General features: G+C 36.7%; 2 protein-coding genes and 1 long non-coding RNA gene across 3 annotated transcripts; 1 reads left to right on the forward strand and 2 right to left on the reverse strand.

The window, feature by feature from the left end:
- Positions 1 to 86,089: 86,089 nt before the first annotated feature.
- On the forward strand, positions 86,090 to 237,600 carry DNaseII (deoxyribonuclease II). The gene is made up of 7 exons (XM_081764801.1): positions 86,090 to 86,279; positions 131,659 to 131,845; positions 134,848 to 135,088; positions 141,231 to 141,428; positions 189,709 to 189,814; positions 218,231 to 218,360; positions 232,891 to 237,600. Exons 1-7 carry the CDS (start codon positions 86,188 to 86,190, stop codon positions 233,059 to 233,061), a joined length of 1,125 nt encoding a protein of 374 aa, XP_081620927.1. The 5' UTR covers positions 86,090 to 86,187; the 3' UTR covers positions 233,062 to 237,600.
- Positions 92,002 to 100,827, reverse strand: LOC145690168 (uncharacterized). The gene is made up of 2 exons (XM_081764800.1): positions 99,308 to 100,827; positions 92,002 to 94,429 (listed from the first exon to the last, which is right to left on the reverse strand). Exon 2 carries the CDS (start codon positions 94,425 to 94,427, stop codon positions 92,439 to 92,441), a length of 1,989 nt encoding a protein of 662 aa, XP_081620926.1. The 5' UTR covers positions 94,428 to 94,429; positions 99,308 to 100,827; the 3' UTR covers positions 92,002 to 92,438.
- Positions 121,965 to 130,570, reverse strand: LOC145688888 (uncharacterized). Its single transcript, XR_014132009.1, has 2 exons — positions 130,488 to 130,570; positions 121,965 to 124,170 (listed from the first exon to the last, which is right to left on the reverse strand). It is a non-coding gene; the product is annotated as an uncharacterized LOC145688888 (long non-coding RNA).
- Positions 237,601 to 259,946: the final 22,346 nt, after the last annotated feature.

A 259,946-nucleotide genomic window follows, 5' to 3' on the forward strand; every position in this document is an offset into this window, starting at 1 on the left:
ACATAAATCGTCATGTTGGTAATGTGTACAGCATTAATCATAAGGTAAACAGTAAATACCCAGATGTGTAACCACAGAAGAGATGCATGAGAAATTAACGTACCTCTATCATTAAAGTAAATGTTGGATGTGTCGTCGGAAAGTCTGTGGGAGGCAGAGGTTGGACACGTTGCAGATGTTATGGGTACAATTGCTGTTCATGGAAAATGTGCCTTACGAGAGCATTGGATACGCGTTCGGCAAGCCCCACACGTCTTGTGCTCGTTCCTAGGTTTTCGTCCATTGCCTGTAGTACGCGTTCTTCTAATTCAGGGGTACGTACTGTCCTTGGCCTTCCCGACCTGGAACAATGTGTAAAGCTCCCATATTCCCTTAGCCGCTGATGTATTCTGAGAAATGTTCTTCGGTCTGTTTGCTGTCTCGTAGGGAAAGTCTCGCGATATAACCTAACGGCCTCTATCGCATTCCCGTTTGCTTTGCCGTGCATAAAGTGCATGTCAGCATACTCAATATTACTGTAAATTGTATCAATGGCAAGGTAAACAATAATTTAGCAACACACTAATAGCACTAATTAACACTGCACAATAGTATCCCCGTGGCTTTGCAACACTACTGAAACTATTGCACTGTTCCCCGCAATACGATGAAGTAAGTACATCTACAACACTGTAAAGGCACGCGCGTTTGACACCTCTTCAACACACAGAACTACTACATTCACTATAGGCGAGAAATACAAGTGAAGACAACGAACCTCTACACTCTGAATCATTCTCCCAAGCGACTACTCCTGTACGACGAAAGCATGTAGACCTGTAGCAGAACCCTTTAGGCAACATAACAAACAAACGTGGAAAGGCAAGCGTGTTTCCAATTCACGTCTGTAATCGAAACAATGTAGTGTTCTTCCATTCCATATTTCCTGGTTTACCAGCTGATTGCAAGACCTGCGTGCACAGTTTTTTTCTTTACGTATACGTACAAGGGATGCATCAAATAATGAGCAAGCTACAGGCGCTCGATTAATTGAGTTATTGTTGTTTTAAACGAGCTTAGGAGCTTCGAAGGACGGGACCTACGATTTTGAAAATTTGAGATCAGAACCACTGCATTCAGTGGGCACTTCAGCGGATTTGAACCCGTAACATCATGCACCCAAGGTGAACTCAACGTCTGTTGCAACCCCGATTCAGTATTTCCAACTGGCTTGCATGTTGTACCAGTGTTCCTTTCGGCCATTCTATTCATTTTCGCGCATCGTTTGTTTTACCTTGGTATTGGTACAGTAAAGGACTACTCTGTGCATGTGCATTCGTCTTAGGAATATGCTCTGAAGTAGTTCAGAACATGCACCACCACCTTTCTTCGATTGGCTCTCTCATTTCCTATTCGTTATGCAACCACACACGGCAAGTAAACATTGTGCGCCATTTTGTATCTTTTCGAGCTTTCGATCTGGTACCACGACGTATGAATTACTGGTGGATAGACTCGCCCTCGATGTTCATCTCGAGCCCCCTTTCCTTGGACAATTTTCCGGGAATCCCTCCGTTTTTGGGGGAATCCCTTGCGCGCGCATTGCAGAGTTATCAACCATGCATTTCTGCATAGCGCATGTCTGACTTCGATAGTCATTCATTGGACCGCCCTCTGTCCGATTCATACTTTTTGAGATATTCGTCTCTAAACTTCATTTTCCCACACTTTCGACAGGCCCTATCTCCGTTACGAAGCGTTTGCGGACACATGTTTACTAAGACTTTTTTGTTAGTTTTGGCATGTACTATCTACGGTTTAATTTATGACCATTACTTATTAAACACCCGATATATAAAATAAGAAAGCTTCCTCTTCCGTGGGAAAGGAGGGGGCGATAGCCCCGATCTCTCCCTGGATCCGTGTCTGCCCTATAGCCTCTCCCCGAAATTAAATGCATTGATCTATTCTATCCAATTCGAAGTCATTTTCTCTTCCATGTTAATGGTGACGGAGTTCTTGTTCTTTGTATCTCTGTACTGAAGAAAATAATAATAATAATAATAATAATAATAATAATAATAATAATAATAATAATAATAATAATAATAATAATAATAATAATAATAAAGCATCTGAATAATAAAGATATTTTTAACCCTTCTTTAAACTTTCTGTGTATTTCTCTGAATCTGGATATGTTGTTTTATAGTGTATAGTGCAAAAAGGCTTCAAACAGCAATCTGGCAAAAATTATTTGTGTAAAAGACACAAACGCCTTATCAGTTGCTCTGCAAAGAACTACTAAACAACTGACGTTCTTTCTGTTTGCCTTTAAAGACAATCTTACGATTTACAAGGCACAGACAAAAGTACAGAGCAACGTGAAATTTCGCCTAAAGGCACCTTCGTTGCTAAACTGAAGACTAGCACTCTGTCAACATATTGCATAGCTATCAATAAGTCACACTCAAAGGTTCTTTCCAAACGTTTTGGTATAACAGGTTAATCAAACTACGCTGTTGTAGGTAAGGGATGAGACTCTGAATGACCGATAAGTGTTGGAGCTCAGAGCCGTAGCTAGAAATTTCGTTGCCCGGGGCGAAGTAGAATTCGGCTTCCCCCGACACTCACCTTCCCAAACTTTGACTTTTTCTTTCTGTGCTTTTATTTTTAACATATCAGAGAAACACCTTTTTGTTGTTATGCTACGCTGTTTTTTTTTTTACTAAGCCGCTTAGACAGACCATTGCAATAGCCAAAAGCGATCGTTATGTATTCTTTAACAAATAAGAGCCACTCTCAAGAGGCTTATTTTAGACCTGCTGCTAAACTTGCCAAACTACCTTGTATATAAAGCCATTTGGAGAATGATTATGAAAAAAGCATGGAGTCGATTCTCCTACGTCAGGACGACCATGTTAGACATGGAGTTGCTGGACGGGGGTGGTAGCGTTGGAAAGGTCCGGGTCCCCTGAGTGCAGTAGTAATGTCAGAAGTCTGGCCCAGGCCACGCAACTAAAGGAATGGGGTCCTGGCGTTATGGATTCGGGTCCCTTCTATTCACCTATTAAAGATGAAGTTGTTGGACGGCGTTGGCGGCATTTGAAAGGTTTTGATCCGTTGAGCACAATTGTGATGTCAGAAATCGATCCCTAAACTTGAACGTCAAGAAACTGGGTCCGGAAGTTTTAGACACGGGTTCTTTCTATTCCCCTTTTAAACATGGGGTTGTTGGACGCGGATGGTAACATTGGAAAGATCCTAGTCGTTTGAAAACAGCGTAATATCCGAAGTCAGTTCCTGGAATCAAAGCGCCAAAAATGAGGTTCCGCATTGGCTCAATATCAATACCTGGTTGCGTAAGATAGAACAACATTTATAGCTTTATGGATGGTTTTACCTCGCGTAATAAAATACTGAGATTGAACCACAGCAAAGGTTTACATCACAACCCAAACGCTTGGGACTGAATCTGATTTGTTACATCACCGCAATGCTCAAGGGACTAAGACCTCTCCAATGTTTAAAGCAAGTCAATGATGATAGAAGAATTGGTTGAATGAAATGTGAGAGGAAGCGGGAGTACCCTGAGAAAAATCACGAATACGATCTTGTCCACAACAAACTTGCTTGACCGGGGATCGAAACAGTAAGGACCCCATGCACGAGAGGAAGCGCTCTACCACTGAGTAACCGCGTCCAATGATTAAAGCAAGTGAATGATAATATAGGAATTGGTGGAATGAGAAGTGTGAAGAAGCGGGAGTACCCTGAGAAAATCCACTAATACGATCTTGTCCACCACAAACTTACTTGACCAGGAATCGAAACAATAAAGACCGCACGCACCAGAGTAAGCAGTTTACCATTGAGCCCCACAACAAGAACGAGAAAATTGGAAGTTACTTGGAAATATTTTAAGAAGCACTATCTTTCAATGGTAAAGACCACTGCCCGATGACCGTGTTTTAATAACTTCATGAGCAGAAAGGACTGATATGTCCCTCTCCTATATGATATTTTTTCAAACCATATACTTTATCGGGAATATTATCCTTTATTCGTCACTTCATGAATTGTTTGAGGTTGGAGTGAGCGTAAATGTTTTCATACTTAGGAGTCTGGATATGCAAACCTGCTTACCGTGGGGATTTACTTCTGTGAAATTTGGTCCATGAAGTTATACAAAAACGGTAAAATAAGGAACGTTAACATTCTTACAATGAGAACAGATTTCAATTCCCGGTGGGAGTTAGCGTACGCGCGACTTTATCGTGGGAGACCCGGGTTCGATTCCCGGTGGGAGCTCATGTGTTTCGTATTCCATGTTAATCAGTAGGTCCACGTCTCCTATAGCCACGCTGCTGACCGGGCAGTTAAACTCAAAATCACAATCACCACCACACGGCGGGAGTTTACATGGTTCGGGTTTCACGTTAATCAATATGTCCACGTCATATATGGTCTTGCTGTTGAAAGAGACGTTAAGCTCCAAATCAACTCAACTCATTAAGATCAGAGTTCTGAGTTTAATACCAACTTGAAACCATACGTTCAAAATAAAAACTGAAATAAAATGAAATCTTTAAGTTTAACGTCCCATGGTTATGCCGGTTAGGCTAAAGGAGACGGTGATAATGAGAAAGGAGTGAAATGGTGGAATAAAGAAAGTGGGAGGAAACGGGAGAACCCCGACAAAACCCACCAGCACGGCGTTTGACCACCACAAAGTCCAAACGGCGCGAGCTGGGATCTAATTAGGGACCCGAAGCACCGGAGATGAACGCTCTACCACTGAGCCACCGCGCCCCCAAAAATGAAAATTATTCATGCTTCTGATACCTATATATATATATGGAGAGAGAGAGAGAGAGAGAGAGAGAGAGAGAGAGAGAGAGAGAGAATAAATATGGTTGTATTTTTCATAGGGCCGAAGTGGCTTAGTGGTAGTGCGTTCACCTCTGGTGCATGGGGTCCTTGGTTCGATCCCAGCTTGCACAAAGTCAGATTTGTGGTGAAGAAACACCGTGTGCGTTCGTTTCTTCAGGATTCTCCTGTTTCCTCCTACCTACATCGTTGCACAATTTTCGTTCACTTCTCATCATCACCGTCTCCTTTACCTAGACGACATAAGCATGGGACGTCAAACTTAATTTAATTTCATTTCATTGAAAAAATTACTATAATTCATAATTTGCATCTTTATAAAGCAACTTTAACAATCATATGGATGTATAACGCTTAAAATTGAATTAAATCGCAATTGCACTAATCTGCAATATTTTAGGTTTCTCATTTATTTACATCAAATGTTTAGTTATTTGATACTTTATAGCAAGAATATTAACTGTTATTTAAGACACAATTATATACCTGTAGCGTGGAAGACCCTGGTTTGATTCCCAATGGGAGCTCATGTTTTTCGGTTTCTATGTTAATTAGTAGGTCCCGTCTCATATAGCCTCGCTGCTCAAAAGGACGCTAAACTCAAAATCAACTCAACTCAATAATTATCTATACATTGCATTTAATAATAAGGAGGGAGACCGAATAAAGAGGGAGACATTAAAATTTAAAACGTAGGGTCAGTGTGAGTCAGAGAGGTCATGGTGGGTGGTGTGTCACAGTGAGTCACGTCCTGTTGACCCACTGACCCACTGACCTACTTACAAATCTTGACTCAATTCACTCACTCCATTTCTGGACTGTACACACAGATAAAGCAGACATATATGTAATCTGACCTTACTTGGCCTTCACTAATTTAAGATAATCTACAAAAAATGAAAGAAAGCAATTTCAAACGCAAAAATATAGAAATGTATTTTCAACGAAATAAAAAAAAAAACGTAACAGCCCAGATTTGAACCCGGATTTCTCCACTCAGCAAGCAGACGTCTTACCGACTTACCCACTTCATATCTTCCGACTTTTGGTTTTGAAACTTTATTTACATTGCGTGTGTTACGTAACAACGTTACGAGATGTCCTTACTGTTGTGTTAACACGCGTTCCCTAAATTTACGAAGTCGCTTTTTTAATCCTCAATCAATCCGACACACACACACACACACACACAGAGATGTATATATATATATATATAAGATAGATATGTTGGTGCACCAGTAAGCTCCCAAGAGTACAGATTAATTCATTCTTGATTTTAATCTACAGAACAAATGCTTTTTATGAAAGCAAGGGGACTGCTACCCATAGATGGCTAAGTGAGGTAAATAAAATTTAAACTTCAAATGGAACTGGGGTGGCTCACCGACAATGGCTGATTTAACACGTTTGATAACAGCGCGGGTAATAGCTTATTTATAGATAGAGCCTGTGTAGGTAAGTGGATACCGCGTGAGACTGTCATTCTAAGGGTCTGGGGTTCGAGTCTCGGCCTAGACTGAGTTAAATTTTTTTCAAGGAATTCAACACTATAAATGATGTTCGCGTTTGATACTGAAAGAGATTTATCCTATGAAGGGAGAAAAACCAAGACGGGGCAGGGGGAAAGACGGACACTGTTTATCCTTAAGTGTTAATATTTAATTTATTTCCATGTCTTTGGCTCTTTCCTTTCCTTCTTTTCTCATTTTGTTTAGCTTTCCGTACTTTTTCGGTTTCTGCATGAAGCGTATTATTCTTTTCGTTTTCTTTGCATTAATTCCTATCTCTTTGAACTTAATGTGAATGGAATTTCTGCAGATTTATCTCGTGGTTGTTTCTCTAAATGATGCTCTCAGATAGTAATACTTTTTCCTCCAAATGGAGGAATATCCTGGCATGTTATGTTTTCGGGCACGTATTTGCTGTCATGTTGGTTATCCAACTATCAGACATCGAGTGAAACTATTCTGCTACTGGAAAAAGCTATCATTTCTTATGTATCCAACCTCCATTTTCTACTGTCGCTGACTGTACAAAGTTACAAATGCGTATATGCACGCATTAGTCTAGGATGTAGCGTACTTCCTTAGGACTAAACGAAACCTACTTTTTCTGGTAGCTTTCATCACAAGACATATTTTACATGGTAACATGAGAGAACATTTGTCTAAATCCAATATGACAGCCAATATGATGGCTAATTACTAGGCAACCAAGTAATGGACTTATTCATATGCCTGTCAGTCCTAATTGGCCTAGAGCCTAGAGAATGGGAGAAAGAGGCAGGATACGGTCTCATTGAAGAAGCGTCTCGTGAGGGGCCGAGGGAAATGTAAAATACTCAATTTTTTAATGAAAAACACGGTTTTGCCTCTTGTTCGCAGACAACACTGCACACCAAATGTTCTATAAGACGTTCTCTAAATAGCCCTGTTAGATCCAACCTGTATTGTGTGTAAACCGTGCATTTTCACGGGTGAACAGCGGAGCAAAAGCCCTGTTTTTTTGTGATATTTCTGGTTTCTCGTGCTTACTTCGCTAAGACTAAGCACTGTAAGCCAATCTCCAATTATCCTATAGCAGACGCATCTGCCCCGAACTCTATGATAATCTCTCTCCTTTTTTCTTTCTTTCTTTTTTTTTTTTTGTTTATCTCATCTCTCTTTTCGTTTTGTATACACAAGTGCTAGGGGGTGGGGCTTTTATGACCTAAGTCCTGAAATGCTTATCTCAGGTCTTATTTTCTTCTTCTTATGTGCGTATCCTTTATTCTGGAAATAAAAGAGAAACATTTTTAATACATACATGATAACATAGTTACAACACAATTTACAAACACACAGTACTCATAATACTACAATTACAACATGACTAACATAGGTGATCTCACCTGTATGAATTTTCTATGAATTGAATTTAACTTTTCTATTTTCATTTCATTTCATTTATTCTTTTTTTTCTAGTTCATTACCTGTATGACTATTAGGGTTTTCACCTTAAACCTTATTCTATTATAGTTATTAATAACACTTGGTTTTCACCTGTATTACTGTACCTATAGACTTCCTAATTTTGGCGGTCCTCCGCATTCAGTTTTTATCTACTTTTTTACACGGTCCTCCGCACTTCATATTTCTACTTTAGATCACCATGAAACACTGCAATACTACAACTACACCATTACATTTCCCTTACTACACTACACTGATAACACACAAAACACACACACAAAACACCAAGGACTTGGTTATTAGACTAAGATTGTTTTGGCTATATTTATGATCTTCCCTAGACATGCAGAAATTTTATCTTCTTCTTCTTCTTGCCAAGTCAAGGCTTATAGCAGTGTTAATTTCATATCATTTCCTCCGGAGTCACCACGCACAGGGGGGAAAGCGACTAAAAATTGCGTGCTCCACAGAAATTTCTGCGAAGATCTCAAGCACCCGAGGGTAAATTTCGTAGCTCTTGGGAGAATTCCCCCCTGAAATCATCATTGTCCTAGGGAGTTGAAAAAAGAACAAACTTTCAAAGCATTTAAAGTTTAGGCTCGTTGCGCAAAGCGCCTTCTTAGGACGAGGATATGGGAATTGAAAAATGCACGTTTTCTTTCTGTTATTTATTTATTTATTGAAAAACACGCCGAGTTTTTTTTATACAGCCAGCGAAATTGTCCGTTATTAAATTATCCGATAATTATTTCTTGTGAAAATGTCATATATTACCTTTTACAGCCCGTGACGACAGTAAGATTTCTGTGTTTCGGCCAATCCCTGTTCCTACTTGCAAATGCCTGATTTATAGCATTTACGCTATTAGTAAGCGTTACTGAGGTCAATAAGAGTTGAATTAGATTTTTGCGAGGGGCGCATTGTTATAGCATGTTTTCTAACGCACAAAGGGATGTTCTGAATGGGGGCAGCTATGTGTATGTTTAGCCAATGTATTTTCGTGCCTTTGCACTCTAATTCCAAATAATAATAATAATAATAATAATAATAATAATAATAATAATAATAATAATAATAATAATAATAATAATAATATAACTTTTGCCTCCTGAAAATAACCAGATGATAAAGTTATGGTCGATACATTTTTGGAATTCGAAGGCATTTTAGAATGCTTGTCTATTATCTGGCTATCAGAAATAATTGATCACCATTTTCTCTACATATCTATAATTTTCTTACAGGGTAGAAACACCTCCTCGGAAGAGAGAGAGAAAAAAAAGAGAGAGAGAAAGTGGCCGAACTTGGGCTATTGAACGTGAGGGCAGGATGTTTACATTCGCATTGACACCTGCTGTGAAAACGGTCCCTTCATATCTCTCGGGACGAAAACAGAAGAAAAGGGTGGGCGCGGATGCCTTACCCTCGTCAAACTTCTTGATAGGTGGACTTTAATACTTATATTAAAATACTATTTTTTAATTGGCGTATCAGATATGGTTGTGATTAAAACTATTAGAGTCGTTTCTTCTCAAGGAATAAAACAAAAAAAAAGTTGATCTTTCTACCATAATTGGTTCCAAAGTTAGACATATTATTATCTATATATATAAAAGAGAACGCACAAATCCTTTGTGAACTCATCACGCTAATACGGCTGAACCAATTTCTTTCATTTTTGGGGGGTTATTAGGATTTGGACCCTAGATGGTTTTTATCATATCACTTTAATTTTTAATTACCAGTGTCTTGAGATAATTGACCATTCAAGTGTCCATACGTACAAATCCTTTGTTATTAGTTCATCATAGGTAAAAATAAACGTATTTATATGCAACCCGCATGACCATGTGACTCGGCGGGTTAACATAAATGACAGGCAATATAATGTTAACATTTACTGGAATCTACTATGGTTTTTATCATATCACTTGAAAGCGAAAAAGTAAAAATTATCTAATTAACAAGGTTTATTGCGTTCCGGGGTGACCGCAGCGAAGCGGGGTGAACGCTGCTAGTAATTTGTATAAAAAGAAACTAATTTATTTATTTTTTAACTAGCAGCGTTCACCCCGCTTCGCTGCGGTCACCCCGGAACGCAATAAACTTTGTTACTTAGATAATTTTTACTTTTTCGCTTTCAAGTGATATGATAAAAAACCATAGAAGATTGCAGTAAATGTTAACATTATATCGCCTGTCATTTATGTTAACCCGCCCCGCTTCGCTGCGGTCACCCCGGAACGCAATAAACTTTGTTACTTAGATAATTTTTACTTTTTCGCTTTCAAATTGCAGTAAATGTTAAAATTATAGCGCCTGTCATTTATGTTAACCCGCCGAGTCACATGGTCATGCGGGTTGCATATAAATACGTTTATTTTTACCTATGATGAACTAATAACAAAGGATTTGTACGTATGGACACTTGAATGATCAATTATCTCAAGACACTGGTAATTAAAAATTAAAGTGATATGATAAAAACCATCTAGGGTCCAAATCCTAATAACCCCCCAAAAATGAAAGAAATTGGTTCAGCCGTATTAGCGTGATGAGTTCACAAAGGATTTGTGCGTTCTCTTTTATATATATAGATAATTTATTTCTGCTAAACTAGCAGGCAAATATACAATTTAAGTATTTCAACCCGTTAATAAACTGTAGAATGCTGCAAAATTTTTCTTTCCCATTAGAGATACCTAGTTCCTTAGAAACTGAGGAAATTCGGTAGCCATGTTCTCCCCATAAGGTCCAATATAAAAATTTTTGTGCCGAGAGAAGGTAGAACATCCCTTTAATGGGCTACGTATTACGAAAGTCTTATTTTTCTTACGTGCTCAAATAATTTCAATCTACTTTCTTGTGTCTTTTCTACTACTGACCTCACCTTTACAGTCCCGCGGATCACTTCATTCTTAATTCTGTCCTTCCACGTCACTCCACACGTTCACTGTTGTGTATCTACATCTCGTAACATTCAACTTCTGTTCCTCACTTTTCTTCGTTGTGCAACATTCCTCTCCGTATAATATGGCAAGTCACACTACTGTTTTGTATACTTTTTTTTTCTTTCTTTAAGGCATATTGGTATCCTACGGTCACACAATACTCTTGCCGTTTCTCTCAATTTTTTCCGCCCGCTGCTACTTCTACTTTTTACATTTTCTTCTATTCCTTTGTTTTACCGTAGTAATAATCCCAAGTATTTGAATTTTCTCGTCATTACCACCTCTCCTTCGTCAAGTTGTATTCTTGTATTTTCGATTACATTTTCCCCTGAAATGACAATGTAAATATTATGTTTTAGTTTTACTAATTCTGAGGATTCTTTCCAGGTACCTAATTTCCCTTCTAGTGCTGCCTTGGTCTCACCTGCACGATGTCGTCCTCAAATAGCATATTCCAAGATGCTAACGTTTGGATATCTTTTCTGAGCTCGTCCATCGCAACTGCAGAAACATATAGGCTGAAACTAAATTCCTGATGAAGTCCCACTTTAACTGTGAACTTTTCTGTTATTCAACACACACTTTTCACTTCTGTCCCACATCCATCATAAAGTGTACTGATGTATGTGTTCGGAACACACTTCTTCTACAGTGCCCATTATATAAAATCTCATTCTCTAGGTCGACCAAAACCATATGAAGATCCTTCTGGCATTCTCTGTACTTTTTTCATTAGCATCCTAAGAGCAAATATTGCATTCATTCTCAGCCGTCCTGACATGAATTCAAATTGATTCCTTGTTATTCCGGTCTCTTCCTACAATCTTGCTTCCACCACTCTCTCCCAGAGTTTCATCACATAGCTCATAAATCTTATTCCCCTGTAGTTGCCACGTTCTTGGACATATTTGTTTTTAAAAACGTACACACCGTAGGTGCTTCTTCATTCTGTTGGTATATTTCCTGCTTCCAATATTCTATTTACAATTGAGTAAACCACTCTACTCCTCCTTACCAAAACTTTTCCATGCTCCGATAGGGATATTATCCAGTCTTGGGGCTTTACCACTTTTCCTTTCTTTTTCTTGTCTTCTACCTCTACCATGGTTACAGACTGAACCAGTCTCTCAATATATATAAAACTATAATAATGTATAATTTTTGTGTAGGAATGCATGTAATTATTTCTATTCCAGATATGGAGTACATGGTAGGGAAATGTGAAAACATCAGGTGTCGATAATTATGTCCTTCAAATAACCACTATTCACAGCCTCAGAGAGAGTGACTCTTTTCAGTACTTTTACCATAACTTTGCGGAGAAGTCTTGGGTGTAATTCAAGAATCTCGGTCAAACTATTGTTTTCTACCTGCTCTGTGATGGCTAGATAGTTTATGTATACACGTTCTTTGAGATATCCCCTGAGGACAAAACAGAAGCTGTTAAGTCCAGGGAATGTGATGACCAGTTAAAATCTATATACCTGGAAATCACACTCTCCAGGTGTCAGCAGTACCCTGGTTTCACGTACTGTGTGAACAACAGCTCCATCTTGCTGGAATTAGTGTGTAGGAGTATTCGCTACAACCGGTCTTTAAAAATCCCTGACCAAGTGGCCATTGTGCAATATCTCTCCCCTGTTACGTTACGGCAACACCGTCTTCTTTAAAGAAATATGGACCGATGATTCGTGCGGAGGTCATACCACACAATACCGTGCACTTTAATGGATACAAATCAAACTGAAAGATAACACTAGGGTTTTCCCGGGCCTATATTCTGCAGTTTTGCTTGTTGACAATTCCATTTATGTGGAAATGGGCTTCGTCGCTCATTATCAGATTCTGAAGAAAGTCCTGTTGTTCCGTCGCTAACTCTCGGATGCGAACTGGATATCTGAGAGTGGTTTGTGTATCTCCCAGGCTCAATCTCTGCACCAGTTGCCCTTTCTACGAAAGCAATTTTTACTCTGTCTTTAGAATTTTTTACAGTGATCTTCGCGTCATCCCAAGCTGTGTGGCGCGTCATAGGGTTTGTAAAAATATGAGAGGTTAATTTTGAAACTGGGGGCCAACATCAGGTAAAAACACCGTGTTTACAGGAGAAATGAGTTGATGTTACGCAAGGGTAATTACTAGGTCTAAGCACTAACCTAAACTAACCTAATATAATGTAACGTAACCTAACCTAGCCTAAACCATCAAAAACACAGAAAATATGAGAGAAAGTACGAATTTTTTTAAAAAAGTTTTGCCCTCCTCCAATTCCAAAAATATGACAAAAGAAGTTTTTAAATATTTTCACCCAAGCGAGAGCAATTACTTGGATTGTCTAAACTTGATCTGTGCCCAGTTAGCTTTAATCTAAATGTATTCGTAATGCACGAAGTGTGACAACTACCAAGCCAGTACTACTGCTACTTTTGAAAATCACAATGTCTTTGAGTATTCCTTTATTCTTAGTCTTTGCCGTCTATATATTATATATTTTATATCTATAATCTTCATAAAACACATTAGTATCATAAGTAGAGACACGATTTTGTGGAAAATAATTTCGTTATAAAAATATGCGTAAAGCTGGATAAAATCGGTGAATAAAACTTCAATCTAACACTAAAAACACTATCTTCCTTGGCAATTACAATTAGTTATGTTTTATTTTACCTTAATTTCCACTCATCATGACATGACTATATTAAATAATATTTGAGTTTTTAAAACACAACACTAAGCATCTTCATTAAATAATAATATTATTAAGAAAAAAAAACAGACACAGAGAACAATTAATAGAAGAAAAATAAGGCCTATGTTTAGCAGAAGGAGTCCAGTTTTTTTCTCTAAAAAATGATACAATTTTGGTAGTTTCTGTTCACATTCGGTTAGTTTAGGGTAGGATTGGTTAGTTTAAGTTAGGTTAGGCTAGTTTAGGTTACTTTAGGTTATGTTATATTAGTGTAGGGATCCCGCATAATTTCCAAAAAATGATAGAATTTCACTTATTTCTACTAATATTACGTTAGTTTAGGTTAGTTCAGGTTAGCTTACGTTAGTTTATGTTAGGTTAGGTTAGATTTGGTTACGTTATGTTACGTCTAAGTACTTGCATCATTCATTTCTCCTGTAAATTTTGTGTTTTCTACGAGCTTCTGGACCCCTTGTACTAAACATACTCCAAAAATAATTTTAGTGTTCACAGTTGACTTATGCAAATAACACGTAAGCATTGTTTCAATGTTTTCTGGTGTTAAATATGTTATTTTGTCGGTAAGTATATCATTGAAAGAAGAGAGAGCCCTCTCCACATCAACATTCGAAACTGATGTGTACAGTTATGTCCAAAATGATTGTCGCATATCTATAACTGTCTTGTTGTAAGAATAATAATTTGATAATGATTTTGCAGGGTACTTTTAATACTGATACTACATTGTGCACGCCGATTTGATTGATTGTGATAATTTGGAAAATTATCCAATCAATAAAACCAGGGAAACACAAATCCTGAACAATAAACAAGTTTATTGTCGGTCTCGATAGCAACAGAGGTTACGCGCGATGGCAGAGAGAAATACCACACAGAGACATAGGCCGTGAAGCGGCTACCTAGACATAAAAGGCACACTGTTTCAATAACTAAACAAGAGAACTGTTTAGGTATTATAAACTATTTATTTGAACTAAGGTAAGTTAGACACAAGTGGAAGTTAAATTCTGTCTGCAATACTGATGTCGGCTGACTTAATGAAATAATAAAATGGACAGAATGCAAAGAGAATGGAGGGTGATAAAATTATGAATGAATTTAAGAAAGAAAAAAAAAAGGTAATTTAAGGTATTCGTCCACCGTTCCCAAGAAATCGTTTTACTTAACTTATAGTTGCTGGAAGACGCTCAAGGACCGCAATTATGACTGCCCCTTCTTAACCCACGTGGTGGATTCCTTCTTGGAAGCTGTCTTCTCCTGGATAGTTTCCTCAGCTTCTTCTTCGAATGATTGGCTCTTCAACTGGAGACTGCGTTGGACTAATTAAAATAATGACTTTATATATCACTGATGCTATGAAGAATTGGAGCTCCTCACTGGTTTCTGAGAGACGAATCCAAGTCGAAATGAGAGTCGAATGACCTGAATTGCAAAAATGAGAGCGAGGCGTGGGTGTCTTCTCTTTTTCTTTCCGCTGAGTGGCTCGCTCTTAGGCTTCGTCGCGCTAGGCTCGCCAACTTCCAACTGGCCTTCCAGTTACCCTCAAGTGAGTTGATGAGTTAAGGACATCATCCTGATCCTTCTGTGAGCGTGGACGCTCACAGATTGGTGCTCCGAGAGGAAGAACTCACGATGAAGATGATCATATGATCCTGGTATACTTGACAAAATGTGGGTGAAGATTTCTTGGTCACAGTGTACGGTTTGAAATTAATGAATTGAAATATTACAATGAATTTGAATGTAAAGAAAAAGTTAATTACAAAGGTCACCCTCTTACAAATTGAGTTTTGGTTGTTTGGGTACCACCCGTACAATGATGGCTCGGGAGCCCTTAAAAAAAACATTTTACTTTATATGATTTTTAATTTAATTGGTGTTCGTTGTGGACGTCTGTCGGTGCTGGCTCGTGTCTGGTCTTGTGTGATGGATGATCTTGTTCTCTTGATGAAGTTGAAGCTGTGAATAAGATCAGAACGAAAACGAAGTTTTGAGTTCGCTGCACTGTACACTGATGGGGGGGGGGGGGTAAAAACAGGTGACTATTTACACTTATACATATAGATTTACACACTTTACAATATATATATGTTGTATGCTGCAGTGCATTTTGGAGAATAAATTATGTGATTCCTCTCCAGTTACACATTATTTCATACACTCAAATATGTGGTTAATATAGTATGCAGTTTATGAACGGAATTCAATGAAATGATTATATAGTAATATACAAAAAACTTGGAGATAGAAACAACACTAATTAGATCTACTCTTATAATTTTTGTTATTTATGCACGTAGATGCAGGTTTGTCCTTCTCTTTCTATCGTGTTTTTTTTTTTTTTTTTTTCACTGACAGCTGGCACCGTTTCTGACGCACTAACATGATGCACTATTGGGAATGTTTGTGCTGCAGTTCCGTGACAAAATGTGAGTTCGACAAAACTCGACGCACTTTGAACTGGACACATTTGCGGTTGTAGCAGAGTAGCGTATGAAGCACTGTTCGGAGTGACATGACGATGCACTGAGGAGTTCTGAGCACATTGGCAGTTTGTGCTGCACGACACTTTAGTGAAAGATGACACTGACGTTTTGTTGAGTACAGTTCGAGGCACAGTATTACACTTTTGTTGGGTTGGTTTGGACGTTATACAAAGGACCAGTGGAGGAGAATGGGGGGTATGCGCTTAAAATTAGTTATTAAATGTGAATGTTATATACTACAAGGGAAGGTGACAGAGGTGGAAAATTGAAGGAGGAGGGGGGGTTGAGTTTACTATCTAACCTCGCTCAAACAAAATGCGTGTCCTAATCGTCTCTGTCAGCCGTATTCGTCGGTCCCACGCCCTGCAACCATTTCTCTCTCATCTCCGCTGATGGCTTCCAAAGCTTCAGATTGTCAACAGAGTGAGTGCCATGCAAGGAACCATCTCTTAAGTCTAACAACTCGAAAGCCTTATTTCCCACGCGTTTGTAACAGAGGAGGGGCCCCAGATACACGTCGAAAAATTTGTAAATTTGTTTATTAATGGCGCTACTCGCTGGATGTGAGTGTAAGAAAACGAGATCACCTTCTTTGATTGTGGGCAGCTTTTCGCCTTTTTGCTGCAATTTGTCGTTGCGACGCTCGATCTTACGTCGTCTCTTGAGATCGGCCATAAGTAAACGTTTACGCCAAAAGGAAGCGTTATCATTGGAGTCTTTTTCTTTTAATGTGGTTTGCCATATTCGAGCGATGGCTATACTAGGGTCGTCGTTAAAATGTATCTCTACTGCTGACATTCCAGTGGACGAGGAAATGGAGTGATTCAGCAATATAATTATTTGAGATACAAAAAGCGTCCAGTCTTGATGTTTCTGTGAACAAAATAGGCGAAACAAGCGTGACATGTCTTGATTAGTATATCGGTGAGATCCTGTTTGTATTCGGGTGGGACATGGGAAGATTCAACCGCTTGAAGTATTTCAGCATCAGTAGCAAATAATTCTGGATGCTGTTCTGGAGATATACCCCGTCCATTAAAAATGTTATTACTTTCTTCTACGCAAGTACGACCTAATGCTACTAACTTCTGGGAATTTACATTCAAAAAAGTTTCGTCACCCTCAAGAGTGACATCGTCAGGATCGTAATGCAACTCGTAGCTCTCGTCAAAACGATGTTCGTGGTTAGAATTTGACTGAGAGTCAACAGACGTACTGACACATATGTTGTTACTATAAAACTGAGTATTATCACTACTTTTGTGTTTTTCTTTCGCACTGGCCACTGGCAAAATATTTAAAATAGCGCAAAAGTCGGAATGATGAAAAGTAGCCGTGCAATTACCATAATCAAGTATAGTACGCAGTTGTGAAAGTGCATCTAGTCCAAGAATAATTTGCTCATTAATATTAGGCACTACAAGAAATGGTATGATAATTTCTAGTTGACCGAGCTTCACGGGAATAGAAATTCTACCCTTTACATGGGCGCGTTTGCCTCCGTGGAAGCCGACGAGTGATACGTGAGGAACTGGTTCGAGTCGCGGTGACGAGACAATAGTGCTTATTTTAGACCACATGTCTTTGCTTATGAGGGAACATTCACTTCCTCCGTCCAACAAGCACGTATATTCTTTACCTAGAATATTTACTACGACTTTCGAACTGCACGTGCATTCGAGAAAGTCTAACTGCTTATTCGAAAGGGTCTGTATTTCATCCTCGCTTTCGTTGTCATCGTCACTAAGGTTAACAAACTGAGAAGTATCACTTCGTGGGTCTACACATAGCAATGACTGCCTGACGTAAAAGGTCTTATATTCAGTTTTACACTGGAAACTAGTTCCTTCACTGGAGGATTCACTACCACGGTTCACGGTGTCTAAGCTATTCTTGACCTCCGTACCAAGAAAGCTGCGAGTCAGTTTAAATGCTGCTCTTGTTGGTAGTACATTTCATCGTCACTTATAGGGCGTCGTGGGGATGGCCTGCGATTCTCGTACTGGGAATCGTTTTCCGGTTCCGATGCAGGAGACTGAAATCGAACCTGCGAACGGGAAGATTCCTGTGTATCACGTGGTTGTAAGCTATGGTTACGGTTACGGCGTCTATTACGTGCAGCCCGTGCTGGACGTCTGAGGGAAGTACGAGAAGGCTGTGATTCAATTAAGTGATCACGGTTCCTGCGAGAGGTTTCGTCATTCTCAAGCGCAACGTGATTAACTTGCCTCTGGAACGTGCGGGAAGGAACGTGACTATTTGATGCTGGAAAATTCTGTATGTTATTATTACGGGGAAATTGAGACGAATATGCAGGACGAGGGTTGTTGCTGAGGCGAGGCGCTGAATATCTACTGGAACCGGGCGCCGCGGAACGGGTGTCTGTCACTGATCCCTGTAACGCTTCAAGCCTCTGAACACAGGAAACAAAGTCATGAAACCTCTCGTGTTGTGTTGCCACCAGGTAGGTCTGAAATCGCGTAGGCAACAAAGGAATCAGAGTGGAAATGATTTCCGTGTCAGAAATAGAAGGACACAAAGCTCTAATGTCTTGAAAACGACTCACTACGAACGATTCGACGGAGGTGTGACGAGATGGCGAAAAATGTTGCGTTCGCAATAAAGTCAGTTTATTTGCGACTATGAAGCTATTCTGATAGTGTGCTCTTAACTCAGTTCGGAATTCCTGGTAGTTTCGAATGTTCGTTCTGTTTAACTGAAACCATGAAAGGGCGTCACCTTCGAGGCAGAACTGCAACAATTCTAGATACTGTGAACGAGGAACTCGAAGAAATGACATCTCGCTCTCAAATTTGGCCAAAAACGTGTCAGGTAATAGAGAAGCACCAGTTCCCGAAAACTTCGTGAGGTGGGCCAAATCAGAAAAACGGACATTGACGCGAGGTGTAGGGTGACGGTAACTTTCACTTTCTGACCCTGAGGATTCACTTTCATAGGCCTCATCCTGAAATTTTGGGCTAAGGTCACCTTCGCATGCGGATGTCGCCTGTGAAAACTGGGCGGATCGAGAGGGTGTGCGACGTTGCCTGGCACCGAACAAGGGCACAGTGGCGGGTTCCCTTACATTTAGAAGATGCTGGTTTTGGGAAAAGTTGTCCCCTTGACCCTGCAGTTGAACGTGTTCCGAAGAACGATAGTGCCGTTCTTGTCTATTTTCTAGAGCTAGTAAACGCTGATGCAGCTCGAATTGACCGGTAAAAGTTTCCTGGCGTAGTGCCTGGACTTGTGCTAGCACAGATTGAGATTGGCGGGTGCTAGCATCACGGTTTCTCTCCATCTCGCTTGTAAGATTCGATATGCAGTCGTTAAAGTTCTGGGCGAAATTTGTAAGGGAATGGTCAACTTCAATAACTCTGGAAGAGATATGACTGTAGGCGTTCGCGCAGTCAGATTGTACTGATTGTGTGGCTTTAAAAATGACACCCGTTTTGTGCTCCAAATTAAGAATAGCACTTTTATTGTTAGCAACTACAGTTTCTAGGCTAGAACACCGGTTATCAAGGGATTGGATACTCTTCCGCGTTTCTTCCAGAGCTTGCTCAGTGTGTTGCATGATTGAAATGACGACGTCGCACATCGTCGATAGTTCGCTTTTAATTTCCTCGTTCGCGTCACTAAATTCTGAGCGCATATGGTTCTCAATAGCTGTCATTGTTCCGGAAAGTTTTCGTTCTGTGGCTTGTAGCTGTTCATTGAATTCTTCCGTGAGCTCTTTCTTGTTTTCGTTGAGCTGGTCAACGAGCTCTTCCTTGTTTTTATTGAGCTGGTCTGTGAGCTCTTCTTTATTGGATTGCAATTTTTCTGTCAATTCTTTTGACTGATCATCCATAAGGGACTTCATTGCTTCTTTAAAAGTGTCGATGTTCATCGCCATTTTCCCACAACGTAATATCATACACTAATGAATGAGAATACGATCTTTCTCTATTTGGGAGGGCTACTCGAAGAATTATGAAATGACTTAGTAATACCACGAAAATAACACTGTTTGAGAAAAATGAATTAGGAATGAAATGAACTTATGAACGTGATGCTTGTGGAAACAAACAAGGCGATGATGCTAGCCACGTGGTCGAAAACTTTCCTTAACAAAGACTTTCTCTCTGTGCCTAAATCAGCGGACATAGAATGCACTTCACTCACGACTCTAACATATTCCATACACATACATATATTTGACTTCTGAATAAAACACCATAACATGAAAATAATGCTCTACAACTACTAAAATGGATGGAAAAATGGACGAATGTGAATGAATTACCTGAAATAGGGAAACAAAATGCAGAAAACAGTATAGAAATTTTGAGACGTTCGCAGTAAATATAGAAGGTGAATCAAAAGACGTTAAAACTATACTGTATCGGTTCCCTCTCTCTATAACGAAGCGTGAAATGGTTGTTCTCTTTATCTGATGGGTCCCTGCAAAATCCCACACTGTGTGCCAAATTAAAGCTTTTTTTTTTTTTATCGAGCACGGCCCTAAACCTGCCTCCTTATAGTAAAACTGCACCTGAGTCTCATAATCTTCATATTTGTGCACGCCGATTTGATTGATTGTGATAATTTGGAAAATTATCCAATCAATAAAACCAGGGAAACACAAATCCTGAACAATAAACAAGTTTATTGTCGGTCTCGATAGCAACAGAGGTTACGCGCGATGGCAGAGAGAAATACCACACAGAGACATAGGCCGTGAAGCGGCTACCTAGACATAAAAGGCACACTGTTTCAATAACTAAACAAGAGAACTGTTTAGGTATTATAAACTATTTATTTGAACTAAGGTAAGTTAGACACAAGTGGAAGTTAAATTCTGTCTGCAATACTGATGTCGGCTGACTTAATGAAATAATAAAATGGACAGAATGCAAAGAGAATGGAGGGTGATAAAATTATGAATGAATTTAAGAAAGAAAAAAAAAGGTAATTTAAGGTATTCGTCCACCGTTCCCAAGAAATCGTTTTACTTAACTTATAGTTGCTGGAAGACGCTCAAGGACCGCAATTATGACTGCCCCTTCTTAACCCACGTGGTGGATTCCTTCTTGGAAGCTGTCTTCTCCTGGATAGTTTCCTCAGCTTCTTCTTCGAATGATTGGCTCTTCAACTGGAGACTGCGTTGGACTAATTAAAATAATGACTTTATATATCACTGATGCTATGAAGAATTGGAGCTCCTCACTGGTTTCTGAGAGACGAATCCAAGTCGAAATGAGAGTCGAATGACCTGAATTGCAAAAATGAGAGCGAGGCGTGGGTGTCTTCTCTTTTTCTTTCCGCTGAGTGGCTCGCTCTTAGGCTTCGTCGCGCTAGGCTCGCCAACTTCCAACTGGCCTTCCAGTTACCCTCAAGTGAGTTGATGAGTTAAGGACATCATCCTGATCCTTCTGTGAGCGTGGACGCTCACAACATGTATAATCGGGAAATGTATATTTGTGGTAAATTTCATAGGAAAAGAATTATAAATACGAAAATTAGAATGAGTAAAACAAAATGTTGTTAAATGGACAAGAAAGTTTCATTTTTGTTTTATTGTTCTTATTTACTGCTCTTTTGACATGAAATTTGCCACATACATGTCTTTGCCGATTATACACATACTAACATTATAAGAAATACCGGGCGAATTCGTTATCAAATTATATTCCTACAAGAATATTATATAGACATGCGACAATAATTTTGGATATTAGTGTACATTAGTTGGAGATATTTTCCAGCGATTTCTGAATACTAACATTCCCCGCAACACTCCTTCCACTTCACCAGTAGATACCGTTTGAATCCATTTTGTAACTGCATGTAAAATTTCAAAAATTCATGGTAGTCTATTTTCTCAAAAATTCTGAACTTTCATCACATTTCTAGAAAACTTACTATCAGGTTTTGCAAGTTTGAGCTGGGGAAGATGAAATAATGATGTGAATGTCAAAGATCTCACCAGCTGGATACCTTTTAAGCATGCTAGCCAGTTTGTTGCTGCATGCCACCAAGTTTCTTGAACTTTTGGTAATGAATAAATCGTAAAAGTGTCGAAAAATTGCCACTTTTGCGTAAATTTCGTGGAATACCGAGACTTGTTCCAAATTTCACTAGTTCGACAGAATTTCGCGTTTAATCGCGAGCGTTGGCTTAACAAATAGTGAAAAATATTTATTTTAGGTACACAACATTTTCATAGAAAAGTGATAGGTTTCGCGTTTTCGCGTGTCACCAAAAAATCGTGTCTCTAATCATATATCATAATCTTTATCGTGTTTCTTCATAATTTTCTGTTAATCTTAAATCGTAATCCATCTATATTCAAACTATTTCAAATATGTATCTTATTTACACATGCTACCTCCCGTTTTAGTTAATAACAGCAAGTATCATCTTTATAAGCACCTTATGCCCAACTCATCTTCCAACATCCCCCCCTTTACAAAAAAACAGGCTTAGCTAACCTAACACAGAACTTCATAACCCTAATCTAAAAATCTGAACTAGATTCGTTTCCCTGCCATCTCCCATACTTTCTGCTTCTTTGTCTCTCATCCCATTTAGCCATCAAAAAATGTATTTGTGCCCCCATTGTCTCCAACTTCTTCGTCAGCTCTACAATGAGTTCATCCTTCTCTTGACATTGATCGGTTAAAGAGGTGTTTCTTGACTCTTGGCTGGAAACGATGTTTCCCGACTCTTGACTGGAATCACACTTTGTCCTCCTTCGGCCACCATTGTTTTTACGTTCTCCAGATCTCTTTAGGTTATTCCTCCATTTGGTCCAAACTTGCTTTAGTCGATGTTGGTCTTCCGGCTGCTCCGACATAAAGACTTGTTGGATTCCCTCATTTGTCTCTTGGGTCACTTTTCGATGTTTTGCCTTGCATTTGGTCATATCTTTTCCCTCTTGATCAAAAAATAAAATATCCGACATTCTATAATGAGACTCTCCCTCCGATCGTGACTGCTGCTCTTTCATGTTACCAAATATGTGATATAATTGCAGTTGATTTGTCATTGCTATGAGTTCTTCTTGTTCCGATGAGTTGATGGTATCCTCCTGAGGTTGAAACGTATCATGTTGACTTGACATGTTTTTCCGTCCACATTTCAAGCATTGTTTGCCCCACGCCGGACCTTCTCCTTTTCTGTGTTGGAAATGACAATAAATGCATCGCAAAGATGACTTTGTTGACGATACCGGTGATGCAGAACTGGAACTAGAAACCTGTTTATTATTCACCTTAGAAAACCTCTTCCTTGCACTATGCACCGAATTAAAAACCCTCTCAGGACTTTGTTTGTACAATCTCGACTGCTGTTCAGTGCTTTCCATCGCCAAGGCTATCTCTGTTGCTCTTTCGAAAGTCAACTCTTTCGTGTTTAAAAGCCTATGACGAATTGCCTCATCTGCGATTCCGAAGACAAACTGATCGCGAAGATTTTCGTCTAGGCAATAAGTGTAACTACAATAGGAAGATTGTCTTTTCAGATCTAAAACGAAGCTTGTGATTGACTGATTCTGTTTCTGTTTCATGGTATGGAACTTATACCTCTCGGAAATAATGTTTACATTCGACGCATAATATGATTTCATGGCAGACTTGATATCTTCATAAGACTTTCCACACGGCGAATCTGGCCAATATATACTGCATATTTGTTCGTATGCTTCTGAACCGATCAAAGTGAATAATGTTGAAACTTTTCTTTCCTCTGGGATTTGTAAAGCAATACACAAATTCTCAAATCTCTCTAAGTATGATTGGAGCATATCGGTTTCACTATGGAATGATGGAAAACTAGGTAATGACGACATGTTGCTCCGTAGATTGTTTGAAAAACGACTGCGCCAATGTAAAAAAAAAAAGTTTTTTAAATGTTTTCACCCAAACGAGAGAATTACTTGCATTGTTTAAACTTGATCTGTGTCCAATTATTTAGCTTTAGTCTAAATCTCTTCGTAATGCACAAAATGTGACAACTTCCAATCCAGAACTATTGTTACTCTTGAAAATCATAAAATCTTTGAGTATTTCTTTATTCTTAGTCTTTGCCGTCTATATATTATATAGATATATATCTTACCTATAATCTTAATAAAACTCACATTAGTATCATAAATTATAATCTTTAAGAGTTTCTTCTAAGGTAGACCCTCTTCTTAATCTTCTGTTAATCTTAAATCCTAGTCCATCTATATTCTTGTCTTGTTTTCTTCACAATGAGCGGTGTTTTTAATATAGGTGCATCAGCTTTCAGGTCTAATATGCTACAGATGCGTTTGTCTTGAATTACTTATATGTAAAAAGAATTACTTGTATAAGAAAGTGAATTAATGGTGGATGGCGCCATTTTCATTTTTGGCCGACTTTCTAGTTGAATTGCCTATATTATGGAATGTAGTAAAGTAAAATTGGAATTATGTAAAGTCATAATAGGTATGTTAAGTTGTCAAGATCGGATAAATAAATGAATAGTCACAATAGAGTGAAAATAATGATCAAATTCGGGAAGGAGTTCCAGCGGGATAAAGGAGGCCAGCTACCCAGATGATCGGGGTAAAAAAAAAAAAAAGAAAAGAAAAATGGAAATTTAAAAGAGTGGAGACTGTGTGTTATACTTGTGGACGAATGTGTGTATATTTGAATTTGAGTGTGACAGTATTTAGACAGTGTAAAATGTGGTATTTCCACTAAATCTCCTTCTTCTTTTAAACACCACACTAGGGTATGTTAACACTATCACGTTCACTGCTGAACTCTTCATCTATATTTAAACTATCTCAAATCTATACGTTACTTGCACTGCTCGCTCCCATTTTACTTAGAAACAGCAAGCATCACCTTTATAAACACTCTGTGTCCAACTCATCTTCCAACAGGATTGATGTTTCTAGGTCGCCATTATGCTGCCTCCAGACTCGAATGTTTTTGAGCATCTGAATGAAAGTAGTATGCATTCTTGAGCGTAGTACACTGAATAATGTTTCCAAAACTATGCTACCAGACGAAGAATCGTAGTCTGATGAGGACAGTTGCGTACTTTGAAATGGTGATGCTATAACCTTTGGATAAGGATAATGAATTTTTTGCTTTCAAACTACAGTTCGTGCGCTGTTCAGGACTCAATCTCTCCATAATAAATCTCATAATAAGTTTACAGACCTGCAAAACAAAAAAACGACAATCAGTAATCAAATAAAATATTGGTGGCACATTCAAACCCATGTGTTACATGTGCGCCACCCTATATAACACACTATATAGTATCAATCACACTATGTAATCCATTCTGACATGAAGTAGAAAAAAACAATGCCATCTCATTTATTTTATTATTATTATTTCATATGGCAGATAAGTATATTCATTTGCCTGGACAAATTAGCAATGAGAGAGAAAAACTTTCGAGAAATTTCTTACAAAAGTACGCTGAGTGGCTTGCTAAAACGTCCATTAGCAAGTGCTAATTGCCCTCGACTATAATTATTAACTATAGCCACACCTTACAGACTTTGGAACGATAATTACTTTTCACAGTTACACTTGACTTCCAACAAAGTATTTTAAAACAATATCTCATAACATTATATAGCATAACAAACCATATACAGGGTGCTTCAGGAGCAATGTCACATAATTTGTGAGGTGATTCTACATGTGAAAATGAACCGAAAATGTCCTAAAAACACGTGTCCGATTTCCGATCGTTACAGAACTGAAGCTGATTAAAGACTACACACATCCATGAATGATTATGAAGACAAGGATGAACATTACTTACCGAAGCTGTGTAGGCGCTGTAGTGGACAGAATAATGGTGGGATAGATGACTGATCCATCCTACAAGAAGTGTTCAAAAAGTCCCTCACCCATCTCAATGCACTTGTCAAACCGTTGAAGGGTGTGTTGTGTTGCACGTCGAACATCATATTGGCGGGCTTTAATGTAAAAACAATGTCGGTGATGTGAGCGTTAAGTTCTTCACGTGTATCCACCTTCGAAGCGTACATATCCCCCTTTAACCAGCCCCATATACAGAAGTCTAATGGAATTAGCTCGGGTGATCTGAGAGACCAGTTAATGGGTCTGCCACGGCTAATCCACCGTTGAGGAAATGTGTTATTCAGATACTAGGGTACTTGTCTGGTACAGTGAATCGGTGCTGCACTCAAGTACTCCACGCATGCGGCCTCACGACTGCTCACTGATCCAACCCACGATTGCACACTGGGTACGCTTACAGCTGTTCCCTCGGTTCGATATCACAGTTCTGCCATCTGTTGGAGAACCCCCACACCTCTTATAGGATGAATCAGTCATCTTCCCCACCATTATTCTGTCCACTACAATGCCTACGCAGCACTTCGGTAAGTAATATTCATATTTGTCTTCATAATCATTCATGGATGTGTGTGTAGTCTTCAACTCGCTCCAGTTCCGTAACGATCGCAAATCGGACATATGTTCATAGGATTTTTCGGTTTATTTTTACATGTAGAATTGCTTCACAAATTATGTGACATTCCTCCCGAATCACCCTGTATAATTCTCTTTTAGGGTTGTTTTAGGTCAGTTTTTTTTTCACATTTCTCGTTGTTTATGAAAAAATTTAGATTGAAAGTTAATAAACAGAAATAATTATTCTAAATTTTGGGATTTAGAGCTAAATATCTCTGAATGTATGCTGTATATGAAGAAATATTTACATGAAATAATGTTTTTTCTTTGTTGTTTGAAACGACACCAAAGTTATTTATTTATGTTCAATGATCACAAAGATGGAAGATATTCCTCTTTTATCAGTGAAACACGTCCTGAATTATTCTACTTCATTGGCACGTTCAACCGTAAATCATTGTATATAAAATCGAATTACTCGCTTAGTTTATTAGACACAACGAATGTAAAGACACCATAAAAGGCTTTATGTAATGCACTTTCTATCTTTAATTCAGTTCAGATTTTTGTATTCCGCATTGTTTATGAAAAATGTAAAGTTCAAAATTGAAGTTTTTTTTGGTTAATTCTAGAATTTAGAGCAAAATTTCTCTTAATATATGTGTTTTATGAAAAATTGTGTCTTTTCATAAAACACTATCTAGTCTATCTTCTTTAAAACGACACCAATATCCAGGGGTGTAGCCAGCAGGTTTGTGTAGGAGGGGCCCGTCGTTTTTTAGGGGGGGCCAGCTATAATGTACAAAGCCAAAAAATGTGTTGCTGCTAGTGTTTTTGAGGCCTGAAAGAAAGGGAAATTTTGGATTCCTTGTGGAAAACTAAAAACACTATTTTAGCTTCTTCTTCTTCTTCTTCTTCATATTATTATTATTATTATTATTATTATTATTATTATTATTATTATTATTATTATTATTATTATTATTTTATTATTATTATTATTATTATTATTATTATTATTATTATTATTATTATTATTATTATTATTATTATTATTATTATTATTATTATTATCCATAAATTATATTCAAGATAGTTTGTATTATGCTTAATCAAGAACTACTGCCCGGGACCAAACGCTATACTTTTGTGCATAACTATAAAGGTAACCAAGAAAGTTCTGTCCCTTTTCTTGGAGGACTGTGTTCAGTTGGACCTCACACCGTGAGTTGAATGCGAGTGGACCTAAGGCGAACGTCAGTTGTTGGTGTGGGTATCCAACATACTACTATTGTGGTGTGGGTTGTGGCAATTCAGATTCACCGTGAACTTGCGTACAGACAGAGGAAACATGGGACATCCACAGAGCGTCATAAGAGCATGTATGCTGAACGAGTTCAAATGGAGATCAAACGCCGCTGTAGCGGGACAGTAGATATGCCAGGCCTTTGGTGAGGGTGTCGTGACGACGCGGACAGTGCAGCGATGGTTAACAAGTTTAAGGACGATGACGAAACACCCGAAAACACCACATGCCAGAAGACCAACACATGTACAAAGAGGAACTGGGACTACAATTCAGTGTGCGGAGAAACCATTCAGCAGCACATCCATCAACTTGGGAAGCACTACAATTTGGGTCGATGGGTCTCACATGTTTTGACTCCGGTCCAGAAGGCAACGCGGCAGTAGACTGTGTTTATTTACTGTTTCGGAGCCATTTCTGGACAGGGCGTTGACATGTGATAAAAAGTGGGTTCTATACGAAGCTCCACGGTGCCGTCATCATTGGTTAGCATCCCATGAACCGATTTCAAAACAGTCGAAACAAGCACTGTGCCAGAAGAAGGTCCTTCTGTGTGTTTGGTGCATCGTGCATCGGGAACTGCTACCAGCTGGTCAGAGTATCAATGTAACTGTGTAGTGTCAGCAGTTGAGCTGTGCTCAACAAAAACTTAAAACTCTGGAGCCATCACTTCTGAATTGCAAATGGGTCCTCGATTACAGGACAACACTAAGTCCCACGTGGCTAGGATGACTCAGGACACCATTTTCCGCCTTGGATGGGAAACAATATTGCAACCACTATATTCCCCGGGTATTGCACCGTCTGATTATCACCTGTTCCATTCTTTGGACAATCACCATAGAGGACGCCAGTTCAAATCCTTAGTAAAAATCCAAAATGCACCTGATACCTTCTTCGTTTCACGACCCACCAAGTTTTACCGCGATGGATTCCATGGCCTTCCAGAACGTTTTCAGAAGGTCGTCGATGCTGATGGGGAGTATTTTGATCTTCCAGGTTAGGTGACATATCAATGTTCGAAGGTGGTGGGTGAAAAAGCAACAAAACTTTTCTTGGTTACCTTTATATTTAAATTTAAGACCTTGTATACGTAACCTATCCACACAAGATTGATTTTCTTTGAAATTTCACTTAATTTCTTTACGGTTTCCTGACAAAAATATTTATTTATTATTCGTGACTAAAAAAAAAAAAAAAAAAAAAAACAATTATTTTATTACACTGAGTAGAAATAAAAGAGAGAGCGAATTAAATCCAAATTGAATAAAAACATTGTTTCTCACCAAATTTTCCATCCTCTATGTCTTTTAAAACAGTTGTTAAAGCATATAAAAATATACTGTACTTACAAATCAGTTTAGTACCTTTGTTTTATGCCTGTGTTTATAGTACCTTGTTAAAACGTTTGTCTTCAAACTGTCAAATATAAATCGCAGTAAATTGTGTAATCTGCTGTCATAAAAAGTATCGTATTTCTCGATCGGAATAAGGAAGAGATACTATACTATTTTTCGATCAGTATGGAAAAACAATATTTCTCCATACTATTTTACCGTAAATTATTAATTGGCAATAAACTTTGTAACTTTTAAATGAATGAAGCGAGATAATTTTACTATGATGTTTTAAAAGCTGGTCATTTGGGGGGCCAGGAAACCATTTGGGGGGGCCTGGCCCCGATGGCCCCCCCTTGGATACACCCTTGCCAATATCGTTATTTTATTTGGGTAACTCGTTTAGCAGCAGTCGCCATATTGATGACGTCACGAAAAATTCCCTCCGCTGGGATTTCTAGGTAGTATTAGTATCTTACTCAGAGGACTTTTCTGAGCTTTTTCACCAATTTTTATTTCTGTTTGATTTTTTTTTTCATTCACAGTGCTAATTTACCTGAACTAATTGTCAATAATGTAATATTGTTTAATACGATTTTTGTTGAGATTTTTTTAAAAAAATTAACACTTCACCACTATGCTCCGAGGCTAAGGGACACGGTGACGCTAATGACTTAAATGGTTGAATGAAGAAAGTGGGGGAGAAACGGAAGAACCCCTAGAAAACATATGCGCACTATGTATAAATCTCACTTGAAAGCTGAAGTCGAACCAGGGACCCTACATACTTGATGTGAATACTGTACTACTGAGCCGCCGCGCTTCTTTGTGAGAAATTATAAAAGAAGTGCATTTACAGAAATATAGTTGTAACTTCAAGTTACCAGGCTTCATTTCAAGAAGAAGTCGTGAGGGCTCGTTTTGAAGATTAAAGGAATCTTACTATTTTGTAGAGATTTGCTTGAAGAATTTGAAAATATTTCCAAAATCATCCATATTGGTAATAAGAGCCTGGAGCGTCCATCTTGCCTTTTTTTAAAAAAATATACGCATTTCATTGAGTTAAAACAAAAATTTTACATGTATACAGTTATACTTGATATTATGAAATAATTTGCTTTCATTTTTAAAACAAAAAAAAAAAAAAAAGTTTTTAGTGCACCTTCATATAAAATCATATCGCTTAGAAATATTTTTATATGCTTTATTTATTATACTAAGTAAGCATTTAAATTTAGTTAGTATAAGGCTATTCTAGAAATAAACATTAAAACATTTCAAAGTTGCCAAGATTCCAACAAGCTTTGTTATGTATAGAGTAAATTATTTTATATATTTATTTTCTCAAATGACAAACAAAACATTGACCTGAATATATTACTGTATACATTTCAAGGTCAAATTTCCCAACTGAATGCTTTTACTCTGACTTTGACCGCCGTTTACATGGATTTTTATTCTATTCTAGCTATGGATTCACAATAGATGGTTTCTTGGATCGCAACTTAGCATCCCTTTCAGCATAGAAATTATACAAGACGTGAATTTACACCTCAACGTAGGATCCAAACCACGTGGGCTCCCACCGGAAACTAAACCTGGATATTCCGCGTCATAGACGTGTATGCTAACCATATATATACTAGAGCTTGTAGGTACAGCTATGAATTTAAATATAAGTGTCCCACACGTCTATGACATGTATATGTCGGGAGGTATCACAGCCTTTTTGTACGTACAATAAGCTTTTGGTAACGTAATGCCTACTTTGTAGAAAAGTCATTGAATAGGTAATTGTAGTTTACACACAAACAAAACCTCCTTTCTTTACGAAAATCAAGATCTATGGATAACTATGTTCTAGGGAGAAGAAAGTGTAAGTGACAGAACAAATTCCTAATTCTTCGTAATGCTAGCAACATTGAATTAATTTTCCATCCAAGTGGCTAGTAATACCTTTTGACGCTTTTACTGCTGACAAGTTTTTAAAAATACTTCGGTTTTAGTTTTAATTCCACTATAGGTTCAAGTTTTTCAATCATTTTCGAAAACACACGAACCTTTTCAGCCTTATTTTCGAACGTTGCTGTTCATTTTAAAATGAGACTGATTCTTGTTTGGCTATTTCATACCTACTTCTGTTGGCGGATTTGTTGACATGTGTAAGAACCATGGTAAGGCAATATAGTGTGTGAAAACAAGTGTGAAAGGGGAACACATCTATAGACAAAAATACAAGAAAGGGGAAAATCCATCCAGGAGCTCCGGCATGGATAAAAGGAAAATCACATTACAACTTTAATAAACTTATTACAAATAAATAAAATTATTATTATTATTATTATTATTATTATTATTAATAATAATAATAATAATAATAATAATAATAATAATAATAATAATAATAATTGAAATAAAATTTGATATATATTTAGGCCGAATTTAGGGGGTGCACCGGTTCACGTGCACCCCCCTTCGTTGTAAATATACACTATCTAAAATGAGAAGCTAGCAGTGAAAATATCAAAACTTTCCGAAACTTTCTGCCATTATTTTTACGTTTGGGACTTAAGAGAAAGGACAGCTTTGCAAAAGCAATAGTTCAAGTCGATTTTCTGAAGATTGAAGGAAAAGGATTCACCAAGCAAAACAACATAGCCTAATATTTGTAAAGTAGGGAAGAAAACAGAAACCAGGAGGAAGGAAATACTTCTTTTTGTTGTTGTTGTTGTTGTTGTTGTTACATGTTATTTGTGACCACCTTAAAAACACTCCGCTCCGTTCTATGTATCAGCGTTGCCAGGGGTAAAGAATATTGTCGCATGTCACTTTGAAGAGTTTCAGTGGGATTGCTTATTTTGGTAGTTATTAAAATTAGGCTAAATTCCTAAAATTAGACTTAATTTACACAAATGTCAAAATTTCCGGGAAGGGGGAGGTCTGAACCCTCAGAATCCACCTCCAGCGTACGTTCCTGCCCTTAGATACCGAAAAGGTTATTTTTCGACATCTGTCCGTCTGCTCGTTCGTTAGTCCGTTTATCCTGATGAACACTCACCTAGAGGCCATACCGTTCTACATATCTCAACCAAAATTTAAACTTAAGGTTTTGTATGTGATACTCCAGCGAAGTTTTTCAAATTTTCTTCCTACCTGTAATAAAAAGAGTAATTTACTTAAGGATGCACTTTTCTTAAAAACTGCTCTAATGATTTGGTTTATATTTCATAAATCAGTTTCTCAAAAACAACCCCATTACGTGGTAGGGTTAAGTCGTTTCTCTGAGCAAAATTGAGAAGGAGTACTTTACTCGTGGAGTGAGTTTTCTTTTGGACGATTTTCTCAAAAACGGCCCAGCCAACGTTGTTCATACTTCATATTTGTTCATATTTCATTAATAATCTGACAATATAATATATAACTCATTTATGCTGAAAAATATCTACAAGGGGTAACGTTTTCTTGGATGGTTGTCTAAAAAACGACTCATACGATTTTGTCCTTATTTTATAAATAAATATTTCATTATTAAATTGACAGTGTATTTAAACTCATTTGTGCTGAATAGGTCTACGAAGAGTGTTTTATTCTTGGGGGTGAATTTTCCGGACTATTTTTCAAAAACAATTAAGTCGATTTTCTTCATATTTCATAAAATAAATCTTTCATTAATAACTTGCAATATTGCATGAGTCATTTGTAAGGGAAGGAGTGTTTCACAAATTGCGAAATGGCGAAAGTTTTCCGACAAAGCTGAAAATTGATTTTTCAACGAACTGCGTCACATTGAGTAAGAAAATATGTATTTTGAAGTCGCGACAAAATGCGATAACTGACATTTTGAGCGAAATATACCTGAGAACGCGACAAGTTGCGATTTTTTTAAAAAAATATTAATTTTAGTTATTAAAATACAGAAATAAAAAGTACAATTTTCCAAGCAACGTTTTCCTTTTGTAACTGGCAACGTTGATTACTACTAACTTCCGTTTCATGTTCATAGCTGGTAGTTGTGAAATGTGGAACATTCAGCGTCGTGTTAAAACAGTAAAAATCCTCACTTCGGTGTTTTTGTGAAATACGTACGCTAAAAGATTTTATAATTTTAAAAATGGTGAATAAAAAGGAACAGTACAAGATTGCGCAAGTGAATTTGCTAGTGAAGGCTTGTACGTAAGTAATGTCCAAAGGTTAATGTGTAAATTTTGTAATTCACGCATTGAATGGAAAAAGAAAAATACTGTACAAAACAAGTTTTTCGAGAATCTCATTACTTTCACCGAGACAGAAAGTAAGCCAGGTGCCCATCTTTTGCATGCCCATCTAGAACAGCTGACGTCTCGTTTTAATTTAATCGCAAATAAGTCGTTTGGTTCTGGCACAGATACTTGTCTTACGAAGTTGTCGGAGGATAATAAGAAAAAAATGGTGAATTGTTTAAAAGATGCGTGGAAATATTCCTTTAAAAATTACATACCTTCAGGAAAGGTAAGCAGGAATTGAATACAATGTATGAAATTGCCTTGGAAAATTATTTGATCCCCGATTTGTTGGATGCCTCTCAAATTCCGATGGAAAGTCTTTGGCCATTTTTTTTTCAGACACCAGGATTTTCAAAGGAAACTGCAATGTATGAACCTTTGTATGCTAATTTCCATAAGAGTTGAAGGAAGTTGTGATGAAAGTCAAGGTGACAATGTCAGTGGATGGATATTTTACTTGCTCAGAGAACCAATGGGAAGGGAAATTTAAATTTCAGTAACTTGTGCCTGTCTGCGATATGGCTTCCAATAACGAATGCTGATTGTAGAAAGTCTTTTTCGAAATACAGTTTGGTAATCAATGATAGAAGGCTACAAATGAAAGAAGAAAATGTAGAAACGTGCAACATGCTGCACTTTTCATCAGAATAATTTTTAGACGAGATATATAAGAAGATACTGCGCCAATGTATGTATGTTCCCTCCCCCCTTTTTTTTTTTGCATGTGTATGTGTTTTTGGTGTATAGCTAACACGATGTATGGTGCTTTGTGATGGCAATCGTGAAGATACTGTGCTAGTGTATTTTCAAATTTTTGGACTTGTACGAGAAGAAAGAAGTAATTTGTTGTTAGTAACTGCATAAAGAACAACTTCTTTGTCCTATGTAGTATCATTGTTTATTATTTATATGCGCCTATATTAGAGTTTTGTATAGTAGAGCTTGTAAAATAATTTACTTAGCGACAAAATGAGAAATTTTATGTCTCAAAATGCGACAAAATACGAAATTTTCAATTCCAATGTGAAATGTTTAATTTCAAATTGCGAAAATCTTGCACCTAGTCATTTGTTTTTAAAAATCAACAAAGGATAGTTTATTTTTGAGGCCAGTTTTTTTTTTTTTTTTTTTAGTTTTTTGGACAATTTTCTAATATAAAGACTCAAGTCATTTTGTTCATATTTCATAAATAAATGTTTTATTAATAACTCAGTAATATTGTGTAAATTATTCCCTACGAAAATATTCACAAGGGCTAGTTCAGTCTTGGGGATGAGTTTCTTTTTAGACTACTTTCTCGAAAACGCTCAGACGATTTTGGTCGTATTTCGTGGGATACAAACAAAATCTCTCGGCCAAAATATCGCCACCCAAGCCTCGCGTGGCTAGAACCTTGCCACCCAAAACCTCGCGTGATCAAAACGTCGTAGCCCAAAACGTGGCCAGGTAAGGTTTTAGTTCATGAGGTTATCGCTGCGAGGTTCCAGCCGCGAAGTTTTATACCCAAACCGTATTTCATAAATAAATATGTCATTATTATTATTATAATGTTATATAAATCACCTCCATGATAATATCCAAAAGGGGTATTTCACTCTTGGGGTGTTTTTTTTTTTAATTATGTAAAATACCACTCATGCGATTTTCTTATTATTTTATAAATAAATATTTCATTCATAACACTAATATATGGCGTAATTTTTTCTTATGGAAAAATCTGCAACGGGTACTTTACGTTTGGTGAGGTTTTTCGAAATTATGTCTTTTTGTTCCGTATTTCACAAGAAAATGTTTCATTAATTTCTGCAGCACTATATAATTTAGTTTAAGGAATTGGAGCGAGAAAGTTTAGTTTGGCAGTTCATACCTTTTTTTAAAAAAAAAAAAGTTTTCCCTAGAATGGAATAAAACAGAAGGGTGGAAAAAAAGAGTGGGGGGTTGCAATTGTTTAAATATGACACATCTCGAAATTCGTTAAGGTTTAAAGACATGTAATTTGGTATTTAGGCTTTTCATTTCAAGTAAATACAAAGACGTTTTTCAGTGGGTTTTTAAAAACTGTATTTTCCCTACAAGGGATAGGAAAAGGCAGGGAGAAAAAAATAATTGAGCTGCAGTTGTTAAAATAACATGACCATATCTCGAAATTTCTTAAGGTTAAAAGCATGCAAGTTGGCAACTAGGCTTTTAATTTAAAATAATTAAATATGTGTTTCAGCGTTTTTAGATTTTTGTCTTACAAGGCAGAGTACCCTGGTATAACATGCCGATTATGATAAGATGGTAGAACGAAGATTGTAGAACACACAGAAAGGATACAAACGCCGTTCGTATAGACAGCCGGCGAGACAGTACTGAGCAATGGGTTGCATATATCGCGTAATGGGAACAACGTTGAGATGGATGTCGGAAATGAAAATGTGTGTAGGCAATAGTAACACAAAAACAAAGATGTTATTATTACTGTTTTGTTGTACGAGTATTTTCGTAGTGATGTAATGTTGATACTCATGCGTGGTACTTATATTACTGTTGCTGTTTATCTTACGTATGTGGATCACCTGCTATTACATTCTACTATGCTATGCATTTTTGTTCCCATTACGCGATATATGCAACCCACTGCGCAGTACTGTCTCGCTGGCTATCTATACGAACGGCGTTTGCATCCTTCCTGCGTGTTCTCCCATCTTCGTGCATTGAGATGAATCTCCTTTTCTTTTGCATACGAGCGACATATGTACCCAAAACAAAAACACCATTTTCAGTTTTCGCTGCTTCTTTCTTCATGCTCCTTACCACCCTTTTCACTCATTTCCGTAACACATTGTGACAATGTTGTACACGTGATTGGTTCATCTATGGACGTTCTGCTTTCTTGGTATGGGTGTGTTTACCTCATTGCCTTTCGTCGACTATGGGTAGTATATCGTACATTTAACCTTTACCGATATCTCTTCTCGTTCTTACTTATTCCACATAATCTCATTTTGACCCCATTTTTATGCCCCTATTAGACCTTTCCAATGCGCTTGTTGACCGATACGGTATAAAAAAATACGTATCACTTCTTTTTCGATGATCTCTATGTCTGTACGAAACGGGTCCAGGGACGTAACTAACAACTCCGCAGACCTTGCCGCGCAGGAAAGCCCACAGGCTCCGGGGGCCCATATAGAGTAAGAATAAGAATGGAAGAGGGGTCCCGAGAATTAGAAAAACAGCTTTCTTAGGGGGACCCAAATACGCGTATTAATGTCCCCCCCAGAAAAAAATCTAAGTTACGGCGCTTTTTCCTGAGACATCCTTTGGTTGTAGTGGAACGTTTCTTGAAAGTCCTCTTCGTAGTAAGCTAAAACCAGCAGATAGTCATTGATTTGCGAAAGACTTGATAAGGATGGATCAAGAAAAGAAAGAAAGAATAAAAAGAACTAGTCTCGGACACCTCGGTTGGTAATTTGCCCAATGATGCCTAACTGCACGTCAACCACATTTAATGAGTCATCCATAAGCGTGAATTGTGAAATGTTGACTCAAAGACTTTTGTTTATTTCACTCAGAAAGTGCATTCTACCACGGAAGTGGTTTGTGGAGTAACTGTGTGATTCTTAAAACTCAAGCGCTAAGAAACACATATTGTGCTCTGGTATTTAGGAAAAGAAAACAAAAGTAAAACAAACGTACGAATGAAAGAAAAGAAACACAAGGAAAACATCAAACGAGAAACTATCAACTTCCAAAACGTTCCACGCGAAACCTACGTATGAAGAACAAAGTTTTTCTAATATTGTTAGTAAGGTTAGTATCCAGGGGTAATAGTGGATCTCAAAAGGTAGGGGGATGCTTGACGTCACACCGTCTCCCGTGCATATCTTTGCCCATTGTTTTTTTTTTAAGAATGTGGAGGACACATTGAAAATTTTAGGTGTTTACCTTATATGTAAATCCGATACTGATTATAATGCATTTAAATCTGACAATTATGTCATTATACCACTAACTTTATGATAACAATTTCAAGATGTATTTACTCTCACCTTGGAGTGTGTTGTGAGACTGTTTGTTAAAATTGTTTACACTATGGGTCAAAGAGAAACCCCTTCATCTCTCTGGACCTCATTCCGTAGAGTTTGCGTCAACGCAAAGCAAAATTTGCGTCTTAGTTTGCGATAATCGGCATAGCGACTATAATTGTTTATTGTCTTGTTTTACGTTGCGTTGCAATCCAATGGAGCCTTTGGGATCACAATGTAACGCAAAAAATAAAATAAATAAATCCAAAATTTTATGAAGCCTTTGAGTTAGTGAGTACTTGGTGACCACGACGAAATTCAAACCTTTTCGAAATTCAAACCTGGTATTTTTATAGGTGTTATATACAGGGTGTTTCCAAACAACACCGACAATGTTTGGAAGGTGATTCCTGACACCAAGATAAGACAAAAAGTATGGGTCAACCTGGGTGCGCAAATGCTTCCTTTCGGAGTTATAGATTACCGAAAACATAAAAAAAAATGAACCTTTAAGGTTCATAGCTCTAGTACTATGGGACCTACCGTAGTCGGGTCAAGACTTTGCTTAGGAACTAGTATGTGCACTATCAAAGTATCCATGTTTCAGAATCATGTGGTACTTCCGCAACAATTTTTATACAGGTAGTTGGTGAGTACTTCGAATTATATGCTTGTAGCCAAACTCCCTCTATAAAAATTATTGCGTGAACACCACGGGATTCTGAAATGTGTATTTTTGGATTGGGCACATATATTAGTTCTTAAATGAAGTTTTGACCCGACTACGGTAGGTCTCATAGTATTGGAGCTATGGACCGTTTAAATTCATGTTTTCATATTTTCGGCAGCTTATAACTCCGAAAAGAAGCATTTGTGCTCCCAGGTTGGTCTATACTTTTTGTCTTGGTGTCAGGAATCACCTCCCAAACGTTGTCGGTGTTGTTTTGAAACACCTTGTATTTTCCTATGAATTAGATTCGACTTTGAAAGACCATCTACTGAAAGAGGTTACTGTGCTTGAAGAGGTATACAATATATTAAAATGATATATTGCAGTGCATATTGTACGTGTGCCGTAATGCTATTACCTAGGAAATAAAAGATGCTGATTATATTGCTATAATAGTGAACAAAACTACAGATATCACTTCTGCGAGCATTCGTATTTTCAAATGGTGATAGTGTTGTGATATGCTCAGCAAGCTCATTGAATGCTCTTGGACAAGAAGGTATTTAGAGAGGGTCCACCCGAATTGTTTTTGATAATTTTAAGAGTGAGTTATCTCTTGTTAGTTAAAAGTAAATTTTAGTATGAAAATACTTGAATCAGAAACCTAAAAATGGATGAAAAAATTCATTCGAAAGTTCAAGTTATCTGAGATGACCACTGCTAATAAAAAAATATGCTAGCATTATCACAACACATGCTTTGAAGAACTACGGTTAAGATGTTGTATAAAGGTAAAGGAACCTTTTTCCTGTCTTCACCAAATTTTAAAATAGGAGGTAGGGAGACAATGGATTGCCGTACATGTTCTCGGTTGGCATATTTCTACAGAGGTATTTCTTTTTAAACAAGGTCAGTGGAACTTCTATCGATCAGCAATTTTCTATTTCCAGTAGGAGCAGTAGAGGCAGAAATTATTAATTATATCTTAATCATTTTCTCCCTTCCAATAAAGTTATCCGACTTTTTAGATGATGAATCAAAACCATTGGCTCTAATATCCCAAGCGTTGTTTCTTCCTATTGTATTAATAATCATTTTCGTTCACCTTTATTTGTTATGAAGTTGACTGCCATTTTCTTTTAAGCATAGGCCTTTATTTGATGTTATTTCCGAGAGTTTTTTTTTTTAATATTCTTCAACAAGTGCTGCTATTTCTGAATAACTGTTTTTCACATACTTTGCTTAATCTCCCTCTAAACAGAATTTATTTCAGAAAAGTCTTTGGCCATGGGAAGGGGAGAATTTATTTTTCCGGCTTAGGAACATCAGTTCATGGCTTCGTCAAAAAAAAAGTTTAAAAACTACACCTTACAGATACTATACACACTGAGAAAAATCCATTATCCGGACAGCGGTATATTGTACAAATACAAGGATTCGTTATGTTTACTAAGGAAATCTGTACGGAGCGTACTTTATCCATATGCTACACAGGTATTGCCTTTTACCCGCTTAGATATTACATCATGTCGCTGCAGGATGTCTGACATCTAACAATTTTCTGTATTTTACATACGTATACGTATGTTAAATACTTCAGCTATATGTTATATACGTCCATCTGTGTGTGAGGTCCTGACCGCCTATAGACACCTCTTTCTTGCATACGTTCCATAGATGACGTCATGAAACAACGGTCGTTTGCTTGCGAGTTGGTTTATAAACGAGGTTGTTTACAAACGGAAAAGAAGAGCGGAAGGAAACAAAAGCCTGGGTAAGTGCAATAGTAAACTATCACTTTAGTTAAATATTCCATTAATTATATATTCCTTTAGTATAACTTGCTTTAATATAGTACTAAACAAGTAATGTGATTTATGACTACAATTCTTACTATTGTAACTCGTTAATGGTTGAGGAGAAAGGAATGGGTTAATCTGAATTTTGAGAAATCTTTGAATATTAATGTTTTGTAACTTTTTACATTTCAATGTACGCAAAATGAATGTTATGTGTTTATTCATTCCTTTTTATATGTGACGGTTTATTACTTGATGGAGATTTACTACAGGACTGCTTAACATAATTGCTAAGAAACCGTTTTCAGCGCGAACATTTTCTTGTGTAGTGAAGATTTAGGATTTAGATTTCTGGGCTTTCCGCATCAATGACCTTGTTAGCCCGTCACATGTGAGTTATGAGGTCCCTCGGTGAGCACACTATCCGGGGAAAGGGAAGGAAGCAAACGGCCTCGGATCTATATGTCGGGTAACACCCGGCATTTGCCTGGTGTGAAATGAGGAAAACCCAAGAAAGCCTCATTCAGGATGGCTGGACTTAAAAGCTTTTGATACTTTTTCGACCGAGTGCCCCTACCGGAATCGAACCTGGGTCCGCTCGTACCGAAGGCGAGAGCGTTAGCAACTACGCTACGCGGAGCCACTTATGTCTAGGAAACCTATTTTTACTAGGATATTTGCAACAAAATTTATTTCATTTCTTTCTTTATTTTTCTTTTTCTTTTTGTTTTTTAACAATAAAACAAAACATATTTGACAGCCTCACTGAAATTTAAAAACAGCAGTCAGGGAGAGCTCACCTTTAAGGTTCTTTTTGTTTTGTTTTGTTTTGCTTGTTATGTTCTCTAGTTAACTAATGTTTGAGTTACTGAGAATTAAAATATTATTATTGTTTCATAATTTTGGAACCAAAAATTAGATGTTTTTCTTTTTTTCCTTGTGTTGACGTCATTGTGGCAAGTTGGGGTGTTTGTATCGTACCTTGGCATTAATTTGGTTATTAGCACTTAGTTTCAAGGTCATAAGTTGCAGGCCGCTTGAAACAGCTACAGCTTGAAGAGTTAGGAGTGTCAGGCGTTTGACTTGCAGCTTTCGTTAGAGCGTCTAAATTGCAGTATTGGATTGCGTCCAGCTTCTATCGCTGGTAAAAAAGTTATATCGCTTTCGTAATATGGTAAGAAATACAATGTAACAGTTAGGTATAGTATATATGACTAGTTTAATCAGTCGGAAATTACTGTTTCCTTGTCTTATTCTTTCGATTATCTTTAAGTACTGTGACTTCATAGTATTGTTTCACTATTTCTAGAAGGAATTAAGTATTTACGAAGTAAAGCAGAAGCAGAAGCCCACTTTGATTGACGTTTACTATTTCTCATACTTCATTGAGAATGTTTTGATCCCCAATTGCACAAACTTCTAGTATATGTATGTATGTATGTATGTATATATGTATGTATGTATGTATGTATGCATGTGTGTGTGTGTGTGTGTGTGTGTGTGTGTGTTTCTTTTTGTTATTGTTGTTGTTGCTTACACTGCTTTAGAGATGAGCTCCTTCATGGCTAAGCGGTTAGCGTACGCGCCTTTGGTGTGGGAGACCCGCGTTCGATTCCCGGCGGGAGTGGTTCGGAGTCCATGTTAATCAGTAAGTCCACGTCTCATACAGCCTCGTTGCAGAAAAGGATATTAAAATCAACTCAGCACTGCTTTACAGATGGAGTTGTTTGATTCAGGGTTCGAATGAAGCTTTTTACGGGAAGCAGGCACGTAGCCAAGGGGTGGGTCCAGACCCCCCTTCGGATCCAGAAATGAAAAATATTAAGGAAAGATGAAACAGATGAATCAGCCTCAAAAATATAAAGCTACAATAAGCGTTTGGTTACTCTTTCTTACGAGGAGCTTTGTGTGAAGGAAACGGGGGGGGGGGGGGTCAAGTTGAAATTGGATATTATTGTAACGGAACATTCCGAATTCCATCTAGCTCCATGTTAACCCTATGCAGTGGCGCAAATCTGTCTCCAACATTAGGAGGGACGCGTAAGACAGTTCTAATTTTTTTAAGGATGTTCAAAATATTTATGAAGTTGAAAAACAATGCTGCGGAGGATCAGGGGAGCAGAGTTGTCTTCAAAATTGTGAGGCGGGCAGATTGAAGGCTTATTCTGGGGTGGGCACATCATTTCATCTTACTTTCCTTTGTCGCAATCGGACACAAATAATCACATTTCTCCCCAAAAAACGCATTTCAAATCGGATTATTGAGGGGAAAGTCCTCCCCCCAGTTCTAAGATTGGAGGGGACATGTCCTCATCCCCCCGGGATTTGCGCCAGTAACCCTATGGACTAAAATGACGATCGATAAACCGGTTCTTTCAGATAGCCTGTCAGTTAGAACTTAAGCAATGCCCAGAATTACCAATAATATGAACCATTTTGAATTTCGCGGCAACACTAATCCATTTTATAGTATGTCTTTACTCCCGAAAGAGATCTCGTTGCTATCCTTGACGGCATTAAACTAAGATAAGAGAAATAGAAAGAAGACGAGAAGAACCGAGTTCGAATAACCTCGGAAGACTATGTCTTTGTTAATACTTTTTTCTATTCTTTTACGCAAGATTTCTTCATAATTCTTTAATTAAAATACTTACTAACATATCCTCATTTTATTGTCCTAACAAATCAATATGGATATGTTGTCAGTAAAATAGTTTAGATTGATCGATCCCCTGGTGTTGTAACCACAGTATTTCAAGTCACGCACCCCCGTTCCATTACGAAATCCTGGCTAAACAAACGAACATATGCTACCAGTAAAATAGTTTAGAATGATCGAACCCAAACGAAGCAGGTAATTAACACTAGTACTAGGTATGTGTAGACTAAATGAGGTGATTTGCTTCGTGACCCTTCGAACAATGTACGAAGCGGATGCAAGCAGTTAGTACATGGAGTTAGCTTACCTAAATTTAGATTTCGCTCTCCGAAATCTTAATGGATGTATTAAGTGATTTCGTTACTTACACTCTCAATCTCTAAATACAAGGATTCAAAACACATTTTCGATTCCAAACTATGACTCTGCTAGACAAAGAAAGCATAGGCCAGTGTATGTTTTACTTCATTTTCATATACGTGTTTATAGGTTTTCTCGGGGACTTGGTTTCCTCCCACTTTCTCATTCCACCAAATATTCCATAACCATTAACTTGCTTTAATCACCGTCTCCCTTAGCCTAACAGCATAATCGTGGGACATTAAACTCAAAGACTTTATTTTTATTTTCAAGTAATTACTTTTCTCTCCCTTATTTATTTTTAATTTAATTTCTCTTTCAATTTCCCTCTTTTAGGAACATTAACATAATTTGCAATTCTTTCTCATTATAATAACACTATTAAAAGTCCCATATGCAGCTCACCACGTTGTAACCCAGCGGAAACAGATGAACAACGAATATTGTCGAAAATATGTATCGCTTACAGCGGCGTAGCGAGCATTACAAGATTGGGAGGGGGATGAAACTTGAAATTGCCAAGTCTTGATTTTTTTTTAAATGTCAAGTCTTGATAAAAAAAAAGTTGCCAAGTGTTTCGAAAACCTTACAAACCCTGTGGAAAACTATTACAGCAACCTTATTTTCATATTCGTTCCATTCCATGCCCCGTCTGAGACACGAATAAGATCAGCCCTTGTTCTGCTCTCGAGTCCAATTTAACATCTAACCTCAGGATCATTATCATCACCCACGATGTATCCTCGTCGCCAAAAGTGCCTTTACATCGCCGTGACGGGTATGTGACAGCGCAGTACATTAAAGAAGGGATGGTTGCATAAGAATTTGTGATTAATTTTGAAAAGTTTTTATTTTGACTAGGAAAATAAAGTAGGTATAGGGAGTAAAGACACAGATTTGAAGCATCAGTGCACTGTCATTTCTGAAAAGATTCGTATTATTGCCTTATATGTTAAGTTAAACACCACAACATCTGTCACTGATAGCGTAGATCATCTTACTTTTTAAAATTGCCTCTGTAGCCTATTTGTCCATACATTAATCTCCAGACATGATGTATAGAAAGGAGAAAGAAAGAGATACAACATCTGTAAGATTTATGTAATTCACTAAGGGACTATAGGAAACGACTAAGCTAATTACTGCTACTAGCGCTTTTTAATCTTCAGGGATTTACTACATGTTCGCAAAAAATTATTCTAAGTCCTAAATCTGTGCGTGAATTATTTCATTCGCCTCACTGTAATTATTTTAGAATGGAAACTGATTACGCTGAACGTGAAAATGTTTCTCGTAAAGCAAGGGCCGTAATAAATGTAAATAAGGTTCTCATTATTATATAAAACACGTAAGTATTTATTCCGTGTATAGAACAATATAATACAGTAACTAAGCAACATCATAATCACTAACGCCCGCAGGATTTTTTTCAACGGGTGGAGGGGAAGTCCGATATAGAATGTTTCGTTTAATTCCCTATATATATTAACAGTCATAACATTTATCATTGATAGCGTATATCGTCTTTCGCCACTGTAGCTTATTAGTCAGAACATTCATCTCCAGACATGATGTCGAGAGAATAGAAAGAAATAGATATGAACAGTGGTGTAACTAATTTTACTGCGCCCTGGATCGATCGATCATCGATTTACTCATACTCCCCCAGGCCCTCTGCCACAGGTATTTCAGCTGCTGCGTTATATATATGGTTCCATGTCAGAAGGGCCAAACAAAAGGGCAAAGACAGAAAGACCCGAGTCAAAAGGGCCCGGGTCGAGATGGCCCCCTCGCTACAAAAGGACCCGAGTCAAAAGATCTCCGCAACAACAGGGCACGAGTCAAAAGACCCTGCGTCAAACGGGCTCGGACCAAAAGGGCCCGAATCAAAACGCCCCTCATAAAAAGGACCCGGGTCGAAAGGTCTCCGCAACAAAAGGGCCCGAGTCAAAAGGCCCCGAATCAAAACGACCCTCATAAAAAAGCCCGAGTCAAAAGGGACTCCGCTACAAAAGAGCCAGAGTCAAACGACCCTGCGTCAAAAGGGACCGAGTCAAAAGTGGCCGAATCAAAACGCCCCTCATAAAAAGAGCCATAGTCAAAAGGAGCCCACGAGAAAAGGATCCGAGTCAAAGGCCCTGCGTCAAATGAGCCCGGGTCAAAAGGGGCTCTGCCACAAAAGGGTCCGTGTGAAAACGACCCCACATCAAAAGGGCCCGGGTCAACAGGTCTCCACAACATAAGTCCCGAGTCAAAAGGGCCCGAATCAAAACGCCCGTCATAAAAAGGAGCAGAGTCAAAAGGGGCCCCGCTACGAAAGGGCCCGAGTCAAACGGCCGTAAGTCAAAAGGTCGCGGATTAAAAAGGCCCTAGTCAAAAGGGGCCAAATCAAAATGCACCTCATAAAAAGAACCCGGGTCAAAAGGGTTCCACGACAAAGTTACCTGAGTCAAAAGACCCTGCGTCAAACGGACCCGGGTCAAATAAAGCCGGAGTCAAACGGCCCCGCGTCTAAAGGGCCCGGGTCAGAAGGTCTCCTCAACAAAAGGGCCCGAACCAGAAGGCCCGAATCAAAACGCCCCTTATCAAAAGGGCTATAGTCAAAAGAGTCTCACGACGAAAGACCCGAGTCAAAAGGACCTGCATTAAACGCGCCTGCGTCGTAATGGGCCCCGCTACAAAAGGGCCCGAGTGAAATCGGCCCCACATGAAAAGGGACCTGTTCAAAAGGTCTCCACAACAAAAGGGCCCGAATCATAATGCCCCTCATAAAAAGGAGCCGAGTCCAAAGGGGTCCCCCTACTAAAGTGCCCGAGTCAAACGGCCGTGCGTCAAAAGGGTGCTGGTTTAAAGGGCTGGACTCAAAAGGGGCCGACTCAAAACGCCCCTCATAAAAAGAACCCAAGTCAAAAGTGTTCCACGACAAAGGGACCCGAGTCAAAAGGCCCTGCGTCAAATGGACCCGGGTCAAATAAAGCCGGAGTCAAACGGGCCCGCGTCGAAAGGGCCCGGGTCGAAATATTTCCTCAACAAACGGGCCCGAGACAGAAGGCCCGAATCAAAACGCCCCTCATCAAAAGGGCCCGGGTCGGAATGTCTCCGCAACAAAAGGGCCTGAGAATCGTTTGTTAACACAACGCAAAAATTTGAGATTTAGATAGCGATAATAAACATAACAATTATAATGATGTCTGCAGAATTTTTATGTATACTGGTACGGAATGACAACCAACGTCAGTAACAGAGGCGACTCTTGACGGAAGTGACATTGGTAAAAATTAACATTTTACGAACGCAATCCACAAGAAGTTAACTGCACAAATGTATGATGGAATTTCATTTACGGTGGAAAACATTAACGGTCTCAAAACAAAAGATCAAACAAAACTAGTGATGAGCGCAAGAGTCGTGGATTTGCAGTTTTTGCAAGAATCTTGCATGCAAGACCAAGACCAGGAATCCCGATGCAAGATCAAGACCAAGACCAAGGGGTGCAAGACCAAGACCAAGACCACACCTGCAAGACCAAGACCATCTTGCACAAGTACCGTTTCGGTGGTAGAGCAGTCACATGTGGTTATACGGGTCCCTGGTTGGATTCTAGCATGCGCCATGGAAACTTTTTAGTGGGCAAACACCGTGTGCGTGGGTTTTCTGGGTAGAGACCTGCATGGGCCGGGCCTTGCCCGAGACCCGAAGCCCGGCCCTACCCGCGGGCCGGGCTTGGGCGGGCCGATTCTATTATTTCTTTGAGTCGGGCCGGGCTTGGCGGTCCGACACTGATTTCTTTTCAGGTCGGGCCGGTCTGGGGCCGATTAATTGCAATTCTTTAACCCTCGAGAAGTCGCGCTGAAAAAGTAACGCGAGTAGTCGCGCGCGGTCAAATGGACCGAACGAACATAATGTGTTGCAAAAATCGTTTTAAACAGTTTTCTTGTATTAGAAACGTAATTTTGTATATTTTCTGATTAAGAGGGAATAAAATTTTTATTATTATAATAAGTTTTACAGTAATAACTATTAGAGAAACCTACAACTAGACATGTTATTTTTTTATTTCTCATTTGGAATAAAATGTTTTTGTCGGTACATATTTCTTTAGATAGATAGCTACGCACTGGTTTTATTGAAAATTCTAAACCTGATGATGATCTTTTGTTTTTGTCAACTTTGGTTCGTCTAAAATTAGAAATGCAATAGTAAATTAGTTAAAAATATACTATATAAACATAACAATAAAACAAAGCTTCACAGCGCATTTTACATTGAATTAGAGCTCAGTCGTAGCTAAGCGGTTAGCATACACGCCTTTGGCGTGGGACTGCCGGCTCGATTCCCGGTGGGACCTCATGTGGTTCGGATCCTTCGTTAAGCAGTAGGTCCACGTCTTACATAGCCTTGATGCTGAAAAGGGCGCTAAATTGAAATCAAATCAAGTTTACATTGAATTATTTTAAGGTCCTGTTATTTTGAAACTTCACCTATACAGCACTACATTGAATTATTTTAGGTTATCTTCAAATTTACACTGTTCTACACTTCGTCGTCGCTTATTTCGTCCCCTCTTGCTCTGACTACATTCGGGGAATCGCTGGTCATTTCTGGGTTTAAGGTCTTCAGATTCGCTCGCAGACTCCTCACTTGACCTTTCGTGTTCACTCATATATAAATATTTATTATGATCTTCCTCAGACAAAGCTTCCACGAGATCATGTTGGCTGATTTATCCAAACAGTCAATCCCTAACATTTCTCTCCGTTGTTTTAAGCTGTTCAGTTCTAATTTTCTCTTTTCTCATACTTGGTATCAGTTTGTTAACTCTGTCGACCTCTCTTCCGTCCATTAAAATAATATTTATGTTTATAAAGCTTAAAACATCTCCAAAGCAAAGGTCACGTGCAGAGCGAAACACTGAGAAAAAACATTACACGGTTAGTCGCGCGCGGTGGAAAGCACCGCAGAATCACTAAACAATCACTAGTACTTAAACTAAACAACGGATAACGGAGTGATTGAGCAGGAATGTTTGGGAAGGTGAGGGGCAAGATTAGCTAGACGGCGAAGTCTGTCGGACAAACTCAATGGACACACGATCGAAAACTGTGCGAAAATTTCCCTGTGGTGCTTTTGACCGCGGCGCGACTACTCGAGGGTTAATAATTATTGACATTCGTTAAACGATAATTAGAATAAAGGCAAACGTTGAAGAAGTGTGCCCGTGAAAAATGTTATAAAATGAAACTTCGAAAATTTATCGGGCCCGGGCCGGGCTTGGGCCAAGAATTTTAAAAAACTTATAGGGCCGGGCCGGGCTCGGGCCGAAAATCTCCAAAAACGTTTTGGGCCGCGCCTACGTACATTCGGGCTGGATTGGGCTCGGGCCGAAAACTTCGGCCCGTGCAGGTCTCTATTTCTCGGTGTTTTGATGTTCCCTCCTACTTTCTTCAATCCACTATTTCATTCATTTCTCATGAATACCTTCTCCCTTAGCCCCGATGCATAATCGTGGGACGTTAAACTAGATATTTCGTTTCGTTTTAAAACATATTAGTGGTGTTTTTCTTCCAAAACTAAAGTGAAATGTAGTATTGAACATTGGTGATACCGTACACCATAGGTGTCGACTACATGGGTATGGCCTTGGCTCCCAGACTCAAGCATCCGTTGGGAATTTTTAATGTGTGCTCATAAAATTAATATCGAAATAACATTTTCATGACATTGAAAAAACTTAATACATGTGACCGCAAGTTTGATTTCATGGGCGGATGCTTATACGTTGAATAATTCTTTATCAATATAACTTTTAGCATCCTTAGGTATACGACACATCGAGGGTTGAGCGATATAACATTATCCTACAACAATAAATCTATGTCATAAAATTGAAAGTGACTATTTTTGTGACTCCTAATCTCTTGAACTACCCAACCGATCTCGATCAAATTTTCAACACAGATGGAGTTTGAGGCTGGGAGTGTTTTCATCATTTCACTTTGACGGTAAGCTTAGGAGAGGGGAGAAGGAGGAGTTATATAATAATAAATAAAACTTAACAACTTCAACCAAACGAGTAATCGCGATCAAATTTTTAACATAGATGAGGTTCAAGCCTGGAATGTTATATGTCAGTTCACTTTGGTGGTAGAACCTAGGGGGAGAAGAGCGAAAGGGTATATATATATATATATATATATATATATATATATATATATATATATATATATATATATATATATATATAACTTAATAACTCTTGAACCACCTGACCGAACTCGATCTTATTTTAAGATAGATGAGAATCGGGCCTGAGATGGTTTCTATCATATCACTTTGATCTTGAAGTTTAGGGGAGAGGGAGAGGAAAGATATTTAAAAATGATGGAAAATGACCGACATTGAAATGGAATCTATAGTTTTGGGGACTGCTAAGGTAAACAATGATACTTCCGGTGCTGTTTAAATCAAAATTCAGCCCCGTAGCTTGGCGGAGGGGAGGGGAGGGGAGATATATAAAAATGATCGAAAATGGCGAATATTAGTGTCGAATCCATAGTTTTCGAGGTCGCTGAGTTGAATACTGAGACTTCCTATACCATTTACGACCAAATTCAGCCTCGTAATTTGGGAAAGAGGGAGATGCATAATAATGATTAAAAATGACCAAATATTAGTGCCGAATCCATAGTTTCGTGGTCTCTGACACGAACAGTGACACTTGTGATGCCGTTTAAATCCAAATTCAGCCCGGCAACTTGGGGAGGAGGAAGAGAGGGAAACATAAAAATAATCGAAGATGACCGATATTAGAGAGCGCTTTACTAATAGTAAAAAAGTGATTGACTAACGATATATATATATTATATTATTATTATTATTATTATTTTAGTTTAACCCAACAAAGTAGATACTTGATGCTAGTAATCCATATTCACAAGTGAGACTTCAAATAACTTGGAGTTTGATGCCCTTATTTTGTATTTCTAATACAGGTCAACAGTATTTATATAAATTGTCTACACAAAAGACATAGACAGTTGAGTCGTTTTCAGTTTTCCCTCAAATTATTCTAAAATATTAAGAGGTTTGATTATAATAATTATTATTTTAATTTTCTTTCCCTCTTTTTTTTTGTCAATATTTCTAAACATATTATCATCATAATAGCTATTCTGCTATTATTGGCAGGTTATTTGCTTCAACAGACAAGGTTTGACGTTCGGTGGTCCTCAGCTGGTCTCTTCGTCTTGACGTGGCAATTTTCTGTTTCAATATCTTCCTTCAACTAGTCTGCTTCGCTCCCTCCCTCTTTTTCCTTCCACAATACTCTCTAGCACGTCCCTTGTAATACAGTTCCTCGTCAGCCAATATCCTAAACAGTTCCCTTTCCCCCTCTTAACAATATCTAAAATTCTTCTTTTTTTTCTCCTACTGCTAATATTTCTAACACATTCGTTTTCGTTCAACACGGCTAATTCTCTCCTTTTTTCTCCATGCCCATGTTTCGAAAGTCTGCAATTTTTTCATCGCTTTTGCGTAATGTGAATGTCTCTGCCCCATGGAGTACATATTGGAATCAGTAAAACAAAAATTCAATATTTAATTGGAAGTTTGTTTAATACAAGAATTAGCTAATCGTGGTTGGAAAGAAAAATCTGACGCCTTTAGAGTGTACAAATAATTTTGCAATTCATGGTATTTCAATAATCTGTGTCGTCTGATTTTCTTTCATGCGAAACAGGGGTAGCCTCCTCAGTTTGGGAACCAGTGGAATGTTGGATCTGTTAAAAAATATATATATAAACAGATTACGAAACCCTGTGATTTAGGCATATCTTATAAGTAGTGAAGCATGGGCACCCATTAAAAAAAATAAAGGTCATAACCTATGTTGTACGCTATCATACTTACACGACGTTAAATTATATTACATTTAGAAACATACATTGTATTTCCGTTACTACTGGTGCTTTGTAGAGTTTATTATCCCTTATATCCATAGTAAAATTTACCTGTGAAAAGCTTGAGATTTCTTAAATGCAAGACTCTTGCATGCAAGACCAAGACCAAGACCAAGGGTTCCAGTGCAAGACCAAGACCAAGACTCGATGTGCAAGACCAAGGCCAAGGCTCGATGTGCAAGACCAAGACCAAGACCTTGCGTTGAGTTGAGTTGATTTTAGTTTAGCGTCCCTTTCAGCAGCGAGGCTATATGAGACGTGGACCTACTGATTAACGTGGAATCCGAACCACATGAGCTCCCGCCGGGAATCGAACCCGGGTCTCCCACGCTAAAGGCGCGTACGCTAACCGCTTAGCCACGGAGGAGCTCAGACCAAGACCTTGCATTTGCTCATCACTAAACAAAACACATCAATCACTTTTTGTTCATTGTTATGCATATTGTGATTATTATTATTATTATTATTATTATTATTATATTACTTTTATTATTATTACCATTTTTATTAATAATAATAATATGCAAGGTCAGTGGTAGCCCATGCTTTCAAACCAGTATATACCACTGTTTGAAACTATGAACTCTACATTAACATAGGTCGTCTTTCGATCATTTTATGTTCGAAGGTGTGCATGGGTGTCTTACCCCTTCCCCCAAAGCATGAAAAGCAAACACAGCCAGGGGCAGAGAGAGAGACACACACAGAACACACAGTTCGCTGTGTAGCTGCAAGAGACCTATGGGTAACTATAGTTGCCCTCTTGTTACAAGGTGTTGAGTCAGGTAGTATCAAGGTCAGTTCCTGCAGTTGAACACGAAGTTGACTGTTAGAAAACAGAAGCATATAACTAGTCTCATCTGTTTACTTTTCATGAATATTTTTTACCTTCATGTGTACAGATCACGTCTGGCGTACATTTAAAAGGCATGCTGTGTCAAGTATATATTCCCAAAAAGATATGAGTACTCAAAAGGCAAAAACCTGTAGCTACTTTTGTTTTCCTTTTTCTATTAGCCAGTGGAAGCGTTGTTTCAACATCCTCCTTGTAGCTTGCTTAGCACTTTCACTTCCTCTTTTTAGTTGAGCTTTCGGCTATGAATACTAGGGATGGCCACATTTTTTCGAAAAATACTTTTTCGAAAAATGAATTTTTCAAAAACGAAAATTTTTTCGAAAATACGAAAACGAAATTTTTCCGAAAACCGGAAAACGAAAACTACCGAGAAACGGAAAACGGATAATTTTTGTAAAACAAACTGAGTTTATTTCATTTGTTAGTACTTCCAAACTATAGTATACTATGCATACGTATAGGAAGTCTTATAGAAGGGCTATGTTCATCTGTCTGCCTATCCATCCGTTCGTCTGTCAGCTGGTATCAGAGCAAGAGCGGCAAGAAATAGCGAGAAGCATACATGTAAGTTTGCAACACGAATAGATTCATCTAATGCATTTGACTTTTATTTAATAATCCAGAAGTGGTAGAGATCTATCGCTTTCTGCTACATTGTTGATCAACACAGAACACAAACGGTAACATAGAAAGACGCGATTTTCCAGAACCAATTCAGTGTCCCAGCAGCTTAAGCTATGCATAAGTGTCGAAAATCTTGAGAATGGCTTTGTCCGTCTGTCTGTCGAGAGGTGTCAGAGCAAAACAGTAACAAATATTGAGAAGTCGTTTCTTGCGGTCGATTTAGAGCCCCTAAAATAGGTTCGATCTCCTAAATTAACCCTCCATTTAAAACCGTAAGTGGTTCTAATACTATTTTTGGTTTCAATTTGTATCGCTATAGAACGAAAGTCGTAATAGATAGCGAGAAGCGATTTGTTGCAAACAATTTAGCGTCTTAGACAACATACAACTATCCACAACATTTAATCAAAACCAGAAATTGTTTATATTTACTATTATTTCCGGTTTTAATACTAAATTACGAGATATCGAGATGTAGATTTTGGCAATCGATTCAACTACCTAGAAATAGCTGTACCTTTTCCATTAATCCTCTATTCAGATCGGAAGTTGTTTAAAATAATCATTTTCGGTTTAACATTGATCGATATAGAACAAAAATAGTAATAGATAGCCACAAGTGTTTTTTTTTAATCTATACAGCATCTCAAGAGTATATAAGCTATATATCATCTCAACGCACAATACTATCGAAATTGAAAGTGGCTGAATTTACTAGTATATTCCATAGGGATTCAATACGGATTTTTATAAAGCAAAAGATTGAAGAAATAGTGATGCGGTTTTTTGCGATCGACTAAGCGTTCTAAGAATAGGCTCTACCTTCTCCCTTGATCTCTATTCACACCAGAAGTGGTTCAAATTAACGATTACAAGTTTCAACATTAATCGCCACAGAACAAAATTGGTAATAGATAGCGACAAGTGGTTCATCTACAATCGATTCAGGTTCTCAAGAGGAAATACAATTACAATCCACAACACTCCACAAAGGCAGAAATGGTTGAAGGTTATTACTATTTTTGATTTTATAGGTAATACTAATTTCCATAGAGCAAAATCGGTCAGAGATATCGAGATGCATTTTTTAAAATTAATCCAGCATCCCAAGAATAGATTCCACCTTCTTCGTTAACACTTTATTTGAACCGAAAGTGTTCAAATGAACCATTTCCGGTGTTAACACTTGTCGCGATAAAACAAAATTGTAATAGATAGCGACAAGCAAGTTTCTGGAATCAATTCAGGGTTTTAAGAGAACATATCTTCATAACCTGCACCACTCTTCTGAAACGGAAATGCTTGATATTTACTACTACTTTCGGTTCCAATACTTATATGCATAGAACAATAACTATAAAAGATATCGAGAAGTTTTCTGAAATCGATTCAGCGTACTAAAAATAGATTCCGTCTCCTCCCTTAACCCTCTATTCAAGCCGGAAGTGGTTCAAATTAGCCATTCCTGTTTCAATCTTTATCGCCATAGAACAAAAACGATAAGTGATAGCTAATAATGGCTTTTTGATATGGATTCAGCATCCGAGGAACAGATTCTATCTTTGATTTTATTAATCTATTCCAACCAAGAGTTTTAGTTGTGCTACTTGTTGTACTGAAGTTTTGAATATTCAATTCGCATGGATTGCAAGTCTGCCTCAGTTTTACACTGTGAAACGAAACTCATTTGTTTCTCTACAAAAACAGGAAAAAATGTATCACAATCAGGGGGGATTCCCGGCGGGAGCTCATGTGGTTCGGATTCCACGTTAATCAATGAAATGAAATGAAATCTTTGAGTTTTACGTCCCACGGCTATGCCGGTTAGGCTAAAGGAGACGGTGATGATGAGAGATGAATGAAAATGGTGGAATGAAGAAAGTGGGAGAAAACGGGAGAACCCCGAGAAAACCCACGAGTACGGTGTTTGTCCACCACAAAGTTCACTTGGCGGGGGCTGGGATCGAACCCGGGACCCCAAGCACCAGAGGTGAACGTCCACGTTAATCAGTAGGTCCACGTCTCATATAGCCTCGCTGCTGAACGGGACGTTAAACTCAAAATCAATTCAACCTTTCATTAGATCCAAATCCAAGGAGCACGGTAGCTCAGTGTTAGAACGCTTACCTCTTGTGCATTTGATCCCAGACCAAGTAAGTTCGTGGCAGACAACATCGTGTCCATGTATTTTCCCGGGGTACTCCCATTTCCTCCCACATTATCATTCCACGAATTCCGAAAACTTTTCGAGAAACGAAAAATCATCAAAAAAGGGAAAACGAATTTTCCGAAAAAACGAAAAACGATTTTTTTTTCGAAAAACGAAAAATCTTTCGAAAAAACGGAAAACAATTTTTTTCGAAAAATGAAAGACGAAAAAATTTCCGAAAAACGAAAAACATTTTTTTTTCGAAAAACGAACGAAAAAACGAGAAATGAAATTTCCGAAAATCGAAAAACAGATTTTTTAAAAAGGCCATCCCTAATGAATACCACCGCGACAAGTCGTGGTTCTTATGATAGTGGCGTATTTTCGTCCGGAGAAATTATGGAAATAATAAATAATGTAGGCTCCGATGCTTTTGAAACGGACGATGAATGTAGTTTGGACGAAGATTCTAGCATCAATTTATGTGACACACATACCTCTTTTCATATAACATCGCTGTTGAACGGGACGTTAAACTCTAAATCAAAACTCAACACATACCTCTTTCTATTAAAAAATATTGTGTGGTATACAATATTCGGAATTCAAGATGGCTGCCATAATGTGCACTAAATCATTTATGTCGTTATTATTGTTCTGTCCCAATACTTTTCAGTAACCCTGTATACAGATCCACATGTCTTCTCACAGCAAAATTAATCTAATGTTTTCCACAGAATATTTTTCATACTAATATGTATTTTTATACTTTGATCCAGGAGTAGAAATGGAATTCTAGAAGTAAGGGAAAAGTCAGCAATAGATAAAGTTTGATTGAGCTATGTCACGAGAATACAAACTCAGAAAGACGGTAGTTAGGGGCGGACTGGCCAGGGCCCTTAGGTCGCAATCGCGGCCTACGCCCTCTAAGAAAACAATGATGAAAAAATAAAGAAAGAAAAAGAAAAGCTAAAACAAAAGAGAGTTAAATAATTCGATAGCTCAGTGTTATTATGCTACCAACACACACTCCTCTTCCACCCTTCCATCAATCAGTAAGTTATCTTTTTTAATAGGGTCCTTTCGTTACTAGATTTGTGGCTAGGTCCATCTTTCACTATGGTCTTTTATTATCAGAAACTGTGATTTAGTATGTACCTGGGGCCTTGGGTCCTTCTTTCAATATATTGGACAGTTGGGTCCTTCTTTCATTACATTGAGAAGTTGGGGCCCTGGGCCCTTTATTCATTATATTGGGCAGTTGGGGCCTTTCTTTCATTTCATTGAGCAGTTGCGGTCCTAGGCATGTTTTTCATCATGTTGAGCTGTTGGGACCTGGGACCTTTTTTCATAATGTAGGGTAGTTGCATCCCTTTCAAGGTTGAAGACTGGTGCCTGGTTTGTAGCTGGGTTCATATTTAACCACAGGCTGATTGGTTCTTTATGGATGTTAATACACCTTGTAGGTCTATATTTGATAATTCAAAAATGGGAAAACAACGCATTTTTAAAAATTTATTTTCTATCAAAAAGTTTACAAAATAACAGGAGAAAACAGTGGAAGACGCCAAGAAAGCGGGCATTTCAACATAATGGTTGATTCTATCCAAGATGTTTCAGGGCTTAATCAGCTGGCTATAGTAATTCTCTGCGTTATAAACGGTCAAGTATTTGAGCGTCTGTTAGTAGTTGTCGTAAACAGCTTGGGCGTCTCTGGCGGGGGGACGATGGGGACGCGTCCCTCCAATATTTTGAAGTACAAAATATTCAATATTTTGTTCTAATTTAATTTATTTACTAACGGCAGAATAACATATAAATGATAATAATTATATTTATTTGTCATATAATATTCAGGCTGTGTAACAGAGTTCTTGATATGCCTCACGGGGTCCGTGAAGGTAAGCAGAAATGTAACAAATGGAATTAAAGATAATAAACAGATTGGTCTAGATGGTACCATTTAAATAACTTTCTTTGATGTCCTCCCCAAATTGTATATGCCAGAGACGCCAGTGGTAAACAATGACACTACAAGACAAGTAACTTATAATGAAATCAAAAGAGTACTTTGTGACAAAAATGTTTTGATGCTTGTGATGATATTGTAAGTTGCTTTTTTGATGGAGCTGCTAACTTCAGTGGATGCTACTAAGGAGTTAAAGCATTACTGGAGAAGGATAATCCTGAAATCATTTACACCCAATGCATGGCTTATGCTCTTAATTTCGTTATGACAAATTCGACTGAGTAGATACCTGAAGCTGCAAATTTATTTGAAACCAGTGCCATGTTCTGTCTGAATACTACAAAAGAAAGGATGTTTGTAAGAAAATGATTGATGCAAGCCACGAGGGACATGACAGACTACGAAAAGTTCAACAAGTTGGTACAACACGATGATGGAGCAGAAACAAGGCACTGAATGCAGTAGTGGACACTAATGAGTTTCGCTACGAAACATGAAACCAAGACGAGGATGACTGTCTATCATCAAGATTTCTTTCATTTTTATTGTTCCTCAGTGATGATGTACATAACAGGGGTTTTAATGCGAAATGAAAATTTTAAGCTAAACTTTGCTGAATAAATGGACAGAATTTAACACTGTAATGAGGACTTCTATGTTTCAGGACTTATTTACGGAAACGGAGCCTGTTTCAAAATACCTGCAGTCTCACGGATTGGACTATCTTACTACCTGGAGATTTCTAGACAATTTGCAGCAGCAGCTTCAGAAGGAAATAGAGGCAAAAGATGTCTGTTTAATGCTTTACTAAAACACAAAAATATTTTGTGTGAAAATAAATCAACAGCTTGCGCAATCTGGTGTAGAGATAGCAATGGAAAAAAACTTTTTGCACAGAAGAATCTTAAAGAAAAAGAAAATGCCAGGAGAGCAGATGAACTGGAAAAGAACTTCAATATAAGTGAAAATGATTTATTCAGAATAAAAAAACTTCAACGAAAATTCTGAATACAGCTGTTACATGTGTCAGTGATAGATTTCAGCAGCCGAAAGAACTCCAAATACTGGAACCTAAGGACTTTTCAGAAATCAAGAAGAATGGTGTATCTGCAAGAGCTTTCAGAGTTCTTCCGAAAAAAAAAACTAAATATAAAACAGGAGAAAATATACAAAGAGCTCCAGCAGTTCTCTGTCGTGTATTTCACTGTCACAAAACGTTCTCGTTTTTGATGATCCTGAAGCGAATGATGCCCCTGAATCCGTAGAAGATGATGATGATTATGCATCTGAGCATGCTATGGAAGATGGAACATCTTTGGACGGGATTCACGGTAAGAGTGATAATGATGCTGCAAACACCTTGTATAAAAATTGTTTGTCATGTGCAGGGAAAATCTTGCACCAATATCCGTCAGTCTAGTTGCTTTAATAATTTATACATTGTATACAAACATGCGTTGTCTCTACCATGCACACAAGTGACATGTGAAAGGTGCTTCTCAAAGTTAAAGTTAGAGTGAACAAATATCAGAGCTAGTTTGTGTGAAGACATTTGGACACATTTTTGCTAATGAATATGGAAAGAGACATGTTAAATTTAGTGTCTGTGAACGAAGTTATTCAGAAACTCCGCGATTCATAAGCTGAACTGCAAAGAATCTTAACTTTTTAAAATTATTACTTGTTTCGTGGTTCAGCAGTGTTTATCATTTTCAGTAAAACTGTCGTGTTCATTCCATAGTCAAAAGTTATTATTAGTTGTTTAGTGTTACAATTTTTAGTAAGCTGCCCTGTTCATTCCATAGTAAAAGTTATTCGCTATTATTTTTTTTAGTGTTTCAGCTACTATACAGAGTGTCTCTAAAGTCCCGTGACATACGGTAACTCTCTTATTATCAGAGTTACAACAAAATATAGGCGGGGAAACGGTCTCCAAATATGATGTTTTCAATCTAAAGTGAAAGAATTTTTCAAATCGGACAAGCCGTTTGGGCTGTACACTCTATATGCGCCCAATGTTACATGAAAATGCAACGTTACCATTTACCCGGACCCACAACATAAATGAATGAAGTTACTGTCTATTAAAAACATTATATTTGTAGGCGGTTTCCTCTCTTACATTTTGTTGTAACTCTGATAACAACAGAGTTATCCATGTCAGGGGACTTTTTAGACACCCCGTGTGGCAATGCAATAATAATTATAAAATATTCTCTTGAAAGTTTGTTTCTGGAAATTCTGTGCTTGCTGTGTCATCAAATTTTCAACGACCAATGATAAATTATAGCTTGCAAAAACTATCAAGTAACAACGAATTTACAACTGCACAACGCGATGGCTCATCGCAGATGTTCATTGTACGCAGTGGCGCAACCAGGATTTTATTTCGGGAGGGGCCAAGAATATCCAGTACAGTAGTCTGCAAACGACGTGCTGCACCATTTGATGTGGACAAAATTGAAATTTTGAATTCTCCTCATTACAAGCAATTTAGTTATCCTTACTATTAACATGCTAAAAAACCTTAAAATGAAAATTCCAATTCACAAATTCCCTATTATTAACGGTTACAAGTTTTAAAATTTGCGCTATAATAAATATTTTGAACATCTTTATTTTTGCATAAAATGACGCACTCTTTACTAACATTTATTACTCTAAGAAATTAATGTAGGGGTTTTCACTGGGTATTTCTCCTTTCGTACAGTGCTTTGACTTAATTCAATATTCATTTATGCTTTGATCTATTTTGAAATTTCACCCAAATTTGTCTGCAACGCTGCTGTATAAGATAGATCAGGTTTGCTTCGGAGAGGGCATGGGTCCCCGAGTTCATAGCTCGTTGCGCCACTGATTTACGTTATTTTAGAAATTGGTGTTATAGTCTGAGCTCCCTCCATAGTAACCGCGGCCTAGGCCCTAATACACCCAGTCCGCCTATGACGGGAGTGCAAGCAAAGTTTCATGGAGAACGACTTAAGCGATAGCGATTGTTCCAAAACAATCAACAAGCAAACAAAACTAATATTATCATTCAAATTTCCTATTTGTTATTAATAACCACAGATATATTTCCTTCATTTGCATAAACACTTCAACTTACTAAGGGGACACAATCCTCTTTTGCATGATTGATCTCCACTCTTGCTTTGATCTCAAGCTTTTTACACGTGGAACCGTATTTACCGGGCCCTTTGGACGCGGGGGCTTTCTGACTTGTGCCTTTTTGACGCAGGGCCCTTTTGACTCGCACCCAGTTGACGCCTGGCCGTTTTGACCCGTGCCCTATTGTAATGGTGCTCATTTTGATCAGGGCCCGTTTGACGAAGTTTCTTGTTGACTCTGGCCCTTTTGTCGCAGAACCCTTTGGATCCGGACCCTTTTGACGCAGAGTCCTTATAACTCGGCTCCTTTTGTTGCAGATCCTTTTTGATCCGGGCCCTTTTAACGCAGAGCCATTTTGTCGCGGAGACCTTTTTACCTAGGCCCTTTCGACGCGGGGCTGTTTTGACTCGGGCATTTTGTAGCGGGCCCCCTTTTGACTCGGATCCGTTTGACGCAGGGCCCTTTTGACTCGGATCCTTTTGTCGTGGTACTCTTTTGACCCAGGCCCTTTTCATGAGGAGCGTTTTGATTCGGCCCCTTTTGACTCGGGTCCTTTTGTTGCGTAGACCTTTTGACCCAGGCTCTTTTGATAGGGGGCCATTTGACTCGGGTCCTTTTGTAGCGGGGCTTTTTTCACTCGGGCCCGTTCGACGCAGAGCCCTTGCGACTCGAGCCTCTTTGTACTGGGAACCTTTGACTCGGGCCCTATTGATGAGGGGTGTTTTGATTCGGGTCCGTTTGACGCGGGGCATTCTGACTCGGGTCATTTTGTCGTGGGACCCTTTTGACACGGGCTCTTTAAATGAAGGGCGTTTTGATTCTGGTCTTTTTGACTCAAACCCTTTTATTGCGGAGAGGTTTTGACCCGGGCAATTTTGACTAGGGCCATTTTGACTCGGGCCCTCTTGTAGCGCGGCACCTTTTGACACGGGTTCATATCAGGCAGGTCTCTTTTGACTCGGGTTCTTTTGTCGTGGGACCCTTTTGACGCGGAGCTTTAGATTCTTGCCCTTTTGACTCCTACCCTTTTCTTGCGGAGAAGTTTGACCCAAGCCCTTTTTTCGCGGGTCCCTTTTGACTCGTGCCCTTTGTAGAGGAGCCACTTTTGACTTCTGCTCTTTTCTTGTGGAGATCTTTTGACCCGGGCCCATTTGACGTGGGAAAGTTTTGACTCGGGCTCTTTTGTAGCGGGACTCTTTTGATCCTGGCCATTTTCATGAGGGACGTTTCGTTTCGGCCCTTTTTGACTCGGGCACTTTTGTTGCGGAGACCTTTTCAAGCGGGCCCGTTTGACGCAGGTCGCTTGGGACTCAAGCCCTTTTGTCGTAGGACCCTTTTGACTCGGGTCCTTTTAATGAAAGGCGTTTTGACTCGTGCCCATTTTTGCGGAGACCTTTTGAACCGGGCCCTTTTGACGCCGAGCCGTTTGACTCGGGCCATTTTGCAGCGATGCCCCTTTTTGACCCGGGGCCTTTTGACTCGGGTTATTTTGTCGTGGGTCTCTTTTGACCCGGGCTCTTTTTATGAGGGCCGTTTTGATTCGGCCCCTTTTGACTCGGGCCCTTTTGTTGCGGAGGCCTTTTAACCCGGGCCGTTTGACTCGGGTTCTTTTGTAGCCGGGCTCTTTTTCAGCCGGGCTCGTTTGAAGCAAGTCCCTTTTTACTCGGGCCCTTTTGTCATGGACCCTTTTGATGAGGGTCGTTTTGATTCGGGCAATTTTGACTCCTGCCCTTTTGTTGCGGAAACCTTTTGACTCGAGCACTTTTGTTGCGGGGTCATTGTGGTCTGGCTCTTTTGTAACATGGTCCGTTTTGACTCGGGCCCTTTTGACTTGGGCCCTTTTGTTTCGGAGACGTTTCGACCTGGGTCCTTTTCACATGGGCCTTTTTGACTCGGGCCCCTTTGTAGCGAGGCCTCTTTCAACCCGGGTCCTTTTGAAGCAGGTCCGTTTTGACTCGGGTCCTTTTGTTGCGGGCCATATTGACTCTGGCCTTTCGGTCTTTTCCCTTTTGTCAGGCCCTTTTGACATGGAACCGTATATATAACGCAGCAGCTGAAATACCTGGGGCAGGGGGCCTGGGGGAGTATGAGTAAATCGAAGGTAGATCGATCCAGGGCGCAGTAAAATTAATCACATCACTGTTCATATCAATTTATTTTTCTTTCGACATATCTGGAGATCAGTGTTCTGACTAATAGCCTACAGCGGCGAAAGACGATATACGTTATCAGTGTTATGACTGTTAACGTAATATATATAGGAAATAAAACGAAAAACTCTATATCGGTCTCCCCCCCCCCGTTAGAAATAATCCTGCGGGCGTTAGTGATTATGATGTTGCTTAGTTACTGTATTATATTATTCTATACACGGAATAAATACTTATGTGTTTTATATAATAATAAGAACCTGATCTACATTTATTACGGCCCTTGCTTTACGACAACGAAACATATTCATGTTCAGCGTAATCAGTTTCCATTCACAAATAATTACTGTGAGGCGAATGAAATAATTCAAGCCCGAACATGTCGTAGTAAATTCCTGAAGAGTGAAAAGCGCTAGTAGCAGTTGTTAGCAGTTTTTAACTTAACATATAAGACAATAATTTGAAAAACTGAGAATACAAATTTTTTCAGAGATGACAGTGCACTAATGCTTTAAATCTATGCCCTTACTCCCTATACCTACGTTATTTCCCTAGTCAAAATAAAAACTCTTCAAAATTAATCAAAATTTCTTATGCAACCATCCCTTCCTTAGAGTACTGCGGTGTCACATACCCGTCACGGCGATGTAAAGGCACTTTTGGCGACGAGGATACAACTGTTAATTTGATAACTCATGGCTATGTTAGGTAACCTCCGCCAGCTAATCTTCACGAGAACCTTTAAAGTTACAATCAGTTGTAGAAATGTATTTAAAAACGTAGAATAAGGTAGGTTATATTTACTGTTTGTGATGTAGGAGTGCCTAATTTACATATTAAACATTCAATTGAGGGGTTCAGTGAGAGACCAGGCTAACCTACATCCAGGTCAAGATTGAGATTTTGACGGAACAGCATACGAATGTCATTAATTGACCTTTGCCTCAACCACTTGTCGGTGTGGCTTGTCCTGAGTCAGGGGCGGATCCAGGGAGGGTCTATCGCCCCCAAGAAGAGGAAACTTTGTGTATTTTAATATAAAATAAAACCCACCCAGAGTTGAATCTCTTAAAAGTAGCTATAACTTGTAAGTAGTGGCATTACAACCCACCGCCCCCCAGTAGTCCATCCTGGATCCACCCCTGTTGTATACTAAGCCAAACTATGAATATCAGACGTATCCTTTGTAACGTGCTGTTTTCATTTGTTTCCTTTTCTTTCAGAAAGTTAAAATTGTCAGTTAGCCTAGTCTCTCGCTAAACTGTCAATTGTGACAAAACACACCAATAATTGTTGATGCCAACTAAAACATACATATCCAAAGCCTACAAAATATATCACATTATTTAAGTTTTTTGTTTTTTTAATCAAAATTGCTTGCAATGTTTTTCTTCGTGCCAAGCATCCGAATGTCATCTTGAATTCTGACCTTCTCATTTCACTACAATTCTTTGAAGTATAAAACTGCGCAGCTTTTTTGTTTTTTCCTCTCTCTCGCTCTCTTCAGTCCTTCAGTCTCCCCCACTTTAATTTCATGATTTCGCACTCTGATGAAAGGTATTAAACACCAAAACGGAAAAGTACTAATATATAACATCTCTTTTAGTAGCCCATTCAACCACGCGCCCGGGGAATGTGCCTTGCTTGCTCGCCCATAGCTCTGTAAGCTATATAAGTAACATACAATGCGCGCGCATATGTAAACTTGGTGCCAGCTTTGATTCTCGCTGAGAGAGTATACATATAATGTTGGTTCGAATTCCATCAAAACCATAGGCTCATTTTTGTGTAACCTTGGTACTGAATAAGACAGTAGACTTCAACAAATATTCCTGTCGGGCCTCGATCGCTCAGTGGTAGAGCGTTCACCTCTGGTGTTTGGGGTCTTTGGTTTGATCCCAGCTCGCGCCAAGTAAACTTCGTGGTGGACAAACACCGTGAGAGTGGGTTTTCTCGGGGTTCTCCCGTTTCCTCCCACTTTCTTCATTCCACCATTTCATTCATTATATCATCATCAGCGTCTCCTTTAGCCTAGCCGGTATACCCGTCGCACGTAAAACTCAGATTTCAACAAATATTCCCTTTTCAGCAAGACATTAGGTTAAATTGGAAACAACGAACTAGATCACATATTTTCAACTTCATTATTGATACAACTATTATATACAGGGTGCATCAGAAGTCCCTTGTCATCCTTTCTGAAAACTACAGGGATGTAGTTTCATTGAATGTGAGATAAGAGATACACATTAGGCCCAGAGGGATACTTTCGGATTACATCACGCGGACGGTCGCCATTTTAGATTCGAAATTGTAATACGGATGATAAGTGGGTAGTGTGATACATGGCCATGCACTAAAATGTTCTGAGGATGTCAAATATGCAATCAGATATCATGTAACTTATTCTGGTGAATTGTTATTGGCAGTGAACCAAGTGAGACTATATGTAGTGGTATGTCATACCTTTCTGTTTTTTTTTTCAGCGATAGAGACATACCGTTTCTGGTTTTTTAGTGATCAAGATATACCTTCACGGAAGAATAAATGCTAAATACCTTTAATAAATACATTTTTATACGTATTGACAAAGATTTTATTTCTTACGTAGAAGTAACTTCTAAGTTGACAATACTGACATTTTTTACCTTTTTCTACGTTTTGTTTGTAAAATGAGGTGTTTTCAAAGAAGTTCATTAGTTTATATTTTGATGTGCCATATTGAGTTGTTTCTTTCGTATGTTGGTATGTGTCGTCTTGTCTGAAGTCTTATAAGCGTCGTGTTTTGAGCATGGGCGGATTTAGGGGATTGCAGTGGGGGCGGATCTTACGGGAGTTTGAAATACCCCTCATTCGAGTGTGTGGTCCAGGAGTTTTCCCTCTGGAAATTGTTAATATTAAAAGTCGGTTTTTGAGCACTTTCGTGTATAATTCTCTGATACAAGGTAAGGGGCTATTTTTATTTATTTATTTTTTTCAGAAAGTTGTTCACGATAAATGGATCAGTCTCTCCATTTTTTCTCCGTAACTAAAGAAGCTTTCCAGTGGTTTTTCAGACATTATGTAAACAGACTTGTAGGCTTCACACTTCACTGCATTTGAACATTTAGATAGCCGGTATGTCGGGTCAAAATCGTAATAAAACGCACCGCCTCTGATCGTTCCCACTTCGAACACATTTCCCTGTTATAGTCAGGGGTAAAAGCGAGGGGGAACGCGGGGGACGCAGTTCCTCACCTCGAAAAACATGTACGGTGTCTCCCAGATCCTAAAATGGTACAATGGGCAAAGATAGGCAGGAGGAACGGCGTGGAGTGATGCCGCTACCTACCGTCCCCCCACCTTTTCAGGTCCACTTTTACCCCTGGTTATAGTATATGTTCCACATGTTCCTACTGAGCAATAAACATTTGCAGAAGCTTCTTCCAATTAATGTGGACACAAAGTAGGATATAGGGTCAAATTCGTGCACAGACGATGACGATACTTTGTTCTAGATGATAAAAATTATGAATGTTTACTGCACAAACCATAGGCTTAACATATCCACAAAGCTAGAAATTGAACAGCGTTAGGTCCGGTGATCGGGCAGCCATTCAACTGCCTCTCGTTTATCAACCCATGTTCTAGGGAATTGTTCAAGTAGTGACGCACCACGAATCCATAAGGAAGAAAGCGCCATGGTGTTGAAAAAACTGCGAGAATGTACCATCCTCGGACATCGCAGCTCGCAATATCTATCCCTGTACGAGCGTGAGGTATTATTCTGCAGTTAATTTTATGGAATGAAAAAGTGACTGATTAGACGTATTCCTCATTTGTCTGCCAACACCATAATTAATTTTCTTTGCGCTGGTCATGTTGGAGGGGTCTTGCACGCGGGGTTGTCAGGTGACCAATTGTGCATGTTCTGCCTATTAACCTTCCCATTTACGTAGAGGTCAGCTTCATCTGAAAAGAGTATTTGCATAAAAATGTTAGAGTTTAACCATAATTACTCGATAACTCGGTCACAAAACTGCACTTGGCGATCAAGATCGTTCTCGTGGAGATGTTGCTTCATTTGCACCTTGTACGGATGCACTTATACACGCGCAGACCCTATGACTCAACCCACATTGCATTAATAAATGACGTGTGCTCCTTTGGGGCTACATCGAGAAGGAAGTCAGCACTGCCGTAGGCGTTGCTTCACCTGTAGCTGTCTACGATCGTCCGCTACGACGTATGTCCACGAATGTGCCCGTCTCCTCAAATTTAGTTAATTACTGTGACACTGCAACATGTAACACAGTCACATTGTGGATGATTCTGTTTGCAATCGGTAACCACTGCACAGGCACTCCTCCCGCCCCACAGTTTGAATATTTCGATACATTCCTCACGTGCTAACGGTATGGCTCTACATCTAGAAGAAAGAGGTAAATACAACGTTCAATTGGCAATAACTTTTCACCAAATTAAGCTCCATGGAATCTGATTGCATATTTGACATACTGAGAAAATTCTAGCCCGTGGCCATATATATATCACATTACCCACCAATTTATAACAAACAAATTTAATCCAAAATGGCGGCCATCTGTGTGAATATTCCCAAACGGCCTAATGTATCATCCATCTCACATTCAATTAAACTACACCCGTGTAGAATTTAAAAAGGAACTTCGTATGATGTATACAGGGTGTTTCGAAAGTCCCCTGACACAGGGTAACTCTGTTATCAGAGTTACAACAAAATGTAAGAGGAAAAACCATTTCTAAATATGTTGTTTTCAATCTAAAGTTGTTTCCAATCTTTTTAAATCGGAGGAGCCGTTTGAGCTGTACTCTTTATGCGCCCAATGTGGAATGAAAATGCAATGTTACCATTTACCTGGACCCACAACATATGTGAATGAAGTTACTGTTTGAAATGGGCCATCGACATGTTAGCGTAAAAGACAGTAACTTCATTCACTTATGTTGTTGGTCCAGGTAAATGGCAACGTTGCATTTTCATTTAACATTGGACGCATAAAGAGTGTACAGCCAAACGACTCATCCGATTTCGAAAATTCCTTCAACTTACATTGGAAACATCATATTTGAAGACGGTTTCCCAATTACATTTTGTTGTAACTCTGATAATAACCGAGTTACTTTATGTCAGGGGACTTTTGAGACACCCTATATATATTATGGAATATATGTTTGATGTCCCTATAACTGTAGTATAATTTTGTTTAAATTTACAACTTATTACAAGTAGATTCTGACTTACATGCGTAAGAGTTTGTATGTAACTAACTAATGAATTCTATTTCATGAAATTTACATTGAAATATTTAACACAAAATCTTTTATATTCATGCTTAGTGACTTGGCTTTGGACTGCAACTGATTATTGTACCCCATTATTGCTTGAGAAGAAAACCGATGTCCGAATCTTCATTTGGAGAAACCAAAGTTCTATTGGAATGCTGAGGATTGCAATTATTAATTTCTAGACTTCAAGGTGCGTAAATTATATCTAGATATATTCTGTGTTTATTGTTATAATTACTATTACTATTATTGGGTTTAGAATCAATCAAGTACTTCATGATATTTTAGAGGGATCAAGATGGCTGCCAGATAGATAAATATTTGAGCGTCAGGCCCTTATTTGTTTTCAATTTTATATTTAATCAATGTCTATTTTTCCCCGTCATTATTCCACCAAATCGTATTCCAAGATCATCAATTTTCAATACTCATTTGTGACTGTCAGCATACATAGCATAACCGTAGGACATAAAACAAAGATTTATTTTTATTTTTCGTTTTCATGTCTTTTCTCCATAGCTGTAAAAATAACGCCTTCAACATCATAAATTTGTATGCTACTAGCCTGCATTCGAGCACAGTAATCAACTATTTGGACATTACGAAGCAAAGCAGGTCTACTTTGCAGTTAGCATAGTTTTGAAAGGATGTGACATAATGATATTGGTGTTGCGATGTTCAGCACCGTAGATAATTAAACAGTGCTAGTAAATAAATCTGTAACAATTGTATTGGTGTTTAGCTTACATGACCTCCAGACGGGCCATTTTTTTACAACATATTGTTACTTGTGCTCTATGAGGGGCCGCGGTGGCTCAGTGGTAGAGCGTTTACCTCTGGTGCTTGGGGTCCCGGGTTCGATCCCAGTCCCCGCCAAGTGAACTTTGTGGTGGACAAACACCGTGTGCGTGGGTTTTCTCGAGGTTGTCGCTTTCTTCCCTCCCACTTTCTTCATTCCACCATTTCACGGTCTCCTTTAGCATACCCGGCAAAAGCGTGGGACGTAAAACTCAAAGATTTCATTTCATATAAACTTTGGTGCAAAGTAACCCCATAGATGAAGATATTTTGCACCACATACAAAAAAGTATGTTCAACATACTAACATAATGTTTGTCTGCAATGTTTTCTCTCCTGTATTTATACATTTCACTTTTTACACAAAACTGCATGCAGTCTACAAATATTGATGTTGGAATTATGGTACCGGTATCAGTACTTAGTATGAATTATCGATATTTGTAAAGAAAATTATGTATTTTCTGGTACCAAAATAGGAGCCACATTCTGATAGTTTAGCATGATCCACAAAAATGGCAACTGAAAAACAGAAAAAATCTCCGTGAACTGATTTGCCTTGGTTACTCTTTATATCCAAGAATATCATCTCAACCGTAATCAGTGGAAGATTTACGGGATTTGGGGCTTTCAGGCTGAAGCCCACCCAAATTGCAGGATTTCTTTTTTTAAAAATCTAATTTAGTCATTCCTATGCGTATACCCGTCAAGCCCTTCAAAAAGTCTAGTGATTTCTAAATAAACGAAGTATTTCTGTGTGAAGTCCCTCTCAAACTATTCTTCTGAATCCGCCGCTGTTCGTAATTTATTTTCCAACAAGAAATCCATTCCGACATCTACCTAAAGAGGAAATTTTCCTAAAGTTAGACGGCAGGAGGTGCCAGTAGTAAGAATTTCCCATTTAAGGGGTTACGTTGACCCGGTGCAAAGTAACCACGATTTGAGGCTCAAAACAGCCTTCTCCCAGTGTTATTTTTTCTATGACTTTACAATGTTTCACTCTTCAGTTTCAACTATTGCTTGGAAGTCCCATCATACACAGTAGAATTCTACGAAACCGACTTAACTTTGACGGAAATTCTTGTAGGTGATATCTTCCAAATTTTGTCTGCATTTACAGTGAGTGCTTTCCATACCCTTACAGCAACAAACCCTTCAGGTAATTAGAACTGATGTTAACCGCCAACATTATAGCCAAAATCCAGTTAGATGTTCTATCTTACGGTGGCAGTTGAAACTTTCTCTTTACAGTTCATGGGTTTACCGACGGAAGACTGTGTAACTTTTTTCGTATTTTGTGCGAAGTTAACCCTGAAGTGCAAAGTAACCCCGTCTTAAGGTACTTACAGATTACCTAGGTAGTTAGCAATTTTCACATTCTTTTTTAAGGTGGTAACAGTTGGAGCCAAGGGATATGCGATATTTCGATCGAACGATTAATATTTTCAAATATCAAACTATCGATATCGAAATTTTTGACCGATATATCGATGTTTTTGATCTTTATCATATTTCTATATTTTCGATTTTTGATATTGCTTATATTTTGATATTGCTGTATTTTTTGATATTTCGAACAAGTTTCAATAGTATGTCAATATCGATTATCTATTTCAAAATTTGAATATCACAAAGCCCTATCGAAACCCCTCCGAAATGAAGTTTTTGTTTATGGCCTGATTAGGGTTGCGCACGGCACGAGACTAGACAGAATTTTTGTTACGAAATTCGAGACGAGACATAGCTCTTCCAATAGAAACAGATACAGTTTTCGAGAGGAGACAACTTTCGCGACATCTTTGCGAGAGGTGACAGTATCAAATCATTTCTCGTGCGCACCCCTAGGCCATATCGTGCGTTATCAAAAAGCATGTTAATGAGAAATAACAACATGTAAATACAATATAGGTAGTTAAAAACATTTTTGTTTTCATTCTTCAGTAATGCATTATTATTAACCTCAGTATTTTATAGTCCATTCTTAATCTTAAGGTGATGTATAATTAAGTTTTGAATTCGGTTAACTTATTTTGTTTCTCAAATTGTTTTAAAAATGTATCTACAAACATGTTTATTTTCATTCTTGAGTGCTTAAAGTCACTATAGTTATTAAACATAGTATTTAATATTGTACTCTTAACGTTAAAATAATATACAGTTAACTTTTGAATTCAGTTAACATTTTTATTACTGAAATTGCTTTAAAAAGTATGTAAAAACGTTTTTATTTTCTTTCTTGAGTGCCAAAAGTGATGCACAGTTATTAAGATTAGTACTTTATACTCTATTCTTAATTTTAAACTGATAAACAGTGCGTTTCTGAATAAATTATGTCAAGTTATTTGAGTGACGAACACTGGTAGAAAATTCTGACTACTACTGGAACATTTTGATTTTAAGGTGACGACTACTGGTGCAATGATTTTAAAATATTGTTTTTCCTTCAACGGCTGCTCCTTTTTGAATTCTGACTACATGGTCATTATAGGAAGGATGAGTGAGTCTTTCCAACTATGGTACAGCTCCGACAGATTCACGATGCTGAGAGAAGAGACAAAATAGTATGTTTTCAACCTTAAAGTGAGAACCACTGGCGTTTTTACCCTGCTATGCAAAACTAAGTGGGTACTCCAATGGGGTTCCAATGCGGTACCTAATTTCTGCATTTTAGATATATGGAAATGCATGTGTCTAAAATGTAAAGAACTGATATTTGTTTACTGAAAACTGCAACTCGGTAAGCCTTACGGATACCGAGATATGGGAAAATAAAGAGCGACACGATATGTATGTGGGGCCTGCCAGGCCCGTATCCAGGGGGGTCTAGGGGGGCCCGGCCCCCCCTAAATTTTTGCTGGCCCCCTAAAAGTTTTAGAGTAGGCTTGCAAAAGAACTATAATATGGTGATGAACTATCATGTGGTTGGATCGCCCCCCCTAACTTCAGCCGGGCCCCCCGTACATTTTTGGGCTGGCTATGGGCCTGGGGCTTGCATACTTAAAGGTACAATTTGGAAAATGAGTTAAAATATGACTAACGGCTATCAAGATATTGTCAAATAAAGGGAGGACCAATACAGGTATGGGATTTTCGTGTTAGATGATAAAATTTTCGAAACCGGTCATGGAAAGTTAATAAGCACCAGTAGCAATTCCATCTTCAAGTAATTAGATATTTCCATGGGGTGTTAGAACATCTTACAGTCAACTAAGATTAAATTTTAAAAGCTTTTGAAAATATAACTTGACATTTGTAAAGAGTATTAGAAATATGTAAGTATAAATATGTTTAACTAAAACTTCCAGCCAGTACATCTAACATATAGAGAAACACCGTGAAATAAAAGAGTATGAGATGTTGAAACTTCGGAAAAAATATTGGTCCCAACAAAATTAAATAAGATGGTACTTCTATGGGTTAAGTGAGTACCTCATTACAATTTCGATGGAAAGATTAGTTCTAGGTTTTCTTCAGGCAGTTCCAAAGGTTCATCGAGCTGTGTAAAAGAGTGAAAATTCCCTGTGAATATCTAATATAGTAATCAAAATATAACGAGTCATATGTTTTATGACGTAAAAATAGAGATCTTGAAGGATTTGTACTTCTGGGTCTTTGCTATAAGAAAGAAATTCAAAAACCTACTGTATATACCTTAATAGACAATTAAATCAGTGAGGACACAGTAACTTCGTGGTGGGGTGTTTACCTAGTATGTTTTGCAGAAACTACACTGGAGTATTCTCTTAATCCACAGAGATACGATCACACTTAACTGCCCATTTAATTTTAAAATGAAATTAAGGCAAATGAATGTTGATGATAGAATTGATGGAGTGCAAAGGTGGGAGGAAACGGGAGTACCCCGAGAATACCCACGAATACGATGTCGACTACAAACTGACTTGGCCGCGGATCAAACCAGGGACCCAATACACCAAAGGTACGCACTCTACCACTAAGCCACCGTGCCTCCACCCATTTAATTGTCTATTAAGGTATATACGGTAGTTTTCTGAAATTTCTTCTTCTTACAGCAAAGACTCAACAGTACAAATCCATGTGGGTCTCCATTTTTACGACGTCATAAATACATAATTACTTATATCTCGGCTGCTATATTAGATATTGACAAAGAATTTTCATTCTTTTTGTACGCTAGGAATTATCACGCTTGGATTTACCCGAAAAAAAATTCGAGCTGAATTAATCTTTCGATCGGAATTGCCCTGACGAGTGTGAGGTACTCACTTCACCCATATAAGTACCATCTTATTTAACTTTTATTAAGATCAAAAGTTGTTTTATGAAATTTCAAGATCTAATACTCTTTTATTTCACGGTGTCTCTCCAGCTGTAAGATGTACTGGCTGGAAGTTTTGGGTAACTCTATTCTCTTTTCTAATACTCTTTACAAATGTCAAAGTATATTTTCCAAAGCTTTGAAAACAATCTTTTTAGACCCATGATGTTCTAAAACCCCATGGAAATACCCAGTTACTTTAGGATAAAATTGCTACTGGTGCTTATTCATATTTCATGACCGGTTTCGGAAATTTTACCACCTAACACCAAAACCCCATAACTGTGTGGGTCCTCCCTTTATTTGACAATATCTTGATAGCCATTAGTCATATTTTCATTAATTTTCTAAACTGTACTGTCAAGTATGGAATTCCCACATACCTATGGTGTTCCTATTTATTTCACCATATTTCGGTAACTGTTAAACGTACCGACTTGCGGTTTCGGTAAACACACACCTGTAACGTTCTTTATAAGTTTATTAAGATATATTTTAGAATGTTTAGAAATGGGAGGTCTGTGAATGCCATAGTACCCGAAAAACCCCATAAGGACGTGTGTGTAGTGTATTGAATTGAAACTACTTTGAGGTTGTTGTTAGCCCTCAGTAATTACGTTTTCGAAACTGCACAATCTAGTACGCAAACCTCACACTTCTATGGTGTTGTTCTTTATTTTCCCATACCTCGGTATCCATAAGGCTTACCGAGTTGCGGCTTTCTATACTAAACAGATATCAGTTCTTTACATTTTAGAGACATATATTTCCACATATCTAAAAATGCAGACATTAGGTACCCCATGGTACCTCGAACGCCATTGGGTACCCACTTACTTTTGCATAGTAATACATTTCGAGTTGTTCAGCATCAATAAACACTTTTTTTTAATTAATCGTTTTTCTACCAGAAACCCAAAAGTCCATACCTGACCGAACAGATTTTGTCCATTTAATTTAAAAAATGTTAAATATTTTAAAATGTAGCATTTTAAATATTTTTTGGATTTTTGTTTCAGGTATTTCATGCATCAAAGCAATACCAGGATTCTGCATGAAAGACAGCGAAAAGAAGCAGTGTAATTTGTGGCTAAAAGCACGCCCTTTCTGAAGACAGACCCGATTATATTTACATTCTTTTGTACGAATATGTAACCTTAATAAATATACTGCTCCACAAATTATTTCTTTCTTCCATAAATTAGAATAAATGTATGTCTGTTTAAAGAAAATGTTTGTTAGCGTTAAGTCCTTTCAACTCTTTTTCTCTGTAAATAAGAACATTATACCTTGCAACATTTTTTTTTATCATTGTGCAATTCCGATTGGATAAAGTAAATCTACACGAAGCACTATTATTTCAGACATACATTAATAACTAATGTATTGTTCTGTGAATAAGGCAATGGTATAGTGAACATGTTTTAACATAAAATCTGTAACTCAGCTTTTCAGTAGTCAACTTTATTGAGAATCCGAAGAAAGAAAGAAAAAATGTTGGACTTAACGAATTTCAAAATTATTTTTGTTCGAATTCTGGACTAATCCAAATTATCCAAAGAAATCATTTATGTTGCTCTCTACAGATGTATCCTTTATCCAAATCGTATGAAAAGGAGACTTCATACATCGCTATATTTTGTATGAACTATGTTTCGTATTTATTTAATCACTTTGTACCTTTCTCTAGTGTTGACAAGACCGCAAGTGTCAATCGAATAATTTAGTGTTTCACTCATGTAACCTTGTGACTAACGTACGTCCTGTCGGTATATATATGTTACTGGGTTCGATTAGCGACAAACAATTTTTAGCGTTAAACAAATACAAAAATCTACACGCAATGAGATACGATTATCTTTGCCTCATAGACAATACCAAGCAACTAACGGTACTGAGTGTGGTTGAGTTTACTAGTGGTATTATCTGGCTATAATCAGTGTTCCGAGAGCTATACTTCTTTTTGTGCTCTGAATTGCAAACTTTGATATAACCGTTTTAAATTATTGTATATCTATCTACCTATCTATCTATCTATATATATATCTATATCATATAAAATTGTAAACTAGAAACTTCCGAGTAATTCTGAGAATCATCGCTCTTTCTTTAAGTAATGTATGAGACTATTACACTGCTCGTTACTTAAAATGTTGAACTAAGAAAGTCCAAATTTGCAGAATGTGTAGAGCAGGGAAGGATAAATATGTTTGGTCGATGGCTGCACAGCTTCTCATACCTGTGAACTCCGCCAGCTACAGTTGAGCTATGGCATTGGATCGTAAGACGCATGGCTTACCATACCAGAAGAGAACATCCTCTCGATGTCTCGCTGTGTTACAGTCGTTCTGGTTGTCAATGTTGGGTCAGTTCTGCTCCTTTGTCACCACGTTGTCACACAGCGAATACAGCGGTAAGTTTAACCCTTAACGTACCAAGTCTAAGTCGTCAAAGTTGTTTACCAAGCTGGAGTCTTCTGGAGACCCCAAGTATTATTTTAATTTCTCAACATAGTATTGCAGAGGGTTATTCCAACTATTATTTTTTGGATATCTAGAAGCATACTTAAGTTAAATGAACATTGTTGACATCAAATATTATGTATATTTGAGCACTATTCAGTTCTTCATACAATTTTATACTTTTGTGTTCGTAAATCTGAAACACAGGTTTAACAATGGAGTTTTTACATTTTCAAGTGTGTTTTTATTTTTTGTATTTTTTAAAGAAACGTTGATCTAATCATGTAATTAATATCTCAAAGGGTTGCAGGATACATATAAAAATTGAGAATAAATTGATTCTTATAATTGCGGCAGTATCACTAAATATCACTCTCTGGGGTCCCTAGAGTACCCCGCTTGGTATGTTAAGGGTTAAGCATATTCGACACTTACTATTAAATATCGGCTTGGGAACTTTGGCGTAGCTACCCTGTCTCCTTGAAGTTGCATTTTTAATGGCGAGTACTGTATAGGAATCTTGTGAGGGAACACGTTTTCAGCTGACACCATGTTTTTAATTATAGCGTCATTTAAAAAATAACTTATCTGTTAATTAAAATGTGCAGAGAAGTTATTTCTGGAAAATCCTATTCACGCCTCTTGTTGTAATAGCTTCTGCATTTTGGAAGAGGATATTATTAAGGGAAAGAATGAGGTAAAGTCGTCTTTATATAGTACACACGGAAAAGAAAGTATTTGACAGTTGACAAATTTTCTTTTGCCAATAGCTCGGGAACAAATGAATTAATTTGGATCTTTTTGTTGTTATTCTTCGAATAGTTATAACTTGACAACCTGCCAAAGTCGATACTCTAATAGGTTAATTTATTGTTGAGTTTTTAGGAAAACAAATTTTGTCAACTGAAGAATATTTAATTTCGTGACTGTACAAGCAATGGATGATAACGGCTTAATAAATGGCTGTACGTAAATCTTGTTTGAGTTTGAACATAGGATTGTACATGGCTGTGCATATTGCATTATTATTGAAGTGCTGCAACTAAGTTATTGCAAAAGGTATGATAAATTCTTACAGTAAAAATGTCACATATTGATTTACTCTGTATGAAAACTAAAATAGTTTAACATATGGTTAACCTCCTTTGTGCCAATAATTTTAAAATTAACGCTTGTGCCACTTTTCAACCTTGGCTTTGCAGTAGCTTTCCAACGAATTAGCAGGAAGCCCAAACTTATAGGACACCCTGCAGGTAAATACATTTCTCTGGACAGTTTCACTGCTTCAAACTAAGATTGAAAAGTGTAGTATTTTTAATTTTATTATTATTGGCACAAAGGAGATCAACCATATTTTAAGCTATTTTTGTTTCCATACAGAGAAAAACAATATGTCATAACATTACAGTAAGAATGTATCATGCATTTCTCAGTATGTTGCAGCACTTCAATAATGGTGCACTATACGTACAATCTAGATCCTGAATATGTCCAATCCATATATTACAACAAGGCAATACGTATGCGATACAGGTAAAATCCGTATATTTCATATGGACAACCTATTAGCTATATACATCCAATCCATACATTACATATGGCCAACCTGTACGCGACATACGTATAATCTATATGCTGCATGCAGACAGTCTGTAAGCTACATATGTGCACTCTGTATGGTGCATACGGATATTCTGTATGCTGTATCTGGACAAGCTGTGTGCGACATAAGGAAAATCTGTGTAATATATACGTACAATACGTATATTGTATCTAGTCGTACGTACGGGGCACAAGTACAATATAGATGCTGCCTCGGGGTTGAACGCAAGAAACATACGTACAGAACGTATATTGCATACTTCTTGAAATTATGCTCAATCCTGATAGTCAGTGAGTGTCGTCATTATTAACCCACATGCTACATACGGTCCTGACGTCACAAAGCTAGATATTACCTCCGTATATACTTGTTACTGCAGATGACGTCATACGAATGACGTCATTGCACTTATGCAGACAGTACGTATAATACATACTTTTTCAGCTATACGTTTGCTGCAGGATGTTATATACGGTTGTACGTTAAGTCCAGAAACTACAGGAATTACGAATGTAACCTACGTTTTTAAGTATGCCACCTACATTTTTTTTTCTCACAAGTCAGTGCAGTCAAAAGAAAACTAACATAACAGCGATTATACTAAAGTAAGACTTTGAATAATTTTTAAATATTAATTACCGTTTATAACAACAGTTTTAGAAAACTGTTCATTTTTCATTCATTCTTATGACATTCAACGCTGGAAATATTAACATTCTCACTAATTTCGAAGTTGATTTTTTAGATATTTAGATATGTGAGAACAGAATAGAGAACTTGAGATAGAGAAAGAGGGTCCTTGAATGTCGGACTCCCTCTTTTGCAAATACGAACTTTTGTTTATAAGCAAGACATTAAAGCAAAGAGAGCATAAGGGGCCAAGAAAATCAAGTTTGACGTCCCACGGTTATGCCCCGTAGGCTAAAGGAGATAGTGATAATGAGAACGAATGACATGATGGAATCATGTAAGTGGGGTAAAACGTGAAAATCTCGAGAAAACCCACGCACATGTTGTTTGCCCACCAAAGCCTACTTGGTGCAAGCTGGGATCGAAATAGGGACCCCACGCACAAGAAATGAATGCTCTAGCACTGAGCTACAATGACCCCAGCATGAGGGGCAAATTACCCCCTTGAAATTTTAAAAGGGAGCTATGGATCCTTCTTTCCAGGTTCAACATGTGTTGTTCTATAATGCATTAACTTAAAATAAAAGTAAGCGTTAAGAACCCACTTTATGTTCGTGTCATGTTGGAAGCAGTGGCGACATTAGCTTTAATTTCTTGGGGAAAGGGGGAGCAAAAGAAGGAGCAGAAGAATTTTCGGAGGCCAGCTAGTTCTTTTGTCTATATATCGAAAAGAACAGTTTTATATTGCTTGATTTGTGGAGTTAGGGGTATGTATAGCCACTGGGGGCGGCCGGTTGCCGCCCCTCTAGCGTCTTTACTGGTTGGAAGCAGTGCAACTCTGTCAACAAGGACCGTAGCTAGAGACTGGTCAAGGAGCGGTCCGGGATGATCAGGGCGGACCCCTGAAAGTTTCACTTGTTAGTTGGTAGTAAGGAGTAAATGTAAAGAGTAAGGTAAGTTGGCCCTCCTCCCCCAAAAATTATCTTGGTCGCCGAGAATCGAACCAGGAATCCCATTCACCATAGGTAAGCGCTCTACCAACTACCACTGAACTACAGTGTCCCCCAGGAACTTCACTGAATGTTTTAACCAGTGATTGTAAAGTTAAATTCAGACCAGTCAGTGATCGTAAACTTAAATTTTAATCTACACCAAAAATGTATACCAGATCAGGGTCACAGTAGGAAAAAAAATATGAGTCAAGCCATATCTGTATGTTCAATTAACCACATGACTCATATTGTTTCTGAATTTCTATTATTTGTTGTAATGTTTCAAGGACAACATGGAAAACAAATATACAGTAAATCTGATTAAGTGCAGGATACTTTCTATTATCGTATTATCAAGAAAGTTAACTAACATATAATCGCATACAGCGAAATAAAAATTGAGTTCCTGTTTTAATAATGAGATTATAATATCCTAACAAAAACGCTCAGTAAAGTAGTAAATGAAATTAAAGAGTGTTGGTTACAACTTCTTATTGCCACGGAGGACATTATTTTGGTTTACGAAGGTGTTGACACATATAGAAACATAGTGAGCTGGTATAGTGGAAAGTTTTCATTTTTAAGAGTACTAGCATTCCACTTTAAACAGTTAATAGTTTTGATTTGATCTTTAGTTTAGCGCCCATTTCAGCAGAAAGGCTATATGGACTTGCAGCTTAACATGGAATTCGAACCACATGAGCTCTTGTCAGGAATCAAACCCGGGTCCTCCACGCTAAAGGCTCGTACACTAACCGCTCAGCCAGGAAGGAGATCTGTTAATAGTGTTGAGTTCAATATTTTATATACTATGCAAACAACTGCTTAATGGAAAATTAATTTAGCAACTCAACACTACAGTATTAGAGGTCTGCACGGGCTAGGGCCGAGCCCGTGGGTTTAGGCCCATCCCGGCTCACGAGCCGGACTCGTGCCTACAAAGCATATATCACCGCGGGCTCGACTTGTAAATTTTTAAATATACAACCATATTTCTCGGGCCTTTTCGGGCCTAACTTCGTAAATACACTGTGCAACGATATACGTATATCAGACCATTCTTTCTGGAGAACTTTCATAGCACAAGTGCAGTGTTAAACCTCTAAATGTTATAAATAAAAATCAAATTTTGTGTTAATTATTAAGTTTTTGTAACTCGGGCTTATTCGGGCTCATTTGATTATCACACGCGCTCGGGCCTAAAGGATAAAACATATTTCGGACTCGGATCGGGCCTCACATTATAAATTCACGGGCCGGACCGCGCTCGGGCTTCTAACGGTAATGATCAATAAGTTAAATGTTAAAAGTAATCTGAATTTTAAGTATGAAAATTTACCTGTCACTTTAGACTTAGAGAATTCCCAAAATCATGTGGTATGCAGATAGACAATTTAAACTTCTGAATGTCATTTTTTTTTTTTCCATCGTTTGCTGATGCTATTGATGTTTGATCAGGCAGTGGTCTCTCTTTCGAGTGTTTACAGTTTTTACATTAGTATAAAAATTATAGTTATTTCTTAGAGACTTTTCCATTGTCATTCCGAAGCTTTGCTGTTTGATGCTTGGAGACTAAGTGGAAGGTGGTCTATTAGTTGAAAACATAGCCTATTTTTTTTGTATATGAGTTATGTCCTTGTTCATCTAAACTATTATGCCATTCTAATTAGCGATATTTTGAAAAGTACCAAATTTTAGGAAAGCACAACTACTGTTATTATCTTAATATTGTCATTATCTTAATGACGGAGAAGTAAGAAATGTTTTAGGAGCCTAATTGAATTGTTAATTGCTAATATCTACTGAGAAAAACACATTGCTTTATCGCCACAGATGCCATTTTGATTATGCACAAGCACCTTCCTGTCGACATGGGAGTTGTTAACTTTTTTTTTTTTTTTTTGCTTCCAACAATTGAAGATTGATTACAAGTCTTGTCTTTATGATTTTAAAAATAATGCTATGCATGCCCTGCTTTCTACCAAAATTAAGATGTTGCAAAAATTTTAGATCAATTTCACCAACAGAGTTGACATTTTTTGATTTTTATGAATAAAATTAATTATTCTCCTTTTCACTCATAGCTCGTGATTCATCACACGATGTATCAAAGAAGATTGAATGAGTGCGTGAGAGATTGACTGACCAACGCACAGACCAAACCGCTTAAGCTGAGAAGTTTGAAAATTTGACAGTGCATAGATTTGTAATGTATGATACTACTAAAGAAGGATTTTTGGAAATTTGACGGGGAAGGGGAGGAAATGGGGGTGGCAATTTTTTAATAATAAAGTAACTTTACTTTATTTTGTTATAATAAAGTAACTATATCTCTGAATCTCTGAAGAGTTGAAATATGAAATTCGGTTTGAATTTCCCATTTAAAATAATTAGACACATGTTTCAGTTGTTTATATATATTTCCCTTAAAAGAAAAGAAAAAGAGGCGGAAAGAAAAACAAAGGGTGGGTTACAATTGTTATAATAGCATAACTATATCTTCAAATTCTTTATGATTAGGGACATGAATTTTCGCATTTAGACTTTCCATTTAAAAATAATTAAATGTTTTTCATCGTGTTTTGATATTTTCCCTACAAGAGAAAAAAGGCAGGAAGGAAAAGACTGTGGGGCTGCAAATTGTTAAAATAAGTTGGGAATATCTCGAAATCCCGTAAGGTTAGATATATGAAATTTAGTATTTGGACTTTTCATTTTAAAATAATTAAAGATGTGTTTAAGTGTTTTTGGATATTTTCTTTACAAGGGAAAAATGCTAGGAAGGAAAAAAGGATGGGAGTTACAATGATTATAATCTCGAAATCACATGAGGTTAGACGCATAAAAATTGGTATTTAGGTTTATGATTTAAAATAATTAGATATGTATGTTTCCTCGTTTGTTGTTGTTGTTTTCCAAAGAAAAGAAGGAAAAACTGTGAATGGAAAACACTGGGGGGTTGAATTGTTATAATGAGATGTCAGTATCTCGGAATCTATTAAGGTTAAAGACATGACATTTGTTATTTGGACTTCTCATTTAAAATAATTAAAGACGCATTTAAGTGTGTTTTAAAGTTTTCGAGAAGGGAAGAAAAAAAGCGGGAAGGAAAAGATGAGACTTCTAATTGTTATACGGTGGTCACATCTTCAAATTCTTAAGATTAGAGACAGAAGCTTATTAATTAAAATAAGTGGGCATATGCTTCTGTGTTTTTGGAAATTACGCCAGGGTGTTTTCCAAAATTCCGCTTTTAACCAGAGAAGAGGGACAACTTCTATTTCTTCTCAATATACAAAAGGGACTTCGAAGTTGTGTCTCATCAGCAGAGAAGAAAGGAGGAACCATTTGAAATGCAGTTTTGAACACACTATTTCAGCCGATAAGTTTTTTTTTTAATCATTTCACCTTGGTTGAAATACAATTTTTAAGAGGTAAAGGTATTTAAATTTTTCGTAAAGAATAATGCCATAAACTTATTTTTGCCGTACGAAGAACGGAAACAAAAAGTTGAAATTTGAGATGCGAGGCAGTAGACGGATCAAATTCAGGTGTTGGGGGTGGGTAAAGACATTTAAAAATAAATTACGAGATAAATGTCATGTATGGTGAGAAACTGATTAAAAAAAAAAAAAAAAAAAAACAGAACTTGTCCGGCGAAAGCCGGCACAGATAGCAACCCTCATTGTTTCATTCAGCAGAAGATGATGGCATAAAGGTGTGATGAAGATGCTACATTTCTGACAATAAGAATATATATTTTAAGAAAAAAACAATTATTCATGAACTCTTTTCTATACATGGAAGATTGAAATTCATTGATAATTCAATACAGTATATAAAGTTAGTAACATAGAGTTGTTTGTTATATCATATTTTGTAATGATTGTAATTAATATAACGTGGGAAATTCAAAACCAAAATGAAATTATTTGACTCTGAACATGGGATCTTATAATGTTTCAGGTTAGCATCACTGACGTGAGTACGCCAAACAAATTGGAACAGAGTGGCTAGTTCCCTTGTTCATGGTAATTTATTGATTGGATTGAGATTTTGCATCCGTTTCAGCACTGAGGTTATATGAGACATTGACCTAGAGTTTAACGTGAAATCTGAACCAAATGTTCTCCCACCGGGAATCGAACGCTTTTTTTTTTTTAACGGCAAAGATGCGTACTTATGCAAATTTACAATTTGAAATTGGAAGCATCAATGATCTGCGTTTAGGGCATGAATGGTATATAAACGTTACAAAAAGTTCGCGTGAATCTTCAATGGAGTTAACATGGGAACTCGATTTATCTTTTGGTTTATATTCTCATCCAAAAGGACAAAGCAGATCAATTGACTATGGGCACAAAAATGTTATAACACGAAACTTAAAAAAAGAAAAAAAGAAAAAGAAACTACATTTCTAACTGAGCTTAAACACCTTTTGCTTCTTGAAATGTAATTATATCGCATTATATGAAATTATCAAGATGCATTCAGGCTTCACCCTATTGACACATGCCTCACACTTGATACTATTCATAATGTTCTATATTAGCTTGTATCCAATCGCCTGTTTCCCTCGTCTTGAAAATATCCTAGTTTGTGATCGCATCACGGGAATACAGCTGAACTGCATGAAATTATTAGGGTCTATTATTTTTTTAAGTTAGTATCTTCTACGTCATATGTTACTTTGATTAAAATGCATATCCTAAGGGAGAAAAGAAGTGCTCAAGTTTATGTCAAAAAGAGAACATCTCACAAGCCCTTAATGTTAGGATATAAAACTCGGTAAATAGGCTCCTCATTAAAAGTTATTTTACACGTATTCCAGGGTTTTCAAAAATTCCGTTGATAAACTTTGAACAAGCGGAGTAATTTTTTAAATATTTTATTTTTACCAATCTTAAAGAAGAAATGAAACAAAATAATTTAGATTTGGTAGGCGTTTGTGAAGTTAGATGGGAAGGTAATGGAGTATTGAACAGCGAAGAATATAGAATGTTTTATTCAGGTAATGAAAAGGGCGGTCATAGTGGCGTAGGAATAATTCTTGGAAAGCGATTTAAGGAGAAGGTAGTAAAAGTAGAATTTATTGATGATAGAGTTATGATGTTAAGACTTAAAGGGAAAACGAAGGACTTAGTGGTGATACAGACATATGCACCGACGACTTCGCATGCAACTAAATAAGTAGAGGAAAATTATGAGAAAATAGAAGAAATTATAGATAGGGAAAAGAAAGGTGCATGTATAATTTTAATGGGAGATTTCAGTGCAATTGTGGGAGAAAAACAGGAAGGTAGTATCGCAGGCAAATATGGTTTAGGCGAAAGAAATGAAAGGGGAGAGGGACTGGTGAATTTCTGTAGGCAGAATTCACTAGTAATTGGGAACACTTGGTTCAATCAGCACAAGAGAAGAAGATATACATGGAAATCACCAATAGACGGCCGAAGATATCAGATAGACTATGTTTTAATTCAGGACAGGTATCGGAATAACTTAAAGAACGTGAAGACCCTTCCCGGGGCTGATTTTTTCTCTGATCATAATCTTGTGCTAGCCGAAGTAGATATTCAACTGAAAAATGTAGGCAGAAGAAAAGTAGGTAACAAACTAGGTGAAAAGTTGAAAAACGAGGAAATAAGAAATCTTTTCGTTAAAAAATTCAAAGAAAAATGTTCAAACGAGGAAAGAAAAGGTGCAGGATGCAACGCACGGTGACAACATATTAAACGTTGCTTACAGCAGGCCGCAGAAGAAGCAGTAGGTTACCGCGAACACAAAACTGCTAAGAAACCATGGGTTACAGAGCAGATGTTACAGAAAATGAGGGAGAGGAAGATGTGGAAACAAGTTGATACAGAAGAGGGTAGAAAGATGTACAGAAAGTTAAATAATGAATTACGAAGAGAAACAGACAGAGCGAGGGGAGAGTTTTACAAAAGAAAATGCGAGGACATAGAAGAATTAGAAAGAGTTGGGAAATATGAGGAAATGTATAAGGAGTTGAAATCTATGGAATTTCGGAGGAAACAAGGGGGTATTATGATGGCAGTAGAAAATAAGAATGGGAAGGTAGTCAGCGAGAGAAATGAGGTCATAGGAAGGTGGAAAGAATACGTTGAAGACTTATATGAGAGTAGGGATAGACCGTGTAGCCTAAATGTTGAAGTAGAAAATGAAGTAGGCGAGGATGATAAAGGATTTAGTATTCTTAGGGATGAGTTTGAAAAGGCTATATCCGAGATTAGGAATGGAAAGGCAACCGGAATAGATAACATACCAATCGAATTCATTAAAAATATAGGAGACAAGGGAAAAAAAGAATTGTTCGTGTGGAGTGTTGTACTGTATGAGGCGGAAACGTGGACATTACGTAAAGGTGATGAAAATCGACTGGAAGCCTTCGAAATGTGGGTGTGGAGAAGAATGGAAAGAATTAGTTGGGTCGAGCGCAAAACGAATGAGAGTGTGTTAGAAATGGTCGGTGAGAAAAGAACACTTTTAGATATTATTAGGAAGAGGAAGAGAAACTGGTTGGGACATTGCCTAAGAAGAGATTGTATCATGAGGGACGTCCTAGAGGGTATGGTGGCGGGAAAGAGAGGGAGGGGGCGAAGGAGACTACAATTAATGGATGATATAAAAACAGAAAGAATCATACGCGAAGACGAAGAAGTTAGCGGAGGACCGTGGAGTATGGAAGCCTCTGAGCTGCGGCAAGTGACCTGCCAATAAAGACAGAATACCTATGATGATGATTATTTTTACCACATTGAAGTCACATGAAAACGGTTGAACCATTTAGGGTTGCCAACTGTAGAAAATAAAAACCGGCACCTCCTCAAAATTCCCTTTGATATAGGTCTAAGTGTGAGGTATCTCCGTTCGGACCCATCTATGGGAAGGAAGTGCACTATCGTGAACAGAACTGCATTAGTACCTGTATTCTGCATACCCTTAGCACATTCACTAATAAGATTAATAGATACAGTATGCTATAAATGAGAAACGGAATCAGCATTGATCATTTTATTGTATTTACCAGCAACTGCCACATCTTTAAAATTATCGAAACTGATGAAAAAAAGAAGTATATTATATTAATCTTTACGTGACAATTTTGGATTTGGAAAATGAAACATAGTTCAACTACAGGCAATTGCTTTAAGAAGTCCTTTCTCACTCTCAATAAATTATAAAATTCCTCGCAAGTAAATTTCAAATTTTCCCTGAAATAGTCTCTGTCATCTCTAAAATTATCTAAACAGATGAACAAAATATATTAATCGTTCATAAATGGTGAAAGGTGAATTTTGGATATACATAATGAAAGTTACTTTTTAAATCTATACTTCGAACCAGATTAAATTGCTTTAACTAGATATAAATTTGAAGAAAACGGTCATAAAGGGGCTCGTAAGGAGTTTGTACCGGTCACCGGCTTTAATCAAAATAACAGCAATATTTCCGGACAGGTCGGAGAAAAACTGACCAGTTGCCAACCCTAGAACCATTTGAAATGAATTTTTGAACTTAATATTACTATCCTCGGGTAGGAGTTTAGTCATGCCACTTTCATTAAAATGCGTGTTCTAAGAGGGAGGAAGCGGAGATCAAAATTGTAAAAAAAAAAAAAAAAAAAAAAAAAAAAAATCTTACGAGCACTTCAATTAGACAAATGAAATTCGGAATATAAACTCCTTATTAGAATAAAGTTGCAAACTGTCTCAGGGGTTTTGAAAATTCAGCATCTAAGAAGGGAAAATGAGGACATTTCGTATAATAATTTAATTTCCGAGTTTCTATTCATAAAATAGCGAAAGTAAGCCAACAATTTAACCCCTTAAAATGATTTTTTGAGCATGGTTAGCACTTAGGTTATAAGGGATTTTTTTTCTTTAATCAACACATTTCGATTGAAATGTGTATTATTCTTAAGGGGAAGGGGGGTTAACATTTTTCACAAAGCATAATGAATGAATTTTGAGTATAGTTAACATCTAAAACTGAAAGATTCAGTAATTTCTCTGTTAAACAAGAAGCATTGTCTTAAGAAATTGTATGAATGTTAGTCGAGGTACGAAGTTTGGTGCGTCTGAAACCGATGGACACCTACGTGGATGCGCCACTATGTCTGGTTGTCATATAGGCCTATTCTAGCAGGTAGAAAACTGCTTGGTTATGTAATTCAAAATGCAACCTAACAAACACACTTACATAATAATTTATGTTCTCTTGAAACTTTGTTGCAAGTATTTGATTACATTTGCAATTTGTAGTATGATAAGTTCCAAACAGCATTTCCTGATATTACGAAACTAACGAAGTACGTTCGTTTCTCTTTCTCAAGGCTAGTTTCTGTTTCAACATAGCAACACTGCAGAGGTAACAGCAAATGCTCAAGTCGTGTATCTTTGTTTTGTTGCCTGGTGTCGCTGCTTGCTAGTCACTTGTTTTCCAAAAGACGCTTTGTTTGTGTTCGTGATGGGGAACACCAGTGCGTGGTTCATGTCAGTGCTTGTTCTCGTAAATTCACAGCTTTACTGTAGGAATGAAAAGGGTGATCCAGTAGACTGGTAATTATGTTTTTTCTCTACTATTTTTGATTATATTCCTCTATGCATGTCTTCCTTCCGTTTTGCAGTAATTGGTAAATTATTTTCAACTTCAAACGACGCAGCTTACAACCGCCGCTGCCGCTATGGGTTTATATCTTGCGAGCAGTGTTGCTATGTATGATATTATTTACCCGCTACAAAACGAAAAACCTTTCGTAAAAAGCAAGTTTTCTTGCAGAAAAAAATGTCTGTGGGGCACAAAATAAAACAAATATAAGGAGGTTGCACTGAGATCCTATTTGCCCTGACAAGCGTAACCTAGGCATATTCGCTATTTAATTTCATTTTAGCTCGGAGGCGGTTGGTACTCCTCGGCTAAAGCTCCCCCCAGAAGAAACACTGAACAGGACCATTAGAAGAAACCTATCGCTCAGACCAGGCCCGTATCCACGTGGGTTTAGGGGGCCGGGCACCCGCAATTTTTACTGACCTGCCTAAAATTTTCACGATAGTCTCGCAAATATCAATAATATGATGATAAACTATAATATAGTTGGATCGCCCACCCTAACTTCTACCGCCCCCCCCCCCTACATTTTTGGACTGTTTACCGGCCTAGCTCAGACTTATTCAACTACACAATCGTCCTTGAGGGGCTGAACCCTCATTTTTTTGAGTAGTTCTCGTTCTTTTTACAAAACCTACCTGGCAAAATTAAGAAAGTACTGTCCATGAAATATTGGAAATATTTATATTTGAAGAAATTAACGGAAACTATTGATTGAAAAATCTTTATAGAGACTGAACTACCCCCTCTCATAATGTTTCCTTTCTGACGGCGCTTATGTTATCACTAGGTAGACCTAATTAAAGTATCGATTTTAGTTAGGATAAAAATGTCGCAGTTCATATTTAAAAATAGGAAGTAACATTTCATACAGGGGCGGATCCAGGGGGGTGATCGGGGCGATTCCCCCCGAGAAGGAAACTTATTTCATATATATATATATAAAATCCATCTCAGAGTTTGGAGCTCTTAAAAGTAGCTCTAAGTAGCAATATTACAACCGACCGCCCCCCCTTCCAGAAGTCCGTCCTGGATCCACTCCTGATTTCGTAATACATATATATTTACAATTCAACATCCTATTATTATGCATCGACACTAAGAGAGATGATGATAACGAGTTGCATGATAGCGGTGGAATGAAGAATGTAAGAGGAAACGAGAGAACCCCAAGAAAACATATGCACACGGTGTTTGTCTACCACACAGTCTACTTTGCGCGAGCTGGGATTGAACCGGGGACCCCACGCTTGAGAGGTGAGTACTTTTCGGCAGGGCGGCTCTACCATAAGTGCAACACGTGTATTTGCACGGTTCGGCAAAATCTGGCATAACTATATAGTATTTAAAATAAATATTTCTTGTTGGAAACAGACTTCATGAGGATGGTATTTAAATTTACTAAGCTGACCTTTTATTTGAATACTACGCTCACATGGACAGTGCTAAAGCAAATGGTCAAACAATCCCAGCATGAATTGCTTGATTGTTGTCAAATATAAGAACTCAGTTCTAGAACAGTAGCGGACACCTATTCGATTTAGTTTGTTATCACAGTTTCAATATGAAAACTAGTCTTGTCTTTGTCACAATGAAGTTCTTTATCACTGAAGATGGAAATAAGTTTTTTTTTTTTTAAATTAACAGATGTAGAAGAAAAATCAAGAAATAAAGATAAAAGAGATAGTTGCACTGAATTGCAAACTGATATATCGAGGTTAAAGCACGATATTGACTTCTATGAAAAGGATTACTGTCTTTTCTCTGCAGGTGGTTTTCTCTATCTTTCACTAAAATAATAGATTATTTAAAACTAAACAGGCACAAGAAGATTGTATATTTGCAGTGTTTAGGCCTTTCTGAGTGCGAGTGCTTTTTCCTTCTTTCGCTCTTCATGATAGGGCAGCATACTTAAAATTGCGTCTTTTAAAATTTGTTCTTTCTGGAGAGAGGGGGAGGCAAATAATACCATTGCATGGGGCGGAAAATTGCCTAGGTCAAAGCGTGACTACATATCTATTACTGGGGGGGGGGATGGCCTTAGAGTTACTGACAAAGAGATCATGTGCACCTTGAAATTTTACTGTATTAGGAAATTAAGTGCCTTCCGCTTACTTTTTTTTTTTTTTTTTTTTTTTTTTTTTTTTTTTTTTTTTTTTTTTAGAAATTAAGTTGTCAACAAAAACACGAAACATAGCAGCACCCTCTTTACGTGCTTTTTTATCTTTTCAAAATTGTGTCAGGCTGTGTGGTAAAAGGTTTATAAACGACATCTAATTGTTCCACAGCATTTTCTTAGAAAAGTTATTTTTTGCTACTCTCTCTTGTTTTTAATTGAAATGACAAAAAAGAAAAAGTATACGATCCAAGACGTTGAAAGGAAAGGAAAATGAATTTAATTGTATAAAGTAACGTGTATTAACATGTTCCATAATCTTCCGAAGGCACGACATAAGTGAACAAGAAGAGGAGGAAAACAATGCTATACACCCTACACCTTTTGCAAATGACCGATATATGAGGTCATGTGCACTTGGAGATTTTATTGTATTATAAATAGCTTTTCCTATCAGACACTGGACGGGAAGAACACGGTGAGCGAAGAGAGGGATCGAGATAGGTGAAATGGATTAAAACAAATGTTGGCGGTAGGGATGGCTAAAAAAATCCATATTCCAGAATCGGAAAATTTTCTTTCCAGATTTTGGAAAAGAAATCCGGATTTCGGAAAAAATCCGGAATTAAGAAAAAGTCCCGAGTTTACTCCGTAATTTTCCTAAATTCCATAATTTTTTAAATTCCGGAATTTTCCGATTTTATTTTCCGGATTCCGGAAAGTAAATATTACGGAATTAACCATCCCTACTTGGCAGTATACGATTAGTTATGATTCCATAAGTAGCGCATCTACAAAATCATCAACTACACGTTATTTGCCTCCATCACCACTATTTTCTGTCAACACTAGGTTTACTGGCTTCTCCTTGCTCTCTTTGTGCGGTTTACCGAAAATACAAGCAGCGAACTGTGCTGTCACAGAGCATCAAGTTGGAAATTGCTGCGTCATATGGTAAAATACATTTTATAGAGAAACACACACAAAGATATATGTATAAGCAGAATAGCTCCTGTGCTACATTATATTGATATAAAATTACTTTTTATTGTATGTATTGAAGGTGCAAATTATCAGTTTCATGTTCAAATCGCAGTTTCTGTAGATTTAAAAAACATCTTTAGCAGCTTATGCTTCTAAAAGGATATATTTTGTGAACCATGCTTATTAATCACGGCTTCCTTTTGCTTCTTTTAATAAGCACTTTCGTTGTTATATATTAGTTATTTTAATTTAATTTATGAACATGTGGTTAGCAGATTATTGTCGAAACCTAGGGGACCATTGACGCAAATCGTTTACTGAATATGAGCACTAGTCTAGAATTCGAAAACACTTATCACGCTTGGGAATTCCTTAAAGGAAGTGACAAATTTCTTACATGTTTATATGTAATTGCGGTTGCGATTTGATTCTCTTGCACACAATAGAAATAGATTTTCTTAATTCTGTTGGGAATTTGATTGAATGATAGGCGTTTAACATTCTTTTTGTGTAATGACCCAGCAGCACTTGATAGAGCATACATAGGCTCTTGGTATGGTTGGAATTTTTTTTATATAAAATAAAGTTAAATCAAATCAAATAATATTAGTCCAAAGTAGTTTAAAGTGTATGTTGAATTACCGACAATTTTGTGTCATTTATTCAACAATTTTGATCTTCCTCTGTCAAATAATTTGATTGGCAAATGCTCTATAAAACGGTCAATTACAACGTAAGACCAACGTTTGCAGTTGATTTAGTTGTCAAATGCTCGACAAAGTGACCAATTGCAAGTAGGGCCAAGATTGGCAGTTGACTTAGTTGGCAAATGCTCTGCAAAGTGGCCGGAGTACAAAGTAGGGCCAACGTTGTTAGTTGAGTAACCCATCGTTTCCCACTTTTGGAGCTAGCGTATGTACTGCTAAAGAGGCTATTTGAAAACAAAATCTACTACATAAAAAACTTATCAGTTGTGTTTCTACTAAAAAAAAGGAAAGAAAAAGATATTGCAGAAATCAAATAACATTAAAATTTATCTGTGCAGGTTTTTTTTCAAGTAAGACTACTTAGTAAACTACTCAGTGTCCTAGCAGCACAGGCAGTACTAGGCCTAACAGTGGAAAACGTTTAATGTTTGCCAGGAGACGAGAGGTAAGGTTTTTCCCCCTTTCGTCTCGTCTCGTCTCAATTTCACGAAGGGTTCTTTCTAATCTCGTCTCGATTCTCAAAAAGCTTTTCTCGAATCATCTCGTTTTGTAAATTTATGTGCTTAGTTTTTTAGAAGTAATTTTGATAAAATTTTAAACTTAGTATTAAGAAATTAAAATTCTAACTACGTATATAGAAAATTCTAAATAAAAAAATTCTAACTACGTATATATAACTGTTAAATTATTATTTTTAATAAATACATTCATTAATTAATGTTTACATTTAACGAACATAAAAGCCGTTCAATTAACAAGGCAAATTTTCGGAGCATATATGAAATGCGAACATAATGACTGAACTTCTAACGCTTACAGGCACAAGTATTGTTACCCAGGCCTGTCTATGTGTCCGTCCGTACGAATAAAAAAAAATCTCAAGAATGACTTGATGCATCATCACCATGTAATGCGTCGAGCGATCGAGCGTTTCGTGAGATCGCGGATCCTGGCAATCTTCGAGGCTTTCCTCAACTCTAATTGTTAGTAGTGGTGGCGGTTTTTTGTTTTTAAATGAAAAATAACGATTTTCGTAGAATAGATATATAAAAGTTTATTGGTTAAATTGAAAACGAGTACAAGGCCACTCTCGTTTTAATTGTAGTATAAGAACACTATACTTCTGGATCGTATAAGTAATAAATTCACGAATTAAAAAGTTTTATCTAAGTTGTCGTAGTGAAAAGTTCACTTATACGAATGAGATGTAAGAGCTAATGTTCACAGAGTATAAAATTGAAACTTCAGTTCGTAAACTGAAGCGAGTCGAACACACCGATAGAGCAATGGATAGAATTTGGAATTGGAGACCGAAAGAGATGAAGTTAGAAACTTGTGTAGACAATCTAATTGTGCTAAGTTCAAATGATGAACACACGCAGACACGCGGTACTGCTTCGATGGGATTGAGACGTCGACTGACTCTTGGAGAGCGTCTCTAAGGTTTTAAACTACCCTTAGAATTGGGCGTTGGCTAATTTGCATATTAGCTCAAGTTTACTTTCTTTCTGATTGGATTTCAGAAGGGCGTATTCGCTTCTTCTGAGTTTTTAGTTTTGCGCACAGTGTTCCTATACTCTTACGAGAGGAAATTTGTTATACATAATTCCATATATGGTATTACACAAAATACATAACATTTGGGCTGGGAGGAAGCAGCTGCTTTCTTCTCCTACTCTAAAGTTATTATCTTTTCACTCGGGTTTACACATAAATGTTAACTAGTACCATTCTACATTCTTCACACTCTATAAGGTTTATTCTGAGAAACATTAGGAATAGTCATTCGTTAACTCACAGCTGCTTCTACCAGTTATAGATTTACAAAAGCTAATTTACAAGTCCTCCCTTATGGGAAAGGTTTCTATTTAATGTGTTTGCAGACCTATTTTTATAACAGTACCAAAAGCTGAATATTCCACAGTATTGTTCACAACTGTTACTTCCGTTCCTTAGACACTATATCTGTCTCCGAGTATGCAATTGAGTTGGTCTTAGAATTTTCTTAAGGCAGTGCAATTTATTTTAATTGCGCTAAGAAAGTTCAGTTGCAACGTGTTGGCTATCCAACTCCGGATTCCTTCTTACGGAGAGGGTGAGAGAGATGAACTAACATAGCAGCTGGTTTGATGGAAAGCAAGGGGAAAAGAAAAGGGAGACGTGTTATTTCTGTTTCGTCTCTCCTGTTTCCCTGCGACATCCAAAAGAAAAAGAAAATTTTCATATCGAAAATTCGTGTACCTTACACTCCTCCCCCCTAAGAGAAAATTTTGCAACCGGAGGGCAGGAAAATTTAAAAAGTATTAGCGTATTTTGCTGCTGCGAGTCACCCTCTTGTTTATCAGTTGTGTTTCAGCTTGTGGTTCTGTGTCGAGCTCGGTCAGTTGCACCGTTTCTTGGCACACCCTGTATGTTGCATCGTATCCAGAGGAGTTCGTTTGAACATCTGTTATAATAGTAGGCTTGAAACATATTGACTTAAGACAATGTTCTTGACACCACCTTTTAGTTGGTCTACAGCATTTGCATTTACAATAACAATAGACACTTATTATAATAACAATTATTACACAGATAAGATATGTGGATATCGAATAACCTAACATAGATTTATCGTGATTTATCTTCCAATCCTGTTCTGTTATTAAATTTTCTATCTCTTCCACCTTATGACCTGCATAGACCATGTCATTAGCTTGTTTGATTACATTTACAATTGGTAAATCAAGTTTTAATTTATTCAATTTGAGTTTGTTTGTTTCTGAAAACACACAACAATCTAAAGTATCATTTAATTTTGGTATTATGTCTCTAATTGAACTATTTGTCTGATACACTTGTTGAGATTTAATTAAGGAATGGGTACCATAAGCTTGACATTCGTGACCTAATTTTACTTTCCCTGAACGACTGATGACAACAGTTTTTGTTATTCTTTCATTACATACAACTGTAAGCTTTTCCGGCTGAGGTGCAGCAAATAACCATTCACTGTTATCTAACTGAATCCATAATACACTACCTAATTGAACAATTTTCTTAGTACAATCTGAAGGAATAGATGTTATTTCATCTATCAACTTCATTTCACAGTCTTCTTTATTATGTGCGGGTTTTATGGGAAATGTTTGCTTACAAACACTCATGGAAGTAGTGATTGATTTACATTTAGAAAAAGTTATTTCATCGATTTTTCCATAATACTGCTTAGACGTGTCTACCAATAAAAAGGGTTTCTCAGGTTGAATGAAAAAGTAATTATCCTGATTTAAAGGTACAGGAAATGGGATAAGTTTGTATACATTGTATCTCACGCCATCGGTTAGTGGCAATTGAATGATATAGATCAATTTATCATCATTAATGAACACATTTAAGTCCATTATGTTAAACAAAGCATACCCAACTGAGTTTCCTGGGGGAACTGGAATTGATAATCCTCGAGCTACATTGGAAGAACTTGCCTTAAAAAGATACATAATTTCTCTAGGTGTTATAATTTGAGGGGAAATAATACCTTTCTGCGCATGCAGAATCGATTGAACAACTGTTTCATAAGATTGTTCTAATTCTATTAATAACATATCAATTGTGTGCATATAGTGGTCCCAGTCGACCATCACTTCTAAGGTATTTATTTCCTTAGTTACTTGATAACCTCGTGCATTAATTTCGTGTTTTACATTTTCAAAAGCCTTTTGCAACACTTTTTCATTTGACTCTATTGAAAGAACTGTGTTGTTAATGGTTTTAAGTGTTGACTTAACAATTAACATTGATTCCTTAGTAATTTTCAGGAAATCAGACTGCTCTGATTGCAATTTATTTATTTGAGTCATATAGTATTCTGCGTCTTTTGCATCTAATGTACCAAATAAGATTTTACTCATTTCACCTACGAAATTAAATACACCACGTTTACTTCGTACTTGAGGTCTTACTATTTGTACCACCAAAGATTGTAAATCTTTTATTTTATTGAACCTCCTCTGGATCGTGTCTAACCTTGGTTCTTTTCGAGCCCGGTCTACATATACTACTCTAGACTTATATAGGTCAGTGGCTTGACTTATGTAAGTCTGTACATGTGTTACAGCTTGATTTAAGTTTGTCAGATTGAAGAAAGTGACAAGCTTCCATTCGTTATTACATAACTGAACTTCACCCTCGAATTCATAATATAATCCGGGTACTTTGTCAAGTGTTTGAACTTCAATTATGTCTTCTGTTGCTGCCCTTGCTGGGGACAACAGCAGCATAAGTGGCAGGAGTAATAATATAAGCATTTTCATACCTGCAAGGAATACACAGTGAAAAGAGGGATATAGTTTTCTTTTTTTTTTTTTTTTTTTTGTTAGTAATAAAGCTTCAATCGGTTAGCATGTACAACTACTGGCTTTTTCTTGCGTTCAATAGTGCAATTTACTCCTTGAACCTTTAGTACAGTAAAGGGCCCTATAAATTGCGAATCCAATTTTTTTGATCTACCTCTCCTAACTGTTTCATCTCTCAATAACACCTTATCTCCGGGCTGGAACAACTCGCCTTCAGCGTTTGCTGTTCTGTCATAGTATTGCTTGTTTCTTTCTTTTCCTTCTATTAATTTATGTCTTGCCAAATCATAACTTCTTTGCAAACGTTCACGCAATACTTTGACATAGTCGTCATATGCATAATTAACCTCATTAGGTTTTCTCTGTAATACTCCCGGTATGTTGGCTAACCTACCATACATTAGCTCATGAGGGGTGTATGATGTGATTGAGTGAGGGGTCGTGTTAAATGCAAATGTTGCATAAGGCAGCCAAGTATCCCAATCAGTTTGTTTTTCAGATACGTAATGACGAAGATACTCGCCTAAGGTGCGGTGCGCACGTTCCACGTAATTCGTTTGTGGCCTGAAAGGGCTTGATTGTATTTTCTTAATTTGAAGTAATTTGCATACCTTTTTCATAATGTCACTGGTAAAATTTCTACCTTGGTCTGATAATATTATTTGTGGAATTCCATAAACCAAAATGATTTTTTCTACTAGTGCTTTTGCTACTGTTTCCGCGTCTTGTTGGGGAATAGGCACAGCGACTAAGAATTTAGAGAGTTCATCCTGAAAGGTCAGAATATATTTGTTTTTCTCTTCTGTTTCTGGGAAGGGGCCAACTATATCGATTGCAGCTTTCTCAAAAACAGACTGTGGAGTTGTCGTTATAGTCATTGGCATTTTGACTGCCGGTTGGTTCAATTTGTTTAATTGACACGAATTACAATGCCTGATGTGCATTTCCACTTCTGTGGTCATATTAGGCCATGCTGTTTGCGGGATGCCATTAAATTCCATGTATTGCTTGATTTTTTCTATAGTACGTTTAGTTCCTTGGTGACCTGCCAATTTAGAGTCATGAAACTCTGTAAGTATTTGAGATCGAGTATCACTATCTAATAGTTCGACTTTTGGTTCAGATTCTAATTCTTGGATTCTACTCATAGCGTCGGCGTTTGTGTTCTTTACGCCTGCGCGGTAAACTATTTCATACGTGTACTCTTCCAAGTAAATACGCCATTTTAATAATCTACTACTTGGATCCTTTACATTAAAAACCCACAGTAGTGGTTTGTGATCTGTGACAAAGGTTGTCGGTCTATTTAAGATATAGGGGCGAAATAATTTTGCAGCCCACACTATTGCAAGAAGTTCACGTTCAGTCGTAGAATAATTCGTTTCTGCTTTATTTAGCGTTCTGCTGGCGAAACCAATAGGTCGATCAGAACCTAATTTACCTTGCGAGAGAATACAGCCAATGGAAAATTCACTCGCATCTGTGGTCAAAATAAATGGCTTACTAAAGTCGGGATATTGTAACAACGGAGGGGAGGTTAGTTTTTCCTTAAGTGTTTGGAAGGCAACGATCTGCTCGTTACTCCACACAAATTTTACGTCCTGCTTTAGCAGTTTTGTCAATGGCTTAGCAATTTTGCTGAAGTTTTCTATGAATCGTCTATAATAAGACGCTAGGCCTAGAAAAACTTTGACATCTTTGGCACATTTAGGTGTGGGGAAATTTAAGACCTTCTCTACTAATCGAGGGTCCGGCTTCAAACCTTCACTCGTTATTTTGTGTCCTAAATAGGTTACTTCTTTTCGTAGGAATTCGCATTTGTCTGGTTGTAGTTTCAAATTATGTTTTCGAAATCGGTCGAACACTTCCTGCAAGCGACTGATGTGCTGTTTAAGATCTCTAGAATAAATACAACAATCGTCTAGATACGCGAAACATTTCAAGCCAGTTAATCCTGAGAGGACAATGTCCATTAGTCTTTGAAATGTAGCAGGTGCTCCACATAAACCAAAAGGCATACGATTAAATTCATAGTGCCCGTACGGAGTACTGAATGCTGTTTTACACCTATCTTCAGGTTTCATTTTCAATTGCATATACCCGCTGGCTAAATCAAGCGTACTGAAGTAATTTGAGTTTCCTAGCTGATCTAAAATTTCCGTGATAAGCGGAAGTGGATAGCAGGGTCTAAACGTCATTAGGTTGAGACGTCTATAATCGATTACGATACGATATTTTGGTTTCCCTGAGGCGTCAAGCTTTTTAGGAACTACTAAAATTGGGAAGTTCCAAGGACTTTTACTTGGAGAAATAATTCCTTCGTCAAGCAATTTTGAAATTTGCTTTTGTACCTCTTCCTTATGAGCTTCTGGAATGCGATAAGGTTTTTGGGTTACTATGGCTCCTTTATATTCCGGTTTAATTGGAATTGAATGTTCGATAGTGTCTGTGTAAGTTAACTTATCTCCCTCAAGATAAAACAGATCGTGATATTCTTTACATAATTTTAGAATAGCGGATCGCTCTTCTTCGTTTAAATGATCTAATCTTAAATTACGTTGCAACAAGTTTAGACGTTGTTCTAATTTACTAGTATCATTGTTGTAGTCATTTACTGAACAAATTGTTGGAATATTGTCATTTGCTTGACAGTCGGTGACAATTTCAATGTTTAATGTAGGGATGGTAACTTCCTTTTCTTCTTCGTTTACATTTAATAGGCACGAGAAACATTCGTGATTTTCTGCTTTTACCAACGCTTCTGGCAAAAATACACCTTCATCTAATTGTAATTTTGGAATAACTCCTACTCCGTTTTTGTCCACTGCGATTTTTACTATCATTTCGCATCTAGGAGGTATTTTATATTTTCTACTACTGGGTAATTTTAATTTCAACCCTTGGTCGAAATAAATTTCACAGTTATGTTTCGTGAGAAAATCTCTGCCTAATATTCCCGAATGAGAGGTGTTGACTACTTCGTCTGGCATTACATGAAAAGTATGTTTTATCTCGTGACCGCTAATGAACAAATGAAGATCAATAGTCCCTACTGTGTGAGTTTTAAAGTTATTAAAACCTTGTACAACTGTTGATTGACAACGTCTCACTTTTCTCAACATGTCATCACTTATACTACTTAAATTTACATAGCTGATATCAGAACCAGTATCTATAAGCATTTTTAACCCTTTACTTAGTTCTTTAAATTGTACCAAAATTTTACCTTTACTATCTATCACCTCTTTTCGTGTTTCTTTTGGCTGATGTTCTTTACTTTCAATGTGTGTTCTATTATGGGAACATCTAGTACACCTTTTATTTTCCTTGCAACCATGAACTGAGTAAGATGTTGCAGGCTGCGAACAACATCTTTTTATTCGTTTTCCTGTGGACAGCGACTTTTACAACAATGGGACTTAAGAGGCAGGTCCTCCAAACAATACAGTGTGCTATCTTCGCTGTGGCCAACTTCACTTTCATTTTTGCGGTTAACCGACTTATCATCAGGGGCCTCACAGCAACTTGTACAACAAGTACAAACATCATCATTTAAATATTGCAACCTGTGGGAGGAGCTGTGGGGAGTTTTTCCCCCTTCGTTCCTTCGTGGAACGGCATCGGAACGCACACTTTTCCGGGACTTTCCGTGGGTGAAATGTGCACGATTTTCACCACTTCCGGAGAATTTTCTTGGTGCTTCGTTCGAGCCACCTCGATTGTCGCCATTATATTTGCGCGCGCGACTTTGGCGATTAAAATTACTACTACTACGCATTTGATCCGGATTGCCGGGGAAGGGTTTTAATTTCTGAGAGTTCCAGTGACTCTCTTCTTCGAGACAAAATTCAACAATGTCTCCGAAAGACAGAAGTTCTGAACTTTTCCCCCTTACAATTAACTGCATTCGTTCGTCTGCTAGTCCTTGTATAAAGGAAGCTCTAGACAAATGATCTATTAACGCCAATGCTCCTGATATTTCTTCATCTGTGCACACACGAGATGCTGCTGTTTTCAAATCTGATTGTAATGCATCAATCTTACTTGCCCATGTGCTTATGGTTTCGTGTTTTGTTTGACGTGCTGCAAACAACGAACATGCATAGTATTCAATAGATCTGCGAGTTTCGTAGTTTTCTGTTAAGATTTCTTTAATTTTTGCCCATGTGTTTGTGGCTGTACGCACTAACAATCTACTCCGTGGTTCGCCTATTATTTTTGACTTAATAAACTTAAGTAACTTATTTCTATCCCTAGGATGGACTAGTTCTATCGCAGTTTCACAGCTATCAATGAACTGTTTCAATTTAGCTCTGTCACCCGAAAATGGTTCAGTAATTAATTTCAATGCTTCACCTAAGCTACAATAATCATTGGGATTATTACTTTCCTCATTTGTAGTTGAATTACTACTTTCTGAATTTCGTTCGCTAGAACTAGTCGCCATTCTGAGGGCGGAAGCTTGTACTTTCTAATTTACAAGAAAATAATAAGATAACACAACAACCAATTTTCCTTCCTTCTTTTTAGATATTGAAAACCCGTATAATTCAAACATGAATTTGTCCCGCAGGACCTCCTCCTCGGAAGGATGAGCTCAATACCTACTGCCCCACAATTTCTAACCTGTATAATTCACGAATGAATTTATCCCGCAGGACCTCCTCCTTGGAAGGATAAGTTATGAAATTTGGGCCTCACAGACTTAATTACTCACTTTTGGCCTAGGACTAGTAGTAATTATCTGTGCACTCCGCGTGTTACACTTGAAACATAATCCTATCTTCAAGGAAACTGCTTTCACAATACTGATAATTTAAATGAACTTTTGTACTCACCCACTGCAATAAGGCGCACTAGATCCTACACACCTGATGTTGACGGTGATTAATGGGTACCCTTTGAGATCCTGTTGCCTAGACTGCACGGGGGCGTTGAAAAGGCAGGGTGTATACTCTGCCGTGCTGCTATTGTATCTGCGATGACGGTGCTGACCAGTGCCTGGCGCTGCTACACTCGGCCTGCTGCTACTATGGTACTGCTAGGGGCGTCGAACCAAGATGCTGCAAGTTCCAGTTGGATGCCTGTTGACTCCACCACGCTGTTGTCTGTTTCACACTTAACTTCCTTCTCTCACAATCTGGTACTTGCACTTATATCCACTGTTTTTGGGGGCTTTTCAGTTCCTTGCCGACCTACTCTTGATTTTCTCAATGCAAGAGTCGCACTCCGGGGAAATCTGGTTGCTGCGTTTGCCGCCACTGTTCTTCGAACTTGTATTTGGATTGTCTTATTAAATTGCTCTATCGGTTCCGCGTGTCTGGTATGATGTTATTGAAGAACACTTCTAACAATGAGAGTGTTGCCTTTGATCACGCCGGCTGCCACCAATTTAATTTTGTAATGCGTCGAGCGATCGAGCGTTTCGTGAGATCGCGGATCCTGGCAATCTTCGAGGCTTTCCTCAACTCTAATTGTTAGTAGTGGTGGCGGTTTTTTGTTTTTAAATGAAAAATAACGATTTTCGTAGAATAGATATATAAAAGTTTATTGGTTAAATTGAAAACGAGTACAAGGCCACTCTCGTTTTAATTGTAGTATAAGAACACTATACTTCTGGATCGTATAAGTAATAAATTCACGAATTAAAAAGTTTTATCTAAGTTGTCGTAGTGAAAAGTTCACTTATACGAATGAGATGTAAGAGCTAATGTTCACAGAGTATAAAATTGAAACTTCAGTTCGTAAACTGAAGCGAGTCGAACACACCGATAGAGCAATGGATAGAATTTGGAATTGGAGACCGAAAGAGATGAAGTTAGAAACTTGTGTAGACAATCTAATTGTGCTAAGTTCAAATGATGAACACACGCAGACACGCGGTACTGCTTCGATGGGATTGAGACGTCGACTGACTCTTGGAGAGCGTCTCTAAGGTTTTAAACTACCCTTAGAATTGGGCGTTGGCTAATTTGCATATTAGCTCAAGTTTACTTTCTTTCTGATTGGATTTCAGAAGGGCGTATTCGCTTCTTCTGAGTTTTTAGTTTTGCGCACAGTGTTCCTATACTCTTACGAGAGGAAATTTGTTATACATAATTCCATATATGGTATTACACAAAATACATAACATTTGGGCTGGGAGGAAGCAGCTGCTTTCTTCTCCTACTCTAAAGTTATTATCTTTTCACTCGGGTTTACACATAAATGTTAACTAGTACCATTCTACATTCTTCACACTCTATAAGGTTTATTCTGAGAAACATTAGGAATAGTCATTCGTTAACTCACAGCTGCTTCTACCAGTTATAGATTTACAAAAGCTAATTTACAAGTCCTCCCTTATGGGAAAGGTTTCTATTTAATGTGTTTGCAGACCTATTTTTATAACAGTACCAAAAGCTGAATATTCCACAGTATTGTTCACAACTGTTACTTCCGTTCCTTAGACACTATATCTGTCTCCGAGTATGCAATTGAGTTGGTCTTAGAATTTTCTTAAGGCAGTGCAATTTATTTTAATTGCGCTAAGAAAGTTCAGTTGCAACGTGTTGGCTATCCAACTCCGGATTCCTTCTTACGGAGAGGGTGAGAGAGATGAACTAACATAGCAGCTGGTTTGATGGAAAGCAAGGGGAAAAGAAAAGGGAGACGTGTTATTTCTGTTTCGTCTCTCCTGTTTCCCTGCGACATCCAAAAGAAAAAGAAAATTTTCATATCGAAAATTCGTGTACCTTACAACCAATTTCGGCCAGGATGTGGAGAGTCAAATATTAGGAATCGAGTTCATTAATAAATGTAATATCAAACCGGAAGGGGTAGAGATCAACCATTTCCTGTTTTAACGTTGACCACTATAGAGTAAAAACTGGAGACCGCATTGCCACGTTGCATGAATCTTGTAGCTGTCATAAAAAAAATCTTGAAACCCTACCATATTTCACCAGTCTTGAAAGGAACATACAACATTTTTTTTTCATCTTGCAAGGTGTTGAACCATGTGCAACTTCCTGGAACGTCTTGCTTGCTACTTGCTATCGCCCTTCCGTTGACATAAAGAAGAAAGAAAAAAACAGTTTCACCGCTTCCGAAACAACGGATTCTTTTGGACATTGAGGGGAAGTGCGCCAAAATACACGTTTTTAATAAGGAGTTTCACTATTTGTCCAATAGAGTGCAGTGCCGTATGGGTGAAGATACCTTTCTTACTTTCAGGAAGTTGTAATATGTAAACAGTAAATAGAAAGATTGGGTTTCAAGTTTTTTTTAATTTTTTTTTTTTTTTATGACAGCTACAAAATTAATGTAAAATGGAAACGTGGTCTGAGCGGTTTCCTGCAATTGATTAAGCTCCCTAAGAATACATTTCATCTCTATCCATCGTAACACCGGAAGTGGCAGAAATTCACTATAACTTCCGGTTTCAATATTCATCTACATAGAGCGAAAACGATAACAGATAGCGAGAAGCGATTTTTATGGAATCGATTTAGCTTCTAAGAATAGTTATAATCTTCCCGCTTAACTCTCTATTCAAAGAGGAAGTGGCAGAAATCAACCACTTCCGGTTTTAACGTTGATCCCTGTATAGTATAAAACGGTAATAGATAAGGAGAAGCGTGTTTTCTACAGTCAGTTAACGATCTCAAGAGCATATTCCATCTCCACTCTAATTTCTCTACTAAAACTAGAACAGGTATAAACTGCTACCCTTCCGGTTTCAATATTAATTGAGAAAATGTCACGCAAATCAAAACAGTAACAAAGGGGAGGAGGCACCCGAACACATGCCCTCTAACGACTGTGGGTAATTTTTAATTTGCTGTACACAGCATCTTTTCGAGAGATTCATGAGCTTTTCGAAACAAATATACATGAACATGTACAGAATTTTAACCTATTTCTGTTATTAATAAAATACACTCTATCCTGTTGATTCTCAACTTTCAAAATACGTAATTAAATCCTTTAAACTGAGCTGTAGGCAGTGCAAATTTGTCCTATAATTGCCGTGTCCAAAGCAATTGCTAAGTTCCATACTTGTCTAAAGAAGAAAAATAACACAGAAATTATCACAGAAAGAATGTATTGGGTATTCAAATTGAATATTTTAGACCTAAACTTGTGTAACTGTCACTTTAAAATCCATATTTTAATTCCTGTATTGTATTACGGTCGACACTGATTTCCTTTCTCTGACGTATGTTCTCGGAACGACAGGTGCCATGGCGGCGAAATAAATAAATAAATAAATAAAATAAAAAGTCAAAGTTCGTGCACTAGGTTAGGCAGGGAACAAAAATTGTTGCCCAATGGACAACTCCTTTAACACCAACGCTTGTTCACTCTTTCTCAATCACTAAACATACAGTATCTGTTTCAAAATACAAACGCATGAGTGCAAGAATGCAAGAGACATGAAAACAAATTTCATATTCAATATTTTTCTTAATTCATCATCAGAATAGGTTTTAAGACCTGAAGAATTATGCAGCAGGCTATCTGTTCAGGTGATTCTCTAAGAACAGTTCTTTCAGAGATTTTTTTTGTATGAATGAAAACGAGTTCTTACTAAACGTACGAGAAGGTTTCAAAAAGTTCGTGCAATTACCTAGAAGAAACCACTCTGCATAACTCTGACACCATGGTGATATTAGTCGTTCCCTACATAGTCAGCGTGCCTTGGGAGACATGTTTGGCTCCAGTTCTTCACTTTCCGTAAGCCCGTTTTGTAGAAGTCTCAGTTTGGCTTTGAGACCACAGTTCAGGCACAGAAATAACTTTATTCCTACTGTCAAAATTATGTTCTCTGAGTGGAGGCTTCATTTCTGGGAAGAGAAAGAAGTCACTTTGTGCTAGGGCCGCTGAATATAGGTTGAGTTGAGTTGATTTTAATGTCCCGTTCAGCAATGAGGCTATATGAAATGTGGACCTAGTGATTAACGTGGAATGATTAACCTACATGAGCTCCCGTCGGGAATCGAACCCGGGTCTCATGCCAGAGGTGCGTACGCTAGCCGCTTGGCCAGGATGGAGCTCCGGTGAGTATGGGGTTGGGGCAGTATTTCATACTTTAATTCCATTGCCTTCATCATGTATGCATGGGAGAAATGAGCTGCTGCATTGTGTACTAACAGCAGCACCCCTTTTGTGATCAATCCATGACATTTCCTCTTCAGTTCCTCTCGTAACTTAGTCAGGAGATAGAAATAATAGGTACCAGTAAGTGTTTACTAAGCCGTTATTTTGTAACATTCTGGGTTAGAACTCGTTTATTCTTTTTGTAAGGAGCTCGTAAATTACCTCAGCAGCGAAAATCTTGATTCTATAACGAGAATCAAACCCAGAACTATGCGTACCACGTGCGAAAAGAACTGTTAAGAAGGGTCATATGTATTTGATACAGAGAGAGAAAGAATTTATCTGTGCCACCCCTTAATAAAATCCTGGCTACGGGCCTCATGCAAACCAAACTCTTTCACGTGGTGTTCACGTGGCACTGCTACTTGTTTTGACTAAGAGCGAGATCATGAACGATAAATCTAATGTTGCACGAAGTTACGTTGAAATCACTACGATTTTGTATTCCCAGTAGGACTTTTATCTTTAAACATCCGAGCTGAAAGCGAGTACTCTATTATTATACTCGATTAAGATTTGATGACTTTCTAGGTTTCAAATATATATATATATATATATATATATATATATATATATATATATATATATATATATATATATATATATATATATATATATATATATAAAAGAAAATCCCTTGCATTCTGCATGGGACAATGTTCAGTGGCGGCTTTAACGGGTAGGCCGGCGGGCCTACCCAAAAATTATATATATATATAAAAACGCTAAAAGATACAATAAAGAGTAGATAATTATTTAACAAATAGCATCGACCTATGCTGTAAAAGTAAATTCCTGCTGTTATTAATCAATATGTATCCATAAGCAAAAGAGTGGGTCTACCCAAAATTAAAATCCTAAAGCCGCTCCTGATAATGTTCACTTTAAACCGAGTGTTGAGGTGACAACTAACAACAGACTTGATACTTCTTCTGGCCATGCTCGAACATACCTAATTGTTTATTAACAAATTTAAAATATTTTAGAATGTGAACATGGTTAAGTAGAGTGGATATTTGTTTTGTTTTGATTTCGTTGTGAAAGAATATACAGAACGCAGTACCTATATGGAGCAAGTTTGGGTATAGAGGTCTGCAACACTTCGGTGGTAATGAAACAAGCGTCTTCGATTTATGCTCGTGTGTCATACGCAGGGTTGCCACTCGTAGTGAGATTCTACTTGATTTTGTTATTTTTACGTTGATTTGTAATTTTGTACTTGGAATAATACCGGTTAAATATCAATACGTAAAATGTGAGTAAATGATTTAAAAAAAATAGTAAGGACAAGAATTGTATTTAAAAAGATGTAACGTGCGCTTCGTTAGCCTGTAAGTGAATATAAGGCTCAGTTTCCATATGCAAAATACTATTGAAAAAAGTCAAATTTATACATGATCTTGAAGCGTCAATTCCTTTCTAATTTTGATCGGAGTATAGCATAGATATGTGTTGTTTACAGTTTCGCAATATAGTATAACAATGCTACATTTAATTCTGGACTAAATTATACACTTTACAGTATTGATATGTATTATAATAATTCATTTATTCCAAAATATACGGGTGGTATTTGCTTACACAAGTGCTCTATTACGTAATATGACGCATATCTTAGCCCAATATTTGTTGTTCAGCCTTTACGAATTTCGTTTTACGTTGGAGATTTTCAGGCAATGAACTCGAATGCCACACTGTAGCTTGAAGGCTCCTCGTTCAATATTCCTAAGTCTCTTCAATCTTCGTTAAATAAAACAATTTCCCATCGACAGTATTGTAATCATACATATTCAAATTATGTAAAAGTTCGCCGTAAACTAAATGGCTTTTAGAGCATTAATCTTTAAATATTAAGAGTACCACAGAACAATATTTTTAAAAAAATGTGTGAAATAAATGAAACGTAAAAAGTGGATTTTAACATCATAAAGTTTATCTTCCAGACTTAAGTAGGAACATTTTTATCATGGGTATCCCTGCATTGCGAGCTTTGCGGGCCCGTTATTTACACCACTGCATTTCTCGTACGTTTATAACATTCATTAACTTGGAAAATAGGGATATGATAATGCTTGCATGATGCATTGAATTTCATATATGTATTCGATATCAATCGTTTCTAAAACGAATAATTCATTCGACCATTCTTTCTCGCTTCAAGACATAAATCTACTGTTTAATGTAGAATTTGAATCATTAGCGCTCCTACCGGGAATTGAACCCCGGAATTCTATGCTGAAGACGCGTTTGCTAATTATACAGGGTGTTTCAAAACAATACAGACAACGTTTGGGAGGTGATTCCTGACACCAAGATTAGACAAAAAGTACAGACTAATCTGGATGCACAAATGCTTCCTTTCGGAGCCAGAGGCTGCCGAAAATATGAAAAAAAAATGAACTTTGAAGGTCCATAGCTCCAAAACTATGGGCTCTATTGTAGTCGGATCAAGATTTCATGTAGGAACTAATATGTGCGCTATCCAAATATCCATGTTCCAGAACCCTGTGGTACTTACGCAAAAAAAAATTATAGAGAGAGTTTGGCTCGGGCATATAATTTGAAGTACTCACCAACTACCTCTATAAAAGTTATTGCGGAAGTACTGAAGAGTTCTGGAACTTGAATATTTGGATAGGGCACGTACTAGTTCCTAAGTGAAGTCTTGACCCGACTACGGTAGGTCCCATAGTTTTGGAGCTATGAACCTTTAAAGTTCATTTTTTTCATGTTTTCGACAGCCTATAACTTCGAAAGGAAGCATTTGTGCACTCAGGTTGGTCTATACTTTTTTTTTTATCTTGGTGTCAAGAATCACCTCCCAAACGTTGTCGGTGTTGTTTTGAAACACCCTGTATATCTATAAGGAACGCCAAAATACGCATGCAATTCCGCAGGTCTACCGGGGACCGAATTTACTGAACCTCTTAAGTGTTCCGCGCTTTAAACATACCTTACATGGTAACTGACCCAAATCTACGATAATACTGATCTTCAAACTAGTAAAAACAATAGGATTTTATATTTATGTAACCTATTTCTTTGTAAGTTCGATATTTTATTTTTCAACATTTTTATTTTGCATTTATCTACTTACTGGGTTTTAAAGTTAATTATATGAATTACAAGTGTAGCACCTGTGTATTTGTCTCTGGCTTCGCATGTTTTCACAGTAACATTTTGGATTGAATCAGTTTAAAGTGTACTTCAAGGATATTTATTCGGTTCTTAAATAGTTAAGAAAGTTAAATTCCGAAATATTAACGTGGATAAAGAAAGTATTTATTTATTTGTCCTTCACAATAATTTCTATATGAGCGTTGTACTTCATTGGAAATCTATTGCGGGGAGTTCTCTCGCCCTTGAAACAATATGACTAAGGCTAGTTTTAGACGGAAGCATTTCTCGTAGCAGATGTGCTGCCAAAAATTTCATATAATATTCAATAGCATCAAAAGTATATGATGCTTTTAAACGGTAGCATTTTGATAAGCATCTGTAGTAAACAAATCACTGGAGAAGAGCGCAATTATGGCTCCGAAATTAAGCGTGAGGTAGCTAAAGCTATAGAATTGTAACAACAGTTCTCGCCGGTCATATTAAAAAACGAAAATCACAAAGAAGTATGTGGGCAAAGAGCATCCCTACTCCAACTCATTTTGCTTTACTACAATTCAGTTTCCCACACAAAACAAAGAGCATAGATATTTGACACAAAATCTTTCGCTTCTTTTTTAACACACCACGGCGCTGCAATCGGACCAGAAATGCTGAGGAAAATGCTACGAAATAGAGCATGTTCTATCGACAAGAAATGCCATAGGATATGCCATGGCATGGGAAATGCTATAGCATTTGCTACTTTACACGGTAGGATATCGATGATACGATTTTTGGTGCGAGAAATGCTGCGATAAATACTTCCGTCTAAAACTAGCCTCATTATTTCTCCCGCGAGAAGAACAGACTTTCTTCCTTTGAGTCTCTCCCCCCTTGTACGCAGCAAGGACAGAACTACTCTGTCTGAAATACTGACTGATACAGTTCTTGCTGTCATTCAATATTAGAAGTGAAATATCGATTTGTTCCACGTTTGTGGTAAGGGGTTTCTTTGAATTTGTTTTCCAGCGTCACTTCATATTTTGCTCTTCATGAACTTTATTCAAATATTAATATACTAGCGGTTAAAAAATATAGTATAAATCTCAAACTCAGGGGGGGGGGGGTTGTTGCACTTTACAAATAACGCTTGTGAATTTTCTCAATTCGGTTGAATAATATGCTTTTGCAACCGCATTTTCATTTCTTTCGGGATCTAACATCAGGACTTCTCCCCTTGTCCTAATGTCATGCAACAGCAACAAAGGCAAACCCACGGGGGGTCTATCGTGTCACAATATACCCCCCAGAAAAAAAACTTGGTAACTGGACATACATTTGTGTGCTTTCTTAATAAAACTGTACTTTGTTAGAGACGTGATTGATGTAACAATAAGATTTTATCCTACACTCCATCTGTACTCTTTCTTTTCTTATAGAAACAATCTGGTTCTATATTCTTTTTTCTGACAAGGAAGGGGGGCAGGGTGGTTGTAGTGCAAGTCCATTCCATACCTACTGCATCTGAGAGAGCATGATGGGATATGAAGATCACGGAAGTTCATGGCAATGGACGATAGGGAAACGAGCTTGGGCTCCTGTTGCTTGAAAAATCAAAAATAGCAATTATAATAAGCAATATACAACTCTGAAATTAAATATTTTGAAAATGGGTAGATCAATCGGAATGAAACATTAGGAACTTAATAATGCTAAAAACTAGTAACGAAATGCATAAACAGTGTTGTCATCCGTGAAGCAGTGTTCCCCACTTACAATAAAATGTATTTTCCGGAAATTACACTTTATATAATATTTGATGCTCGTGTATACTTTTGTTTCGAGATATCTATGTTAAAACAGCTGACATGTGGGGGAAAAGGAAACACGCTTGAAACATCTGCCTTTCGCTGTGTTGTATACAGGAGCCGCTGCTGATACTGTAGAACAAAAGTGACAACTTTTTAGGTGTGTGGGATACTTTTTTAATTCAGAAATTAGTGGCAATCTACTAATCTGTAGGGATGTGCAGGAGACAAGATTTGTGGCTTCTAGTCTCGAAAATGTGCTGTAAAAGTGATGTCTCGACTCGAAAAATGTATATTTCTCTATTGAAAGAGTCGTGTCTCGACTCGAATTGTCAGAAAAATCGTGTCTCGACTCGTCTCGTGCGCATCCCTACTAATCTGTTCATTAACCCGCTAGAGGGAACCATCAAAAAATAACAGTGATCGATAAAGACAGTGTGACACAAATCTCCAGGGGCCACCTGTCATGACTTGCTTGCGGTCGATGCGTTGGCCACCTCTACTGGGGAGAGTCGGCACGAGACATACCCTTCGTATAGCTCCGAATTTGGATGATTCAGTTTTTCAAATACAGACGAATGACACTTAAGAATTGGCTTGAATTTTCATACATATTATTTCAATTTCAAGAACTTTAGTTACTATCTAGTATTGTGCTGGGGGGAGGATTCTGGTAAGAAACTTCCCTTTTTTATCCTGTTGTTTTGTTAAAAGTGATACTTTAAAACTGTTTGAAGGCATTGCCTTCCTCATTTTTCTGTTTTGATTAAATAATGGCAGAGCCGAGTGCTCAGTTCTTTTCTCTCATTTCGTCATTTTAGATTAGATATAAAATGCTTTTTCTCCATGGTTACAAGTGGTATGTACGTCACAGGGTTAGTGGAAGACAAACAGGTACTGTCTGCTTTTATATATATATATATATATATATATATATATATATATATATATATATATATATATATATATATATATATATATATATTGTAACTCTTTTTCTCGAGAAACTATGCATTGATATTTACCGTCAAATACGTCATTTTCTTCAGCTCAATATGAGCTATCGATTTATATGTATTTCCAAGGGCTCCGGCTTTTGGAAATCAGTGGGGGTACAGTTAACGACCGGAGGATCTCGAGGTATGGAATACCACTCATGCTTAATAGGGGATCCGAGGGTCTTGCCGCAGGAAATTTTGGAAATTTACCCTCTTGAAAATGAAGTTTTAGATATTTGTTTGAAAGAAAATGGCACTTTTCTGTTTTTCTTTTTCTCTTAATTTTTTTTTATGGTGAAAAATACATATATTCTTGGATGAAAATATAGGATCGTAACCAGAGAGCTTCTAAGGTTCTAACCCACGATCTAAGTTGTCTTATGCCATTCTGAACGCTGGCCATTTATGATGCAAGAAGTGTGAAACATTTTAGCTGAAAATAGCACGGAGAAATGCTTGTTTAACTTGTCATTTAAAAATCCTCAGCCACACATTCCGGAATTTTACGTGTTTTCATTCTTGGTAAAGCGTACCCAAACTTTGTTATCTCTCCCCCCCCCCCTCTTCGCTGTATGATAATACCGGGCCTTACTATCATTTAAGAAATGCAGTCAAATATTACAATTTTCCCTGTTTTTCTTTTCTTCTTGTTTCTTCTTTTCTGTTTTTAACCGACTTTGAAATGAAGTTCTCAGTTTGACCTCTATTTGTATCTATGTTTGTGTGTATGGTTGATTGTATGCGATTATCTCGAGAACTGTTGGTCATGTTACGATAAGGTTTTCATTAATCGAACAACCTATTTCCAAGGAAGGTTTATACATGTAATAAACTCGGAAAAAATAATTATTAATTTATTAATTTTTAAAAATATCAAATAATTCCTGCAATGTATGAGAAAAACCAAATCCTAAAATATACTGCAACCAGAAATTCAACAAAATAAGGTGGGCTGCATACAATCACGGGGCACGAGTAATTTCAGCCAGCTTTCTCCGAATCATTTAACACTGATAATGGATGTTTAGGTCATTCGCGATGCCATGACTGTTTACACGCCAGTTTTGCTTAACTTTTACCAGAATATCGTCTACGTTTTCTGTGATTGGTCATCCATTGTGAGAATCATCTTGGAGATCGAAATTTCTAAAACGAAAACGACTGTTTTATTGACTTTTCTGTCAATGTTTCCTGTGGGATCAGGTCATTTCCTCAAGTATGTTTTGCCCAAGCGTTAAAATGTTGGACATTTGCTCAACTACCTTTTCTTGCTATTGATCATGAACTGGAAATCCATAACAGGCACGAAAATCTTGACTAATGGTCAAAACGGAGGGTTGAGATTTTCATATATGATAAAATATACGCAGGGTTGCCACAAGTTAAAAATTTTACTATGATTTTTTATTAATAATATTGAATGTTTTTCATGAATCATTTATGTCAAAGATCTGAATATTCCTGAAGTATGTGATGCGCTTGCAATTTAGGACTCAATCCTAGCAGTTATCACATTCTCAGTATTATATTTTCCATATTACGAAGGTAAAACACTGTATCTGAGAAATTCAAGGTACCAACTGGATTTCTTTCATTGATTAAAAGACTTAAGAAAAAGAGAATAATTAATTACAGACGATATTTATTTAAAACAAACTGTCCTTTTACACCGTATGTACGAATTCTTCAATAAATCACATTCATTTCTTAGGTTATGTCAGTATAATTCAAATGGTTCATTCCTGTTGGGCCTATTCCCGTTTCGTCTACGGACCTTCCAGCAATATATATATCATTATCTCAATCCCATCGTAGATGTAAGCCAAACGGGCATTCCCGCTTCGCCTACACTCAATCGACAAGGGATATTTAGTGTGAGATTTTTTTTTTTTTTTTTTACACAGATTTATGAATAAGTTTAGTTTTCAACGTCAGCAACAGTTTTGACGTGATTGACTGATTCTAACCAAGTGAGTGTTGTGCCACTAGTAGTTCAAAAGGTCATCATTTCGAAACAGATATACGTTCTAATTTTTTATGGGCTCACAGAACAATTTAAAACGGCGAGTGACTAGCTATTCAAGATCAGTTTCTCGAACTTTACACATTCTGGTCGGTACTCCGGTGATTCTGACTGTGAGAGGTGAACCATTATCCCTTCCAACTGCCCTGCTAGTAAAATTTCTTAATGTAATTTTTCATCCTTAGTGGTGGGTGGAAGTAACTTTGTAGTTTTTCTGCCTGAATGCAGAAATACTTGGAATATTGCAAGTAGAGTAAAACTAAGGCCCGGAGTGAAGGTTCAGGATAGCATGAATGCTGGTTTTCAAATTCAATTTTGAATGCTTGATTCATGTCCAGAGTGGTGGACGAGTATCGAACCAAAGGTAGCAGAGGTGAAGTGAACGGAGTCAATTCTCTCCCTCGTTCTTCCTGTTTGAATAAAATGAATACGAGTTTCTCTAAATGAAGTGATGTAGCTGTTTTGCTTTGATAATATTTAACGCGGCTCTGGAGTAACGGGCGGAATACCTCGAATGGAAGCTAATTGCACTCCAAATCTGAATTTCTTTAAACTTATTTTAGCTAAATTATTTTTATACCAAATTTCTCATAATGAAAGTATTAGTTTTATAGGGTTAGTTTTATAGGGATAAGTCTTGAGTCAAGGCATAACGTTTAAAGTGAATGTAGTGATAGTAGACAACGTCTAGATTTGAACGTTGCTGAATCACATTTAAAAATATTATGGGGACTAGCACCTCAATTTACCTCAATAGTAACCTTAAAAAATAAAGTTGAGAAATTTAAGCACAGAAACTTAGTAACACATAAGAGAGAAGTCAAACTTACTACAGCATTTATTAATTAGTATGAGAATTTTAGACAATAAAAGGATTACTATGCAGTGTTAATTCTGAAATTCTTTTCTGAAAAATTCAAGTTAATTGGTTTAATTTATTATTCCCTAGATTAATTAATTTCCATCGATTTAACTTGATTGAAAAATCACATGACTGCATTTAGTCGATATATTAATATTTTAGTTATCTCTATATTGTATTTCCACCTCAAACACTAAAAAATTTCCCCAAACTATAAATATCCCTCGTCGAGCGAGTGTAGGCGAAACGGGAATACCTGTTTCACTTACAGATAAGATGAGATTAAGATAATGCTAGAAGTTGGTAGAAGGTCCGTAGGCGAAACGGGAAGACACCATTTAAATGGGTTATGAGCTGTATTGAAGGAAATTATATTAAATTTTCCACTGTTTGAAACAAAATGTTTTATGCGTAGAGTGTAACGAAGATTTAGAATAGTGTTAGCCAGGAGACGAGATTTAAGGCTGTTTCATCTCGAAAAGGAGGCGTGAAAGTGTTGTCTTTAAAAACGTGTTTATTGAAAGAGTTCGATGTCATCTCGAAAATTCTACCTCGACATTATGTTGGGTAACACTAATACCATAGTCTACATAAAAGAGTGGAAGTGATTTGCTCATCATCGCCTAGATCATATTTCTTTAGGTAAAAAGAAATGTGAAATTTGGACAGAATATCCCTTGAAAGAAAGTGCTTATGGTATCGCGAGCACACAATATTCGATGCTGCGTTGTCATGTTTGGATTTGTTTTACAAATTATATAAGAGATCGTTTCTGTTACATGGAGAGGCAAATATCAAGAAATTAGACGTTTATTATAACACGAATAATTGCTACATTTTGATTTTTGAAAAATATGGGAAGATGTTTTTGTAAGAAAGGGTAAATAGCAAGAAGTAATATTATTATATAGTAAATTTTATATCCACGATTTGTCTTTAATTGACATTTACCGATTTTTAGTTCGCACTTATAAAAAATAAAAAAGTGAGCACCAAATAAGTACCGGCTACCACCACAGTATAAGTGCCGCTAAATGTGTAACTTTCGTCAAGGGGAAGATTTAAGTTTGTGTACCAGTTTTAGACAATTTAAAATAGGACTCTTGAATTTCATTTATGGACAATTATCCATGCTGTTCAACTTTAAAATGATTACCTTATGTTAATGGAGAACAGCAGTTTACATTTTTTAAATATATGCTGACAATATGAAAGTATAAAGACATGATACGTAATATGTTGACCTATCTCCAAATTCTGTTTTCTTCTCCTGCGCGAAATAAATTAACTAATCTTGTACCCAATGATAATGCAATATTTGTTTCGAGAGTTGTGGATGGTGATTTTGAAGAAAGAAAAAAATCACTATTGCCAAAAACTGTTTGACACAATGGACTATCATCGCATCATATTTTGTGCACTCGAGATTTGTTATTTATGTTGATCGCACATAGGCCTTTGTTTGTGCGCTCCCGACACGGAGGCACAAAATAAGAAAGGATTTTTTGGAGCATGTATTCCAAGGGAAATAAAGAGATTTTTTAAAGTTTAAAAAAAAAAAAAAAAAAAAAGAATGTAGTATCTCACACATTCATGAAATTAGAGAGATGAAACTCAGCACATAAACTCTTCTTTAAAATGAGGGAATACGTATTTCAGCGCTTTCAAAAATCCCGTTTCTAACGGAGACATTTCTATAATATTCAAACTTCTCTTCCTTTCTTCAGAGGCTGTCTAATGTCAAGATTCGCTTAAGTTGGAGGTGTGGAATTCGGTACATAGATTTTTAATTAAAAATAAGGGAACACGTTTTCAAGAGCAGAAAGAAGGACATATTTATTATATTGAAATTTCCTTTTATTTATACATAAAGTGCCGAATGTGTGACAATTTAAATTTCAGGTTTTATATTCATTACACCTTATCTTCCCGAGAGGAGAACGGAAACTTCTGCTACTGTATGTATGATCAGAATACAATAAAATATATATTTAATAAGTAGCCTTCTGTTAGCTGGGGACCTCGCCCAGAAATCGCGGTGTTTTCTCGGTCTACGACCTCAGATCTCATATACCTGCAAGCATACCGAATTTCACTTCAAACATCAAGTTTCATGTTTCTAACTTTCAGGATCCCCAGATATGAATGTATTATTACTTGTATAATAAACTCAAAGACCGTAAAGAGAAATACGTAACATTTTATCATTTAATATGGAATATGGAAGTTGTATGGTTCCTTCAATTCCGGTTTGAGTAGATAGATTTATGTTAAGATGGAATATATTCTTGGGACACTTAATTGATTAAAGAAAATCGCTTCTCGCTATCTATTACCGTTTTTAATTTATAGTGATCAATATTATAACCGGGAGTGAGTAATTTCTACTTCCGGCTATACTAAAGTGTTAAGGATGGAGATGAAAGTTGAAACGTGTAATCGATTTCTGAAAATCTTTTATCTCTGTCTATTATCGTTTTTCCTTTACGGTGATAAATATGTTAACTGGAAATGATTCATTTCTACTACCTCCAGTGGGCGAATCACCTCCATCAACGAACTCCCTCGAGATAATAACTATCTGTGGCAAAAGAAAAACAATTTAAAAATTAGCATCCGTTCACAAGTTATCGTGTGGAGTAACGGACGTACGGACTAAGATTATAATCTTATAAGTACCAGTACGTGACCCTAATAATTGTAATACTTCGACAAGCTGGGTGCTTCGCCCTCAGACTCTTGCATTTGTTCAGCTATTGCCTCGCACCTTATAAACCTACAAGCATACCGAATTTCAGTTCAAATACTAACCGTCCTGAATGCCCAGATATACTGAACATTTCGATCACCAGGAACTTCGCCCCCAAACCCACGTTCGGTCGGCCTAGGGATTCACATACTATGAATCTACAGAGTACTGAATTTCAGTTCACATACCAAGTTTCATGCCTCTAATCTTCAGGGATCCAAAAATATGAACGTATTATTGTAATTGTGATACTCACCTTTTTTCTTTCCTTCTAAGCCAGATATAAAAGATACATGTATAGTGTGGCATCTTACTATAATTACTGCAGTCCCTACCTTTTTTCCCACCACTTTTCTTTCTCTTTTTACTAAAATATCAGAAAAACGCTTAAACACATCTCACATTATTTTAAATGAGAAAGACAAACACCAAATTTCAAGTCTCTAACCTGAAATTGGGAAGAAGAAGAATAGTAGGAAAGAAGATGAAGACAAAATATGTCAAATCAGATTAGAATATTAGAAAGAGTGCGCAGAATATGAATTTGACAGAGATATTAGGAAGTTTCAGAAAAACATGGCTTACATTAAAAAACTAGAGTAAAACCAGTGAAATTTCTTGAGGACTGCTTCACATGAAAATAATTTATCAGAAACTACAGTAAATTAGTGAAAATGTTTGAGGACTGCTTCACGTGTACATAATTTATTTGACAAAGGAAATAGCTTGCAAATCTTGTAATTGTAGTTTTTGACAAAAGCAATATCTTGCAACTTTTAAGCAGTCTATTTTCTGCATCTCACATAGAAAATAGCTAGTTCCAAGCATAGACAAAGTGTGAGGGAAAGTTGCAATAGCATTGATTTGTCTAATAAATTCTGCCAGAACGTGACGATATGTTCTATATTTTGAGGAACATTTTCCTTTGCTACCTCTGAAATTTAAAACTTTAAAGTGTTCAGTTCTAATAATTTCATATATTGGCTTCACTGAGATTCCCAGTTTACCATGGATGCAACGCCCTCGAAAAATAACAATTCTCGCCTTCCATATATATATATATATATATATATATATATATATATATATATATATATAATGTACAGTAATTCTTTTCTTTTCAGAAATTTCTTTACTCACTCTATAATGTTGAGATAGATACTGATGCACGAAAAACTTGAAAAGTATGAAGAACATATGCCTATGTTTTCTGAAATCCCTCCAATATAGAATTTCCGAGAGTGAATGTCTGAGTTTCTTGAACATGAGTGCATATCCCTATTTCTGAATAATATAAATACATAATGATATAGCGACACAGAAAACTATTGTTCTCTTGCTGGTGGTAAAGCCCCGGAGAATTGTATTTTGCAAGAGTCTACTTTTCCTCCTTCAGAATTCCTAATTATGAATATTGATCTTTCCATTTCCTTTCAACTAGTTAACAAACTAGGTATAGTCAAAATATATTATGCTTATTAAGAGGGAGAGAAAAAAAAGAAATACAATTTTTTCCTTTGCCGAGGAATAAATGAATGTGTGCACTAGAACAGTTCTGAGTGGGTCGTATCCGTGTATTGTTTCAATCTAGAAGTAGTATTTGAAATAAGCTTAATTATTTCGCAAAATGATACTAAATTCCTTTGTTGTTGACCTGTACATTTTGGTTTATCTAGGTTGGACGCTAGTGACATGCGAGCACGATGAGCAAGTATGAACCTTATTGAAGTTACAAGAAAGAATGTTAGTTACAATTAATAAATCTAAATTGAAATATAATACAAATAATACTTAACGTACGTAAAAATTATGTATATTATTTATTATTTCAATGTTCAGATATGCTGCGTGGCTAATTTAATACTGAATTGTAGAATTGAATTAGTCATTGTTAAAAGGGATTATGTGTCATTTTGGGCCAAATTGAATTATGAATAGATTCGTAATGTACTGTATATTAGTCAACCTGTATGTCTGTGGGAAAATATTTTGTTATTTCACTCATAACCCCGCTTTTAAACACTGAAACAACTATGCTTAATTTACCATATTTTTAAAAACAACACAATTTTATCTGACACTCTGCAACCCTGTTTATCGGATATATTTCATAATAGCCTGCAGCGAAATATCACCCATTTCCTTTCTGATATTTGCTAAGAATGCAGCAGGTGTCCCTTCTGTTTCGGTTGATGATAATCAGATTAAGAAAAAAGATAACCACTGTAGGAAATGACTCTGGTTTAGAGACTTGAGGAAATAGACACTTGGGCAAATGACGCTATTTCGTTTCCTGTTTGAAGTACTAAATATCCTCAGTCTACTAGATACAAACATATTGGGAGTCACGATGGTCATTGATAGAGGATAGAGGCTTACATCTGATTTCAAAAGTCGGACGTTTATTACCAGGCCTGTGAATTGATTGTCCGGACATAAAGTGTCTCGACTCTTATCCTCACGTGAGTTAGTCTCTTTAACCGAGTCCGTTCTCGACTCGATAACCCGTGCCTATTTCTCACAGAAGTCAGGCGAAGCCTCTGCGCGTTGCCTACGGGACACGCCCTAGTCTTTTCGGAGGACTCATCTCATCACGATGGCTTTGGTGTAGCTTATACGATCGGACGTGCTTTCTGACAGGTTTGGACCATGACCGATTTGGGATGAATTACCCTCCAGTGGCTGAGTTCCGTATTCAATATTAATCTACATAGAACAGAAAAAATAAGAAATATCGACAAGCAGTGTTAAGAACAGGGCCGTAACTTTTGGGGGAGCAGGAGGGGCAACTCCTCCCCCAGGGAAGCTTCCCGCCGTTCGAGGGGACCCACTTAAAGACAACATTTTCTTATTCCATAGGTAAATAAAACAAAAATGAGTCGTGGGCCCATTTCAGTAAAAAAAATGTCTACTATTAGGGACCCTAGAAATAATATTTATTCGTATGGCTTTGCGATTTGTCAGTATTGTCCCCCTTAATTAGTCATGTACGGAAGGGGTCCAGGGGCGTAACTAACGGCACCACAGACCTCGCCGTGCGGGAGGACCCACCGGGTCCGAGGGACAAATAAAAAATAAGAGAAAAATGGAAGGAGGGAGCCCAAGAATTAGAAAAAAACAACTTTTCTAGGGGGTCCAAATACGCGTATTAATGGTTCCCCCCCCCAAAAAAAAAATCTAAGTTACGGCGCTGGTTAAGAATCATTATAGCGTTATATTCAAACTGGAGTAGCAGAAATCAACCAGTTCCGGCTTTAATATTAATCTCTATAGAGTAAAACCAGTAATAGATAAGAAGAAGCGTTTTTCTGCTATCAATTAAGCGCCCCAAGAATATATTCCATCTTTTTTCCATTCTCTTTATTAAAACCACAAATGGCAGAAATCTACTACCACTTCCGGTTTCAATATTAACAGAAAATAACACACCATACAAATAAAACTTCACGTGATATGCATGTGCTAACGCTACTTGTTATTTATCATTTTGTTCAGCTTAAAGAGATCTATCAGTTGGTAATATCTCTTCTTTTGGACCTTTTTCTTTTCGTTATGTGCTAATAATGTAGAATTTCTGGTAAAAAAAATTTGCATGACAGTTGGACATGCATGGAAGATTTCCATTATTGTCTGTTTTATAGTACAGTATATACAACGTGCTGTTCCAGTAATTGCACTTATTAGAGCATCTTTATAATAGTAAACACATTTGTACGTAGTTATACAATACCCAAAGCGGAAACATGTGGTTTGGCACCTGTAGTACCTGATGCAGTGTCAGCAACACATTGTCTTTTTTTGTTTTCTTTCTGCCTGTTTATAGACGCTGCATTTTGTATAAATGAGTCATCACAACAAAAGGACAAGCTCACCGACTTTCGTGTCTCGTCCGAATGGTTGATGATGTAATGCTGTCTGTGTTTTACCAGTTGAAAGAAAGAAAAAAAAATCGTGGGCCCAAGTCGTTTCATCCATATCAGTTTCTTTCGGAGGTGGGCGCAGGAATTGCTTCTATTACTACTATTATTGCTGCAACTATTACTACAAATAATAATAGTACGAGGAATGATTAGAAAATTCTTTTTCAAACCTTGGCAGAGATGAGCTAGTAATCTGCAATTAACTTCACGGACGCGTCCTTCAAAGCAGGGGGCTATAGCTCCGGGCCTTCAGGGGGACAGGGTCCTCCACTATGATCAAAATGTCAACTATAGTAGTTTTCAAAGCTAAACCAAGTTTTCTTATCAGCAGTAAAACTGCCATATGGTTGTTAGCGGCCACGTGCGGTTTGTCAACCAGTTGGATGTTGCCAGTATTACAAAAGCTTAGCCGCTCTCCCGGTCGCCAGGGTAAGCAATGAAGTCTCGAACTATTCTTTCTGCGTGTTGCAAACCAATAAGCAGATACATAAAACCAGAATAACCATTTAAAATAGGGATAAAATACGTACACGTCATTCAACAAGTAATTTCTCTCCTATTAATATAATAATAATAATAATAATAATAATAATAATAATAATAATAATAATAATAATAATAATAATAATAATAATAATAATAATAATATGATAGTTTTTACTTCCGAGCCGTTTCGGGCTACTGTGCATTTTCGGTAATGCTCGGAAAATAGAATAGATCCTGGACCGCACGTTGGACCGATATTGTATTTTTACCCGCATGAATCGGGTTTGTCCGATTGAACCGTATGAATAGGGATGACCTGATAATTCCGTGTGTCATTATTGTAAATGATGTGTTGTTTCACTTTATTATCATAATACAAATTGTTCTAATTATCATGTACGAACTCATAACGAGTCTATCGGGTCAAATGGTCCAAACAGGCCAAACACGTGTCAAACTAGTTTATCAGGTCTAAGAATCGAGTAAACCAAACGCAGTGGGTATCGGGCGGGTACAGCTTACCCGAAAAGTTCAAGCACTAATTATAGGTTAAAGTCAATACTTAAGAGCTCTAATTGTTTGCATTCCTTTTCTTTTCTTTCTTTTTTTTAGTTAACCGACCAACGAACTTGCGGATACATAAATATAAATGCTCAAATCTAAATTATTGCATTATATTATTGCAATGAGCATCAACGTGATTTACTATTAGGAGTTAGCGTGATGCACTAATGTTAGTCTTTTATAAATAGCATTATTATTATTATTATTATTATTATTATTATTATTATTATTATTATTATTATTATTATTATTTGTTTATGCCCTTCATGCAACTTAGAATCAATCTCATAAAGCACTACATCAGACCTGATTGAACATTATTTTGAAAATTCTCACATAAATAGATAAAATAAACAATTGGAACTTAACACTTCAAGAGTTCAAAATATGTCCTCGTTTTCGTTTTCCTCAGTTTCTGAGGACGATTGATCTATCTCTATGACAACATGATCTTTGTCTCCATCAAAAATATTTTGCAAGACACGATAACTTTGTTCAATGTCCTAGGAAAACATTATTATTATTATTATTATTATTATTATTATTATTATTATTATTATTATTATTATTATTATTATTATTATTATTATTATTATTATTATTATTATTAGACAGGCCATCTGTCTATAATGAGAATTTAAAACTTTTTTCTTAAAAAAAAAGAAATGATTAAAAAGCATTCTATTAAGTACCTAAATCCTCATATGTATTAATGTATGCAGGTTAATATCTGGGTAATAAAGCTATCATTATTCATTTCCTGTGTATAGTATCCTAATTTGTAATTTGTCCAGTTTTTATACACGTGAAGAATCAGATTAGAAAGAAACTGATCAATTATATATTGACCTGTATAACTATATCTTGAAGTTAGAAATAATAAACTTACAAGCAGAGCAGATAAACAGACAGAATCTTTATTAAGCCTATTACTAATATTACATATTATTATTAGCAATAATAATAATGATAACTAAATTCCTGGCGCAACAGCCTTTAGAAGGCCTGGACTTATGGCACTCATTTCTGTGGGGTAATGTGTTTAGAAATCTGCACGGTCTCGGGCTACTAAGATAACCGTAATGGGGTTAGCCATACTGAGAGCTTTATACAATTCTACCTGAGTTGGTGCGGCAACGCCGAAATCTAGTTACAATGAAGGATTTATGGTAGGGACAAGTAAACCCTTAGATCTTGACCTTCGAGGAAAAAAATTGGTTATGTTTTTTCGCGATGTATAGCTGTCTAAAAAAATCATGAAGATACAATCATCATCATAAAATAAAATATGACGAAAAATATGAAACATATTCTCTTATGCGGCCCATACACGTAAACGCATGCCTGAAGAAACAGCCCGACTTGCATGAAAAATGATAAAACCACAGGCAAGTTGATCGTGTATGGCCTCGTTCATTCATGTTGAAAGTTTTCAAAATCTTCTGAAAACATGCTTGATGTTTTTGCCGTTCTGCATGCATGTTTACCGTGTATGGACTCGTTCATGCAAGGTGGTGGTTTTATATTTTGGTCCGCCAATCACAACAGCGGAAGAAATCACGTGACTCTCTCCTCCGTCGCATGCCAAAGTTGTTGAAGATGAATGGTCTACGTTGACAAGGTCGTTGAAGATGGATGATCTGCGTTATATAACAAGGGATTCTGTGCGTGAATTTATTCAGGTATACAAAGAACTACCATTTTTGTGGAAAGTAAAATCAAAAAAGACTATTGTGTGGGGAAGGACGTAAAGAATTCTGCATACGAAAATTATTATTAATAAAAAAAATTAAAAAAAAAAACAACAAAAAATCACTCAATTTCTTTAAGATTTCCTGACAAAAATATTTATTTATTATTCGTGACTAAACACACCATAATTATTTTATTAACAGCTATATCTCACTTCCTGTTTCACACCAAGTGAAAAAAAAAAAGCAAATGAAAACCAAACTGAAAAACTTAATAAAAAAATTTTCACCATATTTTCCACCTGATAAAAAATGTTTTTTTTTAAAACACTTGACAGCATATAAAAATATAATGTACTTACAAATCAGTTTAGTGCCATTGTTTTGTAGCAGTATTTATAGTACCTTGTTAAAATGTTTGTCTTCAAACTGACAAATATAAATCACAGTAGATTGTGTAATTTGCTGTTAAAAAAAATCGAAGTCCATTTGTTTATGTAGTTTATATTGACACAAATCTAAAGAAGAATCACACACAAAATATTATAAATGGTGTATAATAATATAGTTCCATTATCGAAACCTTTTCAATTCAATTTGGACATGATCCGCACAGGAGCACTAGATTAATCGGTTGTAGCATACGTGGTAGCAAGGTTGTACATTTGGTTATTCCATACACGGAAGAGGTGAGAGAGCACATTCGATAGGTAAAAAATTTACCGTAAATTATTAATTATTGTAAACTTTGTTAGTTTTAAATGTCTGAAGCGAGGTAGTCTTGCGATGTTTTAAAGGCTGGTCATTTACTGAATCATTTTTTTTTGGGGGACTAGCCCTGATGGGTTCCCCGTGGCTACACCCTTGTGGTACTGAGATTAACTTTCATTTTTGTCGGATCAGGAAGAAACACAGAAGCAACCTGTAAGCGAGAGAGACAGAGAGAGAGAGAGAGAAAAAAATCATTATTCCAACTATGTTTTCACACTTATTCCTGTGTACTGACATGTAGAATTAACAGACATCGATGGTTACCACTTGTTGATAGAATCATATTGTCTTGCTATTCGACTCTTCCTGGTCCTCCATATTTCTCTACTAGTAAGTCGGACAGCATGTTGGTACGTGTGTGGGCAAAAAATTCTTCCAACATGTATGATGAAACAAATCTTTCATGTATGTTGATCATGCAAGTGTGTACGTGTGTGAGCCCCTTTACTTTCCTACTGTACTTTCTCAGAAATGTATTAGGTTAAGTCAACAGGGACCACATATTTTTTCTACTCCCGGGCCTCCAGATGAGTTAATCCAGCCCTGGTGTCCTTTATATAATTCACCAAGTATTAATTACACTTTACAATTCTTACATCTATGGGTCAGCCCGCTAACACCATCTGCATTAGGGTTTCTGGATTTGGAGAGAAAGAAAGTTCCCATCACAATGATCTGTTATCGGCAAAACGCCTACCATAAATGTTCCTTCATCTTTGGAAACTGGAAGTAATCGGACGGAGCCAGATCAGGTGAATATGCTGGATGGGGCAAAGGTTCGTAAACACATACACACAAAAGTAGAGTGTTTCTGCTCCTCGATGTTTCGGCGCATTGTCCGCTAGCAGCAACACATCCTTCGGGAATGAACCTCGTCTGATTGTTTTTTGTGCATCTCAACTTTCGCAGCAGGTTCCTGTTATGTATTTCTTTCATTGTCACTTTTTTCTTTTGTAAGTAATCAGTCAAGATCTCACTTTTATGATCTTCAAAACACAGGCAACATGACTCTGCTTGATTAATGCTGAGTTTTAACTGTTGTGGGAGTGGAAGACGAAGTATGTTTCAATGTTTTACACAATTCTGTGATTTCAGTGTCAAATAAATACACGCAGCATTTATACATAATCACTAATTGTTACAAGAGCATCTTGTAATTGTAGTGTAGGTCAAAAATACTTTGTACACATTGCACATGTAGTTGTTTTCGAAAAGGTGTCAGGAATCGGGGAATCCAGCTTTCTTCTACCTTTCTCATATGCAGAATGTCATGTATATGATGTGAATAGACCCCTACTAATGTTCTCCCCTAGCTATACAATTAATAGTCACACGTCTATCTTCAAGAATTAGCTGCTAAAATATTGCCACCGCACTTGGGTCCGTAGCGTTGACGGACAACCTTCTCTTGGCTCATTCTGTAGACTTTGTACCACCCGAATTGAATTCTTTCTTCCTCCGATTCACTGTGTCATAAAATGAACATACGCCACCATCCACAGTTGCCATCTCTTCATGTATCACTTCGGACTTTAAGCAAAGTCTCAAGTGAAGAATATGATTACCTGGTCTTCCTGTTACACATAGGCCTAAAAAAGAAAAAAAGAGGGAAAATCATAAATTTCTATTCGCGGACCGAATGAAACACATATGTCCGGCGGGCCGACGTTTGGTCGTTATTGCTTTAGAGCAGTGCTACCTAGGTATTCAACCATTTTTCCTCGCGTATCCCTAGACACAGTTCGTCATCCAATTGTGTACCCCTGAAGCTGTTTAAAAGAAATTAAATCGCAATTAACTTATTAAACTTAATACACATGGTCTGTTGATTAAAAACGGGGACAAATAGAGACACAAGAAAAGGACAGTGTGCCAATCAAAAATTTATTTAGAGGGGGATAAAGTGCACATTCGGAAAAATGAAAATGAATTTCAAAATATATGGGATACATCCAATTCTACTGAAGGGATTTTACCCTCATCCTCTCTGATAATTCGCACACTGAGGACAATGTTAAAATTTCAAAAAAGTAAAGTAACTTCTGAACTTAACTACATGTATTTTCTCCACTATGATCATTCAATAAATGCTGGCTTATTTTATAGGATTACGTACCCCCGGTTGAATGGCACTGCTTTAGAGAATCGGATGTTTTAGTAGTACAGTAGGCTTTCGACTATATGAAGTTCTATAATTACTCACTTCCTGTCCCATCCATACCATTAAAACACACTATTTATACCAACTAGTTACTATTTATACACACTCAGACTAGTATTTATAAGTTCTTTACCTATTGTACTGTACGTTAACAATAAATAAATAAATAAGTAAAATAAAAATAAAAATAAAAAATAAAGAATAAAAGGCATGGGAAACGACACTAAACTTCCTCGCTTCAATTCCTTAAAATAAATCATGTTATGCTGCAGGTATTAATGAAACATTTTACTGAAAACTACAAACAAAATTATAAGGTGTTTTCGGAAAACTGTACCGAAAGAAATCTCATCCCCATAACCAAACTACTCCTTTTGGGTTGTTCCATAAGAAATAACTTTTGCAATATGTTAGGGTTATGAATGAAATATTTCTTTATAAAATAATAACAAAATCGCATGAGTGTTATTTTACAAAATTGTAAAAAAAAAAAAAAAAAAAAAAAAAGATTAAACTACCCCTTGTGCATATTTTCATAGAAGTGATTTATGAAACATTATAAGAATAATAGTGAAATATTTATTTATAAAATATGACCAAAATATCGTCTGTTTCGTTTTTGAGAAAGTAATCTGAAAAGGAACTCACCTACAAGAGTAAACTACTTCTTGTGGTTTTTTTCTTAGGAAATATTTACACAATATTATAATTATTTTTTTAAATGAGTTTAAAATATTAAAATCATTATAATAAAATGTAAAATATAGGCTACGACTAGCCCTTTGGGGATCCTATGGTACAATTTTGTACCATACGCGTTTTTCATGGTACATTGCGTTATTTCTCTTCTATTTGAGCTTTTTCGTCCGGTTTTTTTTTTTTTTTTGTTGTTGTTGTTTTTCAAGTTCAGAGGCCTTGTAGAAGACATTACGTATGGTTTCAGACCTTCCTGCGTTTAGACATAGGAGGTGATGACGTCATAAGTCAAAAATTTATTTTCTCATTTTCTAAGCCTATGTTCAATATTTTTTGGCGGGCTTATTTTTCCACGTAGAAGATTGAAATTTTGCACAAACATTCAGTCCACCGAGTAGTATTTACCAGATTTTTTGTTCCGATGTCAGTGCTAAAACAGGGGGGGGGGACCAGAGGGGCAAAGGGGTGAAAAAGGGATATTTTTACCCCCAAAATCCCGTTTCTCGTCATTTTCCCGCCTCACATACATGATGGGGACACGTGAGTCATACCGTCTGAAAGGCAGTTCCATTCTGAAGAGAATGACGGTCGAATCATTGTCCTAGGGTAATTAGGGACGTCTCACTGATTTTTTGAAAAATATACTTCTATATAGGGAAAAATGGGACATGGTGGGTATTTTTTGTTTGGCGGGCTTACTTTTGCACCTAGAAGATTGAAATTGTGCACAAACATTCAGCCTACCTAGTAGTATTTATCAGATTTTTTTCAGATCTCTGCATTAAAACAGGGGGGGTCCAGAGGGGGAAAAACTGAAAAAAGGGATTTTTAGACCAAAAAAATCCCGTTTTTCAGGATTTTTCCGCCTCACATACATGATGGAGACACGTCAGTCATACCGTCTGAAAGGCAGTTCTATTCTGAAGAGAATGACGGTCGAATTATTATTCTAGGGTAATTAGGGACGTCTCAGTGATTTTTTTTCAAAATATACTTCTGTATAGGGTAACATGGGGAAATTTCTGAATTTTTTTCTGGCGGGCTTATTTTTGCACCTAGAAGATTGAAATTGTGCACAAACATTCAGTCCACTGAGTAGTATTTAACAGATTTTCTTTCAGATTTCTGCGTTAAAACAGGGGGGTCCAGAGGGGCTAAAATTTGAAAAAAGGGAAATTTAGACAAAAAATCCCTTTTTTCTGCAATTTCCCGCCTTAGATACATGATGGAGACATGTGAATGGTACCGCTTGAAAGGCAGTTCTATTGAGAAGAGAATATGGGCGACACATGACCCTAGGGTAATTAGGGATGTCTCAGGAATTTTTTTCCCTGAGATCATAGTGTTTTGTGGTAATTTGGGGCATGGCGGGAAATTTTGATAAAATTTCTCCCTCCCTTACTATTCAAGATAGAAACTTAAAATTTGGCACACACATTCAGTATACCAAGTACTATTTCTCAGATTTTTTAAAGATGGCTACGTTGACACAGGGGGGTCCAGGGGGGCCAAAGTTCGAGAAAAAAATTCCCTCCGAAACTTTTACTTTGACATTTTTTCCCGCTTCTGGTATATGGTATGAGCATGCAAGTGGTACCATTTGAAAGCCAGCTCTATTCTGAAGAGAATGAGGTATGAACCATGATCCTAGGATAAATAGTGTCGATATAGTAGCTGCTTGACTGAAAGTCTAAAAAATAGCCCAAAAAGCCAGGATCCGGAAAGGGCTAGGGGGACGCCAAAAAGTCACTTTGCCCGGGTGAAAATTTTGCCTTGGTTCCCCCCTTGTTGTCCGGAATCATGTCTCATACAGAAATAAGGCGTTTACTTTTCAATTTAGTTCATTACGAGTTCAAAGGAATGAAAATGTATACTAAAAGAGAATGTGTTCAAATATTCTGAAGCTATTCTTTATTTATAGATTTGAATTATATTTACTAAAGAAAAGTACAAAGTAATTATCTCAATCAGTATTTTAAATATTACCATATTATCTAGGTATTTGAAAATATATAACTATTACAAAGTGTCCTCAAATACGTTTAATACTCAAATTGAATCTTTATGTAGCTATGTTTAATTGTCCTGTCTTGGTATTCAATAGTAGTTTGCTAACATCGAAAAATCCTACCTTCTGAAACGACATGTTATTTCCAGTTTAGTTGGCAAACCCTTGAGCGATCACGTTTATTTTGAAAACACGCACACAATAAAAAAACCTGCTAAAGTATGTTATAATTGTTTGCGTGTGTTTGTAGCATTAGAGAGAACTATAAACAGAACTTGAAACTTAAGGCTTATGTAGCTTTCCTTGCTACTTAATCCATATATACCTATGTGCAAACCAATATATACAGTACATATGCAGTACAGAATTCCTTTGTGTTTGTTAGTGCTGTTTAAATTATTAGAATGACTTTTCTGTTGTTCAAATGTCTGTTCTCAATATTCCAATAATTATGTTTGTCATTCAATTAACTACGGTAATCGTTATTCGAAGCACTATTCAAATTATTATTCATTACCACAGGGTCGGCTCTACCGTATGTGCAACACGTTCATTTGCACAGGGCAGCACGTTTCAAGGGATGACAAAAGCTGTCATAACTATATTATTTAAATATTTCTTGTTGGAAATAGACTTTAATAGTTAAATTTACTAAACTGGCCTTCTATTTGAATACTACATTCATAAATCATGTTTAGGTCTCATTAGTTTAAGGTCACATGGTCTGTGCTAAAGCAAATGGTCAAACAAATCCTAGCATGGATTACTTGATTGTTGTCAAATACAAGAATTAGATTCTCGAACAGTAGCAAGCACCTGTTCCATTTAGTTAGTTATCACAGTTTTTGATATGAAAACTAACCTTGTCTTTATCACAAACAATTATTATTGAAGGTGGAAACAAATTCATGTTTCATTTTTTTTTTACAAATGATGAAGGAAAATCAAGAAATAAAGATAAAAGAGCTAGTTGCACTGGAATTGCAAACTGATATATTGAGATTGAAGCTTGACATATAAAAAGGATTTCCGTCTTTCATTTGCAGGTGTATTTACATTATCTTTCTCTAACATAATATATTATTATTTAAAGAAAAGAAACAGACACGAGATTGTATTTATAGTGTTTAGGTATTTCTGAGTGCGAGTGCCTTTTCCTTCCTCTTCATTGTTCATGACGAGATAGCATACTTAAAATCTTCGTTTTTAACATTTGTTCTTTGTTGAGAAAGGGGACTTCGAATGATGCCATTGCATAGGGCGTCAAATTGCCTAAGGACCGGCCTTGCATTATCCAAATCGACCTATTATTCGAATAACGAAGATTCGAACAATTCGTTAATCGAATTTTAACAGCATTATTAAAGTACATAGTTATCATAAGCTTCTTTCTGGGATGGGAACCCCGAGTTTGATTGTCGGTAAGAGCTCAAGTGCTTCAGATTCCATGTTAAATTGTAGGCCCACGTCACATATAGTTTCGGTGCTAAAGAGGAATATTAAATTCCAAACCAACCACCATTTAAATAGAATTAAATTAATATAGGATACAATCTTCTGATAATAAAAAATCATCTCAGTCTGTGAGTACCGTTTATTCCCAATAGTTAAGAATCTCCGCTTTACTATGTTTATTGCCTGTTCTACCTGCTTTACTTTATTTGATAGTGGATAATGATAATGATGATCATGAACATGCTTTGCAGTTTATTATTAAGCCAAATTCCTATTAAATGTATATAAGATGGTAATTACGTATATGAGGTCCACAAGTATTTCTTCCATGTCAACCATTGTGTAGTTTATTAATTAAACAACACGAGCACGATATATAAACTACTGGCATTTGTTACCGCACTGTTAGAATAGTGCAAGTTTTACCACCAACCTCACTAAATTGTTGATTTTTTGCCCAGTAAAAGTGTCCAATTAATGACTCATTGTCCGTACTCACCTGATTTATCACTTAATGACCTATGTTTTGTTGTCACATATGAAATATAAGATACATGGTGAGAGATTTGTGCCCCTTGAAGCAGTTACTGACGCATTCCAAACCAAACAGCGGTTTCTGAGGCAGCAGTTTCAGATTTAAAAAAATGCTTTTAAAATTGATTTAATCGTATGCATGAAATGAAATGAAATCTTTCAGTTTAACTTCCCATGTTTATGCTCTTTTGGCTAAGGGAGACGATGATATAGTAAATGAATAATGATGGAAAAATTGGTGGAATGAAGAATGGGAGGAAACGGGAGTACCCCGGACTTGATGTTGTCCAGCACAAACTTACTTGGCCGGGGTTAAGCGCATGCAAAAGTATATCAATCTTAAAGGTGAATACTTTGAAAACAATAAAGCCATATCCAGAATTTCACATGCCTACTTTTTATATTGATTGCAGAAACTTTTGCGGCAGCTCTTGTGTTTAGGAAGTTGGTATTGATATATACAAAGTTCTTTTTAAAAAAATGTATACAGCTTTAACTTCAGCGTGGTACATATCATTACAATAAAGTGCAATACAAGTTTCTGCACCTTCATCTGGGGTGTCGTTGCAGTTTTCTAAAACCTTATACGAAGAAGCAGGGCTTGTTGTAATGCTAGGTCTTCTAGGGGCTTCATTACGCACGGGTTCTTGTCAACGCAACGCAGTCTCTATAATTACTTCTTCCACCTTTTGCGTTGTGTTGCGGTCTGCAAACTTTGTGAAGTCTGGAACAGAATGCTGGTCCAGGACTTCCATGTGTACTGTCTCGTAACTTAAAATAATGGTTTTTGTTGCTATTTGTAATAAGTGATTGTGGGAGATTGCTTATTGTTATACTCGGTAGTAGGATAATACTACTTGATGCATTTTGATAATTTAATGAAGGTAATTAATTACATAAAGAAAAGGTTATGACAATAATATGTAGTACATAAAGAAGGTCATGACAATAATATAGCATTACAGGTTTAACAAAAAATGCCTGTCATGGAGAAGACCTCCATGCACGAACTTCTTATGCGTTGTTTCTCGGCATAATTAATAAGTACTTACAGAAGGTTATAGCGTACAGGCTGAGGTCCATCCTGATGAGGTTCTAATGGTCGACTCTGTCTGTTCTGACTGACTGCCAATGAATGACCAAAAACTGACCCATTGTTTACAATTTCTTACGTTTATATACTCTGTTTTTGGATTTTCACCTATATGCAGTTCCTCATTTTGTTTTTATTTATTTGGACATTTTCACTTTCATTTTTAGCTTTCATTTTCTTGAAAGTTCGTTTACGGAACCTCATCCTGTTTGTTTCTTTTATATTTTTAATTTTGGAAGTTTTAATACACATTGAGAAGAAATTATATTACAGTACATTACAAATGTTACCGTGCGTCTCAAACTTGTCAACCATGTAATTGTCAAGAATATGGAAGTTTCTGTTTCAAACTCACGCTTCTAGTGACGTTGAAAGTTCAGCATCATTTGTGAACTTTGAAATACTATTTCAAAATGAACTTTCGTTCCTCAAATGCCAAGCCTGTATCCCCCATTTTGTTTCACTAGCACGCGTCATACGTTTCAGGTTACGACCCGCTCGGGAGAGCAATACTCCGAGAAGTACGTTTTATTTCTTCGCGCGCTACAAAATTTATATCATGGGGTCAAGGTGAAACAGAACGAGGCCTGCGGGAATCCTAACCCGTTCCTCCTCCTCCTCCTCCTCCTACTACTACTACTATTAGTAGTACAACTACTACTACTTATCTGCAGAAAAGTAAGTAAATTACTTTTTGAGTATTATTTTCATCTTATTTTAATTTAAAAAGTGTTATAAAATGTTAAAAAAAACTTACCTTGGGCCAGGTTTGAACTCACGCCAAAAGCGATTTCCGTTATTAGCCCGTAGCCCGACAGCAGCAAGCATTTGATTTCTGCTATATATTAGCTACGTGGCGTAAACGGATAACGCTAACCAATCAGAACCGTGTATTTAGTTCCTACTTTCGAGAGTATTACTCTCCCGAGCTAGTCCTCTCATGTTACAGACATGAAAGTACCGACCGATATCTGTTGAGAAATGATATTTCACTTGTGCTTCAAAAACAACACGCAGGCATCATTTGTTAAATTTTGTATATGTATTTTTGAGTTGATGGACTCTGTGATTTTACTTAATAAAAGTACAATATATTTATTGATTGACATGTATTACTTCTTGTATTCCAGGTTTATTTTGTACAAGTTACCACAGATCGAAGCAAGCAAAAATAAATTAATACGTGGTGGAGTGGCTTACCAGTATTTAACATCCAACAATCCCAAATGGATACTCTCTAGTAGACCTATTAATAGTACAACATCGGTGCCAGGACTTACGCTTAATTTTCTGTACCAAGGCACTACAATTAATGATGTAAGTAAGTTTTCTTTTTTTTCTTCTTTTCTATATTAAAAGTTAAAACTTTTTGATTCTGGAAGCTAAAACAAAGTTTAGTTTGTTTGTTTTTCAGTCTCGAGCATTTATATCACTTCACTGAATGCCATCAACGTTAGTTGTGCTGAAATTCGAGAAAGAAATTTGTTTGTACCCTCCAAACAAAGAAATTTATATACAGAGCCGAAAGAGTTAACCACTTAACTTAAAATCCCCAATTACGGTATATCGGATTTTTAATTCTTACAAAACTAACTAACTAAATAAGCAAAAATCTCGAGAATAGCCTATATGGATATCTTTAAGCATTCTGTAATTTTTTAGAACCACGAATTTGCACATTTTGTTGTATCAGTAGTTACATTTATAGCTTCAGTGATATGTAATGATAATAGGTCTTTTCACAATGAGCTGGCTGTTCCTATAAGTTCAAACGTTCAGAGCGGAAAGTACAGTAGATTATTGATAGCTGATGGTTAGCTGTGTTCCCTGATTTATTTTTCTTCGCTGTTTGAAAGAAGTTTCATTTTATTGATGTAGATCTAGCATACAATGGATTCGAAAGTAAGCTTTTTCGGTCGCAGTGAAAAAACAAACATTCTCCGGATTTGAAAGTGGCTTATCTTAAAGTATTGTAAATGACGTGAAATGTGTATTTTCCTTGTTGGTATTTTTTTTTTGTATAATTTAAAAGAGATTTCCATTGTAATTCACTGTAAAAAATCCTTTTATTTCAGAAATTATTTTCTAATTCACATTTTGACAAAATGAATAATTATATTTGGGATTTTAAAGTGACTAATTTTTAAAGCATTAAAACTGGCGTTGTTAGGCATAACCGTGGAATTTACAATAGGCAATAACATCCATTGATAACGACCGTCAAAATTTTATCAGTAAAGTAATGTTTGATTTTCATCGAAATGCGAAAAATAAATACATAGTAAGTTAAGAGGTTAAAGAAAAATTAAAAGAAAGGAAATGTACAGGACATTTTTTTTTTAAATCTTCGTGTCTTGTATATTTTTCATTTTGCTTTCCTGGTCCTTGTATTTAGATCAAATCAAACAACTCATTACATATTTTCTGTGAGAAATGTCGTGTTATTTATATGCACAAGAGGAAATGAACGCTAATGAAACGGAAGTTGAAGGAGTAATGACAACCTATTCTCCAATCGAGAATGAGATGTCCAATGAAGAACGCTGAAACATGATTAACCAGTTAATAAGTCCTAAACACAACCTAGATCCCCAAAAATGGATCCTATGTCATTACTCGAATAACTTCCGTATACTCGGAACGAAGAAGCTACATTGGAATTACCCAGAAGAATTATTTCAGATTCTTTGCCAAGGGGTGGGAGGCTAGATTGTTCACCGACACAAGCGGTATATATTAGTGTACAATTAATGAAAAATCATGTTTTTCTCAAATTCGCAGGGGGCAGCTGCCCCACCTTCTCTCCCCGAATGACGCTCCTGGAATTATATGTAGTGGTTGAAATAAATAAGTACACTGGAGTACACTGCTACTTTTAAGGACTCAACAAGATGTTAAATTAACATTAATATTGAGATCCAAGATGATCAGTGTACGAGGATCATCCAAAACAAGACATTTTGGCGCGAAACACAAACGACAGTTATGTGCAAAAGATTTATGGTACAGAAACTACGCACTTTAGTCAAGTGGTCTCCAACCTTTATTTTCCACTGGCGATAAACTTTACAGAACACCTACGACATAGTGGCACACTTATGTGTTAATATACCAACAACATAAGCGCCTATAAGTTTGTATAAAATACTGGCTATCGCTGTCGCTGGAGACGTTGACTGGTTCAGTCTGCACCAAAGTTAATTTTAACTACTTATTACATACTGTGAGATTTTAAATTCTAAAATTTCGCCACACACCTAATTGGACTGTGGGTACACCGCTTGGGAACCACTCCCTTAGGGGCGGATCCAGAACCGACTTCTGGGAGGGGGCGGTGGGTTGTCATACTGCTACTTTTAAGGGCTCCAAACTTTGGAATGGGTACACCGCTTGGGAACCACTCCCTTAGTCAGTGGCGGACCCAGGACTGACTTCTGGAGGGAGGCGGTGGGTTGTCATACTGCTACTTTTAAGGGCTCCAAACTTTGGGATGGGTTTTATTTATATATATAAAATAAGAAAGTTCCGATCGCCCCTATTGCCTCCCCTGGATCCGCTCCTGCCCTTGGTCTACTTTTCAACATATTTGTTGTATACATTCACGCATTTATCATAGTATGATTTCAGTTTCTCTCTACTATCTTTGTATTCTTGCCAGCACTGGCGCAAATCCCGGGGGAATGAGGGGGACATGTCCCCCTCAATCTTGGAACTGGAAGGAACTGTCGCCCCCAATAATCCGATTTTTTTTTTTTTTTTTTAGGAGGAATATGATAATTTGTGTCCGACTGTCACAAAGGAAAGTGAGGTGAAATTGATGTCCCTTGCTGTATAATATACAACAGGTTCACCTCAGAAATCAGATTCATCTAGCGTAATATGAGTCTCATCTCTTCCTCCTACGTAAGAATAAGCCTCAAATCTGCCCGCCTCCCGCCTCCCAATGTTGATAACAACTGTGCTCCCCTGATCCTCAACAGCTTCGCTTTGCTTCACAAATATTTTGAACATCCCTTAAAAAAAAAAAAAAAAAAAGTTATGGGAACGGTCTTACTCGTCCCCCCAATGTTGAAGACAGATATTTACGCCGATGCTTGCCGGTGACGTTGCGACAATACCGATTCAGCATATAATGATTAACATGCATATACAAATCCATATATAAAAATTAAGCATAGAAACGTATCTTCTATCTTCTTTTCATGTGTATTGTCAGCGTTACTATAATAATAATAATAATAATAATAATAATAATAATAATAATAATAATAATAATAATAATAATAATAATAATAATAATAATAATAATATTCTTTCAGGGAGTAGCAAGTGTCTTGTACAACGATCAACTTCCGAATGGTACAGTGTCTATAATCCAGGGCCATACGAAAGGAGTAATAGCTGCTAATAAAGATGGTGGTTTTTGGTTAGTTCACAGTGTTCCACATTACCCACCAGATCCAAGGATTTCACACGCGTATGAATATCCAAAGACTGGCTTCAAATATGGACAAACTTTCTTGTGCATGAGTTTGAACATAAAATCAGTCAATGACGCTGGTAAGTATATTTTAAAGTACTATCTTTGAGTGCATGGATTAATATGAAAATACTGGACACCAAAACCAGTTTAAGTTTATTTATCAGAGTAGATGGAAGTTATGGCTTACATCAGAGAAAATGGAAGTTATATGAGTAATGATATAGCAACCATTTTGGGGTTATCTAGGGATTGTGTCGGACATTTGATTGACCAATCACGTGTTTCAGTGTTCTTTATTTGGTCATCCTATTCTCGATTAACATAAAAGTTTGGAATACTGTGTGCTATAAGAAAGAAACTAAGCCTAAAATACAATTCTAGATAGACTGTCTTTGAATCTCGGCGGCATTTTGGAACCAAATTTAGTAACATTTTTGTTTTCTTTTACGACCTTGCAGTAAGTAGAGAAAAGTAGAAGCTCAATTAGTACATTGATTTTAAAAATAAACATAAATAAATAAATAAATAAATAATCATTTAATTCTTTATAGTATAATATACCATTAACTTGGGAAAATATTAAAAAGACGTATAAAACAAACAAACAAAAAAAATAAGTAGATAATAAAAAATAGTACTGCTTTAAATAAGTATAGTCTAAACAATACATTTTAGAATACATACAAATTAACAAAAGAGACACTGACCAAAGCTTAAAACCCACTTTATTTTAAATTATAATTTGTAACTGTTTCGGATATCTAGCATATCCTTCTTCAGACAGTATCGAAAATAAAACAATCAATCCAAAGCCATGAATAGTCTTACTATACAAATTAAACCATTGTTTTTAATTTCTGTATTAGGTTGGCACATAGAATATGTAAAAATGTGACCAGCTTAAGGTCGAAGGTAAAATGTTTAATTGTGTATAACTCTGGAACCATTTTGACATTTTAGGTACGAAATAGGTACGAAAATAATTCCTGTGATACCAATTTCAGCAGTATTTTGGAACCAAATTTAGTAACGTTTTTATTCTCTTTTACGACCTTGGCTAGAAAACTCGACTTCGAAGTAATAGACAACTTTGCCCAAGTCAAAGCAAGAAAGCATTTCGCAATGTGAAACTACATTAGACTTACGAACTACGGGAATTCAATACTCAAACTTGAAGTAGTACAGTACATCCATAACTACTGATTCCAATAGCTTAACAAGATAAAAAACAGAACATGTTCCTCGGACACTGAATCCATATCAAAAAGCCATTACTCGCTATGCCTTACTGTTTTTGTTGTATAGCGATAAAGTGTTGGGATATAAGAGTACGTAGGTGAAAAGGGTTTTAAAATGTGACACTAGCCGTTGCTAAGATAGTTATGAGTATGTGCAAACAGTAAGAAATAAGATGTATTGAAGATATGGATTATTGATGTTATGATTTAAGGTTCAAGATTAGAAAAGATATTACATTGATGAGAAATATGATTTAATTGAATTGAAGATATGAATGAGATTTATATGAAGTTAGTATAAAGGTATAGATAAAGAATAAACAAGCTTTGAGTGGATATACGAAATATTGATTTGAGTAGACTACTGTTGTAGTAAATTTTATGCAACTAAGTAATTCTAACCTAACATAAAGGTTGTTAATTTGAACCGGATAACCGGAAATCGTTAATTTGAACCACTTCTAGATTGATATAGAAGGTTAAGAGAGAAGATAGAACGTACTCTTGGGAAGCGGAATCGATTGAAAAAAAAAAAAAAACTCGATATCTCTTACCGTTTTTGGTCTACGGAAATCAGTATTGAAATTGGAACCAACCACTTCCGGTTTTGGTAGGGAGTTGCAGGTTGTGATGGTATGTACTCTTGAGACTGAATAATCCAAGACGTCCAATATGGTGACGAAGTTCTAAAGTGATGAATCTCTGCATAATTAAAGGGCTTAGAGCCCAACCCATGGGCGTCTCTGGCGGGGGGACGAGGGGGACGCGTCTCCCCCCAATTTTTTTGAAGTACAAAATATTCCATATTTTATTCTAATTTAATTTATTTACTAACGACCGTATTTGGAATATAATATTGAGGCTGTGAAACGATTATAACATAGTTCGAAGTTCTCAGGGGGTCCGTGAAAGTAACAAATGGAATCAAAAGATAATACATAGCTTGGGTTAGGTAGTACCATTTAAATAGCTTTTTTTATGTCCCCCCCCCAAAAAATTTACATGCCAGAGACGCCAGTGGCCCAACCCATGGGAAGTGTCAGCACATTTGATACCAGAAAAGCGTCTAGTATATAAGCCTAACGACACGTGATAAAAACCTGTGTCGATTCAAGTCCCATGCGCGCTTCTCTCCCGATCCTACCTCAGTACAGAAAACCGCTTAGTACTACTTTTGTTCAATGGCGATAAATGTTGAAACAGGAAATGTTCATTTTGAACTACTTCTGGATTCAATAGAGGGTTAAGGGAGGAGATACAGCGTACTCTTGGGAAGTTAAATTGATTGTAGAAAACTGCAACTCGATATCTCTTTTCGTTTTTGCTATACGGAAATCAGTATTGAAACCGAAGTAGTAGTAAATATGGACCACTTGTGGTTCTAGTAGTGTGTTGCGGGTTGTGATGGTATGTTCTCTTGACACTCCAAATCGATTGCAGAAACCACTCTGTTCTTTGGCGATCAACGTTGAAATCGGAAATCGTTGGAGAATGCGGAATCTGTTTTTGGAAAGATGTATCACTTAAAAAAAAAAACGATATTTTTTATCGTGTTTGCTCTACGGAAATCGGTATTAAAACCGGAAGTAGTAGTAAATTTCAACCCCTTTCAGTATTTAGTAGTGTGTTGCGGATTGAGATGGTATGATCCCTTGACATCCTATATCGATTGCAGAAAACTGCTTGTCGTTATGTGATACCATATTTATTCTATGACGACAAATGTTGAAACTGGAAATAGTTTAATTTGATTCACTTCGGGTTTGAAATGAAATGAAATCTTTAAGTTTTACGTCCCACAGTTATGCCGGTTAGACTAAAGGAAACGGTGATGATGAGAAATGATTAAATGATGGAATGAAGAAAGTGGGAGGAAACATGAGAATCCCTAGGAAACCCATGCACACGGTGTTTGTCCACACAAAGCTCATTTGGCACGAGCTGGGATCATGCACAACAGGTGAACGCTCTACCACTGATCCACTGCGACCCCCTATACTTCGGGTTTGAATGTAGTGTTAATGAAGGATTTGGAACATATTCTTGGGGCGCTAAATCAATTAAAAAAATACTACATCTCAATATCTCTCACCGTTTTTGTCTATAAAAGTAAGTATTGAAACCACAAGTAGTAGTAAATTTAAACATTTTCGTTTTTGGTAGATTATTGTGGATTGTGATGATATGATTTCTTGAGATACTTAATCGATTACGAAAAAAGCGCTTGCTGTTATCTATTATCATTTTTGTTCTATTGCGACAAGTGTTCAGACAGGAAATTTGCAGATTAGAACCACTTTCGATTTGAGTAAATGGTTAGTAAAAAAAAGAAATTGAACTTGGCCCAGCCTGCTACTCAGTAAATACAGGGTGGACCCAACCCAACTTTAGATAGGTGGGCCCCATTAAACCTCGAAGACCAGACAAACATAAAAATATTTTTATGTGCATGTATAGAAAGTTAAGTTTTCGAAACAGCATTTTCTTCTTCAGGTTCTATGGACAGACAGACAGGTTCTATTAACATCAAAATGTTCTATAGATAGAGACACGATTTTGTGGTAAATAAAAATTCACAATTTCGTTATAAAAAATACGCGTAAAGCGAGATAAAATCGTGAATGAAAATTCAATATAAGAACACTATTTTCCTTGGCAATTACAATTAGTTACCTTTCATTTCACCTTAATTTCCACTCATCAATCACCATGATATGAGCTTATGCATGACTAATATATCAAACAATATTTGAGTTTTTAAAAAATAACACTAAGCATACTCGCTGAATAAAAGTATCATTTAAAGAAAAACACACAGAGAGAATATTAATAGAAAAAAATAACTTTAGTGTTCACAGTTGACTTATGCAAATAACACTTAAGGATTGTTTCAATGATTTCTGGTGTTAAATTTGTTCTTTTGTCGGTAAGTATGTCATTGTGGAAGAGAGAGCCCTCTCCACATCAACATTCGAAACTGATATCTACACTCATGTCCAAAATGATTGTCGCATATATATAACTGTCTTCTTGTAAGACATAATTTGATAATGCTTATGTAGGATACTTTTAATATTGACACCGTGTATGATCGGCAAATGAATATTTGTGGTAAATTTCATAGGGAAAGAATTATAAATACGAAAATTAGTATGAGTGAAACAAAATGTTGCTAAATGGACAAGAAAGTTTTATTTTCGTTTTATTGTTCTTATTTACTGCTCTTTTGACATGAAACGTGTCACATACATGTCTTTGCCGATTATACACATACTAAAAATGTAAGAAATACGGGGCAAATTCATTATCAAATTATATTCCTACAACAATAATATTTATAGACATGCGACAATAATTTTGGACAGGAGTGTACATTAGTTGGAGACACTTTCCAGCGATTTCTGAATGCTCATTTAACATACCGCACAACACTCTTTCCACACTATCCACTTCACCCGTAGATATCGTGTCACCAAAAAATCGTGTCTGTATCTATAGACAATCGGGTCCACGAATATTGCGGGGTTTTGCGTCACGGTTGCAGGACAGACTTGTTAGCAACGCACAGTTGCCATGGATGATCGGATTTCGATGAAGCAAGAATTTTCGATTCCGATCGGATATGTTTTTGAGATAAATGTTTGCAATGTTATTTTAGACAGACAATTCAGCAATTAAATTATTGATTTATTAGTAGTAAAACACTGATAAAAGATATTCCTTGGATAGATCCTATTCCTTTCTATGAGAACAAACATATATCAACACTGTTTCAAACTAATAGTGCTTGAGTACAGAAGAACAAATGCTCAGAAAATAAAGAGAGGAGAGTCTATTTACATGCAATAGGGTGGTTTAAGTGTAAGGAAAGTCTCTAAGATGCTTTGAATGTGTTATGTAACATGTTAGAAACCAAAAATTAAAGCCCTCAATACGATTTCTCTAGAGTACAGTACCTAAAAATCCGCTCCCTAGTCGTTAATTTCAACAATTTGAAGGGACAGGCGTTTTATGTATGGTGAAGAGTCTAGGGCGACCATAGATCCCAAAAGAAAGTTTGCAACTAATTCAAGAGGCTTTTCAGTGAAATTCACTCCTCTTTGCCCACTACATCTCATTGTGCGTCTTTTTTCTTGTGGCAACATTGAAAAGAATGTGTTTTTGTTCTTCCATTACCTGTTGACTTAGATTAGCTCAAAAACAACCACGACTCCAGCAAATTTTGTGGAACAAGTCATTCTGAGACGCGTGAGACGAATTCAGTTGTCGCCTGGGAGTGGGGAGCACATAAAATATTTAGATTGTAGTAAGTGGATCTGAGAACGTACTGAACAATTCGTGATTTGGTTTGTAACTGTAAACATTTTCATTATTAAATGTAATTGTTTAATATCGGATTGTTGTTTTTGAAATGCACTATATGATATTATTTTCTCGAATCTTTAAATTAGTGGGAGTATTTTGCATTTTCGTAAATTATTTATTACCTAATTTGAGGGCAGGCCGGTAGCCAGCCCAAAAATGTAGGGGGGGGGGGCGGCTGAAGTTAGCCGGGATCCAACCATATTATAGTTCATCACTAGTTCATTTGCAAGTCTACCGTGTGAAAAGTTTAGAGGGGGCCCGCAAAAATTAAGGGGAGCGGCTCCCCTAGACCCCCTGGATACGGGCCTGTTTGAGGGGTAATAGTATTATCTATTGAATATTATTTGATCCTACTTCCTTCCTTGGCAGAGCTTCAAGAATTCTTGGGTTTTACCTCAACGCAGTATGGTTAACCTGATGTAAAAGTTTCATAAGATTGCATTAAATATGTGTTATTGTGTAAGCGCTAAATATAGGTGCATTAAATATAGGTGTGATTTTGCGTAAATAACTTCAATAAACTTCTTTGAGTTAAGTTTTTATTTAAATTTTATTTTTTTTATTTATAATCCATAATTTAAAAGAAATGTTTTATTTATATGAATATTATTTTTAGGAACGCAACTTTCGTACAACGATCCTTTGATCTATTTTCAACGGATACCACCATCGCTAGCAGACAGTTTGCCCCATCTAGTGGATGCTGCACAAAACAAACGTATACATAATGCGCCCTGGTATCACGAGATGGCTCTGACGACTCAGCAAAACGTTACCTTCCTGTCATTTGCCAAAACAGCAGAATTCAGTAAAGGCAAGTAATAATTCCATAAATATTTCAGTAGCATTCAGCAGAAGCATACATTTATTTCGTCATCACAAGAAATTTGTTTTCAACGAACTTAAAGAGTTCGTTACTGAATTCTCTATGTCTCTCTCTCTCTCTTTATGTGTGTTATTTGCGATTTTTTTCTTTCATTTTTGAGTCCTCCATTCGATAGAGCATCAAAAACTATCTGAAAGAAGTTATGGAAATTTTCACGTCACTCTTACCGTCAGGGGCGTCATTTAGGGGGGGGGGGCAGGGAGGGACATTTGCCCCCCTGAGTTTGAGGTGTATAGAGATTTTATCAATAGAATAGTAGTAAGTCAGTAAAAAACGCGAAATTTTACTTATATCAAGGGTTCTTGCCCCCCCCCCCAAGCAAAATCTGAAATGACGCTCCTGTTACCGTTCCCAAAATATTGGCCAAAAAAGTTTCGATTTCTTGAGATTTAAAGGAGCCATATCTCGGGAGCTTTAGGTCATAGAGAGATGATATTGTTGTTGATCAATATCTAAGAGGATGGTGAACATTTTGGTACCAAATAGTAGGCCTAACTGGTGGTCATTGTTTATATCTGCATTTTCCGCATATACGGTGATAACGGTAATAAAAAGTGACAACTCAGTATAGATTCAATAGATTCCATAATACGCAGATTACAAATATATAAGTGTACTATCCATTGAATTTAATCAAATAAATTTAATATACAATTTTCATATACATTTCGAAAAAAATAATTACTTGTAAGTTCGTTCTGGCAATACTCTTCGAATATTCCCAACTATTTTTTTTTTTTTTGTTTGGAAAAAATGTTTATACTGTCGTAAGTTATACAGGTATATAGAATTACCATTGACTTTTCTCGTCCTTGAAAATACTTATTTTTTTTTCTATTCCTCTCTGAAATGTTTGCAAATTCAGTATCATGAATAACTGAAATGTACGAAGCAACAACGCAAAGTAAATTCATTTTATACCTAAGTACGTTTCAACAACAAGAAAAGGAGATTAATGATAGAAATCAATGTAGTGAATTGACTCATCAAAGAAATGTGCCCTCCTCTTTATGGTTATGGTGCCCCAAATACATATCTTCGCTAATTCCACCTTCATTTATTGTATTTTGGTAAATAACTTAAAGATACTGGAAAACGTGAAAAAATGAGCCAGGTAGTCATAGGCAGTGATGATTTAAGATTTCTCCAGGGGAAAAGGAATTTGATTTTTGATTTTCAGTTTAACATCCCGTTGAGCGGCGACGCTATGTCGGACGTGGATCCACAGTTTGGCATGGAATCTAAACCACATGAGCTACCGCCGGGAATCGAACCCGGGTCTCCCACGCCAAAGGCATGTATGCTATCGGCTTAGCCACGAGGGAGTTCATGGGAAGAATTTGAATGCATGAGAGGAGAAAAATAATATCACGAAGTCGCAGTTCTTGTTTTTGCATTTATTGTCTGTTTTTCTTTATTGATTAGTGTCTGAAACAGTTAAAAATGAAAGGTACCGCAAAATTCCTGTCACTGCCGCGGTGAGACGTTAAATACTGGGAAAATACAATAAGTATGATTGAATATGTGGTCACTTGAGGAATTTCGCAGTTCCGGGGGCAATTCCTCCAGGTTCATCCCCTGAAACAACGTCTGGTCATAGGCATAACTAGAGAGAAGCCAGGGAGTCAGGCGCCCCACTAAAATACCTTTGGACAACAGGCAGAAACCAGAGATTCCGTGGCTCAATGAAAACTTGACCCATAACCCACCGCCCACATCACGCACGACCCACTGGATCCACGATTCACCGTGGCTGACTCCAGGGCCGTGCCTCGGAAAATCAGCGCCCGGGGCGAGAGTATACGACGTCGCCCCCATACATATATTCCAAGTAATTTTTCCTTTCTTTTGCCCCTTTTTCTCCCGACTTTTTCGCCCTGTTACTTCGGCGCCCGGGGCCGTCGCCCCGCTCGCCCCCCACGGCACGGCCCTGGCCCACTCTGACCCACCACCCACTAGTGTTGCCATGAGACGAGACGAGACGAGACTTCAGGCTGTCTCGTCTCGTCTCGTGCAAAGCGTGTCTCGTCTCGAAAAAATGTGCTCGTCCCGTCTCGTGTCTCGTCTCGAGAGGTTCTGTCCCGTCTCGTCTCGTTTGTCTTGTTTTGTCTCGTCTTGTCTCGTAAAAATATAGCAGCATACCATGGGAACGAAAGTAAAATGTAGCAGGCTGCACCATGCTAATCAAGATACAACTAACAAGGGAAGAGAGGGAGATTATATATCGAAGTGGAAGATGGTTTATATACCAATCGAAAGCACTAATGACGCCTATTACAAAACTGTAATGAAATTTTTCCGAATGCATATACTGTGCGAGTTATATGAATATACAGGGTGTCCAGAAAATCCATCTCCACCCCTTGAAATCGCAAACGATAAGACAGATGCCAAAACTGGAAAACACGTTCTTGATCATTATAAAAGTACAATGTACCAAAGCAAACATTGTTGTCCCAGGGCCACCCGGAGAGTCCCAGGCGGGATCCAACTCAAAAATTACAAAAGGTAAGGGGGTCAAGTAGTATATCGTTCGAAACTTCTTGGGAAATGAAAGAAGACGAACAAGTCCCAACTCTCTAAAATTACCCTGTGCAAAATGGCGGCCGGTCAAACTGTCAGCAAAAACGTCATTGTAGAGTCTATGGCCACCCTCCAAAGAAAGAAAAAAAAACTGAAACGGTAAGACAGATGTCAAAAAAGAAAAAGATGTGTGTTGTCTTTTCAAAAGTACAATGATTGAAAGTAAAAATGTTTGTCCCAGGGTCCTCCACAAGGTTCCAGACGGGGTCCTACTCAAAATTTTCAAATGGCAAATATGGTCAAATAAAGCTGTTGAGAAATAAAAGAACACGGAACAAGTCTCGATCTTCTAAAATTACCCTGTGTAAAATGGCGGCCGGTCAAAATGTACATCTTCATTTCGATTTTCTGAGCACGTTCACTTTCCATTTTGCAATCGGCACTTGTATTCATTCTGAGACATTTGTACGTATTTACTCTTCCTGGTGCAAGGAATTCTTTCGTTTGAATCATTTTATAATTGATAAACCAGATAACGAGCATAAGTATCACTGTTGTGCAGTCATAAACATAAATAAGTAGAGGTAAGAGTCTTTACTTCTGATGGCTCCAACCTCTACTTATTTATGTTTGTGGAAGTACATTATATGTTAACTAGTCAGTTCTATACTTAAAGATGTCAAATGTTGTCGTTTCTTTTCTTTATGTCTTAATTTGCTTTTATTTTATTATTTTTTTTCTTTATTTACATATTATTGGGCTCAAAGAGCAGAATCTCACAGTAGGGGCATTTCCTTTCTTTCCGTTGAGTACAAGAATTAAAGTGAAAATAAACTAAAACCCGGTTACAGAAAGAACAACTAAAATGCAAGATGTTTGCACAGTATTATCGTAGAGCGTCTATACTTGTTCTATCTGCTTTCACTTAATAACAGCTTTAAACGATGTGCTACTTGACCTCCCTTACCATTTGAACAATTTGAACATGATCCCCCTGTGGAGAACCCTGAGACAAATATTTTTACTTCCAATCATTGTACTTTTGAAATGATGACACACATGTTTTCCTCTTTTGACATCTGCCTCACCGTTTCAAGATTTTTTTGGGGGTGGCCATCGACTTTACAATTACGTTTTTGCTGACAGTTTGACCGGCCGCCATTTTGCACAAGGTAATTTTAGAGTATTGAGACTTGTTCCGTCTTCTTTCATTTCCCAAGAAGTTTCGAACGATATACTACTTGACCCCCTTACCTTTTGTAATTTTTGAGTTGGACCCCGCCCAGTACACTACGGGTGGCCTTGTGACAAGAATTTTTGCTTTGATACGTTGTACTTTTAAAATGATCAAACACATGTTTTCCAGTTTTGGCATCTGTCTTATCGTTTGCGATTTCAAGGGGTGGTAATGGCTTATCTGGACACTCTATATATCCATATAACTCGCATAGTATATGCATTCGGAAAATTTTTATTACAGTTTTGTAATAGGCGTCATTAGTGCTTTCGATTGGTATATAACCATCTTCCACTTCGATATATAATCTCCCTCTCTTCCCTTGTAAGTTACAAGTATTACCCAGAACACACAAGACAAGAAATGTCACGGTAGCTACACCGTGAAGCCTTCACCTCTGGTGTATGTGGTAGTCGGTTCGATCTCGGTTAGTGCCATGTGAGCTTTGTGGTGGACAAACATTGAATGTGTGTGGGGACCGCGGTGGCTCAGTGGTAGAGCGTTCACCTCTGGTGCTTCGGGTCTCGGGTTCGATCCCAGCCCCGCCAAGTGAACTTTGTGGTGAACAAACACCGTGTGCGTGGGTTTTCTCGGGGTTCTCCCGTTTCCTCCCACTTTCTTCATTCCACCATTTAATTCATTACTCATCATCACTGTCTCCTTTAGCCTAACCGGCATATCCGTGGGACGTAAAACTCAAAGATTTCATTTCATTTCATTTCATTTTTCGAATGTGTGTGTTTTCTCGAAGTTGTCTAGTATCCTACCACTTTCTTCATTCCACTAATTTTCCCATTATCATCCATTCGGCCAAAGTTACCTAAAGGTCTTAAAAATAAATTCAAATAAGCTCACAAGGCAAGGATAAATAGTTTACAAGATAACATATCTCTGCTGTTAGTTGTCTGAGGCTTCTCGACCCTGGCTTCTTTTTATTATATTCTAAAACATGGAAATTTGTTTCACCAGTTTCAATACACGAATATACAGTAAATTGCTCATAGGTACGTCGAAGATGAAGACACTAATGTTAAATAATGTTTACACGACAAGCAAAGTTCGAAGTAAAGGTGTCATCATCCCCGACACTATCGTATACTATCAGCCCACTTGCTTTATAGTGTATATATATATATATATACACAGAGAGAGAGAGAGAGAGAGAGAGAGAGAGAGAGAGAGAGAGATGGAAAGATATATAGATAAATAGAGAGATAGATATGTGTGTACACTTTGATTTCATATATCTTTGATTCCAGCCTTTGGGTTTCACAGTGTTAACCCATAACAATCCAAAAACTACTTTCCATTTTAGCATATTTAGATTTGTTGCAATTATTTTTTATTTTTTTAAAAAAGCTCGGAACCAAATAATTTTATTGAGTAATGGAAAGTATTTGATTGAAATTTTATATGTTACTGCACACTAAGCTCTACTTAAAGTGCCATAGTAATGGGAGCTGAACGACACATCGGACGAAAGAATGCTTGGGGCCAGTCTTCACCTCTATGGTTCAAATCTGTTCCCATAACCGCGGGGTGTGTGCTACTATGTGGTGCTTGCCCCGTTTGTGTAACAAACTCATGACAGTACACCCAGATTAGCTAATGTCTTAAAAAAAAAGTTGATTTTTGGGTGGCAATTTTGGATTAAAGTTCCTTATATTGTCGGGATCTATTCTCAATCATACAACGTACATCTTCATACCAAGCCTAGCGGTCTGCGGCGATAGACCATCGGCTTGAAGGCCCCGGGTTGAGTCCCGGAAGGGTCATGTGTATGGATTTTAACAACATTTGTTTTTTCGTACTGTGTCAGGGGGGGGGGGATCGTACGGGATAAAAGGATTTCAGTCTGAAAAAAATGGAGAGAATATCCTCCCCAGGATACTTTCATGGGAGTAAGGAATTAGTAAAAATATAGGATATACATTTTATAGCAGGTTTAAAAATATGGTTTGGGTATCCTATTTCATTTCTGTTAATTATGTTCTTCAATGTTCGAATTTTGATCATTCTCATGATATTTTCTGCTTTCAACGGAGTTCCATGAATATTATACCAAATGTTCTTTACACTTATCAAGTTCGAGAGGTTTTATGCGCCTGTAAGAAACAATTTCTGAAGATAATTCAGGTCCTAATGAATATTATTCACTAGGAAAGGGAAGTATTCCCCTCCTCTGAACATGGAAGCAGAGGGCAATTTCGCACTCTGGTCAGATCAAACATTTCCGCGTAAAAAAACGAAGGTCCCTCTGTAAAACTTCTTTACCTAAAGTATTATTATTAGTATCATAAATTTGCTGAAAGCAAACAATTTGAAGGGTTCGTCGATAATATCTTTGCTTCCTTTGTCGTCCGCCCGCCTTCCAAACGAAGAGGTGAATTTTACAACTGCTGTATAATAAGCGAGCGATTGGTAAAATGGTAAAAGTGTGTTTTTATGTGTGTGTGTGTATGTGTATGTGTGTGTGTGTGAGAGAGAGAGAGAGAGGAAGAGAGAGAGAAGACAAAATTTTAGTTGCAAGATGACATACTTCAATTGCCGTTTTCGGTTCATATAGCAAAAGAATACCGCCACCAGAGAATAAAGACAAGTGTAGACCTTACCCAGTTTTCAAATTGAATAGATGGTAGTGGTAGTTCGGTTTCTTGACCTTGTAAAAATCTTCCCTGTCTTTGATTTTGTTTGTCATCATTCCAGCCAGAAATAAAAAAAAAATGAGAATTCCTCAGTTTACAGCAAGGGGAATTGGGGACAAGACATTAAGGATGATATTTCTGGAAGCTCATATATCACGATTGTTTCATTCAATAGACAGAGGACACTTTTCTATGAAGGCTTTTCAACATGTTTTCTCACAAAGGGGATTTTCCTTTTGCAATCTATATGACCACTGGCAATTTCAATCTTGGCCATTCCCGCCAGTGTTTTCATTTTCGAGACACGAGACAAGACGAGACATTTCACGAGACGTCCCGTCTCGTCTCGTTTTCGAGACGGGACAAGTAGTCTGTCTCGTCTCGTGTCTCGTCTAAGAGGGTTCTGTCTCGTGTCTCGTCTCGTTTACGAGACGAGACGAGACGAGACACGAGAAATGTCTTGTCTCGTGGCAACACTACTACCCACCGTGACCCACCTCTACCAAAACCCATCGTCATCAACTCTGACTCATGATCTATGCCCTTTTCTCAACTGACTAAAGAGTTTATACTTGTAATAAATGAAGTCTGTGAAATTATCACAATCGGAGTTTCAATTTTTATGGTCAATTGCTCAAGTACCGCTCTGTTACAATACCGTTGGATGTGATCTTTACGATATAAAGGTAAAGTGTTTGTCATGTCCATATTACGATGAATTTTAATTTAATTATCGTATATAGTTACATCATTGTTAAATTACAGATATTTTTCAGTAGAAAATAGGATGAAATTTGAATCTTAAGGGAAAGTAGGTCAACGCGAAAAAAAAATATGTAAAATTCGGCTGTGTCTCGAAACCCAAGTAGTAAGTCCTATTGTTACTATTACACTTACAAATATCAGTATCCAAAAGTGCCTGAAGTCCTTTTTCACTTAGATATACTCATCTCATGTAAGTAAATAGAAACAAAAGAGACAGGAAGAAAAATAGAGGCCTTAAAAGTAAAACTTAGACAAATTCACCAGTGTTCAGAAGATGCTGTCTACAATGCAGTGAGCAGAGTGGGTCGATGAGTCAGAGTGGGTCGATGAGTCAGAGTGGGTCATTGTTGGGTCGCAGTGGGTCACATCCTGTAGACCCACGACCCACTGACCCATTCCGTCTTTGGCGAAAACTGGTTGTTGCAGAAATGAGGGTCCATAGATCCTCCTTCTCCACGGTAGCAAAATATCCCAGTTTCCTCAATGTAGATAGTACTTTCAAATTGTTGTTACATGAACTAAAATTATTTTCAAGATCTTTCGTATAGTGTATAAATTGAAGGGTACAACATTTATGACATAAACTGTGCACTCAGATTTATAGACTATGAAAAAAAATATTTCGAAACAATTATTAGTTTAATTGGATTCTGTAGACATTACCTGGCTCACTTCTACTTTTTTAAAAATTTGCATTATTTATTCACTAAATAATAATAATAATAAATGGACGAGAGCTTCACGAAGAGCCATAATAAAAAATAAAATTAATAAATTTCCCTGAAATATTTTTCTGAAAAAATACACAAAATAATTCACCTTGATATCTTTCGATGTCAGCGATGCGGGTTTTAACTTGTGCTTCTCTCTGTTAGTGTTAATGATGATGTTTTCAGACAATTTCAATATACAGGATGTTAAAGTAAATTTCGAGGTAATCCTTGTTGAAGGCAATCGAAGATTTGCCCCTAACGGAAATTCGCAGTCCCGAGAGGGAAAAATCCCTTTTGGGCCATCCCTGAAATTATCGTTAGATAATATTGTCGTATGTGATAAATAGATTCATTAAATGAATAATCTTAAAAAGGTAAGTTGTTTTCAATACCACATTTACTCTATGTGTACAGTTTGTTTGTTGTCTTCTGTTCCTATAAAAGACAAATACGTAGAAAGATGATTTCTTTTGTAATAATTTAGTTCACAATTTTCTAATACTAATTTCTTATATGATTTTCTTTTCTTTAAAAAAGTTCATTGGTTATTATCAGGCCCGTATTTATGTATTGTGCGCCCGTGTGCTCTTAATAATCCCCCCCCCCCTCGAAAACGACCAATATTAGAGTTGAATTCATAGTTTTTGGTGTCGCTGAGGTCAACTTCAAGGTCATACTGCACTCCCCAGGAAGGGGCTGATCGAAAACGACCAATATTATTGTTGAATTCATAGTTTTCGAGGTCGCTGGTTTAATGGTATCAATTGTCATGATGCTCAAGTTCATCCTCACCCCTTGGGGTGGGGGTGGGAGAGATAACTTTTAAAAAATAATCAGATAAGCTAGCTAATTACTAACTACTGTAATTAGAGCGAATTAAACACATTAACATATTTTCTCGCGCTTGCGTGGGACTCTGCGGGTTGCTAGTTTTAAATATTACTTTATTGTGAATCTTTGAAAAAATTCAAAATTTTGCCGCCCTGTGCTCGAGCACAGAATAACATTTACCTAGATACGGGCCAGGTTATTATTGTGAATTTACTTTTATGTAAATGGCATGGTAACCCCTGGCTCTGCGTTCAGTTAGTTTGGCGCCCTCCCAATACCTATACTACAGCTCCTTTCATGGAGCCAATCGACTCCTGGGTTATTTTTTTTTAACATCCTATAATTGTGCTTCGTGGATTAGGAAGACGGTGATGATGTTAATGATCGAAAAGGTCCAATGAAGGAAGTGCGGGGCCACGCACATGTTGTTTGCCACTACAAATTCCACTTAGCATGAGCTCGGATTCCGCCTAGTGAACTTTGTGGTGGACAAACACCGTGTGCGTAGGGTTCCTCGGAGTTCTCCCGTTTCCTTTCACTTTCTTCATCCCACCATTTCATTCATTGCTCATCATCACCGTCTCCTTTAGCCTAGCCGGTATAACCGTGGGACGTAAAATTCAAAAATTTCATTTCATTTCATATACTGGGATTGAACTAGAGTACGTTTGTTTTTACTTCGCATGCTTCCCGCCTAAAAGGTGGGTCTGTTTGCAACACGTTGTTGCCACGCCACGGTTAAGTTGAGAGTTACAATACGCTAGAACACATAGCAAAACGCCACACCACTCACAAATCAGTGTAACACACTTGTTGACGTGTGGCAACTAAGCACTCCAAATACCCGCCAAACAGCAATGACCTCATTTGATGGGCTGACTGACAACTAACGTCGCCTACACGATAGAGCCAATAAGACATCTATTGGGCTAAAACGTTCACGTGAGTGCTAGCAGAAACTATTTGAAAGGCCAACCAAGTGGACTGGCGGGAAGTGTGCCAAGATAAAACAAACGTACTCTAGCGACTCTACACACCAGGGGTGAGGTCTCTACCACTTAGCCTTCGCGGCTGTCTCCTGGATTAATTAAGGGAGTGATATCCGTTAAGGGAACTGATGAAAACAGGCTTTCATTTTGCTATGTGTTAGACTGTTCGTATTGCTGTGTATTTATGCATTCATATTGTAACCCATATCTCTTGTATCTCTTGTATTTCGTTTGCTTCTGTTTTATATAAAATACATCATTGATAATATCTACCCTTTCAATTAACATTCTCATTAATTAGTTATTTAATTACACGTAAGAGTGTATAATTACACTAATGTATTATGTCGTCAGAACAAATTAATAAACCTACCAATAAAAGAGTGAACCGATTGGAGTGAAGAGATAAATCGATTGGACTTAACTTTTTTTTTTTTCACTTCTTCTAATTGAAAAGTTTATTTATTTATTTTAGAAAGTTTGTTCAGGCTATTTGGTTACAGTTTTATTGGTTAAAATAACAATTTAATTTGATTATAACTTTGAATTAAATACGAGGTTAATTCAGTAAATAAGGACAAATTGACGATTTGTATTGAGACGAATTAGTAATCCATATGATGGTATTTATCTAGTTAGTCACCGTTCTTTATACGATAATAAAGTAGGTGTTTGCAATTTCACTAGACCAAACTCTGACCTTTTGCTATTCAACTCCTGAACATTGATTCGGTAAATATAATGGTTGCATTAGGTAGTTTTGATATTTCTGAAGGAAAAAAGGTTTGTTCCATAGAACAACAACTAGTGCTTTTTAAACACAATAAACAAGCAGCGAAGTTGCCGGAGTGTAGGCAATATTGACAATTCACTACAATATTATCTGCAAGCGGATATTTTTAACTAAAAGAAGACAATGAAGTTTGCTACAAAATTATTTTCTAGCTCACACGGTATCTACATATACACTTGACAGTTTTCACCTCATGTTATGAATGAAATGATAAAAATATTATAATTATTTCAACTCATTTTAAATGAATATGCACATGTTGGTTATTATATTAGTAACGATGCTATTTTTTTTTTTTTGTGTGTGTGTTACGTTTTTACTCTTCACAACGAAAATATGATGCCTAGATTATTGTTATGTCCTCTAAAAGTAAATGTAAGCAGGGGTGAAAGTGACGGGTAACGAGGGGGAGGGACGTCATCCTCCTACTTCCAAAAAATATTTATGGGGTCCCTCCACTTCCTACAAAATTACAAATGGGCAAAGATAAACACGGGGAACGGTGTGAAGTCATGAGTCCTCCTACCTCTTAAGATCCACTTTTACCCCTGAATGTAAGTATTAAGAAGGAAACGTAGGTATCATATAGCTTGAATCAAAGAAAAGTCCAGGTTAAAAGCCATTAAAGTCCAAAATCACTAAAGTGGAGAAAACTCACTTTAAGGTGGATCACCACCCGGAAGTCAATACATATTTAAACTCATTCCCTTAATTAATGCTCAATGAAACGTTCCATATTATAAATATTGTAATATAAGATAGAGTTATGTTTCAGCTACGACACAAGACACTGATTCGTTTGGTTGTGTCTTCTGATATCGAAAAAGATAACAAATAAAAGAAAATATTTGATTCGTTTTACAATGAGCACACAAGATGACACTTGCTGCTAGATCTTACTAGAAGTGCTCAGTTTTATGAAATGTTTATTTGTATGTGAAAAGTATTTTAAAGTACCGGTAACGATCTTCTTACGAAATAGATATATTGTTCGACCGTTTTTCGTGTTATGTTTCACATTTTATTTAAATATTAATTTACATGTAAGGAAATAGAGTTTGAGAAGAAAATTGCGCAGAACGCCATAATGCGTTGTTGCCAAATTTGAACGTATGCTGTGGTAGTTACAATAAGAAAATTCCTGAATTATAGCGTTGCAGTTTGAGAAGCGGAATTTAGCTATGAATGGCGGCAAAAAGTCGAAAAATAAATTCTCCAGTAATTATCCAAGCAAAATTCCATCATTGCTTCCTTTATTATTTGGCATCAGTAACACTCGACACTATCTGGCAACGCTGCACTATTTAAGCAACGTTTAGCAAAGCATCGAGAACATCGAGTGATCCACCTTACAGGCACGTAGCCAAGGGTCCCCTTCGAGACCAGAAATGAAAAAAAATTAGGGAAGGATAAAAGAAAATGAAATGAAAAAAGAAGGATCAGCGTTAAAAATTAAAAAGAAAACTACAGGAAGCTTTTGCTTACTCTTTCTTATGAGGAGATTTGTATTACTTGCAATATGGTGGCGAGGTAAGCGAGGTATTCTAGAAGAGGCAGGAAATTTGAAATTTCAAGAAAAGTTATGGAATTCTCAGAATTCCTGCTACTAATAGTAGTAGTCAGGGAGATTTCAAGCTTTCGAAAGCATAAGTGCCGTTGTGTAACAGCGTGGACATTTTTAATCATAACTTTTCGTCATCACATCCTTGCAGTATCAAACATGTTATTTTAAGAACAATTTTCTGTTGCTCCTTTAACCTGTTATTTGGAACCGACAGTAGTTGACGGAATAAAAAAAAAAAAATGTTGAAAGAAAGTTCTGTTAGCATTTGATTCAACAGAGAAGGGAACGCATGTATTGTAAAACTAGTTGAATATACACATGCTTCGCACAGGGGCTTTATTTGAAAGTCAACGCCTGTGGGAGTATCACCATTGATCTCAGCGTCCGCGAAAACTATGGATTTGATACTAATATCAGTCATTCTGTCTATTTTTTTTACATGTCTCGGTATCCACCCCTCGCTGACCCGGCCCGCATACTTGCAAGTCATCGCTAATGGAAGTGTCACAGTTGATTTCAGCGACCGCGAAAACTATGGATTTGACACTAATATCGGTCATTTTGAATTACTTTTATATGTCTTGGTATCTCACCCCCCCCCCCTCCGGTGACCCCCGGCCCGGAGCCGAATAGCGTGAATTTGGTAGTTAATGCGACTGGAGTTTCACCATTGATTTCAGCGACCGGGAAAATATGAATTCGACACTAATAGCTCAAGTGATAGAGCGTTGGCTTCGCATTCGGGAGGTCGTGGCTTCGAATCCAGCTGCCTATCATCCTGACTGAGGTTTTCCAGGGTTTCCCTCAGTCCTACCAGGCAAATGCCGGGATGGCACCTACTAAACAGGCCCTGACCGAGACCTTCCCAAATCCTTAACATTGTTAATGTTGTTGGATATACAATGTAAAATGGCCTCTGAGCTGTATCTGGTGATTGTTAAATAAATAAATAAATATTGGTCATTTTCTACTACTTTTACATGTCCCGGTAAACGCCCCCCTGAGACCCCCTGGTTCGAATTTCGACAAAAACGTTTAACTCTGGTCTGGAGCCTGGACCAAGGTATTCGTGACTAAAATTTGGTAACGCTCGGTCAATTTGTCTGGTTCCCAAGCCGGTTCCGGTAAACGACCCCTGAGTCCCCAATGTTTCAAAATTAAAAAAAAAAAACTCTTCGTCTTGATCTGGGGCCTGGGCCAAGGTACCCCTGACCAAAATTTGGTAACTCTCGGTCCACTCGTCTGGTCCCCAGGCCGCACATAGACAGACAGACAGAAAGACAGACAAACACACAAACAAACTCTTTATTTTATTTATATTAGAAGATAGTTTACAAGACAGTATTCAGTATGTACTTTTTATAATAATTGAGGTCATAGCAAAAGGAAAATTGTTATATTTGAATAAACAGGAGAAGGACGTAAATATTGCAAAATCTTTTTCAATACTTTTTTTTAAATCCCTTTGCTCGAAATTTCTTCATAGTTTCTTATTAAAATACTTGCCAACATATCCTCATTTTATTGTCCTATTGATAGTAAACTAGTTTAGATTGATCGAGCTCCTGGGCCTTCAGAATTTCATGTCACTCCCCCCCCCCCGTTACGAAATCCTGGCTAAACGAACCAATATACTGTATGTTCCAGTAAAATAGTTTAGAGTGATCGAGCCCCTTTTGTGATGAGCACAGTATTTCATGTCACGGACCCCCCCCCCCCCTCCTTCACGAAATCCTGGCTACGTGCCTGCACCTTAAGGTTGAAAAACGCGTCCAAACTCGTACTATTGGAGCATGTCTTTTGTAAATATGTATAACTTTTTTAAAAATATTTTTGCAAACTCCGATTCTTACGTAACAGTGATTTAAATTGTTCAATAATCTGTATCTTACCTTTCCCTGTTCAAAAACCTAGAATATATATAATGAACATTTCCTTTCTGACGAAAACTTGTAATTTGATGTTCCCATCGTGTAAAAACTAGTCTTCAATATAACACACACTATTCTATTCTATTCTATTCATCTCCCTTGCGGGAGATTTTAAAATTAGAGTCACAGCACTAAGGCCAAGTTGACTGCTTCACTAAAATTGTTTTAAATCTTCTTGTTGTTATTATAATTGTAAAAACATGGCCCGTTCCAAAATGGACGAATTGGCCTGTTTCAAATAGTTCTGTTTCCACACTAGTTTGTTATTGAAAAAGGAAGGCAGAAGCGTAGAACATACAAAAAATTATGTAAAACACTATAAAAATTGCAATGCACTATATTATGTCCAAAATGGAAATTGTTGTTAATAATTAAATTGAAATAATTAAAGAGCATGACGCTCTATTGTGTACAACATTCTACGCCATCTTGCCAACCATCCAATTAGATCTCATGTATAACACACACAAAAAATCTCGGAAAGAAAAATATATCTTAGTTACGGAAATACAAAACTTCAAACAATGCAAAAATGTGCTGCTTACGTCATGGCAACAGAATGAAGCGTCGTGGTGTGATGTGATATCGGTTTCCCTCTCCGAGCTGTATTGAAAGCTTTAAGGGATCCTTTCATTTTGCAGTGTTTTACCGTAAACTACAATAAATTTAATGAATTATTGAAAGGAGCAGTAATAAAATAAGTAAATATTTACTATATATAAAAATAAAATGTTATTTTTATATACTTACTGTATATAAAATAAAATGTTGTAGTGTAAAATACACTAAAATGATTATTCTATCTGACCTTGTTTTCATATTGTCAAACTAAAACACAATAACACACTGAGCCAGGGACGGATCCAGGGGGGGGGGCGATTGGGGCAATTGCCCCCACAGAAGAGGAAACTTTCTTATTTTATATATATAAATAAAACCCATTCCAAAGTTTGGAGCCCTTAAAAGTAGCAGTATGACAACTCACCGCCCCCCCCCCCAGAAGTCGGTCCTAGATCCGCCCCCTGCACTGAGCAAGGCTACGTGATATATATAAACACAATCACGTAACAGTTTCAACACACTAGCTGTGTCGTCATCAGACTTCCACTCATTCTCTTTTCTTACCCATATTTTGTCCGTATATTTGAAGCACTGTCTTCCTCTAGCTATTTTTCCTTTTACAATTCTCTCCGTAGCTACTAACACGATTCTTTCATGTCTAATAATGTATGGCAATTATCCTATTTCGTCTTTTCGAAATATTCTTCAATATACCCCTTTTTCCTCTACCGTTTCCAATATTCTCTCCTTTGAAACCTTGTCTGTCCATCTAATTTTTATCATTCTTGTATAGCACTACATTCCAAAGGCTTCCATTCACGGTTTTTCCTTATATAAAGGTAACCAAGAAAGTTCTGTCGTTTTTTTTTTTTGTGAGGGTCAGTATTCAGTTGGCCTCACACCGTGAGTTGAATGCGACTGGAGATAAGGCGAAGGTCAGTTGTTGGTGTGGGTATATCCAATACTACCTGGTTGTGGCAGTTCAGTTACACCGTGAACTTGCGTAAGGACAGAGTGAACATGGGACCTCCACACAGCGTCATAAGGGCGTGTATGCTGTACGAGTTAAAACTGGGGTCAAACGCCGCTGCAGTGGGACGGAAGATATGACAGGCCTTTGATAAGGATGTCGTGACTACGCTGACAGTGCAGCGGCGGTTTAACAAGTTTAAGGACGGAAACACTACGTGCCGGAAGACCAACACGTGTACAAAATAAAGATCTTCTTCAGGCAGCAATTGAGGCAAACTGTGGTCAGGCATGTGAGGAACTGGGAGTACAATTCAGTGTGAGTCGAAAAACCGTTCGGCAGCACCTGTATCAACTTGGGAAGCACTACAAGTTGGCTCGATGGGTCCAACATGATTTGACTCCAGGCTAGAAGACAACGCGAGCAGAAACATGTGTTTCTTTGTTGTCTCGTCCGAGGAAGGAGCCATTTCTGGACAGGGTGTTAACATGTGATGAGAAGTAGGTTCTGTACGAAGCTCCACGGCGCCGTCATCTGCATCGGGAACTGCTACCAGCTGGTCAGAGCATCAGTGCAACTGTGTACTGTCAGCGGTAGAGCAATGTTCAAGAAGAACTCAAAACTCTGGATCGCAAAGGGGTCCTCCTGTTACAGGACAACGCTAAGCCCCACATGGCTTGGATGATCTGGGGGCACCATTCTACACCTTGGATGGGAAACATTATTGCATCCGTGATACTCCCCGGACATTGCACCGTCTGATCATCACCTTAGTGGACGCCGGTTCAAATAATTAGTAGAGGTGCAAAATAGACTTGATACGTACTTCGCTTCACGGCCTACCGCGATAGATTCCATGGCCTCCGAGAACGTTGGCAGAAATTCGTCGATGCTGATGGGGACTGTTTTGTTCTTCCAGGTACGACTTAGGTGATATATCGATGTTCGAAGGTGGTGGGTGGAAAAGCGACAGAACATTCTTGGTTACCTTTATAATATTTTTAGATCTACAATATTTTTTTCCTAATTTTGTCGAAAACTACACATGAGGATTTACGTCAGCGTAATTTTTTTAAACATCAATCATGGATATCTAGGCATTACCTTATCTTTGGACTTTGGGGGGCACAGTGCCTCAGTGGTAGAGCGCGTATCCCTGGTGCATGGGGTCCCGTGTTCGATCCCGTCCCAGATGGACAACATCGTGTCCGTGAATTTTCTCGGGGCACTCTCAATTCCTCCCACTTTCTCATTCCACTAATTCTTCCTTCATCATTCACTTGCCTTAATAATCGTCTCCGTTAGCCTAAAAGTACGTAATCATGGGGCATTAAAGATTTAATTTTACCTTTGGACTTTCGTTTGCTTTATACGCTAATTCGTAACATTGTAGAATATATGATCATAGTTTGAGTGTCTGTGTTTTTTAACTTCATTGAAAAAAGAAGAAAGATCTCATACGAAAAAAATAGTAGAAACGGAGCGATGTAAGGATTTTTACACCGTCAAAGAATTGGCGATAATGCCACCGCTAAAAATTGCACACTCTTAAATGAATTTGTAATTGCAATTTGTTAAAATAATCTCAAATTTAGAATCTTTTAACTACCGCGTATGCCATTGGTGAAAGTGCCTGCGTTTGGATGCATTGTGCTTTTGTGCTTTTGACACTAATGAGAATATGCTGAATCAAATGTAACATTTTAAGGTATATCCGTTCATGGAGTCACTCGAATAATTACGTCAAAGTTGGAATCTTCGAACAACCACTTATGCCAGTGGTGAAATTTATCCAAACATGGGGTTCATTTTCCTAGTGCTGTTAGCATTAGCTCTTTCTGAGGTTCTTGACATTGAAGTCTTGCTTCTGAGAGTAGTGTAATATATTAACAATTCTTCAAATAAAGTTCTTCCTTTCTCCTTGTCAGAAAGTTCGGTACTTTTATGTATTCATCTAAATTTGGGGCCATTCACCCAAGGGATTCGTTGAGAAAGTTCCACTAAAACGTCTTTTACAGTCCACTTGTTTTAATCTAAGATCGTTCATTGGCATAGGACCATTCATCCGGTTCCATTATTGTGTTTCATCTTGTTAAGGTTTATTGTGCGTGCGAAAACACAAAATAAAAGTTGTCAAAAGGTTGCGTGTCTATGAAATAAAGACACTCTTAGTACTTGAAAGGATCGCTTCTTTGTAATAGAAACTGATACTTAAGTACTAATTGAAACTTTTGAGGGTTTTTTTTTTGTTTTTTTTAAAGAAAAAGGAAATGTGTATAGAAGTTTGGTTCATTCTTCTATAGTTTCAAAGCTTTCAATTTCGTAAAATGGTCTTTTTCAAAAAGACTTATGCGGACTTCTCTACGACTATATGTTCTTTAAGAGATTCTTTTGTTATGGTGGACAATATTAACTCTTTTTTTTAACTAACAGATTTAATGTTTCTCTTTCCTTCTATTTTAGATCTTTACCCTTTGTTCAAACAAAACTTTTCCGTTGTATTGTGATGACATCAGCACAAAGTTTATTTTATTCCCTTTCCTTATTGCACCAATGGAGAAAAAAGTGAAATAAAGCAGAAGGTATTGTGAATAGAAACAAGGAAGAAAAATATTTCGTTGTAAGACTCTGAAAGTTAAAAAAAAAAAAAACTTTTCTTCTTACCTTCGTTAGACCTCGCCGAGATATTATATCCACTAAGATGTCCTTAACTTACGCGTGAATAATCATAAAATGTAGAGGAAAAAAAGTTTAGAATTGATTGAGCTTTAATGGGGAACGCCAGCATTGAGGCTATTTGTAAAAAGTTTAAGGAGATAAATCATACAAATCAAAAAAAAGTAGAACAGATTTACGAGTAAGTATACCGAACGTAGGTGATGTGACAGGCACCCTTATGGTTAACAGTTTGCAGCACTTTCTCGTATGTACCCAATATACTGACCGATAGTATTCACCAACAAACTCTGATAAAGAGAGTAAGGAAGATCACGTGAAACCTCCATTTATGAAACGAATATATGGTGGTGGATGAAGTGCTCAGTATTATATACCCTCTCATACCTCATACCTCAACGGCCTGCATTAGTTCGTTGGGTAGATTGTACGGAATATATGCTTGCATTGTATTAAGGAATAAATGATGTCGGCAGTGGTTTATTTGGACCGGGACGCACCGGAATGACGTTCTTGAAAACATAAATATCATGCTGTTCAGTAACAACTTGGCGCGTGAGCTGTGTGCATTATATCCATTCTGATAAATAGTTTCTTTTCAACTGAATCACTGGATGTCGGATTTATGCATCTTGTCGTAATATACTTCGATTGTAAATTTTCGTCGAGAAACAGTATTTGTGAAAAAGGCATAACGTCATGAAGTTCTTGGGTATGACTTGGAAGTAGATTATGTAGGCTAGTCATATGGTATGTCGATCGAGGACTTTCAATTTGTCATAGTCGTGTTGAAGTGCAGTTGTTAATCTAGTGAATACAAAAGTAAGCACTAGTCTTCAGAATATTTTTCTATAGGTGTTGAATATGGTATTTGCATGGTCTTTAATTAGTAACTGTGACGCGTTTGAGAAGATTATGTCTATTGAATTGAGTTGCTTTTGAGTTTAACGCCCCTTTCAGCAGTGAGGCTATATGAGACGGGACCTTCTGATTACCATGGAATCCGAACCACGAGCTCCCGCCGAGAGTCGAACCCGGGTCTCCTACGCCAAAGTCGCGTACGCTAACCACGTAGCCACGAAGGAGCTCAAGATTAAGTCTGTTGTCAGACTTTTGTATCACATTATTCAGATGATCACAATTGCATAAAATGCTTAAACGGTTTCTGATACCAAATTGTTATAAACGGCATGATGATTTATCCATTTAATGGAAATCTTATTGAAGTCCTTAGATATGTTACTTAACCGTTTAGGTACCATTGTTCCCTTTTGGGAACAGCAACTTTTCAGCGTTCTAGCGCTGTATATTTTCTATATTTCTGCCTGACATTAAGTAGTATTATAAATGAATGAATTATTAATTGTTTTATTTGCCTTAATTTCACAACAATGTATTTTAAATAGTTTCTTTCGATTTTTTTACAATTGAAGTTTTCATGTTTTTCACATAAGGTTGCAACACTGCGTGCTTACGAAGTAATATAATAGTTGACAAGACTAATTGTGGACAGTTGAGAGCTCAATGTGTGCACTTTTTTGTAGTGTGAGTGAACGTGCGTTTGCGAGCATTGTTTGTTATTGCGCAACTGATATATTTTAATGTTCCCATTTGGGAACATTGGTACGTAACGTGTTCGTGTGAATATTTGTTCTCTAAAATAGCGAAATGGGAAAGAAATTTCTTACGCTGGATGAAATAGTAGACACATTGGACACTGTGCGTTTCTAATGAGGAAACGGATGTTTGCATTCTCCCTTCAGATGAAGCAGGTGATATAACAGACGAAGACGAATTAGTTGCTGTTATGTCTAAGGACGTATGTGGTCTGAGTTGGTAGTGACAGTGAATAATCTCATCGATGACGCAAAATGAGCTTGAAAATATATCATCTAAAAGGAAAGGGAAACAGTGTGTGCCTAAGTGGAAAAATGTTGCGAAAACTTGCCTCAATCCCATTTCCAGTTCACCAGAAAAACTTGTGGTTTCTCATCCTCATCTTGACGGTAGTTCTCCGATAAATATTTTCTTCAAGATTTTGCCTCCATCATACATTGAACACCTTGTTCAAATGTCTAATTTGTACGCACAGCAGAAGGGAGCTCCACATATAAATACATCATATGAACAGCTACTAATTTTTTTTTTTTTTTTTTGTTTATTACTTCTCAGCGGGTATCCTGTTCTTCCTTCTGAGAAGTCCTACTGGAGTATAGCAGACGACTTGTGTATATCGATTGTGTCATCCGTAATGCCCAGAGTCCGTTTCGAACAAACAAAGAAATATTTCCATATTGTTGACAATTCTAACGTACCAAAAGGTGACAAATTTGGGAAAATAAGACCTATATACGATGAACTACAGAAGAACTTCCAGTAGTTTGGTATCTTTCACCAATATCTGAGCATTTATGAAAGCATGGTTCCGTACTCTGGGCATCACACCTGCAACATGTTTATTACAGGAAAACCAATCTGTTTTGGTTACAATATATGTTTTTTTATGTTCTTCTGACGGTTATCCCTATGCAGTGGACCCCTATGGTGGAAAAGACAATAGTGCTGATAACGTTAGTGGGAATATTCCATTAGGAACGAGAATTATTCGTAGTCTCACATCATAGAAAATAATGACCAGCACGAAGTCTTTTCCGATAATTTCTTTACGTCTTATGCTGTTCTTTTAGAATTAGGAGGAAAATGTGTTCGAGCAACTGGGACAGTAAGAGATAATTGTGTTCAACAGTGTCCCGTGATTCCACAGAAAGAACTTCCTAGAAAGGGAAGAGCAAAGTTTGACGTCAAAAGTGATAGTAATGTGTGCTTTGTAAGGTCGAATGACAGTGCAGTTGTAACTGTTGGTTCAAACTGTCTTACACACTTGCCAGTAGGATCAGTGAGGAGATACTCTGGTGCACATAAAAAAGAGGTTCCAATTATTAGTCTACCATTCGTTATTCAAAAGTACAATGAAGAAATGGGAGGTGTTGATGTTACGGATCGTCTTCTTGCATCATACAAACCCAAACTCAGATCCAAAAAAATGGTGGTGGAATCTTTTCAATAATGCACTCAATTTAGCGATTGTTTCTTCCTGGAAATTGCATTGCGAATTGAATGCAAACAATGAACTCACACATCTACAGTTTTTGAGAGAAGATACGATGTGTCTTTCGCATCGGAAACATGACATCAATTAGGCCAGGTCCAAGACCGCATGTTCCTCTCGAAGCTCGAAACTCTGACACGCATTACATTGTGGATGCATCAGAAGGACGCTGTATAGTGTGCAAATCTAATACAAGAAAAATGTGTTTTCTTTGTCAAAAGAGATTACACCAGAGGTGATTTCCAAAGTATCATGGGTTATAAGCATTTTTTCAAAGACCTGAAAAAAGACTGTTAGCTTATGCTCAGCAAAATTCAAATGTGTAGTATTCGAATTGGAAAACTTTTTTTTGGCAAATATAAGTTCTTAAATTTCCAAACAAATACTAGCTATGTAGAATTTACAAAAATACTACTAAATACATGTACATATATAAAGAGCAAGTGAATAGAAAGATTAGTAAATACATATCTAAAATAAAAGCTCGTAGGTATTCAACTGTACTCATACGTAAAAACTCGAGCCATCCAATATCTATTTATTCTCATATCTAACACAAATATAACAAGAGAAGAAATGTTCGAAATATTTGAATTTGTTCAGTGTAAAAACAATGTGTTATTCTACTTGTAAGTATTATTATAAGAAATGTGAAAATATATAAATGCGTGTGTGTTTGTAACAAAGTCATAGAAACGTAGTCTATATGAAATTGATTGACGTAGTTAATTAATTACTTATAGAAAGTATTGTGAAAGTAAACCTAAGAAGACGCGAATTCTGCACACACGAGATACCAATGTTCCCAAAAGGGAACATCACGTCACAGGATGTTGGCAAGTGGTACTCGACAAATTAAAACGGAAATTTAATTATGGGTGGAAAAAGGACAGAAAATGAAAATTTTGAAGAATTTGCACCAGTGGATCCATGTCCGGTCCTTAAACGGTTAACTAAATACTTTTTCAAAATAGTTTTTTTTTTAAAGAAAAGTCAACTTTCCAGTCTCTTGTGTATTTGTTCCTATTTATTCGAAATATATCATATGACGGTGATAGTATTCGATATTATGTTACTTCGAATGTGCATTGCCCCATCCGTTCCACTTGCGTGATTATTGTTACAGACGTCTCCAAAATATGGATGTTTATGATACTATACCATCCTTAGTTTGCAATATTGAATAATAAATGCGATATTGTAAATTTTCGTTGAAGTCGGTTGGCAACACTGCTAATCTGGTGGTATTGGAGATTAGGTCAAACTACTTTCGCCTCTTATATTTGCATCGTACAAAATTTCAGCGTATTATCATTTACGGTTTGGAAGTTACAAGGTCGCGTCGAGTTAAGTGGTCCACCCTGTATATTGAATAAAGCATAAATTTACTTTCATTTTTGAAGTTGATCCAGTGTAACTATGACCCTTGTATCAAGATTCAGTGCATGCATGGTAATCACACTTGTTATTTGCCGAGATAACTATGAAAATATTGATGATTGAAATGTTCCGTTGCTGTAACTTCGTAAGTGAGCGTCTCCGTGCAAAGTGGAACGTAATATTAAATCTTGCTCGAAGAATCTATCAGATCAATGTGCAGAATACATGCCATGCCTCTCGCACCAAGTGAAATTCGTGGTGTACAAACACCTTATGCGTGGGTTTTCTCGGGGTTCTTCCGCTTTCTTCCACTTTCTTCATTCCACGATATTTTTTAAAGAAAGAAAAACGTACAAACACATTTTCATAAATTGGAACTGTTCATGCATTCTACTAGATTCAGCTGGCCAGGCGTTGTTCCCCCTCCACCTATTTCATGAGATTCTGAGTTTGAATCGAAGGAGACATGAATTAATGCTTTTGTTTGAGAAATCGGAAAGTTAGAATCTACAGTAGATTTAGGTGGATTAAATAAATTTAAATTTATGATGGATAAAACCAGTGAAATTAAATATGAGAAATATGTATAATGTTAACGGTGTAAAAAAAAAATGCTTATTTGTTTGTTACATTCACTGACAAAAAACAGTAGTGTTTAATTTCCACTCTAATGCACGTGTGGCTACGAATATATACTCCTCCCCTTTGTATCGTGTTTTGCTTACACAAAAATGGCATCTGATCCAAATAAATAATTAATTGACCAAAGTACTAGAAACATAACCAAAACGAAATGTTTCCAGTGCATTAATTTCAAACAACACACAAAGAAAATAAGTGTATTTGTTCTACCGTATAATTTAATTAACATGATGTAATTTTTGTTGTTATATTTTAGTGACAGCTGTAAATAATATAGCTAATAGTTCAAAAGACAGTGTTTGCTTTCACACTTATAACTCTCGTGTTTTAAATAAGGAATTTCAATATTTCTTTTTTCAATCTGTATTCTTCCTTTTGGCAGATCTTGAGACTAACGAGAGTTTTTTCTTTTCTTCTTTTCTCAATTTGGGCTTGGAAATGTTTGTTCCATGTTTCTCGATTTTCAGCTTCCTCTTTTAATTCCCACTATTTTCTTCTATTTTTCAAATCATCGATCAGTTGCGTTCTTCTTCTTCCTATTCCTCGCTTTCCTTCCGTCTTTCCTTCTATGGCGGTATGAAGAAGACAATTTCTTTGCAAGATGTGTCCAATCCAGTTGGCCTTTCTACGAAGGATGGTGGCTAAAATCGTTCTCTTCTCTCCTATCCGTTTTAAAATGTCTTCGTTTTTTTTTTACTCTTTTGTCCATTTTATCTTCTCCATCTTCCTCCAATGCCACATTTCGAAGCTCTCTCTATATTTTTCTAACTTCCGTAATGTCCAAGTCTCCGAACCATACAGTCCAATACTCCATATATAGCACTTGACCAATTTCTTCCTTAGTTCAATATTAAGGCTGCTAGTTAAGAGTGACGTTTTCTTTTGAATGCTTCTTTGGCTATGACAATTCTCGTCCTGATCTCTTTGGTGCAGTACGCGTCTTTCGTCAAAATACTTCCCAGATATTTTATATGGTCCACATCTTCAAGTTTTCTTTGTTCTACTCTGACCCGTAAGGGCGTATTTCCACAGAATATTCTCATGACTTTCGATTTTTCGATGTTGATTTCCATTTCATATAGCTTCCCAATGTCAGCTATTTTGTCAATTATCTCCTGTAGTCGTAGTTCTGTAGTTCTTCGGTTCTAGCCGTACACCAAAAATTGCATTTCCTTCATCTTTGAGGTAGTAGATTAACGTTTACTTCTAAAGCCTGTGACAAACATCTTGGCATTTCAGCTAAATGAGTAAAACGCAAGCTCTGGCGTGACGTGGTCAAGTGGTAAAGGGGTGTGCAGCTAAGCAGATAAACTACAGCGTGATCAGGTGACAGGGGATAGACATGGATGTGTACAAAATAAACGTGGCAATACCGCTGGCCTCTGATTTGCTAGCAGTATTTAAAGGGAACTTGGAGCACCGCCTTCAAATGCAAAAATGTTTGTTACGTCGTTTAGTTGCACTCAGAAGTTTTAAAAATAGTCATACTTTGCTTTTAAACTTTCAAATCCTATCCAAAATAATAATAATGATTTGTGTAACAAATTGAATTAATTCATAGACGTACTTCAAACTTTACTATATCGAGTATCCGCTAAGTTCTGTCCTGTGAACTTCGAACTATTATAACTTGATAATGAAATGTATGAGATAGATGCGAGTTGTGGATGAAGGAAACTTTGACATTTTCACGATGAAACATCACACGTGTAAAGGCACAAATGATGGAGGTGAGAATTGCGTAGGTAGGTGTAACAAAAATAAAGAAAAGCCTCTATTTATTCCATAACACCTCTGAAATCCTGCATTACAAGAACTTATAATTTAGTTTTAAACACAGCAGATGCCAAAATATTGGAATATGAAACACTGCGTGAATGTGCGAAAAGTTTCCCTCGCCGCTTTACGTTGTAAGTGTTTACCGGCTATAATGGCAAATGTGCGCTACGCGTAGTAGACAAAAGGCTATATCAGACGAACACTCTGAACTCACTATACTTCCATGATATTCGATCTCTATATGGCAACGACACATGCGCTGTCATTCACCAGGATAAGTCATCCAATCAAACGGCGAAGTCAACGGTGACGTACATGGAGAGGATGGTACGTGAAACGGTAATTCATGCCTCTCTTTTACAGACAGTCCTGTGAAATTTATGAATGTATCTCGTATAGATTTTTGACGGTTCCGATTGTTGAAATGAGTGTTGGGCCTTCGACAGTCACACATACTCGACGGTCTTTGGATAGTTTGTCAGTAGAAATGGAATGAAGCTGATTAAACCTTGCTTCAACTCACTCTGCTTCAGTGGAAACTAAGATGCTGGGCGATAGGCAGCAAATCGGGCTTCCACATCGAGAACAACCACTGGTTTCGTCATTTTATTTATTAAGATGGTAAGAACGAGAAATGTGTTATTATAACACTGAAACGATTTTCACTAGAATAGGGAGTAGCCTTTACAGAGAATTAGTGTATAAAGGAATCAGTTGAATCATTTTGAATATCAATTAGCAAATTAGCATTTTCGGATTATTTTCTTAATACATTTCTGTATGGATCAGGTTTATCAAATAACATGTTCAACAAGAGAATGAATATTAAATTGTAGAAAAGAAAACAATGTATTATGCGTCAGGTGTCAGAGAACATTTTGAAGAAAAAATATCTTTCCAGGTATATATATGAAAACAAGATTTTTCTTTCTGGAAAGAAGAACTTGCAACAGTGTGTTTCTCGAGGATGTAAGTAGAAGCTATATATGCAGTATGCGAATGTCTCTTGCAGACGAAACTTGATTACCTCTGTGTCACGAACATAGAAGAAAGGCGACTCAAATTTCTCAAGGAGGAAAATGTAATAGAATTTTCTTGACACATTTTGCATTGAATAGCCTACAGAGGACACATTAATTTCAAAGTATAGAACATTGTTTTAAAAAATCATGGTACATTGTTTTAGGTTATAAATAATCTTGTTTTCTTGCTTGATGGCTGTTACTAAAACATGAAGAGCAAGTACTGTAGTTTCAACAAGTTTTTCGCACTTCGTTAAAACAGCTCCACACATCTGTGTCGAAGAGAAATACTGGCAGTGTTTCTTCCAGACATGATTTTGGGAGGGCACTGCTCTCTCTAGCTCTGAGAGGATCTCCCCCGGAGGAGACCAAAATAATACGTCTATAATAATAAATAGAATAATATCATATGAAAATAATATGTGCCCCTCCGAATACTAAGTTTGCTACCCCGCCCCGGGACATTTTTTTTTAAAGAAACAGTTAATATTGGAGATAAAAATAGATTGGGGACATTCCGTGTCAAATCAACAAGTCATCAGACTTGACCATCTCAGATTTTTGTAAAAAATGGTGCACAGATTTATTACGGTGGGAGATGAGAAAAATCCCAAATATTATCCCTCTCCTCCTGAAAGTGCCCCCATACAGGGTGTTCAAATATTGCCAAAAAGGGCATTTTTTCAGTTCAGTGGTTATTAAAAATGTCATAAAATCGTTAATATGTGCACTAAAGACATGGAACAAAGCCATTGGAAAGCTTAAAAATTGCTCTAGAAGTTGTATTATATTTAAAAAACCCTGTGTAATAAAAAATAACACTTCAAAAATTCAAATTCAAATTTAAATTTTGAATTTCGCACAGAAATGTCCGTGTAAATTTGTTCAAAATTGTCCTGATTGTGTACTAAAACATCACAAATTTTCATTTTGCGCACTCAAAATTCAAAATTCAACATAAACTAAACATTGCAAGATATTGGCCGTGTGAATATCTGGGTTCAGATCGATAACCAATTGCCTGTAGCTATTTACCTGTAGCATCAAAGGAATTTATATTGAACTTTATTTGTTTCTTGATGTATTCATTTGAATTTACACAATTTTCTACCTTTCGAGTTATTTAGACAGATATTACGTTTCCGAACATTACTCAATAGAGGTCATTATTCTTGTTAGTCAGTATCGATGTTTGTAAATTTATATTGGCTACGTTGATGTGTAAATTTATATTGGCTACGTTGATGTATGTTATTTTCATTCCTTTGTTTTAGGATTGTTGTTACAGACATGTAAAAGTACATCACTGAAATAGGAAAAATAATTTATTGACTAATTGTTTGTGCTGAAAGTGTGTGAAGTGATTGTGAAGAGGGCTACTGTGTTTCATAACACATTCGATACAAATATTGTGAAAGCTAGGGAAATATATCCCTCCCTTTCATAATAAGTTTCATTTCAGAGTGTAAACTAGCTCTCCGAAATGCTGCTTCCATTTGGGAATAGAGATAGTTTGCCTCCTTTTTTGCACCCTTCTTGTGCCTTTTATTCCCGTAATCTGTCCACAAGTCCGTGTGTTTCTCTTTCGCCTAGAGATGCAAGGGCTCGGAAAAAAACGGATTTTTTGGAAAAAACGGATTTTTCTGCTTCGCTTTTTTGCTTGGGAAATTTTGGGCTTTTTTTCAAAATTCTGCTTTAAATTGATAAAGCAGACTTTGTTTCGCTTCTCTATAATACAAAAAGTAATTTAATTAGTGGTTAATGCCGATAATAATATAAAACCTCGAAAATAAACCATGAATTTCGAAAAGATATTTCAAACAATTTTACTTCAACATATTTACATTATGAATTCCAAAGGATTAACCAATGTATATAATAAAAAATTTTTAACCTCCTATATACAAAAGTATGCAGAGTTGGCAAGAAACATGGTTGTTTTTGAAAATGCCTAAAACCCGTTTTTTGGGGGGATTTTAAACCAGTTTTTTTTGACTTAGATATTTTGCTTTATGTATTTATATTAGATCTACATATTCACAGAAATAAGTTTGTTTCGCCTTGGTGTTATTACGCAACAACGGAGTTACGCTGGAAGAGGTCCCATAAGCTTAAACAAGTCCGGTCAGTAAATTTCTTAAATTGAGAAATTCCATCCCTAGCCATCGGGAAAATCCCGTCATTACTTTAAATGTAAAACAATAGCGGGAAAATCCTGTTATTGCTTTGCATGTAACATTTAAAGGTCAACGTATCATAATCAGTACGCTAAAACTGAGGTATTAAATTACACATTTTGTATGTAGATATTGAAAGTCCAATCCAAGCTGTTGTTGGAAGCTACGTAGGCAATCGATAAATTTTGCCAATTTCTATCAATATATTTAAGCAACTTTGGCTTCTTTATAAAACAACAGGCATTCAGGCATGCAGAAATATATAATTTGGTTTCGTTTCGTATGTTTATGCTTAACATCCTTGCGTAATACCGAGGTTATCAAGGAGAAGACTCGCTTAAAGTGACATCCGAACCGCTACTTGTTTGCACATGAAAGAAGGGTTGTGGTTCGACCGAAAATTGAACATGGGACACCTTGATTAAAAGGTGAATAGGAAATAAAACTAATTCAGATAGTCTGATATGTTGAAACGTCACCATGAAGTTCACACGATTCGCATTTTTCGTTCTTTTTAATTTTTTGGTTTAAACCAGTTATTTTTTTAAAAACAAAAGCTGGTGTAAATGAGCCAACCCCAAAAGTAAACACTTCTTTTTTAAAAAATATACAAATAACTAGCAAAATTGTATGTAGTATTTTTACTTCAAAATATTCCATACCCTCTTTTTGAAACAAAATAAAATTAAAATAAACATAAGAGAAATACTTAGATTTATATGATACACTTTTGAGAACAGGATCCTGAGAAGAATATTCGGACCCAAGAGGAACGAGAATGGGGAATGGCGGAAACTTCATAACGAAGAACTACATAGTTTATACGGTTTACCCAACATTGTTAGGGTCGTCAAGTCTAGGAGGTTTAGGTGGGCGGGTCATGTAGCTAGAATGGATAAAAGTAGAAACGCTTTCAAAGTCTTGACTGGAAGACTCATAGGAAAACGACCATTAGGAAGACCTAGGCGCAGATGGGAGGATAATATTAAGATGGATCTCGCAGAGATAGGAATACAAAGTAGAAAATGGATGCAATTAGCTAAGGATAGAAGTCAGTGGAGAGCTTTTGTGAACGCGGCACTGAACCTGCGGGTTCCATAGGCCATAGAGTTAGTTAGTTAGTTAGTTAGTTATATGATACACTTAAAGGCTGCACATCTAGAACTTTTGGTTATGTATATTCTTGAAATTCTACAGTTAAGTTTTTTTATAACCACCATCACGGTTTACCCAATCCTCAAGTTTTCTGAATTTTTAACAAGAGGGATTCAACATATCATTACGGACCCCCCCCCAAAAAAAGGACTACGGAATATATTTATGGTAAGTTAAGCTAAATACAACTGCACAACAAACATGACTGAGTGGTTAGCTTTTGCGCTTCTATCAGGAAGTCCGGGATTCAACCCAGCATTCGACCATTCTGACAAAGCTTTTCTTCATTCCATCTATGAATGTAGAAATAGTGCGTGTACTGTGAGTTGGCCGACTTCCTTTCTTATTGTTTTTAAATCGTTGTTATTACTAATTACCAGCAGTGACGGTTTTGCGAAGGTTAGGGGGGTCGGCCTTTTGGACTGAAACCTGTTCCCCAAAGTTGCGGAATGTCTAAAACAAACGAAATATCTATTAGTTATGCCTTTACTCATAAACTTTAAGCTCCCGTCAAATAAAAATTACGAATGTTTAGAAAAACTAAACATTAGTAAGAAAAACCCCTCCCAAAATGCTTTTCTAAATTCGCCACTGATTCTCAGAGTAAAATGATCTTCAAGGTTGTATCCAGAAGATTATTGCTAAACATATAAACGAAACGAAATATTAGTTATGCCTGTGCTCATAAACTTCAAGCACCTCCCAAATAAAATTAGGACTTTTTAGAAAACGAAACAATCAGAGAAAACCCTCCCAAAATACTTTACTAAATCCGCTACTGATTATTTGTATAAATTGGTATTCAAGGTTGTATCCGGAAAATTATTGCTAAGTCATTGCAGTACTACAGTATAACAGAAATGTGGAAATACGGTTTGACGGACATATTGAAAAACGTACACTTTGACGGATATGTAGAAAAACGTAAGTTTAACTTTTGTGCTAGAAGCTAGACTACTAAGCTCTTAGAAATGATACACGGATGACAAACAAAAATGATCTAGAGAAGAAAAAAAAAATATCGATAACTCAAAAGTTAAAATAAAGTTAAATAGCCTATAAAATTGCCCTCAAATACTACATTCTTCATGTTAGCTTTAATTCGTAAAACATGTGCTCCATCCATCTTGATGGTGAATTTCAGAGCGAAATATGGCATTTAGGTCATGGAATTCTTATCTAACTATAGAATATACTATAAGAAAGCTATTTGGATAGGAAAATCATGAAAATGAAAAAAGCCAAAATTTCCAATATTCTCGTTTTTCCCCCAAAAAAGCCGGCTTTTTATGAGAAAAAAAACATCGATTCAAAAAAGCCGGCTTTTTTTTTGCATCTCTACTTTCGCCTTCTTTTAAATTTCGTAGCCATCGTGGATTAAATGTTTGAGAATTTTGACAGGACTTTTCACGGAATTCCATTCTTTGATGAAGTTTAGTAGTGTATGGTGTTAAGGTGTTGTCAGGAAAATATTTCATAGAACTATTACTGGGAAGCGTAACGTAAAAATCTCCATTGTACTTCCATTGTTCCATTGTACTTCTTGATCTTTACGGATGATGCAGGTGTCCAGGAATCGAAGGAAGAAGGATATCCTTTCCAATGAACAAGATATTCCTTTCTGCTACCTTTTCTTCTTGTACGTATGATTTTATCTATGTAAAACGATTTTAATAACGCCACAGGCTGTAATTCCTCTTTATACGTCCATCCAGTGGTTCCTTGTTTAAAAATTTCTATTTCATAAACAGGTGGATTATCTTCTTCACTTTAAAAGTCCAGTTTTGCATGTATCCTTTATCAAATGTACGTTTAGTTTTACTAATTCGTACTCTATCACCAATCTTAAGATGTTTTGAGAAATCCGGATTCTTCTTCTCCATTTTATTATCGTATTGATTATGCCATAGTTGTAATAGGTTATTTTGAAATACATTTGCAGGTGACATCTTAATGCTTGAACGATAACCTTCATTGTATGATTTCACAAGAAGAGGTAATACATTTACATAATTATATGTTTGATACTTTGTGAAATACTTCCACATTTTTCATTTTTCATTTTATTGCACATCAGAAGTATGAATATTGTAGTTCTTAAAAACAATTTACCGCACCGAGAATCAAACCCGGGATCCCTGAATTACGAAACGAATGCTCACGCCACTACACTAAGACTTCTCTGTTAAGTAAGAGTCAAAAAACACTCGTTTATGAAGCAAATTGCACACGTTTATGATAATGAAGAAAAACTGATTTCTACCATGATAAAATACTATAGTCGAAAGAATTCAAACTTAAATTGAAAAACAAAAATTGTCTTATAGTGCCTCAGACCACTTTCTTTTCTGATTCACCGAAAGTATCTCCGTATCTTGCTATTATTGCAATTATAAATATCAATATCCGAAAATGCCTGAAGTTCTTTTTTCACCTACAAGGAGAAAGCAGACGTTGATAAATTAACATCATTTTTTGCAAGGTGATTGTGAATATTTAAGGTGTTCATATTACAAACTGGGAGAGCGCAAAGGCCTAATATAGCATAGAAAAAGCGTCTTAAAGTTTTCGACTCGCCGCATATGTCGTACGTTGCGCAAATTTATTAAGTGACGGCGTGGCATATTTAGAAGCATTTATGACTCACGTTCCAAGGGTTACGGGTTGGATTCCCGTTGGTGTCAACTTTTTTTTTGCTTAAACCAATAAAGTAGCCCCTTGTAGCTACAAGTAAAATGTTAATTCTCCATATGTTTATAATGAATTAAAGCAATAGAAATATTCAAATCAGTTGTAAAATCTTTCAATATTTTATGGTAAGTGGCAACAAAATATAATCTATTTCGTAAATATATTGATATCACGAGCTATATTATGGTTACCACAGTCGTTGTGTAAGAAAAGCTCTTGACGCTTCGTGTCTACATCTGTTGAGAGTGTGTGTATTAGAAGCACTGGCACAAATGGCACGGGGGATGAGGGGGACATGTTTCCTCCAATCTTGGAACTGAGGGATTGTGCCCCTAATAATCCGATTTGAAATATGTTTTTTGGGGAGAAATGTGAGGAATTGTGTCCGATTGCCACAAAGGAAAATGAGATGAGATTGATATCCCGCCAGAATAAGCCTCCAATCTGCCCGCCTCACAATGTTAAAGACAACTCTACTCTCCTGATCCTCCACAGTATTGTTTTTCAACATAAATATATTGAACATCGCTTTAAAAATATGGGAATGGTCTTACACGTCCTCGCAATATTGGAGACATATTTTTCGCTGCTTAATAGAAGGGGAATAAGGGGTAATTCCTTTGGTTACAGTAACATCCATTATTACCAAAGAGGATTTCCTTCTCATTCCCCTTGTATTTGGTAAATTGGTAAGCAGGAATTGCCTTATTTTACATATACAATATCTACACACAATTTCAATCGCTTCGATCCACTCCTTTCCGTACTTCTACGATAATATTTACTATTTGCGGAAGAGGCCCTGGCCCCAACACTGTTTTTCCGCACAAGCTAAAAACACATGTTTCCTTATTTTTTGCGTATTGTCTCTACAAAAGTTTCGTTGCAATCCTCCATATCCTTTAGGCGCTTCTGACGTATACTTATTAGCACTTTAGATAATTCGTAATCAAAACTTTGAAAGTTTTTTAAAAGGAAAATACGAATATTGGAATGGTCAAGTTACGGAGATACTTTCGGTGAATCAGAAAAGAAAGTGGTTTGAGGCACTATATGTATATTTTTGTTTTTTAATTTAAATTTGAAGTCTCTCGACTATAGTATTTTATCATGACAGAAATCAGTGTGTTTCGTTGTTATCGTAAACGTGTGCAATTTGCTTCATAAACGAGTGTTTTTGACTCTTTGTTAACAGAACAGTCTTAGCGTAGTGGCGTGAGCATTCGTTTCGTAATTCAGGGGTCCCGGGTTCGTTTCTAGGTGCGGTAAGTTGTTTCTATGAACTACAATATTCATACTTCTGATGTGTAATAAAATGAAAAATACTCAATTTCTTTCGGTCTTACAAGTTAGAGTGGAGACTGCTTTCTTCACAGGGGAAATACTAGCAAACTGACGTCACATATCTGTCTACAACCTTGATTGTACTGTGGTGGAAAGCGTAACGTGTTTAGCAAACAATTCATGAATACGACCCCTAAGGCTTAGGGCCTAGTATGAGTCATAAATGTGTCTGAAACGATATTGTTTTCGAGCAATTATTCCGAAGTCTTTTATTATTACTCTTACTGCTAGAAATAATAATTTTCATTCGCCATTTCCAACATATTCCATATGTCCGTTCAACCAAAATTTGTAAATAGGAACTATTCTTTTTTATATTGGTATGTATATTTTGTTAAAATATCAATATAATGCATACATAATCAAAAGTCTTTTAACCAAAGAAAGCGTGTTACTATCTATCGTGGTGAAGACAAATCCTACTTAATTTATGTTTAGGCGTCCGAAGTTTCAATATTAATGTTGTCCAGAAGCTGACATCTTCCTTGTCCCCTCTCATTTCCTTTCGGACACTAATCGCTTTATCACTATCTCATCCTTTCTTTTTCTTTTCCTATCAACTTCAGTACGCTTATTTACATTGCAATAGGACGTAATATTGAGGTCTTAAATTTTCAGTAATAATAATAATAATAATAATAATAATAATAATAATAATAATAATAATAATAATAATAATAATAATAATAATAATAATATGGTATTAAAATTTTTAAAGTTGCTCTAAAATTAGGGAAAACTTACAGATAAGTCGGGATTTCGGGAGGGTGTCTGGACCTCCAGGACACACCTCTGCAACTACCAAAATTTTAAAGCAAGGCGTTCCACTGAAGTTTCATGTAGAAAGTATTCTGTACGTTTTGAGGAACATAACTGTAATAAAAATAACTGAATATCACTGCACAGTAAGGCATATAATAAACTAACTTGCCAAATGTTACATTTCTGGTTGTAATGTTATGCCCTGAGCGATAATAAGCTCCTAACTTTTAATCTTTTATGAGATTATTATTATTATTATTCCTGAAGATTTGATAGGTGAAGTATTGAAACATCCGAGTATTCAAATATCAGAAGAAAATAAAACGTGTGTCATCGCCCATCAATTGCCACCAAAAGCTCTAAAGGAAAAAAAATGTATTGGTCGCTCGTGGATCCGATTCGATTCAACTACCTTCAGATTACTGGTCGAGCGCCTTGACCACTTAACCACGAGTACTACGCAGCAATTCATTTGTCTTTAATTTGTTTACGAGTATAATACACGCGCTGTATTTGATTCAGAATAAAGGAGTTTTGTATTTTGTTTTTAAAAAATCTTCAATGTTGATAATTTAGTGAATACAGTAATATAATGCCCTCCGAGTCAATTACACAGTCCTGTGTTTTGCCAATCAATCTGACTATTAACAAGCTACTATTTTGAGCGAACAGAAAAGGTTCTTTATTTAGGGGAGCCGAAGAAGTAACGCTTTAGATGAGTGGTTAGAGATGTAGTTTTCTAATCTGGTGGCCCGGTTTCGATTCCCGCCTTCGCCGTTTACACTTTTAAAAACGTTTCATTTACAAGGTTGAGCTCAAGTTGGATGCTGCTAAATGAAAGGTAATCTCCAGTGGAGAAATTCAGTGATGATATAATCCTGATAATAAAGGAAGGAAAATGAATGGAGAAAACGAGTTACAGAGTTAATTCTGTTAATGGTTCTATATTTGATATTAACCGTTAATTTCGTGCATTTTTAAATTGTTGTTTATTGAGACTATATTTTCGTCTTTCCTCCTTGTGTCTCTATGTGTAAATTTGCACAAATATTAAACAAATCACGAACCCTAAGTAATATTTGCATCCTAAGGAGAAATACGGATAGTACGGGTAAGTTCTCCAACTCGTTTAAGTGTTATCGAATTTTGCATTTTTAATATTTACAAATAATTTACCAATAGTTAGCATTTTCAAAAATTATTTAACGAATAATGAAATCAGACAAGTTCTTCTTTCGAAGTAACATTACGTATCCATCAGTGGGGCGGAACCTAGGAGTTCAGGCCCTGTTAGACCCATAAAAGTTTCATTAGGGGCTGGGTTCTTTCCCTGAATGATCAATTCATTCTTTAATTGATTTGCAGGTAGGACTACTGTTGATAATTTTAAAACTCAGCGCAAGGCTTTGTCTTTATTTAAAAAATAAACTAATACATATACCGCATAATCTATCCGTATATTATTTGGTACGCATTTACGTATAGTCATTTGAAGCAAGTTAACTTGTTTATACAATCCTTCATTTGAATTAATTATAAGATTATTTAAATTCCCTGACATCTTCTCATCGGCGCTTCTGGTGTCCGTATATTTTTTCTGGTACTGTTCTGTGTACTGTGAGTTTAAGTATGCAAAGACTCCCTTTTGTCATTTCGTCAGCCAGCGTTTCTCCTCACTCCTGCACCAAACAAATTTACGATTTGTTCTAACAGGTGGGGCAACTTCATGCTGCTGTTTTAGCAGGCTTAATTAATCTTAGAGCGGGCGTTAGTTAGGTTGCCTAACTCACGGACTTTATACCTGAAGAATTTTTGTGGCCCGCTGTACATTCAATATCATACCATACAATCATAGCTTTCTTCTCCATGATAATCTTTTAATTGGCTTTTTTTGATCTTCTTCTTTCGTTCACTTTCATGTAATATTCGTGATTAGGTGGTACTGTAGTATGCAAATATTGCAATACGTTTCTCCACATACGTGAGATCCTTTTTCTTTCAGTCCATAAATTTTCAAACATTAGGCACAACATTTCACAATTGAACACAAAGGCTTTCCATTGTGATAAGGAGCTGACTTGTGATATTCATAGCATGACTGACCATAAAATTCTCGATTACAATCATTGAATGAAATATTTACTTCTTTAAAATCACATGGTGGCTTCTGATGACATCAGTAACATACAGCTGTACAATGTTTCAAATGTTCATGTTTGTTTTCATATTTCTTACGACAACTTTCGTAATAATAACTACAGCTAAAACATGCTGTCAATCTTTTAATGACGTAATGATTATCTATGAAAAGTAAATTTAAAGATGTTCTCTCGTTATCACTTAGTGGTGCTTCAAACATGACATCACTTCCTGAAAACCCCTATACACTGTGATTTTATAATCCTTTAAATATTCCTGAAATTTACGAATTTCAGAAATTCCACCACCATGACTGAGATCTACACTAGCGTAGGTCTTCTGCTTCTTTTTCTATTATGTATTTATTTTGATTTTTATGTCTACTGTATTCGGTTTGATTTCTTCTCTTGTGTGTGTGTGTGTTTTTAATCCTATGGCAACGACGATTGCATGTGCTATACATCTTGTACCTGTGTTCTTAATTGTAACAATACCACGTTTTGCCTTTACATATTCACTGGTATTCATAACATGTTTCAAACGACCTTGTCCTCTTGGGATACGTAGATAATGAAAGTCTACTATGCAATCTTCATTTATAAGAAAAGCCACATTACTTTGCAGTACTTTCTCATAACTTGTCCATAGCACTTCTGCTGAGAGATATCTAGCTTCTCTGAACGATAACCAAAAAGGGCGATGTCCTTCTCTTTCATTTGTTATTGTTATTTCTACGTAATCATGTTGGTCCACATTACGTAACAAATAATCTATTAGAGCCCGTAAACTTGTTTCAATTGCCGTAAAGGGATTTTCATATCCACGTACGGAGCCTAAAGGGATTTTTACCATTGTACCCTCCATATTGTATCTTCTGTACTGTCTTCTACATTCTATTATATGAAATCTATTGCTACCATGATTACGATTATTATTTCCAAATCCCACTTGTACATTTGTGTTTCGTTCTGCTTGAAATTCAGACAACAATCCATCCATTCCCTTCTCTATTTCGTCTAAATCAACTTCTATTTCTTCATGTTCAGTATTAGCCTCTGGTAATATTTCCACAAAAGATGGATATATTTCTTCTTCCTCTTTTCCAGGATTTGGAAATAAATTGTTAAGCCAATTTTGTTATTCATTTTCGTAAAACTCTTCTTCTGTATTCTTCTCTTCCTCATTATAAGCCTCTTCTATCTGCGAAAACGTAATATTTAGCACCTATTATCATTAAAAAATAAATAAATAAATAAAAGGTACGCAGTTTGCCAGATTAGGGCAGTTGTTGGGGAGGGGGTTAAGGGTAATGGCGACTTACAATTTGAACATTTTCTCCTGTTTGACACACAGTATCGATAAGCTAATAAAATGTATTTGCTACCTCTATTTGACTGTATTATCATTCAAATATCACTTTTCTGTGTGCCCATTTTCAAACTGAACAATGACATTTGTCTCTGAAACGCTTTCTTAGGCGTGCGAAATTCAATGAAGAACGTCATGGTATTCATAATTAATCTTGTGATAATCTATGTTGTGATGTTCTTTCCCTTTTGTAGGTAGAAGTGAGACCAATATTTTCTTAAAAGGCTCTGCCACCAATGTGTTGTTTTGCCCAGATCAGATGTCCAACAAAAACTTTGCAGCACTGGGGCGCACAACTCAGTATCATATGGGAAAAACAAAAATCAGTTTATCGTTAAAATGGAGTTAATCCAAATAAATTATCCACCATTGGCTGGTGCTGACAGTGAAAATGAAATGAAATCTTTGAGTTTTACGTCCCACGGTTATGCCGGTTAGGCTAAAGGAGACGGTGACTAATGAATGAAATGGTGGAATGAAGAAAGTGGGAGGAAACGGGAGAACCCCGAGAAAACCCACGCACACGGTGTTTGTCCACCACAAAGTTCACTTGGCGGGAGCTGGGATCGAACCCGGGACCCCAAGCACCAGAGGTGAACGCTCTACCACTGAGCCACCGCGGCCCCTGTGCTGACAGTGAATACGAAGGTCAGTTTACACCACGGCATTTCGTTTGTAGTCAGTCGCGCGGAAGTGGTGCTTCCAACTAATCGTGCTGTTCCAGAGCGGTCAGCTGCGGAACTATCCTGAACGGTACTTCGAAGCCTGTCGGGCTATGCTTATGCATTGCAGAAGACGGTGTTTCAATACATCATCACTTGCCATGTTTTTTTAAATTAGTTTTCAGGGAATTAAAATGTCGATTATGGGAAAATATTGGTTAAAATCCAGAGAATATTTGAAGATAATCAGCGACAAAATAGGCCGAAAAATTAAAGAAAGAAAATGATTAGCGGGAATGTGCACTCAAAGCTGTGTTGGCTTTTATTGTGGAGAAAACCGAAGTTTGCATACATTGTCGCCAGGCCCGTATCCAAAGGGGATCTAGGTCCCCCTAAATTTTCGCTGGCCCCCCTAAACTTTTCACTGTAGGCTTGTAATTGAACTATAATACGGTGATAAACTATACTATGGTTGGATCGGGCCCCCCCCCCCCTACATTTTTGGGCTGGCTACAGGCCTGATTTTAGTTTTTTGGCCACATTTGGCCGATTATCGTAAAATATTCCCTGAAGTTTCTTAAATATTTTCCAACAATCGCCATTAAAATCCGTTAACAAGTTATATATTTAAAAAAAATGCTAGCGATGAAATATTGAAACACCGTCTTTCACAGAGGCGACTGGGTTCGGAGTCTCGTTCAGATTAGTTCCGCGGCCAAGCATTTCGAAGACAAATGCTATTGTTCAATTTGAAGATAAGCACACAGGAAAGGGCCATTTGAATAAGAATACAATCAAATAGGGTGGAAAATACATATTATCAGCCTATCGACCCAATGTGACAAACAGAAGGCAATTTGCAAGTTGTCAAAGACCATTACCCTTCACCTTCTCCATAATAAATGTTCTTATCTTGCAAAAGCGTACGTTTTGACCTTCCCACTGTGCTGGGCGGCCAAGAAAATCCTCCGATACCAAAAATAAAGCATGTATCTCAAAAAAATAGTTACTTCAAACTTTTTGCAAAATTGTACAAAATTGAACTTTGAACGCTCGTAATTTGAACACGCTTGCGATCGAGGATTTCTCCGTTTGCGTAATTGTTTCATATGTAAAAACGAGTCGATTGAGCATAGTATCAATATGAAGTCAGAGTAACACCTCGCGACCTTCCCTAGTTAGTTGAGATAGATGGAAATTCCATTGATAAATGTTTTGGAGTCAGATCACGTGGCACCCAAACACTGAGCTTCTTTTTGTAGTCATCTATCTTCAAATGATTTGACACTATTTATTGATGGATGTTTAAATTATTGCGATGTCATGACTACATACATGCCGGTCCTTATCGACTTTCGCCAGGATATCATCCACTTTTGCTATGATTGCTTGCCTACTGCGAGGAGTATCTTGGACGTCGACATTTCGAGAATGAAAGTGACTGGACCATCTTTTGGCTGTTAATTTTGATAAGATATCTTAAGCTATAAACAGAACAAAGTTCTTCACGGGCTTGCGCAGCATTTACGCCTTTATAAAATAAATCTATAAAATGATGCAGTTTTGCGGAAAGTTCACTCATTTCCTGTCTGATTGTAAGAATTCCAATACTTTTTGTGTGTGTGTGTGTGTGTGTGTGTGTGTGTGCAAGTTGACTAGCTTTAACTGTTATTTATCAATTGACGTTAAACTTGCCCTGCTGCGACTCATATACAATGAGATTTGGGACCCTAACGCCATGTCGTGGATAAAAGCCTTAATATTTTTTACTTAGCGTATATATATATATTTATATTTCCTCTTCCACTTAAATATTGATTATTCAATTCCCTGTTTCAAATCGCCGGTATTGATTATTCACCGGTATTTATTGTTATTGAGAGGGCAACAGCACACAAATGTTATACAGAGTGTTTAAAAAAATGAAAATAAAATCTTTGAATTTTATGTCCCACAGTTATGCCGGGAGTAATGAATGAAATGGTGGAATGAAGAAAGTGGGAGGAAACGGGAGAACCCCGAGAAAACCCACGCACACGGTGTTTGTCCACCACGAAGTTCACTTGGCGGGCGCTGGGATTGAACCCTGGACCGCAAGCACCAGAGGTAAACGCTCTACCACTTAGCCACCGCGGCACGCAGAGTGTTTAAAAACAACACCGACAACGTTTGGCAGGTGCTTTCTGGCACCAAGATAAGATGAAAAGTATAGACCAACCTGGGTGCACAAATTCTTCCTTTCGGAGTTATAGGCTGCCGAAAACATGAAAAAATGAACATTAAAGGTCCATAGCTCCAAAATGATGTTACCTACCGTAGCCGAATCAAGACTTCACATAGAAACTACCCAAATATTCGAGTTTCATAATCCTGTGGTTCTTCCACAACAATTTCTATAGAAATAGTTGTAGAGTACTTCAAATTATATATCTGTAGCCACACTCCCTTTATAAAAATTGCTTCGTGAGTATGTTAGGATTCTAAAACATATAGTTTTGGATAATGCACAACCGAAGTCTTGACTCGACGACAGTAGGCTCCATAGTTTTAAAGCCATGAACCTTTAAAGTTCATTTTTTCATGTTTTCGGCAGCCTATAACTCCAAAAGGAAGCTTTTGTGCATCCAAGTTGGTCTATTCTTTTTGTCTTATCTTGGTGTCAGGCATCACCTCCCAAACGTTGTCGGTGTTGTTTTGAAACATCTTGTATATACAGTATATGTCCCTGGTATTAAATACCAGTGTCATCTTTCTTTTTATCCCATTGGATTATAGAGGAAATATTTCTCCTGTTTTCTTTGAAATGAACAAGGGAGGTAGGAGGTTAATAATTTGATTTTACTAATTTCTTCTTCAAATCTGTTGAAAGGTCACCTGTGTTGTGAGAGTTAAATTTTGTGATATACAATTTTAGACTTCCAAAGTATGCTATGCACGACTTCTCTCGTGGCTAAGCGATTAGCGTACGCGCCTTTGGCGTGGGAGATCCGGTGTCGATTCTTGTCGGGAGCTCATGTGGTTCGGATACCACGTTAAACTGTAGGTCCACGGTTCATATAGCCTCGCTGCTGAACGGGACGCCAAAATCGAATCCAACTATGCTATGCATAAGTGTCGAAGTCTTGTAGAACGACTATGTCCATCTTTCTGTCTGTTGACATCAGGGTAAAAACGGTAAGAGATATCAAGATGTGTTTTGTTTTACAATTGATTCAGCTTCCCAAGACTATAGTTCATCTCTTCCGTTGACTGTACTCAAACCGGAAGTGGCTCAAATAAGTCACTTGTAGTTTCAACGTTTATCGCCATAGAACGAAAATGGTAACAGATTGCGTGAACCAGTTTTTTAGCAAACGATTCAAAGTCTCAAGATAACATACCATCATTACCCACAACACTGTACCAATACCGAAAGTGATTGAAATTCCGTAGAGCAATACCGATTTCCGTAGAGCAATAACAGTAATTGATATCGGGATGCAGTTTTTTTTGCAATAAATTCAGCTTCCAAATAATAGGTTCTTTAACAATCTACCGAAACCGGAAGTGGTTGTAATTCACTACTATTTTCCGTTCTAATAATGATTTCCATAGAGTAAAAACAGTAAAAGAGATATCGAGATAATTCTTTGCTACAGTTTCAGCGTTCCAGGAACAGGTTCCATCTCCTCCGTTAACTCTGTACAAACGATAAGTTGTTTAACCCTTTGACTACCAATTTTTAAATGTGAATATTCTTTTATATGTACAACTCCTTTAATGTGGGATATTCCTGACATCTGTACACAGTTTTGGAAACTAAAGACAGTCTCCTGGTCACATCTGACCCAATGGGAGAACAACAAATGTATTTTTTTAAAGAATTTTCTAAAAACAAATTCCCAACAATGTTTGAATTATTCGCATTTGACATATGTATCCCGTTGGTATCAAAGAGTTAAATGAACCACTTCCGGTATGAACATTTATCACCATAGAACAAAACTTGTATACGATCTCGAAAGAACACTATCACAATCTGCAAAACTCTACCAAAGCCGAAAAATGTTTGAATTTTACTACTATTTCCGGTTTCAATAATGATTTCCGTAGATGTTTAAATTGACGATTTCCGGTTTCAACATTTATCGCCATAGAACAAAAAATGGCAAGATATAGCGATAAGCGTTTTCTGCAATCAATTTAAGGTGTCAACAGAACATACGATCATAATATAATGTTGCTCTTCAAAGTGTTCTGATACCCTTTGAACAATATTTGGTTCATTCATTGTATACGAAAAAGACATAAAGAGAATGGGAGTGAAGATGGTAGCCTGTAACAAAGAGCGTTTATATGTATTTATGTATTTTTCCATCAGTTTATGAAAGAGAATTATATACGTAGTTGAGTGTTGCTTCTCAATTTTCATATACATATACTGTACATAAAAAAGGTTTCATCATGAAAGTCACAATTTTTATGGGGAAAATAGATTTCTTTCTGCTTCAAAACCTTTCAGTTTTGAAAAAAAAAAAGTTCCAAAAATTCAATTAAATTACATGAGGACTTCATATTGTGAAGCTGTTCCGTCAGCATCTTTTGTTTGCACATCTAGACATATATATGGAACAGTCAAACGTTCAAAAGGAATTCTGTCTTTGCTATGTTCTCATAAAATGCGCGATTTTAATTTCAATATAGTTTGTACAAAGCAGTTCATTCATATATATATGTATAATTTTTTGTGCATTGAGGAAATGCCATTTCTATGTAAAAAAAAAATACTCTTTTATGTGAACATTCTTTGAAATGCCTGTAGTGATGCTTTATATTTTTGTTCATTCTGCTTTTGTTGTGCTCTGTCTGTACATACACACATACACACACACACACACACACACACACACACACACACACACACACACACACACACACACACACACACTATATATATATATATATATATATATGTATTAAAAGGTTGACAGTTGACATCCATGTATATATTACAATATAGTGTAAGTAATAAATCGATATACTGTTCGTATCCAAGCTGTCGGGATTATCAAAATGTTTTTCTGAAGACGTTTTAAACGATACATAACTCGACCAAGAGACAGTAAATCACCTGCCTTCTTGACGATCTTGATGGTAGCTGGCCGAATTCCCTTTGTCTCATATACTTTGTCCTTTAAAAATAATGAGATACGATATCTCGGCGTTTCTCCGTATCGTCAGTCATACAAATATAGGAAATCCTGGAGATGAGCTCAGACTTTAAGAACTTTATCTGTTATGAGTAGGAATACATTTTCCTACACATGTTTATTAGACCTTTACTGCTCTATTTGTTAAAAAGAATCACTCATCTCTAAATTTATCTGTGTAATTCCTCTATACATCCTGTATGTACCACCTTCTAATCGACTTCACATATGATAATTCCCCATTCGTTTAATATCGTTTTAAGTTTGTTCCCTTCTAAAAAGGAACACTGAATATTCCTGCAGTTCGACCACCTTGTAGTACAGGGTGTCCGAGAAGTCCTTTCCTGATTACAGAAATTGATAACTCAAGCTAGAAATAAGATAGAAATATGAAACTGGTGTTGAATTGTTTACAAACTATAAAAGTTTTGGTCACATCACTACACTTTCACATGAGCACCCTTGGTAGCACGTAGCACATCTAGGCGATATTCAATTTCCATCCACACATTAGCCAACATCACTGGAGGGATCGATGCAACGACTGTGGTTATTCGTTGCTGCAGGGTTTCAAGATCTGGTACACGTGTTCGGTACACCTCATCCTTGACATAACCCCATAAAAAGAAGTCTAATGGGGTTATGTCAGGAGAGCGTGGAGGCCAAGCTGTTGGTCCATCACGACCAATGTGTGGATGGAAATTGAATATTGCCTAGATGTGCTACGTGCTACCAAGGGTGCTCATATGGAAGTGTCTGATGTGACCAAAACTTTTATAGTTTGTAAACAATTCAACACCAGTTTCATATTTCTATCTTATTTCTAGCCTGAGTTATCAATTTCTGTAATCAGGGAAGGACTTCTCGGACACCCTGTACTACGTTAGGTGATAACGAGTAGTACGCGAAGCGGTGTACTTAGTATGGATTTTTATAATCCGTAGTAGGTTAGACTAGTGGTTGCGAACCGATATGTCCTACAGTTCCATAGGGTGCGTCACGAAATTGTAGAATTTAAAAATAATTAAATCTTTAATAATTAGGTTAAATGAATTTTGAGACAGGCTGTACTAGCCACGGCAGGAGTAATACTCAGCACTACATAGTCTCTAGTTTATAGCAAATTATATTCTTACACTATTATTATTAATATAAAGTCAAACAAATGTGTCGCGGTGTTATGGCCGGTCAGCAAAATCTATCATCAGTCAAAAAAGCTTAGAAAGCACTGGGCTAGACCGGTCATTTCCAACTGAATGTTCTATGACGTCACAGTTTGCTTCTCGAATTCTCAGTTTGAGAGGAAGGAGCTGACAAGTAACTTAGCGTTGATAAGAAACAGCGATGACAGACGAACAAGAACAACGATGATGTAGTCAACTGTTTTGCAGTCATACTAAGTCAAACAAGAACAGTGATGACGTAGTCAGTTGTTTTTCAGGCATGCTAAAACAAACAAAAACAGCGATGACGTAGTCAATTGTTTTACAGGCATACTAACACAAAAACAGCTATGACGTAGTCAATTGTTTTTCAGGCATACTAAGACAAAAAACAGCGATGATGTAGTCAGTTGTTTTGCAGGCATAATACTCGTGGATTCATGTCTGCGCGTTATCTCTCACGTCATCCCTATCCTCCATTTTCTCTTTATGTTCCTCTTTCTGCTTGTAAAACTCTACTCCTACCTCGTATAATAGCAAATCGGAAATGACTGGGCTAGACGTTTGCTAATATCAAATAGGAGACCTCTCCGAATTTCAAAGAAGACAATTTGCGGATGCATGGTTAGTTAGAGCAAGGTGATTCGGTCAAGCAGGTTGACCTTTTGGTTAAACTTGCCGCTCATCAATTACCCACCAGTGTAATCTGATGGATATACAATTTTATCACAAACATAACGACCAGAATCAAATAAGAAAGTCATCGTATATAACCTTATCTACATCTATAGAGGAGTTCCACAAGGCTCTACTATAGCACGTCTTACCTACCTACTATATACGTCAATTACTCTGTCATCAACTGAAAATTGTACATTAAAATCGGCCTCTTGGAGATGATACTGCGTATTGGACTATAGCCAGGAGTAACAGTTCCGTGTTTACAAGATTAAATTTCAGTTTTTTTTTCTAAATACTGCAATTTCTGGAAGATAGAACTAAACCCCAAGGAAAATCAAATTATCCTTTTCTATCCACCAAGCAGACGGAGAAGAATAAATACGAATCTTGTTAAAATCATACAGATTAATGACAAACCAGTTCACCCATGTACTGCAGTAAAATATCTACATGACTTTAAATAGACGCATCAACCTAAACACATAAGAGAAACAAATAAATAATAATAATAAAAAAGAAACTTCTGAATCAAAATGATACTAAACAAAAACAAGTCATCTCACCCAACCAAAATATCACATTCTATACACACTATACTCTATACACACATTATTCTCACTTTCAAATATATAGAAGCAATTTTAAAAACTGAGCATTAATGGCTACGCACATCTTTTAAGGACTTCATTGCTCCAACTCAGGAACTACACCAACGTACAAATCTCGTTCCTTGTACAAGAATTCATCAAACAAATCACCATGAAATCTAACCAAACAATACCACACTAGGTCTTCTAAGATAATTTTTCTCCAGAGGACCTCATCCCAACTATCACTTCAAGAACCACTCTTCAAGCATTATTATCCATGGGCGAATATATAAAATCAATAAGAAGTACATTTAAATTTCTTCGAAATTGACCTTCGACCCCTGGGTTCCTCCTCTCCTCTTCTAGGTCATAAAAACATGATAACAGATCTACTAAACAAGACCAAGTCTCCTACTTTGTTCTGCTGATTTGGTAGTCTCTGATTCTGACGACAGCAAATGAGAATTATAACAGCTATACCGTATTTATAGACTCCATACACTACAGAACATTACTTATCCATAGAACAAAATAGCTTTTAGATAGAGGTCAATCTTATCCTTCTCCAGATAAGTAAATTTAGGAATTTCGACTTGGTTTAAGGAGCGAATCCAGTACAGATTTCTTCCTAAATCAATACAGACGTAACTGAGAGCTGCACTCCATGAAGAATGCTATGCTTTTCCGCTGGAAAGATTGAGGAACTATATGCCTCAATTACGCGAGGATTACACGTTGTACTACAGTATAAAGGTGGCCCATTGCAGTTTTAATTTCCTTGAATGTTTTTATACTGGTGTAACATTGATTGTGTTTTACTTTTTATCTTATTAATAAGTAGAGTAAAACAAAAATCAAAGTTGAATATGTTTCGATATTTTTTAATATATAGAAAATCAATTCTCGATTATCATATCGGGTCATTACACTGGACTAATTAGAGTTTTAACTTCTTTTTTTGATTAAATGAGGAGGTTTAATTAGGACCTTAACAGTGAGGCTGTTTGCCTTTTTACCAAGCGAGAACACCATACTGTGCGATACTCAGGACACTAGAGGTCTGCACCGGCTCGGGCCGAGTCTGCGGGTTTAGGCCCGGCCTGTCCGCGGGCCGGACTCGGGCCTACAAAGCATATATCACTGCGGGATCGGGCCAAGCTAGGGTTGTAAATTTTTAAATATACAACCATATTTCTCAGTTTTCTTCGGGCCTAACTTAGTAAATACACTGTGCAACGATATGTATCGGACCGTTCTTTCTGGAGCACAACTCTCATAGCACAACTGCAGTGTTAAACCTCTAAATGTTATAAATAAAAATCAAATTTTGTGTTAATTATTAAGTTTCTGTAATTTGGGCTCATTTGATTATCACACGCCCTCGGGCCTAAAGGCTAAAACATATTTTGGACTCGGTTCGGGCCTCACATTACAAATTCACGGGCCGAGCCGGGCTAAAAATTCCGACCAGTGCAGACCTCTTAGGACACAGACTTGCGCACACCGACAAATTAAATTCTTTTTATGCCTCAAATATACAAGGTGTATCCAAGGGTGCAGATTTCTCTAACTTTTGGGGGGGAGCAGTCAAATGTGTGTTTGGTTGCAGAAGCCATAAAATTTTAAGACAAATTGAATTCAAATTATGCCAAATATTGTATATCCTTAAATACAATGCGAGGGCCCACATGAGGATTGGATCCCCCAAGATCGGCGCCTTTGGGGTGTATCAAAAGTCCGGGTCAATAAGCCAACTCCATTAAGAGTAAAGATACCACAAATGGATAGTTGTTGGAAATAGATGATTTTCTGTTTAAAACAGTGGAATTTTTCGAATCGCACCAACCGTTCTGGGTCCACTCTGGTAATGTGCCCTACGTTAAATGGAAAAGCAACGCTGCCAGTCCAGTATACTGTTTCCGTAGGTCCTCACCATACCAATAATACACATTATTAGAAAACGGTTTCGAAGTATTTTAAGTTCCATCAAAGAACGATGTCCATGTTCCCCGTATCATTTTTACATGATCTTACGTTCCGTTCGAACAGGCAGCTAAACTGGTACCATCTAATAAGTGATATTTTTGGCATGTGATTTCATTTATTTTTTCCTCGTACTTTATCCAGTTAATTAAGTTACAGTTATTTATTTTATAGATCTCTATATGGACTTGGTTGCAGAAGCACTCCAGACAAATTTGATGGTTGAGTCATGGCAGAATGGACCAAATCCATTACCTTCCAGCTGCAAGGGCACATACAGGTAATAAGAAGTATTTAATGTATAATCTAATGCTATGCAGGCGTCTTTTTTTATGGAGATACACTGACCAGCCAAAACATTATGATTATCTACCCAATATATTTACCGTTGGCTTACAGAACAGTAAGAGTGTTGTTTGGCATGAAAGGAGTGAGTCGTTAGTAGGTGGCTGGAGACATGACACATCACAAGAAATCTAATTTTTATAAATTTTGCGATGAGCTCGGATCTGATCTTCAACGACATCCCAAAGGTGTTCAATTGGGTTAAGATCGGTTGAGTTTGGGGCCTATTGCAGTAATTAAAATTCACCATAGTGCTCCTCGAACCAGCGCAGCACAACGTTGGCCTTGTGACAAAGAGCATAGTCTTGTTTAAAGATAGTATTGCCAACTAGAAATATAGCCGACGTGAATTGGTGTACACGATCAGCAATGACCTGCTTATAGCTAGAAGCCGTCATGGTACCTTCCACACGTACTACTAGGCCCATGAATTATCATATTTAGGTTCCCAAAATCATATTGAAAGCACCAATAGCTTGTCGTCGCCCTATTGTGCGTGCATGTCTCGTTCAGCTGTTTTCCTGGAAAATGACGGATTCTGAATCCTGCCATCGATGTGATGAAAGCAGTATCGTGATTCATCTAATTATACAACGTAGTACCGTTGCACGGCAGTCTAGTGATAGTGGTCACGCCAAATCCATTCCAGTCTTAATTGACAATGCCATTCGGTTTAATATTGGTACACGTATGGGACGTAGGGGACGGTGGCTCATGGTAGAGCGTTCACCTCTGGCGTATGGAGTTCTTAATCAGATATCGGCTGTGGGATGTCGGCTATGAAAGAACAAAGTTAATAGTGCACATATTTTACTGCTTGCTTAACCAGCAAATAACCGTGTATTTGCTACATATATGGTTTAGTTACTACAAACGATATGGTTTAGTTACTACAAGCATTCTTATTTTTTTATGTATGTAAGACAAAAATAGTATTTAATGTATTCTTTGGGCTTATATCTGTTATGATGCGATGGGATAATGCATTATTTCTATGTAACACTCGGACGATTTAAGTAAAACATGGTCTACAGTAACATATAGGGCTTTATGCAGAGTCGTTCTGACGCGTGATTAGTGCCATAGTAAAGAGTTCGACTAACATCTGAAACTTAATCTACAGTAACATATCGATAGTGCAATTAAATCTGCAGCTTGAGCAGACGATTGAATTGCAACTTAAACTGTGTATCAATTAAATTATTTGAAAATGAATAGTGATAATATTGAATATCAACGTGGTTTTCTACTTATTATTTGGGCTCGCACTTTGCGCAAGCTCGGGTTTATTGTTTATTGTTCAGAAATCTTAATCCGTCATTGGGTCTTTTCAACGAAGTAAGGTAATTGTTAAAACTCTATATATGAAGGTAACCAAGAAAGTTTTATCGCTTTCCGTGGAGGTCTGTTCAATTGGTCCTCACACCGTGAATTGAATGCGAATAAACATAAGGCGAAGGTCACTTGTTGATGTGGGTATATCCGACATTGTACCTGGTTGGGACAGTTTAGTTACACCGTGAACTTGCGTAAGGACAGAGTGAACATGGGACCTCCATAGAGCGTCATAAGGGCGTGTATGTTGTACGAGTTCAAACACTGCAGCAGCGGGGCGGAAGATATGTCAGACCTTTGGTGAGGGTGTCTTGACTACGCGGACAGTGCAGCGGTGATTAACAAGTTTAAGGACGGTGACGAAACACTCGAAGATGCACTACGTGCCGGAAGACCAACACATGCACAAAATGAAAATCTTCAGGCAGCAATTGAGGTAAAATGTGGTCAAACATGTTAGGAACTGAGACTAAAATTCAGTTAAGTGAAGAAACCATTCGGCAGCACCTCCATCAACTTGGGAAGCACAAGTTGGATCGATGGGCTCCACATGATTTGACTCCGGGCCAGAAGGCAACACAATCAGAAACCTGTGTTTCTTTGCTGTCTCCTCTGAGGAAGGAGCCATTTCTGGACAGGATGTTGACATGTGATGAGAAGTGGGTCCTGTCGAAGCTTCACGGTGCCCTCATCATTGGTTAGCATCCCATGAACCGGTTCCAAAACAGCCAAAACCAGCACTGCACCAAAAGATCTTCCTCTGTGTTTGGTGGACTGCTCGCGGCATCGTGCATCGGGAAGTGCTACCAGCATGTCAGAGCATCAGTTAACTGTGTACTGTCAGCAGTTGAGCCGTGTTCAAGAAAAACTCAAAACTCTGGAGCCTACAGTTCTGAATCGCAAAGGGGTCCTCCTGTTACAGGACAATGGTCGTTTCACGATTAGGGTCGAAATTGAAGGTGCAAAATTTGAAAATAAAAATTCTGTTTTGAATGATTTTTTCGTAAATATGCCTCATACTATGTGACAAATATACCTTATGCAGGACGGCGCAAGAACGTTTATATTTTCTGAAATACCTGACAAGGTTTGCAAACTCTTTAGATATACTAGTCATTACCGTAACGCGTTTCCAAATTTTGTTTTATTCTATATTGTCCAAGCTTAAAGTTCAGTATTAAATTATAAATTGACAAACCTACAGGTAAAATTGTTTTGCAATAAAAATTTAAAAGTATTAGTAATTGTTTGTAGTCTATTTAAACAGGAAATACATTATTGTGACGGTAATGACGTAAATGTGATGGTGATGACTAACGACACACAGGATGGAAATTATAGGAATACATTTGACAGAATACAATAATAAATATGTAATAATATCGTCTTCTTCTATCAGGAGGTTGGTGCAGAAATGGTGTAACCCACAAGTAAAATTAGGAGCTATTTTTGTATTTTCTCACTTCATTATATAAGCGCAAACATTTTTATACTTTTCCCAGGTACCAAAAAAGAGTGCAAAATGTTTAGGTATTTTAAAAAATACTATAATGAAGTGACAAAAAATACAGAAATAGTAGGACATTTTATTTGTGTTACACCCTTTCTGTACCAAACCCCTACTAATACAGTTAGTGAATAATGATACACTAATGAATGATAAGACATACAATAATACAAAATATGAGCGAAGATACATGGACAACATATGTATGCAATGATACCTGCTTGCGAAAAGCTCCAAAATGCACCTGCTGAACATTTACACTGATAATTACCGGGGAAATTAACGTCAAAGACACATTCTTTCTGTTTAAATGTAAGGTGAAGGAACGTAATGAAATTTCATGTAATAGTAATGACGTTATGGTAGTGACATTTCTTCATATTACAAAAAAAAAAAAAAAAAAAAAAAAGTTGGATAGGTAGCAGGCCGAAACGAATGCAGAAACTGATTTAAAATGTTTACGAAACAGATGCTAAATGTCTCAGTTATACATTATCATTATAGCATAAATCTGTGTCACGATGGTGACTGAGAAAACATAACTCATCTATAGACAAAAACAGCGATAAAATACTTCAGACCGCCGTGCGTCTGTCATGTGCCTACAATACTTACAAAGGATACAAGACACGCACTGCATTTGTTTTGGATGCAATGTTATGAAACCAAAAGCATTTAAGAACGAAAAGGTAACTAGTAACGTTAGTGACAATAAAAGCTAGGGACATCACTTTTATCAGAAAAATGTCCACTTAAATGAAGAGTAAAAATAAGTGCAACTATGCATTTATATAAATGGACTCATGTTCTCTAAACACGTAAAGAAATAAATAAACTTTCACAGTATAAGTACTATAGAATATAACAAATGTTCACGTACTTGTTGTTGAGGACATGTTACGGGACGAATAAAAGAATTAATTTTAAAAGAGTATAAATGAATAATTCAAACTTAATCATAAACAATAAATTGGTGTGACATTAGCTACTTATATACCCATAAGCAAGTCGCATTTCTATTTAGAAAAGGAGATTTTTTAAAATAGACATTAATTTTGACCCTAATCGCTAAACGGCCCACAACGCTAAGCCCCACATGGCTAGGATGACCCGTGACACCATTCTACACATTGGATGGGAAACACTATTGCGTCCGCCGTACTTCCCGGACATTGCACCGTCCGATTATCACCTGTTCCATTCCTTGAACAATCACCTTACAGGACGCCAGTTCAAATCCCTAGTAGAGGTGCAAAATACACTTGATGCCTTCTTTGCTTCATAGCGCACCAAGTTCTACTGCGATGGAATCCATGGGTTTCCAGAACATTGGCAGAAGGTCGTCGATGCTGATAGGGATTATTTTTACTATGTTTGATCTTCCAGGTATGTCTTAGGTGACATATCGATATTCGAAGGTGGGGGGTGAAAAAGCGACACGACTTTCTTGGTTACCTTTATAATACATGTTCATTTGAAGCCGAAATAACAGGGACTCATGTTAGCAATCGATCTTAACATTCTTCGGATTACTTAAATGCTATCTAATGTAGAATACTCTTTTGATTTTAAACAAAGGCAATTTCCTCAATTTAGTGTGACTATTAACAAAGCACAAGGGCAAATACTTGAACATGTTGATTTCTATTTGCCAAGTTCAGTGTATACTCACGGACAACTGTATGTTGCATTATCTCGAACTACATCTCTGGACAATATTAAAATATATCGTCCATTAAGTGATTTACATCAACATAATGTTGTGTATAAGGAAGTCCTTGAATAAATTGCGAAAGTAGGGCAGTGGTGAATTGTGAATTCTGCACCGGTGAATTGTGCTGTTTGGTGTTCATCGGCGCATCTATACATTGCGATAAGAAAAATCGGAGACTGAAGGTAGAAATTGAACTAATTAACCAACATATATTTGACGCAAATTCTAACTGCCTCATTCCCTAACTGTTTGGGTCAACGTAGCGCAAAATCTGCCTTTTAGTTCGCAATAATATACATAGCAGTTGTAATTAACTTTTACAAGTTTTGTGTTGCGTTTGTACAGAATAAGGCCCTAAATAACACATGAAAATAAATAAATTTTGTAAAAAAAATAATAAAAAAATAAAACTTGAACATTTTGTTCACTCACGATTTCTCTAGGGAGATTTGAGGAATACTGAGGAAACATATCTGGTGTAAACAACATTCATGCATGAGTTCTTTTGTGATGTTAAATCGGGCTTTGGGCTTGGTAATTTACATATAACATAACGTATTTATCTTTTTTCTCTATTCCATTCTGTGTTCTCACTTTTCTTCTTTTATACTATTTTTGTACATTCAATTTCCTTGATCCAGACATCATCAATTTGATATCTTATAACATTAATGTTCCTTTAAAAGTTTGAAATGACCTGTTCTGCAAAAGAAAGATAAATTTCTCTCTCTTGAAACAGCCAAATTTTCCAGAAGTAGCATTGATTTGTTGAAATAAGATTCGTTATTAAACAAGCATGTTAGTACGAGTAGTTCTTGTAGTATGATTGTAAATACTGGCTTATTAGTATTCGACTTTCAAACGAATGTAAAATAAACCTACAACACCTATATAATTTTAAAGTAAGATCTGAACCACTGCAGTTTGTTCGATACTCTCCTACCATGAATTTAACCCGCAACCTCGTTCACTAAAGACACATACTATAGGCAATAGGCGGGATAAAGGAATGCATTTGTATTTTATATATAATCTGTACATGTGAGGTGTTGTTCTTTTGTTGATTTCTGTTCAATAAAATCTTTTAAGTTTGTCTTCCGATAAATTTGGCCGAATATATGCAGAACCATGTATTGTCTGTCAAACAAATAAATGCATGTTTTCCGCGGGATAGTATCTTGCCCCTTGCTGCTATGAAAATAAAATACTACACATTACCCAAGTATATATCATTTCGCCAGTAGCTTCCTATTTGATGATCAGTTAAAACAGTATTCCTGGACATCGTGGCGAAAAGTGTATTTGATTCTCCGTGCATTGTACGGAAAACACAAGGAGTGAATGCAATAAAAACGATACCCAGGGAAAAATACAATGCGATGTAAAATGCTTGGACTCTTTCGACGAATCACTCAATGTAGCTCTTTCCCTGCAAGCAGATCTTGATGGTGTAATCGGTAACAGCGTGGGCTAAAGTTCACGGGGTCCTCAGATTGATTCCCTCTGAAGGCATACTTTTTATTTTCTTTAAATTGGAACTTTTTTTAAAAATTATCAAGTCATCTGAGAAAAGGAAATTGTATAGAAACACTTCACTTTTGTATTCATATTATCGCGAAGAAATATGATCATTTCTTGCAGTTCAAACCGTAGACAATAAGTTCGTGAATAATGTTTCTCGGTCTTTTAAAAAAATGTGCAGTGTGCTGTCGTCGCCAGAGCTTATTATTATTATTACACCGTATTATTATTATTATTATTATTATTATTATTATTATTATTATTATTACAAAAGAAGGAAAGAAAAAGACACATAGTCGAAGCTATTGATAGGAACAGAAGAGATATACTTTGTCAGATTCTTTTTAGGTTTACACGTGAATGTAATAATATTATTACTTTTATGGATTGAGAGATATAATTATTATTTTATGAGAACAAGAATTGGAGTACAAAATATTTGTTCGCTGGTACCGTAGCAATAATGAATTTTGTTTCGCCCTTCTTCTAGATAGGTTGAGTTGCTTTTGAGTTTAACGTCTCTTTCCGCAGCAAGGCTATATGAGACGCGACCTACTGATTAACGTGGAATCTGAAACACATGAGCTCCTGCCGGGAAACGAACCCGGGTCTTTCTCTAGATAGGAAGCTGAGGTGACACCTTGAATAGAATCGTTCTAGTGACTAGAGTTGTAAGTTTGATCACTGTTTGTAATTTGTGTTATTCCTTTAATGTTTTATCAACGTTGTATGAAGCATTAAATTTAATAATAATTTGTTAGCGAAATCACGTGTAAACTTTGAAGACCGAGTTAGTTGTGTAAATTCGAACACAGATCGAGGTAACGAAGCCAGATAATGGGCGTACGTCTCTTGAACAAAGAAATCAGTTTCTCTGCTCTGGCCATCCTCCCTTATAGAGTATTCGATAGTAAAGTGGTCTGAAGAACTTGTAGCTCACGGATCGATTCCCGCGCAGAACCATTTTTAATTCTTTAGTACAAGTAGAAAAGTAAAAAAAAAAAAAAAATCGAGACGCATGAAGTTTAGAGCTAACATGTAAGACCGAAGCAAAGGTAGAAAAGCTTTATTGTCAATTTCTTAAACAGCAATGTTTTGTTCTAATAATGTTGCTTAGTATTATCGTCTTCATTCTAGTTTATTTGAATATCTCCAAATAATCCAGAATTACGTCCTTCAAATAAAGTATTACAATTATTAAGAATTTTATAGAAAGAGGAAACCTAATTTCTAATGATTATTCTAACCGGAAGGGGAAACTATAAATATTTGAAATAGTAATTAACATATGACTAAATTGTAATGAAACGTTACTAAAATAAAAACATTTACTCTGAATAATCTCTGCAAGTAATTTGTGAAAAATGGACAGAATTAGTGGACATAAACTCTTAGTTGTCAATTAAAAGTGTAGTAGCGATAGTTCTAAACCGAAGTAGAAGATTCACTCTTTGCTTCATGAAAATAATAAACATTTTACAAAAATAATGATCTTTTGAATGTATCGTAAATATTTTAATTAATAAATAAATAAATTACATATGTATAATTTAATCACCGTGACTCGATAGCTGATTGTGAGGGTGAAGATAATGAATATTACTACAAACTGTTAGAAAGGAAGGGGCCGTAGTGGCCCAGAGGAAACCGGTGGGTGTAGCTGAACAGCCTGAGGTGCTAGACTGTAGTGTTATTAACGGCTTCAGCGGCTCGACTCACGGCTCAGTTACCACCGATCCGAACCGAAATTTGAGCCGAGCCCCCACCTCACCCTCCCGAGCTGCCTCGAGTCCTCGGCTCAGTTGGACCAAATCGAGCCGAGCCATTGGCCACCCCAGTGGAGCGCCTCAAGTCGAACCGAGCCGATGGCTTATTCCAACCGAGCCGGCTCGAGCCGAGCCGGATAAAGCCAATGGCTCACCTGAGTCGAGCCGAATCGAGCCGATGGCTCACCTAAGCAGAGTCGAACCGGAGCTCAAGCTGAGCAGGTTGACATCATTCTTAGACTGATGATCTTGAAGTTTTCGAGTCACTGTAGTAGGAAGGGAAGAATTTTAATTGTCCTCGATGTTTCTGAATTCATGTCCCTGTCGATTCTAGGAGTCCTGAAATGTGATTGAAATAGAGAATAAGTCAGGAACAAATGTATAGTGGCCATCTCTTGTGCAATGTGCATAGTCACTGATTCGATTCCAGCTCGCGCCAAGTGAACTTTGTGGTGGACACGGCATGTGTGTATGGGTTTTCTCGGGGTTTTCCTGTTTTTACACACTTTCTTTATTGTACCATTTCATTGACTTCCCATAACCACCGCCTCCTTTATCCTAGTCGGCATAACTATGGGACGTAAAACTTAGATTGCTTTTTCTTTTTGTTGTTAGAGGTAAATGGCTGTAAGGAAAGTACTGTAAATAATTGTGAATGGAATTTTGTATCCTGAGATAAGATATTAGCTTTCAACCCTTCCCGTTGGTCTAGCAAGTTGCACGTGCGCCTTTGATGTGTGCGGTTTCGGGTTCTGTTCCCGCTAGAACAAAAATAATTACCTTTTCATTTACTGTTATTAATTGTCTATCATTTTTAACCTGAAGAGCATAAACGTGAAACATTAAACTAAATAATTCCGTTTCAATATTGTCCAGTGATTTCATTGTCTCAATCATCAGTTGTTGCGATCGTGCTATATACTACATATGTATACAATTGACTTGTCGCAGCTGATCCGAATTTGAATATGGTATTTTTGTTGTTGTTCAAAGACTCAAAACTTGTTTGTGTTAATTCTTCACTACTGCTGTGGCAAGCTGTCTTTCCTTTAGGCAGTTACCTGCGTGAAACCATCTAACTACTAGCTTGTAGCTCGTGCCTACGTGTTCTGTGTTGTGCTTAGCACAGTAATCTTAATACGAATAAAGCAATCTTTTCCTATCAGGCAAATCAAACATAGGGAAATGTATTTAGAAACGACAAAGTTTTCACACGTCATTCCCTACAGACGAACTTCTGTTATCCACATTTGATTGCTGCCAGAAGCTACTGTTTTATACTGAAAATTGGCATTAGGTTCACTTTCGGTATGAGACTTCTAAACTGTGCTATGCATAAGTATCTAAATACCTATAGAACAGCTTTATCTGTTTTTCTTTCCATCTGTTAACAGCTATCATAGGAAAAACGGTAAAAGATAAAGACATAACGCACCTTGCAATCGATTCACCGTCCCAAGTATAGGTTTTATCCCCTCTGGTTACTCTCTGTTGAAATCGGAAGTTGTTCAAGTTAATCATTTCCGGTTTCAACGTTTATCTACATAGAAAAAAATGGTTATTAGATAACAAGCGGTTTTCTACAAACGATTCAGCGTTTCAAAGCAACATATGACAATGGCGAACACTACCAAAACCGGGAATGGTTTAAATTTACTACTACTTCCTGTTTCAATACCGATTTCCGTAGAGCAAGACGGTAAGAGATATCGAGATTATCTAATCGATTCATAATTCCCAACAGTACGTTCTATCTTCCTTTTAACCATGTATTCAAGCTGGACGCGATTCAAATTAACAATTTCCGATTTCAATCTTTAGCGCCATAGAACAAACACAGTAAGGGATAGCGAGTAATGGCTTTCTGATATGGATTAAGTGACCAAGGAACAGATTCTATCTCTCATCTTATTAATCTATTGTAACCATTATTTATAAATATCCCCATGCCATAAGCGTAGTGGACCACCGATAGGCAACTACCGATATTTTGCCAAAAATTGGCGGCCCCGCAGCGACGATCCGCGGTGGCCCCACTTCCGTTTTGAAAATTATACCACTAGCCGCCCACCAGCGGCAGAGACGCAACGAAACGTAAATGAACCACAAGATTATTTCGTGAAAATATGTTAAATCGCCCCTATGCGTATTTTCTTTTATTAAGGTGAGTCTAAAAACACTAAAGGAGAAACAAACACTATCCTTGGGTAAACGCGAACAACCAACTTGATGATTACTAGTCGTGAGTGATTCCGATTTGGCACGGAGGCGATGCAGAAAACCTGGCTTGTATAGGGATAAATTATTGAGGTCTTTTTAATTTTGCTAGTAAGAGTGCTTCTTTAACCTTGTATATTCGACGATAATTCTTTGGGATCATTTAAAATGCGTTCGCCATGTAATTTTATAACAAAATAACCGTCGTACATTTACTTTATTTCAGAGTTCTCCCGTATGCACTTTCTAATGATCGGAAGAGGTTTATTTGAGAAATATTTGGAAGGCTCATTTAAACCTCCTTCTTCCCCCTAGAATGGGTATTCAATTCAAGTGAACTGATGAAAACTAATAAGGGTAAGCAGATTTTGGTGAACGAACTTCGGGGCCATCTTTCGCGAGGTAGTAGTACATATTTAAAGTATTAATATTAGAAACTAGGAGAGCGCAATAGTCAGTGATAGCAGGTAAAAAGCGTCTTAAAATTTTGACTCGCACCATATATGATACAATGCGTTATCAAGTGACCCCGAGAACCCCGAGAAAACCCAGACATACACGCCGTGTTTACCACAAAGTTCACTTGACGATAGCTGGGATCGAACCAGGGACTCTATGCACCAGAGATGACCTGTTTACATTTGTTATAACATCCTGACATTCTCTATTTCAATCACATTTCAGGACTCCTAGAATCGACAGGGACATGAATTCAGAAAGATCGAGGACAAAATATTCTTCCCTTCCTACTACAGAGGAACTCGAAAACCTCACGATCGTCAGTCTAATAATGTCAGCCCTTCGGCTTGGTTGCGATTAGCTACCGGCTCCATTCGGCTCGGCTCAGTTGAGCCATCGGCTTGAGCCGGTTCGGTTGTGATGAGCCATCGGTTCGGCTCGGCTCAGGTGAGCCATCGACTCGAGGCGACTACGTTGGAGTGAGCCATTGGCTCGGCTCGGTTTGGTCCAACTGAGCCGAGGTCTCTAGCCAGTTCACTTCTCGGTTAGGCTCGGTCGTGACTGAGCCGTGAGCCGAGCCGCTCGAGCCGTTGACAACACTGCAGTCTAACACCTAAGACTGCTCAGCTACACCCACCGGCTTCCACTGGGCCACTTGCAGCCCCTAGCTTTGTAACAGTTTGTAGTAATATTCATTATCTTCACAATCGCAATCAGCTATCGAATCGGTGATTAAATAATACATAAAATGTATTTTATTTATTTATTTACTAAAAGATTTACGATAGAGCCAAAAGATCATTATTTTTGTAAAATATTTATTATTTTCATGAAGCAAAGAGTTAATATTCTACTTGGGTTTAGAGCTATCGCTACTACACATTTAATTGACAATTAAGAGTTTATGTTCAAAATTTCTGACCATTTTCTACAAATTACTTGCAGAGACTATTCGTAGTAAATGTTTTATTTTAGTAATGTTTCATTAAAGTTTAGTCATATGTTAATTACTATTTCAAATATTTATAAGTTTCCCTTTCCGGTTAGGATAATGATTAGAAATGAAGTTTCCTCTTTATAAAATTCTTAATAATTGTAATACTTAACTTAAAGGACGTAATTCTGGATTATTTGGAGATATTCAAATAAACTAGAATAAAGACGATAATACAGGGTTTTCATAAAGTATGGACGGATTTAATTCGCTTATAATTTACGGTAGCGGAAGAATTAAATTTTTACCTGTAATCTGCACCAGCTCAGTTCATTCACCGCCACACCTCCAACTGGGCGCCATTTACGTCCACACATTCGCGTAGGCGTGGGCTGTTGATGATGCTTTCCCTTACCCTGCTCACTGTTGCAGGCGATGTTGGCGGCCTCCCACTTCGAGGGCGGTCCAGGACGCTTCCTGTCTCCAAGAACTTAGCATGCCACTTTCAGCTTACAACTTACTTTTAACAGTCAACATTGAAACAACAATGGATGGAATTTGGTAAGAAACTGACCCTTGCCCTCCCTCTCCCTCTCTCAACGTGTTCAGAGTTGCCGCTTATCTAACAGTGTTGCCAACTAAAAATTTAATCCTTCCGCTACCGTTTGCACTTTATTTGATTTCATTATGAGCATTTTTATGAAAATTATAAGCAAATTAAATCCGTCCAGACTTTATGAAAACCCTGTACTAAGCAACATTATTAGAACAAAACATTGCTGTTTAAGAAATTGACAATCAAGCTTTTCTTAAAAAAAAGAGCAGCGTAGTTTATTGGATTCGAACTGATGAACGTGGAGAAAAACAAACTATTCAGGGAACGTACGATAACAGTCTACTCTACGAAGGAATGTAAACATTTATTCTCTCAGCAAACGCATACTAGAAAATCACTACCACAAACTGCCTGATCGCTTCGCATATTTTGTGGCTTATTTCCTTTTATTTGTTTGTTTACGCATAAAATGCTTAATATCTATTATTATTAGAGCTATGCAATATGTATAGTAACTAACATTATGAAAGATTTACGTTGTATTTCTAATAAAGCATAAAATTCCCTCTTTCTCTCTGTAAATTTCTCCGCGCGTTTGCCACGCTTACGAAAATGGAACTTAGAATTTGGCGATGAGTTTCGGAGATTTCTTTTATTAATTATAACTTCTTTATTAATCTTTTAGACAACATTTTTTTTGAAATATGTGGATTCCTTTTTCTGCTTAATTCTAAGAAGACATTTAACATTTTCTATTATAAGAAAGAGAGTTATTTCTATTTATATAATTTCGAAAGACATGCGACAGAAATTCTGGCCAGAAGTGTAGTTTCTTCTTTTATTTATACTCCATTCCTAGACACAGACAAAACAACTTTCTTCCATTTTATTGTTATTGAACAAATCACGTAATAACCCATACCATTGGTTCGGTCTTACATGTTAGCTCTAAACTTCATGCGTCTTGATTCGGTGTTTTTTGACTTTCCTACTTGTGCTAAAGAATTTAAAATGGTTCTGTGCGGGAATCGATTCGTGGACTACAGGATCTTCAGACCATCTTGATATTGAATACTCTACGAGGGAGGATGGCCAGAGCAGAGAAACTGATTTCTTTGTGCAAGAGACATACGCACATTACTCTGGCTTCGTTACCTCGATCTGTGTGCGAATTTACACAACTAATTCGGTCTTCAAATTTTACATGTGATTTCGCCAATAAGTTATTATTAAATTTAACGCTACATACAACGTTGATAAAACTTTAAAGGAATAACACAAATTACAAATAGTGATCGAACTTACAACTCTAGTCACTAGAACGATTCTATTCAAGGTATCACCTCACCTTCCTTTCTAGAAAGAGACTCGGGTTCGATTCCCGGCAGGAGCTCATGTGTTTCAGATTCCACGTTAATCAGTAGGTCCCGTCTCATATAGCCTTGCTGCTGAAAGGGACGTTAAACTCAAAATCAACTAACCTATCTAGAAGAAGGGCGAAACAAAAATTCATTATTGCTACAGCTAACAGATATTTATACTTCATTTCTTGTTCTCATAAAATAATAATTCTATCTGTCAATCCATAAATGTAATAATATTATTACGTTCATGTGTAAACCTAAAAAGAATCTGACATAAATATATCTCTTCTGTTCCTGTCAATGGCTTCGACTATGTGTCTTTTTCTTATCTTCTTTTGTCATTCTAATAATAATAATAATAATAATAATAATAATAATAATAATAATAATAATAATAATAATAATAATAATAATAATAATAATAATAATAATGGGCACTGTTTTCCCCAGAAGCATGGGACTTTAATTTTAAGGTCTACAGTCTAGAGCTCTGCCGACGACAACACACTGGACATTGTTTATAAACAGACCGAGAAACATTATTCACGAACTTATTGTCTACGGTTTGAACTGCAAGAAATGATCATATTTCTTTGCGATAATGTGAATACAAAAGTAAAATGTGTTTCTATACAATTTCCTTTTCTCGTATGACTGGATAATTTAAAAGAAACTTGTTGTAAAGAAAATAAAAAGTATGTCTTCAGGGGGGAATCGATCTGAAGACCCCATGAACTTAAGCCCATGGTGTTACCGATTACACCATCAAGACTTGCTTGCAAGGAAAGCTCTATATTGAGTGATTTGGCGAAAGAGTCTATCCTTGGACTCTTGTATTTTTTTTTTTTGCTTGTTTCGTTTTTAGTGCGTTCACTCTTTGTGTTTGTGTTTTTTTTTTTGTACAATGAACGAAATGGCAAAAAAAATTTGACTACGATACCCAGGAATACTGTTGTAGCTGATCAGGAAATAGGAAGCTACTTCCTAAATGATATGTACTGGAGTAATGTGTAGTATTTTATTTTCATAGAAGCAAGGGGCAAGATACTATCCCTCGGAAAAGATGCATTTATTTGTTTGACAGACAATACTCGAAACAGCCATTTTGTTGTTGTTATTGCGGAACTTGGTCACTTACATGAGTTTGCCATTGTCTGCAGACACTAGGGTGGCCAAATTCAGCAGACTTCGCTGAAGTATCCGCATTGTGCCGTTTTAGTTTTCATTATCAAAATTTATAAGAGAATTTCTATTTTCGAGCGAAGAAAGGAAAGTATAATAGTCGTGAAAAGAAAATCAGACTCGAGATTGCAACGAATTGACACGTTTCATGATCCTTATATGCTGAAGAAGTTATTTTTGAATATTTGTTTGTCCTGAGGTATATAATACACTCGCCTAGATGCTGTACCGTTCAATGAATCAGAATGAAATTTTACACGTCAGATTTTGCGGAAGGGTGAGGACTTTGACTTTTCTACCCATAAAAACAAGGGTAGTAGTGAAGGTAAAAATTTGGAATTTTCTCGCAAATGGTTTTAGTGATGTTTTTGTGAGTTCACAAAGCAAAGAAAACAAAGAAAACTTGACTGTTAGAGCCCGTTATTTGTGAAGTATAATATTTCGTGCTGTACTTGCAATTAAATATTTACTTAGTTTCGTAAGAGAAATGTGCTTAGTACTCAGTGGATTGCAAGCTTCCCTACGTTGTTCTTACTTCTTTAGCAGATGAATCTTGCACTATACCATTGCTAACACTCAAAACTTTTTTTCTTTTTGGGAGAGCCTTTGTGTTTTCAAAATTCTCTTCTTTTTAAAAAATGTTAAGCAAGCAATTCGTGAGTTTCTTTTTTTGACTTGTTTGAGATACCTAAAAACAACGAAGGAAACTTCATCTTCTTACTACATTGACGTTTGTAATGAGAATCGATTTAGTTATTCCTGCTGAGACATTACCTTTTATGTGTTTGTGTATGTCATGTAACGTAACGTACCCGTTCGTAGTAGTTTACATTGTATCCTTTAGCGTGATCTTGTCTTTGTTTGGAGATGATCCTTGAACGCGGGAAATTTCTGTTCATTTCAGCACGTAATGAGTTCCACGGAGATGAGCCAGGTCCAAAGACAAGTAGGTTTTAGCGGCTTGCTAAGTCCTGTAAATCTCCTTAGTTGAACGGGATGTTAGTCTCATTTTCGTCCATGCAAGAACAATAATTACTTTCGCATTTTCGTGTAATACCTAACATCCACGTGATGTTGTCTCCTCGTCCATTTTTGTTTTCAAGAAAGAAAGTACTAAGCAGGCTAAGTTTGCACACACAGGATCAAATTACTTCCTCGTTTCTCGTGATCTCATCACATTTACTTAAATAGTGGTAGATCCACAAGAAAGGGGAGTATGGGGCGACTTCCGAAGAGCTACCCATTTTACTTGAACATTAATTCGTTACGGAACACACAAGCAAACTACGATGTTTTTCTGGTCGATCCAGTCTGTGACAAGCCTAGCAGCACGGCGGCGAGTTTTCTAAATTCCATTGAGGGCATTAACGTTAACATTGTGACCAGTTTGTGTGCACGCACGCACGCACGCGCACGCTGGTGCATGTATAAGTACTTCCGGTTGACGTGGTAAGTTGAAATTTGGCATGGTTGTAACTATTTGGGACTAACCCACAGGAGAATTGCCAAAAGTGAATAATTTAATTTTTAGGCTGTCTAAAGGGGGGATGAATTCCCCATGTTATTTATATGGTCTCTTTTTTGGCATATAATTTCATGTTTTAGGTACTTGAAATTGGAATAAATATTTGAAATTCGGAATGTTTGTACGTTTTGAATAGGATTACTTAACAAAATCACTAAAAATTAAAAAATCCAATTTCAGAGTGGTTTTATGGGGAATTGAAAAAAAATCCCCATGTTATTTATATGGGTTGCCTTTTACACTCCAAAATTATTGGACGCTTCCTGTAGGGCTACAATGATTAAATTTAACATAATTGTAGCTTTTGAGGACTAACCGACAGGAAAATTGCCGAAAGTGAATATTTTTAATTTTTAAGGGGTCTAAGGGAGGATGAAGAAATACCTTATGTAATTTACATGAGCCTTTTTGACCTATAATCTCGTATGTTGCGTACTAGGAATTGGAATACAAACGTTAAATTCGATATGCGTGTACGTTTTCTTTAGTGTCACCTAAGTAAATCACCGGAAATAAAATTTTCCAACTGTAGAGTAGTTTTATGGAAAACTAAAAAAATCTTTCCCATGTTATTTATATGGGCCATCTATACCCCAAAATGTTTAGGCACTTCCGGCAGGATTAGAATGATGAAATTTTGCGTGATTGTAGCCTTCCGGGAATAACCTTTAGGAAAAGTGCCAATCTATCTATATATATAAAAGAGAACGTACAAATCCTTTGTTAGCTCATCACGCTAATACGGCTGAACCAATTTCTTTCATTTTTGGGGGGTTATTAAGATTTGGACCCTAGATGGTTTTTATCATATCACTTTAATTTTCAATTACCAGTGTCTTGAGATAATTGACCATTCAAGTGTCCATAACGTACAAATCCTTTGTTAGCTCATCATAGCTAAATCTAACCGTATTTATATGCAACCCACATGATCGTGTCACTCGGCGGGTTAACATAAATGACAGGCGATATAATGTTAACATTTACTCCAATCTTCTATGGTTTTTATCATATCACTTGAAAGCGAAAAAGTAAAAATTATCTAAGTAACAAAGTTTATTGCGTTCCGGGGTGACCCCAGCGAAGCGGGGTGAACGCTGCTAGTAGTGAATATATTTATTTTTTAAGGGGTCTAAACAGGGTTGAAGGAATTCCCATGTCATTTAAATGGGCGTTTCCTTTCGATACAAAATCTTACTTTTTTAGATAGTTGAAATAGGAAAAGAAACTGTAAATTTCATAGAATTGTGGGTTTAAGAGAAGGCCGTAGATCGAGCAATATACAGTATATTGGTAAAATGACCGTAAAGCCTAAGTAAATACCTCAAATATATGATGTAACTCTTTGAAGGAGTTAGCCTCCATGCTAGCATTATTTAAATAAAAAATGAGGAAATATGTTACATTCACAACCTACTTAAACAACACAACATTTTAATGTATCCAGAAGAAAAGAAAATGCAAATCACATTTTAAGAGAATTGATTACAGTTCTACACATTTGTTATTGTGAGAACTGATTACAGTTCTGCACATTTATTAATTTTTTTTAGCTATATAATACAAACGTACACTATTAGAAGCTTCCAGGGTGCAAAATTATAACAGTTAAAATGGAGACGTGGGAGGCAGGAATGTAGGAAAAATAAGATTCGTTGTGTTGGAATGTTTCGACATAAGGAGTTCACATATTTAAACATTCATAATTATTGAGTTGAGTTGATTTTGAGTTTAACGCGAAGAACGTTGTACATGAAAATCCCTCTGTCAAACAAACGAAATGTGAGAACATTAGATAAACGGATGAAAAACTTAAAAGAGAGAGAAGCAAGTGGAAGTATAAATTTGATTTCCTATCTTATGCAGAATCGTATAATCATAATTTGTTTTCGAGGGGGGATATTATTTCATATATTACAACTAATTTTGGCATTCACATTGCGTATATAAGGATGCAACTGACAGAGACTGCCAATATTGAAGTTATGTTGTTGATTTTTATATGTATGATATCTGGTAGAAGGGGACACGGCTCAGTGGTACAGTGCTTACCTCTAGAGCGTGGGATCCCTGGTTCGATTCCACTTTGTGGTGGACAATTTCGTGTCCGTGATTTTCTCGGGATACTCCACTTTCCTCCCACTTTATCATTCCACTAAGTCTTCCATCGTTATTAACTCGCCTTAATAATCCATCTCCCTTAGTTTAAAGGATACAATCGTGAGGCGTTAAAGTGAAACAGATTTCATTTCATCATCATTTCTTCTCAGGTAGAGAGTAAAAAATAATATCGAGTTTTGCAAATATGTTTATATTATCACAATTTTGTAGTGATAATGGTTAAGAATCTAGTACAGAAATTCCCTCTTTAGTATAGAGAATCACTCATCACTATTTTAGGGAAGATTGGATTGAACTGCCTGAAAGCTGCATAAGTGCCCTGGCCCATAAGTGCACCAGTTTCTTTAAGGCCAAGCTCTGGAGATGCTCCAATAATGAAGGACAATCAATCACTCAATAGGAAAGAGAAAGGGCAAGTCGGTGGGTGCAATAGGTTTTCTAGGTCAAACAAATTGCTTTAGAACTCTTAGAGTTAAGTTGTACCATGAAATGTTTTATTGATAACGTACTAGTTTATCAATTACTTCTTAATAAGTTCTAATTAAGACTTAGTGGAGCAAAACTATTATTTAGAATTTATGCATAAAGCAAAGCTTTAGTTTTGTTTGGAGCTAAAGACACTTTTTATAAAGAGGTTACGTGGAACTACGAGCATATACGAAGTATCCTTTGAACGCATTTTTCCCTCTTTATTTAAAAGGAAGAAAGGTATCTTCAGCGTTCCTTAATTCAAAATCTCCCCGAGTTCATTTTTATTTGCATCGTTCGTCAGCAGCAAGGCTACAAAGGAAGATACCTATAATATCACAACCACTGTAATATGCTCCATGCTTCAACCCGAAATCGAACCTAGTATCGCGTTCACAGATATAGATAGAGGGAGCATTTAATTTAAAGTTCTCACCAACTACTGCTATAAGCAGGGTTGATATGTTTGAAACAAAATGTTTAAAATAAGTGTTTAAAACGTGTTTAAAACGAGGGCTGTTGTTTTATTCAGTTTGTTTTAAACGTGTTTTTTTTTCGATGCTGGTTCGACATGTTTAAAACAACTAAAATATCAGATTGAAGAAGCTAATTTAATTTTCTAACAAACAACCCATCCTCCGCAGGATTTGTGCATGGAGTAAATTACAAGCAGAGTTATATTCTTATTATAACAGCAATTACTGAACGAAATTCTGCACATCAATGTACGTAGAACTAAACCAACAGAAATTCAAGTGAAGTATTTGAACATTTCTTAATTTCCAAGAATAACGGAGGTTAAACACACTATACACTATTCTGAGATCCAAATTCACAAATTCAAAACTTGGGTATTTTTTGATCACTATCATTTCCATAATAATGAACAGTTCTCAGATCATAAGCTAGAAGAAATGCTCTGACAAATACAATGCAACTCATAGAAAAGAGCAGTGGCTAGCCTACAAGGAACAAATGACATATTTTAACTAAACAGTTTTCAAGATATGGGTAGCAACATGGGTAGCTAATAATGATTAGTGTCTACGGCATAACAACACAATTAACTCTAGACACCCGCCAGGGATTTTAACAAAATGGTAGACTCTCACGTTCGGGGCTCTGGTGACCGCCTAATTATCACAGAGCCATGAGTTATACACCATTGGAAAGCTTATGGACCACAAATTCCAACGAGGTAACATTCGTGAAATTCCCGCGGTATTCGTAGAAAAAGAACAGACATAAAAAAATCATTAAAAATATGAAAATATTGACTTTGCGGGGCCCTGGCAACCCTTGCAATCACCCTACGCTGACAAAATAATGCTAATGTGTAGGCCACATACTTGTAACAATAATATAAGAAATGGTAGCCATTGCTGCCATTGCGTAATGAATTCGTTTTATGTAGGAAATATTAAAAAAAAAAGTATGAGCAGAAAAACATTAATTGAATTAGACATTCTCTCTCCTCCCCCACTATAGTACCACGTCCATATGCAAATCATTTTTGCTGCACACATCATGTATACGAACAAGAATTATGCTTCTAGACCACTTCAGTGAAATATATCTTGTGTTATATGGGACCGTCCCGAAAATAAATGTAAATTAACCAAATTTGACCCCCTCTTCCTCTATAAACAACAAGTACACATACAGGTTACTATCATGTAGGGGACTACTTCATTGCTTCACATACCAATTTTTATGGATGTACCACAAACGGGGAAGGAATACCCGCCAAAACCTGATGAAAAATATTTGATGAAAAAAAACTTCATCCTCCCTCTCTCGGCCGTACATACGTACCCCCTATATACATAAAATGCAACTGACGGAAAGCTTTATCCTTCAAAAATACTTTGGTACCAAATTATCTTTCTAGCTTAATTAAGGACTGAGCTATTGATGTTTGTTGTAAAAATAAATGTTATTTACGTCAAAAAGCTTAACTCCAAAAATTGGCTAACTTTGCCCCCTCCCTGCTCCCCCATATAAGCAAGAAGTACAAATACACGATATTACCATGTAGTGGCCTACTTCATTGCTTCACGTAACAATTTTTATGAATCTGTCCCGCAAGAGGGGGAATGGCCCCCCAAAAAACTGTTGAAAAAACAAAAAAAAAAAAAAAACACGATATTTACCCCCCTCCCACATACATAAAATGCACACCAGCAAAGCTGCATCTTTCAGGAATAAATTGGTACCAAAACCATCTTCCAGCCTTAATTTGAGGTTTAAGGCAGCCATTGAGGCTAAAAGCCCTGACACAGCAGTTGCGTCAATGGGCGTTTAAAGATTAAGAATGCAGAACCAGTAGAACGTAACACAAAGAAACTAAACTACATATTCTGTGAACGGAGATCGGGAAAATCCCGATTTCTTTCTCCGCAATTGAACATTTGGGCGGATCGAGATTAGGGAAGTTCCCGAAATTTGATCTAGCGGTTGAATATAGATGCCAAGCAATACCTAAGAGTGTAAAAATGTAATATATATGCCTATTTAGATTATTGTTTTAAACAAAATAAACATTTTAAAAATGCTTTTTTGTTTAAAACAAAGTACTTTGTTTTAAACGTTAAAAACGTTTTAAACAAAAAACGTTCTTTTTTTAAAAAAAACGTTTTTTCAACCCTGGCTATAAGAATAGTCGCAGAAGTACCGCAGGATTCTGAAAAATGAATATTTGCATAGGGCACATACTAGTTCCTAAATGAAGTCTTGACCCGACTACAGTAGGTCCCATAGTTTTGGAGCTATGGACCTTTAAAGTTCATTTTTTTTTCATGTTTTTGGCAGCCTATTACTCTGAAAGGAAGCATTTGTGCACCCAAGTTGGTCTATACTTTTTGTCTTATCTTGGTGTCAGGAATCACCTTCCAAACGTTGTCGGTGTTGTTTTGAAACATCCTATATATATAAAATATACATGTAACTCTAGCAAAGCCATACCACACTTTTGGATATATTGGATTAATTTGTTTTCTTGTAAACTCCATTATATCATGAAGGTGTGTGAGCTCCAAGTGCACCTGCGCGGTGGCTCAGTGGTAGAGCGTTCAACTCCGGTGCTTGGGGTCCCTGGTTCTATCCCAGCTCGCGCCGTGCGGACTTTCTTCATTTCACAATTTCCCTCATAATCACCGTCTCCTTTAGCCTAACTGGCATAACCGTGGGACGTGAAACTAAAATATTTCATTTCTTTTCATTTTCATTTTCCAAGTGCAGCTGCAACAGCAGAAATCTATTTAATATCTTTTCATTAACATTTCGTTCTCGTGTACGTCTGTACTCGACGACAACCTTCAGTTCATTTTACCCTCCAAGCTTATTATTGCTCATTCATGCTCAGTACTTCTTAGATTGTAGTGGTATTACGTGTATAGAACCGGATTAATATGATGTTTACCAAAGGTTATATAGTTACAAACGCGACTGGAGATGCAAGGAAACTCTGATTCAATTCCCGGTGGTTCCTCATGGTATTTGGATACCACGTTAATCTGCAGATCCACATCTTGTATACCTTTAATGTTGTAAAGGGACGTTATTAATCATGGACCGTCTCTTGTACTCTTCCCTGGTCTCTCATTTCCCTTGGTATCGTTGCTCCATTTGTAAAATCTGGTGTGGAAAAATTCCCCTTGTTCTTCGCTTACTGCCCCTAAGTTGTGAGGGACGTAGTTGAGGTGCGAGTGAATTTTAGCGACATCCTGCATCCTAACAGGTCATAGTTTCGTACCAGGTGAGCTATGAATTGCTTGTAGTTATCAGCTTTCTCGTTCAATAGGAAACTTTCCACCACACGTTTGAAGGATAGACATTCTGCAGGAGTTATTCTCTGCAGGAAAACATAATCGTGCAGAACCCTTCTGATCTGTGGCCCTGTGAAAACACCCTTCTTCAACTTGGCCTCCGAAAACTAGAAACAATTGCCTCAAAATAGGAGAAACCAGATTGGTGATTACCCATGACTTTAATAAATATCCTCATGAGGCCGAGTTTTATGTAATAGTACGTCCTTCGGATCAACTAAAGGAACATGCTTGACGCTATATTTCCCTGGAAAGTATCCCTGTCTTTCTGGCCAATCCTTTTATTTCACTTGTCGGTAGCACGACAAATTATATTCTGTGCCTTCCCGAAAAGAAATGTGTGCTGGAAATTTTTTGTATTGTTTCCAGCTATTAGGGGTAGTAGCGAATTGGAAACACCCATTCTTCACACTTCTACCAAAAGTGTGTTGGACAGTGTTGACCCCAATCCGCATATAAACTCTATTGAATTTAAAGTACATAAAGATGATTGACCTTCACTTTTCAATATATCTAGGTTGGCATGGGAGACTCGGGTTCGATTTCCGGAGGGAGCTCATGTGATTCGAACTCCACGTTAAACTGTACGTCCGTCTCATACGCCTCGCTGCTGGAAGTGACGCTAAACTAAAAATAAATCATTTAAATAAATATATGAAGATAAATACAAAGAGGGTGTCTTACATAATGCATGTAAACATTATTTAAAACAAAATACTTCACTAATTAAAACATATAGGTATACAATTTTTATAGTGTTGTGTACCTTAAGGATTTAAATGAAGATGGGTACTACCTTAACAGGATGAGGCGCCATCCCATATTCATTTCGATGTGAGGGATTTTATCGATTGCACATTCACTGAGAAGTGGAAAGAACGAAGAGGAAGTGCTGCGAAGTACCCACCTCAATCTCCAGGTTTAGTCTCCGTACACTTATTTATTTATTTATTTATTTATTTATTTATCTTTTTGGAGAGGAACGTGTAAAGACCACAGTATATTAGAAAAGCAACAAACATTGGGGGTAAATTGAGCAAACTTGTGACAGTACACTATTGGGAACGGTCCGTATGCTGATCTCTTCTACGTCGTTGTCGACAATAAATTGCGGTGGAAGGTGGCCATGTTAAACATTTATGTTCTTAATGTACACTCACGCCCAAAATTATTATCGCATGTCTATAAATATGTTGTTGTAGCAATATAATTTGATAACGAATTCGCCCGGTATTTCTTATAATGTTAATATGTGTATAATCGGCGAAGACATGTATGTGGCAAATTTCATGTCAAAAGAGCAGTAAATAAGAACAATAAAACGAAAATAAAACTTTCTTGTCCATTTAGCAACATTTTGTTTTACTCATTCTAATTTTCGTATTTATAATTCTTTTCCTATGCAATTTACCAGAAATATACATTTCCCAATTATACGCGTGTATCAGTATTAAAAGTACCCTACAAAATCATTATCAAATTATATTCTTACAAGAAGACAGTTATAGATATGCGACAATCACTTTGGACATGAGTGTACATAGTACCTAAAAATTATATAACTATCTGCTTGAGTTAGTGGGACATACTGTTCTAAAGAAAATTCATTTGAGACAACCTGTATATTACTTTATTGAAGCAAATTGTATTTTTTTAGGAAGGCACGAAACGCAAACGGTTTTTCTCAACCAATCAAAACATTGAAAATATTGAAGCTAAAAATAAAATGGAGACATTCTTTTTCCATTTCGCAGACTTCAACGGAATATCATCTTGTTTACGAGTGCAAAAGAAAGTAGCAGTTATTGATTTTGCTTCACCTTCTGTCTTTATCTAGCTCTAAAACTATGAATAACCGTTATTTATGCGTTCTCTGAATCACACTGGGACTTGAGTCCAGTAAATTTAATGAGTGTACAGAGAGCATCGTGTAGCAGGATTGTCGTCTAAGATAAAGGCCCTCCGATACCAAATTTCGCCTTCTAGGAAAGTGAATGATAGGCCACGCGCATAAATCCCAACTAGACAATAACATTGGAAAGTGTTACTGTAGGGAGAAAGTTATTATTTACTACCAGCGAATTCTTAATATGTTTGCAAATTACGGCAGTAGCCTAAATACCCGTCGTTGCAGGAACTTCCTTAGGATGCATATCTAATTCGAAGTGAAGCTATAGAAATCCAACTCGACCCAAGCACTAATTATGTTCAAAAATTCATTTCAAACGGTGCAAACGTTTTTCTCTGTGAAAACTTGAAATTCTCCGCTAGAGATACATCATCATCATCATCATCATCATCATCATCATCATAGATATTCTGCCATTATTGCACTGAGAAAAATCCATTCTCCGGACAGTGGTATATTGTACAGTACAAATATACTGAATCTTCTTGCTTACTACAGAAATCAGTATGGAGCATACGTTATTCATATGCTACATACGCACTGCCCTTAATGTTACATCATGCCGTTGCAGGATGTCTGACATCTAACTGTTTTCCATATATCACATGCATATACTTACGTTACATTCCTCAGCTACATGTTACATACGTCCATTTGTATGAGAGATCCTGACCGCCTATATTGTGTCATACGAAAAGTAAGTATAGATGGAACACTTATACGGAAAGTATTATAAAACATGCTTTTTCAGTTATACATCTGCTGTACGTTAAGTCCAAAAACTACAGGAACTACGCATGTAACCTACCTTTTTAAGTATGCCATCTACATTTTTGTTCTCAGTGTGGCAGGTCACTTGCAACAGCTGAGAAGCTTGCATGGTTCATGGTCTTCCGCTAACCTCTCCATCTTCACGCACGATTTCTCTGTTTTGATATCGTCCATCAATTGTAATCTCCTTCGCTCCCTCTCTCTGTTTCCTGCCACCATACCCTCTAGCACGTCCCTCATGACACAGTTCCTTCTTAGCCAACGTCCCAACCAGTTTCTCTTTCTTTTTTTAATAATACCTAAAATTGTTTATTCTAATTCTTTATTCTTCTCCATACCCAGATTTCGAAAGCCTCCAGTCGTTTTTCATAATTTTTTTTTTATAATGTCCATGTTTCTGACTCATACAACACAATACTCCACACGAAGCATTTTTCTCAACTCTTTATTCAAGGTCCCATTGAATAATTTCTTCTTCTTCCTAAAGGCTTATTTTGCCATTCCTATGCTTGCTTTTATTTCACTTTCACATTTCGTATCATCACTAATAATACTACCCGGGTATCGAAAGCTAGTCATCTGTTCTATTATCTCCCTTTCTACTTCTATATTTGACACTGACCACTTCGTTCCAATCACCATGACTTCGAAAAAAACTAGTGTTTTTTTCCACGGCTCGTTTACTTGGGAAATTTTGGTTTCTTAAAAGTATTTCAGTATTAATGAATAAATAACACTTCCTTCCACCTTTCGTTTCCCATTAACACAAGAAAGACATTAAAACACCGTGTACTGAAGAAGAATACGGAGCAATTCCGTAGCCTTGGTGCATAATAGTGAAACGTTAAACTCTATTTGAAAAAGTGTTAGCATGACTAATATAAAAATTAATAAATTTCGTTGAACAAAATTATCATTGAAATTTTATGAATAAGCTAAAATTTAACCCCTTGAATTTCAGCCCTGTAGATAGAGTGCAGAACCTCACGACTACGCTAAGCGGAGAGCATTCGATAACAAATAGTGCAAAGAAATAATCGACCACATTGGTTGCTAATTCCATAATTGTTTTAAAATTAATGCAATTGACATTTTGGTCTTCTAATGGTCTAATGAATAGAGCGTTGGATTAATGTCCGCGTCCATAATCCTTTTCAAATTTGTAACACGGATTCTTACGTGCATCATTGAATGGATCTTTCACATACAGGTACGTCCAGTCGTGCTATTCAGCCGGTTAGCACTGGTTCACTAGAACAGGTTGTTAAAATATTTCGAGTTTGCAGAGCCGTTTGTTATTCGCAGACAGTAAATTTTACCCAGTTATATCCAGGAACAGTAAATTTATTTTAGCTATCTTTGGTTTTAGAAACTCATACAACTACAAAGTTAAACATATGATCTGTCAGAATAAGATATAAGCGTTTATTTCGTAATGTCACATGCTCAGATATCAAGGATGAGAACTAGGATCACATAGTGAGAGTTATTTATATTTGAATCTCATATATACCATTATCAACAATGATCGATTCATTGCTGGATTAATGTCTTTCCAATACTTTTGACAAACATCTTTCTTGGATAATTCGTTTCCAAGATAATCGCAGTGTTACTTAATTTTGTCGCACCACTTTGTATTAAGATGCCGTGTAGGTCCTTACTTGTCACTTGTGGGAGAGACTTATATTTATCCATCTACTCTCTCTCTCTCTCTCTCTCTATATATATATATATATATATATATATATATATATATATATATATATATATATATACAGGGCCAGATCCAGGATTTTCTGAGGAGGGGTGCACCAAATAACTGCCAGTACACTTGAATTAAATTTGAGTTTTTTAAAATGCCTTTAGGCATCTGTAGTGTGAATGCGGAATTGCCCTGGAAATGCTAAGTGTCTGCTCTCGGTCCTTAAACCTTCAGAAAATTGACTGAAACTATTGATTTTGCAAAACTCACTGCTAGCTTCTTACTGTAGGTAGTGTATATTTATAACGAAGGAGGGTGCACGTGCACCTTCGCACCCCCCTAAATCCGGCCCTATATATATAGTGGCGCATCCAGGATATGATCAAGCGAGGGACTAAACCATAGTTTGCTGCTTTATCTAATGTGAAGCAGAATTGAAGCACATTTTATCCAGTGTATACCTGAGCGTCAAGGGGACTATAGCCCCCCGCTTAGATCCGCCAACAGCTTAAATTACTTTTGTTACTGAAAAAAGTTGAGGAGCTAGAGCCCTGCCTACAAGGAAACAAAAGTAGCACTTCAATAAGAAAGTAAGAATAACCGAAAAGTTCTACTTTTTCTTTAAAAAAAAAATGGCACTTTATGAAGAAAAAACTCCTTCCTAAAAATGTGTGTATTTTTTACATCTCTACCCCCACCCTTCTTTGCACATTTTAATGAAAGTGACATGATAGAAACCCAACTCGAGCCAAGCCCCCAGAATTGACATGAAACGATTCTGCTGTTCTCCCATGATAATAAGACAACGTCAATTTGAATGGGGGCGGGGATATGGAAAATTTCCTCTCTCGTGCCCTTATAGAAGCTGATTTAAAAAAAACAAACTTGAATATGCTTGAGCATTTTAATAAAATATATTTCTTATAAACTGAGCTTCATCTCTCTAATTTGAGAGGCTTGTGAATACTAAATTCTTTGGCATAAATTTTGAACCTCCGTCTTCCTTTAAATAACGATTTCAATGAGGGGTTATGAAAAATCCCGGCTCGACCCAATCCCTAACTAGAGTTGAACCGCTTAACGAACAATGTGGATTCGTATAGCGAATAAACAAACACATTCTTTTTTATATTTAAGATTACCTAAAATTCAAATTGTTTCTCCTGTACTTCTGAGCTGTTTCTCTTCCTTCTTGGTCTTCGGACAAATGTTTAAACAAGGCTTGTAGCATTACAGCACAGGATAGGACCATAATAACGAATACTCATAATAACACATTAAGATGAGGAAAGTATATATATATATATATATATATATATATATATATATATATATATATATATATATATAAAGAAAGAAAGAAAGAACTTAATTTATCTCAAACAGTATCATAGAAAATAACATACTAATCAAATTAAAGTACTATTATTATTGTGTAGTAATTAGTAATATTGCAAAATTATATTTCAGAGTAGTAAACGTAGAAGTTGTGGGTCTTCCGTCGTGTGTTGACTTTAGAAGCCATATGGACCATTCAAAGTGGGCTGTGTCCAGTGAAGATAAATCACCGTGGATTTGTATTGGTGATATCAACAGAATGGTGAGAATAGCTTATGTGTTAAGTTTCTAATATAGTGTCTAAGTTACTTTAAGAAAGGAGGCTAGACACCATTATTTTATGTTCTCGCAATTCCTCAGTAAACAACAGCATAAATAACTTACTTTAATATATATATATATATATATATATATATATATATATATATATATATATATATATATATATATATATATATATATATATATATATATATATATTGGGTGTTCCAAAATAATCTTTCCAACTTTCATTCTGTATAAGTCAGAAATGGGGATAGATAGAAAAGTGCAGTTTATTTACACAGACGTGAAGTTTCACTAACCGTTTAACAAGTTCAATGTACGTGCGATCTATAGCACACAGGATATCTAAGCAATATTACAGTTCCGCCCATGTCCTCCGTAACGTGTTCAAATGCTCTACCGATGCGAGCTCGCAGCTCCTGCAGGTGTTGCATTGGGATTTTGAAGAGCACAATCTTCACAGAACCTCAGAGGGGGAAATATTGTGGAATGATGTCCGGAGATCTTGGGGCCAGTCAATAGGTCCTCCTCGACCAATCCAACGACCTGGAAATGTATCGTCAAAAGCTCTCCTAACGACCGCGGTCCAGCGAGTAAAGGCACCATCCTATTGCACCAGAATGTCAGGCTGCAAGTGTTCGACCTGTGGAAATGCAAATTGTTCCAACATGTCGAGGTAAACAATCGCCGTGATTGACGCCTCTGCAAAGAACGTCGGTTCCACCCCACGGTCATAAGCAGACCACACCATATGATAACCTTTGTACTGTCGCGCACAATTTCCCGACTTACGTGGAGGTTCTCCGAGCCGCATATCTGCACATTGTGTCGGTTTACCATCCCGGACACATGAAAGCTCGCTTTATTCGAGAACATCACCTTTGTCAGAAAGTCTGGATCCTCGTCAATGCGACTCAGAATATCAGTTGCAATCACATTGCGCTTTGGCCTGTCATCAGGTTGTAGCGCATGCAGCATCAGTCGCTTGTGTAGCACCCTATGCACCGTGGTCGGTGATAACTGCAACAGTCGAGACGCTTAATGGGCTGATTTGGTTAGGCTCCGGAGAAAAGTGTATTGCACCCGTTTCACATCCGCTTTACTCATGCTCGGATGTCCAGAACTCTTTCTCTTCATGACACTTCCGGTTTCCTTGAACATCGTTTACCATTGCTAGATGACTGGACGTGATGCGAATGTGCGTCTGTAATGCGTCTGGAAGCTCCGCTAAACCTTGGAGGCAGATTTAATCTCTATTCACCATTCAACACACTGTGCAACCTCCAGGGGGTGGCCATCTTCGTCAATGCCTCACCTGCAAAGACAAAGACAAAAACAAAAGAAAAAAAGAGAAGAGAGATTTGTTGGAAGCGGAACTATAGGACAAAACTTTAGGTGTGTGTGAACGTTATGCCGCAAATCGCACCTTTCTACTTTCATTTCTGACTTACAAAGTATAAGCGATCAAAGTTGGAAAGATGGTTTTGGAACACCCGATATATACACACCATCGTCGTGCAGGATGGTCCTTAAGTCTTCCTATCCTTCTATACAACATATGTGTTTAAGAGCAGACAGTAACAATGTACAACAAGAAGGAAAGTAAAAAAGGACAAGTAATGGGATATTACAATGCTTTTATTAAGTTTTTTTCTATTTGCTTCTTTGTTAGAGTCAAGTCATGCAATTTAAATTTCACACACTTCCATACTGTCTAGAGCTCTGAAATGTACAGGTACGTGAGTTCCATAACAATACAATGTTTTCACATCATTTTGGTTCAAGCTTACCGTTTCTATTGTAAAAGTAAGTTGTTACACATGTATTTAGATTGCGAATATACGTAGTTAATGTCAATTGATTAAGCATTACTTCATCAAATGGCAGAGTGAGTTAGCGTTCTGTCCTCTTGCGTCGATACATCTTTGGTAGCTGGATTTCCAATCCTCGAAGACATCCTGGAAAGCCTGTTCAGGAAGTATGCTTAAAGCGATCCCACAAGCCGCTTTCACGTCGTGAATTGTTCTATATCATGTCCTTTCAGGGGGGATTTCAAACGGGGAAACAAAAAGAAGTCTGCGGGAGGAAATCGGGACTGTAGGGTGGCTGGGGCAGCGTTTTTACGTTAGATTTGCTCAGATAGCTGGTCATGACGAAAGCCGTGTGGGCTTGTCCGTTGCCATGATGAAGTTTCCAATCGCTACTAATGTGTGGTCTGATGCGCCATATCCTTGCTCTCAGTCTCTTGAGGACTTCTACGTAAAATTTAGAGTTAACTGTTGTCCTGGGAGATACAAACTCACGATAGACGATCTCCTTGATGTCAAAAAACACAATGACTATGGCCTTTATTTGATTTGCTCATTCGAGGCTTCTTGGGGCGAGGGGACGCCGAAGTGTGCCACTCGGCATAATGTTTCGTTTTGGGGCCGTACTGGAATATCCACGTTTCATCACTCGTGATAACGTTATCCAAAACGTGAGAATAATTGCAACACATTTTCAGAATATCTTGACAAATTTCCACTAGGAGAAATCTGGTCGTCGGTCAGAGTTCTTGGGACAAGCTTCGCGCACACTTTTCTTAAGTGCAAATTCTTGGTCACAGTCTCGTGAGTGATAGCTTTTGGAATATTTAACATGTCAGCAATTAAACGAACACTCATTCGACGTTCTGTTTGCAAAAGTTCTTTCACACGTGTCACATTTTCGTTGTTGGAGGAAGTTGACTGGCATCCAGCACGGGCTTAGTCGTCGATCTAGTATTATGTATTAATATTTTAAAAAAGTAACGGCTGTTGTGGAGAAAGGTTTTGTACAACGTGCAGTTTTGTTATTGCAAAATACCTAAACTTAAAGAGAGTACATTTTCGAAACTAAATCATTTTGTTTCTGAATTTGTTGGTTGAAAAGTTTTTCCCACGAATGTTTCTATTCTCTGCTGTACGATGTGTGATACGACAGTTGCAGCTGAAAGAAAATTTACTGTGGAACAGCGTGTGCGAAGTAAGAAACATAAACGTGGACTTACGTTATAATACGTACGAACCATAACACAATGTAACAGCTCCCCGGGCATTGTGGTATATCAAATCATTCTGTGTTTTTCGAGGATTTGTTTGAATCATTTATCTGTGCTGACATTCATTTGAGAACTGTGAACAATGTGAAATTGCATGCATTGTTAGAGGAATACATTTCTGAATTTCTCTCTGATTCTTCAACATTATAAAGAATGTACGAACAATCCTTTCAGCTGAATATTAAGCATGAAGCGAAAGAAAAGAAAATGTGGGTGTCCGTAAACGAAACATGCGTTTCGCAGGGATACAATGCTTTAAATGTTGTTACTAGTGTACAACATGATGGAACTGGTAAAATATATTTCTTCTAAATTATAATATTCTGTAAAAGTTCAGTTATTCCACCATCAGCAAATTATTTGAGAAACCAATGCATGTGTTATGGCCTGATGCCGTTCAATACAAGAATGTGCTACTGGCTGTAACAGATGCCGAGCCATACATGGTGAAAGCAGCAAACTTCTTGCAGGCGCTAGCTTTAAAAGTGGTTCATATAACTTTGCCTTGTACATAGGTGTCACAGAGTAGATGAAGAGGTACGGGTGCAATTTCCCTTAGTTGACAGTCTCATAGGAAGTGTAAAGAAAGTGTTCGCAAAAGCACCATCGCGTGCAGCTTCTTTTAAATCTGACCATCCTGAACTCCCTCTGTCAGCAACCTAATTCTAACCAGGTGGGAATGTGTATAGAAGCCTGTAGTTACTACTGTGAAAATTACAGTGCTGTGAAGAATACCGAAGACTCTTTCAACGCCTCCGAATCTTTCTCGATTCGAACCTCACAGGAAATAGTCTGTCCTGAAGTTGAATGTAAGCTTGTGTACGTTAAATCTACTTCTGGTTTGCTACATTTGGCGCCATTACTTCTTTAGAAAAGTTTGGAGAATAGTAAATAACAACAATTAACTTATTAATGAGAAACAAAATCCATGATTAGACAATGTTAGTGGTGAAGTAGGAAAAATGTATCATAAAAAATGAAAAATGTGCTAAACAAAAATGTAGGTTATCGTGTAATGTGCTGCATAGCAGATATTCTTTCAAGCACAAAGCTTTCGTTTCCTGAATTTCAAATGGGACTGAGAGTAGGTGATCTTGGGGATTTCAAATATGATCCTGTTCTGTCTGTGGAAAAAGAAGGAACAATTTTAATGCACAAGTCTTTGTTTGCTGACAATCCCCATGCATTTATATTCGACAACTTGCACATGATCTTTGTTGTATATTGTATCTCTCCTTTAAACACTGCACAAAAGTAATAATACAAAAAAAAAATCGAATCAGTAATAATAATAATAATAAAGCCTCCAGATTTATCTTCTGAATGTTAGTACAACATACGTAAACCTTCTGCGAAGTGGGTTTATAAGTTAATGTAGCGATAAACTGATGCTATGATTGTTGTAGTGCAGTTACTGTATTCAAGAGATTGAAATCAGTTTTCAACACTAATCCGTAACGTGAACAGTGTAAACTTCATATACTAAGCATAATTGTAAACAAACACACCTCATAAAATAATGATTCTGCATATTTCATAATCGTTTCTGGCTTATATTTTTATTTCTTTTTAATATATATAGCAGGGTTGGCTGGTTTAAACCAAGGTGGTTTAAACCAAAAAAAAAAAGAACGAAAAATGCTTTAAATCGTGTGAACTTCATAGTGACGTCTGCACATATCAAACCATCTGCATTACGTTTATCTGCTTTTCACCTTTTAATCAAGAGGTCCCGTGTTCAATTCTCGGTCGAACCACAACCCATCTTTCAAGTATAAACCAAGTAGCGATTCGAGGTGTCCCTTTAAGCGAAAGTCTTCTCCGTGATAACCTTGGTATTTCATAAGGATGTTAAGCCTAAACATACGAAACGAAACCAAATTATATATTTCTACTTGCCTGAATGCCTGTTGTTTTATAAAGAAGCCAAGATTGCTTAAATATATTGGTAGAAATTCGCAAAATTTATCAACTGCCTATGTAGCTTCCAACATCAGCTTGGATTTGACTTTGTTTTAATTTTATTGAATTATACCTACATACCAAATTTGTAATTTAATACCTCAGTTTTAGCGTAGTGATTATGATACGTTGACCTTAAAATTTTACATACAAATACATTTAAAGTAATAACAGGATTTTCCCAATGGCTAAGGTGGGAGTTTCTCGATTTATATGTAGTTCTGTATAATGTTTTTACTTGTGTAACTTTATCTTTTTGTCATTCTGAAATGACTCTTGACAATTATATTAACAAGTAAAGATCAATACAACATATTTTTATTAGGAGTTCTTTGTGAGTGAGTCGGCAATCGCATTTGTGACCAATTAGTCCCGGTTTCGTGTCGAAATGAACAATTTCTTTTGGATGTAAGCCGAGAAGCGGTTTGGATTCCGCTTTAAGCTTATGTGACCCCTTCCAGCATAACCTTGTTGTTGCATAATAACACCAAGATGATACAAACTAATTCCTGTCCATATGTAATATACATACAGAGAGTAAATTATTTAAACTAAAAAAAACTGGTTTAAACAAAAAAACCTGATTTTTTGGTTTTTTAAATAAAAAACCATGTTTTTTTGCCAACCCTGATATATAGTATATTAATGTATTTAAAACTTTGGAACAGCACAACAAGCATAAGCCATGCTGAATAATAAGCACGGACATTTTGCTGCAAACTTTGTATTCATTACTGTCTTCTACTATATTGATATGTTTAGTCTTTTACAATGCTTATTTTTTACGTTTGATAGTGACAATTATATATATATAGTTTTAGTGTAGGTGTAATATTTATAATGTGTTCAATTTTGTGTATCTCAGTTAGTTGTTTGGTTGCTGCAGGTCAAGGTAAGCTAATAGATTGTCTTAAATATCTACATATATTTACATTGTTATCCATGCACTCAGGTTATACTCAATATTTATGCAATACTCAGTAGATTTCTGATTTATGGATAGAACACCATGTATAGCACGAAGAAATACAACTCTCGCGAACAGCACTAATGAATCATTTATGTTGCATGGACCTCCTGGTAAAAGATTAACAAAGCTTAGCATTGCTCAAGCAAATGTTCGTTCCCTTGCTTCAAAAATGGTTGAAATGCGAATCTTAGCAAACGAGGAAGAATACAATCTTATTGTCATAACCGAATCGTGCACTAAACTCATGAGCCGTAGAAATATCTAACGTTTGTTGGGAAGTGCTTGGACTAACAGGCGAGGAGGAGGAGTCGCTGTATATTTCCGTAGTAATTTGAATGTGAAACTGCTTAATGTCGATGTCTTGCACAAAGACGAAATTGACTGTGTATGTCTCAAACTTAACATCAATTCGGTTAGGCTAGGTGTATGTGCCATATAGAGACCACCCAGCGTTGCATGTACTAGATTGGCGATGCTCGAAGAAGTGATCGCGAATGTAGGTTCTATGACTAATAATCTGCTCATCATAGGAGATCTGAATTGTGAATTCCTTACACCTTCGAAGCGTGACACAGCTTATTGGTATTCAATACTTGATAGCTTTCAGCTAACGCAAATCTTAAACGAACCAACACGCATCACTGAAACCACTGAAACACTTCTTGATGTATTTATTACTAGTAATATCAATATAATTCATTCCAGTGGAGTAAGACTACTAATCGGTACTTTAGTTCAGATCACTCTTTAGAATATATATGTTTGCAACTAGAAAAAACACCAAAAGACAAGGAAAAAAAAAGACTTATCGCAATTTTAACTATGTTAATCAGTCCAAATTCACTCGTGAGATAGAACGCACAGATTAGAAACCAATTGAAAACCTACCCGACGTAGATAAGAAAGTCGAATTCTTAGAAAATACCATAGTTAGCATTTTTGACAAACGTGCACCTGTATGTTCTTCGAGAATTACTAAAAACAACAGTCCATGATTAGCTGATTGCGTTAAGCTACTAAAAAAAATATATAAAAAAAACTTGCATATCTCAATTTCAAAAGGACAGGAGCCGATGGGAATGAATACAAATAACTACGGAACTTTAAAAAGGGCGTATTTAACAGTTTTTCAGTAGTAATAGTCTGAGCTCCAAGGATGTATGGAATAAATTAAGAACTCTCGGTATTAGTAGTCGGAAAAATTCTCATGATGATCTTGCAAACTGCAACGAGATTAACGCGCACTTCGGTGAAATTTGTAATGGTAGAAGTATCGACGAGAATGCATTCAAAACCGCATAACTGTATATAATAATACTAAATTCTGTTCAAGTATGAAACCACTCGAACTCCGTAATATAAGCAATTTTGATGTTCAGAATGCTATTGAAAACTTAAATTTGAATGCAGCTGGGCACGTAGGCATTACAGGAAAGATGCTTAGACTTATTTTACCACACATTACATCACCATTAACACATATAATAAATTATTCCATAGCCACATGCTCCTTTCTCTTATCTTGGAAAGAAGCATTTGTAATCCCTATAGCAAAAAAAGCAAAATGTCTTCTCTAAATGATCTTAGGCCTATTAGTTTATTCCCAATATTGCTCAAAGTTTTGGAGAAACTTATGCATAACCAGCTCAATGATTACGTCATTAATAATAATATCTTATCCCTACACCATCAGGCTTTCACAATTCACATAGGACTGCCACAGCCCTACTTCATATCACTGACGATATTTTTCGAGCATTAGATAACAACCAGATATCATTCCTAATATTATTAGATCTGTCTAAAGCATTTGATTCAGTTCATCACGACTTACTCCTAGCTAAAATGAAATACCTAGGTACTATAACTTTTCCCCCAACACGATCCAGTGGTTCAGGTCATATCTTTCAGATAGGCAACAAAGATGGTACTAAGAGATCCTAACCTTGTAGTATCAAACCGAGCTCTCTTTGAAGAGTACCGCAGAGATCAATACTAGGACCCCTGCTGATGCGGACGATACACAACTCTGCTTAGCCACGTCTCCAGAGCACGCCTTAATGAGGACTTAGAAATATTTAGTGATAGGTGCTTGTCCAATTTCTTGAAAAGAAACGCAATCAAATGCATATTTACAGTCATGGGAACAAGACAAAATTTTAGGAAATTGGAAACAACAAATTAATATTTCTATTCACGACATGCCATTAGATTACTCACCTACCGTAAAAAATCTCGGATTAGTACTAGACGATGAGCTAAACTGGAAGTGACGTATATCTACTGTATCTAATAAAACAATATTAATTATTATGTATAAATATAATGATTTTCTAAATCAGAACATAAAACTGTATTTAGTGAACACATTTATTTTTCCACTATTCGACTATTGCGATTCTGCGTATGGACCAGCCATTACAAAATCCTTAGCAATATCAATTCAAAAAGTTCAAAATGCGTGCATGAGATATATCTATAACTCGCGAAAATCTGAACATATACTACCCTTACTAAATCAAAACATTCTAACAATGTCAGGGAGGCGTTTGTTGCATCTGTATTGCCAGATACATACGGTCATATACAGGCACGTAGCCAAGGGGGGTCCGGACCCCCCCCCCCTTCGAGACCAGAAATGAAAAAAAATTAAGGAAGGATGAAACAAAATGAAATGAGAATAAAAGAAGGCTCAGCGTTAAAAATAAAGTACAGGAAGCTTATGGTTACTCTTTCTTATGATGAAATTTGTATTACCTGCAATACATGGTTGCGAGGTGAGTGATATATCCTAGAAGAGTCAGGGAATTTGAAATTTCTAGAAAAGTCTAAGGAATTCTCAGAATTTCTGCTACTAGTCAGGGAGATTTCAAGCTTCCGAAAACATAGTGCAGTTGTGTAATAGCGTGGACATTTTTATCATAATTTTTCGTCATCGCATCCTTGCAATGTCAAACACGTTATTTCAAAAACATTTTTTTTTTAACTGCTCCTTTAACCTGTCATTTGAAACAGACAGTAGTTGACGGAATAATAAAAACAAAAATACACGTGGAAAGAAAGTTTTGTTAACATTTGATTCAACAGAAAAAGGAACTCAGATATTGCAAAATATTTTGCAAGACATTATTGAGTATGTACTTTTTATAATAGTGAATATGTACTTTTTATAATAGTTGAGGTCATAATGAAAGGAAAGTTGTTATATTTGAATAAACAAAGGAAGGATGTAAATATTGTATAATCTTTTTCAATACGTTTTTTTTTTTTAACTCGAGATTTCTTCAGTTTATTAAAATACTTACCAACATATCCTAACAACCAATATACGTTGATAGTAAAGTAGTTTAGATTGATCGAGCTCCTGGGCCTTCAGAATTTCATATTACGCCTTCCCCCCCCCCTTCCCGTTACGAAATCCTGGCTGAACGAACCAATATATGTTCCAGTAAAATAGTTTAGAATGATCGAGCCGCTGGTGTGATGACCAGAGTATTTCATGTCACGGACTCCCTCTTCACGAAATACTGGCTACGTGCCTGTCATACACAATAATGGCCCCCTTTATCTTAAAAGAAAGCTGACGTTCCTAAATGAAATCCACCCATACTAAACAAAACGTTCCCGTGCACTTGACATCTCGCGGCATACACTAACAAAAGCAACGAAATCTTTCTCTATATCAGCTGTGAGAGCCTGTAATTCATTATCTCAGATGTAACCGGGTGCAAAGGATTCTTGACCTTCAAACGTAGGGTCATCTTTTATATCAACAAAAACTTAGCTCGAGTACCTACACCTTAGACTGCAGCAAGTAAACCAGTTTCGTATGCATATTGTAGTATAGAGGACAAATATTAGTGTATCTGAACAATATTATTACTTTATATTGGTTTTAATCATATATATATTAGTTTGTAGACAACTAAACGCTATATGCTTATTGTTTTTATATATGTATGTGTAAGATGTCTTTTCATATTCCTATGTCACATTTCTGTATCATTTCTAATTGTACTTTTGTTAAGTTAGGTGGTAGAGCAGCCAACGGCTGAACCTCGCCTCATGAATAAAGGCATTTTCAATTCAATTCAATTTAACTACATATTTCTTATTTCTTTCAGCTGTGTTTCTGAAAATATAAATACACTATTATGAAGAATGTATGTTGTATTTCTTTTTTTAAGACTCAGTACTATTTTTAGAACACTTTAAAACGCATTTTAGAGCATTTAGAAAGATTTTAGTGCATAAATGCAATTTTTATTTTGCATTTTGTGCAAATAGTGCAATAAAATCCTAATCCTACTCATTAATAAGAAAAGTTATTCAAGGTAAGTATGAAATCGAAAGCAAACTACTTAACCGTGAATATCATATTAATAAAGTACTTATAGAAGTTCTGCGAACACTGTTAATTAGACACCCGAGTATTCATTTTCTTAGAAAGTTTAATCTTATAACTTCTCTATATAATCTTATAATTGCTTATATGGTATTACTTATTATTAAGAGATCGTAACAAGGGAACTTCACTACACATCAGATATTTGAAAGATTGTGTTAAAGTTTGAAGCACGAAGCAAAAGAGATAAGAAGTCTGAAGATTTGTGTTTCAGCTCTTAAACTTTAGAGGCACCACCATCGCGTCGCTCCTGCTGCCACCTAGTAAGCGTTGCCCTAAAATCAAGATATAATTCTCTTTTCCTGTTTTAAGAGATGCCAGCAGTGCTTGCATTTAGCCAGTTGAGCCTGTCAATGTGGTCTTGCTTCACGTGTAAGACATTAACGTCTTAATACATTTGACTTTAACATGCAAGTAGTATTCTGTGTGCATCTCAAGCGCATGCATATCGTAAAGATGGAGAAATTATCTTTATTTCCATATATAATAAAACTTGTATATTGAAGTAAAAAAAAAAAAAAGTGACATTTGCAGTTTCTTTTTAAAAATTCTAAAAAATGTCTGGATTTGAGTTATTATGTATTTAAATATCTTGAGACTAAGAGTGCTAAAATACTAACGACGTTTTAATCTAGATGTGAATAGAATGCGTTGAGTTGATGACAGAGCGTTTCACCTATTTGCACAAGACATCACAATATACAAATATCTTATGGTTCCAACAACCGAATTATGTTGTGCAAAGTGTGACTTTATCCAGTCGAATGAGCAATAAATGCTAATGTCCATTGGAATGATTGAAATCACAGTTCGAACAAAATAATTTGGTTAAGTAGGTAGGTGTTTTTTTTTTTTTAACGCTTTTGAGGTGTCTTGTGCTTAATAAAAGAAAATCCCAATAACTTAGTTATTATCTTTTCTTCTTATTTCATGCCCTACACGAAGGCTTATTATTATTAATAATAATTCAAATTTCTGTCGTTGTGCTATACCATTAGTGGCAAGGTCCAGCAGAAGTTTCCTTGTAAGTTGCATTTCTATTATCATGGAAATCAGATGGCATGAGAATCAAAATTGTTTACCATGCTGACATCTACTGATGGGAAACTCAAGTATCAAATTTGTAAATGGTTTGTACAATGCTCGCTAGATGGCACTAGCATGCGAAATACAGACATGGTTCATTGAATAGGCACTTACGGTACTTGATGGTACTTACCTCTTATCTTCATGGTTAGAAGTAAGTTGGTAACAATTTCTGTATAGATGGTGTTAGCCCAAAAGTAACCATTATGGAGAATACTGAATCAGCATGCTTTAGCTATATTGAGAGGGAAGATTAGCTCAAAGAGCATGTTCATTTCTTTTTTATTTAATTTAATTTATTTATTTTATTTTTTGCCAAGGCAATCAATTAGGGTCTTTTCTATTTCGTTACGATGACGGTGATTTCTTTAGTTTCACCAATCAGATTTGTGGGTGCAGAAAATTATACAGTGTAATAAATAATAATAAGAGATATACTATTAACCAATCGATTAATATAAATAGTTATCGCTGTTTCTTTCTTATTTCTTTTCTAAATTTCTTTCGTTTCTACTCTCTTACCACTGCAAAATATAAACGCCGATCATGTAGGTACACTCATGTCCAAAATGATTGTCGCATATCCATAACTGTCTTCTTGTAAGAATATAATTTGATATTGATTTTGCATGGTACTTTTAAAATCCGGAAATGTATATTTGTGGTAAATTTCATAGGAAAAGAATTATAAATACGAAAATTAGAACGAGTAAAAAAAAAAAAAATGTTGCTAAATGAACAAAAAAGTTTTATTTTCGTTTTATTGTTCTTATTTATTGCTCTTTTGATATGAAATTTGCCACACACATGTCTGCCGATTATACACTGAGAAAAAAAATTGTAGGTGGCGTACTTAAAAAGATAGGTTACATGCGTAATTCCTGTAGTTTTTGGACTTAACGTACAACAGACGTATAACTGAAACCGCATGTTTTATAATACTTTCCGTATAAGTGTTCCATTTATACGTACTTTCCATATGAAACAATATAGGCGGTCAGGATCTCTCATACAAATGGACGTATATAACATATAGCTGGCGAAGGTAACATAAGTATAAGCATGTGATATACGGAAAACTGTTAGATGTCAGACATCCTGCAACGGCATGATATAACATCTAAGGGCAGTGCCTATATTGCATACGGATAACGTATGCTCCGTACTGATTTCTATAGTAAGCAAGAGGATACCGTATGTTTGTACAATATACCGCTGTCCGGAGAAAGGATTTTTCTCTGTGTACACATACTGACATTATAAGAAATACCGGGCGAATTCGTTATCAAATTATATTCCTACAACAACATTTTTATAGACATGCGACAATAATTTTGGACATGAGTGTACATAGGAGATGAAAAGATGGATTGAGCTGTTTGAAATCACACCAAGCTAACTACGTTTACCTGCTGAGGGAACTTGGCTCTCATGGAAACAGTAGTAACTTGACACGATCTGCTGCCAAAAATAAATATTACAGAGTGATTCAAAGAAACGGGAAATTTTGAAAGTTGTGTTGGTAACACTTGAATAACGTACACCAGCCTGTCAACGACACCCTGCCATTTAGTTATGAATGCTTGGGATAGTGCCCAACGTGCTTTCGCAATCAAAGCGCGATCAAAATTTTAGATATTGGATACAAGACCGTCCTATGGAGCTACATCAGCGTCCATTGCACAGCAACAAAGTTACTATGTGGTGTGCTATGTCATCATATGGTGTGATGGGCCCTTATTATTATTATTATTATTATTATTATTATTATTATTATTATTATTATTATTATTATTATTATTATTATTATTATTATTTGAGGACGAGAATAGTCATGCGATCACAGTCATATTGAATCGTTACGTCGCCATGTTTGAAACCTTCGTTGTGTAACAACTACAGAGATTTCCACATAATATTGAGTTGAGTTGATTTTGGGTTTAACGCCCCGTTCATCAGCGAGGCTATATGAAACGGGACCTACTGATTAACGTGGAATCCGAACCACATGAGCTCCCGCCGGGAATCGAAACCGGGTCTCCCAAGCCAAAGGCGCGTACGCTAACCGCTTAGCCACGGAGGAGCTGCACACATTATTGACACAGCCTGGTTGCAACAAGATGGATCAACGTCCCACAAAGCACGAATATCGATGGCCAATTGTTTGGAGAACGTGTAATTTCGAAAAATGGTGATATTCAATAACTTCCCAGATCCCCTGATTTGTGATTTCTTTTTGTGGGGTCATCTTAAAAACAAAGTGTTCCTTAGTCGATCTGCTATACCATGGAAGAATTGAAAACCAAAATCCGAGAGGCAATTGCCGAAATTCCAGTTGAGATGTTACGCCAAACCATGAACAATGTAACGAAGAGACTGCAGGAATGTTTGTGTAGAGGAGCTCACTTGCAAGGTGTCATCTTCAACAAATAAATTGTACTGCATGTATTCTAAAATGGCATTATTTTTACTATTAAATGAAACAATAGACGTATCTTTTTAAACATTTGTTTTCATGAAATTATTTCATTCTCAAAATTTCCCGTTTTCTGAATCATCCTGTATATAAAAATGATTTGCTTTTGTTATTTCATATCTACGTAAAACACGAGAACAAGTAATAATTATACTCAGTGATACTCTTATTATTTGAGCTGTGTAAGATCAAAGTGCACTAACTGCATTGTTGCCGATTTTTAAGTTTAAACATGGAATCATTACCGTTTCGCGTACTTTACACCGAACCTTATGTTACGCCAAACTAAGAGTACAAGTTGATGCAACATGAGTCACGTGAATCCCATTTCACACTAACAGCAGCACATCTCAGGCTCTCATTGTTTCCAGAAGGGCCAATTTTCCACAGCACAAAAAAAAAAAAAAAAAAAAAAGTTCGGCCGGCTTTAGACAGTTCAATTAATGTATTTCAGTCTAGTAACACTTGTTACAAATTGAATATTGTGGAACAGTACTTATATATGAATTATTATAACGTGTTTCAGGAAACGCAATTACATCGTGGAGGTGGAACAGTTTGCCTTCATCAAATGCAGCCGTGGAGCGCTTTCCGTCAAGCTGTACGTTGTGTGCAACCATGTCCCGTTGTGGAACCACATAATAGCTGTTACGATCTGAACTGTTTGGAAGAAGTGGAACAACGAACAATGAATTAAACAAAAAGAGGAAACTTCTGTTTCTGACGATACAAGACTATGGTAGTTTGTCACCAGTGAGTGGAAACTATAATGATGAGCCAAATAAAGCCTTACGAGCGTAAGGAAGCAACGAATTTATATTTCACGATCTCATTTTATAAAAAGTAATATATAAATATAGCCACAATATAGAGAAGGTCTCTTAGATAAATGAGTTACTCTGTAGTAAAGGTCGAGACAATCCGAAATATTTAAGCTGTAAATTTATATTTTTTAAACCAAATAATTTATTTGCTCTGCACACTATGGAGAAATAATTACACTAGTATTTCTGTGGTACATTTAGAGAATAGGTTTGTATCTTTACTTGTAGGAAATAGTTTTGTATCTTGTAATAGGTTATGTAAATAGAATATTGTGTATGACAAATGGAACATACGTACTTCGCATATGATCTCTTTTTTTTTTTAAATGAGATCTTTAGAATAGCAAATAAATACGCCAGTATGTCCATTTTTATTTTTATGAGAATAGAAATTTCTTACGAGAATGAGAATATTAGAAAATAGAGAAGATGCAGAAATTTTAATAATATGTAGTTAGATAACTACATATGAGAAATGAGAAAAAATGCAATGTAAAAACTAATTATGGAAAATCCTGTAAGGTAATAATACGGTACATACACAACTTCTAATTGGGATGAAGCATGGCATACCTAAATTAACAAGGAATCAGGGAATGCACAATTGAACATTATAAATCTGCAAGGAATGCATATTTATAGATCTTCTGAATCATAGAATGAAATAACAGTGTATCAACTTCCTATGGGCATGTCGTCAAATCGAAGAAAGCAAAGTGATGTCACCTTAGTCAATGTATTTTGAAGCTTATAAGAACGCTATAATCGCAAGAAATTGGAATAATGTAATACGTTAATGTAATGTCTCATTGTAGTTAATTTATAGGATTAGGATTTTTGGTGTGTCTTTTATGATTTACGGCAACTTTGTTTTAGAACTATGAATTTTGTAATCTTTTTGTATAATTTCATCATAGTTTGATGTTAAGTGTACCTAGTCGTTACATTGTTTTGATATGCACAATATTCTTATATTAATAAATTCAAATTTTTGTGTTATTCCTTGTGAGCATTTCCAACGTAGTTCCCCATTAAGCGAATATTGAAAGGCAACTATTGGACTGAAGATTCGCCTATACTTCCTGTTGATCTTCCTTATATAAATTTCATTGCCAGAGGTTATTGGGCCAATCTTGAAAAGGCAAATCTTGATGTCACCTTTAGCACATTTTAATGTTCTCATCATTAGAATATTTTGAAAGATATTGCAAGCACAATAGCGGGAAAAGATAATGTGGTTTCAATATTCTGGGGAAACATATTTTCTCTAAGATTATTAGTATTGTTATTATTATTAAATAGTTAGTAGTGGAGACCATTTTCTTTTATATGAATTACCCCAAAAGAATTCACCATATTTATTCTTAGTTGAATTTGGTGTTCAAGCAAACAGGAGTTACTTTAAGAAGTGCATATTCTTATAATAAGTATTTTTTTTTTTTCGGATGGACGACATTTTTTATTTTCTTTTTTCGTACAAAGTGGTAAAATGTTTTCTTACTCATTATAGACGCTCATAAGGCAAGTCTTTGACTATAACTAGTCTCTTTAAGCAACTTATTGTTCTTGTCGAAACTCTTAATGATATACAGGGTGGTCCGGAAGTGGGCGTACCCCTTTAGTTTCAACAGTATACTGTTAGTTATGGTAGAATGTCTATGCACAGTTACCTTGAAGTCTTAAGAGCCATAAACATCGGTATGATTACCATCCATGTCCTAACACAGCTGAATTCTGTGTTAAGTTCTCGCAGATGTTTTGCGGAGATACTCCGGAGTCACGGGGGTGAAGGCGTGTTCCACAGCTGCTCGTAATTTCTGCGTTGTGTGATATCGAGTGTTTCTTACTTGTTGCTTTATGAAACCACAGAGAGCATTGTCTGGTGTCGTCAGATCGGGACTTCTTGGAGGCCAGGCAATGGGAGCTGGTGAAGATGCACAATCTCTTCCAATCCAGCGGCCAGGAAACGTCTGATTCTGTTACCAAGCAGAACACGGCAGAAAACAAATGGACATGGATAGCAATGTTGCCAGACAATGCCAAGCAGTGTTACCAAACAAATGTGGGTAAAACCTAAAACCGCCAGAAAACATCAATTAGAGGTACACCCACTTCCGGACCACCCTGTACTTCCAGCTGTTCTGTCCACATCTCCATCGCCCTCAATTTTTTTTGCTTCACTCCTTTTCAGTTGTGGACCCTACGGGTTCGTATCTCCTCCAGTACTTCTATTTATCTTTTAGTAACCATAGACGTATCCCTTGTCTCTACCACAGATAATAAATTTAGGAAGAGTTTTATTAAACAAAAGCATTCCCAGACCGTAATTTGTACCATTTGCATAAATGTGACATGAAATGTTCTAGCTTTTACAGAAAAGGCCTCTCTGGGTTCAATATGTATAAAAATTTCTGTATAAAATGAAGATCTGCTATAAGTATAGTGAAAGATCATTTAAAGAACAACTTATATATATATATATATATATATATATATATATATATATATATGTGTGTGTGTGTGTGTGTGTGTGTGTGTATAGTTCTTTAAATGATCTTTCACTATAGTTATAGCAGATCTTCACATATATATTGAAAGGAAAGAAAATGTAGTGTGAGATATTACTACGAGGGGTGACTAAAAAGTTTGGAGCCTTCAGGAAACTGTAAGAAGTACAGATTTGATAAAGACTTTCCCGTTGTACGCCACCACACTTGCTCCAGCTGTACTGAAGTGTCGTTATCATAGTAGAAAACAATCTTTAGGCTGTGACTACAAGAACTCCTCCATAACTGTAATGACACCAATATAACTTGCAAAACAAAAGTCGTCCAATCAGAGCCTTGTTTAGATTCGGGAACAAACTGAAGACTGAGGGGGGCCTAATCTGGCGAATCGTGTAGATGAGGAACGGGCTCAAACCTGCATTCATAGATACTTGCCTATGGCAACTGCCGCGAAGTGGCTTGGACAAGTCTTGTAGTGGTAGAGAACTTATCTTGTCAGTGTGACTTTTATCTTGAATTTGAACTCTGAGTTTTCTCACTAGGTCAGCATAATACTATCGTGATGTGATGTTTCTAGGACAGTATCACCCATTGAAGATAATATCACACCTTCATACCTTGGAAACCCTCAAAACTGATGTCATTACCTTGCCAACGGAAGGGGTGACTTTTGATTTTTTGTCGGGGAGAATGAAGAATTGTTCCACTGTTTGGACTGTTGTTTGATTTCAGGCTGATCCTGATAAGCTTAACCCTTTATTTGACGCTGTTGCTCTCAAGCAACATCACATTCTATTGCGTTATCCGTACGAATTATAACTCCAGTGATAATTTAATTGGCATTATTGCTTTCATACAATATTCTTATGCATGATTTGTGAGTCGCTTCTTTAGATACTTCTAATCTTCGTCAACAGGGGATAGTCAAATTTAGTATTGTAGAAGCTTTATCTCCTGCGTTCCGTAAAAGTTCTCTTTTTATTTTTTATTTGTGGTTTCTTGCCCTGTAGGAAAATATTTCAACCAAACTATTGCTAATTACTGAGAGTACACTGTTCAGCAGCTACACGTAAAACCTATTTTATGGCAATGTTGGCTTGAAATAAACATCCTGTATTTTGTAACCAACGTACAAACATACTTTAAAAATCACGAAATTATGATCAGGAAGACATGGTTCAACCATAAAAGCAAACTAAATATTTTAAATGTAATGCTAACAATGCTTGCCAATTAAAGGGTTCGTAGGGGTGAATTGGGACAACATTTTTCACATCATATTCAAACAGTTTCAAGTTGTTTAATGACGTGGTGTACCGAGTGCTCTTTTGTTCAAGAGTCAGCTTTGGGGCACATTGAGCAGAAACCTCTAATAAACCAAGCTCGTTTTCAGAATGTGATCTGCTCGCTCCTGTAATACGCCCAACCTCTGCTATGTGACAAATGTTGACAATCGCTCGTCTTGCATTAGCATATCAAGTATGAAGGCAATGATTTCGTTGGGAGTCTGTCTGAACTCATTTCATCCTCGACAGTCTTTCTGCCGTGCTTGACTTCTTGTATTGGTCTATCGATAGTGCCATATAAAGGACCAGATTCATCTAATGAATTGACCATATTCTGATGGATATTGGACTCTTGACATTGTTTTCAACTGCAGATACTTTGTAGCTGTTCTGCATTCGATTTTTTTTTTTTATTTTCCCAACTTCTTATATCTGACTCACTTCAAGGACCTAAGACAAAATAAATTCTTTAGAATCGTATAATTGGTTGATGTCACTGATAAAGGTTGTACTATTATGAAACAGACTTTTTCTATTGTAGTTAATTTTTTTTTTTTTTTTTTTGTGTGTGTGTTAGGCTCAAAACTTTTCAGTCGCTCCTCGTCTATCTATTTAAATCGAGATACTGAATTTAATGTATAAACAATTTAATGTTTAAACAAACAGTATCAATATATCTTTTCTATTCTAGATTTTTAAAAGAAGCTGCTTGTATCCATCTGAATACGATATATGAAATGATATGTATATTTTTGTACAATAAAACCCTTAATAAATTAAATATAGTAAATGTTTTACTTTTTTTATATAGAATTCTAGTTTTTTTTGGTAAGTTATTCGCAATTACTATTAATGACAGCATTGAAAAACAAGATAAACTCTAAGTATTATATAAGTTTCAGATTGTACTTAAGTTGCAAAACGAATAAAAGGTAAGAAAGTTGTTCAAAAAATCTCCTGGTGCAACTCAGCCTATTCAGATACTAACAAGGAAAGAACATAAACCTGTCAACTGGACTTGATAAACATAACAAAGATATGTTCATGCACAAAAAATTAGGTGCCATGGACAATGGAGTAAGTCCTTGGGGCCCTATTAACCCTGTTAGTATAAAGAAAATCGTAGACTCGCAGTGAAACAGCTATTGTATCAACACTGTTCATTGGAAAGTCATGGTTTATAGTTCATTCTCTTCAGCATAAAACAAGCTTGCCAGAGGTGCTGGGGCCCCTAACGTACTTGGACACGGAAAACTGGGAGAATATCGGGAAAATTCCCTCCAGAAATCCCTCCCATCAACTTCGGACCAGAATCCAGGGCAATACTGAACCCACGGGATAAACCTGAACAAAAAGGGAAAAAGTTTTCATTTTTACCCTGAGTGTAAAATATGCAATAAATCTGTAAATTAAAAGTATATATGAGTTCTGCAGATATTTAACAAGTTAACATAGTCCTTACATTGTGTATTTTTAGCCCCACTTTGCCCAAAAAAATTTTCACAAGCCTATTTTCGTCATTTTTCGTGGGTCAATTTAAGAGGTTTGTACTTTTTGACAAATGAAATTTAGAAATATTTTCCAGGCAGATAATTGTAGGAAATGTATCAGTGTCGCTATCTGCAACTATTATTGCAGTGGTCTGTATTGTCTAAAAAGGGAGGCAAAATGTTATCGGAATGGGGCAATCCTGAACAATAATAAAGTATTGCAGTGTACGGCCCACTAAAACGTAAATGGAGAGAAGCCCTACTGGAATCGAAGACTATGGAAGTTATAAGAACATCTGGCTTCCATAAACATATTTCCCCCAAACTTCTGAAACATTAAGGTCAAAGTGTGAAATAAACATGTTCCAAAACTTAACAGCTGGGAACACACTCAGGTATCGTACCTTCAACCCTGGGAGGGTGTTTCAAATACTACCATTCAGCGATACCGGTACGGTACTAATGCCGGTGATGTGTCCAGAAAAGTTTCTTCTGTTGTAGAAATGCTGAAAAATATGAGGGAGACAGGAACTAAAAAGGAAAGTATCAAGTTATTCAAAACGTCAGAGAGTATCTGTGGAATCTGGGAAGATTGTTGGAGATACTATTGATGATATAACGGTATCTTCTACGTCTCATGGTACATCGGATCAAAAAGATTGATATACCATGTTACAGGACTCAACGTCATCTGATAACTCAGATGCTGCAGTGAGTGATGATGAATATGAAAATCGTACTGCAATTAAAGTTGAGCAGTGGTTATTGGTTAAATACTCACAAGGCAGGGTACTCTGGTGTAACACGCCGATTGTGATAATATTGCACAGACATAGAGAGCATTGAAAGAGAAGCGACTCGTATTTATTTTTATATCGGCCAACAAACGCACTGAAAGGGTGAAATAGGGACATAAAAATGGGATCAAAACGAGACTATGTGAAATTAGGGAGAGCGAGAAGAGATATGGGAGAAAGTTAAATGTACGAAATACTATCCATAGTCGATGCAAGGCAATGAAGTAGAACACACCCATGTAAAGAAAGCAGAACATCCAGAAATAGACCAATAACGTGTACAACATTGTCGCAATGTGTTACAGAAATGAGTAAAAAGCGTGGCAATTAACAAGAAGAAGAAACGAAAACAGAAAATACGTGTTTTCGCTTTGGGTGCATATGTCGCCCGTATGCGAAAAAGACGCATATTCATCTCAATGCACGAAGATGGGAGAACACGCAGGAAGGAAGCAGACGCCGTTCGTATAGATAGCCAACGAGACAGTCCTGCGCAGTGGGTTGCATGTATCGCGATGGATGTTGGAAGCGAAAATCTGTGTAGGCAGTGGTAATACAAAAAGAAAAAATACTATTACTGTTATTTTGTACATGCGTTTTCCTAATGATATAATGTTGATACTCATGAGTGGTACTGATATTACTGTTGCTATTTATCTTACATATGTGGACCACCTGCTATTACATTCTGCATTGCAGCATTTTTGTTCTCATTACGCGATATATGCTACCCATTGCGCAGTACTACTCACTGGCTAGACGAACGGCGTTCGCATCCTTCCTGCTTGTTCTCCCATCTTCGTACATTGAGATGAATATGCGTCTCTTTCGGATACGGGCGACATATGCACCCAAAGCAAAAACACATATTTTCTGTTTTCATTTCTTTCTTCCTGCTCCTTACCACCATTTTCACTCATTTCCGTAACACACTGTGACAATGTTGTACACGTGCTTGATCCATCTCTGGACGTTCTGCTTTCTTCGTATTGGTGTGTTTACCTCATAGCCTTCCTTCGACTATGGGTAGTATTTCGTACATTTAACCTTTTTTGATATCTCTTCTCGTTCTCCCTACATTCCACATAATCTCAGTTTGACCTAATTTTTATGCCCCTATTTGACCCTTTCAATGCACTTGTTGGCCGATATAAAATTGTGTCGTTTCTTTTTCGATATTCTCTATGTCAGTGCAATCTTATCACAATCGGTGTATTACACCGGGGTACCCTGCCTTGTTAGAAAAGGAATCAGTGAAGCATTTTGTTGGCCAAGTAATTCAATTAGTTGATTATTTTTATGATTCGTTCGCAAAAGTATGAATTGGTACTATGTCTTTTTTGGCCAGAACAAGGGGACATGGATACTGTTTCCGCTGATGATGTGATCCTGCTGTTGCATTAGCCTGTGCTAGACAGAAGGAGCACTACTATGTCTCTCAGTTTCACTTTAGCATCTGAATGTACAGTAAATAGATGTTCATAAGATTATTTTTGATATTATTATTATTATTATTATTATTATTATTATTATTATTATTATTATTATTATTATTATTATTATTATTATTATTATTATTATTATTATTATTGCATAATTTCTTGGATCTAGGCCTGTGCGATATGTCGGTATATCGACATCGATATATCAACATCCTAAATTTTTGATATCGATATTCGGGTGGTGAGGTATAGGGGGGCCGCTAAGACTTGCAATGGATGAAGAAATAAAACTTATTTTTTACAATAATGCCTTCTAATGACAATTTCTTTATGACCACAAATTGCAGTGTAAATAAATCCAATTGCAAATTTGCATTATTATATACTGTAACTTCTTAGCCGCCAGAACTTTCCTATTTACGAACCAGATGCTTCGAACTTTGACCTAGAATTTGTGTTAAGAAAGTGTTTTTGTTCCTGTCTCTCTTGGAGATTTCCATCCTTTTTTGCCTTTGGGAGCACTCATTGACAAAAACTGCACACATGACCGTTATATGCAGACATACTCTTAGCTATAGAGTCAGAGATTTTGAAAAGGGAATTGGTTTTCAATAATAATAATAATAATAATAATAATAATAATAATAATTATTATTATTATTATTATTATTATTATACAATTATTAGGTTTTACAAATTGGGTCCCATCTCTCTATCTTGCATGGGAGGTCCGGAAGTCTGCTACACCCTTATTTTCTGTTTGTCTCTCTTTCCGTCTTGTGTGGATGTTTGTTTTGTGCTCTTAGGCTTTTATATTAAGCTTTACATTATGTAACATTTTTAATATTTACGAGATTTTTTTTCTGGGAAAAATTAGAGAAACTACTTTCCTCTGATATCTATTTCTTACCATTCGTTTTGTTTGAACTGCTTAAGTAAGATCATTTAGAAACTTTTTATGTCACTCATTGTCCTCACGAGAATAAAATCGCCATTCTTAACAATTTATTTTATTCTCTTATTTGCAATTTGCCACACTGCTATATTTGTAACAAAATTGAGGTTTGGTTCAACGCCTTTCTAATTCTCAACCACTCCAACAACTCTGTTTTTTGGATTGCCTGCTATTGTAGGAAAAGGAAAATTGCAGGTGGTAATACACTTTTGGAGTTGTCCATACATAAAATAATTTTCTTTGCAATTCCAGCTGTAATCATTTTGAAGTTACATAAATTTTTATCCAAAAAAGTGTATCGGCATTGTCCCGTTCGACGGAATATCATATCTGAAAAGGATATAGTCTTAATACTACTTGTTTTAGTGATTCCCCGAAATTTTGTCAAGTTATTAAAATAAAATATAAACTTACTTTTTCCGTCCCCCACATTACCAAACACTGAGGACCACCGGACCACCGAAAATTTTCAAGTTGTTAAAAGAAACCTTAAAATTGCGTCTAAGTTTCCCCATTGCCGGAAACTTTCCGGGGGAGGATCCCGAATCCACCCCGAAATGAAAGCCTGGCTACGCCACTCTGCATATTTTAAATAGCTATAGTAAATATCTATAGTACTATAGGATTTCACACTAATTTGTTAAATATAATAGTGTATCACAAAGCCAATCTAGCAGGTTTTCAGATGTATTACGAAGAATTGAACACTTATCGAAAATATAGGTGATGTAACTGGCCCTTCATTTTATTTGGAAAACGAGTGGGATGAAAAATAAAAACGCATTAACCGACACCGGGAGGATTAAAAATTCACCCATTTCAGCTACTTTTTCTTCGAGGAATTTTTGAGTCATAACTCCGTAGAAAGTACAAGTATTGACATACTGATAATTGGCTGATTATATTTTATTGTTTTTTTTTCAGGAGTGAGGCTATATGAGACGTCAACATACAGCTTGACGTGGGATCCGAACCACGATGAGCTCCCACCAGGAATAGAACCCAGGTGTCCCGTACGAAAAATGGGTACGTTAACAACAAACTGATGTTACTTATAACCTGGGGTTATGTTTCCACCAATTGTAGTTATTTCTTATATCACGCGTATATAGAAAAGACGGTACATGGTCTTGATTGAGATTCTTGATGAGCGAAACGTAGTACTTTTACCAAAACCAAAAGGATATATCTGAAGAATATCGTTCAAGTTCAGGTGCAAGGAATTGTTATAACTAAATATCAAGAATAATTTTGCTTAAGAATCCTTTAAACCGACATTCTGTATCTCCTGTACGAACCAACTATGTACTTTTATTTACAACATTAACTAACACCAAAACAAACCTAGGACATTTATTCATATTCTGGTTCTGAATTTCTTCTCTTCTTTTTACACGGCTATTACAAAATTCCTTAATAGTCTCCGTTCAACATCCACTGCCTCCCTTTTTAAATTATATATACATTCATTTTTGGGTATTTTTCTAACTCCTCCATATCTCCAAACTTTACTTTCCTGTTTTCCGCGTTCTGACCATCCAATTCTGTTTCTATTAACGCAGAATATTCCATTTGCGTTTCCATTATATCGGTATCTCTTAAATATACGTTTTAAGCTCTTAAGCCTTATGCTTCCAACTTCGTTTCTTATTTTGATTACACCGTGCACGTGCACCCTTTGTACTACACCTTGCACAAGCACATCCAATATATTTGTGCTATGTATCTTGACAACTATTCCTTTAAGAAATTTAGGAAATTTCTCCATGAAAATTCCCCCCCCCCCCAAACCCGTTCTTCTTTACTTTTAACCTCGTCCTTCTAATCCTCAAGTTTCTCTTTCTTCTTATACTGATTCTCATTTAATTTAAATCATGAATCAGGTTTATATGTTAATAATATCTCTTTCAGAACCGTCTTTCTTGTTAGTAGTAATACGCAACAGCAAGTAATTTATAACATTGTCCCATTTACCGATCAGATATTTACTTACTCTAGCTTGCTGATCAAGATATTTCTTCATTAGCAGCTTTTTAATCGTGTGTGTGGGTCGCTCGGCCGTACAATTCGCGGCATAGAAAATGTTACAAAAAGTTTGAGTCCAATTACTAACAAATTCTTGCACTGTATGCTTATGCATTCATTACATAGATGGCCGTTATCTTCAGAGGGAAAATCTGCAGTAGGATAACGACACGCCGGTAGTGGGTTCATTGTGATTTAGGGAACCTTCATATGGTCATCTATGTGTTAAGTGTGTATGTGGGAGGCACCTTGAGGGCTCCTAGCTATCGGCAAGGTCATTTTGCTAATCATGTACACCCATTCATGTCGGTAATGTTTCCAGCTGGCATAGGAATGTTTCAGTACGACAACTCTTCTTGCCACAAGGTCAATCTTGTGCTGTAGTGGTTCAAGAAGCGTAGTGGTGAATGTTAATTGCTGCAATAGCCTCCGAACTCAACCGATCTTAACCTAACTGAACACTTTTGGGATGTCAATGAACGTCATATCCGAGGTCATCGTTCCTTTCTGTGAATTTACGGAAATTAAGTGGCTTGTGTGTGTAGATGTGGTGCGGCTTGTCTCCAGCCACCTAGGAAGGCCTCATTGCTTCGATAACAAACCGCATTGTTGTTCTGCGACCCATATGTAGATATACGATACACATACGATATTAAATAGATGGTCATATTTTTTAACTGGTAAGTGTATATATAGAGAAAAGTAATATTTTATATTGGAGCAGATTGTGCATCGTTAAGAATGAAACTAAAAATATCACATACATATTTATTGGAGAAAAACACTCAGTCTTAAGTCTCACGCAGTTAGTTGGTTTCGGAACTAACCTTACCAGCATAGATGTTATGGAAGTTTGATCCCTCAGGTTAACATAGAATCGAAGTCACTTGTATTCCTACCACGAATCAAACCCTGGCCTCTCACACGTCACACGTTAATAATTTAGCCTCGAGGGAGCACCTCACGAAATTAAGGAACGTAGAACATTGTCCTTAGGTATACAACTATGCAATATTGAGTACTTCTCATCAGTTGTGAATAAAATAGGGCTTCATATTTTACGTTATATACTTATGCATAACCAACTAACTCAATGATCCCTGGTTCGATCACAGCTCCAGTTGAGTAGACTTTGTGATGAAAAATATTGTGTACGTGGGCTTTCTCGGGATTCTCTCGTTTCAATCCACTTTCATCATCCCCCATTATCTTATCCGTCTCATCATCACTGGCTCCATTAACCTCGGAGCATAAAAGTGGGAAGTTAAACTCAATAATGGTAATAATAATAATACAATGGTCTTTCAACGTTACAACACATATATGCATAATATAAAGGTTTGGAAATATAAGATCATCTGTTGGATTTTCCCAGAATATTCCGTGCCACTCTTTCATTTAATTACTCGCATATAATTACGCTCTCATCATTCATTTGTATTGCTTCCTTTGAACCAGAAGATACTGCATAAATAAAGTATGTTCAACATGATTATTTCATCCATCAAAACCGACATTTTGATCTTTAGATTTTCTCTTTTTGCGGAAAGGTTCTGAATTTGTAATTAGAACATCTGTGAACAGCTGTTTGAGGTAAGAGATGGTACAGACAAATACGTATTATTACTTTGGTTAATACACATCACATAGAATTTTAATTACTACATTAAATAAACATTAACTACTGCAAACCAAGACAAATGTTGATTGAATCATAATTAAAACAAATTTAGTATTGTATTCGAGTTTGGCAATAGGCTTTCTTGTAGACAGAATTGCTATGTAAAGCATTTCAAAGCATGTAGCTATCAAAACACAATTGAATAGAATCTGCTACTAATTCTCTTTGCTTCAGTAATTTCTATAGCGGAAATGCATCAATAATTACTATTATGGCATTTTGCAGCTACTCCATAGCAACGTATTTGGTAGGCTTTACACGTTCCACTGAAATTATCGATGACATGGTTGGGAAATGGTGGGCTATGATTGGAAAATGGTCGGCATGATTGGAAAATGGTAGGTTAATGGTCGGCATAGTTAGAAATTGGTAGGCTAATGGTCAGCATAGTTGAGAATTGGTGAGCTAATGGTCAGCATAGTTGGGAATTTATAGGCTAATGGTCGGCATAGTTGGGAATTGGTAGGCTAATGGTCGACATAGTCGGGAATTGGTAAGCTAATGGTCGGCATAGTTAGTAATTGCAATAGGCTTTACACGTTCCACTGAAATTATCGATAACACGGTTTGGAAATGGTGGGCTAATGGTCGGCATGATTGGAAAATGGTAGGCTAATGGTCGGCATAGTTAGAAATTGGTAGGCTAATGGTCAGCATAGTTGAGAATTGGTAGGCTAATGGTCAGCATAGTTGGGAATTTATAGGCTAATGGTCGGCATAGTCGGGAATTGGTAAGCTAATGGTCGGCATAGTTAGTAATTGCAAAAATAAAGTTGAAAAGTTCATTGTTTCAAAATAGTTCAAAATGTTTTCTGCCCAAACACTTTTACCGTTATTTATCCAACAATATCAACCTTGCAGTCCCAACGGTAATTTTATTTCTTTCGTAAAGGTCGCATTGGCAAGTGCTCGGCAAAGAAGTAATTGCAACGTAGAACCAATATTGGCAGTTGACTAATCTACCACTTCCTGTTGTTGGACTAACAATCTGCGTACGGCTAGGGTATACAGTAAAAATGACAACACAATGACTCTGTGCTATCCGAGATAGGCCTATGTTAAATTTTGACACAAGTCTAGTGCTACTTCAACACATCGCACTTCGGAATGAAGTGTTAAAATGATAGTCGTTAAATCAACTAACTAACATGATCAGGAATAACTTTAGTATTGTTGTTTTGTTTATATATACAGTGTGAAACAACTACTTTTACAAAAAAAAAATACATTTTCTTATTTAATGAACATGACTTTTAAAAGGGATAAGGAAGTATGACATAAACTACTGACAGGTGGTTACGAAGAACAAAATATAGTCGGCGATGAAGAGGAAAATAGTGAACAAAGGAACAACAGATGGCAATCCTTGTACTCGTAAACATTGTCAGAAAATATATATACTCACAAAAGATTTCACTTGTCAGAAAAGGTTCAAGTTTTCAAAATGTATTATATACATAACAAAGTGGGGTCAGAAGTAAATCAAGCCAGCCTTTGCATATATTGAGGTAACCGATTGGGTCCACTATATTTGTTTGATTTTAATTTGATTGTTAATTCCTTACGCTGATTCTCACTTATGTTGGTAATATATAGACAATGAGATACTTCTAACTCTTTTATACATAGAATTTCATATGATGGAGGTTTCGAGGCATATGAATACCTAAAATATTGAACTAAACTATCCGCTATTTCCTTTGTAGACATCTAAAGCTTTCCGTGACATGTCGTAGTATTGATTTTACGGTTGTTAACTTTTTTACTTTTAATGTAATTGCAAAAAAATTACTTGGATTATTATATAGGTTGTTTTCAAGATTTTGTATATGTATCTTATAAGCCTTTCTATGATTTTCTTTAATTTTTTACACAATTCAATGAACATAGTCCCACTGTAATGGGAATAGATTTTCTCTTCCCATGATATTACTTCTGTTTTAAAGTGCTAGTTGTGTCGGTGGGAGGAGGGGGGGGACAGAAGGACAACTAGGATATGATCTAGTGTAGTTTTCCCTTAGGAAAAAAAAATCCCAATAATACCGATCAGTAACTCAGAAAAGAACTGCATGCTTTATTCGGGTTCTTATAGTTAGGTATTTCATCCCAACTAACTTTCCGCAGAGCATTGTACACAATTAAAATATCTGCTTTGGAATATTGTATACAATAGTTGAGTATATAATTACAGTGCGGAAGGTCGTACAGTTATACATTCTTGAATAAATAGGGCTGGATGGTGAGATTCTTCAGATACAAAAGGATCTAAAATTTTACACACCATCATAATTTTATTCATGCTTATCATTGCTAAATCTAAAAGTTTGGCATGTCGATTTTTTTTATGGGAGTACGGTGGCTCAGTGGTAGAGCGTTCACGTCCGATGCGTGGGGTCCCTGGTTCGATTCCAGCTCGTACCAAGTGAACTTTGTGGTGGACAAACATCGTGTGTGTGGGTTTCCTCGGGATTCTCCAAGTTTCCTCCACTTTCTTTATTCCGCCACTTCATTCGTTTCTCATCATCACCGTCTCCTTTATCCTATTCAGCATAAACGTGGGACGTAAAACTGAAAGATTTCATTTCAATTTTTTATGTGATTTATAGATTTAAGATTATTCAATGACATGAAACGCCAAAATCAGAACATATTGTTCCATCTTATAATAGATCATGAATTAAGCGTGTTATTAATATAAGGGCAAATTAAAGTCAATCAGCAATGTCATATTTTAATTCTAAGACAATAATTTCCTCAACTTTTATTAATAAATTATATGTGTTAACCCTAAAATTCGGTGGAAAATCAAGAGCGACTACAAGATAGAGCACTTCTTCAGTCGTATTTTAAGAAAGGCATTTTCAATATTATTTATATTAACATCAACCGTACTTGTATGAAAGAGGTCTGGTACTGCTTTTACAATACCACCTCCAGGGCCGGCCTTAAGCCGATTGGACCGATTACTCCCAATCGGGCCCCGCGTCTAAAGGGGCCCCGCACTTGTACCGTCTACTCTACTGTCCAGTCTCCAGTGCCGTTTTAACAGCATATTAGGACCCAGAGCAAACAAATGTGTTGTGGTCCCTATGACTAAATTTTGCTCCTAATACATATAATTAATACACGCCATTCTGCTCGCGGGCCCCCCGACCAAGTGGCTATGATACCCTTAAGATGCCTCTGCCACTCATTGGTTGTCAAGTACACACGACAACATATTGCAATACAGGTACATTTATGGACTCCACAAGGAAAGATATGGCCTCTCCCTAAGAAGTAAATGAATAGTTTGCATTAAGTTTCCGTGCATAAGTAAACATTTCCTGAATTTAATGCTGCAGTCGTTTCTTTATTATTTTATGTTTAAAAACTTCTACTGTAAAAATAGATATGTCCAGTGTGTATTCTGCACATACCCAACATCCCTAACACTTCCCCAAATTTCCTTACACACAACTCTGGGTGTAAAAATATTGTTTTCTTTGACATTGTGTAAAAATGTATATCACTATTCTGGGTGTACACCCTCTTTTAGTTTGAACATCCATTAAGTAAAAGTTCCTGGTGTACTTATTGATTATGTCATGTGATACTACTGTGAATACCGAGATGATATAAAAAAAATCAGCCTCACTGCGACTTCCTTGCATATTCTTTCTCTTATTAGCTATAGCTATATTAAAAACAAAACCAGAGGACAAACTTTGCCCTCTCTATGAAATATCCGGTGGATGTATTTTTTTTGTTTTAATCAAATCAGGAAAACCGAATGTATACTAATGCGTATTGAATAGGTGTCTGCTTATGAAGGTTTGTCTTCTAACGTCTTCTAACCCGAATAATTTAATGGAAAATATGTCATCCATCTTCAATTAGTTTCTTAAGGTTTGTGTTCTTCTCGTTACCTTTTCATTTTGTCTGCAGTCGATAACGATTTCAATCTGATTATACCTTCCTACGATGTTCTCACTAGCGTAATTAGATTTTCCTGACTTAGAAATCTTTGAACCAACGAATTCATATCAATGTGCATTTCATTATGTCTTACAAATATAAACTTATGGAAACAGACTTCACCATTGTGTTTCTCGTAAAATTCTAGCCCAATTTGATACATCACTGATTTTTTTAGTTCATAGATGATACGAACATGAAATTATAAATGAAGCATCAAACAGGTTCACAATATTACATAAACAAAACAGCACACAAAAGGTAAATAAAACAAAAATGAGTCGTGGACCCATTTCAGTAAAACAATATCTACTATTAGGGGCCCTAGAAATAATATTTATTCGTATAGCTTTGAGATTTCTCAACATTGCCCCTTAATTAATTTGTCATGTATGGAACGGACCCAGGAACATAACTAACAGCCCAGCAGACCTTGCCGTGTGGGACGGCCCACATCCTCCAGGGGCCCATAAAGAGTAAGAGATAGTTTTAAAGAGGGGGCCAAGAATTAGAAAAAAAAAACATTTTTTCTAGGGGACCCAAATACATGTATTAATGCTTGTCCTTCCCAGAAAAAAGATATAAGTTACGGCGCTGCCTGGTTGCTTACATCAGATTCATTAACAAGTTCTTATAGAACGTTCACTTACGTCTTACTCAATCAATCAACGTCTTATTCAGTTTTCATTTTTTCTGACATAGTCTAGGGTTCTTTATGTAGCCGACATGTCACTTTTACCACAGAACATACGTTTGTTGCAATATGCAGAGATACGGCATTTCTCGTATTGGGGAAAAACAATAGCCTTGGAATCTTTTCTAAATTAGTACAAAATATAGCATATAAGCATTACTGCCACGGAAACCTAGGATGTGGAGGAGTTCTTGCCTTCGAAACGATGATCTCGTATTCAATGCAACCAAATTACTAGATATAAAAGTTCATAATATATACATTAAGTTTGCCAAACAAGTCATCTATTTAGGCCGTTTTCGATCACCGGCTCACTTTCCGCCTGCACCTACGAAGCGTTATGCAGAAAAGCTATCATTGCCTTAATATGTTAAAACGACTTACAGAAACTACTTGGGGACTACAACCACACACTCTTCTCAACACTTAAGGTTTTCCTGAGACCCGTTCTAACTTATGGATCTAGTGCGTTGGTGGTAGCTTTACACTTCTATTATGAAAGGCTCAAAATCCTGGAAAGACATGCATTGAACATTACGTACAGAATCAAGCTACCTCTAGCCACTCCAGAGAACGTGACGACTGTCTCGACTTCCCACTTATTCTGTTTTATTTAGAGGCTCTTCGCACAAAGTACAGATCTGAATCTAGACATTCCAGTTTGTTAAAGGTAGTGGAAGATATATACTGTGCAATCCTATAAACTCACACTTCGACACTCCGTTATCATAACTATTCAATCTTTACAAATATCAAAAGCCTCCTGATCATCCAGACTGATCGTCCAGCTCTTGTCCCTTTCGGTCCCTCATTCTTCTTCATACGTTGCATGATCATCACATGCACAATAAACCTCATTGTACTAACAGGTCTCTTTCTGACTCCATCATATCCCCAGAGCAGCTCTCTGGAAAGAAGATAACTTACTTCATTCTATTAACATCTTCCTAGTGTTGTCTTGTAGCTATGCATCTCATGTCCATTATCATATCATTCCTCAATTCAATATTGACTGTACTTATTCTATTCCTTCCTCAATCAGTGTACTAATAAAGAGAAAATACATAGTCCAGCAAACTTTACTAGTTTTTCCCACTTACTGTAACTCCGTTCCCAGCAGAGGACGTAACTTTCTAACGAGTGCTAATAGTCTCCTAGCTTTGAACATGAAACGCAATGACTTAGTGTTGAAATAACACACTAGCAGTGGTAGATGAATTGAGTGTTTAATACTTCATTTTTTGTTGTGTACTGAAGCTACTGTAAATAACATTTTTTAAACGCACAATTGAAAATATATACATCATATATATTACAGGAGGACAGTTTTAAGGGCTCGTACAAATCCTGTTAATTTCTCTGTCTGATATTTTAAAAATATAAACTACGCGGAGACTGATGTAAAAAGGCTATAAAACCATAAACGCAAAAACAAAGGTCAAAAACAATCCAAAAGAGCATGGGAAATATCAGAAAAATATCCGTATATAGAATATATAATGTATATTGATCGTTGAATATTCTAAGAAATATCAACGAAACTGCAATCTTCATTTCGTTAATGGTATCTTTTAGAACTCATGAAACGCCTATAATATGAATTGTTACGACGCATTCTTTGTTGTAAACATCATTTGTGTTTGAAAGGAAAATCAAACAACTTTTCTTGGAATTTTATGAATTTTACGTATTTTACTTTAGCATTATATTTTAATGATGTCCTTCTCAGAAAACCAATTTAAGCTTCAGGTAATATAATTATATATATATTTTCTACCTCACGCCTGATGTGGATCTATGGTTTGAGAAGAACTTAAACGTCGGATCACGGAATTTTGGCCATTATAGGGTACAAAAATATTTTAAAGAAAAGTTAACGGTATGAATAAACTGAAATTTTTTTGCTTTACGTGTCTTGTTTATGTACCGAGGCTAAGCAAGATTATGATCATAAATGAAACAGTAGAATGAAAAAGTGGGAGGAAATGGGAGAACCCCAAGAAAACCCATGCATACGGCGTTTATTCACCACAAAGTCTACTTGGCGCGAGCTGGGATCGAAGCAAGGTAACTCAACGCGATAGATTTCTCAATCTCGAAAGTATATACTCCTTAAAGCAGTATATATTTTTTTTTCAGGTGTTGTGAATAGAGTTTCAATAAATAGCCCACAGGAAACTTTTGACTATGTTTATAGTTGAATTTTTTTTTACTTTGTTTTGTTTTTCAAATGTGCTATCTGTAAAAGAAACTTCCAGAAAAAATTAGAAGGAAAATATATTACATACTCCCTACAAGATATGCAAATAGTATTATTTAAAAATTTTAAATTCTTTGGCACACACTGAATGTCGCTGTTATCGTTAAAGTATATAGGATAGTGACAAGAGATAATACAATTATAATGATTTTTAAAATCGTACTGCTTGTTTTCGGATAAAACTTAAATATACAATCTGGCAGCGATAAGAGTCCTACAAACCTCACATTAGCCACATTGACAGTTATTTATACACGGTTTAATGTGTCGGACCCCAAAATATTTTCCTCCAAGGAAGAAAATATATAACATAGTTTTACTTAAATTAGAGATAAAATATTTTGCTACTAAATCTTGGTTGAAATTTGGTTCATTACCTTATTCATAAAAAATCATTATCTTAAGGCGGGAAAAGCCCTCAATTTTTTTTACTTACAAGATGATTTTATGAATGAAGAATAAAAAAGAATGTAGAAGTTCTTAAGAATGTAGAAAAATAAGATATAATAATATTGATAATTATGACGAGGTCGGTGCACTGATAATCTCAAGTTATTTAACGAAATATCTTGTTAGCAATTTACTCATGGTCAGTCGAATACAATGTGGCTACAGAAAGCCAAACACTATTTTCGTTTATTATAAATATTAAATTATTACATATTATCCGTAATATCACATCCAACTTGTTACACTATATATAATAAACCACTACTCCATTTATCATAATTCCGGTTATTTTAATTTAATAGTCCAATATGTCTTGACTTCATATTTTCATATTTACAAGCAAAATCAATAAGTAGTTGAGTTGATTTTGAGTTTAACGTCCCGTTCAGCAGCGAGGCTATATGAGACGTGGACCTACTGATTAACGTGGAATCCGAACCACATGAGCTCCCGCCGGGAATCGAACCCGGGTCCCCCACGCCAAAGGCGCGTACGCTAACCGCTTAGCCACGAAGGAGCTCAAAATCAATAAGTAATCTGGCAACAGCGTTTCATTCTTTTCTAATTATTCCACTAACTGGCACTACAAAATAAAGCATTATTGGCTAACCAATTACTACCACTATTTAAATAAACTCAACTTGTTTAATCCTTTACCCTTATTTTTAAACGCATCATATCAGAATACCATTGTTTTTATTTTTAAAATTATCAATTCCTATAACCTGCTCCAAACATGTCCAAAAAAATTTCTATAGCCTCACACTGAAATTCGTTGAACTCAACAATAAAATCCAATATCACAACTCTGCAGGAAAATGAAATCTCAGTATATTTGGAAATTTTCTTTTTGATTCTGAGTCTTCTACGAATTCTGTTTCTGTTCCCTTTTCTTGCTTCTGAGATCCTTCTTTCGTTAATGTAGCAATGATTCTTTTTTCGAAGCTGATGCTAAAATTTCATGAGGTGCAACATCTCTAGATTTAGTATCCGTAGTAGCAGTACTTTATCCATTCCCCTAGATTTCGGGGAAGAGGGAATAGAGGGAGGGAATCTAAAGCTCTAGGGAGAAGATCTTGTTCATTACCTACATGCTACACATATATATCTTCAAAAAATTCTGAGAGAAATCCAAAACATGGAGAGGGAGTATCCTTCCCCTCTAACATGTCTGGATGAAACACTGCGTAGTAGCATCATTTATTTGTCCTCTATCTTTTGGATAAGTCATTGATACTTTCAGTCAAAACTGAGTTGATGGACAATTTCATTATTTGTTGTTTCTTATGACTTCTGGATACTGAACAGGATATTTCTCGGATTTAGCTACAATTCTTTTATTGATGTTTGCTTTGATGCATGCTTTGATATGCAGAAGTTGATTTTTTTTTAAAACTGCAATTTGGCAAGAAATGGGCAATCATATGCAAAGTAGCCTGGTATCTTCAATTTACAATACATTTTATTGGTAGCACGATAAACTTCATGCTACACACATGGCTGGGTAAACATTATTTAATCACTTAGCCTAAATGTAGGAATTTTGCTAACATTGTAAACACTCAAAAGTATTGCCTTTTACTGCACAATAAATCTTTTGTGATAGCACATATCTCTTAACAAAAGCTAGATGCGAACATCACGCTTTTGTAATTCAGACTTAAGAGGATCCATCACGGCGGAATTAAAATACCGCTAATTTTACAGTAATTATGTGATATCTTCAAATACATAAAAGAAAATCGAAAAGTGGAAAAAGAGCTCGCTAGACAATATTATTTTACATGAGATACCTTATCACGACTTACTTATCTGCTTTCGATTTCCAGCCGTTTCGAAAATCGGCATTTATTTTCGCGTTTATAGATGGTTGCTAACGGAAAGGTACTTGGTGACTTGTGATAACGGTACCTCACTCAAAATAATATTGTCTAGAGCTCACTTGTGCCATATTTCGATTATCTTTTATCTATTTGAAGATATCACATAATTACTGTAAAATTAGAGGTATTTTAAATCTCAGTGATTAGTTCTCTTAAGCTATGTTTTCAATAAGTGTTTTCCGTGACGAATTTCTTCTGCCATTTACTGAAACTTGTGATCTATCTTTGGTTTTCGCCGTGGATTGTAAATTACTCGTCGCCAAGCTGAAAAAAAAAAGAAAGAAAGAGAGAGAGAGAGAGAGAGAGAGAGAGAGAGAGAGAGAGAGAGAGAGAAAAGTAAGCTATTATAATGATGAAGTTGCCGTATAAATAATCTCAAGTCACTTACCGAAATCTGTTGATAATAGTTTACTGCAGGAAACTTGTTTCATGATGTGGAGGCTATGCAAACTGCTGTACAACTGTTCTTTGACTCTAAATCTAAGGACTTTTATAAGCGTGGTATTCATCTCTTACCAACAAGATGACAAGAGGATATCGATTGCTGTTGTGGTAATGTACAAAGCTCAGTGAGTTATAGTTTGTGACGTTCGCTCTTCTATCTGCACAGCAAATGCAAGTAAAACTTTCGCATGTACCCAAGCTTCAAAACTGATAAGTACACAATTTTAAATGATTAATACACATACGAAACATTTCGAAGTTTTGTTTTTGATACTGAGTAGTGAACATTTATTGAAGATAACTTAAATACAAAGATAACTTAGATGTGCTCACTGCAAGAGACTTGATTTACCATATATATTTGATTATTTACTACGTAAAGCGAACGGGACATATAGTCTATAGTCTTTGAGATCACATGTTGACAGAGTTATGATTTCTATATACAGTATAATCAGTAAATATTTTTCAGCACAAGAAATGCTGCAGCTTGTATGTCACATTAAACGTATAATATTATATACACACACTTCTTAACCGTTAGCACTTAACATGTTTGCATTTTGCTGTTACTTACTGTAGCTGTTTGATCTGTTTCAGTCCTCGCTAAATTTTACCTCATTTGCAAGAAAGAAAAAAAAAAATAATGAGAAATTAGAACTCGCAAACTGGTTTGAGAAGAAATGTTTCACTCTATTTGTCTATTTAAGTTTGATGTCTTGTTGAATCTATCATTATTCAACAAGTAAACAGCTTTCCTTGTAATGTCGAGATGCTAAGAGCGAAGTTTCATCATGTTTGTTGCCATGTAATAAAGACAAGGTTTATATTTATTTTAAAGACCCAAACAGTAACAGATAGTTATCAAAATAATCTTATTGAGCCATGCTGTCCTGGACCATCTTTAGCCAGTAGCAGTGGCGTATTACGATTTTGTTTCGGGAGGAGCTTTGCTAACTTTCGGGGGGGGGGGCTTTGCCTAAAAATGTGAAAATTCTGCAAGATATTTCATATACTTTACTATAGTAAGTAAGATTTCGGGGGGGCTTAAGCCCGGAAGCCCCCTCTAAATACGCCACTGGCCAGTAGTAAAACTACTATTTGTAGCAGTACTAAGGCACATGACTGCTGAATAATTTCCAGAGGAATAGTGGACCATTCTTCATACACCCCAGCACTCAGTTGTATCACCGATGATGGAGGTAGAAATCGATTGTGGAGACTGCTCTGAAACTGACCATCGGTGCTCAGTAATGTTCAATTGTGGTAGACAACATCGTGTACGTGGGTTTTCTAGGTGCATTTCCGTTTTCTCTCACATTCTTATCCCACCGAATCTTCCATTATAATTCAGTTGCCTTGATTATCCGTCTCCCTTATCCTAAAGGGCGTAATCATTGGAGGTTAAACTGAATGATTTCATTTCATTTTTCTCAATAATTTCAAGTCGAAACATTTCGAGGGAGAGGGATGGTGTTGAAGTTCATTGTAATGGTCGTCAAACTGCACCTAAATGGTAGTAGCTTCGTGTAGTGGCGCATTATTATCTTTGAAGGTTGACGATTTTAGGGAACAACATCCTTATTATAGGATGCACCTTGTTTGTTTTGTTTATTGAAGTTCAGCGCCTCTTTTTACGTTGAGGCTACATATGGATGTGGAATTGGACAGTAAAAGAGTGATGTTGTTAATACAGGCTATACAATACATGGATGTAGAGTTAGAGAGTAAAAGAGTGATATTGTTAATGTAAGCTATACATAGATGTGGAGTTAGTGAAAGAATGAAGTTGATATAGGTATATATGGATGCGGAGTTAGAGAGTAAAAGAGTAATGTTGTTAATACATGCTATATATGGATGTGGAGTTAAACAGTAAAAGAATGATGGTGTTAATACAGGCTATACATGGATGTGGAGTTAAACAGTAAAAGAGTGGTGGTGTTAATACAGGCTATACATGGATGTTGAATTAGACAGTAAAAGAATGATGTTAATACAGGCTATACATAGACGTGGAGTTAGTAAAAGAGTAATGTTAATACAGGCTATACATGGTTGTGGAGTTAGTAAAAGAGTGTTGTTGTTAATAGAGCCTATACATAGATGTGGAATTAGTAAAAGAGTGATAGTATTAATACAGGTTATACATGGACATGGAATTAAGCAATGAATGATGTTAGTAGCATTCAATTTTAACACGGACCAGTGATCCTAGCATGACCACCACTTTAACGTGTTATTTCAATACCAAGGGTTTGGTGTTGCGATTAACACAGACCCAGCCTTACCAGTTGCACAGTCAATGTTGAGTCGTGTGAAAATAACACCGTGATGGTGTTAAAGAACTAGACGATTAGACGATTGAAAGAAGAAACGTGCAAATAGGAAGAATACCAGTCTTCTTCCAATATATATATATATATATCACGTGTTATTAGTAACATACCAGTATGCATTAGTGTTGCCCACGAGGCGAGACGAGAAATAATGTTTTCTCGTCTTCTCTCGAGCTTCGAGGAATTCCTTCTCGATTCGATTCTCGGCAAACTTTTTATCTCGTCCAGAAAATTCTGGGTCTCGTCTCATCCAGAAAATTTCCTGTCTTGTCTCAACCAGAAAATTTCTCGTCTGGTCTCAACCAGAAAATTTTCCATCCTGTCTTGGAAATTTCTCGTCTCGTCTCGTCTCGTATCGCCCTACTATGGCAGAAGAGCTGGCTAGATAACAAAAAAACTGGACAGGCCGGAGATGGGTAATTATTCACTACTTGCCCAGTAGCGTTATTTGGAGAGGGCATAGGGCAATTGTACCTTAATGAGTTTCAAAAATACATTCATATTTTTAAATCAACTCTATACTAATATACGAACAAAAATGTGAAATTATTCTTCGGCACAGTCTTTCACCCCAAGCAAAATCTAAACGGATGCTCTGTTTTTGCCCCACCAATACTACAAAAAGCATACTTTTTATATGAAATCATGCGGTTATTAATATTTTCTGACCTCTTAGTATAGACTAGTACTTTCTAAATATTTGTTATGTATTGTACTATACGCTGATATATTACAGACTTAAAAGATATATTACAGGAAAAGGATGTCCAAGAACAAAAATATTGTACACATTTCAAGATAAATTTAATAGCGTCTAACTTAATAGCAAGAAACATGAAATAATGTAAACTTTTCCACTGACGTACTACCCAGAGCAGCTCCCGTACGCCTGGTTGACAAAACATTATATACACTGTACATATACCGTATACAATTTTAAAATAAAGAAAACATCAAAAATTGATAAATTATTACACAAAAGTGGAAATGCAGGCGTAAAAGAGTCAAAGGTTACAGATTTTAGTTTTTGAAAATGTCACTGATAGATGGCTGAATTTCCTTGACATAGTCGCATTTTATGAAGGTGTTACAAATCGAGTAGATCGTTTTAAAATATTCCTCATTTTATTACGAAGTCTCAATCTCTCTCTCTCTCTCTCTGGAGGGGATTAGACGACGTACCCATTGCCAAATTTAAGGAGGTTGGTCCTAGCTACCTCTGAATCATGGCCTCTGAGTCAGGAATCTAGGACACAAAATGTTCGATAAAGTGACGGAAATACTACTATGACACAGAGTATTATGAAGCAAGCTCACTTCCCCTTTGGATAACATAGCCCCAAGTTACTTAATCTCATGATGTGACCACAACCCGTCGGAGTCCAACCCAATTCAGGCATCCCAGGTGAACCCGTGATGCTTGGATCCTGGCCCTACCTACCTCCATGTCATTCAACAGGCGCAAGAAATCCTGGACTGCCTACCTCCGTGTTATTCAACGAATCAAATTCCGGACCTAAGGACACACCCTGATCGTCCAATTGAGAGTTATCCCTAATGCTTCTTTTCCTTGGTAGGGATGACAGTGTCTCACTCCAACCTACCCCATTTTGCGGAAGAGGTACACCGTACATTACCGCTACCCATGGGTGAGGTAGTTAATCTGCACCTGGCAGATATTCCCATTTAGGGTGCACCCTCTGACAGGTGTGTGTGCCTGCAATACCCTGTTTCACAATGTAACAGTTAGATTCCACGCACACTCCTGGGTTCATAGGTTCTGTCATTAATCCGTTTAGGAGGCTGACAGCCTCTTCTGACTTCTTCTCTTCCTCAGTAGAGGACCCTATTACAATCTCCGTCAATATCCATTGCCATGCTACCGTGTTCTATAGGGAAGGACAATGCTAAAAGAGCAATTGTTAGGCAATTCACAATATTTTTCTAACCAAAGTGGCTAACGCGTTACTTTGTGTTCGCATGCCCTGTGCTTGAATTCCTTGTGGGACTTCTTCGCCACTGACAAAAAGGAGTAATGGTTAAATTCCCACTCTGAGCAGTAAATCTCGTCTCATTTAGCCCTATTGGTGAAAAAGGATGTTCAACATAATTTATTAAACAAGAGTTCCATCACACATATGTTTCTTTGAGTTCTATTCAACAAATGAGAATTTAAAGTGGATGTTAGTTACAATGTATTTAAGTTCTAGAAGAGATGATCAAGATCCCAAATTTTTACAGAATAATTTCGGATTTTAAAATTATCCATATTATCAAAATTCAATATTGGGATGCGATCAGATGAAATTGATGCTGGCGCCTGGTAAACAGAACATTCAAACAGTAAGCAGCTATAGGTACTCTGTATCCATAAAAGAGAAAACTAGATCGTTTGATCTTAGCTTGATTATATCTTAAACCGTGAAGAGTAAATACAATTTTCGTTTTTAACCTTTGTTTCTACTGTTAGAAGTACAAGGAAAACGAAATTTCCTAGACTAGGTTAAAAAAAAGAAAAGAACCCTTTCTCGTAAGTGTGTTAAATTCA

The sequence above is a fragment of the Thermobia domestica genome, chromosome 7 (genome assembly GCF_964235325.1).
Source record: "Thermobia domestica chromosome 7, izTheDome1.hap1.1, whole genome shotgun sequence".
Classification (NCBI taxonomy): Eukaryota; Metazoa; Arthropoda; class Insecta; order Zygentoma; family Lepismatidae; genus Thermobia; species Thermobia domestica.

Excerpts from the sequence above, each read along its gene's own strand:
- LOC145690168 (XM_081764800.1), bottom strand. The coding sequence starts at position 94,427 with ATGAAAATGCTTATATTATTACTCCTGCCACTTATGCTGCTGTTGTCC.
- DNaseII (XM_081764801.1), top strand. The coding sequence starts at position 86,188 with ATGGGGAACACCAGTGCGTGGTTCATGTCAGTGCTTGTTCTCGTAAAT. Across the intron at positions 86,280-131,658 it reads AAGGGTGATCCAGTAGACTG|GTTTATTTTGTACAAGTTAC; the intron begins GTAATTATGTTT and ends CTTGTATTCCAG. Across the intron at positions 131,846-134,847 it reads AAGGCACTACAATTAATGAT|GGAGTAGCAAGTGTCTTGTA; the intron begins GTAAGTAAGTTT and ends ATATTCTTTCAG.